The following is a 254,059-nucleotide window of genomic DNA, read 5'->3' on the forward strand; positions in this document are numbered from 1 at the left end:
AAAGTATATTTACTCCAAAGTTGAATTTTAAAAACAGACTTTTTTTTTAAAAGTACTTTGGAATGACATTCGTCAAGTCATCAAATTGGGTGTTGATTGTTTTTCATACAAATGTTTATATGCAAATCTGCTAGTGTATGGCCAGCTTTCCGCCTTAAAGCGGGAGTTCCCCCGAAAAATCTTTTTTAACATTAGATTGATGCTCATTTTGTCAAGGGGAATCGGGTGTTTTTTTTTTTTAAATCGAAGCAGTACTTACCGTTTTAGAGAGTGATCTTCTCCGCCGCTTCCGGGTATGGTCTTAGGGACTGGGCGTTCCTATTTGATTGACAGGCTTCCGACGGTCGCATACATCGCGTCACGAGTAGCCGAAAGAAGCCGAACGTCGGTGCGGCTCTATACGGCGCCTGCGCACCGACGTTCGGCTACTTTCGGAAAATCGTGACGCGATGTATGCGACCGTCGGAAGCCGGTCAATCAAATAGGAACGCCCAGTCCCGCAGCCCATACCCGGAAGGGGCGGAGAAGATCGCTCTCTAAAACGGTAAGTACAGCTTCGATTTAAAAAAAAACACCCGATTCCCCTTGACAAAATGAGCATGAATCTAATGTTAAAAATTAACTTTTTGGGTGAACCTCCACTTTAACTTGGGGGAGGGGTTCATTTAAAAAATCTACCTTGGGGCATCTAGGTGTGAGAGAGTGTCAGCTTCTTGAAACAGCATTGACAAGGACAGGTGACTACTGCCTGAAGAGCGATACTTTGTTGTCACACGACTTGACATTAGAATGACACAGAATGAATCCGTTATGTAAGCGGAGTAAACTGCACAGAGTATAAAATTACTCTTCGCCGAGGAATAGTAGTGATGGTATGTAGAGCAAAGGGCACCATGTAATCTATGTACTACACAGATAAATATAGCACAGGATACGTTCCCCACCTAGCGTATGCATTCATTCATGTATAAAATATATCTAAAGTCATTCACCTGAGAAAACTTAAAATACACTTAGTATCTCATCGGGGAAATCATTTAGGCTTTGATTTTAAAAGTTAGCATTTAGCTTTGGGTGTAGCAACATGGCCGAGGTTACTCTCTGCTGGAGGAGTAATATGGTGATTTGTTTACTATCACCTCCATATATGGCTCCAATCCCCTCCCAGTACTGACTGATGATGTCACCTGCAGTGGCTGAGGATCGTACTAACAAGTCAAAAGAAGGTCGAACAACTAAGGACAAAGGTGAAGAGGACATAGATTAATCTTTCTGAAAAGGAATGAATTTGAAGGGAAGGGCTGTATTTGTCTGCAGTGTGCGCAGGCACAAGGTTGTGTGTGCGTGTGTGTTTATATATCTCTATATATACAGTATATAAATATATATTCATGTGTGTGTGCATATTAGATTGGTTGGGTTACTCTGATTTATTCTGAATAAAACAATATTTTTGAGTAAGGCAAAAAGTTTGGGTAAAATATTGTAGATTAAGGCAAAAAAAAAAAAAAATGGGTAAAATTTTCTAGAATAAGGCAAAAAAAAAAAATGGGTAACATAGAATAAAACAATTTTTGGTAACACATTCTATAATAAGACAACAATTTTGTGTAACATATTCTAGAATAGGACAACTATTTTTTTGTAACATATCGTAGAATAAGGTAAAAATTTGGGTAACATAGGGGGTTATTTGCGAAAGGCAAATCCACTTTGCACTGCAAGTGCAAACTACAAGTGCAAAGTACACTTGAAATGACACTGAAAGTGCACTTGGAAGTGCAGTCGCTGTAAATCTGAGGGGTATCTCTGAAATGAGGGGAAGCTCTGCTGATTTTATTATCCAATAATGTGCAAGCTAAAATGCTGTTTTTTATTTTCCATGCATGTCCCCCTCGGATCTACAGCGACTGCACTTTCAGTGCAATTTCAAGTGCACTTCGCACTTGTAGTTTGCACTTGTAGTGCAAAGTGGATTTGCCTTTAGGAAATAACCCCCATAGTATTCTAGAATAAGACAAAAAAAAATTGGGTAACTGTATTCTAGAATAAAAAAATATATATGGCTACCATTATTGTAGAGCAAGACAAACATTTTGGAAAACCATATTATTTTAGAATAAGAAAAAAAATTGTGAAAACCAGGAATTTCCTCTCCTGTTTTGGCTATGGGTCAGAAAGTGTAGAGAAATCCCACCAGATGATCAATTATGCTCGATTCACACTTATGCATGTTGCTTTTGAGCGTTTTTGCGGTGCTTGATGCGTTTTTTGATGTGCGTTTTTAACGCGATTTGCGTTTTTTTTTTTTTTTAGCCATCAATTTGATTTTTTTTGCATTTCCTTAAAAAAAAACGCAAATCGCTGCAAAATCGCAGTAAAAACGCTGTACTTGCTTTTTGGATGCGGGTCCATTGAATTCTGTTACATGCAAAATGCTGCTTTTTGCGGGGAAAAAAAAGTCCCCGACTCTTTCCAAAAACGCAGAGGCACAAAAAAGCATTGATGTGAACATGTTCCATAGGAACCCATGTTAAAAAATTTCCCTGCTTTTCTGCAAAATGCACCAAAAAACGCATTAGTGTGAATGGAGCCTAAGATCTCTGACAGGGGCTACAGAGAGGGAAAAAAGTATTTGATCCCCCGCTGATTTTATACGTTTAGCCTAGGTTCACACTGCTGCAAATTCAAAATCGCTGTAAAATGCGCAATTTTACCGCGATTTCGCGGCCGCGATTTCGGCCGCAATTTAATGTAAATCGCGGCCCGAAATCGCAAAAAGTAGTACAGGAACTACTTTTTGAAATCGCAAATGCGGCGTCGCACTGATTAGGACAGTGCCATTGCCGACAATTGCCTGCAAATGCAGCCGATTTGAGATGCGATTTGACATGTCAAATCGCATCTCAAATCGTTCCAAATCGTACCCAGTGTGAACCAGGGCTTACCCACTGACAAATAAATGATCAGTCTATATTTTTATTGATAGGTTTATTTTAACAGTGAGAGGCAGAACAACAACAAAACTATTCAGAAAAACGCATAAAAAAAAAGGTATAAATCGATTTGCATTTTAATGAGTGAAATTGACTCCTTTGCAAAACATGACTTAGTACTTGGTGGCAAAACATTGGATAACATGTTCTTTTTTTTTTTTTTTTGGTAATTATCTGCATTTTCGATTTAATGAACACTGAAATAATAAGGTGCATTGCCTATAGCAACTAATCAAATTTCATCCATGTCTATGGAACCTTTAACCACTTCCGGACCGCCTCATGTACATATACGTCGGCAGAATGGCACGGACAGGCACATTGGCGTACCTGTATGTCCCTGCCTAGATGTGGTTTGGGGGTCCGATCGGGACCCCCCGTACATGTGGCGGTTCCCGTGGCTTCAGGAGCAATCCGGGACGAGGGCGCGGCTATTCATTTCTAGCCGCCCCCTCGCGATCGCTCCCCGGAGCTGAAGAACGAGGAGAGCCGTATGTAAACCTGCTTCACTGTGGCGGCTGCATCGATCGAGTGATCCCTTTTATAGGGAGATTGGATCTATGACGTCAGACCTACAGCCACACCCCCCTACAGTTGTAAACACACACTAGGTGAACCCTAACTCCTACAGCGCCCCCTGTGGTTAACTCCCAAACTGCAACTGTAATTTTCACAATAAACAATGCAATTTAAATGCATTTTTTGCTGTGAAAATGACAATGGTCCCAAAAATGTGTCAAAATTGTCCGAAGTGTCCGCCATAATGTCGCAGTCACGAAAAAAATCACTGATCGCCGCCATTAGTAGTAAAAAAATAAATAAAATAAAACTATCACCTATTTTGTAAACGCTATAAATTTTGCGCAAACCAATCGATAAACGCTTATTGCGATTTTTTTTAATCAAAAATAGGTAGAAGAATACGTATCAACCTAAACTGAGGAAAAAAAAATGTATATATGTTTTTGGGGCGTATTTATTATAGCAAAAAGTAAAAAATATTGCATTTTTTTCAAAATTGTCGCTCTATTTTTGTTTATAGCGCAACAAATAAAAACCGCAGAGATGATCAAATACCACCAAAATAAAGCTCTATTTGTGGGGAAAAAAGGATGCCAATTTTGTTTGGGAGCCACGTCGCACGACCGCGCAATTGTCTGTTAAAGCGACGCAGTGCCGAATTGTAAAAACCCCTTGGGTCATTTAGCAGCATATTGGTCCGGTCCTTAAGTGGTTAAGAACTATTTGATATCTGCTTGCGGTGCGCCGCACAGTCACTTTTTTGCTTAATTTTTAATATGTTCTTTACAACCACAGTGCTCTTTAAACCAAAGTGTATATAATATGACGATGAACAGACAATTGATTAAAGCAGTTGCATAATTAATATACAATTTGCATGCAAAAATGTTCGCATTAATCTTTGGGTCTGTTTTGCAACCAAAGTGAGAGATTGAGGGGGACATTTATCAATACTGCCAATGGCTGTAATATTTTATGCACAAAATTGACCGAAAGATTCATGCCAACATTTGTGCACACAAATTGCACATTAAATCAAAACTAAAGATAAAACCGTTCTTTTCAATTTGTATAGAGTAATGGAGGGCTATACAGTGAGGGGGAAAAGTATTTGAACCCCTGATGATTTTGTACATTTGCCCACTGACAAAGAAATGATCAGTCTATAATTTTAAGGGTAATTTTATCTTAACTGTGAGAGACAGAATAACAACAAATATCCAGAAAAACACATTTCAAAGCGGTTATAAATTGATTTGCATTTTAACGAGTGAAATAAGTATTTGATCCCCTATTAATCAGCAAGATTTCTGTCTCCCAGGTGTCTTCTATACAGATAATGAGCTGAGATTAGGAGCACTCTCGTAAAGGGAGGGCTCCCAATCTCAGCTTGTTACCTGTATAAAAGACACCTGTCCACAGAGGCAATCAATGAGATTCCAATCTCTCCACCATGGCCAAGACCAAAGAGCTGTCCAAAGATGTCAGGGACAAGATGTTAGACCTACACAAGGCTGGAATGGGCTACAAGACCATTGCCAAGCAGCTTGGTGAGAGGGTGACAACAGTTGGTTTTGATTATTCGCAAATGGAAGAAACACAAAGGGGGTTATTTACGAAAGACAAATCCACTTTGCACTACAAGTGGACTTGGAATTGCACTGAAACTGCACTTAACTGCTTGCCGACCAGCCGCCGCAGTTTTACGGCGGCAGGTCGGCTCTGCTGGGTGAGAGTACGTAGCTATACGTCACCTCGCCCAGCAGCCAATAGGGGCGCGCTCCCCCCCTTCGTCCCTGACTCCCGTGCGCGTGCCCACACAGCTCCCGGTCCTGTCAGGGAGAGAAATGCCTGACCGTCTGTTCATACAATGTATGAACAGCGATTAGTAATTTCCCCTAGTTAGGCCACCCCCTACAGTTAGAACACACCCAGTAAACATACTTAACCCCTTCCCCGCCCCTAGTGTTAACCCCTTCCCTGCCAGTGGCATTTTTATAGTAATCCCATGCATTTTTATAGCACCGATCGCTATAAAAATGCCAATGGTCCCAAAAATGTGTCAAAAGTGTCCGAAGTGTCCGCCATAATGTCGCAGTACCGAAAAAAAAATCGCTGATCGCCGCAATTACTAGTAAAAAAAATATTAATAAAAATGCCATAAAACTACCCCCTATTTTGTAAACACTATAACTTTTTGTGCAAACCAATCAATAAACGCTTATTGCGATTTTTTTTTTTTTTAACGAAAAATATGTAGAAGAATACGTATCGGCCTAAACTGAGGAAAAAAAACTGCGGAAGGTGCATGCAGCCAGGGACTGTTACCCTGCTCTGCCCTCCACTCCAAGCTCTGACAGCAGCCAGGGGACAGGCAGATCGGGGGGCCCCCAAGGACCGGCGGGAGGTGCACATAGCCAGGGACTGCCACCCTGCTCTCCACTCCAAGCTCCGACAACAGGCCGGAAGATAGGTGGATTGGCCCCCCCCCCCCGAGGACGGCGGGGCTTGCATGCATGCAGCCAAGGACTGCTACCCGGGACAGTCCTCCGCGGTCTAAGAAGGATCTGCTGGAAGGAGCAGAGCACCCCCATCACCCAGAAGGGGAAGGGTCCTGCCTGCTGCTGGCAAGCGTTAACGTCTTATGGAAGGAGGTACCATGCAGCATACACACCAATATACTGACTGTGACAGGGGGTGCACAGAAGGGACTGCAGCCAGGGCCCCTCTCTCTCATCCCCAATCCCTCCACTCTCTCTCTCTCTCGCTCTCTCTCTCATCCCCAATCCCCTCTCTCACCCCCAATGCCCTCCCTCTCTCTCATCCCCAATCCCCTCTCTCTCATCCCCAATCCCCTCTCTCATCCCCAATCCCCTCTCTCTCTCTCATCCCCAATCCCCTCTCTCTCTCTCATCCCCAATCCCCTCTCTCTCTCATCCCCAATCCCCTCTCTCTCTCATCCCCAATCCCCTCTCGCTCATCCCCAATCCTCTCTCTCTCATCCCCAATCCTCTCTCTCTCATCCCCAATCCCCCTCTCTCTCATCCCCAATCCCCCTCTCTCTCATCCCCAATCCCCCTCTCTCTCATCCCCAATCCCCCTCTCTCTCACCCCCAATCACCCTCTCTCTCAACCCCAACCCCCTCTCTCTCTCATCCCCAGTCCCCTCTCTCTCATCCCCAATCCATTCTCTCTCATCCCCAATCCTCTCTCTCTCTCTCTCTCTCTCTCTCTCTCTCTCTCATCCCCAATCCTCTCTCTCTCCCTCTCTCTCATCCCCAATCCTCTCTCTCTCATCCCCAATCCTCTCTCTCTCTCTCTCTCTCATCCCCAATCCCCCTCTCTCTCATCCCCAATCACCTCTCTCTCTCATCCCCAATCCCCCCTCTCTCTCTCATCCCCAATCCCCTCTCCCTCCTCCATTTCATCCAATCTCACCCTCTCTCCCTCACCCTCTCTTCCTCACCCTCTCTCCCTCACCCCCTCTCTCTCTCACCCCCCCTCTCTCACCCCCTCTCTCACCCCCTCTCTCTCTAACCCCCCTATCGCTCTCTCACCCCCCTCTCTCTTTCTCTTGTCTTTCCCGCCTGATCGGCCAAGATGAGATTTTGCACAGAGTAGCACCAACCACTGCACAAAGCAGATTAGTATAACATGTTTTTTTTTTTAATTAAATGTTTTCCTTTACAGTCACTTTAATTCAACTTGAATTAATATGTAATTTGCTTGACTAGTTGTCTCCCATTGTCTTTTAGATTGTTAATTTATACCTGCATCCAATTGATTTTTGTTTAGTTTTGGATAGAGCTGAGAAGAGTTAACATTGCTCACTGTGACCCCGTTGGGTATATCGCTCTCATTTCCTTTCCCTGTGACACCTATTCAAGAAATGGGAGGAGCGGGGTTCACCAGGACAGAAAGTCACTGACAGTAATAAATACATCATCAGACCTTGTGACCTTTCCTCCTCCCCCTAAAAATGGGGTTTTGTCTGTGTCTACATTATAGAAATGTTAAAATATAGATTATCCACTTCCAGACTCCCCGCCGTCGTGATTCTTCGGTCCTTTGACGTTAAATACCATTGTTATGGCAGCAGACAGCTGCCATAACCCCAGTATTTTCTTAAACAGCGCGCTCCCCTCCCTCCACGTCTCAGTCATCTCCGCCACTTAGCGGAGCCGTTGGCAATGGCGGAGACGATCCAATGTTTTCCCTTGTTGTGAGGGAATGATGGCCCCCACTCGACTCCATACCATTAGATGATGGAAGTGATGTCAAACATAACTTCTGCCCAACAGCCTTAAAGTGACAATGTTTTATTGAAAAAAATCAAAAATAAATAAATAAATTAAGAGGACCTGTCATGCTTTTTTTATATTACAAGGGGTGTTTACATTCCTTGTAATAGGAATAAAAGTGATCCAAATTCTTTTTTTTCTTTTTTACAAGGGACAATGTAAAAATAAAAAATAAATAAGGACAAAAAAGAAAATACATTTAAAGCGCCCCGTCCCTCCTGCTCGCCCGCAGAAGCGAACGCATACATAAGTTATGCCCGCACATGTAAACGGTGTCCAAACCACACATGTGAGGTATCGTTACAATCGTTTTAGCGAGAGCAATAATTCTAGCAAAATACCTTCTCTGTAACTCAAAACTGGTAACCTGTAGAAATTTTTAAAAACGTCGCCTATGGAGATTTTTAAGGGTAAAAGTTTGTCGCCATTCCACAAGCAGGTGCAATTTTTAAGCGTGACATGTTGAGTATCAATTTACTCGGTGTAACATTATGTTTCACAATATAAAAAAAATTGGACTAATTTTACTGTTTTTCCTATTTTTTTTATTAAAAAGTGTTTTTTCCCCAAAAATTACGTTTGTAAGACTGCTGTGCAAAAACGGTGTGACATAAAGTATTGAACGAATGCCATTTTAATCCCTAGGGTGTCTGAAATTAATATTTTGGGGGGGTTCTAAGTAAATCTTTAGCATAATAAACAGATTTTAACTTGTAAGCACCAAGTGGAAAAAATAGGCCTTATCCTTAAGTGTTATTGTAAATTATATTTTATTTTTATAATATATGTATTAAGAAAAAAATAAAAAATAAATACAAGTGAGGGTTAATCTCCCCACTAGGGACAAAGACAGCAATAGAAAACCTGACAGAGGCTCTGACCCTTCCCAACTCTATTAAACAAATAATAATAAAGTTTGGATTAATGCATGCCAGGAATCTTAAAAAAAAAAACGAAAAAAGTAATCATTTATTTAGCCTAGATTCAAATGTATTCAGGTGCAGGAATGTGATTAAATCGCACACGTTCCCACACCCATATCCACAATGCGCTGTTTTTTAGCAGAAACATAGGTGATTTGTGAAGGAACCATGAAAAAAACAAGCTTGGGGAACAATAAACATTTATTAAAGATGAACAAAAATTCACTCAAACCCGCCTGTAAACACAGGTAAAGTGAGCCCCGGTTCACAGTGCTGCGACTTGTAATGCAACTTGAGAGTTCAAAGACGCATGACAAATCTTATCCCATTAATGGCAATGGAACTGTTCTCACCAGTACGACTCAAGTCTCAGACTTAGAAAAAGGTTTCTGCACTACTTTGGAGCGACTTCAACACGACTTGCATTGACTTCTGTTAAAGAAGTAGTATGCAAGGCGTGATGAAGTTGAGCAGGGATGTCGGATTCAAAGTCGCGCTACTGTGTGGAAGAGTGAATGGGCTCAATGTGTATTCATATGTCATCCAAACTGACCTGACCATCTAATTATTTTTAGGGACATCACATGGAGGGGCAGATCCTGGAGCTGCTGGAAATAGTAAGTATTATGTAGAGCTTTAATGTGCCTTTAATATAATACAAATCCACACAGCATTTCCAAATATATTGGGGCGCCTTAGTCTGTAGGGTTCAATATTGAGATCAGGGATGGACTGGCCATTGGGACTACAGGGAGTTTCCCGGTGGGCCGATGGCTCAGTGGGCCGGCTTCAGTGACAGCGGCCTGGGAGTTTCTCACTTCTGCCTAATCTTGTCCCATAAGGGGGGGCACCAAACTGATTCTTTGCCCCGGGTGAAATAATGTCTAGCTTTCCCACTGGTACTGCCTATAAGAGTACCAGTACTCTAATAAAGAGTGGCTAGTGGCTAGTGAAGGGGGAGAGGGTGTTTGGGTGGCCGGGGGGGAGTTGTCCGGCCGCTGTGGGAGAGACCTGTCATAGTGGGCCAGTCTGGATGAAGTCCAGGGCCAAATTTTTGTCCCAGTTCAGCCCTGATTGAGATGGCCCACTTTTTCCAGCTATAACAGCTTCAACTCTTCTGGGAAGGCTGTCCACAAGGTTTAGGAGTGTGTCTATGGGAATGTTTGACCATTCTTTGTAGAACCACCTTTTTCTGCAATTACAGCTGCAAGTCTTTTTGGGGATGTCTCTACCAGCTTTGCACATCTAGAGAGTGAAATTTTTGCCTATTATCCTTTGCAAAATAGCTCAAGTTCTGTCAGATTGGATGGAGAGCGTCTGTGAACAGAAATTTTCAAGTCTTGCCAAAGATTCACGATTGAATTTAGGTCTGGACTTTGACTGGGTCATTCTAACACATGAATATGCTTTGATCTAAACCCATTCCATTGTAGCTCTGGCTGTATGTTTAGGGTCATTGTTCTGCTGGAAGGTGAACCTCCGCCCCAGTCTCAAGTCTTTTGCAGAATATAATGGCCCATACACACGATCGGATTTTCCGACAGCAATAGTCAGATGTGAGCTTCTGAATGGAAATTCTGACCGTGTGTATGCTCCATCGGACTTTTGAATTTCCGCCAACAAAAGATTGAGAGCTGGTTCTCAATTTCGAAAAAATTCCGATCGCAAATTCCGATTGTCTGTAGCAATTCCGACATGCAAAATTCCAAAGCATGCTCGGAAGCATTGAACTTCATTTTCTCGGCTTGTCGTAGTGTTGTACATTACTGCATTCTTGACGGTCGAAAGTTCAGAGAACTTTTGTGTGACCATGTGTATGTAAGCCAAGCTTGAGCGGAATTCCGTCAGAAAAACCATCCAAGATTTTTCCAACGGAAAATCCGATTGTGTCTACGGGGCATTACAGGTTTTCTTCTAAGATTACCCTGTATTTGGCTCCATCAATCTTCCCATCCACTCTGACCAGCTTCCCTATCCCCGCTGAACAAAAGCATCCCCACATCATGATACTGCCACCACCATGTTTCACAGTGGGGATGGTGTGTTCAGGGTGATGTGCAGTGTTAGTTTTCTCCCCACATATAGCGTTTTGTTTTTAAGCCAAAAAGTAAAATTTTCGTCTTATCTGACCAGAGCACCATCTTCCACATGTTTGCTGTGTCCCCAACATGGCTTCTTACAAACTGCAAACGGAACTTCTTATGGCTTTCTTTCAACAATGGCTTTCTTCTTGCCACTCTTCCATAATTGCCAGATTTGTGGAAGGCACGACTAATAGTTGTCCTGTGGACAGATTCTCCCACCTGAGCTGTGGATCTCTCCAGCTCCTCCAGATTTACCATGGACCTCTTGGCTGCTTCTGTGATTAATGCTCTCCTTGCCCGACCTGTCCGTTTAGGTAGACGGCCATGTCTTGGTAGGTTTGCAGTTGTGCCATACTCTTTCCATTTTTGAATGATGGATTGAACAGTGCTCCGTGAGATGTTAAAAGCTTGGGAATTTTTTTTTTTTATTAACCTAACCCCGCTTTAGCCTAGGTTCACACTGCTGCGAATTTGCCGCGATTTTGCCGCGATTTGCCGCGATTTCGGCCGCAATTTAATGTAAATCGCGGCCCGAAATCGCAAAAAGTAGTACAGGAACTACTTTTTGAAATCGCAGATGCGGCGTCGCACTGATTAGGACAGTGCCATTGCCGACAATTGCCGCCGATTTGAGATGCGATTTGACATGTCAAATCGCATCTCAAATCGTTCCAAATCGTACCCAGTGTGAACCAGGGCTGAAACTTCTCAACAACGTTATCCCTGACCTGTCTGGTGTGTTTCTTGGCCTTCATGATACTGTTTGTTCACCAAGGTTCTCCAACAAACCTCTGAGATTAAATTACACACAGGTGGACTCTATTTACTAATTAGGTGACTTCTGAAGGCAATTGGTTCTACTAAATTTTAGTTGAGGGATATCAGAGTAAAGTGGGCTGAATACAAATGCACACCACAATTTTCAGATATTTATTTGTAAAAAATGTTGAAAGCCATTTATCATTTTCCTTCCACTTCACAAGTATGTGCCACTTTAACATCCCAATAGAATAAATGTAAGTTTTTGGTTGTAACATGACAAAATTTGGAAAATTTAAGGGGTATGAATAATTTTTCAAGGCACTGTATACAGTAAATGACATTTAATTACAAAGGCTTTCAAAACTTCTTAGTACGGAGTTAATCTAATGCCCCGTACACACGATCGGTTTTCCTGTTGGAAAAAGTCTGATGAGAGCTTTTGGTCGGGAATCCCGACCGTGTGTATGCTCCATCAGACTTTTTTCCAACGGAAAACTGGTACAAAAAGATAGAGAGCAGGATCTCTTTTTTTCCCGTCAGGAAAAAAAACTGATCGGAATTTCCTATCGTGTGTACAAATCCCAACGCGCAAAATTCCTACGCATGCTCGGAAACAATTCAACGCATGCTCAGAAGCATTGAATTTTCTTGGTTTGTTGTAGTCTTTTACGTCACCGCGTTCTTGGCAGTCAATTGCTCAGAAGCATTGAACTTAATTCTCTTGGTTTGTTGTAGTCTTTTACGTCAACCGTGTTCTTGGCAGTCAAAAGTTCACTGAACTTTTGTGTGACCGTGTGTATGCAAGGCGGGCTTGAGAGTTATTCCGTCGGAAAAAACATCCAACTTTTTTCCGACGGGAAAACTGATCGTGTGTACGGGGCATAAGGCTTATGTACTTACTGAATCTTCCTGAGATTACAGTTATTTAGGGATTTTTATGAAAATATAATTTTTTGGTTTTTCCCAGGATTATACAGTAACACATTACACCTTGGGAGCAGGCCTCCTTGCAGGAGGAGTCTTCTTACTATGGCTTCTTCAGTGGTTTGTTCAACAAAACCAACCAGGTGAGTCACTTATCTTTATATTTATTATATTATTTTTACCTTTGCTTGAGCAATATAAATGTTTAACCAAAACTACTCCTGTGCCCACAAAGAAGCCAGTCCTACATTCCTTAGCTCTGCTGTGGGGTCTCATACCATATCCAGTCATAAAATAAATTCAAAGTGTATAGTCCACTCTGCTCACCATTATATGGAAGTTTATTGGAATACACCGATGTACAAAGTAGACGGGTATCAAGATAAGGAGCCTTGACGACTTTCGCACACAAGTGCTTAGTTGTAAGGTCTGAATCTTGCCAGCTACGTAATGCATGTGTGCGGTGGCAAGGAAGGTGGGCCTTAAAGTGATTGTAAAGGCAGAAGTTTTTTTTTTACTTAATGCATTCTATGCATGAAGATTAAAAACCTTCTGTGTGCAGCAGAACCCCTCATTTCTAATACTTGCCTGAGCCCCATCTCGATCCAGCGATGTTGCAGGAGAGACTCAGCTGACTCCCCTCCTCATTGGCTGAGCCAGCCGGTGCCACCATAGCAAGCTGCTCGCTGTAGGGGCAAATAACAGGAGTGAGGGGCCCTGGGTGCCACCAAGGGACCCGAAAAGAGAAGGATCCACTGCACAGAGCAGGCAAGTATAAGATGTTTGTTATTTTTTATTTAAAAACTGACAACATTTTGAATTGTGGTGGAGTGCTTTTCAGAGACGGTTGGCATCTGAAAAGCACTCTGCCACAATTCAAAATCTTCATAAAAAAATAAATATATATATATATATATATATATATATATATGCAAAAAAATCAATACAATCTTCGTGCAAACAAATATCCACTTTCAGTGCCCAAAAAAATATATACATAAAATTCACAATGTCTGGTGCAAAAAATCAGCATTTTTCTGAAAAAAGCAGATCATCGCACAAGTGTGAACAAGCCCTTAATAATACAGCTACACAACTAAAATAGAGATACTTATCCTTGTGTTAACCACTTGCTGACTGCCTTATGGCAGTTTTACTGCTACAGGGCAGCAGCTGTGCACCAGATCATGTAAATAAACATGATTACGGACTTCCGCCTGTAGGGGGTGAACCGTTTACAGTTTGAATATTTACAGCAGGGTCCTGGGCGCTCAGTGTCTGCCGGCACCCTTTGATCATCGGGCAGAGACTCAGGGAGAGTTCGGTTTTGACAGGTGGGAAGGAATGGATTCTGTGTTCCTGCAAAGCGGGGAATAAAATCCATCTCTTCCCCTAGTAAAAGCAGCACACATAGTAAACACAAACACTGGTTAGGCACACAGTTAACCCTTTGATCGCTCTAGATGTTTAAATCCTTCCCAGCCAGAGTCATTAGTACAGTGACAGTGCATATTTTTTTTAGCACTGATCACTGTATTAGTGTCACTGGTTCCCGCAAAGTGTCAGTTAGTGCAAGATTGTCCACCGCAATATCGCTGACCACAGATCAGCGCGGTAAAATAAGGCATTTAGAAGAAGAATTTAAAAAAAGCACATACACTGTATGTAGTACATTTTGTTCCATCAGAGGGGCTGGCAGTAATTATGAGCAGTAACTTTACTGCTGCTAGGAACATCGCTCTTTGCCCCCCGCTGTAGCGCTGAGCTCAGCGATGCTGTGATAGAGGAAATAGTGGACCACACAAGCAAGGGTATGAGAACTCACTCTTGTGATGGTGGGGGTGAGCAGTAATGGCTGGCAGTGTCTTAACAATGTCCTAGCAACAAGGCAGGATGGGATAATGCCAGCTCTAAAAGATTTTCAGTCAGGCTTTAGGAGATAAGTAAATGATCCACACCTATAGCAAGATCATTATCCAACTTTAGCCAAAGCTGCACAGTTTATTTTTTATCTATAGCCTCCCATTACCTGCTTAAAGCGGAGTTCCACCCAAAAATGGAACTTCCGCTTTTCTAAATCCCCCCCCCCGGTGTCACATTTGGCACCTTTCAGGGGGGAGGGTGGAGCAGATACCTGTCTAATACAGGTGTTTGCTCCCACTTCCTTGCATTGATCACCAAAGGCTCCGCGGCAATCTATGTCATGTCTGGCCCCTCCTCCTTTCCCCTTTGCTGTCCTCTGGGAGACACATGGGTCCCAGAAGACAGCAGGGACCAGTGAGGCTGCACAGCGCGACTCGCGCACGCGCAGTAGGGAACCAGGCTGTGAAGCCGCAAGGCTTCACTTCCTGATCCCCTTACCGAAGATGGCGGCGCCTCCACCAGAGAGCCGAGAAACAGATCGGCTTCGGGTGAGGACAGTTTTCCCCCAATAAACTTGTGGAAAAGAATGACATGTTCAAAATACTTGTTATGCCTAATATGATAAATGTTGGGGTGTTTTCTTTCCAAAATGGGCGAATTTTGTGGGCATTTCTATCATCCTGGTGCTCCAGGGCCTTTAAAAGTGTAAGGCCCTGTACACACGAGGAGACATGTCCGATGAAAACGGTCCGTGGACCGTTTTCATCGGACATGTCTCTTGGGAGCTTTTGGTCTGATGTGTGTACACACCATCAGACCAAAATCCCCTCGGACAGAGAACGCAGTGACGTAGAAGACACCAGCATTCTCAAACACGGAAGTGCAATGCTTCCACGCATGCGTCAAATCAATTTGACGCATGCGCGGGATTTCGGGACGCTGGTTACGCGTCATAACCAGCGGACATGTCCGATTGGGTGTACTAACCATCGGACATGTCCGACAGACATGTTTCCAGGGAACAAGTTTCTTAGCTTGCTAAGAAACTTTTGTCCGCTGGAAACCTGTCCGCTAGGCCGTACACACGGTCCGACATGTCCGCAACCAGTTTCAGCGTACATGTTCGACCGTGTGTACGGGGCCTAATAACAACAAATTAGATTTGTAATTTATATCCCTAGAACACCGGATGGTGCTTTCTGCATGTTGGGCCTCTGTATGTGGCCATGCTGTGAAAAAGTCTCACACATGTGGTATCACTATACTCAGGAGGAGTAGCAGAATGTGTTTTGGGGTGTATTTGCAAAGATGCATATGCCACGTGAGAGAAATAATCCGTTTAATATGATAATTTTGTGAAAAAAATAATTCTTAATTTTGCAAAGAATTGTGGGAAACATGTACAACTTCAAAAAACTCATCACGCCTCTTACTAAATACATCGGAATGTCTAATTTCCAAAAAGGGGTCATTTGGGGGGTATTTGTACCTTCCTAGCTTGTTAGTGTGTTAATAAATGAGATAGGCCGTCAGTAAATCAGGTGTGATCAATTTTCAATGATTAGCACCATAGCTTGTAGACTCTATATCCTTCAAAATCACCAAATAATATACACTGATTTGGGTTATTTTTTACCAAAGATATGTAGCAGGATAACCTTTGGCCAAAATTTATGAAAAAAAAATACTAATTTGCAAGTTTTTATAACGAATAAAAATGCATGTTTTATACAAAATTTCAGTCTGTTTTTGTTTATAGCGCAATAAATAAAAAACCCAGTGGTGATTAAATACCACCAAAAGAAAGCTCTATTTGTGTGAAAAAAGGACACATTTCATATGGGTACAGTGTTGCATGACTGAGTAATTGTCATTCAAAGTGTGAAAGCACTAAAAGCTGAAAATTCACCTGGATAGGAAGGGGGTATAAGTGCCAAGTGGTTAAGGTCAGGTATTCCCCCACAGCAGCCTCAGCCTTATCCCAGACTCCCAGGGCATGGATGAAAATGGCACAAAGCAAAGGTACCCCATGTATAGTGAAATTACCCTGTATAAGGTGCCTAGCATAGGCCAGAAGAACCGATTCCAGGGTAGGCCTCCTTTGTGACCCACACTTGGTGCCTAACGGAGAGTGTAACATAGAGGGGGTACCACCCACCTACCTTTACAGATTGGTAGATTGACAAATATGTGTGTCAATGTGTGAATCTATAACCAGCCTGTCTATACATGTAACAAAATTCAACTGGTCCCTGCCGGTCAAATTTTAATCCATGCTTGGTTGGCTTTAGAAACTATATATATATATATTTTGTTATTTAAAGCTTTTATTGGGTTTCAATAAAGTAACAAAACAACAAAAAAATATGCAAAGTACAATACAATGATCACAGTGTTGACGAAGCTTTGATCCATCCAAATTTGAGTGACAGCGAGTAATGTTGTATGGTTGGGTTCCCTCTAATTAGGAGAAGAGGAAGTCCCTGCTGCTCTAAATCTTAGACTATGTATATGCCCTTCCAACCACCTTCTGGCCACACCTCCCGAGGAATTGGCTGGAGCAAAAAACATTTTGAGACTGGGATCTGCCTTGCTCAGTCCCCTATGTTCCAGAAACTTCAAGTTCAAAGTCATTGAGAAAACCTAGGAGACAGAGTTTGGAAGTTTGAGGGCTGGTAAACCTGAGTGAGTTTCCATCACATCCCAAAAGCTGGAATGCTGGGACAAGTCCAGAATACACGATATGCGGTGGCAGGTGAGTCACCACATCTGTACTAGTTAGTAAAGTTAGCTCTCAATGGAATGGTCAAGCCATCGAATAGCTGTTGTCATAACTGATGTGCAGTAACTTGGCAACTCCTTGGCTATAAAGGATAGGAGGGTTTATTCTGCTTTATGGCTTTTTAAATCAAGCCTATTGTCCTTGTTACTTTGCATCAATTCTTCATCATGTATATTGTGTATACATCATGATTTATTAATTGTCTGCAGGACCTCTATTATTGGATATTCCAAAGAAGCCAATCCGGAGGGTTCCACACAAGGTGAGAATTTCTATGTTTATTCAATACAATTCAGAGGTGTCCGGAGAGGTCAAAAGTAACAGAAAAAACATAAACACAAATATTAAATGTTAGCGTGAATGTAAACCTGATTCATGAAATTTGACCTAAGCACATACTGTATATCTGTAGTGTTATCTGTTCTCTCCCCAAAGCCCTGAGTCCCGTGTCTTTTTGCTGTTTCGTTCCTCTGCTATCAGCAAAATAACTTCTGACAAGTTCTCTGACAACTGAGATAAAACCAGTCTGAAATTTGTATCGGGGTGAGTGTTATAAATAGATTAGCATAGAGCTTGTCTATTCACAGCACAGCTCTGCACATTCCTTCCTTCCTTCCTTTGTCTATGTGGAGTGGGTGTGTGTGCCTTTCCTCCAATCAGCTTCCACACAGTGTATGCCAAGAATCCATACAATAGTGGTGAACAGGAAGAAAAAATCTCTAACACGATGTGCATTTTCTAAAGAATATAGTTGAAGTTGAAGACAGCAGATATACATATAAAACTTATGTAGGGAGATTTGTTTAATCCCTGTGTAACATCTGAGTCTGTTTACTTCACTGGGGATATGGGAGGGTTTACATGCACTTTAAGCTTTAATTCTTCATCCACTTACTCTGATTCCTAAGGAACAATGACCTAAGCATCTAGCTCAGTGGTTCTCAACCTGGGGGTCAAATAAGTATTTGCCAGGGGTCACCAAAGCCTGGGCTGTTCCTGAAGCCTGCGGCCGCCCACTCAGCCTCTTCGCAGCCGCCCATTTAGTTCTAGTCCCATCACTGGGGGGGGGGGGGCAGGGACTAGAGGTCAGCTGACTGGTGAGGAATGGGAAGTGGGAGGGGCTGGAGGAGACCCTATCTGCTGATTTCAGCATAGGTGTCACTGCTACGAGACACAGTGAGTAACACTACCTGTGATTAGAGTTGCCTTTAAAAGTCCCCACTACAGTTCTCAGATCAGCAGATGACCTTGATCAAGAGCACCTAAGTTGGCTGATCCCAACTGATCCCAACTCCCCACCAGCACTGCCACTGATCCCAACTCCCCGCCTGCACTGCCACTGATCCCATACTCCCCACCAGGGAGTAAGAGAAGGAATAAAAATAGAGAACACGTGGAAGGGAGCGGAAAAGAGGGGGAGGAACAAAGAAAAAGGGAGAGAAAGAATAAGAGAAAGAACAAGAAAGATGTCTAGAGAGGGATGGGGATAACAAACAAGAAATTAGGATAGAGAGAGATAAAAGGGAAAGAAAGGAGAACAAAGATGCGTTTCACCCTGGTTGGGCTTATTCGTAGAGGATAGCATAAAGCAAAAGGATAGAATAAAGTAGCATAAACTGCAGTACTTGTAGTTAGATGCAGGTTATCTTCCATTGGGTAGGTAGCGCTGTGCCAACATACAGATGGAGTTTTTGGTAATATTATCCCCTCTCGGTCTCTATTGTCTCTGAGGGAGCAGCTGTTTGATTGAACACTGTAACCTCCGGTGATCTTCGACAGCCATCCTCGATGAGGGAACCTTCTAAATAAGGGGCCTCACATCATTTTGGGACACTTCTGGTGAGTGAATGGTTCCCGGCAAGGAGGGATAGCTTAGGGAAGGCTCACTGCTCACTGGAGACGGGAGATACCGCTCTGCTCTAGGTATTGAATCATGTGCTGGGTAAGGTCTGGGGAAGGGTGGTTAGGTATGTCAAGATTAATGTAAAGGTTCATGTAGAAGTCAGCAAAGGAGTGTGCTATCTCTCTCGGATGGGACACCAGGCACCCTGACCTATTCCTAATGTGATGCGATGTTGTGGTTTGGGCGCTGTCCCGCAACTTCCTAGCAAGGAGTGAGTGTGCCTTTTTACCCTTGTCGTAGTACAGTTGTCGAAGTAGGGCTTTCTCCAACCCCCCCAGTGCTAAGTCTCCCAACGTCGCTCGTAAGGCGGAGATTTTTTTAAGGAGTGACAGGATAGGGGAGCTCTGCAGTCGGCTCTCCAGGATCTTAAGTTCCCTTTCCGTTTGCAATTTCACAGCTTGTGCATTTTTTTCATGGCCGATGACAGGGCTAGGCACCAACCTTCCACATGGCGTTGCATATCTCTGAGTAAGGTGCGATGCTCCGTACCCTGGGTCTGGGTCCTGTGGACCGCTAGTTTAGTTTCCTGAATATCCTCCTCCACCATTTCCATTCTGTCTGCTAAGTGCTTGAGGCCTGATTGGAGGGCCTGAATCTTTGAGCGGCAGGTGGACTTCACATCCGCTATCAATTGTTTAAAGTCATCCTTGGTAGGCATCGCTTGCAAGTAGGAGTACCACTGGGGAGGTATGGGTGGAATTGAAGCTGGTTCCAGCAGCTGCGGGGGGGGGGGGGGAGTAGAGGGAGTGAATGTCGTTGGGCCTGTCGGGGGACTCCCAGAGCTGGGCCAGTGGGCGGCCAGTCCCAGGGACCACTCCAGGCAGAGGCCTGTGCCAGCTGAGAGGGCCTCTCTGAAAGTCCCGGGGACATGGAGGGGGCAGCGGGTCCAGCCACCTGTGCATAGGTGACCGCGGGGGGGGGGACGACGACTGGGATCTAGGAAGGCAGGGGTCCACTAGCTCAGACTGATTATGTACCCTGGGGGATGGATGAGCCGCCACCTCACTTCCCCAGGCTGCTTGATGTCCCACAGGCCCAAATGCTGAAAATGAATTGTGGCGTGGGTGGGCTGGGCCCGGCAGGGCCGGAAAGTCCTCTGAGTCCCCGGAGAAGGATGGGGAGCAGGGATCCATCCCATGGATGCAGGGATCCAAGGCCATGCGCAGTAGCTGTGGATAGGCCTCTGTGCATTGGGTGTACTGCTGCTGCGGCGGGTGTCCCAAGATGGCGGCCTGATGGCGAGGCCTCAAAGGGGAGAGGAGACAGCTGCGCGGGACTCACCGCTTCCGAACGTTGGGCATCTTCCCCGGGGTGCTGTGCCTGGTGCTGGGCATCCGCAGGGGTTCGGAGCTGCAGTGGGATTGAGGAGGAGAGCTGGAGCGGGGTCCTCATGGTGGCTGTGGAAGCGTCCGGCGCCATCTTGCTTGTCCCGTCCGGCAGCCCGTCTGAAGGAGAAAAGTAGGACGGGAGGTCCACGGATGAGCCTGGCGGGGGTTGGGAGGATACCCGGGCTCTGGTGGAGCGAGTTGTCCTGGAGCCACCATAATGGTGAGGTGGAAAGCCCCCTAATCTGCCGTGTAGCTATGGGCTGAGAGAGAGCAGGGAGATTAGGCTTCCATTCAGGTCGACCAGCTCTCCTGCCACGCCCCCCCGGCATAAGATTTTAGTGCTCAATCTGGAAACATGTTTTGCCAGGTTCTCTTTAAATTCTCTTTATAAATGCAGAACTATCATTCAGTATTTGTTTCTGATATATATGTGCAATACAAAATAATGTAATTTACGACAAAATATAGAATATTTCATACACTGCTCATTTCCATTAATTATGAATTCTCACGAGAGCTGAAATTCTCATTACCCTGCAAATATGTTATATTTTATTTGAGTGATTTTATCTTTAGTTTACTACAAATATACTGTATGTTTGTTGGTCATTTTGAATAAATACATGTCACTTGCATAATTTAACAGTGTCTCAATGTGTTTTACAGATTAAAAAGAGGAAGAAGGTGCTGAGTTTAAAGCAGAGGTGAGGTGGTCAGCTGCAAAGGGGTTCAGGAGTTGGTAGGATGTTGGTGTATTAAATTTCTATGGAATGTTTTGTTTTTCAGGATTCGGAGAGGAGGATGGGCTCCCGCACATCACTCAGAAGTAGTGCCAGATTCTCTTCTTAGACCCCCATCTGAGCTGGAGACCCCTGATCTGCCACCAGAGGTGTTCTACATGCTGCAGAGTGTCCGGTGAGGCTTACAGCACTCTGAAGTCGTGTTTTATGCCGTGTACACACGGTCAAGCTTTTGCCCGACCAAAAGCTCATCGGAATTCCGACAAAATTAAAATAGAACATGTTCTATATTTAAACTCTGATGGAATTCATCTGAATTTTCAATGGAATTTCTCAGATGGGGAATACACACTGTTGGAATTTCCTATGGAAAAAGTCCGTCTGACTTTATCCATCGGAAATTCCGATCGTGTGTACACGGCATAACAGTGTTGTTTTCTTTTAAGAGACATGTTCTGGCATGGCTTATACAGGAAGAACCGTGGTAGGGCAGTATTGTCCATGGTTTTTCCTAGGATGGTAAAAGCACCTCATGCTAGGAGAGATCCCCAGTTAGTGGATTCAACTCTCCAAAACTATGTATAGGACAATTCATAGAAAAATGATAAATGTCATATTTATTTTATTGTCAATAATCTTTAGAAGAAATATCTTTTTGTGTAACCTTAAAGAGGAGCCAAGTGCAACAATTGAGACCCACAACATTTTAGTTTTTTAGTTTATGGGTGTTGTTTTTCAATTATTTTTATTTTCTTTTTACACTTATGGTGAAGAGCACTCAGACCATATAAAGTGTATGCATTGTTGAATTTTTTTTCAGAGTTATATACTGTAAAGTTTGGGGGCTATAGCTCAGCAGGATTAAGTGCACGACCCAACCCTGGTGTCCTGTACAATACCTAAAAAGAGACATGGCCTTTTAAAAATATAGAGTAATGCCGCGTACACACAATCGAAAATTCCGACGGAATTTTGGCTCAAACTTGTCTTACATACATACACACAGTCACACAAATCTTGTCGGAAATTCCGAACGTCAAGAACGCGTGATGTACAACACTACGGCAAGCCTTGAAAAATGAAGTTCAATGATTCCGAGCATGCGTAGAATTTTTGTGCATGGGAATTGCATACAGACGATCGGAATTTCCATCAAGAACTTTTGTTGTAGGAAAATTTGAGAACCAGCTCTCAAATTTTTGTGGTCGGAAATTCCGACCGCAAATGTCCGATGGAGCCTACACACGGTCGGAATTTTTGACCAAAGCTCACATCGAACATTTGTTGTCAGAAATTCCGACTGTGTGTACGCGGCATAAGATTGTTGTTGCAATAGAATTCTCAGTCTCAGCTAGAGTCACTATTGGAATATACAAAGGGCTGTGTTCCTCAATGCGTTTTGCTGGTGCTGCCTGCTTCTTCAGGAGGCATGGAAAAAGCAACAAATCTGCAATCAAACAAGGGCCACGAGTAATGTGCTTGTAAGCAGCTGTCAGTGGTAAAGTAATCGTATGTATTCACACTGCAGTTGAGTTGTTATGTTTATGTATGTACTTATGTTTAACACTATTGACCTCTGGAATGTCTCCAACACCATTTTGGAGGAGCCCGGTGTCCTGATAGGCCGCACAAGATCTCGAGAGATTTGGGCGGCCGTTTTGGGGTGGTTTCTTTATATAGGAAGCTCTGACACGTTTTTTGGGCAGAACGTGGTTGCAGGCAGATTGAGACAGAGACCCTGCTGTGAAGAATAGTGAAGGGTTCCTACGTAGGCCTGAGTGTTAGTCCTGTTCGGGTGGAAGACGCCAGGTGCTACCGGGCAAACCGGTGTCCCGCTGTGAGTGCGGAAAGTGTGCCATTACGCGGGAAGTGCCTGCGTAGCTTAGAAATCCACTTAGCTGTGAACTACAGACTCTGTACTGCATATTTGTGTCTCCAGGCCTGGAGAGGAACTGTTTGCCGTTCTATTGTGAGGACTGCTACAATTTCCACCTCATGGTAATAAACGTTGCTTTTGTTCAAAGAACTTTACGTGTGTCTCCCTCTGTGTATCGCCGCACCCCATCCCCACTTACATGCTAGTCATTATTGTACAGATAACTTTTTTTAACCGTTCGCTAAAAATTAACTATTGGTACTTAAAAAAATTCAAGTACAGAGTCCTGCATATGAAAGATGCCACACCATAGGTTCTCCAGGGACAAGCACAGGGACATTTTAGAGGTAGACTTGAGAAGGGAATTGGTATGGTATACAGACAGTTAGTATTCAAAGAGTATAGGTCCAGTATATCCACCAATAATGGCCCTAGACCAAAGTAGCCAGCCTTTTACTGTATTCAGCCATCTGTTGTCCATAGCCATGTAAACTTTTTTTTTTCTATCTCCTCTGTCTTCATTAGTGTACTCGGTCACTTTGAGAGGCCTCTGTTCCTGGCACTTTGTCAGTATGTGGTATATGAACACTATGACCCGGGAGGTGTGGTATTCTGCCCTGGAATGCCCGACTCAAGTATTTACATCGTCCTGGAGGGGAAGCTGGAACTCTCCCTGACTGATCCTGTAAGGTTTTGTTTTGTGTTTCATATTGTGAATAATTGTGACGCTCTCAGTGACCAGAAAACAGAACATAAATGGCATCCTAAGTAAAAGTGTTAGAAAGAAGGCTTGTCTGCATTGACAATCGTAACCTTTTTTTTCTACTACATTATAATCCCCAAAAAAATTTACTTTATTTAACCGGTTGTAGACTGCTATTTATACCTTTTTTTTTAAAAGCAGAAATTCTTGATTGGCCTCGTACACACGGGCAAGAATCTCGTCAGGAAAAAAACATTGTTTTTCCCGACGAGATTCTTGACAAGAATCTCTTGCCGCCCAAGTGTACACACAGACCTTTCAAAAGAACCGTGCTTCTCTTGAAAGACAAGAACGCGGTGACGTCATTGCGTACGACGAGCGCTCGTCACATTCGATGCCGTCGCCGCCATCTTGCTTCACCCTACCTATGCCGTGGAAGCTACCACACATGCGTCAAAGTCATTTCTAGCATGCACAGGTTTCCACGGCGACAGGTAAGTATACACACTCTCGGATTTCTTGTCGGGAAACAGGCCGACAAGAATCTCGATGAGAAAATAGAGAGCAGGTTCTATATTTTTCTCGTCGAGATTCTGGCCAGATTTCCAGATGAGAAACCTGAAAGCCTCGTACACACGCAGAAAGGGGTGTTCCAACTTTTGGGAAAATTGTGCGCTCTCTGCCTGGAGATAATCGGTTTATTCCTTAACTGATCTCAATATCTCCCAGGCAGAGAGAGGGCGGGTGTACTATAAAAGCTTGCTGTGGTTTAATGTTGTCTGCTACTGTCATGTAAATGAACCTTAGGATGGCTCTCAGGAACATTTCATTATGTGATGCTAATTGACACTGTATTGTGTGAATTTCTATTGATGATTAGTAATTAGCTCATGTGGATATCTCGGAGACAGATTGTCTGTCTCCTAAAAGATGTGTATTGAGGGGGGCTCGTTGGTAAACCATTGTACGATGTTGTGGTTGGAGTGTGTCATTGTCCATCCGATTACTGCAAGTATTCTTTTTGGTGTATATAAGAGCCTGCCTTCTCAATAAAGTTGTTATATGCCTGGTACACCCTTCAAGAAGTCTTGGCTCATGTTTGGGGGAATATTCTAACCATTGGGAAGAATCATCCTGGAAACTGCATTCATCTCCACTATCCCTCTACCTCCTATGGTAGCGGTAATCACTTAAGCTCGGCGATTGAGGGATGGAAAGAAGGCCGCAGTACCATAACCACTGCAGGTCTTAACAGGGTGGCTCTGTTGGCTACCTCCCATCTGACATTCATTAAATGAAAAAAAAAAAGGAGCTGGGAGGAAAATTGTTGGCTGAGCAGCAGCTGCTGTCGGCAGCGGTTGTCAGAATACGATAGCCTGGCAGGAGTTTACATAGACTTGATGGAGCTCATTCAGATAGCTCTTTAAATCTGTAGTGGTTCAATGCCACACATTGATCAGCTCAAAGACATAGGAAGTGAAGATTAATCTCAGTCCCAGTTCCTCCTGATTGCCACTCCCCGGCCAGGAGTCTTTTGTCCAACCGGGCTGTTAGTTTGGATGGAGGCATATGTTAGACATTTATCATTCAGGCTGCTGGCCTGGGTGGGGTGTCAATTATTATTCTTGAGTTCTGACATAGCACAGGGCAGCCTCTTTTGGGGCCTTACAGTCTAGGCCAGTGTTAGCGAACCTTGGCATCACAGATGTTTTGGCACTACATTTCCCATGATGCTCATGCACTCCGCAGTGTGGTTGAGCATTATAGGAAATATAGTTCCAAAACATCTGGGGTGCCAAGGTTTGCCATCACTGCTCTAGGCTAACATTTCTGCTGGGACAGGAAGAGATAACAAGTGACCAACAGCGCAAACATCTATTCCTGAGAGGAAAAGCTTTACCATAATAACAAATTAAGAGTTTAGAGTCAGATTCTTACACATGCCAAATCTTAACTTGCTATCTCTAAGTAATCCTAAACAAATGTGTCATATGCTGGAAAATGTCACTGTATAAAGCTGGTGATCTACTAATTTAAGTCTCACATAATGATTTTTTCATTAGTCTGATGTGAGTGCAAGCCGTGATGTATTTCATTTCTTCTAATCTCTTCCGAGCAGGATGGTACCCGGTACTACATAAAGTCGGTTTCTCCTGGTGATAATGTGCACAGCCTTCTCAGCATCCTGGATGTTCTAACAGTGAGTTGAGAATATAGTTGTGTTCTTTAGGTGGATTTTATTTGTCTGGTGTAGGCAGGTTTCTTTCACAAGAAAAAAGGCCTTGATGTGCCAGTGTCTTGTCGAGCTGGTTCCTCCATCGATATGGTTCCTGCCTCGGCTGCGCAGGCGCAGTAGGAGGCCACGGAAATCTCAGAGCCTCAACAGCTGATTGTCAGCTTAGACGAGCTCGCTCCCACTGCCTGAAGCCTGCTTATACACGGCGCTCTATAGTACACGCCACTCTACACAGCAAGGGGCGGATGTGATATTGAGCAGTGCTTTTTTGATTGGTTATCCACGCCGCTCTATACAGCAAGGGGCTGTATCACATCCGCCCCTTGCTGTAAAGAGTGGCGTGGATAACCAATCAAAAAAACACTGGTCAATACCATATGCGCCCCATGCTGGCCCTTGCTGTGTAGAGCGGCGTGTATAGAGTGTATAATCAGCCATCGGGAGCGAGCGCGTCTACAGCTGATGAACAGCTGTTCCCGCTCTGAGGTTTCCGTCGGCTCGGAGACCATATCGATGGTAGGAACCAGCTCACCGGAACACCTGCTTTGATCCCACAAGGTCAGAGGGTTCATAATTTCTACCCTGTCTCTAGGTAGGTGCTAGAACAAAAAACCTGTTCTGGAAACATACCCTACCCCCCTTTTTTTTTTCTTCTTTTTTTTCTCTGAAAATACTAGTCACTTGGCCTTGCTCATCAATGCTGCCTAATGCCCCGTACACACGATTGGATTTTTCATTGGAAAAATTTTGGATGTTTTTTCCAATGGAATTACGCTTAAAGGGGTTGTAAAGGTTTGTTTTTTATTTTCTAAATAGGTTCCTTTAATCTAGTGCATTGTTGGTTCACTTACCTTTTCCTTCGATTTCCCTTCTAAATGTTTTTTTTCTTTGTCTGAATTTCTCACTTCCTGTTTCTCCTCAGTAAGCTTTCCACCATCATCCGAGCAGTGGAAAGTCAGTCAGAAGAGCTTACTGAACAGCATACTGAGGAGGAACAGGAAGTGAGAAATTCAGACAAAGAAAACAAAGAAAAAAAACATTTAGAAGGGAAATCAAAGGAAAAGGTAAGTGAACCAACAATGCACTAGCTTAAAGGAACCTATTTAGAAAATAAAAAACAAACCTTTACAACCCCTTTAAACTTGGCTTGCATACACACGGTCACACAAAATGTATCTGAACTTTCGACTGTCAAGAACGCGGTGACGTACAACACTATGACGAGCCAAGAAAATGAGGTTCAATGCTTTCGAGCATGCGTCGGAATTGCTACAGACGATCGGATTTACCGTTAGGAATTTTTTTTGGCTGAAAATTTGAGAACCAGCTCTCAAACTTTTGCTGGCGGAAATTCCGACAGCAAAAGTCCGATGGAGCATACACACGGTCAGAATTTCACATTGGACTTTTGCTGTCGGAATTTCCTATCGTGTGTACAGGGCATAAGGCCAATTACTGCAGTGAGAGTTGGTCAGGTAACTAGCATTATCAAAGGAAGGCCAGCAATGACACCTTATTTCTTCAAGTGCACACTACCAGTAAGCCAAATCTTTTGCCCTTTTAAACCCAACACAAAACCTTTTATTTCATTTTGCTTTGTATGCAATCGGTTAGAACCTTTGTTGGAAGAGCCCTCCACATGGCATGGAATGTGAGCTTTACTGAATGTAGGGCTCTAGCTCTCACTCACAAGCCTTATGTCAGACAAAAATAGTGCACTGTTCTTTTAAATAAAATTTAAATAAAATTGTTGAGGTCTATGTATACATTTTGAAAAAATAAATAAAATAAAGCGCAAGCTATATGGGCCTTGAATATCTCTTCAGCACACGGTAAAGTGCAAACAGACAAATATGTAACTTAAACAATGTGCAAGCAAATCAGCAGTGATTGAATGTAAATGTTCCTTTTAAGACAATTCTAAACAATAATTGATGGGTCAAAAAAAAGCTACAATAATTTCATATGTGAAAAGTGCTTGATGTGTAGTAGAATCTCGAAAAGCTGACGTAATCAAAGGTGCGCCTTTAAAAAAGATGGCCTCTTACCACGCAGTGTGGATCGCGAATTAAAGGGATCAGATAAGCATATTATCCATCCAGCAATATGTGACAAGTACATCAGATTTGTATCCTGGAAGTTTTACTCCATATACAATCAAATCGCATAGTCAGCTTATGATCTTCCTTGGATCGCTTATCACACATATAAAGCAAGCAGGGAGAATCTCATAGCAAATACAGCATAGAAAGTTTATTTAAAAACGGTTATACACTTACATTGAAGTAATGAATGACAGGCTTTAGATTAAAAACACGGTGTATCACACCTCACCAGCACGCATATGCAGGGCCGCCAATTTAAAAAAAAAATCCTCCGGGCCCTTTAATAAAAAGAAAGAAAATTAAAACATTTTTTTAATAAAAAAAAGAGGGGTTGCCATCCAGGGCCTCTGGACCTCTGGGCCCTTTAATAAAAAATAAATAAATAAAAAAAGAAATATATATAAAAAAATATATATATTTTTTTATAAATTAAAGAAAAAAGGAGTTGCCATCCGGGCCCCTGGGGACCTCCGGGTCCCTTACAGGTGTACTGCCTGTACCCCCCTGATGGCGGCCCTGCGCATATGTCAGACTGCAGCAGAGAGGGCCGTGCCTTACACACATGAAACACAGCAGTCTGGCTCTGCTGCATGATGGCAGGGGACAGACGTTTTGATATAGATGCGGGCTGCTACAATAAAATGCTAGTCACTATTTGCAATGGAGCACAAGGAAGCTATTGCCAATTTTATACTGAGGTTTAATTCAGCTTAAAGCAGGTGCTTTGCTATTTTTTTTTTATGTATTGTGTGTCAAACATACAGAAAATATACTAATTACTACTCCCTTTGGGTGTTTTTTTTATAGAATGATCAGTCTGTTTTTATGATGGACTGTTTGTGCCCCTCCACTGTAGTAAGTTATATTTGCATAGACAATATTTTCAGATAAAAATCAGAAAGAAGTCTTTTATTTAGCTTTAACCCCTTTTAGTTTAAAGGGATCCTCTATATACTTACCTCCTCTGTGCAGTTGGTTTTGCACAGAGCAGCCCCAATCCTCCTCTTCTCGGGTCCCTCTTTGCTGCTCCTAGTCCCTCCCTCCCTCCTATATGGTGCCCCCAAAGTCAGCAGCTACTTATGGGGCACTGGAGCTGAGTCACCGCTCCGTGTCTCTATTCATCCCGCCCCCTCTCTCCCCTGATTGGCTCACTGACTTTGACTGCCGTGGGAGCCAATGGCACCACTGCTGTGTCTCAGCCAATCAGGAGGAGAGTCCTGGATGGCTAAGACATTTGTGAACATTGCTGTAAAGGGATGGGGCTCAGGTGCGTAATTAGGTGGGTGCTGCTACACACAGAATTTTTTTTTATCTTGATACATAGAAAGCATTAAGATAAAAAAACCTTCTGACTTTATAACTCCTTTAAGCTTCACTTATTTGTGTGTTCCGCAACTTTTTGCTTGTTTGTCACACAGTCATCACACACAATCATCACGGAAGCCTTTGCCAAAAAGTAATCCTGCAAAATACAGATAACACCCTTCATCCAAAATGAGACAAGGACAATGGTGAGCACAGCACAGCATATGAACTGATCTATTCTGCTCTTGTGTTGCAAATATACTAACTGATCAGCCAGGCACAATAAAATATTACAAACTGAAGAGAGAAGCGTATGTTTTTCTAGTTTGTAGAATGTACTAAAATGCATTATCAAAGCTGCAGTTTGAAGCAGTTGTAAGGTACCAAGAAGTGCAAAGGATTAAATAAAGCAATGATCTAGGTTGCACAAAAAGAAATACTTGTTTAGGTTTAATTTCTGAATCCATAAAATAAAAACAAGGAAAAAATTCAGATCAGAAATGAAAGTATCGTGTGTAGGGGTAGGGTTAAAGATTGACCTTTCCTCCATGTTTTCCCATTACTTCTTTGGGCGCCAAGTGTGGGTCACATGAGAGGCCTTGCAACTTGACTACACACGGGAGGACTGGTAAGTAAGCACAGTTGAGAGGACTGGGGAGGCACGTCTGAGAGAACTGGGAGATTGCAGTTAAGATAGGTGCAGAACCAGCAGAGAGGACTGTGGAAAGGGCAGTAGAAAGAGGTCATTGCAGTCAGGCTAGCTGGCAGGACCCGAAGAAAGCTATCTGGGAGTGGTAGCTGAATAGAGCATAGCTAGCACCAAAACTATTTCTACACCACAAGGGCCCAGGGGCCCTGCTCGCAAAAGGCAGTTCATTCAAGCCTGGCTGAAGCAGTGTCAGACCTACCCATGCAGTGCTAGCTAACCTGGAGGAGAAACAATCTGCGGTAAGGAAAGTGCTGGAGGAGACTGACGTAGTGAAATGAACAGGGAGTGTAAATAGTTTGTCCCAATTGATTGCTCTAAAATTCACCAATTGATTGTTATAAAATTCACCAATTGGTTATTCAAAAATTCCGGGGCATCCCATTATTCCCAAATCCCCATCCAAGCTTAATCCCCTCAAATAAAAACAAGCAAAGCTATGGACTGGTCTGTGTCTTTGAAAGACTGAGATATGGATGTCTGGCTGGGTAGGGTGACAGGTGAACCACAACATTCAGCAACCCCTGTGGGGGCATGGCTACATACGATAAAGGAGATCCATTATTGGCATTTTCCAGTGTTGGCAACTTCGAGGATGAGCTCCAGGTCATGATGCTCTTCTACATCACGGCAGTAACAAGCAACATTCTTTTACTCCTCCCAGGGGCAATTCTCTATTTTTCTCCCTTACGGTGTTCTCTAATGGGTTCTGGGTCTCTCTGCTCAGGGGCTCTCTGTTCTGGACCACTGTCCCTCTTTTAAATCAAAAGACCAGTGGATCGAACCCAAAAACCACCCATCATAACCAAAGAACCCTTACCCTCTCATTCGTGGCAGCACCTAACTGGTGTAATTTCAACCCCCCCTTACATGTGCAATACATCCTTCAGGTACCTTAATAACTCTGCTGGAGTAATCAAATGTTCTAGCAAGTTCAAAGGCACATTGCAAGTGAATAAATAATCATTTAGGGTAGATTTAGACATGCAGAGTGTGCATTGCTTTTCAGAGGCGATTGGCAGGCGATGTGATGATTTCTCAATGCCTGTTTTAACACAATTTTTGCTGACAGAAGTGCAGGGCATTTTCAGCACTTCCCTGTTCAGCTGAAAATGTTGTGTTTGATGTGCTTGTTGCTTGTCAGTTGGTGACAGGGTCTGCAGACAACAGAAATGTTGAAAGTACATCAGCAAGTTATGTAAAGTAGCTTTTTATACTGTGAACTGTATTTATGCATTCTACCTTTCTATGCAGCAGGTGGCACTGCAGTAATATAATGTGTATCTATGGTAATGTAATGCAAGGAAGTATTTGCTTTCCTAACTGTTCTCTTATGCTTCTGCTTCCTGTTTCATATTATGATAAGTTCAGTTCCTGTCTCAATGCTGTAAGACATGATAAAGATATTCTTCATGAAAGTAAAGTATTCTCTACATCCAAGAAACTTCCAGCACAACATTTAATACTCTGACAATAAATACAGTGAATGTAACCTTGGTGTTTTTTTTTATATCCTACATATGTAATATAAGTGTTGTTTGCCATCTGCAGGGCCACCAGAGGCCATACCGCACAGTAACAGCGAAGGCTGTAGAGAAGAGCACGGTGCTACGACTTCCTGTTGAGGCATTTTCTGCTGTATTCCGTTCCTACCCCCAGAGTTTAATCCGGACTGTCCAGGTTGGTAGCTTCAAAATTCTGCTTTGTATTTCGGACCTCAGATAAAAGAAATGTGGTTGTGGAAAGTGGGGAGATAATCTAGGAAAAACATATTGTTTAGTTTTATGTTCATGGAATTAAAATGAAGCCATCATATATTCACTTTTTTCTCCCATTCTTCCTTCATCAGATTATCGCTCTTCGTCTACAGAGAGTCACCTTCCTAGCTCTACACCATTACTTGGGCCTGACTATTGAACTCTTCCAGCATGTAATACCCATCAACTCTCAACAATTAGGGGTTGTAAGGGGATGCGGGTGCATCACTGGAGGGTTCAGGAGGAGGAAGGAGGTCCTGATTGCCCTATATGAGTCTTTAGCTTTCTATAGAGGGATCATCCGGTTAAAGAAGGAGGTCCAGATAACTAAATGATGATCTTTAGTTAGACATCATTTAGAACAGTTCTTGTTCTGGAAACCTTGTTTACAAAAAAAGAGATGGGCTACAAAATCTGTGAAAGGTCTGAGAGATAAACCATATTATGAGAGACTGTAGGAATTTAATTTGTACAGTCTTGAGGAAAGAATTGAAATCTTTTATTACATTAAGCTCATGAATAAGGTTCCAGAGGGCAGTACTTTCAATATGAAGCTAAGATCAAGAACAAAGAGATAAGACCTCAGACTTGTAGGAGGAAATTTCAAAACTTAGAAAGTAGTATTTTACCAAAAAGTAGCTGATGCTTGGAACAGACTTTCCAACTGGGGTAGTGAGTCAGTCAACAGTTAATGGATTTAAACATGTTACATGGTACAAAAATAATTTATAATTAGAACAAAAAAGTAAAAAAACAAAAAAAAAAAATACACTGCTCAACCCCCCCCCCCCCCCAAAAAAAATAACTTTTTAATCAGAGTATAGCATCAAGTCAATTAAACTCCTGGGATATGGATTTGGTCATTTAAGTAGAAGAGGGGGTTGTTAATTAGTTTTAGCTGTTTTGGTGTGAATAAAATTAACAGGTGTACTAGATGGGCATCAATGAGACAACCTCCTAAACAGGAACGGTTTTACAGGTGGAGGCCACTGACGTTTTTTTTCCCTACTCATCTTTTATGACTGTTTTTCACTAGTTTTGCATTTGACTATGGTCAGTGTCACTACTGGTAGCATGAGGCAAAACCTGGACCCTATAGAGGTTGCACAGGCAGTCCAACTCCTTCAGGATGGCACATCAATACACGCCATTGCCAGCAGGTTTGCTGTGTCTCCTAGCACAGTCTCAAGAGCATAGAGGAGATTCCAGAAGACAAGCAGTTACTCTAGGAGAGCTGAAAAGGGCCATAGAAGGTCATCAACCCATCAGCAGAACCGGTATCTGCTCCTTTGTGCAAGGAGGAACAGGATGAGCACTACCAGAGCCCTACAAAATTACCATCAGCAGGCCACTGGTGTGAATGTCTCTGACAAACAATCAGAAACAGACTTCATAAGGATGGCCTGAGGGCACAACATCCTCTAGCGGGCCCTGTGCTCTCTGCCTGGCACCGTGGAGCTTGATTGGCATTTGCCATTGAACATCAGAATTGGCTGGTCCTCCACTTGTGCCCTGTGCTTTTCACAGATGAGAGCAGGTTCACCCTGAGCACATGTGACAGACGTGAAAGGACCTGGGAGATGCTGTGGAGAATGTTATGCTGCCTGAAGCATGACCGGTTTGGTGGTGGGTCAGTGATGGTCTGGGGAGGCATTTTGATTATCAGGGTGTCTTTGAATTTAACCATATGTAGGTTGAAAATTTTTATTTCCATCAAACGATGTGGCATCTTTTAGTTCCTAACACATTACCCAGTCCATATCAGTATAGATATTCAGCATGATATTTTTACCCATTGAGATCTGATGTGTTTTTAAAGTGTTCCCTTAATTTTTTGAGCAGTGTACATATAGGACAGACCTGATAGACAATGTTGTCATTTTCTGCCATCACTCTTATGTTTTTGTGCATCATTAAGATGGCACTAAGGCCGGGTACTCACGAGCAAACATGTACGGTGAAACCGGTCCGTCGGACCGTTTTCACCGTACATGCCTGCCAGAGGGCTTCTGTACGATGGTTGTACTAACCATCGTACAGAAGTCCGCGCGTAAACATTCCGCGGGCGTGTCTGCGTCGTCGCCGCGGCAATGACGCGGCGACGTGGGCGGGCCTGCCATTTAAAGGCTTCCACGCATGCGTCGAAGTCATTCGACGCATGCGAGGGACGGCGGGCGCTCGGACATGTACGGTAGGTCTGTACTGATGACCGTACATGTCCGAGCGGGCAGGATTCCAGCGGACGGTTTTAAAACACGTCCAGGAATATTTGTCTGCTGGGAAAAGGCCCGGCGGGCAAATGTTTGCTGGAATTCGGCCCGCTCGCGCCTACACACGACCAAACATGTATGCTGAAACTGGCCCGCGGACCAGTTTCAGCATACATGTTTGTTTGGTCGTGTGTACGGGGCCTAAGAAGCAAAGCATTGGGTGAAAAGTGACCAAGACAAGTACTCATCACAAGTTTTTCTTCATGCAGGATCTTCAGTCTGAATCAAGTCCTTCTCGTCCTGTCCGACCTCGCCTTTCTAGAAGTAGAACACATACTGAAGGTATAGCATATGGTCAGATTTGATAGTAGCACAGAATGGCTAAAGCTTCATCTATATTTACCAGATTTGTCCTTAATAGTCTCTTGAAGTATAGCAGGAAACACCCACTCCTCGCCATGCAGTGGGTTGTATAGTGGGTGTACATCGACAATTTGGTTTAAATCCAGTATTGTTTTGTGAGTGGCCTTGCAGACTTTTGCCATTAAACAGCACCTCCAGGCCTAGCTCCAAACTTCAGTCTCTTAAACTAAATGTTGATTCCCTATGACAGTTCCATCAACATCCAACATTGAGGAGATCACTGCAGGGGATGATATACTCCAGGTAGGAGTGCCTTGGATTTTCTCACTAAGGGATTCAGTTAAAGCGGATGTGCCACTAAACAAATATATTAAAAGCCAGCAGCTACAAATACTGCAGCTGCTGACTTTTAATATAAGGACACTTACCTGTCCTGGAGTCCAGCGGTGATCGCAGCAGATGACGAGCCGATCGCTCGTCACCCTGCTGCTCCCCCCTCCATCCACGGTGAGGGAACCAGGAAGTGAAGCGCTCCGGCTTCACTGCCCGGTTCCCTACGGCGCATGCGCGAGTCGCGCTGCGCCCGCCGATTGGCTCCCGCTGTGTGCTGGGAGCCGAGTGTTCCCAGCATACAACGGGGGACGGACGGGAAGGGGAAAAAAAACCCGTCCTTTGCCCGTATCGTAGGGCCGGAAGTGGGTGCAGATACCTGTCTGTAGACAGGTATCTGCACCCCCCTCCCCCCTGAAAGGTGTCAAATGTGACACCGGAGGGGGGGAGGATGCCGATCAGCGGGACTCCACTTTAGAGTGGAGATCCGCTTTAATGATTGGGCATAAAGACATTTTTGCCAACAATGTAAATAAATAGATAATTTAATATTTAATTTGTATACATCTAGGTATCGGTTTGATTTAGTGCATGTACAGTGACATATTACATTGCACTTATATTTGAAATATTATCCTTCAGTTCCGTACAAAGTCTAAGGGCCCTTTCACACTGGTGCGTTTTTGCCGCGTTTTTGCGGTAAAAATAGCACTATTAAAACGCTCCCTATGCCCCCTCCATTGAAATGAATTAAAATCCGCTGTAAAAACGCGGTAAAAACAGAGCGTTAAAATCGCGGTAAAACACAATGTTTTTACCGCGATTTTACTGTGTTTTTACTGAGTTTTTAATTCATTTCAATGGAGAGGGGCATGGGGAGCTTTTAATAGCGCTATTTTTACCGCGAAAACACTGCAAAAACGCACCAGTGTGAAAGGGCCCTAAACAAACCCAAAGTTGGTTAGATCTGGCAGGCATTTACTTTTACTAAGGCCCCTTTCACATTGAGGCATTTTTCATGCGGTACAGCGCTAAAAATAGCGCTGCTATACCGCATGAAAAAAACCTGCCCTGTAGTGTTCAATGTGAAAGCCCGAAGGCTTTCACACTGAAGCGGTGCGCTAGCAGGAGCGCTCCAAAAGTCCTGCTAGCCGCATCTTTACTGCGGTATATGAGCGGTGTGTTCACCGCTCCTATACCGCGCCTTCCCATTGAAATCAATAGGAAACCGCGATAATACCGCCCGCAACGCAACCCTTTTTCGGCCGCTAGCGGGGGTTAAAACCTCACCGCTAGCGCCCGAATATCGCGGTAAATACGACGGTATAGCCGCGTTAAAAAATAGTGCGGCTATACCGTCACCGCGGCTCTATCCCCAATGTGAAAGCAGCCTTATACTTAGATTGTTTTGAAACCATAGTGCCACAAACATTAGCTCTTTGTTCTCCTTTCAGAAGATCAACCGGATGTTTTCAAATCTTTTCCCACACAAAGGAGACCCCCACGTCTAGGAGACTGTAAATCCACATCTGCTGGAAAAACAGGTAATTTTTTAATATTCTTTTAATGTTTATATTCTTGCTATGACTATAGACCATTGTTCAAATTCATTTAGGGGCTACTTAGAAAATGTTGTTGAGTGGAAAAATGTATCTTTGATAATATTTTAATAGTAAAGGATTTTCATTTCAAGTATATCTATACTCAAAACCTTCTCTTTAGGTTTGGATAGAATGGGGAATGTTTAAAGACCCTGTCAGGTTTTACTGCTATCCAGGCTCCATTAGAGAGATTTTCGCTCGCTGTTCTGGGGACAACCTTTTACCAGACAAGAAGTAAGGAAAAATCTGCAACAGGGAAATAACAATAAACAATACAAATGCAATGCCAAGCTGCTGCTAACAAAGCAAACAGAATATTGGCATGCATTAAGAAGGGGATTAACTCCAGAGATAAAATGATAATTCTTCTACTCTACAAGACTCTGGTCTGGCCATACCTGGAGTATGCTGTCCAGTTCTGGGCACCAGTCCTAGTAAGGATGTACTGGAAATGGAGAGAGTGCAAAGAAGGGCAACAAAGCTAATAAAGGGCCTGGAGGATATTAGTTATGAGGAAAGGTTGTAAGCACTGAACTTATTCTCTCTGGAGAAGAGACGCTTGAGAGGGGATATGATTTCAATTTACAAATACCGTACTGGTGACCCCACAATAAGGATAAAACTTTTTCACGGAAGGGAGTTTAACAAGTTACATGGCCACTCATTAAAATGAGAAGAAAAGAGGTTTAACCTTAAACTACGTAGAGGGTTCTTTACTGTAAGAGCGTCAAGGATGTGGAATTCCCTTCCACAGGTGGTGATCTCAGCGGGGGGCATTGATGGTTTCAAGAAGCTATTAGATAAGCACCTGAACGACCACAACATACAGGGATATACAATGTAATACTGACATATAATCACACACATAGGTTAGCCTTGATGGACTTGTGTCTTTTTTCAACCTCACCTACTATGTAACTATGAAGCTGTAGAAGTCCTCTATGTAACTTAAAAAAGCGTTCTGTCTGTGCTGCTGCTAGACAGATTTCCCCTCACTTCCTGTCCTGGGGACAACCTTTTTACCTGAATAAGGCCCCTTTCACACTGGGGCGGGAGCCGCGGTGGCGGTATAGCGGCGGTAAAAATAGCGGCACTATACCGCTGGATTTGCCGCGGGATTCGGCCCCCAACAAATACTGTAGCTGCTGACTTTTAGTATAAGGACACTTACCTGTCCAGGGATCCAGTGATGTCCTCAACGAGCTGATTCTTTAATCATCTTTGGGTGCAGGTGCTGGCGTAAGGGAAGTAAAGGAAACAGGAAGTGAAGCCTTGGGGCTTGTAAATGATCCTGCAGTCTTCTGGGACACTGTGATTTGTTCCAGAAGACTGCAGGCGAGGAGGGGAGTCTGAACCTCCAGCTCAGATCACTACAGCAATCAGAGCCAGAAGTGGGAGCAGGTACCTGTCAAAAAACAGGTACCTGCTCCCCCCAAAAAGTGCCAAATGTGGAAGGGGGTAGGGTGGAGCTCCACTTTAACCAATTTTGTACAGGTGCAATTCTTTATTTATTTTTTCTAGAAAGTTACTTTAAACTCCTAAACAATTTAATTATTTTCTGAAACATAGGCCCTGTGGAATAAAATGGTCGCAGTTGCAATTTTTTAAGTTGCATGATATTTGCACTGTTTTTAGTGTACGCAAACACAATACAATGTCTATTTTTTTGTAAAATATAAAATAAAGACGTGTAAAGCCATAAAATGTGCACATCTGCAAATAGGGAAAAACTGTGATATACAAAATTGTCAAGGGCTAGAGTTATTGCTCTTACTGCAACATTTGTGGCAATACCTAACATGTGTGGCACAATTGCTCTTTACATAGCATGCCTTTTTTTTTGCCAATAAACTTTGTCATCACAATGGGAAAAACAAACCCCTCTGTGATGGCATTGGCAGGTGACAGTGTCTCATTATGAAAGCATCAGGGGTCTATTATGCCACGTACACGCGTCCGTTTTTCGCAATGTGAATTTTTTTTTTTTTTATGTCGTTAAAAACGATCGTGAGTGGGCTCCAGAGCATTTTTCGCGACGTAAAAATGGGCATTAAAAATTTAGAACATGCTCAAAATTTTCGCGTAGTTTTTAACATTGTTGTTTTTAACGCCGTAAAAAATGGTTTTGTGTAGGCTTTAACGACGTGAAAATAATGCGCATGCTCAGAAGCAAGTTATGAGACGGAAGCGCTCGTTCTGGTAAAACTAGCGTTTGTAATGGACTAGCGTTTGTAATGGAGATAGCACATTCATCACGCTGTAACAGACTGAAAAGCGCAAATGCCCTTTATAGTGCCGTCATACGTGTTGTACGTCACCACGCTTTGCTAGAGCATTTTTTTTTCACGATCGTGTGTAGGCAAGGCAGGCTTAACAATAATCGGGCTGAAAAAAACGTTGTTTTTTCTAGACCATTAAAAATGGTCGTTTGTACGCGGCATTAGACTTCTAATGTTTCCCCTGCCCTCCAATCCAGCTGATCAACTTATCTGAACCTGGGTACTTGGCAGTGTGATGCCGCGTACACACGATCGTTTTTCGGCATGAAAAAAAACGAAGTTTTTCGGCATGTAGAAAAAACGAAGTTTTTCCAACTTCATCATTAAAACAACGTTGCCCACACACCATCGTTTTTTAAAAATGCTCTAGCAAAGCGCGGTGACGTACAACACGTACGACGGCACTATAAAGGGGAAGTTTAATGCGCATGACGCCACCCTTGGGGCTGCTTTAGCTGATTCTGTGTTCGTAAAAGACGATTAGTGCTTTTCTGTCTGTTACAGCGTGATGAATGTGCTTACTCCATTTCGAACAGTAGTTTTACCAGAACGAGCGCTCCCGTCTCATAACTTGCTTCTGAGCATGCGCGGGTTTTTAACGTAGTTTTAGCCCACACACGATCATTTTTTACAACCCGTAAAACTACATCGTTTAAAACGTCGTTAAAAATTGCAGCATGTTCAGGGAAAAAAAATTGTTGTTTTTCAGAAGCTGAAAAATGATGTGAAGCCCACACACGATAATTTTAAATTACATTTTTTTTAAAACAATGTTTTTTTCATGACGAAAAATGATCGTGTGTACGCGGCATGACAATTTGATAGTTGACATAGGCAATATAAAGCTTTATGCAGGTTTGTTTTATTCCGTACACTGTACATTATATGTTGTGCAGGTTTCTGGAGGTCCCTGGATTGTGAATTAGAGCAGAGCCACGTGGGAAAGTCTCCAGTATCACCCCCAGATGCGGTGAGCCACTTCTGACGCTTGGATATCCAGGCCCTGCCTTTGTGAATGTATGCAATATAATTCTGATTTGCTGTACTTTGTGACTTCTGAGGCCTCGTAGACACCAGCGGATCTGTCCGCTGCGTCCGCTGCCGGATTTCTGTCTGATGGTTGTACACACCATCAGACAGAAATCCGTGCGGACACGATACGCGGTGACGTGGCCGCGCCGTCGCTGCGACGATGACGCAGCGACGTGCGAGGCCCTGGAAGGTCAATGCTTCCACGCATGCGTCGACTCACTTCGATGCATGCGAGGGCTTTCGGCCGATCGGACATGTCCGGTGAGTCTGTACAGACGACCGAACATGTCCGACGGACAGGCTTCCAGCGGACATGTTTCTTAGCATGCTAAGAAACATTTGTCCGCTGGAAACTGTCCGATCCGCCGGACAATTGTCCAGTCGGCCGTACACACGACCGAACATGTCTGCTGAAACTGGTCCGTCGGACCAGTTTCAGCGGACATGTTCGGTCGTGTGTACGGGGCCTGAGAGTACTGTATACTAGCATTTAATAAAAGAGGAGATGGACCACACATCATAAAGTCGCAGCATACAACGATGATCTCCTTTTTTTCACCACCTCCCCAGACACATCCATCCTCAACCTCCTACAGGAGTTACAAATTTATGCAGACCTGACAACTATAAAGTCAACGTTCACAAAGTCCCTAAATATTAACCTAGCTCCCGAGGCATTGGGAAGTTGGCATCAAACCAACTTCCCTTTCATCTAGGCTCAGAAGAAAATCAAATATTTGGGCATTTATCTTACCACCTCCTTGTCGGAGATATTTAAAGAAAACTTTCTTCCCTGGCTGGGGTCAACTAGGACTGACCTGCTTCACCAGCAGACGTTTACCTGGTTTGGGTGTAACCGCATTCTAAAAATTACAGACCTACCAAGACTTCTCTATCTTTTACAAACTCTCCCAGTGATTATTCTGTGTTTCTTTCTCTGCGCGACAAAAGTAGAATTCCTAAATTTTCTATAGGGCTAGCAAACAAAAACACATTTCGTACCGGATTCTTACTACCTAAGAAGAGAGGGGTATCAGTTTTCTGGACCCCTTTAAATATCATAATGCAATTAATATGTACCAGACATTAGCTTTTATTAAACAGGGATTAGAAAATGGCTGGGTGGGTCTAGAACAAAATATGTCACCTTGTCCACTTCAGACCCCCCTGTTGTAGACCATTAGGTAGATTCACAAAGAGTTGGGCTAGATTATCTACAGATAAGCCGACCTAACTCTGAATCTAAGCCGGCCTATGTTTAAGTGTATTCTCTAACAGAGATACACTTAAACATACCTAAGATAGGCTGGCTTGCGCCATTCTATCTTAGGCTGCAATGTTTCTTTTGCCCGCTAGATGGCGCTGCCATTGCGGCCGGCCTAGATTATGTAAATGAGGGACTACGCCGATTCCCAACGATTTACGAGCGTACGCCGGGCCTACACCGTCGAGTTACGTCGTTTCCGTACGCGATAGGCCGCCTAAAGTTATTCCACCTATGAGGTGGAATAACCATGTTAAGTATGGCCGCCGTTCCCGCCTCGAGGTTCGTATTTTTTACGTCGGTTGCGCAAGTCATCCGCGAATCGGGATTTACGTCGTTTACGTACGTATCGAAATCAATAGGCCCGTACGGCCTACTTAGCCGCAATGCGCACTGGGAAATGTAGTCGCCCGGCGCATGCGCAGTGTAAAAAACGTCAAAAACCGTGAGGTCAAGCCTCATTTCAATAATACACGCCCCCCCTCCCAGTCATTTGAATTAGGCGCGCTTACGTCCGCTCGTTTTAGGCTACGCCGCCTAAAATTTAAAGGTAAGTGGTTTGAGAATCACTTTTAACCTAAATAATTTAAGGCGGTGTAGCCTAAAAAAAGTAGGCTAGGCCGTCCTAATTTTAGTCGCCCGTACGTGAATCTACCCCCATATCTCTATCATTGGAGGTGATATTGCACCCTATGGTAGGTACTATGGTGGCAGTTTTGGCCAAAGTGGGATGTCTGGGATCCCAGCCCCCAGACACCCACTCTTATGTCTCCAGTAATAGGGGCCCTGAAAATTTCTCCCTGGCTTAGGGGATGGAAAATTCAAAGCTTTTCTCTTGATCAATCAATTTCAGGTCCAACACTTCCTGTCAGGGGGACGATGCCGGACAATGCCAGAGATCCAAGCCATGGTTTCCCCCACCCATCCCTTGCATTCTTGGAGGGCTATGCAACTTATGCATTTTTAACTACAATCAAGCTAAGTAGGGTAAACCAGGGGCCATTATCCTCATTTGAACAACTCTGCTCGTGTTCTTCCTTGATGAGCCACACATTATCGACTTCTTACGCTATAGTTATTAGACCACCTGGGGAATTCCCCCCCCCCCCCCTGTTCCTGCTGAAATGGCAGCATGACCTTGACAAGAACTTGACCCCTTGCGCAGAGGGAACTGATTCTTTCCTTTGTCCACCAATCCTCCCTCCCCTGCGGGTATCAGGAGGTGGGGTATAAATTGTTGACATGTTGGTGTAAGACTTTGGCACTTCTTCATAAGATCTGTCCCAATGTTTCTCGGATGGGCTGGCATTGTCAACAAAAAGAAAGTACACTGCTACATCTCTTTTGGTCATGCCTCCATACAGTATATGTCCCTTCTCATAAGACGTCAAATGGCTAATCCATAAAATCACCAATATTTCTCTGGAGGTGTGTCCTGAGTTGTTTCTCTTATGCCTCACTCCACTCTTGAGTTGCAGGTACAAAAAGTCTCTCTCCTGATCCACCTGCTTAAAGCAGGTTTTTTTTTTTATCCTTCAAGGCAATGTCATAGTGTGCTAGTATGCATCGAATACTCGAACATTATGTGAAACTTACCTTAGAACGAAGCCCTCCGGCAACACGATGTCACAGCTGAAGGCACTTCTATCTTTACCTGGTCTTCCTATCGGGTTTGCGGACTCCAGCTGTGTGAGTCACCAGTGGCGCAATGATATCACTCTGCGCATGCTGGCGGGAGCTGCCATTTACAGCACAGAACCCGTGCCATTCCTTCAGAGCTCATGCGCCGGTGACGTCAAAGGCTGCATGTACAGTAAATATCTCCTAAATCGTGCACGTTTAAGAGATATATACAGTAACTATAGGTAAGCTTTAATATAGGCTTACCTATAGGTAAATATCATGCATGGGTGTTTACTCCCACTTTAATGCCACCAAGGTGTGCATTCCACAAAAGTGGAGAAGTGTGGACCCACCCTCAATTGGACACTGGATAGTAGTAGTCAATGAGATTAATGATATGGAACATTTAACAACAGCTTTGCAACAATTTCTCAAAACGTGGTATCATGAGCACGATTTTCAATATTCGCAGGACTACACATCCCATTTGTCCACACTGGTAGTGCAGGCTCCACCTCAGTGAAGGTGGGCTATCATGTTCATCTGGTTCACTTTGTGGAAACCTGTCTTCTCAGGTCCCTTTACCTAAGACTTGTCTCTTATCCGTTTTAAAATGATGCTCTCTTGGCTTCAGCCTTCGTTTCCCAGGACACAAACTTGGTGTGTGAAGTTTTACGGGGGCCTCTAGCTTTGCAGTAGACTGGGACATATAGCTTTTTGAGACTGATGTTGGATCTCTATTTTGTGATGTGGACCTGACTTTCTTTGGTCTCATTATACTGTGATATATGCCTGTTATGCATGCGTTATTATATGAAGACTACCATCTGTTTACTGTACAATGTGCTGTGCTGGAGAGTGAAATAAAAAACTATGAATATAATACAACAGGAGATACTTTTCTGGGAGTCTGAAGAGAATATGCGGAGGTTACTGGAGAATGGAAAGAAACAGCTAGCCAAGCAAATGGACCTTGAAGTAAGTGGTCAGTCGACATAATTGTTCTGGCTCCAATAATTGTAATAGTGACTTATCTCTTTCTGACACCTCTATGCCTGGCCTGAAGGTAGCAGAGAAAATCACTGCAGACAATCTTCATTACATAGTTGAACTCACCAAACACTTGGCATCCACAATTATCTTTATTGCATGCAAGAGTGGAGGCAACCAACATGATTCAGTAGGCATTGTTGGCATTTGTAGCATTTGAAGTCAAAAGGAATATCTTTCCAAGTCTCAATGTGTGTCTTGCAGGAAGAGCACAGGAACAGGAGTTACATCATATAAGAGGATACACAGAAAATCGTGTGTAATTAAAACAATGACCACAGGGTGTCAGCATAAACATAAAAAACTGTGGGGTAGATTCAGGTAGATTTGCACAGTTTTTACGGAGGCGCAGCACACCGTTTTGCCGCTGCGCCTCCGCAAATTACCTGCGCTACCCTTGATTCACGGAGCAGTAGCTCCGTAAATTGCGTGGGCGCTCCGGCAAAATGCCCGGCATAAGCGTGCGCAATTTAAATGACCCCGTAGGGGGCGTGGATCATTTAAATTAGGCGCGTTCCCGCGCCGAGCGTAGTGCGCATGCTCCGTCGGGAAACTTTCCCGACGTGCATTGCGGTAAATGACGTTGCAAGGACGTCATTTGCTTCAAAGTAAACGTGAATGGCGTCCAGCGCCATTCACGATTCACTTACGCAAACTACGTAAATTTCAATTTCGCGACGCGGGAACGACGGGTATACGTAGCATTGGCTGCCCCTGCTAATAGCAGGGGCAGCCTTACGCAAAAAACCGACGTACGCAAACGACGTAAACTGCGTACGCAGGGCTCGCGTAGGGTTGTGAATCGGCGTTAGTATGCAATTTGCATACTATACGCTGACCACAACGGGAACGCCACCTAGCGGCCTGCGTAAGAATGCAGCCTAAGATATGACGGCATAGGGAGCCTTATGCCAGTCATTTCTTAGGCTGCAGTCGGCGTATCGAGGTTCCTGAATCAGGAGCATTCGATACGCCGGGGCAAGTAAGCAATTGCGCTGCGTAACTATGGTTACGCAGACGCAATTGCTCTTTGAATCTACCCCAGTATCTCACAAAGGTGTAAAGTAGTGAGTGTACAGCTTGTATAACAGTGTAAATTTGCTGTCCCCTCAAAATAACTCAGCAGACAGTGACTAGTGTCTAAACCGCTGGCAACAAAGGTGAGTACACCCCTAAGTAAAAATGTCCAAATTGGGCCCAAAGTGTCAATATTTTGTGTGGCCACCATTATTTTACAGCACTGCCTTAACCCTCTTGTGCATGGAGTTCACCAGAGCTTCACAGGTTGCCACTGGAGTTCTTTTCCACTCCTCCATGACGACATCACAGGGCTGGTGGATGTTAAGTTTTGGATAGAGTGACTAAAGGATTTCAGTCCTGTTTTAAATGCTGTCTGTTATGATTGGAGAAGAATTCTTTCCACTTCCTGTATTGTCTGGGATTGGTCGCCTAGATCAGAAGCAAGGAGTATGTCGGGGGTTTGTGGCCCCAAAACATCAGATATCTTATCGTGAATAAATAAAAGTGGATTTTAGAAAAATATTTTGATGTGCAAGTTGTCAGAGAGGGTTTACAACCACTTTAATGGCCATAAAATAAAAAGTTAGCATGATCTCTTTCTCACTTTTATATGGTATCTGGAGTTGGACTTTAACTCAAAATGTTTGTGTTGCAGGATCTGTCATTACTTGAGGACAAACTTACTCTTCATCACGTAAAGGCCGAGACAGTAATTGCCCAGAAGGGTGACCATGTAAGCAGAAGATGTGAAGGACCTCGGCATTTACTGTATTGCACTATTTCCTGCTGAAAGTCTCATATTGCATCTCTCCACCACTTGAATGTCCTATTTATGATAGCGTTTTAAAGAAGCTGTTGTAATGCTTATAGCAACCAATCATATCTTTCCTTTCATTCTCCCATGCTGCACTGGAAAAGGAGAAGGAAAAATCTTAGTGGTTTTCATGGGTGACAATAAGTTTTAATTAAAAGATACTTTTATAAAATTCATTATTCCAAACTTTCCCATCTCTCATGACCACTCTTTTTTCCTTTTAGGATGTTGGACTGCACTTTGTGCTCTCAGGCTGTCTTCATGTCTTTCAAGGGATGACAGGGAGAGAGGACTCCTGTATCTTTGTGACTGCTCCCGGAGAAATGATTGGACAACTGACAGTTCTCACTGGGGAGCCTCTGATCTTCACTATCAGAGCCGCGCAGGACAGCTCCTTCCTGTGCCTGAGCCGCACTCACTTCTACCAGTAGGTCTCTCTCTCTGTACTCTCCATTCATTTTTTTGTACACTGTGTAAAGGGCCCCTAAACACACAATACATATAGGGGTAGATTCAGGTAGGGAGCACGTATTTGTGTGCGGGCGTAACATATCCTATTTACGCTACGCCTCCGCAACTTTGACAGGCAAGTGCAGTATTCACAAAGCAAAGTTGCGGCGGTGTAGCATAAATAGGCCGGCGTAAGCCCGCCTAATTTAAATGTGGAAGATGTGGGCGTGTTTTATGTAAATGTATTGTGACCCCACGTAAATGACGCTTTTTACGAACAGCGCATGCGCCGTCCGTGAAAGTACCCAGTGCGCATGCTCCAAATCAAGCCAATGCTTTTGACGTGAACGTAAATTGCGCACAGCCCTATTCGCGAACGACTTACGCAAACGACGTAATCAACGGAAAATTCGACGCTGGCCCGACGTCCATACTTAACATTGGCTGCGCCTCATATAGCAGAGGTAACTTTACGCCGGAAAAAGCCTTACGTAAACGGCGTATCTGTACTGCGACGGCCGGGGATGTACGTTCGTGAATAGGCGTATCTAGTTGATTTACAAATTCTAGGCGTAAATCAGCGTACATGCCCCTAGCGGCCAGCGTAAATATGCAGTTAAGATACAACGGCGTAGGAGACTTACGCCGGTCGTATCTTAGCAACATTTAAGCGTATGTCAGTTTGAGCATATCCTTAAAGTTGCGACGCAGCGGATTCGGACTTTACGACGGCGTATCTACAGATACGCCCGTCGTAAGTCTTTCTGAATCCGGCCCATACTTTATAAATTATAATAATAAATGATATGCATAAAGTATGCAGTGACAATCACAGCTGATCACGGAAGTAAACAGAAGCTGGTTATTGGCTTTTCTCCTCGTGATCAGCGTGAGGAGAAAATAATAAAGCGGGTAACCAGCTGCTGTTACAGGGTCATCGGTCCCTGCCTCAGTGCCTACCAGTGCTGCTAATTTGTGCCACACAGTGCTGCTAATAAGTGCCCACCAGTGCCACCTATCAGTGCTGCCAATCAGCGCCCATCAGTGCCTCATCAGTGTCGCCTATCATTGATGCCTACCAGTACCACCTACTAGTGCCCATCAGTGCTGTCTCACCAGTGCCGCCTCATCAGTGTCCACCAGTGCCTCCTCATCAGTGCCCATATGTGCAGCCTATCAGTGCCCATCAGTGAATGAGAAAAACGAACCGTTTGCAAAATGTTATAACAAATTTTTGGTATTTTTTTGTTCCTGTAGCAAAAAAACAAACAAACAGCAACAAAAAAAAAAAAACACAGTGGTGATTAAATACCACCAAAAGAAAGCTCAATTTGTGTGAAAAAAACTATAACATTTTGTTTGGGTACAGTGTTGCATGACCACGCAATTGTCATGCAACACTGGGTAGGAAAGGGATATAAGTGCCCAGTAGGCAAGTGGTTAAGTTACGGCGTTAAAGAGGAATTAAACCCTGATGGGTTTTACTTCCTGTTTTTTCCGCTGCAAAGTAAAAGCATAATGGGCTAATATGCATTGCATACTAGCCCATTATGTGCCACTTACTTGCAATCGAAGCCCACGTTGTCCCACGTTGTCCCTGCATCCATCTTCATCCCTCTTCCTTCCGGGGGGCGCGGACTCCGTCTCTGTTGAGTTGAGTGGCATCTTGATATAGCGCAGTCATTTACCCCGTAGCTCTGTGACTGTCCCGAGTGGCGTGACGTCACTCCCGCGCATGCGTGTGGGAGCCGTCAGTAACGGCACTTGCTAGTGCTAGTAAAGAAACGGCACAGAGGGTGACATCTTCGGTGCACTACAAGGTAACTATCTCCGCGCACGTTTAGGAGATATTTACAGTACCTATAGGTAAGCCTTATTAAAGGCTTACCTATAGGTACAACTTCCGCATTGGGGGTATATACAACCACTTTAAGGGAAATCTTTCCTGAAAAAAATAGTGAGACTTCCTATTCTGTAAATGCTAATTGCCTGGTTATCATGCTGATTTTCTTGCTTCAAAACTGAGTCCCTAGCCTGGAACAATGCTGCTTAATAGATCAGTGGATCAATGTGGGTCACCAAAACAGCTGGGCAACTGTCATTTTAAAAAAACTGCTAAAACTGATTGCTCTGTTCCTGACAGCCAGCGGGATTTTGGCTGCCATTTTTGTAATGTAGCTTAACAAGTAAAAGAAAGGGATAGATTTGTGGCCAGACAAATAATAAATTTTCAGATCCTCTGCTATGTGAATAAATTTGTTGCCTTCCATAGTCATTTCACAGCATCTTTTGTCATTTAGGATCCTGCGCTCCCATCCCCGGGTGCTGCTTGCTGTGGCTCACTCTGTTGCTCAGCGGGTGTCCCCCTTTGTGAGACAAGTGGATTTTGCCATTGACTGGATTGGAGTTGAGGCTGGTAAAGAGCTGTACAGGTAAGGCTGGAGATGTATATGTATTCACTGATGCAGAGTTTAAAACGGGTAAATGCATGTTGATGGGATGGGGGAACAAAATAATCTGCTGACATTCTTTTTAGTTAAAAACAGAGGTCTTGTATCCTGGATTCTAATAGTTTAGAAGAAATTTAGCCATGTCCTTGCTACAAAAATATTTCCTTAGTGGGTCCCCTTGCACTTTCTTATTAGAAGCTGTGATTTTATAAATTTGTATGTCATCTAGAGCCAGTTGAAGGGTATCTTGTCTCCTGTCATACTGTGTTTCCCCAAAAATAAGCCCGGGTCTTATATTCATTTTGGCAACAAAAGACACAGTAGGGCTTATTTTCGGGGTAGGTGCCAAATACCTTCGTTATAGCGCCGCTCTGCTCTACTGTGACCAGCCGGAGCTCTCTTTCCCAAAGTTATATTACAGAAACACACACATTGTACATTATATACTACTGTAATAGAGAGTGGATTATAGGATTTTCCAAGCATTTTAAACTAGGGCTTATTTTTGGGGTAGGGCTTATATTGCAGCCTTCCTGGAAAATAACGCTAGGTCTTATTTTTGGGGTAGGTCTTATTTTTGGGGAAACATGGTAGGTAGTCATAGTAAAACTGTCTTAGCCATACACAACTGGAAAACAGGCCAAGAGAGCTTTCTAGAAGGACTGTCCTTTGCATTTGGCCAAGGAACACTTAGGAATCTCCCACAAAAAACATCAACCTAGAGGGGGGCAAGGAGAAGGCTAGTCTGTCTTGCTCAGTCTGTTAGCCTTGTAACTCAGCCCATTATAAACAGGCTAAAAGCGATAATGAGATAATTATGACATGTTCATGCAAAGGTTTTCACTTTCCTTGCTATGTCTGATTTTGTTTGTTTGCTTATGTTTTTTTCCTTTCTTTCGTTCTCTTCTTTCCATCCAATCTGTCTTATTCTCTCCTTCTACCACTCTCTCTTTCCAATCTTTTCTCTTTCTTAATCTCTTTTCTTCTCTGACCCCCATCTCAGAATATATTTTCTGTCTTCGTATCGCTCACGTTTGCCTCCTCTGTCTCTATTTCTCTTTTTTTGTTGTCTTCCTACCTCATACAGCTATTTTTTTTTCTTTTAAACTTTTTCTTGTATTTCCCCTTAACATAACTGTTTTTTTTTAGAAAAGGGGACCCCTCTGACTGTACTTACATTGCCCTAAATGGACGTCTCCGTTCAGTGATTCAGAATCCCGATGGGAAGAAATGTGTTGTAGGGGAGCATGGCCGAGGCGAGCTAATTGGAATGGTGAGAAGTGGAAAGTTCCATGTATTGTGGTTATTAGGTATAAATTGCCCACAGGTGAGACTATAATGACTCTCAGAGAAACAATGTCCATATAGTCATATTGTAATACTGTATTTCACCAGCAGGTAACACTGTAGGTGATTATAGCTCACAGTTCTAATAACATAGTAGGTTTGTGGAAGGGGGGCGCCAAGGCAAACTCAAGCAAACGAGGTCATTTTTTTTAAAGAAAACCCTAGGGAAGAGAGGAAGTCTGCATATTCTCTGTCTCTGAGTGCTGTTGGTTCTACTGGTTGGTTAATCCTACTAGGTTACTCCTCTTCTGTTATGCTGAGCTGTTATTTTGTATAATTTGCAGAGGTCAGAATATTCTATTACAATGGCTGCCATAGAGATCTGCTTTGTTTCTATATTCACATTGTAATACCAGATTTCACCAGCAGGAAACACTGTAGGTGAATAAAGCTCCCAGTCCTTAGCTCTCCAGTAAATGAGAGATTTTATTTTAACCTCTTGACCACTGGGCACTTAAACCCCCTTCCTAACCAGACCAATTTTCAGCTTTCGGTGCTCTCACAATTTGAATGACAATAACTCAGTCATACAACATTGTGCCCATCTGAAATTTTTGTCCTTTTTTCCCCACAAATAGAGCTTAAATTCTTTTGATGGTATTTGATCACCTCTGGGTTTTTTATTTTTTGCGCTATAAAAGAAAAAACACTGAAAATTTGGTAAAAATAAAAAAAAATTCTCGTTTCTGTCATATTAGCAGGTATTGCAGAGCATGGGGGGTATTGTATTGCAGAGTATGGGGGGTATTGCAGAGTATGGGGGGTATTGCAGAGTATTGGTGTTATTGCAGAGTATTGCACAGGGAGGGATGGCTGGATCTGTGACTGCATTTGTCACAGATCCAGCCCACAGCAGCTGCTGCTGCTTCCGCTCTCCCCCCTCTCCTCTCACACTGTACTGATTGGTACAGAGAGGAGAGGGAGGAACCGGCGTCATCACATGACGCCGGTTTGTTTGCAAGTGATCGCTCCGTCATTTGACGGAACGATCACGTGGTAAACGGCCGCTATCAGCGGCAATTTACCGTGATCTGTGATGCGCCGGGTCTTCTAGACCCGGTGCTCACAGATGATTCCGGGAGCGCGCCCCAGGGGGTGCACGAGTGAAGGATTCTGGGAGGACGTCCCAGGGACGTCCTCCCAGAATAACTCCACCGCGCTGTAGACGTCTTTTGACTATGGCGCCGTGGGAAAGAGGTTAATTGAACTCAAATATGCTTCGATAAAGTGCTGGGTAATGCAATTTCAATGTTGAGAGATGCAAAGCTTGCATTGTTGATTGTCAATATTCTCTTATAGGTGGAAGCTTTAACGCACAGGCCAAGAGTGACCTCTGTGAACGCAGTGCGAGACTCTGAGGTGGCAAAGGTCCCTGATGGAGCATTGTCCTACATTAAGAGAAGATACCCGCAGGTATATTTGAAGACACAACTAAAAGCAAGTCACAGAATTTATAAACAAATTTACAATTCCATCATCACAGACCAAGAAGTTATGTGGCATTAAGCCAGATGTTTTCCTGCTGCTCGTTCATACTTCAGTTTTTACAGAAAAATACAGTGTAGTTATTAGTGCACACTCTGAGCCCTTGGAACTGTTTGTATGGTAAAAAGGGGAATTTTTGATTTTTATTATGAAACTGGGTATCAGTGGCGGCTGGTGCTCAATATTTTGGTGGCAAGGGGGGCACGGCAAACCCACGCCAACCCCACCGTGGGAGATGGACAGGAAGAAATGCAGAAATTTCCCACCCCTCCGCGGGAGACAGACGGGAATGCAGCGATCCCGCCGCGGGAGACGGATGGGAATGTGATCCCCCCCCCTGTTTGCGTGAGACGGATGGGAATGTGGCTATCCCCCCGCCTGGGGTGGGGGGCGATCAGTGGACTCCTTACCTTAGGAGTCAGATCATGCAGACATGGATCTGGGCTGCAGCTCCTTGCTCCAGGGCCATCGCTTCTCCTCCAGGCCGAACAGGAAGTGGGTCCTGACTAAAACCTGATTGGCCGGGAGTTCAGGAACTGCTTCCTGAGTGGCTGGGAGGAGAATCAGGAAGACAAGCTCTAATCATGTGCTTCAAACAAAAAAATAAAAATAAATCCATGCATCTGGCGCCCCTTATGTAGATTAGGGGGCCAGATGCCTGGATTGGGGGACAGCGCCCCTATGGATGGGCCGCCACTGCTGGGTATCATGTAAAAATTAGGCGCAAAAGATCTACGTACAATCCACAAACAATATTACTGCCTTCTTGTTACTTGATGGGCAGCTATTTTACCTTCCTGTACTAAACAATGTAGGGCACTGAAAGCTCTCACTGCATTACACATTTCTTGTCTTGGCTCTATTCTGCAATATATTGCATGCTGGAGCGGAGGAGAAGTCACCAGCAAGAGTTTTGTTGTAGAGATCTTAAAAGTGCCCTACACAGTGAGAACTTCAATTGGCTGTTTGGCTATTCCCATTCTCTTGGTTTGCCCTACTAGTGACGTATAATGATTGATTTCATAAACTAAGCTTAAACTTACACAGAAAAGTGCAGCTCAGAGGTCAGACATAGTCAAGGAACTAGGTATAGGGTCAGGGCAGGTGGAAGATTTCACGATTTAATTCAGGCTGAACAACCAGGAGCAACAGGGTGTTAGACTTGCATACTTGATAACTAACCAAGCCATAGAGCAGATCAGGATAGTTGCAGAGTAATTTCAAGGAATAGATCACATCTTTCCTCTGGAGATTGTCAGTGTAGTATGTTAGATTTATATCTAGAGTCAGATGACAATGGATTTTCTTCAGTATGCCCAAACATTAGTTCTAGCTATGCTCATGCAGATGGTGCAGACTTGTTTCTAGAAATGACATCCCTGCCTGCAGCAAACAGAGGACAAATATAAGATAGCGAGTTAAAGAGCTGCCAACTGCTTGTTGAAATGATTTTTGCAACCACAAAAGATTTTGGCTTTTGGAAGGTCCTAGCAGTTTGCTCACCACTTTATAATATAAAGTGAGACAGTACAATACAATAAAATACAAAAGGGTTAAAGCGGAGGTCCACCCCAAAAAAAAAAAAATTGACAAAAAAGCTCCAAAAAATCTGGGAAATGGGGCGCGCTGTCTTCTGGGACCTGTGTGTGTCCTAGAAGGCAGTCACCCATTCACAAAGCGCTGCGTGACTCGTGCATGCGCAGTAGGAATTATATAATTTAATAGTATCTTTGATGTCTACCTCTCCTTTTATTGCCTGTCGCTCTTTTCCATTGTCAATATTTCAAATATAACTATAAAAACTAAGCTGCAGAATGGCCTAGTTCTGAAGGTCTTAAATAAGATTCTTCTGGAAGGGACCAAAGAATAAAATGAGAGCCATCGCCCATAGTCAGCTTAATAACAGATTGATCTATAAAATAATGAATTTGCTAATCAGATTTACAACTAAATTGACATCCCACTGTGACACAGCAATTGTTATTCTATATACATAATAAATAGTATTACCCTTCCTTATGTGGATGTTCATTTTAATCAGGTATTTTAGATTTATATTTTCTGTGGAACCTTAACAAATGTAACCTGTCTGCAGGTGGTGACCAGACTAATTCACATTTTAAGCCATAAAATCCTTGGAAACCTTCAAGAGACACAAGGAGATGTGGCAGGTAAGGCTAAACTGATAGTCCTGGCCTCCCCTTTGTTTACAGACACGTATGCATGTCTGAGCCTAATTCATGTTGGTGCAATATTGCTTCTAATGAGAAATTGAGATGTGCCAATCACATACCGGCGCAAAGAGATATTTTTTAAATTGGAGAATATTTATAAAAATGGTAAAAATGTAATAAGTGCATTTATCATCTAAAAAAAAGATTGGATGAATGTTGTACAGTCCTACCAAAATTGGTACAATCAGTTGATTACCAGCAAATGTCTAGGGGTCATTGTCTTACTGGTTGGTCCACTGAGATCTGTTTCAATAGTTAATAAATGTAATTTCTCATACTTGAACATACAAGTACTTCTACTGATTTCCCTTCAAGACTATCTAGTCATGCACCGTTACCTCAGCTTCAGTTTAAAAAAATGAAGTCACGGATCTTAAATAAATGCGCCAGTGATGATGAAGCTCCTAAATAGCAGTCCAGTAATTCCTCCACAGAACAGTGTCTAGATAAAACACCTCCACCAAAATTGCAATGTGCACAAATGAAATCTTCAGTGATGACACCTCTGATGTGCTGGCAGCTCACCTCACGGCTGCTTATCCAAACAGCTAACCAAGATCCTGATCGCAGCTGGATGTGTGGGCTGATAAAACACCTCCTCCTGACTCCTAAGGCCTGGTACACACGATAGGATTTATCCGCGGATACGGTCCGCCGTACCGTATCCGCGGATAAATCCTCTGCGGATTTTAATCCGATGGAGTGTACTCACCATCGGATTGAAATCCGCACCGAATTCCCATCGCGGTGACATGTCGCGCCGTCGCCGCGATGATGACGCGGCGACGTGCGCGACGCTGTCATATAAGGATATCCACGCATGCGTCGAATCATTACGACGCATGCGAGGGATGGGTTCGGACGGATCGATCCGGTGAGTCTGTACAGACCACCGGATCGATCTGCTGGTTCCGATTCCAGCGGATAGATTTGTAGACATGTCTACAAATTTTTATCTGCTGGAATTCGGAAATATCCGCGGATAAATATCCGCTGGAATGTACACACCAGGGGATCTATCCGCTGAAACCGATCCGCTGAGATTTTTCAGCGGATGGATCCTCTCGTGTGTACGGGGCCTAAGACAGCTCTCAGCGGCCAATGTGTGTCATGGAAAAGAGAAGATATATGCAATGCATATAGCGTGACACTGTAAGGGTACTTTGAACAGGTAAAGATTTGAGAAAATGCACTCACATGAATGAAAGGACAGCGGGCATTAATCCACGAGTGCCAATACGTCCAAATGGCAAGGCTCAATGTATCATGGGAGCATTAAGAAGAGCGAAAAACAGACCGTAGCGTGACTCCATATAATGGATACATTTTATAAAAAACAAATAAAAAACTCACATTTAGGTAGTGAAGTAGAAAAAAACATCCACAAGCGCCGAACTCGTATTAAAACTTCAAACTCTGTCTGTACCCGATGCTCCAAACCCTACTTATCGTTGCATCACGTGACTAGTTCTTAGTAGTATTGTTATGACCACAAAGCACAATCCAGTTTCTACCTGAATTTTTTTTTTGATGGACCATGGTTCTTCAGGAGACATTGTTTGATGCTAGGGGGAGCATGTACACCCAGACTTCTGAAGGACTGGATTTAATATAGTGCTATGTTATGGTTATCACTATTTGGATGCCAGAATGTGTTGTTTTACAAGTATAAAATACAGAAGGTGTCTTAGTAGGGTTACATACACACAAAAAGGAAAACGGGGTTATTTTTATTGGTTCATACATTCATAAATTACATATGACAGAAACATGCATTAAAGTGGTATTCTGGGCAAATAGGATTGAAACAAATTTACGTTATTGGTTTTACCTGCCAGAGGGTTAACAATTCTGTATAGTTATTTTTGTGATTTACACATTTCTGCCACACTTTCTTACCAGGCAGTTGACACACGTATTTAATGGTTAAAAAATTATTTTCCACCCTTGGCCTCCTTATTGGATCATAATCAGCATCATTTGTTTATTACAAGATAGGCTGGCCAAAATTGTACATCTTTTGAGAGGAAAACTAAACATACCTTATTGAGCTATGCATTTAGCTGGAATCCCACTTTAAATAGCATCATGTACTCAATTACAGAGCTGAGTCTATACAGTAGTTGAGATTTCAGACTGGCAAAGGGAACAGGAAAACAAAATCTTATTGAAGATGAATGGCATCTAGCCAACCTACACAATAGAAACGTTGAAGGGAAGTATCTATTATCGAACATTCCATGTTTATCTTAATCCTACTCTCTCTGTCTTTCTATTAGATTCTGGAAATGTGGCCAGTAACTTGAGTACAGTATGTGTATTACCTTGCAGTGATAATGTTCCTCTCTCCGCCTTTACCATGGAGCTTAAAAATGCTCTGGACACAATAGGTAAGATGTCTGGTAAGAAAATAGATGGTAGAACACGTTGTGTTGGAAGAGTTAATATACTGACAATCTACCTCTTTCAGGCCCAACTCTGGTTCTAACAAGTGACATCATCAGGGCGCGGCTTGGAGCCTATGCCTTAGAAAGGTTTGTAAGGCTCCTGTGTGCACAGAGGCCTCTGCAGGGTAAAACGTGTGAGAAAAAGCTTGGCTTCATGGTGGCAAAAACAGTATTGGTGTAAACTCTAGAGTTCTGTTGACTAGAAGATTGTAAAAACTGAAAATAAATGTTAAATAATTGTTGCCATTCAGTGAGACTATCATCCCATCGATGTGTGCAACTTGCACTTTATGCTATAGTCGCTGTGTTGATTGGGTAGAGCCAAGTTGAGTCATCTTGGTTGGGGTTATATTGTAAAGATGATTTACCTGAACTTGTGTATTTCCCACGCAAAGCAATATAACACATACTAACCTTCCTTTTAAATGCCTGATATGACCAAGGAAAGACAGCACTGTGTCAATTCTAGTTTGATCTCCAATCAGAGCTATCACAAGGTTGACTATCTCCCCATTGCCGATGCCTGGCCAATCACCAAGTTCCAGCACTGTCACATTGAGTTACATGCTCCTGCATACCCTTAAGTACTGGGTGGCTGAGTATGTACTTCTGGGTAGGGGAGTATTAAAATCAATCTGTTGTTTTGCCCTGCGTCGGCAAAGTACAAGGTGGCTTTATGGACAAATTCATGGACAATCCCAGATACACAGTTAAATTAAAGTTTGGTAAACGAATACTCAAATCATCACAGCTACAACTCCTGCATTCCTATGTAACAGATTAAAAACTGAACTCCGGGTACAAAACTTTGATTAAAAGACATTTTTGTGTGCAACAAATTACTTTGAAAACTGAAATATAACATTGTAAAAGTAACAGTGACTTCTTTGCGTTCAATATTTTTATTGATTTAAATTCAGGGATAACAGAAATAAAAGGAGGGAATAAGGGGAAATCAGGTAATCATATTCAAGGACATACAAATTAAATGAGTACATTTTAAAGAGTAAATATATTAAACCTATGTTAACATAGGAATTCATCACAAAGCATACGATCTTCACTGTACATTACATAGCCTGTACAGAGAGCAGAGATGGGTGAGGGACCCAGTAGGCCCTCCTATTACAGGCTGCCTGCAAAGAACTACAGCATGGGGCAGATACAATACCAGTTACCCTACACAAGGAGAGAGTGCAGGAGTGACTTTTCCTTATTACAGGAAGTTCCTGCACAGAGACAAAGTGCCACACTGGATTGCTGCACAAATCTGGAAAAAATATTCAAAGCACATCAAAATTCAAGTAAATATTCAGACGTTGCTTGTATTTAGACACCGTTTGTTTATCCCTGAGTTCAGGTTTAATATCTGCTCATCTTCAAGCTGGTCATTTGCTTGGTGAAGGCAAGACCCCTTGGTTACCACACCTTACACTTATTTCCATTTTTTGTTAGTACTCACGAGTGTCAGCTGTCAACATGGCTGGCCCAGCAGGAAGATCTTCACCGTATTGTCCTCTACCAAACTGAGTTCTCGCTTACACCATGGACGGTACGCTGCATCCGCCAGGCAGATTGTGTTTTGGTGGTTGGGCTGGGAGAAGAGGCACCAGTAATTGGAGAGGTAAGACAAAGACATGTTATGGAGCTCTAGAAGATCATATTGAACTTTTACATTTAGGCTGGCCTTAAAGTCCTCAATAAAACAAGCAATGCTTCTGTTTTTAAATGTTGCTTTACCAGTATTGGACTGTTTCTGCTGCACAATCTCCCTGCAATCATTTCCCAATTGTTCTCTCTTCTATTGACCTGCCTGTTCATGGGGAAATATTTGCCTATCTTTGGCCAACCTTAAATAACTTTTGGTTTTTCCTGCACCTGTTTCTCACATATCGGCAGATGTCCACAGCTTCAGCCTCAGCTAGAAGGTACATGTGACTTCTGACCAAATCATAAACTAAAATCCAGATCTGAAATTTGTTTGTGGACAGAAATAGCTGACCTTTTGCAATGAGGACTAGAACTAGTTAAATGCAGCAAAATAGTACAAAAGTAACCATATGCTTTACATATAACATTTTCATTGAAATCCACACTCACACCCTCACAATTTCCTTATGGTTGTTCCACTGGGAGTTTCATCTTTGCCCATATTAGCAGACGACTGGAGTTCCTTTTTATAACAATACTAGAACGGATTATGTTACTATAATCCAATAGAAATGTGTTCCACTCCTAATTTCCTCAAAAACCCTTCATGACATCCACAACTAAGATGTGAAGGGTAGGAATAGTGAGATTAATGAAATTAATAAAGACTAAAATTACATATTGAAGTCATTGAATATTGTGAAAACAATTGCAATACATAATAGACTCCAGTGCCGTCACCAAATATGCAAAATAGTGATACAGTGAATAATGATAATCATGTAAAGTCCAAAAAACACAAAGTGAAAAAACTTTGAATGTGTTTAAAAATCAGAAAAAATGTGCACCAAAAAATTGTGCAAAGTGATTAATAAATGAATAAATAATGTTCAGGCATAAATAAATAAATAAATACAGTTCAGGTTAATAGGGTGTTCAAAGTAAATTCCAGCGCTTGATGAAATATTCCAAAAGTGCAAAAAATGTGTATATAAAATAAAGTTAATAAGGTGCTTAATTTCAAAATTTCCCAAAAGGTGCAATAATGTTTAAACAGAAGATACTGCAATCCACCGCACGATCCTCCAGTGTAGCTGTGCAGACCCAAGATAAAGGAAATACTAGCCTCTCACCTCAAAACAGATAAAAACAGCCTATTAGATGTGGATGGAGCCCAGCAGCACACACTATGGATCCAGGAAAGCTCAGGTCGCTCCAATCCTCCGACCACAGGTTTATCCAGACCACTCTCAATGAAAGCAAAGTGCAAGCTCCATAGTGTAGTAAATTAAGTAAGATTTAATAAACAAAATAGTAGCACTCACATTTAAAATGGCTGTAAACAGCATGCAGATGGTTACAGCGAATGTTGTAAATGGGCAGCAGATCTCCGCTCTCGGTCGCGAGCGGAGATGACGTCACCAACGGCACTTCTCCTTCACCTGACGCGTTGCGTAGCAGATCAACGCTACTTAATCATAGGTATACCTATGATTAAGTAGCGTTGATCTGCTACGCAACGCGTCAGGTGAAGGAGAAGTGCCGTTGGTGACATCATCTCCGCTCGCGGCCGAGAGCGGAGATCTGCTGCCCATTTACAACATTCGCTGTAACCATCTGCATGCTGTTTACAGCCATTTTAAATGTGAGTGCTACTATTTTGTTTATTAAATCTTACTTAATTTACTACACTATGGAGCTTGCACTTTGCTTTCATTGAGAGTGGTCTGGATGAACCTGTGGTCGGAGGATTGGAGCGACCTGAGCTTTTCTGGATCCATAGTGTGTGCTGCATCCACATCTAACAGGCTGGTTTTATCTGTTTTGAGGTGAGAGGCTAGTATTTCCTTTATCTTGGGTCTGCACAGCTACATTGGAGGATCGTGCGGTGGATTGCAGTATCTTCTGTTTAAACATTATTGCACCTTTTGGGAAATTTTGAAATTAAGCACCTTATTAACTTTATTTTATATACACATTTTTTGCACTTTTGGAATATTTCATCAAGCGCTGGAATTTACTTTGAACACCCTATTAACCTGAACTGTATTTATTTATTTATTTATGCCTGAACATTATTTATTCATTTATTTCACTTTGCACAATTTTTTGGTGCACAATTTTTTGGTGCACATTTTTTTCCGATTTTTAAACACATTCAAAGTTTTTTCACTTTGTGTTTTTTGGACTTTACATGATTATCATTATTCACTGTATCACTATTTTGCATATTTGGTGATGGCACTGGAGTCTATTATGTATTGCAATTGTTTTCACAATATTCAATGACTTCAATATGTCATTTTAGTCTTTATTAATTTCATTAATCTCACTATTCCTACCCTTCACATCTTAGTTGTGGATGTCATGAAGGGTTTTTGAGGAAATTAGGAGTGGAACACATTTCTATTGGATTCATTGGTCAATATCCATACGTTGCTGTGCGTTATCTGATATTTACTTTATTATAGTTCTCCACTGGCAAGCGCCATTACACTCCCCTCTTTACATATGTCATTTGGTGCGTGAGCACTGTTTTGGTAGTGGCTGCTGCTCATATATTCTAGTATTGTTATTTTGAATTACACTCATTATAGTTGCCCATGGTTAGTTTGGTTTTGCGCATTAGTTCCCCCTTTATACATGTTACTATAATGTAGTCAGAATTTCTCACATAGCGTTCATTTTGGAAGATTTAATTGAAAGCGGTATTAAACTCTGCCACATTAGCACAATATGTCAGGCTTACCTGTCAAATGGTGCCCTTCAGTGCTGTGGGGTCGGTGCTTCTGCTGGTTCCAGGTGCTTCCATCTTGCCCTGCTCTTCCTTCTGAGTTCCGTCTATTTCACTGCTTGAATGAGCGAACTGCGAAGATGTCATTATCAAGTTTAATACCACTTTAATGGAGTCAAGAAGAGGGGATGGTTTTGTTGTCCAAATCAGGGGAGCATCATAGGGTGACAATGCTGATTCTCTATTAATCAGGGGTGAAGAGTGAGGACCACTTAAGTGATTTGGTAACCGATCATGGGCCACCATGAACTAAGAGCTTTTACTGCCCCCCAATCGCAAATGTAAATGAGACCTTACTGTCCTGAGCCACCTATAAGGCTCAGGACTGATGCGCTGCAGTTTACCTGAAAAAATCTGAAAATCCGAAAATAAGAAAGAAAATCCGAAAATTCTAAAGAATGACTAACTAACTAATAATAACTAACTATTAAATTATAGGTATTGGAATTTCCTTTCAAATTTGGCTGTGAACGTAACAAATACAAATTTAGCCGAAGCTACAAATTATCCGAAATAACGAATGACGCAAAATGTAACGGAACAAATTAATAATAAATAATATTGTATTATTAATTCATTACGCTCCATTCGTTTAGATAGGGCATTCGTTATTTCAGATAATTCGCATTCGTTACGTTCACTAACAGCCAAATTTGAAAGGAAATTCCAATACCTATAATTTAAAGCGGAGCTCCACCCTAAAGTGGAACTCCCACTGATCGGATCCCTCCCCCCCTCCGGTGTCACATTTGACACCTTTCAGGGGGGAGGGGGGTGCAGATACCTGTCTTAAGACAGGTATTTGCACCCACTTCCGGCCACAGTCTGCGGGCAGGACGTCACCTCCCATTCCCCTCCCCCGTTGTGTTCTGGGAACACTCGGCTCCCAGAGCACAGCGGGAGCCAATCAGCAGGCGCAGCGCGACTCGCGCATGCGCCGTAGGGAACCCGGCAGTGAAGCCGGAGCGCTTCACTTCCTGAATCCCTCACCGAGGATGGCGGGGGGGCAGCAGAGTGACGAGCGATCGCTCGTCTTCTGCTGCGGGCGGCGCTGGACTCCAGGACAGGTAAGTGTGCCGATATTAAAAGTCAGCAGCTGCAGTACTTGTAGCTGCTGACTTTTAATACTTTTTTTTCAGCGGACATCCGCTTTAATAGTTAGTTATTATTAGTTAGTTAGTCATTCTTTAGAATTTTCTGATTTTCTTCCTTATTTTTGGATTTTCAGATTTTTTTCAGGTAAACTGCAGCGCATCAGTCCTGAGCCTTAATTTAATAATTAGTTATTATTTCAGATTTTTGAATTTTCGGGTTGTTTGATTTTCGAATATTCGAATTTACGAACATTTGGAAAAATTAGTTTAAATGAGTTTTCGTTAATTAGGATGTTGGGGATGTGATGCACTTTCTGAAAGCACACCAAACCCCCAGGATATAATAGAAGTCTATGGCCCAGTGCAGCTAACCCACAGGTGCACTATGCTGTACCTGCGGATTAGTGTGAAAGCAGCCTAATAACCTTTTTTGTTATAACTGCTAATATGCCCATTACAAAAGTGCAGTGCATGTGATGTTTAATACACTGGCCTTTTCCTCTTCCAGCTTCTGCTCGCATCGCTCTCCAGGCTGCTATAATGGTCCCAGACAAAGTGCACTTGGTATCACTCCACCTTAACAGGCGCTACAGAGGAAGTATCGGCTTATTCGGCTCCTGCTCCCTCCGTGGCTGCCTGCTTCCTTTACTGCCGATTCCAGCTCCATGCATTCTGATGCTCTGCAGTGGTGGATCGGCAACCTGTTGTTCGCAATCTGGGCTTGCCAACCCGCTATACCAGAGCATGGCATGTGCTTCCCTGGTTTGAGGTTGAGGGCCACATCAGAGGGCTCTGTGGGCCATGGGTTAAGCAGCCCTGCTTTAGATTATATGCAAAGCAGTGAGTGGTAGGAATACCAGATGATAAGAACAAATAAAACATAAAGGGGCAGCAGCTTTAACTATACACCGGAAAAAGCCGACTAGAGACGACGTAAATTAATGCGTCGGCCGCTCGTACATTCGTGGATCGTCGGAAATAGCTAATTTGCATACTCGACGCGCAAAACGACGTGAACACCACCCAGCGGACGGCGAAAAATTGCATCTTAGATGCGAAGGCGTATGAAGAGGTACGCCTGTCGGATCTAACCCAGATACCGTCGTATCTTGTTTTGAGGATTCAACACAAAGATACGACGTGGGAAATGTGAAAGTACGCCGGCGTATCAGTAGATACGCCGGCGTACTCGCTTTGTGGATCTGCCCCAAAGACTTTTAAGATAGCCACAACATCCAAGGACATGTAGGCCACTCAACATATAACATTTTTTTAGGTTTAGATACACTTTAATTCACTGTGATGCCTTATCTAAATATTTGAAAAAATGCAAGCAGCTAAGGTAAAAAAAATGGAAAAAAATCCTTGTAATGTATAATGCTTAGGAAGGTTTTCTTTTTTCCTACTCAGCTGAAATTGCATTTTAAGTTAATGCTATATAAGAGAAGGTGTGATCAAGTAAATTCCATGTTCATGGTGCTGTTACAGATCTGTCCCCTGTTTTTACTCACCACAGCTTGAAAAGTTTCTTGAGAATTCTCCTATCAGGGCCCTTAAACAACTCGTACTCCTACATCGAATGGATGGTCCTATGCCATCAGACACAGTAGAATGGCTCAAAATCAGGACTTGGATTTCGTCACATTTCCATATCCGTGCCCCAACGCGGGTGTTTGTTAAGAGGCAACCACATAAAATGGTAACTGTAGCATACTTTTAAAGAAAACAAAAGCAGGAAGCCATAGCATTAATACAGTTTTATGATCAATGTGTTAACAATGATATTTTATCACTAATTGCACTGTAAAATTCCATTAAAATGTCTAGCTTTTTGTCCAAATGAAGCAAAAACTCCCAATTTCCATGCAAGGGGAAAATGATACAATGCACTCTTGATTCCTTAATGTTTACTGGTGTGCTTGACTGGACCTAAGAATTTATATATTTCATATTTCTTCATTTCTGTAACGGAACCCCAAATGGGACAGGGGTTAACGCCGTTTACGATATTCCATTCCGAACACAAGACAGCTTATACAGATTTCCCCCAGAAATGAGACACACAGCTCTGTTCTCTGGTTCAACAGGAATAGACACTCTTTATTGAGAAGGCAGGCTCTTATATACACCAAAAAGAATACTTGCAGTAATCAAATGGACAATGACACACTCCACCCACAACATCATACAATGGTTACTAACGAGCCCCCCTCAATACACATCTTTTAGTAGACAGACATTCTGACTCTGACTGAGATAATCTACATGAGCTAATTAGCTACAGCTGACATGTCAGACATCTGACCTTTAGACTGTGCTAACTCACAATCCACATTTATCATCAATAGAACTTTCACACAATACAATGTCAGTTAGTATAACACAATGAAAGGTCTTTGGGAGCCATACTAAGGTTAATTTACATCACAGTAGCAGACAACATTAACCCCTACAGTATGTGTTCCCACATTGAATGAATCACGCTTTCAATTGACCTGTTGGTTTCAGAATCAACAACCTGTAAATAGTTCTTCCAGACATTCTTGAATATAGTGTTCATTACATTACTGCCCCATCTCATGTAGTCCAAGATATCATTTCTCAGTCATCCTATGCCCCTAGTGGACATAGGATGACTTTAGACACAAGAGTCATCGGTGAAGCTGAAACAGGAGTATCTCATACTTTCAAAGCTCTTCTGGATTCCACGGGCCCTCCCGTTACAACTTCTTTCTCCAATCGGCAACACAAGGAGCAACCAGGGGGATACATTTTAAGGGACAGATGCCTATTAGTAAACTTTTTGGGGTATATCCCTTTTGTACATTGGTGTGATTCTGTTCTAATGTGACTTCATTTTCACTAAGTTTTATTTGCTAGCTAATAGAATGTGTTAATCTAGAGCAGTAATGGCGAACCTTGGCCCCCCTGATGTTTGGGAACTACATTTCCCATGATGCTCAACTACACTGCAGAGTGCAAGAGCATCACGGGAAATGTACTTACAAAACATCTGGGGTGCCAAGGTTTACCCTCACTGATCTAGAGTTTCATAGTTTACAACTTCAAACCACAACGTCTGAATGTATGTAATGTTGTGGGTCCTTAGCTTTAAAAATAGTAGGTTGTGCCATATTGTATGATAATTCACAGTAATATCATCTTGCCTCACATGTCACATCTTGCTGTGTTGTCTCTGCATTGGCTTGGTCTTTCTCTCCCCTTCTCTCCCCTTCTGTGTATGTGCATCAGCTTGAGTTCTACTCTAGAATTCGTCAAAAAGAGGTTGACCGACACAGTGATTTTTCCAGGCTTGCCCGTGCTCTAACAGGAAATACTATTGCCTTGGTATTAGGAGGTGGTGGAGCAAGGTAAGTGAGATTATAATTGGGGTGCTTCGTTTTTTTAGACATAAGTGAATTTATGTCCAGATTTATGCAGACTTACAAGTGTTTTAAGATTAAATTTTCTCCAAGTTTAACATTTGTTTTTGTATTTATATATTGTTTCTTTAATATGCAGAGGGTTTGCACATGTAGGAGTGATTAAGGCTTTGGAAGAGGCAGGCATTCCTGTGGATATGATAGGAGGTACCTCCATGGGAGCTCTAGTTGGCGGAGTTTATGCAGAAGAACGTAACAGTAACCAAACTGAAGAACGGACATGTAAATGGTCAAAGGTAAGACCTGGTATCTGGGAGGTGTATTTGGCTTGCATGTGGGGATAAGATGGACGTGCCTGGGTTTGGTTTGTGGGAAACCGAAAAGCTCATAAGTTTGATTGTGAATCTGGACTCCATTGCAGTCAATGGGAGCCAAATCTTTAAAAATAATTCTGCCCGTTGTCAAACAATGGGGGCTGGGAACTGCCAAAAGAGACATGCACCAAATATTATTTATTTATTTTTTACAGGGAGCAGCACTTTTTTAAGCCTTGTACACACGATGGGTCATGTGTGGGCCCCATCGGTTTGTTTCCATCGGTGAAAAAAAAAAAATAGAACATGTTTTAAAATTTTCCTATGGATATAAAACTGATAGAAAAAAACGATTGCCTGTGTGGAACTCCATCGGAGAAAAATCCAGCCGATGCATGCTCAGGAGGATTGAACTTCATTTTTCTCAGCATGTCGTAGTGTTTTACGTCACCGCGTTGGACACGGTCGGAGTTTTGACTGATGGTGTGTAGGCAAGACTGATGAAAGTCAGCTTCATCTGATATCCGACGAAGAAATCCATCGGATTAGATTCCATCAGATATCCGATCGTGTGTACAGGGCATTACAGTGAAACATTCCAAAATTTGCATTAATGCGTTCTTGCAGGATGCCTTAAACCCGATGTAATGGTGCACCTGTACAATGTACTATATACAGTGTGCTACAACAAAACTGACATTTACAAAGAAGAAAAAAAATACAATTTAAATTGCTGGTAAATGACATTTCAGGCCCTGTACACACGATACAACATGTCCGATGAAAACGGTCCGCGGACCGTTTTCATCGGACATGTCCGCTGGGAGATTTTGGTCTGATGGCTGTACACACCATCAAACCGAAATCCCCGTGGACAGACAGCGTGGTGACGTGGCGGTGACGTTGACGCCGCCACGTCACCAAACCAGGAAGTAAAATACTTCCACGCATGCGTCGAATCCATTCGACGCATGCGGGAGATTTCTGTCCGCTGGTTAGGTGTACTAACCAGCGGACATGTCGGACGGACGGGTTTCCAGCCGACAAGTTTTAAAGCATGCTTTAAAACTTTTGTCTGCTGGAAACCTGTCTGCTAGGCTGTACACACGGTCGGATCTGTCCGCTGAAACTGGTCTGCGGACCAGTTTCAGCAGACATGTTCGGTCGTGTGTGCAACGCCTCACTGCCACCAAAATATGTACCAGACCTGTTTTATGGGTAGCCCCATACAGTTTTTTTTTTACAAAAATTTAAAAATTGCCGTAGTAGACTGTACAGCAAAAAAATAAATGTGTAGAGCTCCTCATCAAAATGACTTCCAAGCATGTAGCCTGGAAAAAGTGGGGGGGAGCAGAAGACCACATGACCCCCCTGGAAAAGCACCTTGTCGCCATATTGATGAGGACGTAATAACATCCAGTGTGCATGAGGCCTTAAAATTAAGAAGCCCCAAGGTATCCATCACTTCCCTACGTGAAAAAGTATGGTGTAGATCATGGGTCTTCAAACTACCGCCCTCCAGTTGTTCAGGAACTACAGTTCCCATCATGGCTAGTCATGTCTGTGAATGTCAGTGTGTTACAATGCCTCATGGGATGTGCAGTTCTACAACAGCTGGAGGGCCGAAGTTTGAGGATCCCTGGTGTAGATAGTACCCCTAGGCCTTGTACACACGGTCGGACAAAACCGATGAGAATGGACCGAGGTTCAGTTTCATCGGTCCAAACCGACCGTGTGTATAGCCCATCGGTCTGTTTTCCTTCGGTCCAAAATTTTAAAACATGCTTCAAAACCGAACCGATGGCCCGCTGCCCGATCGGTCCAAACCGATGGTTAGTACAGAAAAGCATCGGTTCAAAACCCGCGCATGCTCAGAATCAAGTCGACGCATGCTTGGAAGCATTGAACTTCGTTTTTTTCAGCACGTCGTGTGTTTTACATCACCGCGTTCTGACCCGATCGGTTTTTGAACTGATGGTGTGTACGCCCATCAGACCATCAGGCCACTTCAGCGGTGAACCGATGAAAACGGTACGTCGGACCATTCTCATCGGTTTTGTCCGACCGTGTGTACAAGGCCCTACTCATTCACAAAAGAATAATAGAGTAAATAAACATACCATATGTTTGAAAAAGTCCTTTTAAAAACAACAAACATGAAATTATCAAAATGTAAATCCATTGTCGATCACCTCATCCAGTGATGTCCTGGTGAATCACAATGAAGGTATAAATAATACTTTTTGCTTAATTTAATAATTTCTATCTCATACTCATCTTGAATATGATGGGACAGTGTCAGCTCCAAAACACATGAAGGAATAGGATTACAAAAATGGGGAGTCTGGGATTATGGGGTGGGATCAGCATGAGGTTTGGGTGTATCTAGGTGCAGTTAAAATATTTCCTGAATTTTACTAGCTAGAGATATGTTGTAGTCATCTTAAATTTCTTTCACCATATGTTTTTTTTTTTTCATTTCTATGAAACTAGATGATGTCCTCCTTGGTACGGACAGTCATGGACCTTACTTACCCCACCACCTCACTGTTATCAGGCTCCCAATTCAACAATACTTTAATTGACCTCTTTGGAGAGCGGCAAATCCAAGTAATGTAACTTTCCCTCCTGTCTCTCTTCTCTTTAAAGTGGGACTTGACTATCTGAGCACCACAAACTGAAAACTCGAATTATTTTTTTAATATTCAAAGAAAACTCACCCATATATCTATGTCTCTGTGCTTTACTTTGCTGAGAAATCACTTGCTAAACACCCCCCTCCCACCCCCCTATAATTTTAAGCCATTGCCATCTTGAGTAAGGGCAGATGATTCATGTAACATTTACTTCCTGGAATCCTTCTGCCCTTAGCGCAGGCATGAGGGTATACTTAGCTGAGAAAGCTCCTCCTCCAGGTGAAAGAAAAATAATGCCCATGAAGACTTCAAGGATGTATGAGGTTTTGGCCTAGGCCAGAAACCAGGAAGCAACTGAAGAAATGTAAAACAAAAGTTTACAACAAAGAAATGTAATATATCTTCCTATCTATTTACTAATGCTAGCAGCATAGGGATTAAAAATCGTTAAAGTGATTTGTAAACAATCACCTTGTAAAACAACCCTTTCAGTTTAAAGTAGAAATTAATGGCAAAACATTTTTGTATGGATATACATTTTTTTTATAAATACCTTTTTTTACTATTTAACCACTTAAGACCCGGACCTTTAGGCAGCTAAAGGACCTGGCCAGTTTTTGCGATTCGGCACTGCGTCGCTTTAATTGACAATTGCGCGGTCGTGCGACGTGGCTCCCAAACAAAATTGGCGTCCTTTTTCCCACAAATAAAGCTTTCTTTTGGTGTTATTTGATCACCTCTGCGGTTTTTATTTTTTGCGCTATAAACAAAAATAGAGCCACAATTTAGAAAAAAATTCAATATTTTTTACTTTTTGCTATAATAAATATCCCCCACAAATATATATATAAAAAAAAAATGTTTCCTCAGTTTAGGCCGATACGTATTCTTCTACCTATTTTTGGTAAAAAAGATTGGTTGGCGCAAAATTTATAGTGTTTACAAAATCGGGGATAATTTTATTGCATTTTTATTAATTATTTATTTATTACTACTAATGGCGGCGATTTTTTTCATGACTGGCGACATTATGGCGGACACTTCGGACAATTTTTACACATTTTTGGGACCTTTGTCATTTTCACAGCAAAAAATGCATTAAAAATGCATTGTTTACTGTGCAAATGACAATTGCAGTTTGGGAGTGTGTTTCCCTATAAAAGGGAACACACGATCAATGACGCCGCCACAGTGAAGAACGGGGAAGCTGTGTTTACACACAGCTCTCCCCGTTCTTCAGCTCCGGGGATCGATCGCGGGACTCCAGCGGCGATCGGGTCCGCGAGTCCCGTGGCCGCGGTCACAGAGCTTTGGGCCGGGTCGCGTGCACGCGCCGGCGGTGCGCACGACCCCACGGCTGGGCTTAAAGGGCAACGTACAGGTACGTTGATGTGCCCAGCCGTGCCATTCTGCCAACGTATATCGGCTTGAAGGGGTCCTTAAGTGGTTAAAAATAATAACATTCCCTCTGTTCTTAGTTGCATAAGAGCTGGGGGAGGAGAAGGAACGACACAGCACACTGAACTTTACAGTAAATGGCTGTGCAGCGGTAGGGGGTGTCAGGACAAGTCTGATTATTGGAAGACAGCACACTGAGTTCTCAAAATAGCTAGAGAACTGACCACGGTGTGTTCTCCTGCCTAGTGCGGTCGGTCCTTTTATAATAGGAAAGCAAGAGGACTAGCAGGAACACCAGGGATTTCACATAAAGGAAGCAATACAAAGAGAACAGGATACTTTCTCATACAAGTACATGGTGCAACAGGCACATATCATTGTTGGGGTAACAAACGCTTTAATGTTGTCTGAGAGAGTTTAGTTCCACTTTATCATGTTTCTTTTATTCATATTGTCTGTCACTGCACTTTTCTGTAGGATTTGTGGCTACCGTTTTTCTGTATCACAACAGATATCAGCTCCTCTTCAATGAGGGTTCATAGAGAAGGTGAGAGATAGTTCTGCATGGGTGGCTAACACAATAGAGCTGATTGCTAAAAAAAAAAAATATGCAAAGGAAAATAAGACTGTTGAGTATAACCACCTATCATGAGTTTTTTTTAGTTCTCTAACATCTACTGAGATAAAAAGACATCGGGGCAGATCCACAAAAGCATTCCGCCGGCGTATCTATTGATACGCCGGCGTAATTTGAAATTTCCCGCGTCGTATCTTTGTTTTGTATCCACAAAACAAGATACGATGGAATCTGGGATCGATCCGACAGGCGTACGTCTTAGTACGCCGTCGGATCTTAGATGCAATAATTCGGCGGCCGCTAGGTGGCGTTTCCGTTGATTTCCACAATCCACAAACGCGATCCACAAACGTACGTCCGGCCGGCGCATCATTGTACGTCGTTTTCGTTCGGCTTTTTCCGGCGTATAGTTAAAGCTGCTGTTATGAGGCGTACTCAATGTTAAGTATGGCCGTCGTTCCCGCGTACAATTTTGAAATTTTTATGTAGTTTGCGTAAGTCGTTCGTGAATAGGGATTTGCGTAGAATGACGTCACCGTCGGAAAGCATTGGCTTTTTCCGGGTTAATTTTCGAGCATGCGCACTGGAATACCCCCACGGACGGCGCATGCGCAGTTAAAAAAAAACGTTGTTTACATCGGGTCACGACGTATTAACATAAAACACGCCCCCATTACATCCATTTGAATTCCGCGCCCTTACGCCGCCAAAGATACACTATGCCGCCGTAACTTACGGCGCAAATTCTTTGTGGATTCAAAATGAAAAAAATAAGTTGCGGCGTAGTGTATCTTAGATACGCTGCGCCCGGCGGAAGATTACACGCAGGTACGTGGATCTGCCCCATGGAGTTTGATTTGCTGAAAGCCACAGATACAATTTCTTTGTTCCGTTTTTTTTTTTCTATTTAAAAAACTGCTACTATTTGCTTCTACGTTTTGATAGTTTTGTTCCCACAGGTAGCCTGTGGCGTTATGTTCGAGCCAGCACTTCGTACACGCCTTATCTGCCACCGCTCTGTGACCCTCAGGATTCTCATCTCCTGTTGGATGGATGCTATGTGAATAACCTCCCAGGTCAGCCAGGGATATTGGCTGCATCATCAAATGTTGTTATAGCTACCTTCTCGGTTATTTTCTCATGTTATCCCCTTCTTTATTTTCTTTCACTCAAGCGGATGTGGCTCATTCTCTGGGGGCCCGCACCGTCCTTGCAGTAGATGTTGGGTGGCAGGAAGAATGGGATACTTATAATTATGGAGACAGCTTGTCAGGCTGGTGGTTGTTGTGGAATCGCCTCAATCCCTGGGCGGCTAAAGTTAAGGTAATTAGCTTCAAAAAGTGTAAAAGCTTTGCATATAAATGCAAGGGGATGCAACATATCTAACTATGGAAGGTATCAACAATCTATTATTGTTCACATGAACGTGGATCAGAAGGGTATCATACTGATACCAGGACTGACCATCAATAAAAATGTGTTTGTCACTAATGCCTCCTACACACGATCGGAATTTCCGATGGAAAAAGTCAGACAGAATTTTTTCATCGGATATTCCGACCGCGTTTATGCCCCATCAGACTTTTTCTGTTGGAAATCTGACAGGGTTAGAAAGAGAACGGAAAAAATTTCTTGCGTCTGTATGGAACTCCGACGGAGAAAAAAACACGCATTCTCGGCATCTAGTCGACGCATGCTCAGAAGCATTGAACTTAATTTTTCTCGGCTCGTCGTACATGTTGTACGTCCACCGTGTTTTTGACGGTCAGAATTTGGTGTGTATGCAAGACAGCTTGAACGGAATTCCATCTGAAAAACCCGTCGGAGTTTATTCCGAAAGAAACTCTGATTGTGTGTACGGGGCATTATGGTTCTAAAGTGTGCTTGTTTATGCGATTTGGGTCTATCTTTACTGCGTCCCCTGGGTTACCAGGTGGACGAGTTTTGAATACTTAATGTGAATATATTTTTTCATTGAATAAGGATTATTAGCGGTAGATCTAGGCAATCAACCCATTTACTTTCTAAAGTGTGCTGGCCAGAGCTTTTTTTCTCAGAAAATGGGTGCAGGAACTCAACCACGACCCGTTCAGATTTCACAAACAGTAGAAGGGTCTTAAATAGGCATTAAATACCAGAATTGCATCACATACAGAGTGCAGAGTTCAGGGGGGTTACAAAGCTGTCACTTGTAAACACAGAAACCAGACTTCTGTGTTTACAAGTGATTGTGGTGAGCAGGCACCAAAGGGTCTAAGCCAGAGGTGGTGGAACTGAGTTCCCCCAAGTTCCCCCTGCTGGCAATGCTGGCAATGTTCTTGTTCCCATGCAGACTTCCTTCACATATTTTGGACTTGCCCAGCTATAGACAGATACTAGCTTCAGATTCAGATTTTTTTTAGCAGCAGAAACCACTGTTCAGGTACCCCAGGAACTGGAAATATGCTTGTTGGGTCTTGTAGAGGCTTTCGCTAATAGGAAGGTCCCTAGCTAGAATACTCTTGACTACATTATTGTATAATGCCAGAAAAGCAATAGTGCTTCTTTGGAAATCCACTGCCCCCTGACCTTAGACAGGTCAAAAGTGATTTTTAATTCTGCTCTTCTGTTGTGTAAGGCCTCCTACAAAAGCCAAGGATGTCCGAGCAAATTACATTTCTGTGGTTAGAGAATTCTGACGCAGCTGTCCTATGCTGATTATTCCATATTTCAGTGGGAGTTGACCTGTCAGTAGTGTCTTCTCTCCCTATCTGACCAATGGGCTCCCACTTTAACTTTTGTTTCATTGCTTATTCTCTACTGTTGTGTTGGTGACACTGTGAATTACGGCTGCATGGTGGCATTCCTGTCTCCTTTAACAACCCAATATATGTACAGTATATATCTTGGAAACCAATCTTTGTAACTCTATTTGCCGCCATGCACTGCAGTACTGTATTGTAGATCTGGAGCTTACTCTGGTTCCGTTTTGTTGGCAGTGTATTGTTTTATATGCTGCCCAATTGTCTTTGTACTGTATCTTGCACTACTACTAAAATTTAATAAAACATAACTTACATTTTTTTATTTGTTGGAAGTAGAAGAAGAAATTAGTACCATTCAGGAACTGACTTCCTCTTTACTAACTGTACCTTGGCATTTGATGAGACCTACTATCCCTCTGACTAGTACAACAAAGAAACCAAAGTTTGCATAACCATAGAGTCGTGGTCTTGCTCTTCTAAAATGTATTGATCATAATCAATATAACAACATAAAAAATAAAAAAAAACAAGATGCCTTTCTTTGTATATATGTTGGATTTCATTATATTGAATATGATTTTAAATAAACACACTTTCTTTTTTTTGCCAAGATAGAAGAAAATAAGTTATGTTAATGGACCATATGATAAAAAGAGGTCAGACAGATGCATAAACATGTGCAATTTGTTTTGGTCCAAATGTAAATTTGGACACATTTTTGGTTATTTGGAGATTCGGATGTAATAGTAATGAATCTTGTTTATTAATTTTCTAACAAATTCCACATGTTTGTAACAATTCTAATTCGGAGCAGTTGAAAAATGATCGACTGATTCAAATTCTGTGTGAATTCTGTGTGAAGAATAGCTGGTTGTTAAGGAGCGGGCCAGGAATCCGGCCGCTCCGTCCTTAACAACCGATGACTCATTGAAATAATAGAATAATGTGAACAACTACAAAATATAAATACAAAACAAATAATGTAAACAAAAGAATGGCGACAATAGAAAATGTAGAACAGGGGGGAAACTCATGCGGTGCGTCGAGCTTCGTGATTAACGATGGATCTACACCGAGAGACATTGTTTTAAATTATTTTCTTAAAGGAATTGTCAAAAACTTGTGTAGTATCTTTTCAGGGATGTGGGGAAGAGGCCCTTGTCCCCTTAAACATTTGGACACGGTGCTTTGGGGTGGGGGGTGCCCCAAAGCACCCCCCTTGTTAAGGGCAGGTGGCCTGGTATGGTTTGGGGGGGAGGGGCGCACTCGCTGCCCCTCCTTTCCTGGCCTGCCGAGCTGCATGCTCTGATAAGGGTGTGTTATGGCTTTTGGGGGTTGGGCTATGCCATTTTTAATTTTTATTGGCATGGGGTTCCCCTTAAAATCCATACCAGACCCGATGGGTATTTCCTTGCCATTTTTTTCCTTGATATTTGCCCACGCTGTGTTTTTTTTGGAATTTTTCAGAAATTTTTATTGCCTGCATTCTTTTGTTTACATTTCAGCTCTAAGTGGGGAAGTCCACTGTCAGCTGATGAGCCGTCGCTTTTTAAAGGGTCACTAAATGAAAAATTTTTTTTTGCTGAAATGACTGTTTATTGGGTATAGAGACATAAAAGTTAACCGATTGCTTTTAAAAATGATTACAAATTGAATTTAATCTATCATATAATGTGCCTCTAGATTCACTTTCGGTTTTAAAGGTACATACATGAAGTTCCGGGTGAGAGGTGAGTCGGGAAGACTCACCAAACAAAAACAAACAAATCCAGGGCAGTGTTTTGTTTTTAAAATGAATCTGATGGAGTTTTAGACACACAGCTTAGACCACAGTGAGAAGCTCCCATGAGATTTATCATAAGGGGCCAGACAAGCAGGAAGTGTGGATATCACAGCATAATTACAGCTACTTCAAATCAAAAACGAACAATGAGGACATGAAACCAGGACTGCAGTAAGGTAAAGGAAGCTATTTAGCTAAAAATTTTTTTTCCTTTAGTGACCCTTTAAGGACACAGCAGCCGGCCAACTTCTCATCCAGCTATTCTTCAAACAGAATTTAAATCAGTCTATCATTTTTCAACCAGTCCAAATCCAAATTTTTCGAAAATTTGTAATTCGCTCGAAAATTTATAAACAAAATTAAATTAAATAAAATTTAATGAAACAAAACAAATTCCAAAACTAATCAACAAAACAAAATTAGTAACATAACAATTCTATCCGAAACAAAACATTACCCCTTTTTTTCCGTTCTGTACATGTCTAGCATCATACACAAAAATCTCACAATGCAGCTGAAATAAAAATATTAATATTATTTTATTAAGTATATCCAGACAAAGGGCAATTGGATGTGGAATGTGTAGCAAGCAATAATCAGGATCAGGTTTACTGATCTTAGAATAGTTAAATAATATTGGTTGTTCTAATTAAAAATATTTTACATATGAATGTTTTTCTTAATAAGACTGTATCGCATCAACATTTATTGTATAACTACTTTGTCTCCTTTAGTTGGATGTCCTTTGTGTTGTGTTATGATTTATCACTGCTGTTCACTTCCAGGTCCCTGACATGGCAGAATTGCAGTCGCGCTTGTCATATGTCTCCTGTGTCCATCAGCTGCAGAGAGTGAAGCTCAGTGGATACTGCGAGTATCTGTGTCCCCCAGTGCAGCGATTCAGAACCACTGAGTTTCGACGCTTTAAGGAAGTACTTGTAAGTTTAAAGTGCTTGAAGGGGAACTGTTATGAGAAAAATATGGAGGATACCACTGCTAGTTGTCATGTACCTGACTCTGGAGCCTGAGATGACGAGGGTGGCCTCTTGCACAATTCCTTTCCAAGCACCCCTGGTAGTGGAGACAGGGGCTGCTAGGGCAGCACAAGAGTGCAGGTGCGAGGACGCTGGAGCAGTATACTTGAGCTTGTAATTGCAGGGATCCACCCAGTGGCAGTATGGAGTCAGGTCACAAGCTGTGCTCAGCAGCAGCCAGGAAGATAGGTACAGGATCATGATCGGGTTTGAGGTTGGGAACAGGCGGGAGTTTGCAATGTACTGGCAGCAAAGTACAAAGTCAGGAGGCAGAGTCAGAAGTCTAATCTGGGGTCAACAGCGCAGATGAGCAGCAGACATACCAGGCAAATGACATCCAAAGAGAAGCATCAGATATAGCGGTCAATAGCAAAATCACATTTTTTTTAGGAACACAGACTACAGGATCAGAGCTGAAAGCTAGACAGACCTCAAGTTTAAATAGGCAGTTGAACGCCAGGCCCGTGTGCACCATTGCTGCATAAAGTTCCTGATATCAGCTTTACCTAAAACAAATGGTTTTCAGGACATCTACTTTAAACCAGAGCATTATCTTCTGGTAGACATAATGATCAGTAAGATGAGGCAGGAAAGGTTTGGACAATATGCTGGTTTATCACTTATAATAGTTTATCTTTTGAGTTATGGTGTGTAAGGGCCAGATTCACGTAGAATTGCGGCCGTGTAACGTAACCCGTTTACGTTACACCGCCGCAAGTTTTCAGTGTAAGTGCCCGATCCACAAAGCACTTACCTGTAAACTTACGGCGGTGTATCGTAAACACGTCCGGCGCAAGCCCGCCCAATTCAAATGGGGCGGGTACCATTTAAATTAGGCGCGCTCCCGTGCCGGACGTACTGCGCATGCTCCGTTCGCAATTTTCCGGACGAGCTTTGCGCGAAATTACGGCGGCGCGACGTGTTTGTGAATCGCGACGTGCGTAACGTACTTACGCCGAAAAAAAAAAATTAAAAATAAGAGTAATTTTTCACCATGTTAATAGCACCCCTAACTTTGCGACGGGAAACTAAGACTTGCGCCGACGTAACAACGGGAAAAACCTTTGTGGATCGTTGTAACTGCTAATTTGCATACCCGAAGCTGGAATACGACGCAAACTCCACCCAGCGGCGGCCGAGGTATTGCATCCTAAGATCCGACGGTGTAAGACAATTACACCTGTCGGATCTAAGGGCTATCTATGCGTAACTGATTCTATGAATCAGTCGCATAGATACTCTGAGAGATACGACGGCGTTTCAGAGAAACACCGTCGTATCTCTTCTGTGAATCTGGCCCTAAATTCCTATTTAATACAAAAACAAAACAAAAGTGGAGCAAATCTAATGCCGCGTACACACGACCATTTTTAATGGTCTAGAAAAAACGAAGTTTTTTTCAACCCGATTCTTGTCAAGCCTGCCTTGCCTACACACGATCGTGAAAAAAATGTTCTCTAGCAAAGCGTGGTGACGTACAACACGTATGATGGCACTATAAAGGGGAAGTTCCATTTGGATGGCGCCACCCTTGGGGCTGCTTTTGCTGATTTCGTGTTCGTAAAAGTTTGGTGAGAGACGATTCACGCTTTTCAGTCTTCGTACTTTTTAGTCTGTTACAGCGTGATGAATGTGCTATCTCCATTACCAACGCTAGTTTTACCAGAATGAGCGCTCCCGTCTCATAACTTTCTTCTGAGCATGCATGTTTTTTTTCACGTCGTTAAAGCCTACACATGACCATGTGAAAAACGACATGAAAAAATAGCGCATGTTCGAAATTTTTAATGCCCATTTTTCACGTCATGGAAAATGCTCTGGAGCCCACACACGGTCGTTTTTAATGACATTTAAAAAAAAATAGAATTTTTTACGTCATGAAAAACGATCGTGTGTACTCGGCATAAGAGTATAAGCAGATGGACAAGTAACTTGCAATCAATGGGCTAGATTCACGTAGCTGCACCCATTCGTACGGCGGCGCAGCGTATCGTATTTACGATACGCCGCCGCAACTTACAGGAGCAAGTGCAGTATTCACAAAGCACTTGCTCCGTAAGTTGCGGCGGCGTAGCGTAAATGGGGCCGGCGTAAGCCCGCATAATTCAAATGTGGAAGGGGGGGCGTGTTTTATGCTAATGTGTGATGACCTGACATGATTGACGTGTTTTACGAACGGCGCATGCGCCGTCCGTGTACATATCCCAGTGTGCATTGCTGCCAAGTACGCCGCAACGACGTATTGGTTTCGACGTGAACGTAAATTACGTCCAGCCCTATTCGCGAATGACTTACGCAAACAACGTAAAAAATTCAAATTTCGAAGCGGGAACGACGTCCATACTTAACATTGGCTGCACCACCTAATAGCAGGAGCAACGTTACGCCGAAAACGCCTTACGCAAATGACGTAAAAAACTACCACCGGGCGCACGTACGTTTGTGAATCGACGTAACTAGGTAATTTGCATACTCTACGCCGTAAACAACGGAATCGCCCCTAGCGGCCAGCGGCAGAATGCACACAATTATACGCCGCCGCATTCAAGTTACGTTGGAGGAGGAAGCCTTTTTTTTGGACGTATCTGCGTTGGAGAATCGGCGTAACGATACGCCGACGCAGATTTGAAATTACGGCGGCGTATCTGGAGATACGCCGCCGTAAATGATTGCTGAATCTAGCTAGCCCAATGTATGCAGCTCACCTTGACAAGTGGCCAAGAAAACACCACCTTGCGTTCTAGCTGACAAGCTTAAAAAGCAGGAATCTATAGTAAATCTCTAAGCGATATTCAAAAACAAATCCCATTGGATGCACCACGCCTAACATCAGCTGTAAATTGGCTTTGATGGTTGGCCAGACTTATGTGTTTACTCCAATGTGGTTTGGAGCAACCAGTATTAATTGTAAGGTGTTCCTTGGTAAATCCATCACGGTGGGGTATATCATTTTAATGATTTTGGATGTATAAGATCATGTTTTGTTTTAGTATGTATCATGTATGTATATGTAGTGTGTATTTTTAAGCTTGTCAGCTGGGACACAAGTTAGCGTTTCTCAGCCAAGCGCCAAAGTGAGCTGCATACCCTGTTCATCTCTTGATATTCTTAGATGCACTCTATTTCTGTTTTGTTTTGTAGTATATATTCCTTTGTGACGATTTGTGTACAGCTGCTTGAAGAGGAAACTACACATACAAGACTTTTATGCTAGATCGTCAAGCTCCCCCTATATTATTGTTGAGTATTTGCCTTTGGACTATATACTATGAAGGCTGCTGGTCTAATCAATGTTTTCTATAGTTTCAATTTAAACTGAAGAATGAGAATTTTTAAGGAACAATTCCAAATCACTGATGTAGTGTTACCCCCATAACTGCTGCTGGTGATTGTCGTCCGTCTCTCACCCTGCACAGCCAGGCGCACAAATTTCCAGACATACAGCAGTCAAAAATAGTCCTTGTACTTGTTTGTGTTGTTTTTATTGAGGGGATTATAACTTGATCAGGATAGGGTACATATGGGATACCCACTTGATGAATAAGAATTCTTCAGGGATACAACTATACACATCCATGATATACACACTTCTCCTCTTCTACCTTCAGCAAAAACTTGCTTGTAGAACTACAACTCCCAGGACCAGCTAGCACTGAATTTAAGGCCTGACACTGGCCCCGCCAGGCTCAAAGCAAAATGCCCTTTGCTGGTGTAGAAAAATATGGTAATCCTATTACTAGCTGTCCCACGTGTGGCTGCTGATCCCAGTACCACCTCTTCAGGCCCTGCCACTGCCCATGCCACCACAGTCCTTCTTACTGGCTCTATACCCATCCGAGACTGCTTGGTCCCAGTCTTCTCAGGCATGCCTCACAGTCCTCCTGACTGTGTGTCACTCACCAGCCCTCTTGGCTGTTTCTGTTGTTCCTCCTGGAGACTTGGAGTGTTCTCCTGCTATCCTCTCCTTGCTCCTGTGCCTCCTGTCCAGGACACCTCTGTGGGTTGTATTAAGGTCCTGTCTGCACCCGAGCCCAGGCCCAAGGTCACCCACCCCAGACTGGGGAGCTCCCTCAAAGGCAATGACAGCCTAACACTCCATCTCCAGCTTGCACCTGAAAAACTCCTCTCCAGCTGGGCTGACCCTGAGTATTAAAGGGGCCTGCCCCCTTCCAATCCAAGTTGGGGATCGGTCAGGGCCCTAAGAATACCCCAGGCAGCTCTACCTTACCTCTCCTCATTTTTTTTTATTTTAAATTGTTTTTATTACATTTTTACAAGTAAAAATCTTACATACTTTGCAAAACAATTTGCAATTCATTCATAAAAATACAAGACCATCTCAAAATACACATAAATACATAAAGCAAATACAAAAATACATATAGGTACATACATGGATCCATCCTCTAACATGCACTTAAAAATTAATCTGTACCGCAGAATATGCTCTTAATTCTCCTGGGCCATCTAGATAGTAAACAAGAGAAAAAGAGAGACATAGAAGCACGTCCATTCCCCCGTCTTCGCCTCTTCAAAAAAAAAGGGGGAGGGAAAGAAAAGAGATCATACCTCCTTATGTGGATAACTTTACCCCAAATCTATACCCCCTCTTACCCGTGCCTATTTATCTTTACTTTCGAAGGGGGGGGGGGGTTTCCATCTCCCGGTCCCCATTACTATCCTCCTTCAAATTGTGCAAAAAAGGAAAAGAAAAAAAGAAAAAAAAAAAAAAAGGGGGAGAGAAGAAAAAAAAGAAAACCACACACAAAAAAAAAATTATTTGTGTGAATTTCATTACCCCTATATAAACAAATCTTTATTTTTGAGAGAAGGAGGTTCCCATCTCTCTATCCCCATTACTATCTCCTTCAGATTGTGCAAAAATATTTTTTTCTAGAAGGCACCAGAACATTCGAGAAGAGGGGGAAAGGCCTCTGTGAGTCATCCAGCTCTCTCTGGATTTATGCCAACCCAGGAAACAAAAACATACATGATTGGCTGTCAGTCAAGCATGCATACATTTACCTGTACTAGAAAAAAAAACTATTTACATTTCTAGCACTAGAGGGTGCTACACTCATAATGTAAAAAAATATAGTGTAACCCTCCTCATTTGGAGCATTGTCTCTACAAAACAATAAACAATTCCATTTGAACTTAGTTAACAAGCACTACATTTTGCCATATAACAAAAACAAAAAAAAAAAAATTGTTTTTTTATATATATATATACACAGCTATTAAGCAAAATACCTGGAATGTATTTTCTATTATTGTTTGTTATGCGTAGCTATAAATGTTTCCTCACTTAGGTTTATCGTTTGAGTAAATAAATATGTGAATTTTTTTAATTAATATTTAATTGTCTGGGGTCATTCGTTACTTCTGTATTGTATGAGTGATGAGTCTGTTTATCACATTGTTTCCTATGACTTTGGTGCAGGATGTTGGTTATGAGTATGGGAAGCTAATATTCACAGAATGGCGTCGTGGTGACCTAATTGAAAAAATGTTGCAGGATAACAGCAGCCCTGAGATCGACCAACCGCATCAGGGAGGAGTAAGTATGAAATCATAAGCAAACATCTAATAGGTCCCATTGGGCTTCTGAAAGATTTTTTCTAACATTTGCTGGATGAATGACATGGATATAAGGGCCTGGGCTGCCAGTGTTATTGTGTCTGAGAAGGTCTGTGGGCTGGCTTTAAATTGCTATAGGCAACTTATTTGCTATACATCCACTTTTCAATATGTAGCACTTACCCCCACAGGAGCGACTTGGTATAATGGGTTCTCTGTTCTGCCATGAATCTGTAAACCGCTCCGTTGCCTCTGACACGCCGGGTTATACAACACAAAGAGAAGTCTCACTTTAACTTTTAGCAATAATTATTCAAAAAGTGCCCCCGAGTGCACTCTATGCATACAACTTTAAGAGTGGGTGGGTTACATGTTCCTGAGAGGGGTACCCCTGGGGATGGCTGTAAAGTACCTGGTGCCAGATTAACAAGTTTAAGCCGGCTAACATTGGGACTCGTCTGTATAGTGATGCACATGTAATCATCTTTTCCGCAGGCAGTGATAAAACTTTATGGAGCCAAATTGGGCAGTTTCCTACTAGAATTAAACTGCTGATAGTGTTGGGGTAAGCACAGTGGGTTCTGCTCACCACTTCTAGTACCCAACAGTTCTGGTTCAGAAGACTTGACTGTCTTTTGTCCCTGGTGGTTTGGTCTTCACGGTCAGTTCCTTACAAAACTCTGCTCTCTCTAGTGTAGTCACTCATATGGCAGTAGATCTCTCCAGCTTTGGTCTCAGCACAGAAAAATACTTTTCTGTGGCTCAGTCCTTGACACTCCGGCCCTTACCAGGCTCTCCCAGTGTAGGCATGCACAGCAACTGGCCTGCACACTCTAGTTTACCTGTATTGTCTGCCAAATCTCCACATACAATTATTTCCCCCTATGTTTGCAGGGCACTCTGGGAGTTGAAGCCCAAACTTCATCCACTGTACAGTGCAGCACTCCTCCACAGAACTACATTTCCCATAGTCCTCCTCTGTTACATCATCCTCAGGCGAGGGAAGGGAAAGAAGAAGGCAGAAGGGGCAAGCGGAAGATTCCTCCCACAGCAGCCTGATCCTCAATGCAGTAGTGAGGAAAAGGAGATAGGCAGGCTGGGGCACACAATCCGCTCTGAGCGCAGCTCTGCCAGTGCTCACAAAATCAGGGAGGGGGGTAAGCCTGTGCACTCCGCTAGCCAGTGGGCACCTGGCTTCAAATATGAACTAGGAAAAATTAGCTTTTTTATAAAACAGGATAGAATTCTAATGACAAAAAAATGAACTTACAGCACAGCATAAAGAGGAGTGAACTAATACATAGTATGTAATATATACAATATAGGGTATTAAATAAAGTTGTCCATAGTATGCAATGTACAGTGCAGCATACGTGCAGAAGTAGTCCTGAGTTTAACATAGAGTGCAACGTACAAAGTGAAGTGGTCCAGAGCATGTGGAGGGTATGCTAAATAGTACAACTTACTTTGCATTTATTGAGTTGTTTGAAGGTCTACCTGTTTGAATAAAATTCAAATGAATCGGTTTAGGAAGGCCCTCACCCTTTTTTTAGCTGCCTGTTGGCAAAGCTAAATGAGATAAGAGAGATTATGCAATCACATGGTAATGTGTGTCTGTTAATCCTAAAACGTAAGATGATTTATAAAAAAAAAAAAAATGCACAAATTAGAGAAGAAAAGGGCATATGTACATTACTGTCCTGAGGTAAGTGAGGCTCACATGCACCCACATAGCAGGACCCAGTGGGGTTGATTTACTAAAACTGGAGAGTGCAAAATCTGCTGCAGCTGTGCATGGTAGCCAATCGGCTTCTAAAGCAAGCCATACACGGTCGAATTTAAAACAATTTTTTTTTTTTCAAAATCAGAAAGTTTGTTTTTTTGTGATCCGATGATGCCACCATTGATTTTCGAAATTCGGCTGACCAAGCCTTCATGTTGCTACAGAAAATAATTTTCGTGGCCGGGAATATTCTTTTCTCTCCAGGAATTTTTCTTTTCTTGCACGTGCGCATTTTTTTTTCTATTACATTTCTTGCACGATTCTCCCATCATTGATTAGAAAATCGTTTGTTTTTCAAAAAATTTCCAACATGTCCGATTCCTCAAATTTGATTGCCGCACGAAAATCGACTGTTGCTGCAGCCCACTAACGGTGCGAAATTCTTACGAAAATTCTTTGATACGATTTTCTAAAGAAAATTCTTTCGAAATTCGAACTGTGTATGGCCAACTTAAAGCGGGGGTTCACCCTATAAAAAAAAATTTCTTTTTTCTTCTAGCATAAAATTAAGCATAGTAGCGCGAGCTACAGTATGCCTGTATTTATTTTTTTTGCCCCGTACTCACTGTGCAATCCTGTATTGAAGATTCCAACTCCCCGCGGGGAATGGGCGTTCCTATCCAGAGGGAAGGTGATTAACAGCCGGCTATGGCACGTCACGCTTCTCCGGAAATAGCCGAAATAGGAATTGGCTCTTCACGGCGCCTGCGCATAGTCTGTGCGCAGGCGCCGTATAGCGCCGTGAAGAGCCGAGACCTACTCCGGCTATCTTCGGGGAGCGTGACGTGCCATAGCCGGCCGTCAATCATCCTCCCTCTGGATAGGAACGCCCATTCCCCGCGGGGAGTCGGAATCTTATTTATACGATTGCACAGTGAGTACGGGGCTAAAAAAATAAATACAGGCATACTGTAGCTCGCGCTACTATGCCTAATTTAATGCTAAAATGTTGGTAATGAGGGTGAACCACCGCTTTAACTTCAGTTTGCTCAATTATGCTTTAACAAAAAAAAACTGGAAGCTGATTGGTTTCTTTGCAGAGCTGCAACAGATTTTTGCACACTTCAGTTTTAGTAAATCAACCCCACTGTGCCCTCCCCCAGCCATGGTTTTCAGTGAGCAGCACTAATGGGGTAAACTTGACTGTTCTGATGAGGGCCAGGCGTGAATGGGGCTGTGCTTTTATTATAAATATCTCCTGCAGGCACTTTAATCCCTGTCCATTTTTCCTAAAGTTTCACCCTTTTGCAGACATGTAGCTAGGGTTGCCACTTCTTCAAGCCAAACCCGAATACTTTAGCAGCGCACAGCAAAATTATTTCTTTAGCCTACACTATAGGATTGTAACAGACCAGGCTTTGGGCACTCCAAAGAGAATCAGGGGCGGATCCAGAGTCTGGTCTCGGGAGGGGCACTGGCAGAAAATTTTGCGGGCATATTGTCGGGGCAATGGCTGGTGTTGGCACTTCAATCATCACGGCGCCATGGTTGTTATGGTGTCAGGATGATTGAAGCGCATTATTTCTATTATTACATTGTAATAATGCAGAATCAGTGGGAGCCCCGAGTGTGTCACTTGCCACATTCCCTGCCACCAGATGTGGATTGTCACTTGCCAGTGGCTGTGTCCCGGAGTGAGGGCGGACAGTGAGTAGGGTTGCCACCTTTTCGTCAAGCCAAACCCGAACACATTAGCAGCGCACGCCAATATATATATATATATATATATATATATATATTTTTTTTTTTGTAGTACATTAAATTCATTACCTCTGTACAAAGCAATGCACAGCTATTGTTTTTTATGCAGTATACACTGTATATATATTTTTGTGATTAAATACAATTTCTAATCATATGGAGTTAATCACAAGAGTCCCCCTTTATATTAGAGTCAGTGGAGAGGAGTGCCTAGGGTATAATGGGGGCAGTATGTATAGAAGAGGAGTGTGGAGTGTATGACAGGGACAGTATGTACAGGAGAGGAGTGCAGAGGGTATGATGGGTGCAGTTAGTACAGAAGAGGAGTGTGGAGGGTATGATGGGTGCAGTTAGTACAGAAGAGGAGTGCGGAGGGTATGATGGGTGCAGTTAGTACAGAAGAGGAGTGTGGAGGGTATGATGGGTGCAGTTAGTACAGAAGAGGAGTGCAGAGGGTATGATGGGTGCAGTTAGTACAGAAGAGGAGTGCGGAGGGTATGATGGGTGCAGTTAGTACAGAAGAGGAGTTTGGAAGGTATGATGGGTGCAGTTAGTACAGAAGAGGAGTGCGGAGGGTATGATGGGTGCAGTTAGTACAGAAGAGGAGTGCGGAGGGTATGATGGGTGCAGTTAGTACAGAAGAGGAGTGCGGAGGGTATGATGGGTGCAGTTAGTACAGAAGAGGAGTTTGGAAGGTATGATGGGTGCAGTTAGTACAGAAGAGGAGTGTGGAGGGTATGATGGGTGCAGTTAGTACAGAAGAGGAGTGCGGAGGGTATGATGGGTGCAGTTAGTACAGAAGAGGAGTGCGGAGGGTATGATGGGTGCAGTTAGTACAGAAGAGGAGTGCCGAGGGTATGATGGGTGCAGTTAGTACAGAAGAGGAGTGTGGAGGGTATGATGGGTGCAGTTAGTACAGAAGAGGAGTGTGGAGGGTATGATGGGTGCAGTTAGTACAGAAGAGGAGTGCGGAGGGTATGATGGGTGCAGTTAGTACAGAAGAGGAGTGCGGAGGGTATGATGGGTGCAGTTAGTACAGAAGAGGAGTTTGGAAGGTATGATGGGTGCAGTTAGTACAGAAGAGGAGTATGGAGGGTATGGCGGACTGGCAGTGGCATAATGGGGAGGGATGTCTTGTGGTGTCTATGGGGTAATCAGGGAGTGATGTTGGGAAGATAAGGGAAGGAAAGTGACCATGGAATGATGTCCCTCAGCTGGAGAGGGGGGGGGGGGGAGGAAGCAGATCGGAGTGGTGTCTGTATGAAGTGGTCTGGGGGGTGATGCAAGATGGGGGCTGAGAAGTGGTCAGATAGCGATGTTTATAATAATAAAAAAAAAAAAAAAACTCATCCATTAAAGACATTTACAACAATAAATCATACAACAGTACTACTAGATGTAAGTACAGATCTATGTAATCCAGCCCCTAGCACTCTGTATGCCCAGATAATGTGAAGGTAAATATATGATCCAGGCTGAGTCTGTACAATCAGAGGTGTGAACTCACCACATATACAGTATACAGGTTACATGAATGGCTATAAATTACTCCACATATCTAGTCTGAACAATTGGATTGGCACAGACTGTTCATGCTTAGAAGTGATCTGTCACATGTGATTCGGGCTGCAGACCTCACCCCCCCCCCTCCCCCTCACTCTCACTCTCTCCTCCAAGATTCTTCTCCTGAAGAAAACATCTCCTTGAAAGTTTGCAACTACTATCCCCCCTAGGAAACTTCAGCTCACCTTCTCCCTTCCTCTGGCCAGCCGACAGGAGCTACAGTGAGCTCCGCCTCCCAGGTCTCTCAACACACCGCACTGGTGATTGGAGGGGGGGGGGCTGAGTCAGAGATAACAAGGACCCCGCACAGCACGAGACTGGAGGGAGGAGGGGGGGGGACAGAAAGGAGCTTTGAATCCCGAACACACACCGCAGGCACAGTGTATTCTTTGCAATGCTGCTGTTTCAGAGTGAAACGTGTGATGATGCCTGGTCTCCCCTGTCTGGATGGTCTGCCCCTGTTCTGGGCTGAATCATGTGCCCGGGTTACGACCCACCTCCTCCTCCGCGCCTGCTATGAATGATAGTGCGACGCCGCCGCGTAACTACACAGATGTGACACACAGTCACAGACGAGTCTCTCTCTCTCTCTCTCTCTCTCGGCAGCGGCGCCGCTGATTAGCTGATGTGAGAGTCTGAGAGAGACTCGGAAGAGCGGCAGATAGCCGCAGAGCAAGCAGTGAAACCCCCCCCCCCCCCCCCCCCCAAAAAAAAAAAAAAAACACAGCAAGCGAGTGTGACTGTGACATGATTGTCTCGGGGGGGCAATTGCCCTGTTGCCCCCCCCTGGATCCGCCGTTGAAGAGAATAGTAATGCAACGTGCATAGTGCCCCCTCACGCTCCTGTCAGGCCCTGTTTCATGCCAGATTCTTGTCTGAATATTGTGTACGGATTTTAGCCGTCATGAAACGGACACATGATTCCCAAAAACCCGAACTGTCCAGGTGAAACCCTACATGTAGCTTTAGATACAGGACAACATTTCAGTAAAGGACAGGAACAGCCATGTTTGCCAGTACATTGCATGAATAATTAGTTGGGTGATTTCACAAGCATTATACTTTCACTCTGCTCCCTGTTTGCAGACTGGAGGGTCACCTGGCTTCACAGACCTGGCAGAAATTGTGTCTCGCATTGAACCTGCTTGCAGTCAACATAATTTTCCAAGTAGCAAAACCGGTGAGTAGAAATGGACAACAGATGACATACTTACTGTATATAGCTTACAAATTAACTCAGTTCTCTCTATACATGTGAACTTCTTAAAGAAAACTTGGAGTCTGCTATTCTGACATATTCTGCAAATGCTAGCTGCCTGGCAGTCATGCTGATCCTTTTGCTTCACAAAACCAGAGCAAGTATGCAGATAAGGACTTTTTTTATTTGCATTTTTGTTTCAGGCCAATATCTAAGAAAGTAATTAAGCTAGAAGATCAGCATAGCTTCCACTTAACTAATATTTCTGGATGTGGCAGTTCCCATATTCTTCTTAAAGCTAAAGTTATAGGTTCAGTAACATTACTTACCTTTACTGAAATGTATCCCACCACCTGTCCTTCGTGTAGAAATGTTCCCTGCATTGATCATAGCTCCTTTTCTGGCTCTGCAGGATTTAACTTCCTTGGCTCCAACATTGCAATACATTGAAGTAGTTCCATTGGCCACCCGTCCCTTTCTGTCCTTTTCTCCACTCAAAAAGCCCTTGCAACACAAGGTAAAACGGGGAAGAGGCAATATCCTCTCCTCCATTCATATGTCCGTAATTGTGTACTGAGGCCCCACAGAAAAACCATTAGGGATCACTCAACTTCTCTGATTTTAAAGGCAGTTTCTCTAGTGGTACATAATCCAAACTGCTGTTTTTACAGTTGTATAAAGGTTACCAAACTATCTACTGTACATTAACCTTACACAAATTTATCTAGCAAATGCTACAGCTACCTGCATGGATCACTACGCCAGACAGACCTAGGCCCCCTCTGTTGGCGTGGTATACTTATAGTTACATCCTTGTTACTTTTTGATTCCAGGGGAGATCTTTGTAAGTGAAGATAAGCCGGATACCACATACAGAAGTCAAGAATGTGAGACAGTAAGTAAATATTCTTCTATCCAACACAAGACTAGTGGGATAATTTTATTAACATAATAAAGAAAAACATATTCAAACCAATCAGATATCTTGCATATGATTAGGTATTATAAGGGAGACCACAGGTTGGAGTTAGAGGCCATAGATTGCCTGAGAACCATAGATAGATAGATGTATGTATAGATACAGAAGCAATACATAGAGGCCATAGAAGGTCTGAGAGCCATGGATGACGACCTGGAGATATCTGCACATCATAAAGTGAGACATCAGAGCTCTAGAACACACTGAGATATATGGAGCACAGAGTTGGGCTGTGCTCCTTCACTCCTTCCTCCGGATCCACTCCCAGGGATTTTTCCAACAATTTGGTAATGAGCACATCTGTCCAATGGAGATGGTCATTGTCTTTCTTCAGCAGGTTAGAAACGGCTCAAACTGAGATACGCTTAAATGTTGCTAAGATACGACCGGCGTAAGTCTCCTACGCCGTCGTATCTTAGCTGCATATTTACGCTGGCCATGTACGCTGATTTACACCTAGAATATGTAAATCAGCAAGATACGCCTATTCATGAACATACGCTCACCCGTCGCAGTAAAGATACGCCGTTTACATAAGGCGTTTTCAGGCGTAAAGATAAACCACCAAAAAGATGGCGCAGCCAATGTTAAAGCGGGGGGTTCACCCGAAATTTTTTTTTTTAACATTAGATTGAGGTTAATTACGGGAAGCACAATCGGGTTTTTTTTTTTAAATCAATGCAGTACTTACCGTTTTAGAGATAGATGTTCTCCGCCGCTTCCGGGTATGGTCTTCGGGACTGGGCGTTTCTATTTGATTGACAGCCTTCCGACGGTCGCATACAGCGCGTCACGAGTTGCCGAACGTCGGTGCGGCTCTATACGGCGCCTGCGCACCGACGTTCGGCTACTTTCGGAAACTTGTGACGCGCTGTATGCGATGGTCGGAAGCCTGTCAATCAAATAGGAACGCCCAGTCCCGCAGCCCATACCCGGAAGCCGCGAAGAACATCTATCTCTAAAACGGTAAGTACTGCATTGATTTAAATAAAAAAAAAAATAAAAAAATTGTGCTTCCCGTAATTAGCCTCAATCTAATGTTTAAAATAGATTTTTTGGGTGAACCTCCACTTTAAGTATGGAAGTCGGAACAGCGTCATATTTTTCACGTTTTACATCGTTTGCATAAGTCGTTTCAGAATAGGGCTGGGCGTAGGTTACGTTCACGTCGAAAGCACTGACTATTTGCGACCTGATTTGGAGCATGCGCACTGGGATACGTCCACGGACGGCGCATGCGCCGTTCACTCGAAGCATCATTTACGTGAGGTCACGATTAATTTCCATAAAACACACCCACCTCTTCCACATTTGAATTAGGCGGGCTTACGCCGGCCAATTTACGCTACGCCGCCGCAACTTACGGAGCAAGTGCTTTGTAAATACTGCACTTGCCTCTCTAAATTGCAGCGGCGTAACGTAAATAACATACGTTACGCCTGCAGTAAGCCGCCGTACGTGAATCTACCTAATACAGTCTAAAATTGGGGGTACTAATGATTACCAGAAACAAGTTTCCATCTGGTAGCATGCCACCTTTGGGAGCATGGAATATCGGGTAGTATAGTTCAATACCAGAGCCTCTGCTGGCCAGATTCTTTTACTGGACTGTTGAGTATCAGCAGTGGGCTTAGCACAGGAATTTGGAGGTCTAGACCTGTACACAGCCAGGACTTGAATCCAGGTGAACTGAAAGTTTTCACATGTACTTACAGTACTAGCAGCAAAGCAAACTTTCGAGCTTGCTCAGTTTATAGGACCTGCCAGATTGACTTTAGGGCTGTGGAGGCTTTTTTATCTTTTTCTGTCCCTATAAATTTTACTTAAATTGTATTCCGCTTTTTTTTTTTTAGGATGAAGAGAAGACATTACGAATAAAGCAATGGTTAACCTCCAGTTATCCTGATTGAATCTTATCTGTAAGCAATTAATGATGATACATGTTTCTATTGTATAGAGCTTAGAGGCTATAGATAGACCCTAGCCAGATGTAAAAACCTCCATTTAGTCTGTATAATTAGTTAGTGATGGCTAAAGACAAGTTTAATTTGTTCCATGTAAAGCTGAAATTTTGATAACTTAAGAAACTCCTTTTGTAACATGAATTTAATTGTATGATTGCAACATGTGCTGACTATTGTTCAGTGTTACAGGACAATATTTTTTAATCTCTAAGCTCCTGAGGAAGGAGGATTATTTCTTGCGAAACGTGTGGAGAGCGAATTATGAACAAGCTATACAGACTCAAGCAAATCCAAATGCTAAGTGTGCATTAATGCATAGTAAGATTTTCAGAGAGGTCTCTGACATCGTGACAACATTGTTTTGGCATATTCAAACTGTCATTTTGTTTTGTATATAAAATATTTACATGTGATTGTGAGTTTTCACAATTTTTTATTATTTATGACAGAATAAAAATGAAGATTTATGTGGTTGTGCAAGTTCAATTTGTTTCGGTTTGGTAGCATTAAAGTCCCAGTTTGGGTTATGCGTTTTTGGTATGCAGTCATGGGACCATGTACCTGGAGCCCAATTTACCTTTTTCACACTACAGACGATCGGAAATTCCGACAACAAAACCATGGATTTTTTTTCCAACGGATGTTGGCTCAAACTTGTCTTGCGTACACACGGTCGCACAAATGTTGTCGGAAATTCCGGAAGCCAAGAACGTGGTGACATACAACATGTTTGACGGCACTATTAAAAGGAAGTTCAATACCAGTCGGGTTAGTAAAAGTTTGGTGAGAGACGATTTGCGCTTTTCAGTCCGTTACAGCGTGACGAATGTGCTATCTCCATTACGAACGCTAGTTTTTACAGCCATGGTTTCCCAGTGTGTCCTAGCCTGTTTCCAGCCGTGTGTTCCCAGTGTGTCCTAGCCTGTTTCCAGCCGTGTGTTCCCAGTGTGTCCTAGCCTGTTTCCAGCCGTGTGTTCACAGTGTGTCCTAGCCTGTTTCCAGCCTTGTGTTCCCAGTGTGTCCTAGCCTGTTTCCAGCCATGTGTTTCCAGTGTGTCCTAGCCTGTTTCCAGCCACGTGTTCCCAGTGTGTCCTAGCCTGTTTCCAGCCTTGTGTTCCCAGTGTGTCCTAGCCTGTTTCCAGCCTTGTGTTCCCAGTGTGTCCTAGCCTGTTTCCAGCCATGTGTTCCCAGTGTGTCCTAGCCTGTTTCCAGCCATGTGTTCCCAGTGTGTCCTAGCCTGTTTCCAGCCATGTGTTCCCAGTGTGTCCTAGCCTATTTACAGCCATGGTTTCCCAGTGTGTCCTAGCCTGTTTCCAGCCGTGTGTTCCCAGTGTGTCCTAGCCTGTTTCCAGCCCTGTGTTCCCAGTGTGTCCTAGCCTGTTTCCAGCCTTGTGTTCCCAGTGTGTCCTAGCCTGTTTCCAGCCTTGTGTTCCCAGTGTGTCCTAGCCTGTTTCCAGCCACGTGTTCCCAGTGTGTCCTAGCCTGTTTCCAGCCCTGTGTTCCCAGTGTGTCCTAGCCTGTTTCCAGCCTTGTGTTCCCAGTGTGTCCTAGCCTGTTTCCAGCCATGTGTTTCCAGTGTGTCCTAGCCTGTTTCCAGCCGTGTGTTCCCAGTGTGTCCTAGCCTGTTTCCAGCCATGTGTTCCCAGTGTGTCCTAGCCTGTTTCCAGCCTTGTGTTCCCAGTGTGTCCTAGCCTGTTTCCAGCCATGTGTTCCCAGTGTGTCCTAGCCTGTTTCCAGCCTTGTGTTCCCAGTGTGTCCTAACATGCTTCCAGCCAGGGCTGGTGCACGGATTGTTGACACCCTAGGCGAAACCTAATTTTGTCGCTCCCCCTTTGGCTCCACCCCTTTGTCCTGCCCATGTATACCTCACTTTTTTAATGAAGCGTTCATCAAATGCAGCCTCACCAGTGCCCATCAATGCAGCCTACTAGTGCCCATCATTCGGGAGTTGGGACACAGACACAGTCCTGCGCCTCTGACACTATATAAGAATGAAGCGGTGGCTGCCTGCAGATACTGAGACTTGGTTGCAGAGAGAAGAGACTAGGAACACCAGTGGCCGGGTGCCCCTAGGCAGCAGTGCGCCCTAGGAGGCTGCCTTGTTTACCTAGTGGTTGCACCAGCCCTGCTTCCAGCCTTTTGTTCCCAGTGTGTGCCAGTTTACCAGTGTGTCCTAGCCTGCCTCCAGCCTTTTGTCACCAGTATGTCCTAGCCTGCTTCCAGTTTTTTGTTCCCAATGTGCTGCAGCCTGCTTACAGTCATGTTATCCAATTTGTATGCTGCTCCTGTCACTCACAATTATGTGCCACTTTGAATTGGACTATCACATACAATATCAAGGAGTATGAATACTTTTTCAAGGCACTGTAAACCAGGAATAATGGTAATTATAATAACAATAATAGGTAATATATTTACTATAGAACGGAGTGCGTCTTTGTGCCTGCCTCTGTTTCCTGAGTGACAATGTTCCTTCCTTTCCCTATCTCTTCCTTTTGGCTTCATAAGTGACATAAATGTGACCAACAACTGCAATATCATAGGCTGCAGGCACTACATAAGTCATGTAAATACATATTTCATCAAATGTTCTGTATGCGGATGTAACGCCATTAAACACAGAGAAGTGCTCCTACTGGCTGTGTAGTGCTGGAAGATGTACGGTAATGTGGATATTGTTTCCCCAACTGGTTTTGATGAGAATGAGCTTAAGAGATGTCCATCAGGTATTTATGAAGACTGCCTAAAGTATTTAAATTTTGGTTGAATATTGCCATTACACACACACAGGGGGACATTTCAAATCAGCTGTTGGGATGAGCATTTTTCATGCTAATATGTTAATGCACTTTTAGGTATGATTTGCGACCATTAGGACAGTTGTTGAGGATTCCTGCGGCTAAATAGTGACTGTCCACCTCTTTTCCGTCTCTCGGCTTGAACAGAAAAAATGGTCCCATGAGTAGCTTGCAAACGTTGGAGATCTTATGAATTAAAAAGGAAATTACATGGTGGTTCTCGGCTCTAAAGCATTGTGACTCCTTGTATAAGTGCCATTTACTTAAACAAAACTTTGTGCAACCCAGACAAGGTTGGTCACAGAGAGCAGTGCTATGTGGATGAGACCAGATTTCCCTAAAGTTGTCCGTGTTTGATTCTCTCTCTAGGCTTATTAATGGTGTGCTTGGAAAAGCCCCCCATAAATCCGGAAACCCAATTGATTCAGTTTACTGGGAATTACAAAAAACTGAAATATTTATTTTCAGAGAACCTTACCTTTTCAGAAACATGTTTATATAAATGGTTGCTTTTCATTAGGGATATGTGGAATGATTTAGGCAAAATAGATTTTTCTGCACAATTTCCAATTTTCGCAGTCAGCAAGATAATTTAAAGCTCTCAGTGTCGCTCACTGAACTACCTAGGGGAAGTGCGTTTGAAACAAGATGACATTTTTCTCTTTATTTAGCGCTTTTTTTTGAGGATGTATTCAGGGTAGGTAAGTTTTTTATGTAAAGTCTATCTCAAGTCAAAAACAAAAAAATGTATGTACTGCAGCTTAGCAGTCGAGATGTAGTTTCTGCTTTTGTTTTTTTTTCAGGACTTTTGGCCTTTATTTTCCCCTGTTAATCCTGTGAACAAACTTCCTTTCTCTATTACATACTGAATTAATGGGACTATAGTAATAGTTTACAACCAAGATAGTGTTTTTGTGTTTAGTCTGCTCACAGGAAGTGTGGCAAGAAGGCATTCTCCTCTCTAATTCATCCCAAAAGTGTTCTATCGGGGTTGAGGTCAGCACTCTGTGCAGGCCAGTCAAGTTCCTCCATCCCAAACTTGTTCATTCAAGTTTTTATGAACCTTGCCTTGTACACTGGTCCAAATAATTTGGTGGAGGGGGGGATTATGGTGTGGGGGTTGTTTTTCAGGGGTTGAGCTTGGCCCCTTAGTTCCAGTGAAAGGAACTTTTAAGGTGTCAGCATACCAAGGCATTTTGAACAATTTCATTGGGGATGGGGATGGCCCCTTCCTGTTCCAACATGACTGCGCACCAGTGCACAAAGCGAGGTTCATAAAGACATGAATGAGCGAGTTTGGGATGAAGTGCTGACCTCAACCCGATAGACTCCTTTGGGATTAATTAGAGTGCAGACTGCAAGCCAGGTCTTCTCGTTCCACATCAGTGCCTGACCTGACAAATGTGCTTCTGGAAGAATGGTCAAACATTCCCATAGACACACTCCTAAACCTTGTAACAGCCTTCCCAGAAGAGTTGAAGCTGTTATAGCTGCAAAGGGTGGGCCAACTCAATATTGAACCTTACCGACTAAGACTGGGATGGCATTAAAGTTCATGTGCGTGTAAAGGCAGGCATCCCAATACTTTTAGTAGTATAGTGCAGCCCTCAAAATTTCCACTCGCCTACTAGCATTTGGCGAGTGGATTTAAGCTGGGGGCGAGTGATGACAGGGCTGCATGACCAATCTCCCTCCAATCTGTGCCTACACTTAGAGTCCCGATGAGATTGGCGGCCGAAGAGGAAAGGTGCATGCTCGGGAAAAGTAGTCTGTTGAGCCGCGCACAGGCAGAGCAGTACACAGGTGCTCTCCTTACAATTCTCATTAAGCCATGGTACCTAACAGTATGACCTCTCTGAGCCTGCCCCCCTCCCCCGGGCCCCCAACCAATGTAGCTGGAGAGCAGAAAGTAATGAGTGAGGTGGAGGATTGCAAAAATTACCACTCCGGTGCAGCGCTCACTGAAAGTTGCCCTGACATGAGAGCGGCAGCCTTCTAGTTTGTGCCGTTTTCTTCTCCTTGTGCTCTATGTAAGTGTCCAACAGTTTAGCCTGAGCACTGTGAACAGACTGGTCTCAATGTGTGCTGTGCGCTGTCAGTGTGCGCTGTGCTATGGTGTCAATGGCTGTGCAGTTGTGTGGATCTCAGCGTTGGATTGTACTCCCTCCCACTGTGCTGCAGCTCCTCTCCTCTCTGCCAGCCTGAATAAAAGGGGGAAGTGGGGACATGCAAGCGTGGAGCCGCACACACAGGCTCCTGATGATGAGATGAATGGGAGAGAGAGAGAGGATGGATGGGAGTTGCAGAGCAGACAGCAAGAGAATGGGGAAGAGACCCAGTTCTAGTGCCCTGTCCCTCTGGTCTGCCCCCAGTGCCCTGTCCCTCTGGTCTGCCCCCAGTGCCCTGTCCCTCTGGTCTGCCCCCAGTGCCCTGTCCCATTTTGTTAAAGTTGTTGTTGGTAATATTTAATTTTGTAACTTGATTCTGCATAAAACATTGTCATTCCATGAGATAATCTATGAGGGTGTGTTTATGGGTGCAATTAGGCACAGGGCAGTGTATGAATTAGGTGGGGCAACTGGTGGCGAGTAACTCTTGAGGCCTGGCTAGTAGCTCAGGACTTGAAATTTTGAGCCCTGGTATAGTGTATGGGCCAGATTCACAGAAGAGATACGACGGCGTATCTCCTGATACGCCGTCGTATCTCTGTGTTCCGGCCGTCCTAACTATGTGACTGATTCATAGAATCAGTTACGCATAGATAGCCATAAGATCCGACAGGTGTAATTGACTTACACTGTCGGATCTTAAGGATGCAATTCTATGCCGGCCGCTAGGTGGCGAGGCCATTGCGGTTGGCGTAGAATATGCAAATGACTAGTTACGGCGATCCACGAAGATCCGCGCGTTTGTCGCAATCCCGTACGTCGTCACTAGTCGTTTTTACCCATCGCAAAGTTACACCTGCTTTAACATGGCTTATCTTTAGATCAGCCATGTTAAAGTATGGCCGTCGTTCCCGCATCGAATTTCGATTTTTTTTTTCTTTGAGTAAGACATCCGGGAACACGTCGCTTTTAAAAAAAAAACTTCGGGGCACCGTAATTTTGCGCAATGCACGTCGGGAAATTTGAACATGGAGCATGCGCAGAACGTTCGGCGCGGGAACGCGCCTAATTTAAATGGTGCCCGCCCCATTTGAATTAGGCAGGCTTGCGCCGAGTGGAATTACGTTACACCGCCGAAGTTTACAGGTAAGAGCTTTGTGAATCAGGCACTTACGCTGTAAACCTGCGGCGGTGTAACGTAAATGGGATACGTTACGCTGCCGCAGCGTAACGTATTTCTCTCTGAATCTGGCCCTATGTTCTTAAGCTGGCCATGAATGGATCTAAATTTGACCAGCTCGGCAGGGACCAGCTGAGATTCGATTTATGTATGGGTTGTCTTATTGTACCCAAGTCGATCCATTGATCGTCTTGGGTACAACCAGCCTGTTCTTTTTTTACATTTGTGTTCTTCTGTCTGGAAATACTCCCCGCTTCCCCCTCCTTTTTTATGTATATCTGATATTTTTTGTAATTTCACTACTTTTTAAATGTAATTTTTTTTTTTTTTTTACTGTCTGCTTTTAATGAGACACATTTGGGGCCATTTTGTGGAGAAGAGCAAGAACAGGTCCAAGATAGTTGAAAAATGTGGTAACAGTGTGCTGTCAAGTGGACAAAAACTAAAAGAGAAAGATTGCTGCAGCTTTAAATGTGAGACACACACAAATTGGATCAATAAAATAAAATTTCAAACATAAAACCAAATAGCATGCATGTTAATATTCATTGTGCTATGGATAAGTTGAAAACACTATAACGAATAGGTTACCCTATCCGCAACATATTCCAATAAGTCCCAGTGAAAAAAATATATGATATCAAAAATAGTAAACAAGTCAATGTCCTATTTTCAAAGGATGGACGCATCGGATGGTGGTTTAGTAGCTGAAAATACACTGCTCTCCTTCACATAAATTGGTGACATCAAACCAAGGGAAACCACAGAACAGTGATAAGATAGAAAGGAAATTCTCCAGCTGCCAAACAAACTGCCTCTAAGCGAAAGGGAAGATCCCAATCAGAGATCTTCTGTTGGCGTGTGGCTTTCTACCCAGCCTAGGGGTCTATGCAGCAGGATATCCTTTAGCCAGTATCCGATAAATCTCCCACAGCTCACAGATGATCAATAGTGATTATAGCCAAGGTGAGGAAGGAAAGAAGGCTAACACAGCGTAATCTAGTAAAACAATTTAATGTAAAAAATATTTAAAATCACACTTGCAATAAGTAGATAAAAAATTTGCATGTGAAAATATGTAGCCGACCGGCTAACACAGCCCGTTCACTCTGGGACACTGTATGTAGTGATGACGTCAGCACGCCGCTACCCTACGTCGTTTTGTCACCATTGACTTCGTTCTGGGGCACTAGCTTAAAGGAACCTATTTAGAAAATAAAAAACAAACCTTTACAACCCCTTTAACATTTCAGGGACATTAAAACTTTCCATTCCCTTCATCCCTAAAAGACAGTTAATATTTATAGCCTTTCTATACAACCTAACTTCAGGAATATTTACAATATAAAGCTAGCTTCAATGGCTATGCAAGTAGGAGGGTTGTGGAGAGGAAAGGAAATGCTTCCCAATCATTAGCTGGATTCACGTAGAGGTGCCTAACGTTAGGCAGGCGCAGCGTATCTCATATACGCTACGCCGCCGTAAGTTAGAGAGGCAAGTGCTGGATTCACAAAGCACTTGCGTCCTAAGTTACGGCGGCGTAGCGTAAATGTGCCGGCGTAAGCGCGCCTAATTCAAATTGTGAAGAGGTGGGTGTGTTTTATGCAAATAAAGCATGACCCCACGTAAATGACGTTTTTAACGAAAGACGCATGCGCCGTCCGTGGACGTAACCCAGTGCGCATGCTCCAACTTACGCCGCAAAGACTCATTGCTTTCGACGTGTACGTAAATTACGGCCAGCCCCATTCACGGACAACTTACGCAAACGACGTAAAAATTAAAAAATTTGACGCGGTTCCGACGTCCATACTTAACATTGGCTGCGCCATCTTTTTGGTGGAATATCTTTAGGCCTGAAAACGCCTTACGTAAACTGTGTATCTTTACTGCGACGGGCAAGCGTACGTTCGTGAATAGGCGTATCTCGCTGATTTACGCATTCTAGGCGTAAATCGGCATACACGCCCCTAGCGGCCGACCTAAATAGACAGCTAAGATACGACGGCGCCGGCGGTCGTATCTTAGCTAGATTTAAGTGTATCTCAATTTGAGAATACACTTAAATATACGACGGCGCAGATTCAGAGTTACGACGGCGTATCTACTGAATCTGGCTATATGTCTTTTAGAGATAAAATAGGAGACGGAGACATGCATTAAATACTTATGTCCTCTGCATTCTCAAGTAGCTGTCTAGTGTAAAGCTGGCCATACATGGATCGAAATTTGGCCATTTTATCACTGGACAAATTTCGAACCATGTGTGGTCACTGAGGTTGAACAGAATTTGGCCTACGACTGACTTCTGTTCATCAACCGCCATGTTGGATAAAAGCTGCACAATTAGCTCTGCAGGCAATAGGCTACAGCTCTGATCTGTTGGGGTACTTCCCTGCTGTCAAAATACAGTAGCGCAGTGCTAAGGATTCCCCCATCCACCTCAAATATGTGGTTGGGGGAATCGGGTCAGATTTTTTTCCTTTAAACCAGTCGGTTGAACGAAAAAAATAATAATAAAATGACCCTTGTATGCCAGCTTTAGTTCCACTTTGTAGACACTGGTGCTGTCTGTTAGAACAATAGTTTCCTTTTTCCCAAAGAAGCAAAGAAAAACTTTAAAACATAAAGGTTGTAGTTGCCATAAATTAGATCGCATTCATCCTGCTTCTCTCTTCAGAGCACAGCAACATCTACCTACAGGATGAAAGCTTATATGAGCCAATACGCAGTACAGAAAAAACTGATCCAGGGCATCTGTGGAGATTATCTTCTACAGGGAGCAGTGTGGAGGAAACTGGACTTCGCTGGGGCCATAGTCCACCAAGACAAGGTAAAAAAAAATTCAACCCTAATTGAATTCCAATTTGGCTTCCTAAAGCATTGCATAATATAAAAAAAGTTAAGTTTATCCCTTTCATGCCTAAACCTATTTCTGACATTTGTTGCTTACGAGTTAAAATTAATTTTGTTTGCTAGAAAATGACTTAGAACCCCCCAAACTTATATATATATATATAAATAATGGTGATTGTTGCAATATTTTATGTCACATGGTATTTGCGCAGCAGGTCTTTCAAACGCAATTTCTGGGGAAAAAAGACACGCTGAAGAAAGCAGGTATACATGTAAATCTTATGTAGGGAGATTTGTTTCATCTCTGTGTAGCATCTTAGGCTGTTCACTTCAATGGGTACATATAAGGGTTTACATCCACTTTAAGGGAGAGCAGATCCCTGCAGGTGTTTCATCAGATTAGGCGCCTCGTAAGATAGTGTAACGGAAGTGACGTTCTGTCTCCGCCATCTTTCTACACCCCCACACTCCTCCATACTTAAAGATACATTGAGAAGGGCAAAGATGACATCTTGTTACACCCACCGGAGTTTTGCATTTTGCACTTATTGGTATGGGTTAGAGTAAATGGTGGTTTGAGCATAAATGAGCATACTATAGGTAGATTCAGACACAGTGTACTAGACAGTATAATCATTATGCCAAAGTAAGTTAGAGTGGAGTTCTTTACCACTAATCAACACATAATCCGTCAGCAATAAACACTGGGGTGGATTCAGCAAGCAATTACGCCTGCGTATCCATAGATATGCAGCGTAATTGCTAAGTAGCGCCGGCGTATCGACTTTCTGTATTCAGAAAGCTCGATACGCCGACTGTAGCCTAAGATATGACTGGCATAAGGCTCTTATGCCGTCGTATCTTAGGCTGCATTCTTACGCTGGCCGCTAGGTGGCGTTCCCGTAGTGGTCAGCGTAGAGTATGCAAATTGCATACTCACGCTGATTCACAAATGTACGCGCGCCCGGCGTTCGAGTTTTACGTCGTTTGCGTTCGTCGCTTTCTGCGTAAGGCTGCTCCTGCTATTAGGAGGCGCAGCCAATGGTAAGTATACACGTCGTTCCCGCATCGCGATTTTCGAAATTTACGTTGTTTGCGGAAGTGAATCGTGAATGGCGCTGGACGCCATTTACGTTCACGTCGAAGCAAATGACGTCCTTGCGATGTAATGCACGTCGGGAAATTTTCCCGACGGAGCATGCGCAGTACGTTCGGCGCGGGAACGCGCCTAATTTAAATCCTACGGGATCATTTAAATTACCCGCGCTTACGCCGGCCACTTTTACGAAACGTCCCCGCAAATTACGGAGCAAATGCTTCGTGAATGAAGCGTAGCTCAAGTAATTTACGGAGGCGTAGCGTAAAAACGGTACGCTGCGCCGCCGTAGTAGTGTGCTCCCCTACTTGAATCTACCCCAGTGCATATAAGCATTAACTGCAATGTGAATAATAATACTATAACAAGTCTAGAATGCACTCTAGGGGAATGGCTAGGATATGGTGCAATGTCCTCTGAGAGGTACCTCTTAGCATAAGCAATAGGTAAAGATCTCTGTATAGCAGCTGTAAAGGGACAGTCTTTAGTCCTAATTCTTCATCCAGCTAATGTTGGGGCCCAGTAGTACCACTGGTGCACATGAGGATAGGGATAGTCAAGCGTTCAGGCAGCAATAAGGCAACTAGTTGGCTGTATGGTCAGGGCGCAGTCTCTTTAGCAGCAGGTAGTAAATCCCCACAGCAGCAGCTCACCGGTCACAGCTACAGTATATTGCAGCTCACCATCTGGTCACATAGTGATAAGTCCACTCTATGCTCTGCACCCAGGGGATTCTGGCTGTTGGCACACTGGACAGTGATTTCCTCCCTAGAGGGACATCGGTCCCCTAAGTGCCCACCAGTGCTGCTAACCAAATGCCCACCAGTGCCAACTATCAGTGCCAATCAGTACTGCTAATTAGTGCCCACCACTGCCACCTATCAGTGCCAATCAGTGTCAATTATCAGTGCCACCTATCAGTGCCCATCAGTGCACCACATCAATGCAGCCTCATCAGTGCCGCCTCATTAATGCCCATCAGTGCAGCCTCATCAGTGCACATTAATGAAGGAGAAAAATTACCTGTTTGAAAAATTTTAGGACATACAATAAACATTTTGTGTTTTTGAAATTATCTGTCTTTTTTTTGTTTGTTTAGCAAAAAATAAAAAACCCAGTGGTGATTAATGTTTTTGAGATATGACTAGTGCAGAGTTCAGGAGTATGTTACATAAAGAATGCAGGGCTAAGGAGCGCTCTACATAAAGAATGCAGGGCCAAGGAGCGTGCTACATAAATAATGCAGGGCTAAGGGGCACGCTACATAAAGAATGCAGTGCTCTGCAGTGTGCTACATAAAGAATGCAGGGCTCAGCAGTGCGCTACATAAAGAATGCAGGGCTCAGCTGTGCAATCTATGCAGCCTCACCAGTGCCCATCAATGCAGCCTGACCAGTGCCCATCTGTGCAGCCTCACCAGTGCCCATCTTTGCAGCCTCACTGTGCCCAGGAATGCAGCCTCACCAGTGCCCAGTAATGCAGCCTCACCTGTGCCCTGCAATACAGCTTCATCAGTTTCCAGGAATGCAGCCTCACCAGTGCCCAACAATGCAGCCTCATCTGTGCCCAGCAATGCAGCCTGTTCAGTGCCCAGCATTGCAGTCTGTTTAGTGCCCAGGAATGCAGCCTGTTCAGTGCCCAGGAACGCAGCCTCAACTTTGCCCAGCAATACATCCTGTTCAGTGCCCAGGAATGCAGCCTTAACTGTGCAGGGGTTCAGAGAGGAGAGACAGCCAGATCATCACACAGATCCTGGGTGGGTGCTGAGGCGGGGGGGGGGGGCAGGACACTGAGGGAAGTGTCAGGCCAGTGTCACCCACTGTATCAGCTTTAATTTGAATCGCCGGGCGCACACAAGTCCCAAATCCTGGACCGACTTCTACCTATGAAATACAGCACATGTCCCGGCATTGGAAAAGGGTGCTGTCTGCCAAAGGAGAAAACCAGGAGGTGGGACTTGTCTGATGGCGGAGTGTGTGGCAGCTGTGGCGGACCACCCCTCCTCTGCCTCGGCACCCACCCAGGATTGGCCTGCACCTAGTGCCACCCCTGCAATCCGGTAACAGACTGGCTCTGGGGACAGTGTCCTCAATCCGGGGGCTGTCTCTGGAAACCGGGGGCTGTCCCTGGAAACCGGGGACGTCTGGTCACCCTACCCTAAGCGCTAGTACCACTCCGTACAGCATCCAGACACAATTTTCAGCCAATCATAGATTTTGACAGGCTTCTGGCAGTGGGGCTGGATTCTGCACCTATGCTTCCTAGGTGCCAAAAAATGCTGGGATTTGCCGCACATGTGCTAAAGGTACATGCAAATAATCAAATTATACACGCGCCACAAAAAAAATCTCAAAGCCCCTATACAAGCACTATAAATGTAAAGGTAAATAAATTTAATGTGTTATCATGCAATACCAAAATTAATACTTCTCATATAAAACCACTTCAATAAACAAAATGTCCAGTGGGAAATGAAGTGATTTGTGCTGTGTCTCTTTACATCCTCATGCACTAATTTCCCACTTAAAGTCAGGGCTGGTGCAAGGATTTTTGACACCCTAGGCGAAACCTCATTTTGCCGCCCCCCCCCCGCTCCACCAATAGGCGCGCGCAGGGGGTGTGCCAGGGCACACCCTAATCACCTCATGCGGTGCAGAGTCCCCCTGCTAATATTCCACCAAAGCCCCCCCAATGGAGCTCCTAAAAGTCTTTTAAAAAAATAACACAAACAAAAACATACTGACACCATCCACTGCCCTGCGGACACCAACCTCTGCCCTACTGACAAGTCCACTGCTCTACTGACACCATCCACTGCCCTATTAACCCCGTTCATGTTTTAATACATTTGGGGTGCACACCCTAATGCAAAAAGCTGCGCACACCTTTAGCTCCACCCCTGACTCCACCCCCATTGCCCTACCCATGTACACCACACCTTTTTAATAAAGGGAGCAGAGGTTTTTGTGTGTCTACAGGAATGCATTGTGTGTTTCAGTGTATGTGTGTGACTGTAAGTGATGCCGCTTCACCAGTGCCAATCAATGCAGCCTCACCTGTGCCCATCAAATTCAGGAAGTTTTACCAGTGCCCATCAAATACAGTCTCACCTGTGCCCATCAAATGCAGCCTCACCTGTGATAATTAAGGATGAGCTCTGGCGTGTTCGCATAGAACACGTGCAGAGCCCGCCAGGAAGTGTGAACGGCGCTGCACTAATAACAGCCAGGGAGACATTTCATGATCCCTGCAGCCGAGCATCGGGACAATGTCTTCCTGGCTGTGATTAGCACAGCGCCATGCACACTTCCTGGCGGGCTCTGCACGTGTTCTATGCGAACACGCCAGAGCTCATCCTTAGTGCCAATGAAATGCAGCCTCACCTGTGCCCATCAAATACAGTCTCACCTGTGCTCATCAAATGCAGCCCCACTAGCGCCCATCAAACACAGCCTCACCAGCGCCCATCAAACACAGCCTCACCAGCGCCCATCAAACGCAGCCTCACCAGCGCCCATCAAACGCAGCCTCACCAGCGCCCATCAAACGCAGCCTCACCAGCGCCCATCAAACGCAGCCTCACCAGCGCCCATCAAACGCAGCCTCACCAGCGCCCATCAAACGCAGCCTCACCAGCGCCCATCAAACGCAGTCTCACCAGCGACCATCAAACGTAGCCTCACCAGCGCCCATCAAACGCAGTCTCACCAGCGCCCATCAAACGCAGTCTCACCAGCGCCCATCAAACGCAGTCTCACCAGCGCCCATCAAACACAGTCTTACCTGCGCCCATCAAACGCAGTCTCACCAGCGCCCATCAAACGCAGTCTTACCAGCGCCCATCAAACGCAGCCTCACCTGTGCTCATCAAATGCAGGCAGCCCCACTAGCGCCAATCAAAAGTAGTCTCACCAGCGCCCATTAATGCTGCGTCACCGGTGCCCATCAAATACAGCCAGCGCCTATCAAATACAGTCCAGCCCCACCTGTGCCCATTAATGCTGCTTCACCTGTGCCCATCAATTACAGTAATACAGTTTCAGCTGTGACCATCAATGCTGCTTCACCACTGTCAATCAATGCAGCCTGGGGGGGGGGGGGGGGGTAAGTACATACTTGGCGCCCGTATGCCCACTTCGTACCTGCCTCTGTCTGTGTCCAGGCTCCGCCTCCATCTATCCCTAAGCCCGGAGAGCCGCCGCGCGACTGTCCCATGATTTACTTTCGGCTCCACTCCAATGTGACACGGCCAGTGCAGGAGAGCATCCTCGGGGGGGGGGGGGGGGGGGGGGGGTTGTGGTGGACGCTGGACACACACGTCAGAGCGGAGAGCGTGGGGGGGCTGGTGCTGCTGCTCAGAACTATCTCTGCTCCGAGTCAGAGTGGAGAGCGGGCTGGGGGGTGTTCTGGACAGTGTGGACGCACACCACATGATGTCACTGATGTGTCAGAGCGGAGGGGGGGGGAGCGCGCTGCTTCACACATGTCAGAGTCTCAGAGGCTGCCTGTGTATAGTGCAAGCTCTGTGGACAGTGCGGGAGTAGTAGAATAACCGGCGGCCGGGCACTCTAGGCGGCAGTGCGCTCTAGGCGGCTGCCTAATCCGCCTAGTGGTAGCGCCGGCCCTGCTTAAAGTTCACCTCTATACCATCATGCTAGAAAACTCACTGGATTTCTATAACGCCTCATAGCCAGTGGGTCATATAGTGCTTTACACTTACTAGGAGAATTAAGCAGGACCAATGCCGCAGCTTTACTCCTAAAGTATCCACACACGTAACACAAAGAAAAGAAAAGCTTATATAGTGTAAAACTGTTATTAAAACTTCAGACAGTTAAAACCATATACAAATGCACCTACATTATAAAGTTCATTCGACCATGCACCTGGGGCATAAGCCTACACTCATCTGGAGGCTGGCTCCACCAACCACAGTGCAGGCTGAGCTCTCTTTCCCCTGGATCTTCCGAGTGTACCATGTAGGTGTACTTGTAGGTGTACCCAGTGGGATGACATCACTTCCTGTAGGTCCGCCCAATGCATTTCTTTGTTATGACATCCTCGGGAGTCACCTGTATGTATGGTCCTTATCTCACATGCATGCATGAAATATACTAAGGCCAGATTAGACAGGAGATAATTATTATGCCTTTGAAGCATGGAAGAAAACCCCCACAGACACAGGAAGAGGATGCAAACCCCATGCAGACAGTGTCATTGTTGGAAAAAAGAGGACCTCAGTGCTGCAAGGCAGACGTGCTAACCACTATTCCACTGTGTTGCCCTAATTTATATAGTAAAAATACCACCAGACAATGTCTTTGTCACAAAAATTTGGATACAGTGTTTCAGTCAAACTATCACAGCACTGCAAATGGAAAAATGGGCTAGAAAAGAAGGGGGTATTACAGGCTGGTACTGAGGTGGTTTAACACTATGTAAGCCACCTAACTAGCGGTCAAACACAACAATACAAGTTAGCCAAGGACACACTATGCTAACCTTGGTTCATAGGTGCATCATGCCTGTAAATTTTAACCTCTTGACAACCATGTAGAGAATATGTGTGGCGGCAAAGATGCTGGGCCTTAACGCTGACATGATGAACATAGGCATCCATGGCTGCCAAGGTTTCTATGCTGAGATGGCAGTTACAACAAGCTCCTAGCACAGTGACCAAGCTGTTTAAGACATCTCTGGTGGGAAGGACTCCCGATCCTGTGGCCACAGTGACAGCCAGTCACAGTGACCACATGATCAGGAAGCCCATCCTGTCTCCCAGTGGTCAGACCCAGTTAAAAGACCACCAGGAAGGGACTAGAAGGGGTAAAAATGGAATTGCCAGCGGTCTCAACATAGCAGCTCTTTGGTCTAGGCAAGCCATTCTCAACCAGGATTCCATGGAACTCTAGGGATTCTCTAGAAGTTGCCAGGAGTTCCTTGAGCCTGACCTCCCATTTTATGGTGCCTGCATAGATTCAGGTCCAATATCACTGGGCACCAATAATCATTTCAGCAGTCTGTAAGGCGGGTGGCATTCCTCCCACTGGTCACCAATGTAAGGAGCAATTTTCCCATTGATCCCTGATGTGTTGGTTTTAGCAAAGGCTCCCAGAGACTTGGTAATTATTTAAATTGTTTCCCTGGAGTAAAAAAATTGAGAAAAGCTAGTCTACACAGTTCTGCCCAGCACATATTGAGTTAAGTCCATGTATATAGTGTCAGCTGGATTCTGAGTATCAGAGCTGTTTCAGGGAATCGTACTGTAATGTAAATTCTGTAACCTTTAACTCTATGGAAGTAAATTATGCAAGCTTTTTTCTATAAAAACATAATGCTCATCTTAAGTGAAGAGTCACGAGTCAAACTCAATTCTTGTGCAGAGAATGCTTAACCACGTGCCTACTGGGCACTTATTTCCCCTACCTACCCAGAACAATTTTCAGCTTTTAATGCTCTCACACTTTCAATGGCAATTACTCAGTCATGCAACAATGTAGCAATATTATTTTTGTCCTTTTTTTTTTTTACACGCAAATAGAGCTATATTTTGGTGGTATTTAATCACCACTGTGTTTCTTATTTTTTTATTTAAATAAAAAAGACTGAAAATTCAAAAATAAATAAATAATTTCTATGTTTCTGTTATAAAATTTTGAAAATAAGTAATTTTTCTTCATACATACTGCTTCAGCGCTTTGGTAAAAATAACCCAAATCAGTGCATACATACTGCTTCAGCGCTTTGGTAAAAATAACCCAAATCAGTGCATATTATTTGGTCTGTGTGAAAGTTATTGAGTCTACAAGCTATTGAAAATTGATCACACCTGATGCACTGACAGCTTATCTCATTTCTTGAGACACTAACAAGCTAGGACAGTACAAATCCCCCCCTCCCCAAATTACACATTTTTGCAAAGTAGACATTCCAATGTATTTATTAAGAGGCATGGTGAATTTTTTGAAGTTGTAATTTTTTCCCACAATTCAATGGAAAATTAAGATTTTACTTTCACAAAATTGTCATGTTAACAGGTACACATACAGAGGCACATACAGAGGCCCAACATGCAAGGAGCACCATCAGGTGTTGTAGGGACATAAATTACCGAAGCAGTTTAAATTACTGAAGCACCATGACAGTGGGATTACCCGCAAAATGACTCAATTTTGAGAAGCAAACACCCCAAAGTATATTCTGTGAGGCATTATGAGTCTTTTGAACATGTTATTTTTTTCCACAAGTTTTCAGAAACTGTGGAAAGAAAATGAAAACATATTTTTTTGCACAAAGTTGTCCAGTTATAAGATATTTCTAACACATAGCATGTACATATAAAAAATTACACCCCAAAATACATTCTGCTACCCCTCCTGAGTATGGCAATACTACATGTGTGAGACTTTTCCACAGCCCGGCCACATAGAGAGGCACAAAATACTAGGAGCAACATCAGGTGTTCTATGGACATAAATGACACATCTAATTTCTTGACTACCCATTACACTTTTGAAGGCCTGGAAGCACCAGGACAATGGAATTATATACAAAATGGCCCAATTTTTATAAACAAACACCAATCGTATATTCTATGAGGCATAATGAGTCTTTTAAAAAATGTACACATCAAAACTAATTCTGCTACTCCTCCTGAGTATGGCGATACCAGATGTGTGAGACTTTTTCACAGCCTGGTCACATAGAGAGGCACAACATGCAAGGTGCACCATAAGGTATTCTAAGGACATGACTTACATTATTTAACTTCCTGACAACCTATCATTTTTGAAGGCCCTTCATATTTCTAAGCATGTAATACCAAGAAATACACCCCAAAATACATTCTGCTAAGCAAAGGGTAATCAAAAGATTACCTGTCGTTTTAGTAGTACAGGAGAGCCTTGGTCCAGGCAGTAGGCAGGGACGTGGTTAATGACACCAAACGGAATTGTCCAGGCAGCAGGCAGGAATATTGTCCACAGTCGGTACAGGAAGCAGGCAGAGATATTTTCAGCACTGCCAAAATGGTGCTGCTAGTAGGCAGAAACATGGTCCATAGTACAGGTAGCAGGTAGAGGTTTGGTCAGTTCATGCGGCAGGCAGAGGCATGATGGCAGTAAGTAGGCAGCAGGCAGAAATATCAGGCTTAGGGCCTCGGTCAGGTAAGACCTGGTAACAGGGGTAGAGGCTTCTCCCACTCAAATATCTTTGAATTCTTCGGTCTCCAGACCCTTACAAAACCCTGAGAAAACCAATAAAAAAATTTCTCCGTCCGGAGAAACTATTCTGAAGCCCCTCACATATGTGAGACCCCTGTGTCATGATGAATCTAAGGCCTTGTACACACGACCGAACATGTCCGATGAAACATGTCCGACGGACCGTTTCCAGCGGACAAGGCTGAATTGTCCGTTGGTCTGATGCGTGTACACACCATCAGACCAAAATCCCTGTGAACAGAGAACACGGTGACGAAGAAGACACCGACGTTCTCAAACACGGAAGTGCAATGCTTCCACGCATGCATTGAATCAATTCGACGCATGCGCGGGATTTCGGGACGCTGGTTACACGTCATAACCAGCGGACATGTCCGATTAGGTGTACTAACCATCGGACATGTCCGACGGACATGTTTCCAGCGGACAAGTTTCTTAGCATGCTAAGAAACTTTTGTCCACTGGAAACCTGTCCGCTAGGCCGGAAACCTGTCCGCTAGGCCGTACACACGGTCGAACATGTCCGCGGAAACTGGTCCGCGGACCAGTTTCAGCGGACATGTTTGGTCGTGTGTACAAGGCCTTACTATCACAGTAGCAGGGTAAAAGGTCAATTTAAGCAGCAGGCAAAAAACAATCAAGGGTCAATTCCAGAGCAAGTAGAGGTATGGTCAGTTTAGACGGCAGGCAGAAGCATGGTCAGATAACAGGCAAAGCTCAGTTTCTGGAGCAGACAGAGGTATGTACAGTTTAGGCGGCAGGCAGAGGTGTGGTCGAATAACAAGCCAGGGTCATTTCCGGAGCAGGCTGAGGTATGGCCAGTTTAGGCAGCAGGCAGTGGCGTGGTCAAATAAAAGGCTCGTTGAAGTCGACTTCCACGCAGTTGTTGTGGATTGAAGACCGCATGTAGATGAGTGAGTGAAAAACTTATATAGCGCAACACATGCAAACTGAATCGCCTCTGGGCACTTGGTATCCATTCCCTGGGCCCTCAGAAGATATCTCTTTTGTCCCTCCACTTCATAGCCAGAATTTCCTTGTTCCACAAACTGGCAGACTCCTTAGTTTTGTATTAACTAGTCTTTGAGGGAAGCCCTTCCTACTAGCTCTCACGGTTCCACATGCTAGAGTTTTCTTCCGGTGAATATTGTAGAAAAGGGGCAAACTGGTATAGTAGTTGTCAACATAGAGATGATAACCTTTTTCGAGGAGTGGGAATATAAGGTCCCAAAACAATTTTCTGCTTGATCCAATGTAGTCTGGGCTTTAGGGGGATGCAGCTGAGTCCTTTCCTTCATAGGTCCAGAAAGCATAGGTGTACACCATGGCTCTGTTGCATAACTTGTAAAGTTTCATCCCATATTGGGTCCTTTTGCTGGGGATGAATTGCTTGAAGCCCAGCCTGCCAGTAAACTGGACAAGGGACTCATCCATGCAGATATTTTTGTCTGTGATAAATAATTGGGAGAATTTCTCTGATAAAAAATGTATAAATGGCTGAATTTTATACAATGTATAATATGCTGGATCATTTCAGGGAGAGCACTGGGTGTTATCGTTGTAATGCAGGAACCGCATAATCATCAAATATCTTGTTCTTGGCATTACTGATGACTAGATTGGCATGTGATGGATGGGGTTGGTGGACCAATATAAGTGTAACACATTTTTCCCATATTAAATGTGAGGCCCAAAAAAATTGTGAACTCCTCCACTGTTATTGCTTTCCTTTCATAGGGACAGGAATATTATGAAGTTGGATTTTGGCTATAAATTGTTGGGCATAGAGGTTGCACTGGGCCCAAATAAACTCATAGATCGCTCTCCTTCCCTCACACTTGGTCTCTGTGTGAGGGAAAGGGAGCGATCAACAGCTGATGATCTCAGTTGTTTACAATTTAGATCACTTGTCATTGGACACAACGATCATGTGGTAAAAGGCCACTGCAATTGACCATGTACCATGATTTGTAATTGGCTGTGTCTAAGGGACGCGGCGATCACAGATTCTTCCCGATGCGTGCCCAATGCATGTTAAAGTGGACCCAATCCATGTTAAAGTGGACCTTCTCCAATAAAGCAACTAGTCAGCATCTGGCTCCTCCCCCTCCCTCATTCACAATTAGATTTAAAAAGGCCAACTCCTAAAAACATACATCCGCCACCTCTGACAATAGCCACTTATCTGCTAATTGCTGTGACTTTCACAAACAGAAAAGTAACTTCTATTTGCACAGATGACAGCAATCCACACAGCCCTCCGTGCCCTGCACCATCCCTATGAAAGCAGTGGAGGGAGGGGACGGGGGGGATGTGCACAATCACTCTTCTGTCCCAACGGCAGCTCTTTCTAAAGCCTGTGCGCACAGGCTACACACACTCTATAACTGTAAGTTGTAGCTGCTCTTCGTAAGCATCCCCTCTGTCCTGCACCCTGTACGTAGCCCAGTCCTGAGTCCTGCAACCTGTACATAGTGCACTGCTGAATACTGCACCCTGTACATAGCACACTCCTGAGTCTAGCACCCTGTAAGTAGCTCACTCCTGAGCCCTGCCCCCTGTAAATAGCATATTCCTGAGTCCTGCATCATCATCATGTAGCACACGCCTGAACCCTGCACTCTGTATGTAGCTTACTTCTGAACCCTGCGCATAATGCACTGATACAATTTATCAATGCTTCTTTTTCGTTTCAGTGTGTATCTCGATATATATATATATATATATATATATATATATATATATATATATATATACACACAGTATATAAAAAAAATCCCCAAAAAAGTATATACCAGTAAGTTTTAACTGTATGTTGTCTGAGTTGTACAAATTGGTCATCATCTGTGCTTGATAAGTTTTCCTATGTTGCAGGTTGTTATGAGAGAAGCAAATTCTTGTTTGTTTTGTGCTTCGGTGGTCTAATGCTCATCTTGACTCTGTGTGTTCTCGGAATCATTCTACCAAAATGTAAGTATAAATCCGCTAATGTGGTAGCGATCACCTGTAGGTCCTAAGATCCAATCCTTATCAGGTAATCTATAATGGATCTGCTGTTTTTCTAATAATGTAACAGAAAAAAATCATAATATAGAAAAAAATGCATCTCCAACTGTCAGCATCTAGCTGGTGATTTGCAAAATGACCCTATTTATTTGTGGGACCCCCATTCATGGGCATCCGCACAATTTTTTTCAGGTGGGGGGCGCTTTGGCAGCGGCGATACACAGTCGCATTTAACTCTTTCTTTGACCGCTAGTGGGGGTTAAAAGCACCCCGCTAGCGACTGCTAAAACGATGGTAAAGCGCCGTTAAAACTAGTGCTGCTTTACCGATTACGCGGCCAGATTGCAGTGTGAAAATAGCTCTTGAGATAATTCAGCTTCACTTTGTATTGGAAGTTATTCAGGCCAGGCGTACCAGTCCATGCCCATATAAATATAGCCCAGAGAATGTACATCTTTCTATATTGCAATAAAGTATAGGTTGTTTTCATCAAGATCAAAATATGGCCACAACAGATGTATTGCAATACAGAAAGATGTACATTCTCTAGGCTATATTTATATGGGCATGGTATGCCCGAGACTGAGTAACTTCCATACAAAGTGAAGCAATTGCCCCCCCTTGCCCTATGCTGCGGATGCCCATGCCCCCTTTGGAACACCTACTTGCTAAAAGCATGTGGGCTGGTGCTAGCACAGCATGTTCACAATCTTCCTTATATACCACCCTGAATACCATTATGAGTTTGTTACAGAGAAGGAGGGGGATACCATTTGCTACTACTGGATGGTGTTAATTTTGAGAAATTTCGGTTTCGTTTTAGTCATAGACTTTTGACTAAAATGCCATGTTAGCTTTTGCCGTATTATAGTCACCTGAATTGTTTTGTTTTAGTCTTATTTTAGCTAACTAAAATCTCCAGTGCGTAAAATGGGGGAATAGAGTCGGGGATGGGGGGGGGGGGGGGGCCCCAACTTGAGGAATAAGAGGAAACACAGGCTTACAAAAAGGAGTGGGAGAGAAAAAAATGGGGGTGATCTTTTTGAGATTTGAATTACTGACTTTTTTTTGCACTTATTAAACAGAACTATCCAAATGCTTCTAGTTTAGCAGGCCAAAAGGAAAAAAATGTAAGAAGTCTATTTAAAAAATAAGAACTAAGTTGGTAAAAGAGAAAGAATGCAGATTCCATACAAAATCGTTTATTGCACTTATAGCAATATTAGCTGAAAAAGTGCATGTTGTCAGTTCAGTTCCTTGGCACCTTTGGACAATGAAAGGGTCATCAGATGCACTTAATTTAGCATACTATCATTTACCATTACCGTTATGGTGATTATGTGAGTGGCATGTTTGTTGGGGGATCCGGATGACAATGTTGTCATTATTTTCACTACGTTTTAATAATTTTACAAAAGTTTTACGCAGCAAAATAAAACAAGAAAATCTCAGATTTTCATCGCACAGTATACAATCAAATATAGGGAATAGCCTGGTACCTTATCATGTGCATCGGTAAGTCTCAACTGTATCGCCAATACCACCCAATAAGATCCCATCAAATGGCCCAAATCCATTAGTAAGACAATAACCACACCTCAGCCCACTATGTTGAAAACTGCATACTTATGTTATGTAACAGCCCTAAGCTGGTCATCTACCCCCCGGGAGAAGACGGATTCCACCCCGTCCGGAGGGGAAGCCCGACTCACCCCCCTGTGCAGGTATCGACCACAGGCTTCCCATTTGTACGATAGTCAATGATGAATTATTTTCACTTTTATCAGGGGTGGTGGTGGGGAGGAGGGATGTTTTTGATTGGGGAGTTGAGTTTATTTTTGTAAGTGCATTAAAACATTTTTTGTATGGAACTGGCATTCTCTTTTATCCATTTGTTTCTTATTTTTGAAGTTGGTGTGCGATTGCCGAGTACACTGTATCATTATATTGAGCGCTAATGATGCAATGCACTTTTTAATATTTTATTTGTTTAACCACTTGACCACTGGGCACGAAAACCCCCTTAATCACCAGACCAATTTTCAGCTTTCGGTGCTCTCACAATTTGAATGACAATTACTCAGTCATACAACATTGTACCCATCTGAAATTTTTGTCCTTTTTTTCACACAAATAGAGCTTTCTTTTGGTGGTATTTGATCACCTCTGCGGTTTTTATTTTTTGCGCTATAAAAGAAAAAAGACTGAAAATTCTGTAAAAATAAAAAAAAAATTCTAGTTTCTGTCATATTAGCAGGTTATTTCTCACACACATCATATGCATACTACAAATTACACCCCAAAACACATTCTGCTATTCCTCCCGAGTATGGCGATACCACATGTGTGAGACTTTTACACAGCGTGGCCACATACAGAGGCCCAACGTGCAGGGAGCACCATCAGGCGTTCTGGAGCACCCAGGCCAATTTTGACATTTCTCTCCTACATGTAAAAATCATAATTTATTTGCTAAAAAATTACATAGAACCCCAAAACATTATATATGTTTTTTTTTCAAATACCCTAGAGAATACAATGGCGGTTGTTGCAACTTTTTATCTTGCACGGTATTTTCGCAGCAATTTTTTGAACGCGTGTTTTTAGAAAAAAAACTGTTTTGTGCTTAAAAAAAAAAAAACAGTAAAGTTAGCCCAATGTTTTTGCATAATATGAAAGATGAAGTTACGCCGAGTAAATAGATACCCAACATGTCACCCTTTAAAATTGCACACGCTCGTGAAATTGCGCCAAACGTTGCTACTTAAAAATCCCCATAGGCGACGTATTGCAAGGTATTGGAGTATTGAGGGTATTGCGGAGTATGGGGGGGTATTGCAGAGTATGGGGGGGTATTGCAGAGTATGGGGTGGTATTGCAGAGTATGGGGTGGTATTGCAGAGTATGGGGGGGGTGGTATTGCAGAGTATGGGGGGGGGTGGTATTGCAGAGTATGGGGGGGGTATTGCAGAGTATGGGGGGGGGTATTGCAGAGTATGGGGGGGGTATTGCAGAGTATGGGGGGGGTATTGCAGAGTATGGGGGGGGTATTGCAGAGTATGGGGGGGTATTGCAGAGTATGGGGGGTATTGCAGAGTATTGCACTTTACTTTAGCGCTTATCATTTTTTTTATATTGCAGAGTCTTGCGCAGGGATGGCTGGATCTGTGACTGCAATTGTCACAGATCCAGCCCACAGTGCGGCGGCTGCTGCTGCCGCCCGATCCCCCCCCCCCTCCCTCTCCTCTCACACTGTACCGAACGGTACAGAGAGGAGAGGGAGGAACCGGCGTCATTACATGACGCCGGTTTGTTTACAAGTGATCGCGCGATCACGTGGTAAGGAGCCGCTTCCATTGGCTCCTTACCGCGATCCGTGTTGCTGCGGGTCCCGTGGACCCGCCGAGCGCCGGTGATCGCGTGTGCGCGCCCGCTCAGGCGCGCAATTCTGACTCTCTGGGAGGACGTATATTGACGCCCTCCTAGAGTTAGGGAACCGCCTTGTAGCCGTATTTCGGCTATAGGGCGGTTACCAAGTGGTTAAGAGAGGTTCATTGTTAGGGTGTACATAAGAAATTAATGGACAATGACACACATCTTGCTTAGTGCTATTTGAAAAATAAAAAAACATTTTCTACATGTAACGAGCCAACAGGACTCTAGCTTGGTGGACAAATTGGTGGCTACTGAGGATCTATCATTATAAACAGCTCATGTTGGCCCAAAAGAGAGTTGTTCAACTACCATATTCTCTTTCTGGGAAACATAGGCCATTCTGGATAACCCCTTGCCCTTTTATTCCCTTTTAGCCCATATGATCAGATCACCAATTATATGAAATAGATGAAAGAATGGGGGTTATTTCGAAATGCTTTTTACTACTGATTCAGAAGAGCTCATTTAAATTATGTTGACTGCATTCCGCAGAGCTGATGGTAAACAAATTTATATGAATATTAGTAAGAGAAATAGTTACTTTTCTCTGCAGAAAAATGTCACTTTCCTGGGTAATAGCATATTTGTTTCATATCTGTAAGGTTATTTCCCCCTAATTTTCTCTTAGAAATAGTAAAAATATATTTTTTCCTAGATTCTTCTATGAAAACAGAATTTGAATTCTTAAAAGAGGAACAGAAAAAATTGGCATCTCTGGGTATACAATTTTATTTTCAGTACTGCTGTGTAGACATATTTTTTTGACTCATATTAAGTTTTATCCTTTTCATGTTAACTCCACAGGTTCTTTCCATGTTTATAGTGAATCTCATGAAAAGTGTGCTGAAGTACGCTCCTCCAGCTCTCCACTTCTGTTTGAACTTACTGCCTCCGAATGTTCCACAGATTCTTTCTCTCAGTTTTTCCGCTGGCTCCCAAGAGGAAGGCTTATGAGCACAAAGAAGGGACTATGTGTAGGTGTAGAGAAACAACGCACAAACCAGCCACTGCGACTCTATGAATGTGACAATGAAAGGGTACTTAACTGGGTTTGTACCAATGAAACTCTGCTGGGTGTTGAAGGACAAAGTCTTTTTTTTAACTTTGGGAATAATCGAGAAGGGATCATCATGCTTTATTGGGGCACTGGTGTATGGAGCCGCTGGAAAGCACGAAGCGCTGAAGGGAAGCTTCAAAATGGAACTTGTGTTCAGTGCTGTGCTTAATCATCAGACCCAACAATTTACTGAGTATTTTTTCAAAAAATGGTTCCTTAAAGTAGAGGTTCAGCCAAAAACTAACTTTTAAATCTACTCGCAGCCACATTCTAAGACTAATCTATCTAACCCTGTAAACCAAAAATCGGTCAAGTCCCACTCTGAGCAGTCAATGACAGTTTCTGTGTAGGAGTGTGCAGTAGAGGCAGCCGACAATGGTAACCCCAAAGTAACTGTATGGGTGCCATCACTTGCCTGGCATTTCCTAGCCATTGTCTGCGGTCTCTTCCACACCGCATCTGTAGCTGGAGAGTGGACCTTTCCAGCTGCAGACACGATATGTATAGTGATGTTTGCTTTACAAGGTTAGATAGTTTAGTCTTAGGCTGCGTACACACGACCATTTTTAATGTCCTAGAAAAAAACTATGTTTTTCTCAACGTGATTCTTGTCAAGCCTGCCTTGCATACACACGATCGTGAAAAAAAAATGCTTGAGCAAAGCGCGGTGATGTACAACGGCACTATAAAGGGAAGTTCCATTCAGATGGCACCACCCTTTGGGCTGCTTTTGCTGATTTCGTGATAGTAAAAGTTTGGTGAAAGACGATTCACGCTTTTCAGTCTTCATGCTTTTCAGTCTGTTACAGCGTGATGAATGTGCTATCTCCATTACAAACACTAGTTTTACCAGAACGAGTGCTCCCGTCTCATAACTTGCTTCTGAGAATGCGTGTTTTTTTCACGTCGTTAAAGCCTACACACGACGTGAAAAAAAACAACGTGAAAATTTAGAGCATGTTCTAAATTTTAAAAGGCCATTTTTCACGTCGAGAAAAATGCTCTGGAGCCTACACACGATCGTTTTTAATGACCATTTAAAAAAATTGCATTTTTCATCGCGGCATAAGTGTGTGACTGCTATTAAATTTAGAGTTCGTTTTTTTTTGGCTGAACTTTAAGTGAACTACCATCTTTATTGACTTTGTGTTTTTTTTTCTACGTGCCTATACTCTATATAGTTAAGGGTATGCAAGCACCACATACATTTTTTACAGGTGCATAAACTCAAACACACATCCATGCAAGGGTATTGGTAGTTCTGCTACATACAAAGACATTTAAAGCTGAAATCCACCCTTTCTTACACCCATGGCCCCACTGGTAGCTGATACCTGTGCTTGTAATCTTTGGCTATTGTTTTTTTTTTTGTTTAGTTACCTTTTTCTACTTAAAATTCCATTAGCGTTGCATTATTTCTGTAATCAACACAGTGTGCAGACGTGAGATCGGGAGGTGCATGCTGGGTAGCCAGCTGCACCAAATCCTAGAAACATGTACGAGCAAGCTTCAGATGCCCGCAGTAGCAATGGCCACTGTCTGCATACCAGGGACACTGTGAGTAAACAAAGATTTATAAGGCACATCAATGATCACACTGATAACAGTTTACACTTTGAAATGTACTAGCAAAGGAAATCATAAGGGTGCTTTTTTTAACCTCTTCCATACCGGGCAGTTATACACACTTCCATACCAGGCCTATTCTGGCACTTCTCTCCTACATGTACAAATCATAATTTTTTTGCTAGAAAATTACGCAGAACCCCCAAACATTATATATGTTTTTTTAGCAGACACCCTAGGGAATAAAACGACGGTCATTGAAACCTTTTATCTTGCACGGTATTTGCGCAATAATTTTTCAAACGCCTTTTTTTGGGAAAAAAATTGTTTCATGAATTAAAAAAATTTAAAAACAGTAAAGTTAGCCCAATTTTTTTGTAAAATATGAAATATGATGTTACACCGAGTAAATAGATACCTAACATGTCACGCTTTAAAATTGCGCACACTCATGGAATGGCGCCAAACTTCGGTACTTAAAAATCTCCATAGGCAACGATTTGAATTTTTTTACAGGTTACCAGTTTAGATTTACAGAGGAGATCTAGTGCTAGAATTGTTGCTGGCACTCTAACGCACGCGGCGATACCTCACATATGTGGTTTAAACGGCGTTTACATATGTCGGCGGGACTTGCGTGTGCGTTCGCTTCTGCGCGCAAGCTACCGGGGACAGGGGCGTTAAAAAAATTAATTTTTATTTCTTTTTTTTTTTTATATATTTATTTCTTTTTTTACACTTTTTTTTTTAATTTTTTTTTTTTTTTTATCACTTTTATTCCTATTACAAGGAATGTAAACATCCCTTGTAATAGGAATGTGTGTGACAGGTACTCTTTATGGAGAGATGCGGGGTCAATAAGACCCCACATCTCTCCTCCAGGCTGGAAAGCATGAAATCGGTGAAAAAAAATTCACCGATCTCATGCTTGTGGTTGCTTAGCAGCCGCAATCGCGGCTTTGTTTACTTACGGGGACCCGGGCGTGACGTCATCACATCGCGCCCGGGTCCTCCGACGGTCATAGAGATGACTGGTGACCATCTGGTCACCAGTCATCTCTATGCTTCCTGCGAGCGCCGGACGATTCGTTCTCCGGGCCCCCGATGGCACGGGAGAGCCCGGAGAAGCACCGGATGGCAGCGGGAGGGGGGGGATGTCCCCTCCCGCCGCCTGTAAGAACGATCTAGCGGCGGAACAGCCGCTATGATCGTTCTTACGTTGTGCAGAATCGCCGGCAGTTTAGAAGGATATCTGAATGATGCCTCTAGCTGCAGGCATCATTCAGATATCCACCCGGAAAGCCCAGGACGTCACATGACGTCCACTCTGAACGGCAGAAGTTCTTTGTGGACGTCATTTTACTATGGGCCGGTAGGGAAGTGGTTAAAGACTGGAACTCGGCTTTAAGACGGTTCTATGCATTCTACCACGTGCAAACAGTTTGTGGAAGGCCCTTTTTCTGTTCCAGCTTTACTGTGCCTCTGTACACAAAGCCTGTTCTAAAAAATAAGACATGGTCTGATGAGTTTACTGTGGAGGAACTCAAGTATTCTGCACAGATCCTTAATCTCAACCCTAATGAGCATCTTTGGGATAGATTGGAATGTGGATTGTCTTGTCGTTGAACAACAGTATCTGACTTCTCGACTGCTTTTTTGGCAAAAGGAGTACAAATTTCCAGACACGCTCCAAATTCTTGCAGAAAGCCTCCGAAGAAGAATGAAACCTGTTATAGCTGCAAAGGGAGGGAATGGGGCAATTCTATATTAATGCTTATGGTTTGGAATGAGATATCCAACAACTTTTGATGTTTTAATCTCCACTGTTAAAACTGTCCATTTAAAATAAAAAATTAAATTGTATCTAATGGCCAAAACTTTTTTTTTTTTAGGTGTAGTAGGAAATGGTTATAACTTTTTTTTCTGATCATCTTCTGCTGCCTGTGGCCCATTGGGGATATTTGGTTTTATATCTTGGCTAAAAGAAAACAGGAAGTAAGAGGTTATCTTTTAGAAGTGGGGGATAAATCCCTTCTTATACAGTTGCCATTGGATTGTTTGTTCGACACCAAGAACAAGGCCATGGAATTTTTCAGGCAGGCTTCAAGAGAGGCAACAATGGCCTACAGAAATAGCAGGCACATTATTAAATATTACTAAAGGTTACTAGTTTAGAGTCAATATTTATTGGTATAAAGTGCAGATGCTTCAACAACCTCACGTTACAGGCTCGCTGATGCGTTTCAGGGGGTGCTCCTACTTCCTCAGATCACAGCTCTGAGGAAGGGGCTGCGTCCCCAAAATGCGTCAATGTGCTTGTAATTTGAGGTTGTTGAAGCATCTGTACTTTATACCTCATGGCTTCCTCCAATTTACATGCTGTTTACCTCTGTACCTTTGTGAGTATACATTTTATTGGTTTAATTGTTTTTTATTCAAACACCTTTTTATTCGGGTAATGCACCATGTGTTTGCGCCTTGCCCTTTTTTGTTTTTGGAGTTCTATTTCATCCCTGTCTGTCGTGGCAGTAAGTGCTACAGACATCTGTTGATTTTTAAAGGTTAGAATTACAGTAATGGACACTGTAAACAGTACTTGTTTCCTTTAAACCATGTGGCCGCACTACTCTTTGTATGTGTAAAAGGGTTAATTACAGAGTTAAATGAAGCAATCACTTTCAGTCTGCTGGCACTTGGATTGTTGCCCTCTGATCTAGAAAATCTCAGTGCAGAGACTGAAAGTACCATCATCATAGGCGGTAACACTCCTGGTGATATACATGGGCCAGTGTCCACTACAGCAGGGGCCTATGCAATGCAGAGCCATCCAGAGGGTATCATTTATGTGTAAAGTTTTTGCCTTGGTTGTGAGTGGTTGTACCGGCGCAAATAAATATTAAATATTTCGTGTTAATATAAATTAAATTATTTGGTCTGCTGCAGTTGTGGTGTACTCCACCAGGTGGTGCAGTTGTGCAAAATATTAAAGTGTATTCGTACAGTTTGTACTCCTGCGCTGACCTTAAATTATAAATGAATATGTATATATCCGTGACATTCATACACCAGCTCTTGTGAATCGTTATCTCTAAATCTGTGATACATTCACATATATAGAAACAAAATGTAAAAATTATATAAAACACAAAATATATGAACCCCTTCTCCCCTGCAAACTCTTAAGCGCGTCTGCGCTATTAATCAAAATACGGAACTATAAATACACTAAATAGTCCAGTGCAGTCGTGCATTAATACAATGTCCTCAAAAAGCGTGCCTCCAGTAAGTGCAGGAATTTGTGCCTTGCTGCAAAAAAAAATTTGTGACTTTGCCACCTTATAGTGTCACCACCACCTCCTATTGCGCTATGCGCTCACCAGATTCAAAAAGGTAAACTGCATATAATCATATGGTGTACGGTTTCCTCTTCTGGTTCCCGAATCTCTGCGCTCCAACTCTCTATGGGTTCTCGTATACTCCCAAGAAGAAAAAAGGCCCATATGGTGTAGTACGTTTTAACAAGTTTTATTCATGAAACATTAAAAACGAATTTTACACTCACATGTTCCTGTGCCCAAGCCTGCACTAGCCTGTCCAGCGTCACTGCTACCTTCCCGGCGTGCGTTCCAAGCCTCAACCGTGGTGCGTTCCAGCGGACGAAAATGCCTGTGCAGTATCGTTCCAGGGGTCAAGAATCGTGTGGCGTGAAAAAGATGTGTGGTACCCCCGCGCCTCAGCGCGTTTCGAATACTTAGATTCGTCCTCAGGAAGCTGCCGGTGTACCTCTTGAATGGCTATTTATGCCCTAAATCTTACTCCAATTGATAGGAGTAATCAAGCAATTGGACACAGTAAGATTTAGGGCATAAATAGCCATTCAAGGGGTACACCGGCAGCTTCCTGAGGACGAATCTAAGTATTCGAAATGCGTCATACTTATGTAAAGCTTTGGACATACGATCCAGATAGTTTTTTCTATTGCTTGTTCTTTTTTTTAGATGATTTGATAAATGAGGCCCAGACTACTAAAATATATCATTGAGTAATCAAATGTTAGGATCACTGCTTTATTTATTAATCTCATTGCTTTATTTGCCTTTCTTGATATGATATTTAAAATAAATACAAATCCCTTTTTGTTATTGGTTAAGTTTCTTAATGCCTTGCCCTTGCTTTTAGTTCCCTAAAATGTAAATACAGTGCCATGCAACTTCTTATTTAGACACAGATTGCTCAGAGTCCTGTTTGTCAGCTTGGTACAATGAGGAGAACTGAAGATCTGAGGGTGAACTCAGGTAATCCATATATATTTAATTTATGCATATTGAAGGAGGTAGACAACCTTAATAAACACCTTAATGTGACAAGTACAGTACCTGCATTACTGGTTCTTTACTAGTGATATGTGGAGTTATTTAGGAGAAAGTGATACCACTGCAAAATTACCAATTTTCCTGGTGGCAGCATTTCCTTGAAAGAGAAACATTCACTCATTAAGCTGCTTTAGCAATAGTTGCCTGAAAATAAAAATCAATCTACCCTTTATTTCCCTAATTTTTGGGGTGGTGTATTTAGGGTAGGTCGTTTGATTTAATTTAGTGTTTTATATTTTTACTTTTTTAGTATACTTGACCATTATTATTTAAAACATAGAAAAATAAGGATTTTACCATGCCAGATCAGTGAGTTGTCGCCACATCCCAGTGTAAATGAGAGAAAAAAGGGGACCCCTAGGTTGGGACTTTATAGGCATAACTCCACACATAAGTACATAGACAAAATATTTATAACAAATGTAAAAATTATGTTTCTAATTCAAGCACCTTCGTCAGGGCAAGAGTATATGCAGTCATAAATTTGACTTACACATAAAATGTGTGCAACCTTAAGAGATAAGGTACTGCCAGTGGTAGTGCCGACGGACGCCCACCAATAATATCAAATTTTCAGCGATATATTTCACATATAGAAAGCTATTTTTTGTTGTGTTGTGTATTTCACTTTTTGTTAGCCCGGTAATCCCCAGGATATCATAAATAGTGAAGGAGTTGTGGCATACAATATCTGCAGACTGATGAGTACGACTACCTGATGCCTCAATATGGCTTCTTATCCATATGTAGTATGCTCAAAGTCTGTTGCCTGGCAAAATGCCAGGCAAAGTCTGTTGAAAAACAAGGGTCCTCTGTGTATTATATTTCCCACTCTGCAGTGCTTGCACAAAAAAAAACATAAAATAAGGACTATTGACTGCATTTTTGGCAAAAGAACAGGTCTAGGATAGTTTAAAGGAGCTTCTATAACTCTCAGCGCCAATTTAGTGCCCATCAAATCCCTAAAGAATTACTCTCAGTTGTATTTAGCACATCATGTTCTGATCGGTGTTCCTGTTTTGGATTAAAAGCACCTCTATTTTGTCATGCTACAACCAAAAATGTAAATGTATTTTATTGGAATTTTATGTGATAGACTAACACAAAGTGGCACATAATTGTGAAGTGGAAGCAAAATGATAATTTTTTTTTTTGAAACGTGTGACGTGCATTTGTATGCAACCCCCTCTAGCCTAGGTTCACACTGATAGAGGGAATGAAATTGTGCAAGATCAGCTGAACTCGCACGATTTCATTCACTCATGTCAGTCCCGACTTCGGGAGGGATTTCAGAGACATCTGTGCAGGTTGCTCACAGATGTCAATGGAAATCACACCCCAAAGTCACCAAAAATAGTACAGCAACTACCATTTCCGGCATTTGCCACCGATTTGGCATGCAAATCGCTCCAGTATGAACGAGGGCATATTGACTCCTAACTAAAATATAGTGAAATCAATTGCCTTCAGAAGTTACCTAATTAGTAAATAGAGAACGAAACTTCCCCTCAGAAAAATTGGGACTTTTTAGGCTCAAGGAATGTGCAAAGGTCAGGCATAATGGTATTAATTATTTTTTATTTTTTGGTATCAAAGTATTTTAAATACTTTTTTGATACCAATAAATACAATATATTTAATACTAATATGCCTGACCTTTGCACATTCCTTGAGCCTAAAAAGTCCCAATTTTTCTGAGGAAAGATTAATTTTTCTATCCATATTAGGGATGTGGTATTTTTAAGCAGAAGCACACAACCATGTTTATTTCATAATTAGTAAATAGAGTCCACCTGTGTGTAATTTAATCTCAGTATAAATACAGCTGTTCTGTGAAGCCCTCTGAGGTTTGTTAGAGAACCTTAGTGAACAAACAGCAACACGAAGGCCAAGGAACACACCAGACAGGTCAGGGATAAAGTTGTTGAGACATTTAAAGAAGGGTTAGGCTGTGGTCTGTTTGGCTCCACTTCTCCACCTCTGATACTCTCACCAATATGTTACCACTCCCAAAACGATCATCCTAACTTGTGACCCTATTACTGGGCTGGTCGAGGCATATACCTCCAGATGTCCCTCCCCACTGTCCTCCTATGACCCTACCCTGCAAATGTTTTCACAGCAGCCCTCGTGCTCTTTCCCCACTGTTTCCTGCCCTTTTCTGCTCTATCTTCTTTCCTTTCCTCTTTTTCCCTTTCCATGACCTTCTTTGGGTCGTTCATCTCTTCTCTTTTTCTTTTTTATTTACTTTGAATTTTCCATATGTTACCTGATCGGAAACAATGACACCCTCCTGACGGGAGTCGTTTTTTGCTCTTAAGGACGGCCGATGATGTTCATTATTTTTTACAAGACATCAGGAGTTATGCTATGGGCGATAGCCATTGGGCTTACTCAGGTTACGTGTCTGATCACGACTGTCACTTTTATGTACCATTGATTATTGTTTCCTTTTATATTTTTCTTTTTCTCTTTATGTATTGTTTATTACGCTACCAATAAATACATTTTCAACTCTAAAGAAGGGTTAGGCCGCGTACACACGGTCGGTCCATCGATCACGGTCGGTCCATCGGTTAACCGATGAAGCTGACTGATGGTCTGATGTGCCTACACACCATCAGTTAAAAAAACAATCGAGTCCAACGCGGTGACGTAAAACACAACGACGTGCTGAGAAAAATGAAGTTCAATGCTTCAAAGCATGCATCAACTTAATTCTGAGCATGCGCGGGTTTTGAACCAATGCTTTTGCGTACTAACCGTCGGTTTTGACCGATTGGTTAGGCGTCCATCGGTTCAATTTTAAAGCAAGTTCTTCATTTTTCGACCAAAGGATAACGGACCGATGGGGCCCACACACGGTCGGTTTGGACCGATGAAACTGAACTTCAGTCCGTTTTCATCGGTTTTGTCCGACCGTGTGTACGCGGCCTGAGGTTATAAAACAAATATCCCAAGCTTTGAACATCTGACGAAGCACTGTTCAATCCATTATCCAAAAATGGAAAGAGTATGGCACAACTGCAAACCTACTAAGATATGGTTGTCCACCTAAACTGACAGGCCAGGCAAGGAGAGCATTAATCAGAGAAGCAGAGAAGCAGCCAAGAGGCCCATGGTAAATCTGGAGGAGCTGCAGAGATCCACAGCTCAGCTGGGAGAATCTGTCCACAGGACAACTATTAGTTGTGCTCTCCACAAATCTGGCCTTTATGGAAGAGTGGCAAGAAGAAAGCCATTGTTCAAAAAAAGCCATAAGTCTTGTTTGCAGGTTGCGAGGAGCCATGTGGGGGACACAGCAAAAATGTGGAAGAAGGTGCTCTGGTCAGATGAGACCAAAATGTAACTTTTTGGCCTAAAAGCAAAACACTATGTGAGGTGGAAAACTAACTGCACATTGCCCTGAACACACCATCCCCACCGTGAAACATGGTGGTGGCAACATCATGTGGGGATGCTTTTCTTCAGCTGGGACAGGGAAGCTGGTCAGAGTTGATGGGAAGATTGATGGAGCCAAATACAGGGCAATCTTAGAAGAAAACCTGTTAGGCCTCGTACACACGACCGGACATGTCCGCTGAAACTGGTTCACGGACCAGTTTCAGAGGACAGATCCGATCGTGTGTACAGGCTAGCGGACAGATTTCCAGCGGACTAAAGTTTCTTAGCATGCTAGGAAACTTGTCCGCTGGAGAGCTGTCCGTCGGACATGTCCGCTGGTTAGTACGTCTAACTAGCGGACCGAAATCCCGCACATGCGTCGAATTGATTCGACGCATGCGTAGAAGCATTGAACTCGCGCGATAGAGAATGTCGGTGTGATCTACGTCACCGCGTTCTCTGTCCGCGGGGATTTCGGTTTGATGGTGTGTACAGCCATCAGACCGAAATCTCCGAGCGGACATGTCCGATGAAAACGGTCCGCGGACTGTTTTCATCAGACATGTCCCCTCGTCTGTACGGGACCTCAGAGTCTGCAAAAGACTTGAGACTGGGGCAAGGGTTCACCTTCCAGCAGGACAACGACTCTAAACATACAGCCAGAGCTACAATGGAATGGTTTAGATCAAAGCATATTCATGTGTTTTTAATTATGTGCCACTTTGTGTCTATCACATAAAATCACAATGAAATAAATTTAAGTTTTTGGTTGTAACATGACAAAATGTGGAAAATGTCAAGGGGTATGAATCATTTTTCAAAGCACTGTATATAAACATACACAGTCCCTGCAGATAGATCACATAGCCCTGGAGTGCTGAATGATCTTTTACTATTATGAATGAATAAGCAGCTAAACATGCCGGGCACCAGCAGCTCAATCACATAGCCCCTACCAGTACGGTCAAAAAGTGGTGGGCAAACTGTCAAACAATGCTGATTAGCAATAGCAGGATGGATCCAAACAGGATCAAATAATACTTTAGAACTTGAGAAAACTTGCCATAAAGTTTGGCAGGTTACAGCTAAAAAGCACTGTAAGTACTTTAAGGCAGTCTTTCTGCTAAAAGCCGTCAGGCCCTAGTTGTAATGTTCCTGATTCACTGTGACCACTGGAAATATTGGATCGCCAAATGAGCAAAACATGCATGTCTATGTTGAATCCTAATGTACCCAATCTGGTTTTCTCATCCTTCTAATATTTAGGTGACTATGCAGCTTTCCAAAAGTATGAAAAAGATTATTAATTACCTGCTGTTGATATCTATGCCTTATTTTCTTTTGAGTTTGGCATCTTCAGCCATCTTGTCTTGTCCAGCCCATAACGATGCAGTTGCTGTACCTGTGTATGGAAGTTATTTTGTCCCGCAATGTGACAGGATTGTACAGTGACCTGACAGACTTATGTATCCTAGCCTTAGGAATATACCAGGTGATTTTATTTTCTATCTACTCATTATAAGATTCTGTGGCGCATAAGGTTAGTTAGCAACATTGTTGGGGAACTAATCTTTGATAAACATTAATTTAATAATTTCTAAAAACAGGCTGAAGGTGGTCAAGAAGATTATTTTCTTATTCCTACAAAAATCTGCCTCCTGTTGTATTGTCAAATCAATAATTGACCTGAAATATGATGGCCAGAAACCCCATTTGACTTCACTGATGTCCCAAAGCCTTACTTTTTAGATATTAATGCTGACAGTGCCCCTTTAGGAAATAAAACACAAATACACAGGGTAAAATAAAGGCGAAAAAGGGAAAGCTTGTCTAAAGAAAAGTTTTTTGATTTGAGTTGAGAGAAGATGACTCTCTGATGTTCTTTGAATATGAATTCCAGAGTTTTGTGATATAGCAGGAAAAGGATCTGTCTCCCATTGAGTGTAGGTGAGTAGGGGGGACACACAGAAGACCAGAATTTTGTGTTTTTTTAATACACATTTTTGATCCATTTTTGAAGTTTATGGAACCAAAACCCTGAAAAAAAGTCCCTGGCCCTTTCCTTAACTACTTGCCGACCAGCCACCGTCATTTTACGGCGGCAGGTCGGCTCCCCTGCGCGAGAGCCCGTAGCTATACGTCGGCTCTCGTGCAGGCCACTAGGGGCGCGTGCCCCCAACACCTATGCGCGTGCCCGGTGGGCGCGATCGCCGCCGGGCACACGCGATCGCTCGTTACATAGCGGGGACCGGGAGCTGGGTGTGTAAGCACACAGCTCCTGGTCCTGTCAGGGGGGGAAATGCTGATCTTCTGTTCATACAATATATAAACAGAAGATCAGTGATTTCCCCTAGTAAGGCCACCCCCTACAGTTAGAACACACCCAGGGAACATACTTAACCCCTTTCCCGCCCCCTAGTGTCAACCCCTTCACTGCCAGTGGCATTTTTATAGTAATCCAATGCATTTTTATAGCACTGATCGCTTTAAAAATGCCAATGGTCCCAAAAATGTGTCAAAAGTGTCCGAAGTGTCCGCCATAATGTCACAGTACCGAAAAAAATCGCTGATCGCCGCCATTACTAGTAAAAAAAAATATTAATAAAAATGCCATAAAAATACCCCCTATTTTGTAAACGCTATAACTTTTGCGCAAACCAATCAATTTTTTTATGAAAAATATGTAGAAGAATACATATCGGCCTAAACTGAGGAAATTATTTTTTTTTTATATATTTTTGGGGGATATTTATTATAGCAAAAAGTAAAAAATATATATATTTTTTAAATTGTCGCTCTATTTTTGTTTATAAAAACAAATAACCGCAGAGGTGATCAAATACCACCAAAAGAAAGCTCTATTTGTGGGGAAAAAATGACGCCAATTTTGTTTGGGAGCCACGTCGCGCGACCGCGCAGTTGTCAGTTAAAGCGACGCAGTGCCGAATCGCAAAAAGTGCTCTGGTCTTTGACCAGCAATATGGTCCGGGGGTTAAAGCGGAGGTTCACCCGTATATATTACTTTTTTCCCTTAGATTCCTGCTCGTTTTGTCTAGGGGAATCGGCTAGATGTTTTAAAATATGAGCCATACTTACCGTTTACGAGATGCATCTTCTCCGTCGCTTCCGGGTATGGGCTGCGGGACTGGGCGTTCCTTCTTGATTGACAGTCTTCCGAGAGGCTTCCGACGGTCGCATCCATCGCGTCACGATTTTCCGAAAGAAGCCGAACGTCGGTGCGCAGGCGCAGTATAGAGCCGCACCGACGTTCGGCTTCTTTCGGCTACGAGTGACGCGATGGATGCGACCGTCGGAAGCCTCTCGGAAGACTGTCAATCAAGAAGGAACGCCCGCTCCCGAAGACCCATACCCGGAAGCGACGGAGAAGATGCATCTCGAAAACGGGTAAGTACGGATCATATTTTAAAACAAATAGCCGATTCCCCTACACAAAACGAGCAGGAATCTAAGGCCGGGTACTCACGAACAAACATGTACGGTGAAAGCGGTCCGTCGGACCGTTTTCACCGTACATGTCTGCCAGAGGGCTTCTGTACGATGGTTGTACACACCATCGTACAGAAGTCCGCGCGTAAACAATACGCGGGGCGTGTCTGCGTCGTCGCCGCGACGATGACGCAACGATGACGCAGAGACGTGGGCGGGCCTGCCATTTAAAGGCTTCCACGCATGCGTCGAGGGACGGCGGGCGCCTGGACATGTACGGTAGGTCTGTACTGACGACCGTACATGTCCGAGCGGGCAGGATTCCAGCGGACGGTTTTAAAACACGTCCACGAATATTTGCCCGCTGGGAAAAGGCCCGGCGGGCAAATGTTTGCTGGAATTTGGCCCGCTCGCGCCTACACATGACCAAACATGTATGCTGAAACTGGCCCGCGGACCAGTTTCAGCATACATGTTTGGTCGTGTGTACGGGGCCTAAGGGGAGAAGAGAAAAAAAAAACAAATTGGGTGAACTCCCGCTTTAAGTGGTTAAAATGCACAGATGTGAGCTATGTCCATAGTAAACCTCTCTGTGCTGCTCCTGGCCCCTCCCTCCTGTCGAGTGCCCCCACAACAAGTAGCTTGCTATGGGGGCACCCAAGCCGAGCTGCATCTCTGTGTGTCCATTCAGACATGGAGCTGTGGCCCGGCTCCGTCCCTTCTCTCTCCTGATTGACCAACTGACTTTAATTGACAGCCGCGGGAGCCAATGGGGCTGCTGCTGTGTCTCAGCCAATCAGGATGGCTAAGACACTCGTGGACATCGCTGGAGAGAGATGGGGCTCAGGTAAGTATTAGCGGGTGCTGGGATGGCTGCTACCCACAGAAGTTTTTTTATCTTAATGCATAGAATGCAGGACCCCCTTATGGGCAGACCCAGCAGTGGCTTCTTCCACTGCTACCAGGAAAATTAGATTATCTTACTTTCATGTGTTCACCTTTGCAAAGCCATGTTAAAATTCATGCTTGTCTCCAGGGAACTCTTCTGATGATATTACATATGTCAATATGCAAGATTTTAACGCACAGAAGATAGAGTATCATCCAAACCATGGAGGTAATTTATTACTATAAGGTGTAATTATTTTCTAACATTGAGTACTAAAGAAATATGCACAAATTTATAGGACATTTATCTTCTGCTAACATGTATAGCGGTGATATATTGACCCTAAAAGTCATATCAAACAACCTGTGGGCCATTTATTTTGGGGAGGAGCAAGGGGCTTGCAAAGAAAACATTTTATTTGGCACAAAACACTAATTTTTATGGCTATAATCATGATGATGTTCCACTGTGTAAAGCATAACCGCTTTTCACTGTGGAACCATTCAGTAAAATACAGTGTTTTGTTTCTAGCGCAGATATAAGTGCAACGCTAAATATATGCAGCGCTAAAAGCATAAAATTAAAAAGTAAGAGTCCATTGTGTTGAAACAAAGTCCTTGTTCAGGGAGAAGACTGGAACCACCCACCCATGGTGTAAACAGGGACACAATAAGGTGAGTATGAGATATATATCCTCCACCGAACACCAACACACTGGGCCTCTTGAAGGAAAATGGACCAGTGAATTACAGGTGGTCAAACGGGCATTATACATCCATGGCACCAATTCACCGTAGATGGTCTTGTAGTCTCAACATATGGTAAATCCAAAGTCCAAATGCCAGAAGCTACAGTCTGTCATAGGTATCAATTGTTTCCAACCACAAAGATGGCTGAAGTTGGCGCGTACAGCGCTGTGACGTCAGAGCTCCACCCTACGCAGCGTTTTGTCCAATAGGAACTTCGTCAGGGGTGAGGTCAAAGCTTGTCATATCCTCTTTATAAAGGGGGGGGGGGCAAGATAAAAAGAACTCTTCCCCCCTGCACTCCAAACTTCTCTCTCATCCAACTGAAGCGGAACCGCATCACAGCCAGATGTTTACACCACAGCTAGGACATACAAGGCTAAACACACCCACGGGGCAATGTTTAAGGAGACCGGATAGAAAATATTATTCAATAAACTAATCTGGTTTCTGAGAGAGGGTAAGAAATAAAGAACCGGGCCAATTGGAAACATATAGATATAGCAAATACAAGCAATTAGAGCATCTGAAAAGATGAAATTAGGTTTAAAAAAATAATAATTCCACAAACGGCCTGATCAAAGACCAATTGTGGAATAAAAGCAATGCTGCCATCTAGTGGTTCAAAACATGTAATGCAAAACATTTTAAAACAAATGCATAACAATTAAGCCGAAGAGGGATAGTCTAGGGATTCAACTATTGTTAAAAAAAGAATTAACATTCCATTCTATATTTAAGCCAAATGGTCTATAAGATTTTAAAGAAAAAATCCACCAGGTCTCCATCTTTGATATCTCTCCAATGAGGGTCAAACCTGTGTATGGCCATAAAGGATGTACCCTTTAAACGTTTACCATGACATAAAGTCCCCAATGGACTCTTACTTTATAATTTCATATTTTTAGCGCTGCATATATTCATCCTTTTGTTATTTATTGTTACCATACAATTTATGTCAGCTGCTTTATTAGTACTAGCGCAGTGATTCATTTTAAATTATAATAAGTGTAACCTTGTTTTTGGAAGGCAGGGCAGCACATAGGATGATCTTCTCCTGGTAGTTTATAGCCAGTTTCTTTGTAGCAACCAGGAGATCCAAGCCTCAATATAAGTGGAAGGATAGGACCTTCCTGAGTTCTCACTGTACAGTGCCCATACTTATGTAGCACTACCGCTGGAGGAGCTGCTGAATATTTCGGGCGGCATGTTACCTCTATTTTCTCGCCATCCAGGGTAGTAGAAGAGAGTTGAAAAAGTTCAATGTCCACACTTTACACTTCTTTTTCTTAGATTTATTTGCAGAATTTGGTTAGAAAAGAAGATATTGGTGGAGGGGTGGAAGGGTAAATAGGTAGATAGGTTCAGGTACATAATGTCAATTAGGAAACACCCCTGCTTCCAGCAAACAATTCTCGTCGCCACTCTAGCCAGAGTAGGTATTGCTCACCCGGATAGGTCCCTCTCACTGGCCTAGCAGACGGAATGGCGCATTGGAATAAAGTACAGTCTCAGCCACAGACCTTCCCTTATAATCGCTTAGACGCGAGTTTCACAACTTGCATTCGGCGCTCTATAAGCATTTATTCCAATCCAATCCAATGAGGAGACACTTTCAAACCAGAATCCCCTAACACAGGATTCAGCACCCGGATCTCTCCAGACTAACTTCGTAGAACTCAAATCTGACAGGCGATCACCATCAAGCCTCTCAGTGTATGGTGCATCCTTCGATGAAGTTTCCAGGCCTTCTCCCAAGATACCAGCTTCTTGCATGGTCCTCTCCAGGATAGGTCGTCCCCTGGCTTCCTTCATCAAGTGGCTTCCTCCCGCAGGACAAACAGCACAGGATCACCTTGAAAGCGCAGGCCCCAGTCTGACTACTGGGCCTACTTAGATAAACCACAACCCTGGACCAACGTGGTCCCGGAGCCAGGATTTCAGGAGCACGCACCCCCGGTCAGACGGGCCATGAGGTGCGTGGGACGACAGACTGACGACCCCGGTCCAGAGGCGTTTGTCCCTTAAGTACCCCTCCCCAGCATGCACAGCGGGATGAGTCGAGGGGGACACCCAATACACCCTGACTCTGCTGCTGCCACCCTTGGCCTGGGATGATAATAACACCCCCGGGCGAACAATGGTGGTTACTCCCAGCACAACCATGGCTGGAACAGAGGCAACATTTTCCCATAATTACACATGTCTGAGTCAAATAACAACTCGGGCCCCCTCTAAATTTACAGCAGCGCCTGTTCAACAGGAGCAGGCCGCTACACACTCCCCCTGCTAAATTAGACACTGTCCCCAGTGTCGTGAACCATGGCGTCTCAAGCCTGAATGCAAACACCTGAACCCAAAAAGAAAGAGGATGGGAAGGGGACGAAGGAAAATAGGAACACAACAGGCATTATCACATCATTGCAATCTACAAATTTACAGTCCGCTACACTTACACGAATCTTGCTAAAATTTATGTCATGTCCTTAGATGCTATAAACAACTTTATTACAGCCTGAGAAGGTCGAACAACCCAAGAATGTAACATCAAAGATCCTACAATTTGACAGGGCAGGCAGTCACTGGTTGGGGTTCAGCTCCAAGTGCACATCACTGGAGTAACTCTCAACAAAACCTGAGGTTCTTGTGTTGCTCAGTTTTAGTTATCTAACTGCAACTTCAGGATACATCCAAAAACACAGCCTAATTCTCTACTCCACTAGGTGCACAGCTTTCAGGTACCCAACCAACAGGAGACCCTCTAGGCTGGGGCTCCAGCCCTGGGGCCCTTGAACAGGCACACAGTCTGCCTACCTAGGATTTTCCCCCTAGTAAAAGACCCTTCTAGAACAGCTGTTTTGTAAAAGAATGGTCCAGTCCTCTGATAATAAAGTCACCAGGGATTGGTGAGCTAACAAGACAGGCATAGCTCTCTGCGCCACACCCCTGTCACAGCACTCTGGAGCCCACTAAACAAAGTCTGGCAAATGATTCAATACAGAGAATCCCTTAGCATAGCGTTTTATGCAAAATATAAAAACTAGGGATGAACCTGGCTTTGGTGCAAAACCATGACCACAAAATCCAAAATTAGCATTCCCTGCCCCACAGCTGCACATGCACAAAGGGGCGGAGATGCTAGTGACACCATTGGCTTAATATAGCCATATGGCCTCGTTATGTCAATGACATTGACCTCATATGGTCATGTGGCTATCTTAAGTCAATGACTTTACAAACATCCCAGTCACTCTGGGTATGTGCAGCTGCAAGGCAGAGAATGCCCCGGCTGTAGCTCATTGGGACAGAACTGAGGGCATCCTTCTGGGTTCAGCTGAACATGGGTTTGGACTGAACACAAGCTCATCCTTGTTCAAAGCAAACAACTAAAGCAGGGCTGTAAAGCTGGCCACAGTTGGTGCGATTTTCTTTCCTCCTGCGGAGCTTTGGTGTTCTTTCAACAGGGGGGGGGGGCGCAAGGAGACACCCCGGCTGGTAAAACACACATGATTACTGCTGGTGGCTATAGCTGCTGGAAAAAATCACATAAAAAAAATCTGAAATGCTGGTAGTACCCAAGTTGTTTGATCGATCAACTTGGGTACAATCTGCCTGCCCATACATGAAGGATGTGTACCCCCTTGAAGCCAATGTGTATGAGTCCTAACTCTCTCAGATACTCCTAGGTTCATCCAGCTAATCTTTTTCAAAGAAAATTTACACTACAGTGTTGTCCTACATCAGGTGCAGATGCACTCACTAACCGTGTGTCTATATTTATTTCAGCTGCCAAGAATACCCACAATAAAATCATACGGATACTGATGGTTCTCTCAATCTTGATGTTTCTTATTTTGGCCGTCTTAACAAGTCTTCTGTTTATTAAATGTGAGTATCACTCATACAGTCATAAACTTTGTTGTGGAAATGACGAGAAAAAAATATGTTGTCCTAATTTTGGGTTGCACCATTTATGGAAAGAATTTACAGAAAGCACTTTATTAAGCATTTGCAAATTGTTGGGACTCTACACAAATTGAATTTTATTGATTTCACAACCTTGAGGATTATAGTAAATACTTTATTGCGCAGACACAGTTTTTTTATTCTTATGTTGTAATATATAGGTGAAGTGTGAATTCTATTTTTTTTTGTGCCAGCAGCAATATAGTTTCACTGGGCAAATACTTGTTAGCGCTGGAGTATTTTATATAATTATTTTCATGTTACGAAGGGAAAATTATCCTTGAAACACGAGAGAGAAACCAAATGAGAAACTGACAACTGTCCCAAGCAAACTATTACCCAGAAAAGATAAATTTAGACACCCACTAAAATACAGCCAAGGCTAGATAGAAAATCAGATGTAAATATGAATTTAAACCACATAAATATAAAGTGAACTAATTGAATTAAATAAATAATGTCCCAAAAATGTGCTGAATAAATCTCCTTGGTATCCGTAATCAAAACAAATGACACCCCAGTGAACTTGACATCCGTGAAGACCACCACGACATAGAAAGCCGCTTACTGCATTGACAGGTAAAATCAGCAGTGAAAATGTAGTATCCGTCCACAGGTTAAACGCTGGGTTAACAGGAGCCTCAACAGTGTATCCTCCGATCGTGAGAACGCTGCACCCTTGTCATACATGTGGTCCGTGCATAGGTGTGCGCAGCCTATTGCATTAGGGTGTGCACCCCAAAGGTCAAACACACATTACTGATCACTCACAATGTGCATTCAGAAAGGGAAGGGGCCGGTAACTTACATATTTACTGGCCCCTTTCCCCACTCCCAAAGCATCCCAGCAGCAACAGCCGATAGGAGAGTCAGCGCTGTGTGGGGAAAGATGGGAGCCAGAGCAAGAGGGGGAATCTGTGCTGCACAGGGTGATTAGGGTGTGCCTGGGCACACCTGGCACACCCTGTGCGCACGCCTATGGGTCCGTGGATCATGAATTGAAAAGAGCGGACCATAGCAGAATAACATTTGGGCAAGTGTATTAAAAAATAGAATATTGTACTTACAAACATAAATTCATAAAAGCGTGTCAAAACAAATGCCGGGCGGCACTATAGGAGCCCTTCCTCCTTCACATTGAGCGCAGTGACGTTACTGGACGTGTTTATACCACCTAATTGCAGCTTTCTGGTTCATCATTTCCTAATTTCTTTTTGTCTGGTTAGCGCAGTTTTTCTTGTACTAAAATACAGGGTTGCTACACATACTGTACATAGGTTCTATCACCACTTATATTTGTTCTGTATTTCCTTCCCAGATATAACCATTACAGAGGAATTGTCACAAATGAAAAACAACGGTAAGGTGTTAAGAAGCATTCTTATCAAACTACTTCTGAAATTTGATTGACATTTTGTGACAGGGTATTAGAGCAACTGTTTATCTAACCCAAATTTTCAGGACAGAGTACACACAAATTTATTTTAGTGCACACAAACACAACATAATACCAGATTGTTTGGTAAAATAGGGACGATTGTGTTAAATAAATAGATAATCAATTTGTGAGTCTCAAAATTGTGTGCTCCTGTGAAACACTTAAAACATTACAATTGTCCATAGGCAACTCTATAAAAGACTTTACAGCTTTTTTTTTATCAGTAGAGAACAGAGTTAATGGTGAATGATGGCTCTCACGATGGTAAGCCCCCTATGAAATAGTGCAGGTGACAGGTTTCCTTTAAGAAGAAGACATCATGGGTCCATTAGATGCCCAATGCATTCTATTGAAGCTGATAAGGCTCCTCATTACCCTTTTTTGGACTTTGTATTAGATGTGAAAGAAGGGGTGACTCACACATTGGGGTCTACAGGAAACCCACACAGAACAGTACAGTGAAACCTCGGATTGCGAGGTAACGCAGTTAACAAGCTTTTCGCAATACGAGCACTGTTTTAAAAAAAAATCCAGACTCGGTTTGTGAGTGTTGTCTCGCAAAATGAGCAGGATTCAAGCCACAGCAGTGTGCAGTACCGCGTTTGGCCTGAGGTGCGTGGACGCCGGAGCCGAGCGGAGCTCGTAAATACTCCATTCCCGAGCCTTTCTGAGGTTTTCTGCGTTCAGCCGAGCTGTCCCCGGGCCTTTCTGAGTGTTTCCGGGGCTCTCCGCCCCCCCCTACTTCTGGCCACATGCGGTATTGCATGCCATTGAAGTCAATGCGGAACAAATTATTTTCGTTTCCATTCACTTCTATGGGGAAACTCGCTTTGATATGCGAGTGCTTTGGATTACGAGCATTATCCTGGAACGGATTATGCTCGTAATCCAAGGTTCCACTGTATCTGCTTTTTGACTTCCACCAGCCATTGGATCACTATTTAAGCTAGAAGCTATTATAACTCTGCTAAACATACATCTCAGGACGGTTTTGTGGCTTTGCCAGCACACTGCCAAAGAAGCTTGTACTTTCAAAAGATCCAACAAGCAAACACAAGTAGAGTATCCTGGTATATGCAGTCCCGTATAGTGAGGAATGTGAAGACCCGAATGTTAGGTGACAAAACAGACTTCTAACAAGCCAGCAAAAAAGGCAAATTCTGCAGGTTCAAAAGGCAGCAGTCTACGTCTTCAAGAAAACAAGCACTCTTTCAAGGTCAGAAAAGTGTACATCTGAGGCCTAGTACACACGGGAGGATTTATCCGCGGATACGGTCCACCGGACCGTTTCCGCGGATAAATCCTCTGGAGGATTTCCGAGGATTTTGATTCGATGGAGTGTACTCACCATCGGATCGAAATCCGCGGCGAAATCCCATCGCGATGACGTGTCGCGACGTCGCCGCGATGATGACGCGGCGACGTGCGCGACGCTGTCATATAAGGAATTCCATGCATGCGTCGAATCATTACGACGCATGCGGGGGATTGATTCGGACGGATTGATCCGGTGAGTCTGTACAGACCAGCGGATCAATCCGTTGGGATGGATTCAAGCGGATAGATTTTAAAGCATGTCTTAAAATTTTTATCCGCTGGAAATCCATCCCAGGGGATAAAAATCCGCGGAAACAGATCCGCTGGATTGTACACACCAGGGGATCTATCCGCTGGAGCCGGTCCGCGGATCAATTCCAGCGGATGGATCCTCTCGTGTGTACGGGGCCTAAGGCCTCATACAGACGAGAGGATATACGCTGGAAACGGTCCGACGGACCGTTTCCAGCAGATAAATCCTCTGGCGAATTTTGATCTGATGGCTGTACACACCATCAGATCAAAATCCCCGCGGAATACATCCGCAGTGATGTGGCCGCGGCGTTGCCAGGACGATGACGCGGCGACGTGCGCGACCCTGGAAGGTAAATACTTCCACGCATGCGTCGAATCAATACGACGCATGCGAGGGATGGGATCGGATGGACTTATCCGGTGAGTCTGTACAGACAACCGGATAAGTACGGCGGACTGGATTCCAGCGGATAGATTTCTTAGCATGCTAAGACATTTTTATCCGCTGGGAATCCGTCGGCTGGATTTTTATCCGCTGGGAAATGTCCGCTCGGACGTAGACACGACCGGATCTATCTGCTGGAACTGATCCGCGGATCAATCCCAGCGGATAGATCCGGTCGTGTGTACGGGGCCTTAGATAGAGAAGATAATTGGTTCGCAAAATGTTAGGAATTGGTTATAAATATGCAAGCTGATTCAGCTAGCTCTACACTGTTCTTTCTTTCCATTGTGTATTTTACTGTCTCTGAATTCCTCTCATGTACTCTTATTACCTCTCTTTGAAGACACTAAAATAATGCAGAATCAACTTAATAACCTGGAGAACATAGGTCATGAGCAAACATCGCTGTGATATTTTCATGTATGCTGTTCATATTAAAAAACATATATTGCAAACTCTCAAATCTTTGCCACCACATCAAGTACTCTGCAATGTGGTGCATGTTCACTTGCTCAACAGGTCTGGACAGTGGCTGTTGGTGCTAAATATTTGGGGGTGGGCATTAGTTTGGGGGGGAGACGAACGGCAAGGTGGCAATCGCCGCAAGCACAGCCGGAGACGGACGGCAGATGGGAAAGCAGCGATCGTTGCAAGCACCCCCGGCGTTAGCCGGGAGAGAAGGTGGTGCGAATGCAATACTCTGCGCCCTGACCCCATCCTTTTTTGAAGCCATATTGGAATTCATGCGTCTGGTGCCCTGCATGCCGGACCATAGATTAAGGGGTGACCTGCACCCCTTATGGACGGGCTACCACTGGGTCTGGGACTTAAAGTGGAGTTTCCATCCCAATTTTTTTTTCATTATTGTGCTCATTAGACCTAAAAAATAAAAAAATATATATATTTTTTACTCATCTGGAAATGCCTGTTGTTATGCGGTCCCACAAAATCTGCCTTTGGAATCACCTAGGATTCTGACATCATCTCCCTCTAATGTTCCTGGGAAATGTGTGTCATCATTTCCCAGGATGCAGTGCGCTACCCAATGTTCAAATTACTTCTGTGTAACGCCCCCCCCCCCCCCCACACACACACACACACCGAAGCCGCTGGATATAATGTCTCTGTGTAACCAGGGATGACATACCTTGCTTACCCAGCACTTACCGACACATCTTGGGATACCTCAAAAAATGTATTTGAACAGAAACAGCCTTAGGAAAACCAATTATTAAGACAAAGGACCAACAGGCAATAAAACCATATACTGACCCAAAGAGAAAATTAGCTAAATACTCATAATTTTCTATCCAGCAATATACCAAAGGTTATTTGGTAGGTGGAGTAAGTGTGTTGGCTGGCAATGGTGCAGCCCTTGAAATACTATCCACAGTCCTCACAGGAAGGGAAGTCAGCTTGTGAGGGATAAATTATTTTCTTACCAGACCCAGGCTCACTCCCTGGGTCTCTGTATGCTCATGCATTCCCCAGGAAAGGAAGAAAGATTTTTAGGCTCAGACATCTTTATTTAATGTGGTCTTTCTTTCTCTTAAATATAAGTAGTGGAAGGGGAGGTTCTCTAATGCAGTTCAGACTCCCAGGGTGTTCACAGCATACGTCATACCCTCCCAGGGAGTCATTGGTGTGCGCAGCCTATTGCATCAGGGTGTGTACCCCAGAGCACAAACACACATGCGCTTATATCAGCAGAGGAGTGGACGGTGTCAGCAGAGCAGAGATTAATGTCAGAAGTTTTTTTGTTTTTACAATTTTTTACAATTTAATTTGTTTACATTTTTTTAGGAGCCCCATTGGGGAGCTTTGGTGAAATGTCAAGGGTCCAAACAAACCCCTGATGTCTCACGTTTGAGAAAGGGAATGAGGACAGAGATTCCCTAGTCCCTTTCTCTGCAGCCTCAATTGCACTGGACAGGGAATTAATGGAAATGAGAGGCTTCCTGTTCATGCACAAACGGAAGCATAGTACACATAGTTTACTATGCTTCCATTAAGAATGAATGCAGGAGCGATTAGTAGAGATCACTCACTGTGTCCTTTCGGAAAAGAAAGGGCCAGTTAATTACATTTTTACTGGCTCCTTCTCCTGCTTGCCATCCTGAAACATTCCCTGCACCAGTCGGCAGGAGAGTAGATGGGTGAAGCTGGTAGCACTGTAGCAGGGAGACAGGGGCGCCAGGAAGCAAGGGGAATTGTCAACACACGGAGTGTGCGCACACCTATGCAGGAAGTAGATTTTTGATCTCCAGGTCAAAATTCTGAGCAACAGTCTGTTTCTGGTCTTCTTGGAAGTGCCGCTCAGCAGCAATCAGCAACAGGGTTTGGAACTTACTTGGTAGCAGGACCAGCAGCAGGATTTCAGTCTCACTATCAATGGGGTTGCTTTACTTTCTCTCTTGCGTTTATCTCTTGTCTCCCCTTCTTTTCAGCTTCTTCCCTTCCTTTTTCCTCTGCCCTTGCCGCTGCTCTTTCAGATTCATTCAGACCCAGGCAAGATGGCTGCCCCCTGCACTGTAAATACTCCATAGATAAGCATTGTAAAGTGGTCTCCATAAAAATGGCTGCTGCACTTCTGCATTATTGTATATGCAGTTTAACCCTGTCTACCCTGCAGAAGAATAATACAGCAGCAACAAGAACAAGTTCCACAGCAATTATCAGCTACAGTCTACACTACATGTTCATGAGACATGTTGAAAATGTTTCCATCAATCAACATATTCTCACAGCAGCAACACAATGTCCTGACGGGGGATGCTGGCAGGATATAGAATCCCTCATCTATGAAATATTCCAGCTGACCCTTGTGAAACACAACCATAAGCAACATTTTTCATAAGGGGTGCATAATGGCTTTGGCTTTACAAATTGTCAGCCACTGTAGCCTGTTCTGACTCTTTTAGTACTCTTTTAGTACTGGAGAGCCAGGCTGGGGAGTGGGCAGGTCTTGGAGACAGTTGTCAATCAGACATACAGGTGAATCCTGACAATATCATTAAAATCCTTCCCGAACTTGGTGCTGCTCCGTCCTGTTGGCTGATAGCAGGCAAGGAGACCATTGGTAAAAGTATTCATGTGACCTAAAAGAGACAGACAAAAAAGGTTTAGACATACTTCTCTTTTGAAAGCCTTTACAGGTCATCAATTTAGACTTATGAATGATGGCCCTAGAATTATTTGCCTCTCTGGCATGCATGGCCATACCTTTCTATATCTTGAGCAAACGTTTTGTTTGGGCGCATGCAGTGCCGATCCTGACCTCCCTGGGGCCCTAAGCAAAATGACATGGCACATTAAAAATGAGAATCGGGGGGCGCTGACGACAGTGACATGTCACATTAAAGCGGAGTTCCACCTAAAATTGGAACTTCCGCTTAACCCACTCCTCGCCATTTGGCATGTAATTTTTTTTGGGGCGGAGTGGGGGCTTCAGGAGAAGGGGACTTCCTGTCCCACTTCCTCCTTCCGCCGAGGGGCTGAAAAGGCGATTAGCTTAATCGCTTTTTCACAGCCCCTCCCTGTAGGCGAGCGCCTGTCCAATCGGGGGGGCGAGGAGCGGAGCCCCGGCCGGCGCATCGCTGGAGCCGTGGAGCAGGTAAGTGTCTGTTTATTAAAAGTCAGCAGCTACACTTTTTGTTTTTTTTTAAATTCAATACTTTTTTTTTATTGTTTCCATACATATATAGCAGAAAAAAATGCAAATCCATATTTTATACTCAGTGCATTATATGTGCATACAAAAAATAATTGCATAGGTTAAAAATTTCCTTCAATCCCATTCCCAACCCTCCCTCCCTCCCTCCTATCTTACTTTTAAAGTGCATACACGTTTTTTGGTTCTGTTCTTTTCCTTAAATTATTCTTTACCTATCTTTCCCTAATTAAAGTGAGCGGCCTATTTTACATAACCAGTGCTCCCATATTGCATTAAATTTTTTGATGTTACCACGTCTAATCCATGTTCCCCTTTCCTTCCCAATTGTGCTGTTCATTACGTTAAACCATTCCTCTACTGTGGGTGGATTTTGTGCTTGCCATTTTAGTGCGATCAATTTCCTCGCCTGAAACAGGCATCTTATAGCTGCTACTAATATATCCCTCTGCCCCATTCTCTCCTCAATGCATCCTAATAGACAAACCCTGGCTTCAAGTTCCAGAGTGGTTCCAAAGGTTGCGTTTATAATGTCCAGAATCTTAGCCCAGTATCTATGCAATTTTGGGCATTTCCACATCATGTGGATGAGGTCCCCTGTATTTTGACATCTGGGACATTTGTCATCTGACTTCCATCCAAATCCATATAATTTCTTGGGGGTATAGTAGACCCTGTGGAGGAGAAACAAATGAGAAACCCGTTGTGAGGGGGCTAGTGAAACCACTGTCCCTAGTTCCAGTATCCTGTCCCATTGGTCATTTGTTATGAGTCCAATATCCTCCTCCCACCTCTGTTTATTCTTGCTCAGCTTCTCTTTTCCTATTAACTGATCGCTGATCCTTTCAAGACCCCCGTCTTGATTAGTCTTTGGAGATGCGTGAGCTTTTGCCATCTTACCGGCTGTAATTTAAATTGGGCTTGTAGTGCGTGTCTAACCTGCAAATAGGCAAAAAACATAGAATTTGGGATGCCATATTCCCGACTTAGCTCTGAGAAGGGTTTTAATGTGCAGTCTGTATAGAGTTGTGCCACTCTGGTTATCCCACGTTTATCCCATTCTTTTAATTTTCCCATGGCCAAAATGTATTTTAAGTTATTATTTTCCCATAGTGGGGAGTATTCTGTTAATCCAATTTTCCCACTTGCATTTCCTCCCCCCTCTATGCTACACCCCCCCAAATGCTGCAACTGTGCCGCCAAAAAATAGCTATACGGGTGCGGGACCGATAGCCCTCCTCTATCTGTTGGCAGTTGCAGCATTCGGAGACTAATCCTTGCCTTTCCCTTTTTCCAGATTAGGGTCCTAAAGAGGGTCTCTATCTTTTTAAACCATCGGTTATCAATCCACACTGGGGAGTTGTGAAGTATATACAGCAATTGTGGCATCCAGATCATTTTAATAAGATTGCTGCGTCCGGCCACTGACAGTGGCAAATGTCCCCATACATCCGCTTTGCGTTTAAGTTTGCCCAAAAGTGGCACTAAATTATTATTTATAAATTGTTCTGGGTTACGTGTTACCACGATGCCCAAATACTCCATCTTCTCCCCAATTTTTAATTGAGGGATTCCTATCCCATCCATATTGCTTACCGGATCCACTGGTAAGAGTGTTGATTTTTCCCAGTTTATCACTAGGCCCGAGAATCGTCCAAACGCTTCTACTGATTGAACTGCAGTTTTAAGGGAAGTTGTAGAGTTGCCCAAGAAAAGGAGGATATCGTCCGCATACAGCGCGACTTTTTCCTCCTCTGCTCCTCTCTGGAACCCCTGTATTTCCTGTCTAGCTCTAATAGCAGTCGCCAAGGGCTCAATTGCCAAGGCGAAAAGGAGAGGGGACAATGGACACCCCTGTCTCGTTCCCCTCTCCAATTCAAACGACTGTGAAACTTCATTATTTATTTTTATTTTAGCCCTTGGGGAATTATACAGTAGCTTTATCCATTTAATAAAGGATGGACCAAACCCAAACTTCTCCAGAGCGTACTAGAGATAGTCCCACTCCAGACTATCAAAGGCCTTGGTGGCATCTAATGATAGGATAGATCTATCTCCCGCATTCTCCGTCGGGGTCTGTAAGTTTAGGTACAGTCTTCTTATGTTTATACTTGTGGACCGATTTGGAATAAATCCAGACTGGTCTGGATGTATTAATTTCTGAATGAATTTGTTTATTCTCGTTGCCAGTACCTTAGCCAAGATTTTTACATCTGAGCAAAGCAGAGATATCGGTCTATAAGATGATGTATCTAGTTGATCCTTTCCTTCCTTCTGGAGCACTATAATAATTGCTTCTAACATTGAGGGGGGTAGCCTTCCTCCTTCTATCGCCCAGTTCAGCGTTTTTAGCAAATCCGGGAGCAGCACCTCACCGTATTGCTTATAAATCTCTGCTGGTAGGCCATCTGGCCCTGGGGACTTTTGATTGGAAAGTCCTTTAACTGCCTGTTGTAATTCCAATAATGTAATTGGGGATTCCATAACATTTCTATCCTCCTCTGATAGAACTGGGGTTCCTATTTCTCTAAAGAATTCTTCCATTTGCACTTTAGCTTCCCCCTTTTTTGATCTATATAGATCTTTATAATATACTGCAAACGTGTCCACTATTACCAATGTTTCAGATGATATCCCACCTCCTACCGTCCTAACTGCGGGAACGTTAGAGGGCGCCGTATTAGTTTTCGCTAGAAGGGCCAGAGTATGGCCCACACTTTCCCCTTCAGAAAAAGCGCTCTGCTCCTGAAATAGGCGCTTATTTTCAACTTTCTTGTTAATCACCAACTTATATTCCTGTTGCTTCTCCAACCATAGCCGTTGTTTAGTCGGTGTTGGATTTTCCACATATTGCTTTTCTGCTTCTAGAACCTCCCCCCTGATTTTATCCTCCCATTCCCTAGAGTTCCTCTTGGTCTTAGCTACCTGCTGGATCAATATACCCCTAAGGAACGCCTTTAGGGCATCCCACACCACTCCCTCTGGTGCCGTCCCTGTGTTGAAATCCAGGAATTCCCTTAATTTGATACTAATTTCTTCTGGCTTCCCTATCACTTCTAGCCAGAAGGGACTTATTTTCCAATTGCTTGGAGGACATTTTTTCCCTGTACTCAGTGATAGCACCAGAGGAGAGTGATCAGAAACCCCTCTTGGGTAGTAGGATATCTTACTAACTGCCTGTAGACTTGCACAGTTTCCCAGGGCCATGTCTATTCTTGATAATGTAGAATATGTACTTGAAAAGCAGGAGTACTGCCGCACATCTGGATATTTCACCCTCCAAATGGCCCACCACCCAACCTCTTTCAAAAATTGACTTAGATGCCCTTCTCCTTCCCCTGGGCTCCGTGTCCCCGGTGGAAATCTATCCATTGTTCTATTTAACACGTTATTTAAATCTCCAACCACTAATACCGGAATATTTACCTTGTTTACCACAAATTCTGTTAATTTATACAAAACCTCCATCTTAAAGGGAGGAGGTATATAAATATTAGCCAATACATATGGTACCTTTTCTATCAAACAGTGCAAAAAAATATAGCGACCCAGTTCATCTATTCTAGACTCTATACATGCAAATGATACGCCTGTTTTTACCATTATGCTCACTCCTCTAGAGTAAGAAGAGTGGACAGAATGGTACTGGCTTTGATATTTTTTTTTATTGACCAATTTTAACTTTGTTTCTTTAGTCAAATGGGTCTCTTGAATACATATTACTTCCACCCCATACCCCTCCAGAGTAGTGAAAATTGCGGCTTTTTTCACTGGGTCCCCCATCCCCCGCACATTCCAGGAGCCTATATTTATCATTTTAGGTCTCATACCCATCCAGACATATCAAACAGAAAAAAACCCTTAACATCATATATAAGAAAAAAAAGGAAGAAAGAAAAAAGAAAATTTGTATACAATTTTTGAATATACCTAGGGAAAAAAAGCATTTAAATGTACATTCAAGTACATTTCCTTCTCGTGTGCTTAATAAGTGATACGTGATACTTGTGCTTTGATATAATTTTGCCCCCCCCTCCCCCCTTCCACCCCTCCCCCCTTGCCTATCTAGGCCAACCCTTAGGGCTATACATGTGACCTCTTCCTTCCATCCTTCCCTTACATTACCCTTATCATCCATATCTATCGTGATCCCGCGCGAACACCTCCCCAGCACTCGCTCCAAAAAAAAAAAAAAAAAAATGTGTATATATATATATATATATATATATATATATATATATATATATATATATATATAAAAAGAAAAAAAATGTGTATATAAAAAAATATATATATATATTTTTCTACTGTCATTATTCTTAGACGTGCTGGATACAATAGCGCATATTTAATTTTGTTCTTTAACAGGTTACGTTTGATAGGCGTAAACTCCGCCCTACGTTTACTAAGTTCTGGAGAAAAATCTGGAAATAATGAGATCCTTGAGCCATTGTGAAAAATGTCCCCTTTTTCTCTTGCTCTTTGCAATGCTGCTGTTTTATCAGTAAAATTAAGAAACTTCAAGCGTAGGGGCCGAGGGTGTCCATCCCTGAGGTGCGCTCTGAACGGGACTCTATGGGCCCTTTCTATTGCAAAAAGTGGTGAAAAGGCATCTTCCCCAAAAATTTCTCCGAACCACTTCTCAAAGAACCTTATGGGGTCAGTACCCTCACTGTGTTCCGGAAGGCCCACCACCCGAATATTGTTTCTGCGTAGCCTGTTTTTTCGATTTCATCAAGTTTAGATGCCTGCCATCCATTTTGTTCCTTTAAGGCCCCGTACTCACGACCAAACATGTCTGCTGAAACTGGTCTGCGGACCAGTTTCAGCAGACATGTTTGGCCGTGTGTTGGCCCGAGCGGACCATTTTGGGACGGATCGGACAGGTTTCCAGCGGACAACTGTTTCCCGGACTTGTTTTAAAACAGTCCGCTGGAAACCTGTCCGCCCGGACATGTACGGTCGTCTGTACAGACCTACCGTACATGTCCTGCCGCCCGCATCCCTCGCATGCGTCGAATGACTTCGACGCATGCGTGGAAGCATATTTAAGGCGGCCCGCCCACGTCGCCGCGTCATTGTCGCGGCGACACCGCGTCATCGACGCGGCGACACCGCGGACACGCCCCGCGTAATGTTTACGCGCGGGCTTCTGTTCGATGGTGTGTATAGCCATCGAACAGAAGTCCCCGGGCAGTCACCGGCCAGACATGTCCGATGGAAACGGTCTGCAGACCGTTTTCATCGGACATGTCCTGCCGTGAGTACAAGGCCTAATTCTTGCATCTGTTGTTTTAATGTATACACCTCATCCTCTACTTGGCTCACTCTCTCTTCCGCTGATGTTATCCTTTGTACAGTCTTTTGCAGTTCCTGGCCCATTATCACTAATTCTCCCTTTATTTATTTTATCTGATCAGTCAAGTTATTCAGTGACCCCCTACATGCGTTTATGGCGCTTAATATCTCCTTCAGTGTTGGCTCTTCCTCCCGCCTGGGGTCATCTACTATATTTGCTGAGGAGACTTCTACAAAAGTTTTTGCTGATGCCATTGCACCCCCCCCCCCCCTTGGGGCTCCACCACCAGTTTTTTTTTTTTTTTGGGAACTGATGAACCTTGCCCACCACTTTTCCTATCTGTTGCTGTCCCTATTTGATTTTTAACCTGTGTTTGTGGGTGCTGAGCCGCTTTTCCAGGTGACTTTACCAAAGTATGTGAAAACTGTTCCAATTTAGCTGCCGCCACCGCTGCAGCCACCTGCGCTGCTTTCTCCTTATCTTTAGCAGCACGTGTTATTTGAGGGCACCCACTCTCCTGGTTAGACTGTCCCTTTTTTGTGGCTGCTGCCATTCTTCAGAGAGATGGGGTCAAAAAAGAAAAGAACGTTTTTTTTTTTTTTTAATAGTGTACCTGGTATACCAATCTGCTCAAGAATAATCACCAACGGTCACCAGTCAATGCTCAGTATACCTTCAAACAAAATACTTTAGTAGCTCTTATTTTAGGCTGTTTCTACTACTGCTACTGTGCTTACACAAATTCCCTCCAGTCCTGTGTCACTATTGCCTGCTACTTCATGTAGCTTTTTTGAGAGCCATCAACAGGAGAAAAAATGAGAGAGGCACAAGTATCAGCTCAGCAATAGCGCTAGCACTCCATTAACATTCCAATTCCAGTTAGCATTTATTTTACAGTCCGTTACTCACGTGACCTGTCCAAAGAGGAGTGAAAATCCTGGAGTCCTGGAGTATTTATATTGGATCTGATAGGGACAGAGCAGAGCGGGGGAAAAATCTGGATTTTAATACCTTTGTGCTTTCAATAAAGAGTGCTTTTACAGACTGAAGCCAAAAAAATAAGAGAGATCAGGCAAATATTTCAGTAGCTGTTTTTTTTTTTTTTTTCGCCCCCCCTCCACTCAGAGCACAGAGCACACGATCAGCGCTCAGCTGGTTCAACAAGGTACAGTGAGGAGAGGGGACATGCACAGCTGCTCCCTAGCTATACACTCACTCCTCCGTCCAGACACGCTATGCTGTGCTGTGCAGTGTAGGATCACTGCTACTATCAGTGAGGAGAAGAGTCTCTGTGCAGAGGGGGGGAGACTAGAGCGGAGCGGCTAGAGTCACCTGATCTCCCAGCAGAGGATGCAGAGGATACAAACAGGGTTCCCCTCAGACGCTGCACGAAGGGTCCCGACGGCTCCACGGCTCCTCGGCTCCACGATGTCAGCAGCTACTGCGGTAGGAAGGCATTGAAGTAGGTGAGATTTAGCCGTCCACTGTGCTATCCTGTGCGGTGTAGGATGCACGCTGCTCGAGCATTGAGAGGAGGACTCCCACGCAGGGGGGGAGGGGGGGCTGGAGCGAGGCAGCTCGAGCTCACACGGACATCTCACTCCTCACACACTCACACCTTGCACATCCGGTCACGCCCCAGCTGCTCCACCATGAGAAGTTCCAGCCAAGCAGCTACACTTTTTGTAGCTGCTGACTTTTAATAAACTTAAAAAATGGGTGGAAAACCCCTTTACAGAAAGTTGAGAAACGCGGGGGGAGGGGGTGTTCTGCTGTCGGAAATGACATCTTACATTAAATTGAGAAGCAGGGGGTGCTGACTTCTTACCTCTTCTCCCATGCAGCCAGCGAGTTGAGAAGTGGGGTGAGGGGGCGAAAATGACTTCTCACCAGGCGGGGCCTCTAGTAATTTGGGGGGCCCTTCGCAGCTTTGCGGGGCCCTAAGCGGCTTGCATAGTGAGCCTATAGGGCGGATCGGCACTGGACGCATGTAGGCACACCCATTGTATGCATTTACCTGTGTATATGCAAGTAAGCGGAGGAGGCTAAAATGTATTTGTTTGTTTTTTTCCTATTTTTTGTGTTACTTTTATTATTTAAAAACTTTTTAAAATTATCTCTATTGCTGATAGCACCCTATATAATAGCATATTCCAATGCTGCTAACAGATCCTCTTTAGGGAGAAAGCAAGGGTCTATTATACCCCTGATGTCACCTCTGGACCCCACTGAAGCTGATTAAGCACAGGTTTAGAAGCTAGGTCAGCTTCTTCCCCCACCAGCTCTGCCGGGAAATGACAGCTCTGAACTAGTAAGTGACAAAATGCTCAGCGCTTCTGGGTTTATTTACCAGAGGTGGGGTCAGCAAATTATTATTATTTTTGTGATCACAAATGCAGTAACAGCTAAAGTATATTTTTTTAATAAGGTCTTAAAAATATAATTTTGTCTTTGTTTTTACCCACTGCAGTTGACAGACGTACTTCGGAACTTCAGAGGGATGTAGAGAGCCTAAAAACAAAAAGTAAGTAAATGGTTCTATGGTTTTATGTGTGCTAGGTTTTTCACCTTACCTCCTCTTCCAGAAATTACTTTTATAAATAATGGCTATTTTTTTCCAAAGGAAGCCTATTGTGGGTGAAACATGAAAGCTGCCTTAGTTGGGACTGCATTCTGAAAATGCTAACTGCCTCGTTGCTGTGTTCAGCTCACACCCTAATATTTTGGGTGGATTTACTAAAGGCAAAATGACTGTGCACTTTGCAATTGCAGCTGCACACTGCAAGTGTGGTTACACTCATTTTCCCCATAGCTTAATAGATATGGTAAAGCTTTACAAATTCCATCGTCCAATCATTTGCACATTTGCAAGCAAAAATGCCGTTTTTTATTTTACTTGCACCTATTTGGGTAATCTATACAAAGTCTAGATTTACCACATTAAAATTTACTAAGGAAAATGAGGGGGACTGCAAAGTCCAGCAGTTGAAAGGTCTGCAGTTGGACAAGATTGGAAGCTCCTCCTGCTGCAAAGATGACATATGTCTTTCAAACCATGTGATATAGCACGATAATAGACTATTTTCTTGCTCTGAGAAACGAACAGCCTAGGGCTTAACTATTATGCCTCTTATCGTCTTAATCTCAAGCCATTAAGAAGTTGATGGTCTGGGTGTAGGTGAAGAACCACCATTGTTAGGGACACCTGCAGGGAGATCAGAGAACTGTAGTAGATGGGAGAACCATTGTCTGCGGGTGTGGAAGAATGGTGAGGACCTTAACATTGTTGGATAGGAGACACATTAATCTAATTATCTGAGGCACTGGAAGCAATGCAAAGCCAGGTGGAATGATCACAGTGTCCATTACCACAGATGCTTGGCTTAGGTACCTGACTCTCCTCCATTGGAGAGGGTCCTCTTGCAGGTTTTGTCATGACTGTCTGATACTGTACTGATTCTGTACCTTAGGCTAGAGCCTGATGAGCAGAGGAAGGCCTCTCGTACAGCCCTGGTTAAATAATCACTGAGTTTGTAACAGTGCCCACGAGAGGGCGGTGAGGTAGGAGTGCCTGTGGTGTTTTCCGTAGAAGGGGGACACTTGTAGCAGCCAGCAGCGGTAGTGGAGCTGCGATTGGTGGCTGTGGATGCAGGCACTCGTGGGTTAAGGGGTGATGCCGATGCAGGTAGGTTGCTGGTGCCGGGTACTGTGAATGCAGGTGCAGAATGAAACAAGCCAGGTCAGATACAGAGGAATCAGGGTACATCAGAGATATCACTAAGAATAGTCAAGTTCAGGCCAAGGTTTGGCAACAGAGAATCCATAGGTAAGACTGAAGAAAGGTCAAGCAAGCCGAGGTCAGAATTGAAGAGAATCAGGAGTCAAGAAGCCAGGTAATGATCAGATCATGTGCAGGCACTGGAATCAGGATACAGGGGGAAACTGCAGATCAGACAGCAAAGGCCCTAGTGCAGTGGTTCTCAACCTGGGGGTCGGGACCCCCTCGGGGGTCAAATGATGATTTGCCAGGGGTCACCAAATCCTGGGCTGTTCCGGAAGCCTGCACCTCTTTTGCAGCCACCCAGAATGGCTGTCCCTGGAGCCCATAGCCGCCCACTCAGCCTCTTTGCAGCCGCCCATTCAGTTCACAACATGGCTGGGGGGGGGGCAAAGACTCTAGGTCAGCTGACTGGTGAGGAATGTGTAGTGTGAGACATAGTGAGTAACACTACCTGTGATTATAGTTCCCATTAAAAGTCCCCACTACAGTTCTCAGATCAGCAAATGACCTTGATCAAGAGCACCTATGTTGGCTGATCAGAACTCTCCCACCAGCACTGCCACTCATCCCAACTCTCTCACCAGCACTGCCACTCATCCCAACTCTCCCACCAGCACTGCTACTCATCCCAACTCTCCCACCAGCACTGCCACTCATCCCAACTCTCTCACCAGCACTGCCACTCATCCCAACTCTCCCACCAGCACTGCCACTGATCCCAACTCTCCCACCCCCACTGCCACTCATCCCAACTCTCCCACCCCCACTCTCATTCATCCCAACTCCCCAACCCCACTGCCACTCATCCCAACTCCCCACCCCCACTGCCACTCATCCCAACTCTCCCACCAGCACTGCCACTCATCCCAACTCCCCACCTCCACTGCCACTCATCCCAACTCCCCACCCCCAAGGAGTAGGGGAAGGAATAAAAATAGAGAATACGTGGAAAGCAAATGAAAGGAAAAGAGGGAGAACAACAAATAAAAAGGGAGAAAAAGATTAAGAGAAAGAGCAAGAAAGACGTCTAGATTGAGGGATGGGGAAAAAAAGAAAGAAGATATTAGGATAGAGAGATAAAAGGGAAATAAAGGAGAACAAAGAGTGGTACATACTAAAATGTACCATAAGGGGTTTTAATACTTCACAAATGTAAGGGTTAGGGGCGCAAATTACTTGTTTTGCTGACAACCCACGCTACGAAATTTTTTACTGTTAGGGGTCCCCACAACTTGGGAAATTTTATCAAGGGGTCACGGCACTAGAACGGTTGAGAACCACTGCCCTAGTGCATCTTCCATCCTTATATACTACAATTGGTGCCAATGCTAATGGGGTGTGCACACACATGCGCATAGGCATTCATCTGAACCCACAGACATGCCTTTCAGGAGGGACATCATTGGAATTGTGCCCACACATGTGCAATGGCCTCTGCACATCTGTTATGCTATGGCCAATGAGTTCCCGACAACCTGTCACAGCCCGAGATCCCTGCTATGTTATCCAGTGATTTGTGATAACGATCCTCTGCACGGAGATGGCGGGCGGGCGGGCAGCGGGGGGCAGAGTGGAGGTGGAGTGGGGGCGGTGCTGGCAAGGAACAGAGGAGGAGGAGGAGCAGAGAGGAGAAGGAGGAACACAGAACTGGGCTTTGAGACCTTCTCTGCCCACTACAAAAAATAGAACTCCCTACTTGAACTACAAGGGGGAGTGTCAGACCACTGGCTGGTATAGGAGAACTAGCAGCTAGCGGTCTTACAAAACAGGATGTCACTGGGCAATAATGTTTTTTCAGCAAGATCAGTAGGCTTTTGCAGAGGAACTACAGCGCTCAGAAGAACATGGATGGCATAGTTGGTGAAGGTAGGAGATCAGCAACAAGGACATAGAAAACCGTTTTTGCCCGGAGTTCTGCTCTAAATTGTCTGTACTCAGAGTCCCTGGAATTTCTTTAAACCTGGCCCCTATCACAAATCCACAATAAATGTTAATATCAATATTTACATTACAATACATTTCATTGATACATGTTTGCATAAACACATGTTGCATAAAAACGTTTCATAAACGCATGCTTGCTTATTGTGTAAATGCATGTTTCCATGGGCATGTGTTGCATGAGCATAGACATGCGCTTTCGTGTTTTGCCTAAACGCATATTTGCATAAGCACATACGTACATGCTTCCATAAACGCATGCTTCCATAAATGCATATTGCTTAAACGCATGCTGGTATGTTTTCATTTGTACTGCATACGTACTGTATATGCTTAGCTTGAACAGCATACATATGTGCTTATTTACATTAAACTGCATACATATGTGCTTCTTTGCCCTGGGATACATACATATGTTGTTCCCCCCCCCAGAGTTAGTTAGTGTCAGACTGCCTGCCGCACTATCACAACCCCATTATAGGTTACTGATCACTGCCATTAGTAGTTTAAAAATAAAAATAAAATAAATAAATAAATTCCAGTATATACAGTGTACCATAGTTTGTAGACGCTCTAACTTTCATGCAAACCAATCAATATGCACTTATTGGAAAGACATATAGCAAAATACACTTTGGCCACAATTTATGAAGAAATTTGATTTTGTTTTTTACATTTTTTTTTTTATTGGATATGTTTTGTAGCAGAAAGTAAACATTTCTTTTAAACATTTTTAAATTTATATTGCAAAAAATAAAAAACCCAATGGTTACATAGGGCCAGATTCACAAAGCAGATACGACGGCGTATCTCCTGATACGCCGTTGTATCTGTTGTTCTATCTATGCGACTGATTCATAGAATCAGTTACGCATAGATAGCCATAGGATTCGACAGGTGTAATAGTTTTACACTGTCGGATCTTAGGATGCAGTACCGCGGCCGCCGCTGGGGGGAGTTTGCGTCGTAAACCAGCGTCGGGTATGCAAATTAGGAGTTACGGCGATCCACGAAGCTTTTTCCCGTCGTTACGTCGCTGCGAGTGTTAGTTTACCGTCGCAAAGATAGGGCACCTTTAACAAAGTGGAAAATTACGCCACCATGTTAAAGTATGCCCGTTTTTCCCGCGTCGCTTTTGAATTATTTTTACATTTTTTAATTTCCCCGGCGTAACTCTTTTTTGACGTCGCGATTCACAAAACGTTGGCGCGTCGTAATTTCGCGCAAAGCACGTCGGGAAATTTGCGACGGGAGCATGCGCAGTACGTCTGGCGCGGGAGCGCGCCTAATTTAAATTGTACCCGCCCCATTTGAATTGGCCCGCCTTGCGCCGGACGGATTTACGATACACCGCCGCAAATTTCCAGGTAAGTGCTTTGTGGATCGGGCACTTAGACAGAAAATTTGCGGCGGTGTAACGTAAATCGGTTACGTTACGCTGCGCCCGCTGTACGTGAATCTGGCCCATAGTTAGTTAGTTACATAGTTAGTCAGGTTGAAAAAAGACACAAGTCCATCCAGTTCAACCACAAAAAAATAAACAAACAAAATAAAAAACACAGTAAAATCCCATACACCCAACTCCATACCCACAGTTGATCCAGAGGAAGGCAAAAAAAAAACAGCAGAGCATGAGATCCAATTTGCTACAGCAGGGGAAAAAATTCCTTCCTGATCCCCCGAGAGGCAATCGGATTTACCCTGGATCAACTTTACCTACATATCTTAAATACCAGCAAAAGAAAGCTCTATTTGTGTGAACACAATTAAATAGATTTCGTTTGGGTACAGCGTTGCATGAGCGTGCAATTACTGCGCAGTTAAAGTAGCGAAGTGCTACATAGCAAAACATGGCGTGGTCATTAAAGGGGTAAAACTTTCCGGAGCTGAAGTGGTTAACACTTGTTAACAGTAGAAGAAGGAAGCTGTAATATATAGTAGCGATAGAAAAAAATGCTTTTATATGTGATGTTTGGTTCCAGCCGGGCTTTCAGACAAATGCCTGAAGAAGCAAAGTTCGGTCTGGACCTATAGCTTATTCTTAGTGGTTACATGCCTAACTCAGATTTTTATTTTGTAAGGGCCCTCCTGTGAGAATGGTTGGCTGGAATTTGAAGACCATTGTTATTTTTTCTCTAATTTTGAACTAAATTGGACAAACGCTGAGAAGATGTGTCTGAACAGAGAAAGTCATCTGGTTATAGTAAACAGTGAATCAGAGCAGGTAAACAACTCAAAGCAACATAATAAATATTCTGCATCACAACTCATGCTTGTTACAGTGGATCTTTACCCTCAAAAAGTATAGGATGAAGCCTATTTCTTATTTCATAATTACTCAAAGCAATTGCGTAATAATTTCATGGTTGGTCTTATGACAGCTGCACAAATTCCTGCAATTCAAGTGTTCCTAGGTTCCCAAGTATAGACAGCATAACAACATTCAAGGTGAGGTGAGGTGAAACAACTGTCAATATGAAAAAGAGACAAATAATTCCACAGTAACGCATTAACCACTTAAGGACCTTGGGTGTTTTTCAGATTTGGCGTTTACAAGACTAAAACAGTTTTTTTTGCTAGAAAATTACTTAAAACCCCCAAACATTATATATATTTTTTTCTGACACCCTAGAGAATAAAATGGCAGTCATTGCAATACTTTTTGTCACACCGTATTTGCTTAGCGGTCTTACAAGCGCACTTTTTTTGGAAATAATTCACTTTTTTTAATTAAAAAATAAGACAACAATAAATTTGGCCCAATTTTTGTATATATTGTGAAAGATAATGTTACGCCGAGTAAAATGAAACCCAACATGTCACGCTTAAAAATGGCGTCAAACTTTTACCCTTAAAAATCTCGATAGGCGACGTTTAAAAAATTCGATAGGTTGCATCTTTTGAGCTACAGAGGAAGTCTAGCGCTAGAATTATTGCTCTCGCTCTAATAATCGCGGTGATACCTGACTTGTGTTGTTTGAACACCGTTTTCATATGCGGGCGCTACTCACGTATGCCTTTCGCTTCTGCGCGCTAGCTCGTCGGGACGGGGCGCTTTTTTTTTTGGTTTTCTTATTTATTTTTATTTATTTTATTATTTTTTACACTGAAATTTTTTTTTTTTTTATCACTTTTATTCCTATTACAAGGAATTTAAACATCCCTTGTAATAGAAAAAAGCATGACAGGTCCTCTTAAATATGAGATCTGGGGTCAAAAAGACCTCAGATCTCATATTTAGACTTAAAGGGTCACTAAAGGGATTTTTTTTTTTTGAAAATAGCTTCCTTTACCTTGCTGCAGTCCTGGTTTCATGTCCTCATTGTTTGTTTTTGCTTTCATGTTGCTGTAAATCCTCTCTGTTCTGGACACTTCCTGGTTGCCTGTTTCCTGATGACCACAGTACTGGGAGATTTCTCACGGTGGTCACTAATCAAGGAGGTGTGAGTAAAACGAAACTGGATTGGTGCTGAGGAGTTTTAGACAAAGTATCACTGCTCTCTATTGGCTGACTGCCCTCTAGTGGCTCTCTGTACATCAGAGAACCAGCAAACAACAGCAAAAACAAAACTACACTGCAGGCACATTATGTGATTGTTTTTTATCTATTTTTAATCATTTTTAAAAGGAATCAGTTAACTATTATGTCTCTATGCCCTGTAAACAGTCATTTCAGCAAAAAAATTTTTTTCCTTTAGTGACCCTTTAAAGCGGGGGTTCACCCTAAAAAAAAATTCTTGGTCTACCTTGCCATCCAGCATACTAGCGTCAGCTACAGTATGCCTTTATTTATTTTTTTTGCCATGTACTTACAGTTTAATTCTTTAGTTTAGTTTCAGACTCCCGCGGGGAGTAGGCGTTCCTATGAAGAGGGGAACATGATTGACAGCCGGCTATGGCGCGTCACGCGTTTCCGAAAATAGTCGAAATAGGATGGCGCCTATACGGCGCCTGCGCAGTCAGCTCCTAGTCTGTGCACAGGCGCCGTATAGCGCCGTGAAGAGCCGAGTCCTACTCCGACTATTTTCGGAACGCGTGACACGCCATAGCTGGCTGTCTATCATGTTCCCCTCTTCATAGGAATGCCTTTCCCCGTGGGAGTCTAAAACTAAACTAAAGGATTAAACTGTAAGTACAGCGCGAAAAAAATAAAATAAAGGCATACTGTAGCTGACGCTAGTATGCTGGATGGCATGGTACAAAGTTGTTTTTTAGGGTGAACCTCCGCTTTAAATGCAAAAAAAAAAAAAATGACATTTAAAAAATGTTGCTTTAAGAAGCATGGGCGGAACTGACGTTTTGACGTCACTTCCGCCCTGCTATGCTATGGGGACGGGTGGGGACCATCTTGCCCTCACTCGCATCCCCACACAGCAGGAGAGAGGACCCGATCGCCTCCGCCGCTACCGACGTCTCCAGTAAGCGGCAGAGGGTGCAGGAGAGCGGTGGGAGGGGGGGCCCCTCTCCCGCCGCCAAAAACGGTGAATTCGCCACAGAGACCACCGTTATCGTTTACAGGACCGCTCACACTAAAGATGGATATCTTGGTTGTGGCAGCAGCTGCTGCCGTTACCGAGATATCCATCTTTAAAATACTGACGTAAATGCACATGAGCGGGTCCTTAAGTGGTTAATCTACAAATCTTAACATTGTGATAATTCAACATAAAAGGCCCATACATAATAAAAAGTGTCCATATAGCATATCCAAAAAATATATGCAAATCAAAATGATAATACAGTCCAACTGACATGTTCTACATTTTTGCGTAGGCAACAACATCCTTTCGATCCCGCCAGAAAGATAAAGGGGCTTGTTTCCTTGGGGGGTAATGTAGAGCAGGTCAGTTTGCAAAAATAAAAAAAATGTAAGTAGCTGGTCAATTAAGTAGCAGAGGGGGTTGTTAATCAGTTTCATCTGGTTTGGGGTTATTGAAATTAACAACAGGTGCACTAGATGTGCAACAATGAGACAACCTCCAAAACAGGAATGGTTTTACAGATGAAGGCCACTAATCTTTTCTGAATGATTTTCACTAGTTTTGCATTTGACCAGGGTCAGTGTCACTACTAGTAGCATGAGGTGATACCTGGACCCTATAGAACAGTGGTCATCAACCCTGTCCTCAAGGCCCACTAACAGGCCAAGTTTTATGTATTACCTTGGGGAGATGCAGACTAGAATACTGCAATCACTGATCAGCAAATGATATCACCTGTAATGTATTTCAGTTATCTTGCAAACCTGGGCCCTGAGGACAGGGTTGATGACCACTGCTATAGAGGTTTCACAGGCAGTCTAACTCCTCCAGGATAGCACATCACTACGTGCCATTGCCAGAAGATTTGCTGTGTATCCCAGCACAGTCTCAAGAGCATGGAGGAGATTCCAGGAGAAAGGATAGCTGGACAGGGCCGTAGAAGGTCCTTAACCCATCAGCAGGACCGGTATCTGCTCCTCTATGCAAGGAGGAACAGGATTAGCACTACCAGAGCCCTACAAAATGATCTCCAGCAGGCCACTGATGTAAACGTCTCTGACCATACAATAAGAAACAGACTTCTTGAGGGTGGCCTGAGAGCCCGAGGTTCTCTAGGGGGCCCTGCGCTCACTGCCTGGCACCGTGGAGCCACTGGTGCCCCTGCTTTTCACAGATGAGAGAAGGTTCACCCTGAGCACATGTGACAGATGTGAAAGGACCTGGGAGAAGCCGCGGAGAACTTTATGCTGCCTGCAACATCGTTTAGCATGACCGGTTTGGTGGTGGGTCAGTGATGGTCTGGGAGGGAATATCCATGCAGGGATTCACAGACCTCTATAGGCTAGACAATGATGCCCTGACTGCCACTGGGTGTCAGGATGAAATCCTTGGACCCATTGTCAGACCCTAGGCTGGTGCATTGCGTCCGGGTTCCTCCAGGTGCACCGCAATTCCTGGCCTCCAGCGTATGCAGCCAGTTCCTGGAGGATAAAGAAATTGATACCATTGAATGGCCCCCACACTCGCCTGACCTAAATCCAACAGAACACCTCTGGGACATTATGTTTGTTTTGGTCCTGGTCCAGATCTGGGAGGGAATACCCCAGGACACCATCCGTTGTCTCATTAGGAGCATGCCCCAACATTGTCAGGCATGCATACAAGCACGTGGGGGCCATACAAGCTACTTATTACCATTTTTTTGAGCTGCTGCAATGAAATTTCAGCAAAATGGAATAGCCTGCTGCATTATTTTTGCAATTTGGTTTTCAGGGTGTCTTTGAATTCAGCCCTCTGTAGGTTGATAATTTTCATTTACATCAAACGATGCCGCATCCTTTCGTTCTTAACACATTACCCAGTCCATATCAGTATAGATATCCAGCATGATATTTTTGCCTATTGAGATTTGATGTCTTTTCAAAGTGTTCCTTGAATTTTTTTGAGCAGTGTATAATAGGACCCATTAGCAGTTTTCTGGTTATCAGTGGTTTGCTAAGTAAACTCATTGTAGCATTCTTAATGGCAATACCTGAGTTTGCATAGAGGTCTATTGAAATGATTTTTTGATTTTTTTTATAAAGTCTGTTGTAATAGAATGGAGATGTCTGTAGGCCTGGGGTGTGTGCCTGTGGTGGTATATGGAATGCTTTTACAGACAAAAAGTCTTTAATCAAATATGTATCACACGCTGGCAAATTTAACAGAATAAGGTAAAATTGGGGTTCCTGAGGTGGCAAGACCTCATTACTGTAACACGCAGGGTGCAAGCTTTGAGGTCCAACAAGATTGCTCTGTAACATTGAACAAGAGTCAATACATATGTTGCAATCATACATCACTCTCCATTCTTAATAGGCCCTTTGGTTTTACATTGAGTTTATTACACATACTCATAATTGTTTCTTTCTACTTTTATAGACATTCTTACATAAAAACTATAACAAAAAAAATTATTGGATTGGTCTGACAGATGTGGACAACGAAGGTACATTTCAGTGGATTGATGGCACGGAGGTATCATACACGTAAGTCATGTGCATATTCTGTAATTATAATTTAATGCAATAAATTCAGATCTGCCAGGTACAATCTAGTATTTTATATGAAGATATAAATCTGTGCAGTAGCCACTAAAAGGGGCTCTGTATTTGACTCAGCCTCATTCAACCTTCCTAATTATTATTATTGGTTGATATATAGTGCATTGTTTATCAGGGAGTCAACCAACTTTTCGATTTCCATTGTGAGAAGCAGCAGTAAGCACAACTCTTGTGTATCATTTCCAAGCACGAAGCAGAGCCTGAACATGTAATGAGCAAATATGTCTGCTCTCATGAATATACAGTATGTAACTGCACAATAAACACAGAAACAAGGTTTTGGCATATTACACCACATGTGAAAAGAGCATACTTTTCCTAAACTAAAGCCGGGTACACACGGACCAAATGTTGGGAGACATTTGCCGGTTAAAAAAAAGGCTGTCATTCGACCCGTGTGTATGTCAGTTTGTCTGACTTACATACTGGAAAACCAGCAGTCGACTGACTCCTGATCAGTGCTCTCAGCCAATGGCAGAGAGCACTGATTGGAGTGTTTTTGCGGGGGAGGGCTCCCCCCTGTCAAAGCACAACAGCTCAGCGGGGGAGATCGCTGAACAAATAGTGTGTACCAGACTTAAAAAGGAAGTAAACTCTGGTGGGTTTTACTTCCACTTTTTTCCCCTGCAAAGTAAAAGCATAATGGGCTAGTATGCATTGCAACTATTGTAGTGTAGTGTCCTCTTATCACACTGTGACAGTGTTAGGAAAGGAATGCCGATAACCAGCAAGTGTGTTTACATCATGATCAGCTGTGATTGTACACAGCCGATCACGTGGTAAAGAGCTCTCTCCCCCGGGACGCAGCGCACCACCGATCACCGCCCCAAGCTCGTGCACAGCAAGAGTGGGAAGACGTCACACGACGTCCTCCCAGAACTAGAATGGTCCCGCCCAGACGTCATTTGGCTATACAGCGGGCAGGAACTGGTTAAGGTAGGCTCAGACAAAGAAAACAAAGCTAATTTTATAGGTACAAGGAAGGCCAGGTTTTGTTTAACCACACCCTCAAGCCCCTCCCACTGTTGAGCATTTGGCCACGCCCACATTTTGCAGTGGTGCTCTTTGCGCACCGCGGTTCACTTTCTCCCTCAAGTGCCCTCATTTTGAAGTTCAAGTTAGGAGGAAAAGAAAACTCCCCCGTAGCCAACCTTACTGAGCAGGTGCAAAGGGTGCCAACTCTGACAATTTCAGAGAGATAAACCCCCCCTAGTGGAAAAAAAATTATGACCCTGGAGAGCTCAGTCTATATTTAAATCTGGAGGAAAATATAAATAAGTATATGAATAATAAGGGAACATATACTGAATACTATCGTTAAATGAAATCATGAACTGGGCACATAGGGCCAGATCCACAAAGAGTTACGTTGGCGTATCTATTGATGCGCCTCGTAAGTTCCATCGATGCGCCGTCGTATCTTTGTTTTGTATCCACAAAACAAGATACGACTGAATGGGGCTAGATCCGACTGACGTACGTCTTAGTACGCCGTCGGATCTTAGGTGCATATTTACGCTGGCCGCTAGGTGGCGATTCTGTTAATTTCCGTGTCGAGTATGCAAATTAGCTAGATACGCCGATCCTCAAATGTACGTCCGTCCGGCGCATTTTTTTACGTTGTTTACGTAAGGCTTTTTTCCGGCGTAAAGTTACCTCTGGCTCTATGAGGCGTACGCAATGTTAAGTATGGACGTCGGGACAGCTTCGAATTTTCCGTCGTTTACGTTGTTTGCGTAAAACATTCACGAATAGGGCTTTGCGTAAAATACGCTCACGTCGAAAGCATTGACTATTTGCGACATGATTTCGAGCATGCACACTGGGATACCCCCACGGGCGGCGCATGCGCCGTTAAAAAAAAACGTAATTTACGTGGGGTCAAGATGAATTAACATAAAACACGCCCACATCTTAGTCATTTGAATTACACGCCCTTACGCCGACACATTTACACATTTACCATAACTTACGGCGCAAATTCTTTCTGGATAAGGAACCCTCCGCTCTAAGTTACGGCGGCGTCGTGTATCTGAGATACGCTACGCCTGCCTAAAGATAGGCAGTTCTTTGTGGATCTGGCCCATAGAGTATATAGAATAATACATTTTTCAGTAATTTCAGTTTAGTTGTCCTTCTATACAGTTTCAGTTTAGTTGTACTTTTATACAGTGGTTCATAACTAGTGGCTTGAGAATTACATGTGACTCTTATTATACTGGAATACTTTTTCTGATAAACTTTCCTTCTGTATAAAGCCAATCAAAGGCTGTTTGATTGGCTGTATGTTATTCATTAAAATCGTTTACACAATTCATTTTTAAATACTGTACATTTTATATTTGAAATACAGCTGCTTGTCATTAAAAAAGAATGCAGATTAGAAAAGTTGGGGACCCGTGCTGAAATGTAATTCTTTCTTCCCTGGCAGATCTTGGAGAGACAGAGAACCAAATGGTGGAACCAAGGAGAACTGTGCTAATCTGTATAAAGATAGAAAATGGAATGATTATGACTGTAATATAAATAATCATGCCATCTGTGAGAAAAGACTGCTATGATATTTATTTCCTCTCTTTGGAATACTTGCGCCTCTGGGACTCTGGAAATATATCCTGGACAATTTGTTGGTCCTTTACAATGTTATCCATGGCTGCAAGTACAGTTGAAGAATTTCGACATAATCATGTATGGTAGTTCAATGTTCCAACCATGGAGTTATGAAATGCCTTTATATATAATTAATGTTTTACCACTTTTATGTAAAGTCTACTATTATTATTTTATTCCTTTGCCGCTTTCCTCTTTTATGAAATAGATGTGACTGGATAAAGGTTTTTACGAATACTATGGCTTGACATTAGTAATGCTACTTGGAACCAGGTTGGTTAAAAGATTAATTTCAGGTATGGCTTTTTATACATAGATTGATTTATGCATATACCATACCAATGGAATCCTTCTTAAAGCTGGAAATCGCTGTAGACACTACTATTCCAGTGATCTCCACTAGCCTCTGTTGCCTACAGTACACACGTGCAGGATTTCTGACGGGAAAAGTACACTTGGAAATCCCAAGGGGAAAGCCGAGAACCTGCTCGGTAACTTTTCCCCGTACACATGGCCGGGTTTTCCCGTCGGGAAACTCTGATGAGAGCTTTGGTCGGGAATCCCGACCGTGTGTATGCTCCAAAGAAGATTTTCACCGCTCTAGGTGAGCCCTATAGACAATCAGGGACGGTCGGATTACGGTCGTGTGTATGCTCCATCGCAGTTTTTCCCATAGGGAAACTGCCAAAAACTGCCGGGAAAAAGTCAGCCGGGAATCCCGGGGGAAAAAAAGAGAGCAGGTTCTCTTTTTTTCTCCGGCGTTTTTTTGGCAGTTTTCCAGTCGGAAAAAAAATGCAAGGGAGCATACACACGGTCAGGATTCCCGACCAAAGCTCTCATATCAAGCTCTCAAATATAATTTTTAATCATATGAAGTTAAAGGGGTTGTAAAGGTACAATTTTTTTCCCTAAATAGCTTCCTTTACCTTAGTGCAGTCCTCCTTCACTGACCTCATCCTTCGAATTTGCTTTTAAATGTCCTTATTTCTTCTGAGAAATCCTCACTTCCTGTTCTTCTGTCTGTAAGGCTGGTTTCACACTGAGGCGTGCAGCCGCGGTGACGGTATAGCCGCGCTATTTGTAGCGCGGCTATACCGTCGTATTTACCGCGATATTCGGGCGCTAGCGGTGAGGTTTTAACCCCCGCTAGCGGCCGAAAAAGGGTTAATACCGCCCGCGTTGCGGGCGGTATTACCGCGCTTTCCCATTGATTTCAATGGGAAGGCCCGGTATAGGAGCGGTGAACACACCGCTCCTATACCGTGGTAAAGATGCGGCTAGCAGGACTTTTGGTGCGCTCCTGCTAGTGCACCGCTTCAATGTGAAAGCCTTCGGGCTTTCACATTGAACACTACAGGGCATTATTTTTCATGCGGTATAGCAGCGCTATTTTTAGCGCTGTACCGCATGAAAAACGCCCCAGTGTGCAAGGGGCCTAACTCCACACAGTAATGCAAGGCTTCCTCCCTGGTGTGGAGTGTAGTGCTTGCCCCCTCCCTTGGACTACAGGAGAGTCAGGACGCCCATTAACACGCAGCTCCTTTCTCTATCTGCAATGCAGAGAGCGTCCTGACTCTCCTGTAGGAAGGAAGGGGTCAAGCATGACACTCCACACCAGGGAGAAAGCCTTGCATTACTCTTGCAGATACATAGATAGGTGCTAGCATTGAGATTTTTGTCAGTGCAGGTAAATTAAGGCAGGCCTAGCTGAAAGCAAGGCCTGTTTGTTTTGATCTGTGCCTGAGAGTGGTTTAGAGTAAGCTGGAGAAACTAGCTGTGAGTCACCAGCTGAGGCCCCGTACACACGGTCGGACAAAACCGATGAGAATGGACCGAGGTTCAGTTTCATCGGTCCAAATCGACCGTGTGTATAGCCCATCGGTCTGTTTTCCTTCGGTCCAAAATTTTAAAACATGCTTCAAAACCGAACCGATGGACCGCTTGGTTCAAAACCCGCGCATGCTCAGAATCAAGTTGACGCATGCTTGGAAGCATTGAACTTCGTTTTATTCAGCACGTTGTGTGTTTGACGTCACCGCGTTCTGACCCGATCGGTTTTTGGAACGATGGTGTGTACGCACATCAGACCATCAGGCCACTTCAGCGGTGAACCGATGAAAACGGTCCGTCGGACCATTCTCATCGGTTTTGTCCGACCGTGTGTACAAGGCCTGATTCTAAACCACTCCCAGCCACAGATCAAAACAAACAGGCCTTGCTTTCAGCTAGGCCTGCCTAAATTTACCTGCACTGACAAGAAAATCAACGCTAGCACCTATCTATGTATCTGCTACATCTCTGTGTGGGGCATTGTGGAGTAGTCTCTCTCTCTCTCTCTGTGGGGCAGTCTTTCTTCTTCACTCTCTGTGCACCACAATGTGGAGCTGTCTCTCTCCTCTATGTGTGCTGGACAATGTGCAGCAGTCTTTCTCTCTGTGTGGGGCAATGTGGAGTAGTCTCTCTCTCTTTGGGGCAGTCTTTCTCTTTCTCTGTGCAGCGCAATGTGGGGCAGTCTTTCTCTCTCTTTCTGTGTGGGGTGTAAGGGGTTAAGGTTCTGAAGCTAGGGTCCTTCCTTAACTGTTACATATGGTTGTAAGGGATTAAGGGTTTCAGAGTGAATATTATTTCACTCATTTTAGTAGAAGTCTAAAAGGCCTTGCACACATAGGGCCGGATTCACAGACATTTGCACTTGCGCCGCGTATCAGTGATACGCTACGCCGCCGTATCTTACCTGGCGGAATTTTGAATCCTCAGCGATTTTGCGCCGTAAGTTACGGCGGCGTAGTGTTTTTCTGGCGGCGTATTTGAAATTGGGCGGGTTGGGGGCGTGATTCATTTAAATGTAGCGCGTTTCGCGCCGAATGAACTGCGCATGCTCCGTTTTGAAATTTCCCGCCGTGCTTTGCGCAAAATGACGTTGCACCGACGTCATTTTTTTAACTTAGACGTGAGTTACGTCCTTTCCTTTTCACGGACGACTTACGCAAAAAAAAAAATTCTAATTTCGACGCTGGAACGACGTCCATACTTAACATGGCAAGTCTATCTATACGCCGCAAAATAGCAGCTTTAACTATACGCCGGGAAAAGCCGACTAGCGACGACGTAATCTCTTGTAAGTTTTTATCTCTGAACAAAAGATTATACATGCGGAACATTCCTTACTAATTATTAGAGATGTATCTTTCATTGTTCTCACAGGTGTTGTTTTCATATAGTCTATTACATGTGAGACATTCCTTATTAATTGCTAGAACTGTATTATATTTTTTATGTATCTCGTACTAGGAATGCTCCCTCCCTTTTTCAGTTATATTAGGCAGCTGTTGTTTTACTTACTAAGCTTTTATAATGAATAAGAAGTCTGTTTATAACTAGTTATCTTTACAAGAACACGTAGTATTTGTATTAACCAATCACATATTGCTAACATAATATTTCTTTGTTCACTACCCAAAATTAATGTATTACGGCCCCTCCCTTTTTGTAATGCATATATTTGTCTTGGTATTATCAGTAAAAGTTAGAGAATGATTTCAGATACACCGTGTCTGTGTCTTACTATTCCTGTACTGAAATCTCTCTCAATGGGGGGCCACCTGAACAAACACACTGGGACTGCCTAAAGTCAATCAGCGCCAGTCTGCAACCCCTACATTTGGCAATGTGGAGAAGTCTCTCTCTCTCTCTCTCTCTGTGACAGGCAATGTTGAGCAGTCTTTCTCTCTATGTGGGGCAGTCTTTCTCTCTCTCTCTCTCTCTCTGTGCGGGGCAATGTGGAGCAGTCTCTCTCTCTCTCTGTGTGGGCCGATCTGGAGCAGTCTCTCTCTGTGAGGACAGAAATTAAGGTAAAATCTCTCTAGTTTGACATAGGTGACAAAATACAACACAAATACAATAATCCACTGTTACTATACTAAAAATAATAAATATGTTTTTAGCCTTCAGATCTACTTTAACCACTTCCGGACCGCCGCATGTATATGTACGTCGGCAGAATGGCACGTACAGGCACATTGGCATACCTGAACGTCCCTGCCGAGACGTGGGTCGGGGGTCCGATCGGGACCCCCTCCGCTACATGCGGCGGTCGGATTCCCGCGGGGAGCGATCCGGGACGAGGGCCCCCTCGCGATCGCTCCCCGGAGCTGAAGAACGGGGAGAGCCGTATGTAAACACGGCTTCCCCATGCTTCACTGTGGCGGCTGCATCGATCGAGTGATCCCTTTTATAGGGAGACTCCATCGATGACGTCAGACCTACAGCCACACCCCCCTACAGTTGTAAACACACACTAGGTGAACCCTAACTCCTACAGCGCCCCCTGTGGTTAACTCCCAAACTGCAACTGTCATTTTCACAATAAACAATGCAATTTAAATGCATTTTTTGCTGTGAAAATGACAATGGTCCCAAAAATGTGTCAAAATTGTCCAAAGTGTCCGCCATAATGTCGCAGTCACGAAAAAAATCACTGATCGCCGCCATTAGTAGTAAAAAAAAATAAAAAAAAATAAAACTATCCCCTATTTTGTAAACGCTATAAATTTTGCACAAACCAATCGATAAACGCTTATTGCGATTTTTTTACCAAATATAGGTAGAAGAATACGTTTGGGCCTAAACTAAGGAAAAAAAAATATTTTATATATGATTTTGGGGGATATTTATTATAGCAAAAAGTAAAAAATATTGCATTTTTTTCAAAATTGTCGCTCTATTTTTGTTTATATCGCAAAAAATAAAAACCGCAGAGGTGATCAAATACCACCAAAAGAAAGCTCTATTTGTGGGGAAAAAAGGACGCCAATTTTGTTTGGGAGCTACATCGCACGACCGCGCAATTGTCTGTTAAAGTGACGCAGTGCCGAATTGTAAAAACCCCTTGGGTCATTTAGCAGCATATTGGTCCGGTCCTTAAGTGGTTAAATCACATTGATAATTGCATATGGTAGCTTAACCACTTCCATACAGGGCATTTTCACCCCCTTCCTGCCCAGACCAATTTTTAGTTTTAACAATTGCGCAGTCGTGTGATGTGGCTCCCAAACAAAATTGACGTCCCTTTTTCCCACAAATAGAGCTTTCTTTTGGTGGTATTTGATCACCTCTGCGGTTTTTATTTTTTGCGCTATAAACAAAAGAAGAGCTACAATTTTGAAAAAAAAAAAACACAATATATTTTACTTTTTGATTTAATAAATATCATAATTAAAAAAAAAAAAAAAAAAAATGTCGTCAGTTTAGACCGATACGTATTCTTCTACATATTTTTTTGTAAAAAAAAAAAATCGCAATAAGCGTATTTGATGGGTTTGCACAAAAGTTCTAGAGTCTACAAAATAGGGAATAGAATTATGGCATTTTTTTTTTTACTAGTAATGGCGGTGATCTGCGATTTTTATTGTGACCGTGACATTGCGGCGGACTTATTGGACACTTTTGACACATTTTTGGGACCATTCACATTTACACAGCGATTGGTGCTATAAAACTGCACTGATTACTGTGTAAATGTGACTGGCAGTGAAGGGGTTAACACTAGGGGGCGCTGAAGGGGTTAAATATGTTCCCTAAAGTGTGTTCTAACTGTAGGGGGGAGGGGGACTCACAAGGGAAGGAGATCTATGTGTGTTCCTCTGTACTGGGAACACACATCAGTCTCCTCACCACTGACAGGACATGGATCTGTGTGTTTTCACACACAGATTCATGGTCCTGCCGTGATTGCGGGCAATCGCGGGTGCCCGGCGCACATCGCGGCCGCCGGGCACGCGCACCGGGTCCTGAGGAATGTTACGGGGCGCGCGCGCCCCCTAGCGGCCGTGAATGCAAGGACGTCATATGAAAGACGAGAGTGAAAGACGAGAGGTTCCCGCCGACGTCATTTTAATATGAATATGAATAGGGAAGTGGTTAAATACTGAGCTTTGCACTTAAAACTGTAATTTTGTGACTTCCTGAAATGCCAGTAAAAACGTGTCTGTGCCAGTAAATTTTGGGTGTTGTGTCAGTAAATTTGACTTTGGTAGGTTGGTAATGATAAGTGACTAAGGTACAGATCATGTTTAATGATCCCACTTTTTTTTGTTATATCCCAGGGTGCCACAGGTCTTTCATAATCCTAGTCATGCTGAGTTTTTATTTGTAAAATCAGGCAGATTACTTGTTATGAGAGGCAGCAGCGGATAAAGGAGGGATGCTACTACTTCTCTTCTGCCAGTAAAGAGAAGGAGGATTCACAATTAGTTCTGGCAGCACTTTGACGTTGTGAACCATTTTGTGCAGATGATTCAACCCCAGTAAAATATTTTTCAATTCCAGTTTGTAGAGCTTCAAAATGTAAAAAATGTGAGAGTCATACTTATGTAAAGCTTTGGACATACAATCGAGATAGATTTTTCATCTGCATGTTCTTTTTTTTTTTTTAGATGATTTGATAAATGAGGCCCACACTATTAAAACATATTATTGAGTAGTCATTGTTAGAATCATTGCTTTAATTAATAATCTCATTGCTTCATTTGCCTTTCTTGATATATTTAAAATAAAATATTCAACTAAGGAACTGAATAAACATCCCTTTTTTTTCTTGGTTAGGTTTCCTAATGCCTTGTCCTTGCTTAAGTTCCCTAAAATTTAGTTACAGTGCTGTGCAACTTCTTATTTAGACAGACACGGACACAGATTGCTCAGAGTACGGAGTCCTGTTTGTCAGCTTGGTACAATGAGGAAAACTGAAGATCGGAGGGTGAACTCAGGTAATCCATATATAATAAATGTATGCATATTGAAGGAGGTAGACAACCTGTCAGTCGACCTCTGCGAAATTTCCAATTTTCCTGGTGGCAGCATTTCCTTGAAAGAGAATGGTTCACTCATTGAGCTGCTTATGCAGTAGTTGTCTGGAAATAAAAATTAATCTACCCTTTTTAAACAATTTTCTTATTTATTTTTTGTTTTTAGGGTAGGTCATTTGATTTCATTTAGTGTTCTTTGTATTGGTGTTTTTTTCCTTTTTTAGTATACTTGACCATTATTTGTTGTTGTAGTATACTTTATTTGCTGCTTGTTTTTTTCTACCCACAAAAAAAACATAAAATAAGGAGACTATTGACTGTATGTTTGGCAAAAGAACAGATCTATACCTTTCAGCGCCAATTTACCCATCAAATCCCTAAAGAATTACTCTCAGTTGTATTTAGCACATTACATAGCACTTTGTCATGATCTGATCGGTGTGCCTGTTTTGGATTAAAAGCACCTCTTTATTTCTGTTAATGCTGGCTGTAGCTCCACTCCATTGTGATTCAAATTTATGGAAAATCTTGTTGGGGCAGGTACATCCAGCACTGAGCCCCCATCCCCTCTCTAAGCTATCTTTTTGTATGCTTTATTTTAATTCATAATAGTAAAGGATTGGTCTGCACTGATGGAGCTCTCTACAGTTACTTGTAAACATACACAGTCCAAGCAGATAAATCACATAGCCCTGCAGTGCTGAATGATCATTTACTATTATGAATGAACAAGCAACGCTGCAGGGCTGTGTACAGTTGGGGGAGTTACTAGTAAACATACCGGGCACAAACCTGCGGGGAGGGGGGGATGGGACGGTGGGCCGTTGTCGACCACATATGGATGGTTAGAGTTTTTAAGTTTTATTTCTTATGTTTTTGTTTGTTTCTTTTGTTGAAAAGTGTTCTATTATGAAATGCAGTACTTTTCTGTGATATATTGCATGTTTGGAGGTCTTGGTCAATGATGGGAGAGGTGTGTCCTCTGGTGGGGGTGCCCCTGTGCCTGGTGCCTCTGGGGGGGTTGGAGTGATGTCCCGCCTCCTGAACTGCAATTTTCTATCATTGTCACCATGCACTGTATAATCTCTTGGAACGTTCGGGGTCTTAATTCCTCCACAAAACGCTCCTTAGTGTTTAACTACATTAAAAAGTACTCACCCCACCTGGTTGTGCTTCAGGAGACTCACTTGGTGGGGTCTCGGATCTTGGGTTTAAAGAGGGCATGGGTTGGAGCGCATTACCATGCTACGCAATCCAGCTATTCCAGGGGGATCAGTGTTCTGGTGCATAGGAGACTCCCTTTCCAACTTCTTGATTTAAAGAGGGTCATTATGTAATACTCCATGCTCTCATTTCCAATAATCCCTTGATGCTAGTGGGTCTGTACCTGCCCCCCCCCCCAGCTGATGTTTCGGTATTGGTGATATTTTGTTTGTGGGAGATTTCAATATGACCATGTCCCTGGATCTGGATAGACTCCCCTCCACATCTATGGATGACGCGTTCGACCTGGTGGATGTCTGGCGCCACTTTCATTCTAATTGACCTGATTTACCTGTAATTCGGCATCCTTCCAGGCGTTCTCGCGCATTAACTTGACCTTGGCTTCCTGATCCATGATGTGCCTGATCTCCGAGACCCGTATGCTCCCAAGGGGGGTCTCGGATCATGCTTCACTGCGGATCGGGCTGGCAGTCGGGCCGCCGGGGGAGCGGATATGGCATTTGTCCAGATACTGGATTGAGAACCCTGACATTCAGGAAAGTGTGCAGGAGGGCGTCTGTCACTATTGGCTTACCAATTAGAGCTCTGCTGCCCCTGAGATTACATGGGATGCCTTTAAGGCCTGGACTCGTGGAGCCTATATATCCCGCATAGCTGCTGCACGGAAGGCCTTGGCGCAATCACTGACTGAGCTAGAGAGGGAGGTTGCTCAAAAGGAGTCTGCTTATGTGGCCAATCCTAATTCCACCGCATATGGGGCCTGGCAGGTTGCGTTACAGGAGTTGTCCTTGTTGCGGAAAGATATGACACACATATCCCGCTTGCACCAGGCGCAAAAAATCTTTGAGTTTGGGAATAAAAACAGCAAGTTATTGGCTTGGTTGGCTAAGGGGCTGTTTGCAGTGACTACCATTAGTGGTGTTAGGGACCATTCTGGTGTGATACTGCGTACACCCTCTGAAAATAATGACTGCTTTTTTGTTTATTATAAACCGTTAAGGCTGCGTACACACGATCAGTCCATCCGATGAGAACGATCCAAAGGACCGATTTCATCGGTTAACCGATGAAGCTGACTGATGGTCTGATATGCCTACACACCATTGGTTAAAAAAAACGATCGTGTCAGAACGTGGTGACGTAAAACACATGACGTGCTGAAAAAAATGAAGTTCAATGCTTCCAAGAATGCGTCGACTTGATTCTGAGCATGCGTGGCCTTTTGACCAATGCTTTTGCATACTTACGATCGGTTTTGACCCATCGGTTAGGCGTCCATCGGTCAAATTTTAAAGCAAGTTCTCTTTTTTTTGACCGAAGGATAACTGACCGATGGGGCCCACACACGATCGGTTTGGACCGATGAAACGTTCCTTCAGTCCATTTTCATCGGTTTTGACCGATCGTGTGTACGCGGCCTTATACTTCAAAAGCCCATGGCCCAACTTAAACCGGGCAAAACACCTGGAGTGGACGGGTTGCCCATAGAGTTTTATACACAACACTTGGAGCTCCTTGCCCCTAGATTCACTTCTCTCTTCAAGGACTTACTTTGGCTGGGGGTGCTGCCGGACTCTATGTCCGTGGCGGTGGTGGTGTTGGTGCCTAAGCCTGGCCGGAATCCTAAGGATTGTACCTCGTACAGGGCAATCTCCTTGCTCAATGTCAATGCCAAGATCCTGGCAAAGCTTCTGGAAAATCGACTCTCGGTGGTGTTGGAAGACATCATTCATGTCGACCAGACTGGATTCATCCCGGGCAAGGGCACTGACATTAACCTTCGCCGCCTCTTTCTGAATATCTCAGTCGCTCACTCTAACAGCGGCAAGGATAGGCTGATTCAAGTCAAATACCTGCACAGAGTCTATTTTACACCACAGAGGCTACATGTCATTTACCCAGAGAGATCTCCGAACTGCACTCGGTGCAGTGGGACGGTGGGCACGTACATGCACATGTTCTGGAGCTGCCCCAGAGTGGCCCAGTTCTGGACAAGAGTGGTTGAACTCATAAAGTTCCGCCTCCATCTAGATTTATCGGTCTCCCCTACTTGCTCCTCAGTATCCATGACGATGACCAAAGGCCCAGGTGTATACTAAAATACTTTTATGTTTTCAATTATATTATGCTAGGAGGGAAATCATTCTAAAATGGAACTCCCAGTCCCCCCAAAATCTATTAGCTCGGCTCTACCTATGTATAAAATGACCTTTATAAATCGGAATTGTCCCAAGAAATATGAAAGAGACTGGCTCTGGCAACCCTGCACTGCTTGAGAAACTTGGTTCTGTTTTGTCTTCTGCAATTCTGTGATAATATGTTTGGCCTTGGTATCATTGTCAGACTTCCTGCATGTGCTTGTCATGACTTACATGTTTTGATTAATATCTTGTACTGCCTTTTTTTTTTTTTATATCTTATATTTTTATTTTATCAAAAAGAGAAACATACAAAACAGAATACATATTGCATAAAATTCAACGTCCAACTATTACAAATATACAGATATAACACATCCATTTGCACATCTGTACCTATTCTTCCTTATTCTATCCATCTAAGCAGCATAATCGGACACTTAGGGGCAGATCCACATACATCTGCGCATATTTGCGTCGGGCGTAGCGTATCTAAGATACACTACGCCGCCGTAACTTACTTTTTTTTTTAATCCTCAAAGAATGCGCTCCGTAAGTTACGGCGGCGTAGTGTATCTTTGGCGACGTAAGGGCAATTCAAATCGATGTGATGGGGGCGTGTTTTATGTAAATAAGTCGTGACCCGACGTAAACAACGTTTTTTTTTTAACGGTGCATGCGCCATCCGTGGGGGTATCCCAGTGCGCATGCTCAAAATTAAACCGGAACAAGCAAATGTTAACGACGGTGACGTCATTCTACGCAAATCGCTATTCGCGAACGACTTACGCAAATGACGTAAAAAATGCAAAATTTGACGCGGGAACGACGGCCATACTTAACATTGAGTGCGCCTCATATAGTAGGGGTAACTATACGCCGGAAAAAGCCAAACGCAAACGACGTAAAAAAATTCGCCGGACGTACGTTCCTGGATCGCCGTAACTAGCTAATTTGCATACTCGACGTGGAATTCGATGGAAACGCCACCTAGCGGCCGGCGGAAAAATGCACCTACGATCCAACGGCGTACTAAGACGTACGCCAGTCGGATCGAGCCCAGATGCAGTTGTATCTTGTTTTGTAGATACAAAACAAAGATACGACGCAGGAAATTTTAAATTACGCGGCGTATCAATAGATACGCCGGCGTAATTCTTCTGTGGATCTGGCCCTCTATCTATGCTTTCTATATCCCTCTCTCCTTCTTTCTTTAACCTCTTCTCCCTAAAACAAACCCCCCCCTCCAAAAAAAAAAAACACCCCCCCCCCCAACTCCCACTACCCCTCTACCCCTCGAGATGTAGGGCTTACGATCCTATATAGTCCCTTATACACGTATGCCGATATCCACTTTCAAAAGAATTTACATTTCTCCTCTTATCTCTCTTCCAGCATTCTCTTCCCTTCCTCTGAATTGATAAATCCTGTCCAAGTTTCATTATATTGTTTCCTCCTGTTTTGGGTCGAGAGGACCAAGTCCTCCATTGCTTCTATCTCCTGAGTCCTATTAAGCCATCCTGCGATGGAGGGGAGGCCCAGAGTCCCTCCATCGCCGGGTGACTCCTGCCTTTGCCGCATTAATCAAATGACACACCACTGATTTCCTGTAATTCCGAACCGGAATCTGAGAGCAATGAACCAAAAAAAAAGCGGGGTCATTTGGTATCAGGTATTCTGTAAATTTTTGGGATATTCTCCTCACCTCCTCCCAATAGTGTCTAATTTTTTCACAGGACCAAAATATGTGCAAGAGTGTTCCCAGCTCTCTCCCGCATCTCCAGCACCGTTCCAAATTTTCTTTAGCAAATTTATGGAGCCTTACTGGAGTATAATACCATTGTGTAAGAATTTTATAACTGGCTTCTTGAGTTTTTGAACAGATCGTGGAGTTAAATGTCAACAGGATAATCTGTTTGCGTTGGATTGAAGTAAAATTCCTCCACAAAGCCTCTTCCCATTTGCTAATTCCTGACATCACATAATGTTCATACATCTTGGATACCACCCGCGAGAGTGGTTCCTCCTCACTACAATATAATTCAAACACTGTCAAGTCCCTTTGAAATTCCATAGCCGACCCCAACGATCTCACAGAATGGCTTACTTGAATTGCCTGCCAAACTGTGAGCTCGAAGGCCTTTGTCAGATCACCCATGGAAGGCCAGGATCCCGACTGCATAAAATGTGACACCTGATAGAAGCCCTTCTCTATAAGTTTGTCGAATTTACCCTTTTCCAGACCTGGTATAAAATTAGGGTTTCCTAATATGGGTAACAATGGTGAGTGGCTTGAGGAGAATTTCTGATTCCCACATATCCTTGCTGAGATTTGTAACGTAGGTCCTATTGTAGGGTGTTTCTTAAGATGGATAGGTAATGCTGCATAACACCACGGTGCTCTAGATAGTGGTATTGGGCTAACCTGTTGCTCCATATCTACCCAACGTTTCATTTCCCTGTGTCTACACCAGTCCACCAACTTTGTCAGATGTGTTGCTCGGTAGTATTTTACTATATCTGGCACTGCCATCCCACCTGCTCTCTTCGGCATTCTCAACAGATCTCTCTTTATTCTAGGCCGTTTCCCCGCCCATATAAATTTCATGAACAAACTACCTACTTGACGGAGAAAGGCTGCTGGGATAGTAATTGGCAATGCCTGGAAGAGGTACAACATTTTTGGTAGAATACTCATCTTCACTATGCTACTCCGGCCAAACCATGAATGCAATCCATGTTGCCATTTGTCTAGGAGTATTCGTATTGAGTCATACAGTGATGGAAAATTTAGCCCAAAAATGTTCTTTATATTTGATGGTATATGTGTGCCCAAATATTTTAGGGCCTTCCCCCATTTAAATCCAAAGTTCCGTCGTATGGTATCCCCCATGGTAGCGGGTACTGCCACCTCCATTGCTTCAGATTTAATACTGTTAGGGCCAGATTCACAGATAACTGCGGCGGCGTAACGTATCGTCTTTAAGTTACACCACCGCAAGTTTTCAGTGCAAGTGCCTGATTCACCAAGCACTTGCATGTAAACTTACGGCGGTGTAACATAAAGCCGTCCGGCGCAAGCCCGCCTAATTCAAATGGGGCTGTACCATTTAAATTAGGCGCGCTCCCGCGCCGAACGTTCTGCGCATGCTCCGTTAGCAAATTTCCCGCCGTGCTTTGCGCGAAATTACGGCGCCCCGACGTGTTTTTTGAACAGCAACGTGCGTAACGTAATTTCGTATTCCCGGACGTCTTACGCAAAAAAATAAAAAATAATTTGACACGGGAACGACGGCCATACTTTAACATGGAGGAGTAATTTTATCCCATGTAAATAGCACTCTTAACTTTACGACGCGAAAAACCGACGTCAGAGAATGCGACGAACGCGCGTACCTTCGTGGATCGCCGTAATCAGCTAATTTGCATACCCGACGCTGGAAAACGACGCAAACTCCACCCAGCGGCCGCCGGAGAATTACACCTAAGATCCGAAGGCGTACGAAGCCGTATGCCTGTCGGATCTTAGCCAAAAGCCGTCGTATCTTTGTTTGTGAATGACAAATAAAGATACGACGCGGCAAATTTGAAAGTACGCCGGAGTATCAGCAGATACTCCGGCGTACTTTTTCTGTGAATCTGGCCCTTAGTTTTTAAGTTAGACATCCTTCTGTATGACTCAATTTCGCCTACCAGGTTAGGGAGTGAGACATGTGGGTTGGTCAAGGAAAAGAGCAGGTCGTCCGCATATGCTGCCACCTTGTGTATCTGCTCTCCCATCCATAATCCCTGAATGTCCAGGTTTTGACGGATTCTATTTAATAGGGGCTCCAATGAGAGAGCAAACAAGGGCGAGAGAGGGCATCCCTGTCTCGTACCGTTTTAAATCTTAAACGGGCATGATAGTACTCCATTTACTTTTACTGAGGCACGTGGGGTCGTGTAAACACTCATAATCCACCTAATCATGTGTTCCCCCAGCCCCACATGTCTCAGCACCTCCTCCAGGAACCGCCAACTCACTCTATCGAACACCTTTTCCGCGTCGGTAATCAAAAATACACAGGGGATTTCTTTTGTCTCAGCATAATGGATCAAGTTAATGATTTTAATTGTGTTATCCCTGGCTTCTCTCCCCGGGAATAAACCCTACCTGATCCAGGTCCACTAACTGCGCTAACCAAGGTTGAAGCCGAGTCGTCATTATTTTCGAGTTACATTTAATAATGAGATTGGCCTATAACTGCCACAATCTGCCGAGTCCTTCCCCTCTTTTGGTATCACTGTTATATGTGCAAGAAGTGCATCCGGGGGTAGCACCGCAGTACTCCCAAGTGCATCAAAGAGTTTTGCCATTTGACCATTTAGCAGTGTAGCAAATTCCCTATAATACCTTAAAGTGAATCCATCTGGACCTGGGGCCTTCCCCGACTTAATCTTTTTTAAGGTTGCATCTACCTCCTCAATGGAGATAGGTATCTCTAGGCTATTTCAGGCTGGAGATGGCAGTCTAGATAGCCCTGAAGAGGACAGATATTCCTTCACCCCTAGCTGAGTTTCCCCAACTATCGCAAGATTGTATAGAGAGGAATAATATTCCCCAAATGCCTGGGCTATCTCTCTTGGTTTTTGTACTAAATATCCTTCTTTCCCTTTAATTTGCGGTATGGATGTTGACCCGCTCCTTTCCCTGAGTGTCCCTGCAAGCAACTTGCTACACTTATCACCCAGTTCATAATTGGCTTTCTTACCTCTTTGTATTGTTGCTTTTGCTTTAAAACACATGATCTCTGTGAGCTATCTCCTTAACTGTCCTAACTCCCTACCAATACAGGGTAGTTGTATTTTTTTATGCTGTAGTTCCAACTTCTGGATATCTTCCAGTAGTTTCCTGATCTGTTTATCACGTTTCTTTTTCAAGATAGATCCATGCTTAATCAGGACCCCCCTGATCACAGTCTTGTGTGCCTCCTACACCATCCCCAGGTCACTCCCAGGCGTATCATTAACTTGGAAGTATGCTGCAATTTCTTTAGCGAGATCTTCCCAAATTTCAGGATTTTGCAGGAGACTCTCATTTAAGCGCCAGCATCTATCCTGGGAGAAAACCGCACTAGAGAGGGAGAGACACACACTGACTGGGGCATGATCTGACCATGTTATATTCCCAACTTCTACTTCCAAGACTGAAGTGATCAAATAATGAGGGATCAGGAAAAAATCTATGCGGGAGTATACCTGATGTGGGTTGGAAAAGAAGGTGTAATCTCTTTCCTCTGCATGTAATATCCTCCAGACATCCACTAACTGCACCTCATGCAATTTCCGCAGTATACCTTTCCTGATGTTCCCTGGCGTCGATGATGTCCCTGAGGACACATCCATTCCGGGGTCCAAGGCGATATTAAAGTCTCCCCCCAAAATTAGCTTGCCCTCTGTAAAGTCAGCCAATTCTGTAAGGACTTTTTTAATAAATACGTCTTGGTGAGTGTTTGGTGCATACAGCGTGGCCAGGGTTACTTTGACCCCTCCGATGCTACCCTTCAGAAAAAGAAACCTACCCTTAGGGTCCAGGCGTTTGTCTAACAGTGTCCAAGCTACTCGGTTAGAAATCAAAATCGATACTCCTTTAGATTTTGCTTCCTGATTCATTGCGTGATAGACACATGGGAAGAATCTATTCTGGAGAAATAGCAATTGTCCTGCCCTAAAATGAGTCTCCTGAACATACGCCACATCAGTCCCCCATCTTCTTAGATCGTTCAACATCATTCTACGTTTTTCTGGGACATTGAGTCCTTTTACATTCAGAGATGTTACTTTTAGAGCCTCCATTTCAAAAAAGAAAAAAAAACCCCTCAAAAATACCTCCCCCTCCCTCTTCTATAGCAATCCCTCCCCCCTCTATGCCCCTAAGGGAAAGAACACCCCTGACTGGATCCTTCTCCAGTTACCCCTGTGGGTGTATACCTAACTAGGGGGGAATGACCAAGACTGGCTAAGTAGCTCCCACCCAGCAACCCCCCTCCCCCTGACTATATATTTTTTCCACCTTTCCAATCTTTTCCAGTCTTTCAGCTTATTCTCTTTCTGTTATTTTTTCCCCAAAAGCACCGTCCTTGTTATGCCTGCTCCTTTATACCCTATCTCTGTCCTATATTTTATCTTATACTTTTAACTTGCTTCATATAGAATAAAAAAAATAAAAAAATAAAAATCGGGAAAAAGGAGCTGGCCGAAGCAAAAAAAACTATGTTGTACATATAATTATACCTATACATATACTTATATATATTCCGTAGCCCAAGTTCCCACTTATTCTTTCTGAGAGAGAAAGAGAGAGCTAACCAACCCCTATCTTTACTTCATTATATACCCAGCTCTCCTCCCCCTCCTCCCTTCACCCTCAATGGGTCCCTGTCCCCCTTCTCCCCCTCCAACTCACCCCCCTGTCCACTCCCCCTCCCCAAGCCCCTGGTTTCACCACTCCACCTCTGTACACCTCTCTAGTGACAATTATAGTGCCTGTGAAAAAACCCCAGTGATATTTTATATCTCTCTCTTACTATCTGTTTTTCCCTTTTATTCGCCTCTATCTTAATTCAGATTCCTATCCCATGTAACAGTATCATTAAATCATTAAATCACTATATCATCACTATATCATTATTTACATATCAAATAGGCCTCTTTGTGCCTGTGAAAAAAAAAAGAGTAGAGAGATTTAACCGCTGTCCTCTATATTCCAGAGACCTCTCTAAAACCAAGTGACATACTACTCCTTAAATACACCTAATTTTCATATTGTGTTTGTTTAATGTGATATACACTCTATACCCCCAAACAAAAAATTAAAAAGAAGGAAGAGGGGAAAAGAAAAAACTTTTCCCCAATAAACTATGCCTCTCAAAATCTTTTTGTGAATTATGCGATGTGCTAACCGTAACCCCTACATGTACCGGGGTTAGTAAAGATAAAACCCAGGTTTGAAAAAAAAGGGGGGGGTGCAGTCTCTCCTGAGAAAAAAAAAACAACACAAAACAAATAAAAAAAACAAAAAGAAGGGGGGGGGGCGGCCCAAACTTTGAACCACCTAATTCATCTTCTGTTCTCCCATGGGCTTCAACTCTCCCCAAAACTGTCCCCTTCTTTCTTCTATGTCTCTATACATCTTTCTTTCATTCCTATTGCATCTTTACTCTTCTTGACCCTGATAGCTGGTGCAACCAGTCCGGTACTTCAAATGGGTCAGTTCCTAGAAATTTGAACAACTCAGGAAGGTCCATAGGCTGCTGTAAATTAAATGTCCGTGCCTCCTTCCTAATCGTTAAAGAGATCGCGTACCCCCATCGATAGGTCCCCCCCAGGCCCCTTATTTTGTCCAATAGTGGGCGCGAGACAAATCTGGGAGGATTTTTATCTGAGCCCCTTCAAAAACAATTTCTCCCGCTTCCCATGCCTCTCGGCTGATCAACTCCTTATGTGTATAATGATGTAAACAGCAGATTACTTCTCTAGGTCTATTCAGGTTTGTTGACCGGGGGCCCAATGATCTATGTAGCCTTTCAAATTCAAAGACCTGGTTGGGAGGTGGGGTAGCCAACTGGCAACATATTGCAGTTATAGTTGACTGTAATGCCTCCCTCTCAACAGTTTCGGGGACCCCTCTAAACCTCAGGTTTTTGTGCCTACTCCGGTCCTCCATTTCCAAGAGCCTAAGCTGTATGGGGTCAACTTGGGATGATTTTAACATATATATCTGTATACCCGCAATATGTTCATCAAGTCGTGCCAGCATTTGCTCATCATTTTCCAACTTATCTGTCAGCTGTTGGACCTCCTCCCGCACGATATCCAGATCTTTACGATGTGATTCCTCCAGACGTTTTACCAGCAACTCCATGTCTGCACGTGTGGGGAGGGCTTGCAACATAGCCTTCAGAGTGCTCAATTCTGATTCCCGCTCTCCCAAGCCGGGCTCTGCAAGCAGCGACTCCTCTCCCCCATGCCCAGACTGCTGCCCCCCCTCGCTCTTTCCTCCTCTCCCTCCGGAGATCAGCATAGCAGGCAGCGTGGTAGAAGCGGGGGGAGAGCTGACTCGTCTGGCTCCCTGGATGACACTGTGTCACGTGACTCCGTCTCGCGGTATCTGGTTGTAGCTGACCACAACAGGGAGAAGAACCGCTGGATCTCCAGCTGGGACGGCTCCTTTGGCGGGTTCACACCAGGTATTTTTTCCGCTGACTTCCCCTTCATTCCAGGACTCCCCTTCGGATGATTCTATGTAATTAGGCTGGATATAACTATGCTGTCCCTGAAATTCGCATCACACAAGATTAGTCGGGCGGGGGGACAGAGCTGTGGAGCGTGTGTGTCTCTACTCCATCATCTTCAGCCACACCCCCCACTCTCCAGCCACACTGTACTGCCTTTTTTTATATATCTTTCTCAATAAAAGAACATTCTGTTCATGCTAAAAAAAACATACCGGGCACCAGCAGCTCAATTACACAGCCCCTACCAGTGCGGTAAAAGTGATGGACAAACTGTCCAACAATACTGATTAGCAATAGCATGATAGATCCAAACAGGACCAAATACTACTTGAGAACTTGAGAAAAACATGCAATAAAGTTTGGATAAAACAAGGAAATACCCCCAGAAATGGGACTTTAAAGGCCAAACTCACAAAGTACAAAAAAGTTTATTATGTGGACCAAAAACAAGATACCGGTTGATGCTTGTTGACAATAGATCTGGGTGGTCAAAAGTACATCTACATAAAAATGGTATGCAGGCAAAAAAACAACAGGGAGGAAGAGTGCACCAAGTGTCCAATAAAAATGAGAGGAATGGGGTTTGTTTACAACACAAACAGTGTATGATACAACATATTAAAAACACACTCTCCAAGGGACGTTGGAGGATGCCCGACGCGTTTCTGGTCTTTTGGGGGAGCAGAAGACCATCATCAGGGGCCAGAGAGTTGTATACTGTGTACGTTCTCAGTCGTTGGTCTACGGATAGAGAGGTCCCTAAATGGGGTAACAATGGTAGGTGGACTTAGGATGTGTCTCCACGAGTGCAGCCCCTCCCGAAACAAAAACAGAGATCCCAATGCGGGGGGGGGGGGGGTTTATCCTTGTGTCTCAAGGGCCCCTAGAAACCTATGAGGTTGGTTCAGGTGGATCCTAATAGATCAGGAGAGGGGAGCAGTTGCTGCGGATGGACAAGGCCCAGTGGCGTTAGTCCCAGGTGAAGAGGGTGCCTGCAATAAAGTTTGGCAGAACACAGCTAAAAAGCGCTATAAGTACGGAGTCTATCTGCTATAAAAGCTGGCAGACCCTAGTTGTAATTATCCTGATACACCGTGATCACTGGAAAATATTGGATCACCAGATTACAAATGAGAAAAACATGCATGTCTATGTTGAATCCTAATGTACCCAATCTGGTTTTCTCATCCTTCTAATATTTAGGTGACTATATAGCTTTCCAAAAGTATGAAAAAGATGACCCTTATTAATTACCTGCTGTTGACATGTCTTATCTTAATTTTAGTTTGGCATCTTCAGCCATCTTAATTGGTCCAGTCCGTAAGGATGCAGTTGCTGTACCTGCGTATGTGAGTTATTTTGTCCCGCAATGTACAGTGTTCTGACAGACTTATGAACTGGTATTGTCAGGGACTTACCTTACAATCCCGCCAGTCCACCATCAGATTGAGAGAACGCATTTGCGCGCCATCGTGCGCCTATTGTGTGCGTGCACGTTAATCCACCTTGGCGCCAAAACGCCTTTAAAAGGTCATTCATCCTTCCAGCACATTGCTGTCTGATCTGCAGCTTCTGAGTTCCGTTTTCATCTGAAAACCTGATTACCTGTTTGCACCTTCTGACCCGGCTTGTTTTGACCATCCGTACCTCTCCGATCCCTGACCTCGGCTACCATTGACTTACCTCTCTGATTGATCCACCGCTGCCAGACCCTCCTGCCTGTACCACGATTACCCTCCTGCCTTCAGTACCTGATTATCTGAATTACCTGTTGTGACCCGGCTTGTCTGACTCTGCTTCCGTCTGCTGTCCATTAACCAGCTTACCTCTCCAGCTTGCTGCCGTGAACCTCCACCTTCCGTTAGGGTAGCTGACCCACGTTCCCAGCTTCAGTAGTTCCAGTCCACTGTTCCAGACGGGATCGGTACCCCGCAACGACTACACAGCACGCCGGCACTCCTACCCCGCCGAGCTCCTGAGTCTGCTGTTCCCAATCCGGCAGCTCACGAACCGGAGTCGTAAGAGAGGCCTCTTCCTGCAACCAGGCTCTGGCTACCAGGTACGTGGTACATAACAGGTATCCTAGCCTTAGGTATATACCAGGTGATTTTCTATCTACTCGTTATAAGATTCTGTGGCACATAAGGTTAGGTAGCAACATTGTCGGGGAACTAATCTTTGATAAATATGAATTTATTCATTTCTAAAAACAAGGTGAAGGGGGTCACTCCAGTATAGGGGTAATATTATCACTTGTACCAGACCTAGTCAGGATTCTGGCTGCAGAAGTAGCTGTGTTTTATGTATAATATGAACTAGTGTAGGTTACTGCTTAAAGTGATTTATATATATATAAAAAAAATAAAATAACAAACATGTTATACTTACCTGCTCTGTGCAGTGGTTTTGCACAGGGCAGCCTGGATCCTCCTTTTCTCGGGTCCCTCTTCACTGCTCCTGGTCCCTTCCTCCTGTCGAATGCCCCCACACAAAGCAGCTTGCTATAGGGACCCCCGAGCCAAGCTGCAGCTCTACTGTATGTGTCCATTCAGACACAAAGCTGTGGCCCGGCCCCCCTCTCTCCTGATTGGCTAACTGACTTTAAATGTCAGCCGCGGGAGCCAATGGCGCTGCTGCTGTGTTTCAGCCAATCAGGAGGAGAGTCCCAGATGGCTAAGACACTTGTGAATATCCCTGGAGAGAAATGGGGCTCAGGTAAGTATTTAGGGGGTGCTGCATAGAGTGCATTAACTCCTTTAGGAGTAAGAGGAGAAAAGGCAGAGCGAATGTGGCATTTGCGTTAGTCCATCCAGGACCCCCTCATGGGCAGACCCAGCAGTGTCTTCTTCCACTGCTACCAGGAAAATTATATTATCTTACTTTCATGTATTCACCTTTGCATAATCAAAATTAAAATTCATGCTTGTCTCCAGGGGACTCTTCTGATGATAATACGTATGTCAATCTGCAAGATTTTAAAGCACAGAAGATAGAGAACCATCCAAACCATGAAGGTAATTTATTACTACAAGGTGTAACTAGTTTCCATCACTGAGTACTAAAGACACATGTACCAATTTATAGGACATTTATCTTCTGCTAACATGTATAGTGGTGCAATATTGGCCCTAAAAGTCATATCAAACAACCTGCGGCCATTTATTTTGGGGAAAAGCAGGGGGCTTGCAAAAAAGACATTTTGTTCAGCATGAAGCACCCATTTTAATGGCTATAATCATGATGATGTTCCATGGTGTCAAGCATAACCTCTTTTCATTGCGGAACCATTCAGCAAAATACAGTGTCTTGTTTCTAGTGCAGATATAAGTGTAACATTGTTTTTGGGAGGCAAAGCAGCACATAGGTTGACCTTCTACTGGCAGTTTATAGCCAGTTTCTCTGTAGCAACCAGGAGATCCAAGCCTCCATATAAGTTGAAGGATAGGACCTTCCTGAGTTCTCACTATACCCGAGAGAAGGAATCACGTACAGGTACGTGATTCTGCACTTATGGGCTGCACTGCCGCAGTAAATGTACGTGGGGCGGTCCTTAAAGGATCACTAAAGGAATTTTTTTTTTAGCTAAATAGCTTCCTTTACCTTACTGCAGTACTGGTTTCATGTCCTCATTGTTCGTTTTTGCTTTGAAGTAGCTGTAATTCTGCTGTGATATCCACACTTCCTGGTTGCCTGTTTCCTTATAACCACAGTACTGGGAGATTTTCACGGTGGTCTAAGCTGTCATTACTGTGTGTCTAAAACTCCTCAGAACCAATCAGATTCATTTTAAAAACAAAACACTGCCCTGGATTTGTTTGTTTTTGCTCTGTGAGTCTTCCCGACTCACCTCTCACCCGGAACTTCATGTATGTACCTTTAAAACCGAAAGTTAAACTAGAGGCACATTATATGATAGATTAAATTCAATTTTTAATCATTTTAAAAGGAATCAGTTAACTTTTATGTCTCTATACCCAATAAACGTTTACCTTTAGTGACCCTTTATGCGGTCAATATAACCATATGGCTATGCTATGTCAATGACATTGACCCCATATGGTCACGTGGCTATCTCAAGTCAATGACTTTACAAGCTACCCAGTCACTCTGAATATGTGCAGCTGCAAGGCAGAGAATGCCCCGGCTGCAGCTGATTGGGACAGTACTGAGAGCATCCTTCTGGGTTCAGATGGGTTTAAACTGAACACAAGCTCTTCCTTATTCAAAGAAAATAACTAAAGCAGGGCTGTAAAGCTGGTCATAGTTGGTGCGATTTTCTTTCCTCCTACAAAGCTTTTGTGTTCTTCCAGCGGGGGAGGGGGGGGGGCGCAGGGAGCCATCCCGGCCGGTAGAACATACAGTGATTATATCTGCTGGCAATAATCGCATGAATAATTCGGTAGTCGATCGATCAACTTGGGTACAATCAGCCTGCCTATACATGATTTGAATCTTGGCCGGTCCCTGCTGAAATTGCTGAGATTCAATCCATCTATGGCCAGCTTTAGATAACACATGCCTACATAAGGAATATGTGCCCCCACTTGAAGCCAATGTGTATGAGTCCTAACTCTCTCAGTTCATCCAGCTAATCGTTTTCAAAGAAAATTGACACTACAGTGTTGTCCTACATCAGGTGCAGATGCACTCACTAACCGTGTGTCTATATTTATTTCAGGGGCTCCAGCTGCCAAGAATACCCACAATAAAATGATACTGATACTGATGGTTTTCCTAATCTTGATGTTCCTTATTTTGGCTGTCTTAACAAGTCTTCTGTTTATTAAATGTGAGTATCAGGCCGCGTACACACGACCGGTTTTCTCGATGGGAGACGTATTCTGCCGAGAAAACCGGTCGTGTGTACACTTTTCGCCGAGAAACCCGTTGAGGAACTCGTCGAGCCAAATAGAGAGCATGTTCTCTATTTCCTCGTTGGGCAATGGGAAAATTTGGCTCGCCGAGATCCTCGGCGGCTTCACAAGGAACTCGACGAGCAAAACGATGTGTTTTGCCCGTCGAGTTTCTCGGACGTGTACGGGGCCAGAGTCATACAGTCATAATCTTTGTTGTGGAAATTACGAAAATAAAAAATATATATTTTCCTAATTTTGGGTTGCACCATTTGTGGAAATAATTTACAGAAAGCACTTTATTAAGCATTTTTAAATTGTTGGGATTCTACACGAATTGCACTTTATTGATTTCCCATCTTGAGGATTATAGTAAATACTTTATTGCGCAGGCACAGTTTTTTTATTCTTATGTTGTAATATATAGGTGAGGTGTGAATCTTATTTTTTTGTGCCAGCAGCAATATAGTTTCACTGGGAAAATACTTGTTAGCGCTGGAGTATTTTATATAATTATTTTCATGTTACGAAAGGTGAACTTATCCTTGAAATACGAGAGAGAAGCCAAATGAGAAACTGACAATTGTCCCAAGCAAACTATTACCCAGAAAAGATAAATTTAGACACCCACTAAAATACAGGGTTGCTACACATACTCATACCTCCCAACATTTTGAGATGGGAATGAGGGACACCTACTAGCAAATGTTTGTAGGCATAGGACACACCTCCTGCCACACCCAATTAAAGGAGAATTAGCAAAAAAAAATGGTTAATTAAATCCATAAGGGCTTTTTTTACCACTACTATTCCTTTATATTAGCTTTTAAAATGTACAAATGCAGCAATTTTGAATTTGGATGAAAGGTTTAGCACTGGGAAACACTTTTTGAAAGATAAAAAATGCATTTTTTATACAACTATATTGATCAGACCAAAATGAGGGACAAATGAGGAGGACAGAGGGACATTGCTCCAAATCAGGGACAGTCCCTCGAAATCAGGGACAGTTGGGGGCTATGCATACTGTAAATAGGTTCTATCACCACTTATATTTGTTCTGTATTTCCTTCCCAGATATAACCATTACAGAGGAATTGTCACAAATGAAAAACAACGGTAAGGTGTTAAGAAGCATTCTTATCAAACTACTTCTGAAATTTGATTGACATTTTGTCACAGGGTATTAGAGCAACTGTTTATGAAACCAAAATTTTCAGGACAGAGTTCACACAAATTTATTTTAGTGCACACAAACACAACATAATACCAGATTGTTTGGTAAAATAGGGGCGATTGTGTTGAGTAAAAAGATACTAAATTTGTGAGTCTCAAAATTGTGTGCTCCTGTGAAACACTGAAAAATTGCAATGCCCGAAATTGTCCATTGTCCATAGGCAACTCATAAAAGACTTTACAGCTTTTTTTTTATCAGTAGAGAACAGAGTTAATGGTGAATGATGGCTCTCACGATGGTAAGCCCCCTATGAAATAGTGCAGGTGACAGGTTTCCTTTAAGAAGAAGACATCATGGGTCCATTAGATGCTCCTCATTACCCTTTTTTGGACTTTGTATTAGATGTGAAAGAAGGGGTGACTCACACATTGAAACCCACACAGAACAGTACAGTGAAACCTCGGATTGCGAGTATCGCAGTTAACAAGCTTTTCACAATACGAGAACTGTTTTAAAGAAAATCCAGAGCAGGACTCAAGCCACAGCAGTGTGCAGTACCACGTTTGGCCTGAGGTGCGTGGACGCCAGAGCTGAGCGGAGCTTGGAAATACTCAGAAATACTCCATTCCCGAGCTTTCTGAGGTTTTCCGGGTTCAGCAAAGCTATCCCTGGGCCTTTCTGAGTGTTTCCGGGTCTCTCAGGCCCCCCCCCCACTTCTGGCCACTTGCGGTATTGCATGCTATTGAAGTCAATGTGGAACAAATTATTTTTGTTTCCATTCACTTCTATGGGGAAACTCGCTTTGATATGCGAGTGCTTTGGATTACGAGCATTATCCTGGAACGGATTATGCTCGTAATCCAAGGTTCCACTGTATCTGCTTTTTGACTCCCACCACCCATTGGATCACTATTCAAGCTAGAAGCTATTATAACTCTGCTAAGCAGACATCTCAGGACGGTTTTGTGGCTTTGCCAGCACACTGCCAAAGAAGCTTGTACTTTCAAAAGATCCAACAAGCAAACACAAGTAGAGTATCCTGGAATGTTAGGTGACAAAACAGACTTCTAACAAGCCAGCAAAAAAGACAAATTCTGCGGATCAAAAGTCTCATGTACTCTTATTATCTCTCTTTGAAGACACTAAAATAATGCAGAATCAACTTAAAGCGGAGGTTCACCCAAAAAAAAATTTTTTAACATTACATTCAGCCGAGTTGTCCTAATGACAATCGGCTGTTTTTTTTTTAAATTTTCCCCGTACATACCGTATTTTCACCGCCGCTTCCGGTTATGTCTTCTGCGGGACTGGGCGTTCCTAATTGATTGACAGGCTTCCGACCGTCACATACTGCGCGTCACGAGTGTTGCATTTTTTAACATTAGCTCTTTTGTTAGTTTATAATAACATGGGCTTGACATAGGTTTTCCACAAAAGGTAACTGTAGTATGCCATACTGCTGTATTGTGCTAACATCCCTCTACTCTGATTAGTCAGTATTAGAACAATATGCACATTAAAGTTTTTTATTTGCCGAATAGATTTTTGTCAAGTCCTGGATAGAGTAGAGATGGGTCAGATCTTCTGCCATGTTTGTACTGCTGTCTGTATCTCTACTGGGAGATTTACGCTCTCTTAGCTAGATTCACGTAGACCTGCCTAACGTTAGGCAGGCGTAGCGTATCTCATATGCGCTACGCCGCCGTAAGTTAGAGAGGCAAGTGCTGTATTCACAAAGCACTTGCATCCTAAGTTACGGCGGCGTAGCGTAAATGTGCCGGCGTAAGCGTGCCTAATTCAAATTGTGAAGAGGTGGGTGTGTTTTATGCTAATGAATCGTGACCCGACGTGATTGACGTTTTGAACGAACGGCGCATGCGCCGTCCGTGGACGTATCCCAGTGCGCAAGCTCCAAATTACGCCGCAAAGACTCATTGGTTTCGCCGTGAGCGTAAATTACGCCCAGCCCCATTCACGGACGACTTACGCAAACGACGGTAAAATTAAAAAATTTTACGCGGTTCCGACGTCCATACTTAACATTGGCTGCGCCATCTTTTTGGTGGTTTATCTTTACGCCTGAAAACGCCTTACGTAAACGGCGTATCTTTACTGCGATGGGCAAGCGTACGTTCGTGAATAGGCGTATCTCGCTGATTTATGCATTGTAGGCACGCCCCTAGCGGCCAGCGTACACAGACAGCTAAGATACGACGGTGCTGGCGGTCGTATCTTAGCTACATTTAAGCGTATCTCTATTTGAGAATACGCTTAAATATACGACAGCGCAGATTTGGAGTTACGACGACGTATCTACTGATAGGCCGTCGTAACTCTACGTGAATCTGGCTATTATTTTTCAAGATACTACCTGGCATTTCAAAATGTCACGCAATGCTGAGTTAGGGCCCTTTCACACAGACGTGTCTGTGAACGGCTCCGCTTTGCTCAGTGGGAATCGCTCTGTCGATCCCCGCTGAGCAGGCAGATGACAGGTCTGTCTCTGCACACTGTGCAGGGACCGACCTGTCAGAGCACTGCTCACCCCTATGGGTGCTGCTATAAGACTAAAGACAGTACAAAACAGATTATAGCGCACACATGCAAAAATTACATTTATCCTGCAAGGCTAGTTAAAAACACCTGAACATATTCAAAAATACTGAGCTCTGAACCGCTCTTGGCATCTCGGCCTCGGTAAGTACTAGTCTAAGCGTGATAATATGTTCTCCAGGAACTAAAGCTCAGTGTCAGCCGGTCTGTTGAGCGGCTCACTTCCTCCGCTTCAGGCTCTTCCACAGTTGTGGGGGGGTCCCTCGTAGTCCAAAGGTTTACAGCGCTCCTTTTGGGGGATCTCTCTCTCTCCCTCGCACCCTCCGCCATTTCCCTACACACGCGCGAAGGGGATGTGGTTGCGCGTGCGTGCTGGCTCATGGTACAGGCGCAGGGCAGACCCTTCAAAAAAAGCCCCAGATGTCAAGAGCTCTGTAAAGCCAGAGGGACACAGCAGCTTGAGGCACGTAAGCACTTCCTGTGTGTTGGATACAGACATACCTAAGACGCCTACGCAGCGTCAAGCTGTGCAGATTAGCAGACATTGGCCCGGATTCACAAAGCACTTGCGCCAACATATCTCCAGATACGCCGCGTAAGTGCAAATATGCGCTGTCGTATCTATGCGCCGGACTCAGAAACCAAGATACGCCAGAAAATAGGCTTCTTCCGACCGACGTAACTTTCCTACGCCGGCGTATCGTGGGAGCATATTTATGCCGGACGCATCTGGCGCTCCCATTGATTTCCTATTCAAATATGCAAATGAGGGAGATACGGCGATTCACGAACGTACATGCGCCCGACACAGGCTACACGATGTGCGCGTAAGTTGTACGTCCGGCCTAAATTTATTCCTCATAAAGCAGGTGTAACTCAGCAACAGACGTGCACAGGTCAGCTGGAGAGCAGCTGCAGCAGCGCCGTTACGGACGAGCTAAGCAACCACACTTGCAGGACAACACATCTGTATGCCAACATGCCAGGGGCAACCATGGTCATAGCACTACTGTGTCCACAGGCACGTAGGAGGGCACGGGAGAGGATATACCGAACGCACATGAACGTCTTTGGCATGGGGGAATCGGAGGTGTATAGCATCTTCAGATTCAGCCCTGATACCATCCTAGAATTAGCCACAGCCCTGCATGATGACATCACCAGCCAGACACAACACTCACATGCAGTGCAGCCACTAGTCAAGGTACTGGCAACACTGCATTTCTTCGCCAGTGGATCTTTCCAATATAAAAGTGGAGTCGTGTCTGGGATGTCACAATCCACCATGAGCAGATGCGTGCACCAGGTTGTCCCCGCAATCCTCACACGCATGTCCCACCACATCATCAAACCCACCCATGAGCATCTGCTGCAGAAGGCAATGCAGGATTGCTACAGAATTGCCGGATTCCCACGCACCGTGGGGGCCATTGATTGCACACATGTGGCACTACAGCCCCCCCCCCCGTGCCACAGAACACATATACCGCAATCGTAAGCAGTGGCATTCCATCAACGTACAGGTGATAGCCGATGCCCAATGCCTCATATGGCACGTCCGTGCCAAACACCCAGGGGCCAGCCACGACAGCTACATATACCGTCAAAGCAACATCCCAACAGAATTCGAACAGAACGTGTACAGGGACAGCTGGCTGGTTGGTGAGTGACATGGGAGTCAGGCATGACTGTCCGACCCCATGATGCAGACATCACGAGGGGCACATGCACGTCTAACATCCTCCTGTCTTTTCCCTTCCAGGTGACTCTGCATATGCACTTGGGCCCCATCTTCTGACTCCATACCGGAATCCCCAAACCAGAGAAGAGAGAAGATACAATGCTGCACACATACGCACCCGTGCAGTGGTGGAGCGCACATTTGGCATCCTAAAGTCCCGTTTCCGATGCCTGGATAAGTCCGGGGGGACCCTGTTGTATTCCCCAAACTTTGTGTGCCAGATGATCGGTGCATGTTGCGTGTTGCACAACTACGCCATGAGAAAGGGCCTGGAGATTGACATATGTGATGACCTGACCCCCGAACCAGACAGTCCCCCCCTAACCAAGGCTACCCCGTCTGCTGAGGGAACAGCAGTCAGGAGTTGCCTCGTGGAACGCATCTTTGCACAATAAACACACACATTCATCATGGCACAAGGAGAATGCACGCATGCACACCACTGTGGTCCCTAGCTCACACACACACCACATCCACTTCACATTGCTTTAGCCCAAGTCCACCATGCAGGACTTGGGAGCAGCAACGCCACGCCAAGGCCCCAATGGTGTTGCTGTCCATTCATACCACATTCACACGGTCGTGGGGATAACCTCTCCCCGACGACCCAAGGTGACACGCCTTGCTGGCAGGAATGTCACCCACACATTCACACACCAGTCACACTGTAGCCTACACTACTGACCGTGTGCAGTGACTACAAAAATAAATAAAAGGGATCATGCCATTGGCCGACATGGCATGCCCTAATAGGAGGACGGCACATCCTTCTGTGCACGTCTATCAGGGGCGTAACTAGAAATCACAGGGCCCCATAGCAAAATGTTGTATGGGGCCCCCCAGAGCCGCCCTAGTGTCAATGCAGCGTGACCGGTTCCCCATACAGCGTGACCTGTGCCCCATGCAGCGTGACCTGTGCCCCATACAGCGTTGCCCAATACAGCCTGGCCTGCCTGTGCCCAATACAGACTGCCCCCCCCCATCAGACCCCACTCCACCACAGATCCATCCCCATTACAGACCCCACTCCACCACAGATCCATCCCCATTACAGACCCCACTCCATCACAGATCCATCCCCATTACAGACCCCACTCCACCACAGATCCATCCCCATTACAGACCCCACTCCACCACAGATCCATCCCCATTACAGACCCCACTCCACCACAGATCCATCCCCATTACAGACCCCACTCCACCACAGATCCATCCCCATTACAGACCCCACTCCACCACAGATCCATCCCCATTACAGACCCCACTCCATCACAGATTTCCCCCCCCCTCATCACAGATCCGCCCCCATTACAGACCCCACTTCACCACAGATCCCCCCTATCAGACCCCACTCCATCACAGATCCATCCCCATTACAGACCCCCACTCCACCACAGATCCATCCCCATTACAGACCCCACTCCACCACAGATCCATCCCCATTACAGACCCCACTCCACCACAGATCCATCCCCATTACAGACCCCACTCCACCACAGATCCATCCCCATTACAGACCCCACTCCACCACAGATCCATCCCCATTACAGACCCCACTCCACCACAGATCCATCCCCATTACAGACCCCACTCCACCACAGATCCATCCCCATTACAGACCCCACTCCATCACAGATTTCCCCCCCCCCTCATCACAGATCCGCCCCCATTACAGACCCCACTTCACCACAGATCCCCCCTATCAGACCCCACTCCATCACAGATCCATCCCCATTACAGACCCCCACTCCACCACAGATCCATCCCCATTACAGACCCCACTCCACCACAGATCCATCCCCATTACAGACCCCACTCCATCACAGATCCATCCCCATTACAGACCCCACTCCACCACAGATCCATCCCCATTACAGACCCCACTCCATCACAGATCCCCCCCCCCCCTCATCACAGATCCGCCCCCATTACAGACCCCACTTCACCACAGATCCCCCCTATCAGACCCCACTCCATCACAGATCCATCCCCATTACAGACCCCCACTCCACCACAGATCCATCCCCATTACAGACCCCACTCCATCACAGATCCATCCCCATTACAGACCCCCACTCCACCACAGATCCATCCCCATTACAGACCCCACTCCACCACAGATCCATCCCCATTACAGACCCCACTCCACCACAGATCCATCCCCATTACAGACCCCACTCCACCACAGATTCCCCCCCCCATCACAGATCCGCCCCCATTACAGACCCCACTTCACCACAGATCCCCCCTATCAGACCCCTCTCCATCACATATCCATCCCCATTACAGACCCCACTCCACCACAGATTCCCCCCATCAGACCCCACTCCATCACAGACCCCCACTCCACCACAGATCCCCCCCCCCATCAGACACTACTCCATCACAGATCCACCCCCATTACGGACCCCACTCGACCACAGATCCCCCCCATAAGACCCCACTCCATCAAATATCCACCCCATTACAGACCCCGCTTTACCACAGCTCCCTCCCATCAGACCCCCCTTCACCACAGATCTTCCCCATCAGACCCCCCTTCACCACAGATCTTCCCCATTAGACCCCACTCCATTACAGATCCCCCTATCAGACCCCACTCCACCACAGATCCCACTCCATCTCAGACATCCCCCCCCCCCCATTACAGACTCCATCCATCACAGTCCTTTGCGGAGTCAGCCTGTCCCTTTCATTAACGCAGCATTCCCCCCTTCCTCCCCCTCTCCACACTGTCCTACCTTATTCACAGCCAGGAAGCACCGCATGGCAGGTCCAGACAAAGGGCGTGACTTTTCAAGTTAAAGGTTGCTGGGACTGCCCCATTGTCTCTAGCAACCAATCACCTGCTTTGTAACTTGACAAGTCACAAACTTTGCCCGGACCTGCAGCGCTGACAGGCAGGCTTGTGTGAAGCTATGAATAAGGTGTGGGGAGGGGGAGGAAGGGGGGAGTGATGCGATTATGTAAACAGGAGACCGGCCGCCGGCGTGACGTCACACGCAGGGGAATGAACCAACTCTCCTCCATGATGGGGGGGGGGGCGCGAGGAAAAGCACAGGACACTGAGGACAGAGGAAAGGGAGCCAGGAGCGCACTCGGCAGCCAGTGAGTCGGCGCCGGCGGCCTGCATGCCGGCGATGCTCTTATCCTTACCGGGCCCCCCTGATCCTCACTCAGCTGCGGGCCCCATAGCGCCCGCGTGGGTCGCTATGGCGGTAGTTCCGCCACTGACGTCTATCCAAAAACAAAAAAAGCTCATACTCTGAGCAAACAAAATAAAAAGCTCATACTCTGAGCAAACAAAATAAAAAGAGCACTCAATTGCCCTGTCATGGGCCAGGCCTGGTGCCACGGCTACGGCTCCTCAGTTGTCTGGGGAGAGCCTCAGATGGGGAGGGGTGGGGCATCAGGAGGAGGATCATCCCCTGGTCTGCCACTCCTGGCAGATGCTGGCTGCCTGCCCTCCAACGCAAGGGAAATGCGGGTGAGGACCGAGTTGGTCTGAGCCTGCATCCGCAGCTGGCGGGTGGTGGTCTGCCGCAGGTTGCGCCTGGTCTGCCGTCCCTCCGCCTCGATGGCAGCAGTGTTGGCCTGTATAGCCACTCCCAGGCTCTTCACCTCTGCCACAAAGCCTGCTGCTGTGGCCTGCAGCTCGCCAATGACCAGGGTATGTCGCTCCAGGCTGGCCTGCATATTAGAGCCCTGGTCACCAGATGGTGAGGGACCCCCTGCCACCATGTGCTGCCGCATGGCCTCCAGGGTCTGGGCTTGATCACCCATGCAGGTCACCATAGCAGCGCAGTTAGAGCTCACATCCTGAAGGCTGTCAGAGATGGAGCTGCTCTGCTCAGCCTGCTGCGTGAGGCACTGCTGCACAGCCAATGTGCATGCAGCCTGGGTCTGGGCCGAGGAGGCCAGGCTGTCTGCCACACGGTGCAGGTCACCGACTAGAGCACCCATGTGGTGGGTCTGCCGGGCCTGCTCCCTCTGCAGCCCCTCTTAGAGCCTTCCTGGGGGATGGAGAGGCTTGTGCCCGTCCGGACGGGGTAGACCTTGAGGGGGTAGACCTGGAGGGGGTAGCCCGGGAGGGGGTAGACCTGATGGGCGGGGAGGTGTCTGAGGGTCCGAGGAAGGTGGAAGCCTCCTCATAATAGAGGCATTCCTCTTGGTGGAGATCCACCGGCTCCTCCACAACAACCTCTAGAGGAGAGGTGTGGGCACTCCCCTCCACCGATATTAGCTGGCTTCCCAGGGGGTCAGGCTGAGGCACAGGATGTTCCAGGGATGGCATGGGTTGGACACCGGCAGACGACGGCCCAGCTCCCTCCAGCACATCTGTGGATGACACAAAACATTCACATGTTGGTGGACCCACACACTTGTCACATGTTCCCTTCCACCCCCTCACATGCTACACACCGAATGGAGGATAAAACACACTTACCTGTCCTCAAGTCCTGCTCACCGGAGTCAAATCCCTCCATGCCCTCCACCTGCTCCCGCTCCAGGCAGCTGGCGATGACCTCCTCCTCATCGGTCAACAGCATAGCAGAAGCTGGTCCTCCTCCCGTGCCCCTGGCTTGCCTCCTCATACTTGCCAGCTTATCCCGGACCCGACGTCTCATATCATTGATCTTCTTACTGATATCGTCGGGGGTCCTGGTCTCATGCCCAATGGCATTGACATCCAGGGTGATCTGCTCCAGGATCTCCCTCTTACGTGCCCTGCTGGTCCTGGCACTGTGGGCACCATGGAGGTAAACATCAAATTTCACTATTGCCGATATCAGGATAGCCCTCTCCTCCCTAGAGAAATTTATCTTCCTCCTATCCTTGCCTCCTATCCTTGCTCGGGCCTACACACGACCGGATCTGTCCGCTGGAACTGGTCCGTCGGATTAGTGATTACTAATCATTTTTAGGAGTGGACGGAGGTAAATATTGAATAGCACGGGCGATAGGAGAGATCCCTGAGGGACTCTGCAAGACACGCTGCGAGATTCAGATGTGAAAGGTCCTATTTTCACTATCTGGGATTGATTTTCCAGGAATGATGAAAACCATGGTAGATCCGAGTCTGCCACTCCAGCTATCTCTGTGAGTGAGGTTAGCAACAGTTTGTGATCTACTGTATCAAACCCAGCACTGAGGTCCAGCAGTATCAGGAGAGAAGATTCTCCATCATCTGCTGCTTCGAGAGCGTCGTCCCATATTTTGAAAAGCGCTGTTTCTGTCCCATGACCTGGTCGAAAACCCGATTGTAGTGGGTCCAGGAGTTTATGGGTGTCTAAATGGTGTTGTAGATGTTGTACAACTACCTTTTCCATAACCTTGGAAAAGATGTTAAGGGAGGTTATTATAGTTTTTTTTATAAGGGGTTTAATTATTCCTTGCTTTAGGGGGGTTGGAACTTTGCCTTTTTTAAATGATTGGTTTATGAGGTGAGTGATTGCGGGTGCCAAAATATCGGTCTGATGAGACCAAGATAAACGTATTTGTTTCAGATGGTGTCAAGCGTGTGTGGTGGCAGCCAGGTGAGGAGTACAAAGACAAGTGTGTCTTGCCTACAGTCAAGCATGATGGTGGGAGTGTCAGGTTCTGGGGCTGCATGAGTGCTGCCGACACTGAGGAGCTAGAGTTCATTAAGGGAACCATGATTGCCAACATGTACTGTGACATACTGAAGCAGAGCATGATACCCTCCCTTCAGAGACTGGGCCGCAGGGCAGTATTCCAACATTATAATGACCCCAAACACACCACCAAGACGACCACTGCCTTGCTAAAGAGGCTGAGAGTAAAGGTGATGGACTGGCCAAGCATGTCTCCAGACCTAAACCCTATTTAGCATCTGTGGGGCATCCTCAAATGGAAGGTGGAGGAGCGCAAGGTCTCTAACATCCACCAGCTCCATGATGTCATCATGGAGGAGTGGAAGAGGACTCCAGTGGCAACTTGTGAAACTCCGGTAAAGTTCATGCCCAAGAGGGTAAAGACAGCGCTGTGAAATAATGGTGGCCACACAAAATATTGACACTTTGGGCCCAATTTGGATATTTTTACTTGGGATGCACTAACTTTTGTTGCCAGCGGTTTAGACATTAATGGCTGTGTGTTGAGTTATTTTGAGGGGACAGCAAATTTACACAAGCTTTACACTCACTATTTTACATTGTAGCAAAGTGTCATTTCTTCAGTGTTGTCACATGAAAAGATATAATAAAATATTTACAAAAATGTGTAACTTTTGTGAGATATTGTATGCCTCTGGAAGGCTGCAGAGGAGCAGGGTAGTGTTGCTCACGAATATTCGCATTGCGAATATTCGACTCGAATATAGCATATTCGAGAAATCGCGCTATATTTCGAATTTCGCGGTGAATATTCGCAATTCCGAATATTCGCATTTTTTCAATTTGATTTTTAAAACAGATCACATCCTATCGACGTCTAAAAGCATTGCTGGTATGATTAGAGACCCTGGGCCGAGTAGCTAAGCTGAGGCGATCCTTTTATGTTGCCAAATTGAAAAAAAAAAAATTGCGATTTTTCGCTATTGCGAATGCGAAAATGATTGCGAATTTTCGATAACTGTGGTAGGAGAACTCTGATTGTCTCTGATGCAAAAGGGGGGGGCTTTGTGTATGTGTATGTTATGAATATTTGTATGTTTGATATTATTATTTTTTGTAAGAAGGAAAAAATTGCGCATACCTTAAAAAAGGGGAGAATACAGCAGCAACTCAAAAATGTTATACAACATAAATTAATACAAGACAGAAAATGGAGTCGCTCTACAAGAATAAAAAATATGTCTAGTGACAAGACATGTGGGCAAATTATAAAATAAGCAAGCGCAAATAACTTGTGAAATACACAGTGAAACAAATATATAAAGAAATATAGTCCCAATAATAGAAAAATAATCTTTCATAAAAATGTCTTTGATATGTGAAGTGAAAAAAAGTCCAAAGCATGCAGCATGAACGTGTTCAATCTTTAAGGTGTTTGATTGACAAACGGCTGTGACAGATGGATAGAGTAAAGAATCACCACCAATGCAAAACACTTTTTATTTTCTATTGTAAAATATCAAGAATATTCTGAGCCAATCAGAGTGCTCCTTCCGCATTTGCCGAATATTCGCAATTATTTTGTATTGTAAAATATCAAGAATATTCTGAGCCAATCAGAGTGCTCCTTCTGCATTTGCCGAATATTCGCAATTATTTTGTATTGTAAAATATCAAGAATATTCTGAGCCAATCAGAGTGCTCCTTCCGCATTTGCCGAATATTCGCAATTATTTTGTATTGTAAAATATCACGAATATTCTGAGCCAATCAGAGTGCTCCTTCCGCATTTGCCGAATATTCGCAATTATTTTGTATTGTAAAATATCACGAATATTCTGAGCCAATCAGAGTGCTCCTACAGCATTTCTCGAAATTGCGCAATAAATATCGCATTCGCATGTTGCGATATTTCGATAAAATATCACGAATATTCTGAGCCAATCAGAGCGCTCCTCCAGCATTTCTCGAAATTGCGCAATAAATATCGCATTCGCATGTTGCGATATTTCGATAAAATATCACGAATATTCTGAGCCAATCAGAGTGCTCCTACCGCAGTTATCAAAAAATCGCAATTATTTTCGCATTCGCAATAGCGAAAAATCGCAATCATTTACTTTCGATAAAATATCACGAATATTCGAATTTAGCGAATATATCTCGAATATTCGAATATATATTCGAGATATATCGCGAAATCGAATATGGCATATTCTGCTCAACACTAGAGCAGGGCAACAATTTGATTATCTCTGATGTCTTCTCCGATTGCACTATGATCTCTAGCATAGCTTTCACGTGTTCACACATTTGCTGGCCTTCTTGTAGTCTCATCTTATAAAGCTTTCTTAGTAGAAACAGCTTGCTGTTTAGACTTGAATGCTCATGCAGTTTTGTTTAATGAAGTCCATATACCTTTGGCCATTTTCTCTGTTCTTATGTGGATAAGCTGGTCATCTTCCACTAGTAAGCTTATGATTGCTTTTGCCTGTCTGTTCTTCCTATCCCATTCCTCCGTCTCTCCATCTGTGGGTCTGTCTGTACTTGCCACAAGTCATCTTCCTTGGTGAGAAACTTTGTAATTTCTAAACTTCACGGCTTAACCACTTGCCATGTTTCATCAGCTATTATACAGTATTCACTGACTTACTGTACTCACTGATTATTCTTTCCAGTGCCTCTGGGTGCGCTGGGTTTCTGTAAAAAATAGATATTCGCTACATCGCTACTAATAAATAATTCAGGAAAAATATTATAAATAAATAATATAGCTGCAAAACACATAAAAGGTGTACGAAACCAAAAAGTAAATATGAAAAATGGGTGCTGCGCTGATATTAAATTATAATAATATACAATAGTGCATAGGAGATCCCCTAATAAAGGGCATCAAAGTGCAAATAAACATAAATGACAATCAAGTGCACTAAACTTAGATAGACAATACATCCTGTTATATCATAGAATACATATATTATTGTACACTATAATACTACAGCCCCACCTGCTGGTATAAACAGGTACAATGCATATATATACCGTGTTTCCCCGAAAATAAGCCCCGTCTTATATAAATTTTGGCAACAAAAGACACAGTAGGGCTTATTTTCGGGGTAGGTCTTAACATGTAATGTGCCGTCTTCTCTCCCCCTCTTTCCCCTGCCTGACAGGAATCCCCAGTGTGAAATGCTTGTAAAATCCTATTATACACTCTATTACAGTAGTATATAATGTATAATGTGTGTGTTTCTGTAATATAATTGTGCCAAATACCTTCGTTATATCACCGTTTTGCGCTTCTGTGACCCTCCGGAGTTCTCTTCCCCGCAATTATATTACAGAACCACACACATTGTACTTACTATACTACTGTAATAGAATAGATTATACAAATATTTTAAACTAGGGCTTATTTTGGGGGTAGGGCTTATATTGCAGCTCTCCTGGAAAATAACGCTAGGTCTTATTTTCAAGGTAGATCTTATTTTTGGGGAAACACGGTAGTTCACAGTATATAAACAAAATCTGGAACGTTTCAAGGGGTATGAATACTTTTTCAAGTCACTGTACAATCTGTCAGGATGCGTCTCGGCCACATTTTTTAAAAATTGTGACAGCTAGTGGAGGGGAACTGTCAGATCGGGAATCTAGGAGGTGTGGGGTCCAGTCTGTTTATTACATGTTATATGTTACACCCTGAATATGAATGTAACAAGTAACATATTACGAAAGGCAAGCATAAAGAAACTGTGCCTGCGCAATGAAGCATTTAATATAATCCTCAAGATGTGAAATCAATAAAGTGCAATTAGTGTAGAATGCCAACAATTTTCAAATGTTCAATAAAGTGCTTTCTGTGCCATAAATGGAGTATGTGCAATTCATTCCATTTATGGAAAGAATTTACAGAAGGCACTTTATTAACCGGTTAAGACCCGGAACCAATATGCAGGTTAAGGACCTGGCACCGTTTTGCGATTCGACACTGCATCGCTTTAACTGATAATTGCGTGGTTGTGCGACGTGGCTCCCAAACAAAATTGGTGTCCTTTTTTTTCCCTCAGTTTAGGCCGATACGTATTCTTCTACATATTTTTGGTAAAAAAAAAATCACAATAAGCGTTTATTGATTGGTTTGCGCAAAATGTATAGCGTTTACAAAATAGGGGATAGTTTTATGCCATTTTCAATAAAAAATGTTTTACTAGTAATGGCGGCGATCAGCGTTTTTTTTCGTGACTGCGACATTATGGCAGACACATCGGACACTTTTGACACATTTTTGGGACTATTGTCATTTTCACAGCGAAAAGTGCTATAAAAATGCACTGATTACTGTGAAAATGACATTGGCAGTGAAGGGGTTAACCACTAGGGGGCGCTAAAGGGTTAAGTGTGTACTAATGTGTTTTTTCTAACTGTAGGGGGGGGTGCCTGGACGTGTGACGTCCCTGATCGTCACTGATCGTCGTTCCCTATGACAGGGAACAGACGATCAGTGACAAGCCACAGAGAAGAACGGGGAAGGTTTGTTTACACTCACCTCTCCCGTGGCGATCGGATCCCGCAGGCACGATCACGGAGCTTCGGACCGGGTCCCGAGTTCGCCGCCAGTGGCGCACTCGCGACCCACGGGTGGGCTCTTAAAAGGGACGTACCTTTACGTCCATGTGCCGTGCCATTCTGTCGATCCTTAAGTGGTTAAGCATTTGAAAATTGTTGGGATTCTACACTTTCTTGATTTCACATCTTGAGACTTATAGTAAATAGTAAATAGTTGAGACTAAGAGCTGGTTCCCACTGGGGTGGCACGACATCGGGGGCGACTCGGCAAGGCGTCCTGAAGAAGACTTCAGAGGCGACTTGCAAAATGACTTCTGTATAGAAGTGAATGCAAGTCGCCCCCGAAGTCGTACAAGAACCTTTTTCTAAGTCGGAGCGACTTGCGTCGCTCCTATTAGAACGGTTCTATTGAATAGAATGGGAGGCGACTTGTCAGGCGGCTGAGTCGCCTGACGAGTCGCCCCAGTGTGAACCAGCTATTATATTAAATACTTTATTGCACAGGCAAAGTTTTTTATTCTTATGTTGGAATATATAGGTGAGGTGTGAATACTATTTTTTGTGCCAGCAAATCTGAACCGATGAACGAAAATTCTCATACAATAAAGGCTTTTTTTTTGTTGTTTATTGTTTCTGATCATGCAAAGTCTTTCTTTTCAGATTTTTCTTGTACGAAAATTGTACTAAAACTACACATTAAACAAAAATCTTTGGGCCAGATTCACGAATAGTTACGGCGGCAAAACGTATCCCCTTTACGTTACGCCGCCGCAAGTTTTCGGCGTAAGTGCTTGATTCACAAAGCACTTGCCTGTAAACTTGCGGCAGCGTAACGTAAAGCCGTCCGGCGCAAGCCCGCCTAATTCAAATGGGGCGTGTACCATTTAAATTAGGCGCGTTCCCGCGCCGAACGTTATGCGCATGCTCCGTTAGAAAATTTCCCGCCGTGCTTTGCGCGAAATTACGGTGCCCCGACGTGTTTTTTGAACGGCGACGTGCGTAACGTACTTTCGTATTCCCGGACATCTTACGCAAAAGAAATTGAAATTCGACGCGGAAACGACGGCCATACTTTAACATGGCTGTTCTAAATGTAAGCCGTGAAAAAGCAGGCTTATGTTTGCGACGGGAAAAACGGACTAGCGACGACGTAAGAGAATGCGAAGAACGCGCGTACCTTTGTGGATCGCCATAATCAGCTAATTTGCATACCCGACGCGGAAAACGACGCAAACTCCACCCAGCGGTCGCCGAAGTATTGCATCCTAAGATCCGAAGGCGTACGAAGCCGTACGCCTGTCGGATATTAGCCAAAAGCCGTCGTATCTTTGTTTGTGAATTACAAATAAAGATACGACGCGGCAAATTTGAAAGTACGCCGGAGTATCAGCAGATACTCCGGCGTACTTTTTCTGTGAATCTGGCCCTTTGTTATGTTCCCGTACGAGATAAATTTGGGAGTTTGTCCCTTTGGGAATTTTTGTACGAAAAGTCAGAATCGGCTGTCAGAAGTTGTGCACACACTAAACAAAAATCATACAGTCCCTCGGACGAAAATGATTTTCTTATATACGAGCCTTAATAAAGCATTCTTATCAAACTACTGAAGTTTTATTGACATTTTGTCACAGGATTTTAGCGCAACTGTTTATCAAATCCATATTTTCAGTACAGAGTACACAAACACAACATAATACCAGATTGTTTGGTAAAATAGGTGATTGTGTTGAGATAATAAATATGTGAGTTTCAAAATTGTGTGTTCCTGTAAAAACGCTGAAAAATTACAGTACCCAAAATATTCCATAGGCGACTCTTTAATCACTTGACCTCCGAAAGATTTACCTGCTTCATGACCAGGCCATTTTTTGCAATAGGGCACTGCGTTACTTTAACTGTCAACAATTGCGCAATGTACCCGATTACAATTTTTGTCCTTTTTTCCTACAAATAGAGCTTTTGGTGTTATTTGATCGCCTCTGCTGTTTTAATGTTTTTCGCTGTAAAATATAAAAAGATAAAAATTTTGAATTTAATTGAATTTTATACTTTCTGCTATAAAGCAGATGTTCTGCCCAAAACTCCAACTCGCAAAAATCTCCAACCATGTCACTTCCGGTGACCCTAAAGCATCAGTACTTGGAGATTTGGATGAATTGACTGTTTTTTACAGAATACTGGCAGCGTATACACTACGGTACACAATATAATGAGTGGACATTGTTAGTCTGCCCGCTAGTTATCAACAACCTGTCTGCCTCCAATGTGGCGACAACAGCTTTTTTCCCTCCTTACCCGGCGTTCTGTGAAAACAGCCAACTTGTCATGTGCCGTAGTAACTAGTCAATGTCTAACTACTGCTGGTGGAGAGTCACCGGAAGTGACGTGGTTGGAGATTTTGTCGAGTTGGAGTTTTCAACAGAACACCCGCAGACATCCGCCGGACCCACTAACTGGCTCTCGGTGTGTCCAATCACAGCAAAAGCGGGTCACCAGCGGTGTTCTCGTGCACCCCAGACCCAGAGGTGTCAGAGCACGTACCAGTACGTTATATATAATTTTTTATTATTATTATTATTGATTACAAATGCAGCTAAAGAATATTTTTTGGATAAGGTCTTAAAAATATAATTTTGTCTTTGTTTTTAGCCACTTCAGTTGACAGATGTACTTTAGAACTTCAGAGAGATGTAGAGAGCTTAAAAACACAAAGTAAGTAAATGGCTCTGTATGTGTACATTACTAGATGTTTCACCTCCCCTTCCAGAAATTACTTTTGCCAGTTTTATATAAATGTTTGTTTTTTCCCCCAAAGGAAGCCTATTTTGGGTGAAAGAAGACCCAGAACCCATGACGTCTGCCCCATAAATACCCCTCCCCAGCATGCACAGCAAGGACAAACCCTTGTGATTGGCTGCTGGGAAAGAGCACCCAAACCTTGACTCCACTGCTGCCATCTACAGCACTGGGGCTGGAAGAACACCCTAGTACAGCAGAATGGGCTCACAGCACAGTCAAGCTGAGACAGAGACCGCAATTTGCTACTAACAATCTGGATCAGAGTTTAACTACACTCTGATCTACCCTTAAATTTGGCTAGCACCAGTACTGTAAAGTACATAGGGCCAGATTCACAAAAGGGATACGTAGGCGTTTCTCCTGATATGCCGTTGTATCCCTGTTTCTATCTATGCGACTGATTCATAGAATCAGTTACGCATAGATATCCCTAAGATCCGACAGGTGTAATAGTTTTACACTGTCGGATCTTAGGATGCAGTTCCGCGGCCGCCGCTGGGGGGAGTTTGCGTCGTAAACCAGCGTCGGGTATGCAAATTAGGAGTTACGGCGATCCACAAAGCTTTTTCCCGTCGTTACGTCGCCGCGAGTGTTAGTTTGCCGTCGCAAAGATAGGGCACCTTTTACAAAGTGGAAAATTACTCCACCATGTAAAAGTATACCCGTCTTTCCCGCGTCGTTTTTGAATTTTTTTGAAATGTTTCCTTTTTCCCGGCGCAAGTCTTTTTTTCACGTCGCGATTCACAAAACGTCGGCGCGTCGTGATTTTGCGCAAAGCACGTCGGGAAATTTGCGTCGGGAGCATGCGCAGTACGTCCGGCGCGAGAGCGCGCCTAATTTAAATGGTACCCGCCCCATTTGAATTGGCCCGCCTTGCGCCGGACGGATTTCCGATACACTGCCGCAAATTTCCAGGTAAGTGCTTTGTGGATCGGGCACTTAGACAGAAAATTTGCGGCGGTGTAACCTAAATCGGTTACGCTGCGCCCGGGCTACGTGAATCTGGCCCATAGGCACTAGACTTGGTAGCAGGATTCTGGTCTCACTTAACAGTGGTCACCATCAGTGGGGGCTTTACTTTCTCTCTCATTCAGACCCAGCCAAGATGGCTGTCCCATGCACTGGAGATACTCCATAGATGAGCATTGCAACCAGAAGCAAAATCTTTCATCATGGGGGGGCACAATGGCTATGGGTTTAAAAACTGTCAGTCACTGCAGCCTGTTCTGTTTCTCCAGTACTCACTGGAGTGCCAGGCTGGGGAGTGGGCAGGCCTTGGAAACAGCTGTCAATCAGACAGATAGGTGGATCCTGACAAAATTATTGGAATCCTTCTCAAACTTGGTGCTTCTCTGCACCGTTGGCTGATAGCAAGAAAGGAGACCATTGGTAAATGTATTCATGTGACCTAAATAAGAAAGAAAGACAAAAAAGGTTTAGACATACTTCTCAATTGAAAGCCTTTAAAGGTCATTCATTTTCGAGTTAAACATAAATCATGGCCTTAGAATTATTGTCCTCTTTGGCGTGCATGGCCATACCTTGCATGTCTTAAGCAAACATATTTTTTTTAATGCATGTAGGCACACCCATTGTATGTGTTTACCTGTATATGTGCAAGTAAGTAGAGGAGGCTAAATTTTACTTGGGTGTTTTATTTCCCCCAAAAATTTTGTGTGTTAATTTTAAAAAGTTTAAATAATAAAAGTATCTCTATTGCTGATAGCACCCTATGTAATAGCATATGGCTGCTAACAGCTCCTCTTTAGGGAGAAAGCAAGGGTCTATTATACCCCCTGATGTCACCTCTGGACCCCACTAAAGCTGATAAAGCACAGGTTTAGAAGCTAGATCAGCTTCTGCTAGGAAATGACAGCTCTGAACTAGTAAGTGACAAACTGCTCAGCGCTTCAGGCCTTATTTACCAGGCAGGGTCAGCAATTTATTATTTCTTGTTATTGATTACAAATGCAGTAACAGCTAAAGAATATTTTTTGGATAAGGTCTTAAAAATATAATTGTGTCTTTGTTTTTAGCCACTTCAGTTGACAGACGTACTTTAGAACTTCAGAGAGATGTAGAGAGCGTAAAAACACAAAGTAAGTAAATGGTTCTGTATGTGTACATTACTAGATGTTTCACCTCACCTTCCAGAAATTACTTTTGCCAGTTTTATATAAATGTTTGTTTTTTCCCCCAAAGGAAGCCTATTGTGGGTGAAACATGAAAGCTGCCTTTGTTGGGACTGCCTTCTGAAAGCGCTAACTGCCTAGTTGTTGTGTTTATCTCACACCCTAATACTTTGGGGTCGATTTACTAAAGGCAAAGAAACTGTGCACTTTGCAATTGCAGTTGCACTTTGCAAGTGTGGTGGTACTCATTTTCCCCATAGCTTAGTAAATATGGTAAAGCTTTTCAAAGTTCATCATCCAATCATTTGCAAGCAAAAAATCAGTTTTCATTTTCCTTGCACCTAATTGGGTAATCTCAATAAAGTCTAGCTTTACCACATTTAAATTTACTGAGGAAACTAAATTTGCAAAGTGCACAGTCTGCACAGTCTATTTACCTTCAATGGGCCGTACACACGACCGAACATGTCTGCTGAAACTGGTCCGCGGACCAGTTTCAGCAGACATGTTCGGTCGTGTGTAGGCCCGAGCGGACAGGATTCCAGCATACATTTGCCCGCCGGGCCTATTTCCAGCGGGCAAATATTTCTGGACTTGTTTTAAAACAGCCCGCTGAAATCCTGCCCGCTCGGACATTTTGGTCGTCTGTACAGACCTACCGTACATGTCCGAGCGCCCGCCATCCCTCGCATGCGTCGAATGACTTTGAAACATGCGTGGAAGCATTGAACTGGCAGGGCCGCCCACGTCGCCGCGTCATCGTCGCGGCGACGGGGCGGACACGCCCCGCGTATTGTTTACGCGCGGATTTCTGTATGATTGTGAGTACAGCCACAATACAGAAATCCCCGGGCAGACATGTACGGTGAAAACGGTCCGGCGGACCGGTTTCATCGTACATGTATGCTCACTGTAAGCGGCCCTAGGAGAAGTCCAGCCTGAGCTTTTTAGGATGGGCTTCTCCTAAGGATCACAAGAGTGAAATTAGTTTTGCACTCCTGTGACCCGTTTTCAGCGGAGGACTGTCTGAAGTCCGCTCTCCGCTGATGTCACTTCCATCAGTCAAGGGCAGCGCGTCATCAGGACTTCCAAGTCGGGATCCGCCAGCTGCCCTGATTGATGGCAGTCTCAGCGTATAAGCGAGCCTCTCAGACGCTGAGACAGCCTCTCTCCGCCCCTCCACTGCTCAGCGCTCCAATGAGCGTGGAGAAGCAGAGAGGAAAGGGGCTGACTGACAGTGAGCCTCTTTCCTCTCGGGGATCTGTGAGAACCGAGCCAATGGCGATGTTCGGTGCCTCGATTCTCGGTGCACAGACGGCAGGGGACAGCTGGAGCATTGGTCTGATGCTCCATCCACAGAGGTAAGTATGAATAAAAAAAAAAAAAAGAAAAGCCATACTTCTCCTTTATGTAGATCCACCCCTTTGTGTCACTGACCTGCAACATGCATATTGATAAGGACCTCTGTCCATCCCACTCTGGATGCTCATTCTAGATGTAGCGGTCTCCTCGACTTCCAGAGGCCTAATTTGACAGAGTCAGGGAGAGCTGACATGCCTCCTCAGGGTGCAGGTTACTAGACATGGTGGGTGTTGTGCAAGGTGGAAAGATGGGTGCCAGTCACTTTTAAAAATGAACAAAGAGAGTTTTAGTTCTCTTACAGGAACAGGGGGAAAGAGAAGTAGGGCACAGGACACCCTTAGACAAATGCAATAGCAAATTGGCAGGCTCCTCGGACAAAAATAGAACTAGGCAGACAGCAATACAGAAAAAGGGCCTTTAAGCTGAATGCAGCATTCTGTATCTTGTAGCAACTGCTGTCTCCTATAACAATAGCTTCACTCACAGTATCTCACTGTAGATCCTCAAGCTTAACTCCCAGCTACTAGACTTCTCAAACTTCACTCACAGCTACCCGCTGTATTCTTCAAGCTTAACCCACAGCTACCCGCTGGGTTCCTCGGACTCACAGCTACCCACTGGATCCCTTAGGTTTTACTCACAGCTATTCACTGTACTTTTCTTCAAGCTTTACTTACAGCCAGTGGTGTAGCTAGTAGGTCTGGCACCCAGGGCTGGTCTTTTTTTTGCACCCCCCAAGAAAAATTATATGTGACAATATAGCGGCACCACGCCAAAACTGTGGGTGTGTTCAGATTGCATTAAGAGTGGCTTTAAGGGCAATATACTTTAATGACTGTGCCACAAGGGAGTATGTAGCCGACAGTACAAACCTCAGTATACAAATTTTAATAAAATAAAACTGTTCTATTGCATATGCTTAACTACACACAGCTATTCTTAAAGTGATATTAAAGTTGTATTTTTGTTTTTCGAAATAATAAACATGTTATACTTACCTGCTCTGTGCAGTGGTTTTGCACAGAGCATCTTGGATCCTCCTCTTCTTGGGTCCCTCGCTGGCACCCCTGACCCCTCCCCTTTTCTGGGTGCCCCCACAGCAAGCTTAGTTCGGCTTGCAATATCCTCCTCATCTCTGAGGCCCCGTACACACGACAGAGGAACTCGACGTGCTTGGCACGTCGAGTTCCTCGTCGAGTTTTGGGATGAAGCCGCCGAGGAGCTCGGCGGGCCGGCTTCTCCCATAGAAGAGCGAGGACAACCAGAAAATAGAGAACATGTTCTCTATTTTCTCGTCGAGTTCCTCGGCGGCTCCATCGAGCCAAAACTGTACAGACGACAGAGATTCTCGGCAGAATCCGGGTTTTGACCGAGTTTCTCGGCGAATTCTGCCGAGAATCTCTGTCGTGTGTACGAGGCCTTAGCCTCACAATGCCTAAAAATCATCGCCACCATGGTAGCAACAACACCCATGGTAAAGTGGGCTCAGTGGAAAATGCTTTTCCAACATTTACCAGAGATTCCAGTGTTCATCCCCTAGATGTTAGGAAAGTTCTGATTGTTCCTTTACATGGAAAGAATGAGGCCCCGTACACACGACCGAACATGTCTGCTGAAACTGGTCCGCGGACCAGTTTCAGCGGACATGTTCGGTTGTGTGTACGGCCGACCGGACAATTTTCCGGCGGATCGGACAGGTTTCCAGCGGACAAATGTTTCTTAGGCCCCATGCACACGAGACGCTGCTAAACTCGAGTTCAGAGGCATTTGGGAATTTTTTTCAACTGCCCCTGAACACATTTAATGTTATCCTATGTGTCCATGCACACAATCACGTTTTTTGGCGTTTCAAAGCAGTTGGGTTTAGGGCCGTTTTTCCAAACCCAAAATTTTGGGTTCAGAAGCATTCAGCTTTTGCGTTTTAGACGCAAATCGCGGCAAATCGCGGCAAATCGCGGCAAAACGCGGTACCGGCGTTTTGCCGCGATTTCGTCTATAGGCGTTTTTAAAGGTGACCTATTTTTTTACATTAGAAATCTCAAAAATGATGGCAAATGATGAAAAAACATAAAAAAACAAAAAATTTAATTGCTTGTATTGCATTGTGGACAATCCACAACTTGTGGCAGGTGACATGGCCAGTGGACAATCCACAACTTGTGGCAGGTGACATGGCCAGGTGACGTGGCAAGTGGACAACCCACAACTTGTGGTAGGTGACGTGGCCAGGTGATGTGGCAGGTGACGTGGCCAGGTCACGTGGCCAGTGGACAATCCACAACTTGTGGCAGGTAACATGGCCAGGTGACGTGGCAAGTGTACAATCCACAACTTGTGGTAGGTGACGTGGCCAGGTGACGTGGCAGGTGATGTGGCCAGGTGACGTGGTAGGTGACGTAGCCAAGTGACATGGCAAGTGGACAATCCACAACTTGTGGCAGGTAACGTGGCCAGGTGACATGGCAGGTGACGTGGCTTGGTGACGTGGCCACTGGACAATCCACAACTTGTGGCAGGTGACGTGGCCAGTTGACGTGGCAGGTGACGTGGCCAGTGGACAATCCACAACTTGTGGCAGGTGACGTGGCCAGGTGATGTGGCAGGTGACGTGGCCAGGTGACATGGCAAGTGGACAATCCACAACTTGCGGCAGGTGACGTGGCCAGGTGACGTGGCCAGTGGACAATCCACAACTTGTGGCAGGTGGGGTGGCCAGGTGACATGGCAGATGACGTGGCAAGTGGACAATACACAACTTGAGGCAGGTGACGTGGCCAGGTGACGTGGCAGATGACGTGGCAAGTGGACAATTCACAACTTGGCAGGTGACGTGGCCAGTTGATGTGGCAGGTGACGTGGCCAGTGGACAATCCACAACTTGTGGCAGGTGACGTGGCCAGGTGATGTGGCAGGTGATGTGGCCAGGTGACATGGCCAGGTGACGTGGCCAGTGGACAATCCGCAACTTGTGGCAGGTGACGTGGCCAGGTGACGTGGCAGGCTACGTGGCCAGGTGACATGGCAGGTGACGTGGCCAGTGGACAATCCACAACTTGTGGCAGGTGACGTGGCCAGTTGAAGTGGCAGGTGACGTGGCCAGTGGACAATCCACAACTTGTGGCAGGTGACGTGGCCAGGTGATGTGGCAGGTGACGTGGCCAGGTGACATGGCAAGTGGACAATCCACAACTTGCGGCAGGTGACGTGGCCAGGTGAAGTGGCCAGTGGACAATCCACAACTTGTGGCAGGTGGGGTGGCCAGGTGACATGGCAGATGACGTGGCAATTGGACAATACACAACTTGAGGCAGGTGACGTGGCAAGTGGACAATCCACAACTTGTGGTAGGTGACGTGGCCAGGTGATGTGGCAGGTGACGTGGCCAGGCGACATGGCCAGTGGACAATCCACAACTTGTGGCAGGTGACGTGGCCAGGTGACGTGGCAGGTGACGTGGCCAGTGGACAATCCACAACTTGTGGCAGGTGACGTGGCCAGGTGATGTGGCAGGTGACATGGCAAGTGGACAATCCACAACTTGCGGCAGGTGACGTGGCCAGGTGACGTGGCCAGTGGACAATCCACAACTTGTGGCAGGTGGGGTGGCCAGGTGACATGGCAGATGACGTGGCAAGTGGACAATACACAACTTGAGGCAGGTGACGTGGCCAGGTGATGTGGCAGGTGACGTGGCCAGGTGACGTGGCCAGTGGACAATCCACAACTTGTGGCAGGTGACGTGGCCAGTTGACGTGGCCAGTGGACAATCCACAACTTGTGGCAGGTGACGTGGCCAGGTGACGTGGCAGGTGACATAGCCAGGTGACGTGGCCAGTGGACAATCCACAGCTTGTGGCAGGTGGCGTGGCCAGGTGACGTGGCAAGTGGACAATTCACAACTTGGCAGGTGACGTGGCCAGTTGATGTGGCAGGTGACGTGGCCAGTGGACAATCCACAACTTGTGGCAGGTGACGTGGCCAGGTGATGTGGCCAGGTGACGTGGCCAGGTGACATGGCAAGTGGACAATCCACAACTTGTGGCAGGTGACGTGGCCAGGTGACATGGCAGGTGACGTGGCCAGTGGACAATCCACAACTTGTGGCAGGTGACGTGGCCAGGTGACGTGGCAGGTGACATAGCCAGGTGACGTGGCCAGTGGACAATCCACAACTTGTGGCAGGCGGCGTGGCCAGGTGACGTGGCAAGTGGACAATTCACAACTTGGCAGGTGACGTGGCCAGTTGATGTGGTAGGTGACGTGGCCAGTGGACAATCCACAAACTTGTGGCAGGTGACGTGGCCAGTTGACGTGGCAGGTGGCGTGGCCAGTGGACAATCCACAACTTGTGGCAGGTGACGTGGCCAGGTGACGTGGCCAGGTGACATAGCCAGGTGACGTGGCCAGTGGACAATCCACAACTTGTGGCAGGTGGCGTGGCCAGGTGATGTGGCAAGTGGACAATTCACAACTTGGCAGGTGACGTGGCCAGTTGATGTGGCAGGTGACGTGGCCTGTGGACAATCCACAACTTGTGGCAGGTGACGTGGCCAGGTGACGTGGCAGGTGATGTGGCCAGGTGACGTGGCAGGTGACGTGGCCAGGTGACGTGGCAAGTGACACGCTAAATACACGTACACTGCTGCTCTCTCAGCTGCTCTGGTCTCACAAAATAGCTGAAATGGTTAAATAATATTGTTTTTTGAGCTTAGGGAGGGTCTTATGATGTTTCTTAACCAAATGCTTATAAACGCAAACGCGGTAAAACGCGGTAAAACGCCGCGAAATTCGCGGCAAAAACGGGCGTTTTAAACGCCGGTTTTTGCGTTTGAAAACTTGTGTTTAGATGAGTTTGCATTTGCTTCTCGTGTGCATGGGGCCTTAGCATGCGTGGCCACGTCACCACGTATCGTGTCCACGCGGATTTCTGTTTGATGGTGTGTACAACCATCAGACAGAAATCTCCGAGCGGACATGTCCGATGAAAACGGTCCGTGGACCGTTTTCATCGGACATGTCCCCTCATGTGTACGGGGCCTAAGAGAATGCGTGATCTTCCAGATCTATCTCTGCATGTATTGTTTAGGCCATTCAGTGGGCCTACAAAGCTTAGGGTTTGGCGCCTCCAGAAGCAGTGACCGCTCACTCAACCAGAAGCGTTTCTACATTATGGGTGGCTTCACGTCATGTGGCTCCAGAAGTTGTTTGAAAAGCGGCCTTGTGGTCTTCAATTAACATGTTTATGGTGCACTACTGCGTAGAGCCAGCCTCGTTATCTTCTGTTAAAGGGGTTGTAAAGGTTCGTCTTTTATTCTCTAAATTGGTTCCTTTAAGCTGGTGCATTGTTGGTTCACTTACCTTTTCCTTCAATTTCCCTTCCTCAGTAAGCTTTCCACCATAATCCGAGCGGTGGAAAGTCATTTAGAACAGCTTACTGAACACCTTACTGAGGAGGAACAGGAAGTGAGAAATTCAGACAAAGAAAACAAAGAAAAAAAACATTTAGAAGGGAAATGGAAGGAAAAGGTAAGTGAACCAACAATGCACTAGCTTCAAGTAACCTATTTAGAAAATAAAAATTAACCTTTACAACCCTTTTAAATTTGGTTTAGTTATCTTGTCTGTTGATGGTGCCAATTAAACCTTTTTCTTTATCGTACATCACGGGACACAGAGCAGCATAGCCATTACATATGGGTTATATAGTGTACCTTCAGGTGATGGACACCGGCACTCTCCGACAGGAAGTTCCCTCCCTATATAACCCCCACCCATAGTGGGAGTACCTCAGTTTTTTCGCCAGTGTCTTAGGTGTTGGTGCACGTTGAAGGTTGTGCCTGCAGTTTGTCCTTGGGACCAGGGCCAGCCGACCGGATTCGTCCAAGGTGCTTCATAGCCAAAGTGGACGGTACCCGGGCCCCAATTCGTGGATGGGGTTTTGCCTATAATGCCTCTCCTTGGAGGGCTGGACTCTGGGTTCCAGGACTGGGTTTTTAACCTATGGATACCTGCTGCCAGTAGTGCTGTATAGGTCCAGGTGTGTGGTGTTCCTGACTTGGACCCCGGTCCCTGAAGGTCTATGACCATACCCACGGTGAAGGGGGAAGATTGGGCCTCTTGCATGAGCAATACCCTGCGGCGTGGAAAGGTAAGCGGGGGGGCCTACGGAACTTGGTTTGTCAGTAGGCCCCCCACAGGGGACTCTGGGGTAAAGCCTTTTTTATGCCTCTGTGCATGGGCTAAAAGAGAAACCACAAAGTCTGCATGACTGGATGGCTCAGACACCCAGGTATATTGTTCCTCTGGCTGGGCTAGTAGACTGCTGCTGCTGCTACAAGGTGTTTTTGCTCCATGAGATGTAAAGGGGCATGTCAGGTTTAAAAGACTTACTTCCTGGTTGTCTGTGTGTGTCTTCCAGCAGCTCCTGGGCTCCTCTCCCCACATGGCTTCCTGCTTCCTTCAGAGCGGCGTCGGGAGCGCGCGCGCGTGCGCGCGCACTGTTATAGACGGCGGGGCGCGCCGACGCTGCGTGGAGGGGGCGGGGGACGCCCGGGGAGTCCCCTCCCCTCTGTACATCAGAGGGGAAAACTCTATTTAGCCTGTCAGTCTGCTGAAGGCTGTGAAGGGACACGGAGCAGCGATGCTGAGCTGAGCAGGATAGGTTTGCCTATGTTATGCTGACACAGTGACACCTAGTGGCCGTTTTTTTGTACACACCTTACTAAAGAGCTGTTTAAAGAGGAGTTCCACCCAAATTTGGAACTTCCTCTTAACCCACTCCTCTCCCCCTTACATGCCACATTTGGCATGTAATTTTTTTGGGGGGGGAGTGGGGGCTTCAGCACGAGTGGGACTTCCTGTCCCACTTCCTCCTTCCTGTAGGCGACTAAGCTTAGTCGCCTTCAGGAAGTGGCTGCTGTTGGCGATCGCCTAGGACACGTCACAGGTCCTAGGCGATCTCCTGGCCAATTACACGGCGCGGCGCCGGGCCGCGCCGCTCGCGCATGCGCAGTGCCGCGCCGCTCCCGCTCGCGCATGCGCAGTGGGTGCCCGGCCGTGAAGCCGAAAGCTGTCACGGCCGGGTGCCCACACTGAAGATGAAGACGCCGGCCGGGGAGGGGGGGAGAGGAGCGGAGCCCCGGCCGGCGCGTCGCTGGAGCGCTGGAGCAGGTAAGTGCCTGTTTATTAAAAGCCAGCAGCTACACTTTTTGTTGCTGCTGACTTTTAATAAACACACAAATGGCTGGAACTCCCCTTTAAGCTCATATTTTCTCTTGAAAGCCGGTGTACTAAGTAGCAGTCAGAGTACTTTTATTATTAGGTGCTCTCCTAGCCCAGCATTAAGGGAAGCAATATTAGGATGTGATTAAGCCCTTGGGGCACAATATTGTTATCTCTTGTTAGGTTTTGGGAAGTTTAGTTTCTGTCTAACATTACCCTAGCCTAATTTTTTCCTCATTTATTTAAATGTGTGTTTTTTCTCCAGCTATTACAGTTGGTTGTATATTAGCGGAGTATCTCAGATTTGTTTATTATGGCTCCTAAGGGTGCAGGGAACGCTAAAAATGCTAAAGGTGTTAAAAAGCCAAAGGGTTCCCCATCGGGCTCGGAGGATATTCCCCAAAATCCAGCTGCCCCTACCTCCCCGGAGGATCCGGAGGTTGCTGCCCTGGGTGAGCCATCGGGGTTGCTAGGTGCTACGGCTGGCCCTATTCAACCAACTCCTTCCTATGTCACGGAAGAGATGTTAGCCTCCACCTTGGGTGGATTTGAAAAAAGGATGGCCGCTTTTATTACGGCCTCTTTATCCGGGAAGAAGCGGGCTAGGTCCCCGTCTCCCAGGTTTGAATCTCCTGAGGAAGATGTCCTTTCCACTGAGGAATTGGAAGATACAGGAGACCAGGCCGAGGATCACCTGGACCATTTAGGTTCTGAGGATTCTACTATAGAAGAACCTTTTTCAGCTTCTCACGCAGAAAAACTGTGGGTTCAGTCCTTAACGGATATGGTACGGTCAGCTTTTAAGATGCCTTTGCCTCAGCCTCTGGCTTCCGCTGTGTCCTCATTGGGCTCCCTAAAGGCGCCCCAAGCCAACCTGGTGTTCCCGGTTCATCCTTTGTTAAAGGACCTGATATTTCAGGACTGGGTTAAGCCAGACAGGATTTTTTTGCCTCCTAAAAGGTTCGCAGTTATGTACCCCTTAGAGGAGGAGTTTTCGAAAAAATGGGCTGTCCCCACTGTTGACGCAGCCATATCATGTGTCAATAAAGCTTTAACGTGTCCAGTGGACAATATTCACATGTTCAAAGATCCTGTGGATAAAAGACTTGAGACCTTACTGAAGGCATCCTTTGCCACAGCGGGGGCAGTGGTCCAGCCAGCCGTAGCTGCCATTGGCGTCTGCCAGGCTTTAAAGGACCAGGCAAAGCAGGCCCTAAAGGACCTCCCGGCTCAACAGGCTCAGGACTTGGCTGACCTACCCAGAGCTTTATGTTTCGCGGTAGACGCTATCAAGGATTCAATCCAACAGGCATCCCGCCTATCCCTGTTTCTGGTTCACATGAGAAGATTACTTTGGTTAAAAAACTGGTCTGCAGAAACCCCCTGCAAGAAGCTCCTTACAGGATTCTCCTTTCAGGGAGAGAGATTGTTTGGAGAAGATCTTGACAAATATATTCAAAAGATCTCTAGTGGTAAGAGCACCCTCTTGCCGGTTAAGAAAAGGTTCCGGGGTCCCTCTTTTAAGCGTCCAACCTCTCCAGTCCCAGGGCCCTCATTCTCTAGGCAGTATCGACGGCCTCCTGGACGCGCAGCTGCAAACAGGCCACAGAGGCAAGCTGCAGGGAACAAGAGACCGTGGAACCGTAAGCCGGTTAAGGCTGCCCCTAAGGCAGCCTTGTGAAGGGGCGCCCCCACTCTCTCGGGTGGGGGGAAGACTCCGGTTCTTCTCGGAGTTGTGGGGGGCCAAAGTTACCGACCAATGGGTTCTGTCCTCAGTGACTCAGGGGTACAAGCTGGAGTTTCGGGAGTTCCCCCCTCCTCACTTTCAAGCGTCAAGACTTCCAGGCGACCCTCAAAAGCAGGCATCACTTATGTCCGCCCTAGAGCGACTCCTATCTCAAGGAGTGATTATGGAAGTACCAGCAGGGGAGCAAGGACAAGGGTTTTACTCAAACCTCTTCATTGTCCCGAAGCCAAACGGCGACGTCAGGCCTATACTGGACCTAAAGTCATTAAACCGCTTTTTAAGAGTCCGGTCCTTTCGAATGGAGTCCATTCGCTCGGTGGTGGCCGCCCTTCAAGGAAGGGAGTTCTTGGCCTCCATCGATATAAAGGACGCGTACCTGCACGTTCCGATTTTCCCAGGCCATTACAGGTTTCTGCGTTTTGCCCTAAACTATCGGCATTATCAGTTCGTGGCTCTTCCGTTCGGACTAGCCACGGCCCCTCGGGTTTTTACGAAAATCCTGGCCCCCGTGTTAGCCATCCTAAGGGAACAGGGCATTCTGGTCATGGCCTACTTAGACGATCTTCTGGTAGTCGACCACTCAGCGGCTGGCTTAAATCGGGCAGTGTTGCTAGTAGTAAACTGCCTAGAGTCCCTGGGTTGGGTTCTAAACCGGGACAAATCGGCCTTACAGCCCACAAGAAGGTTGGAGTATCTAGGTCTGATTTTAGATACAAGACGACAACGGATCTTCCTGCCCCAGTCCAGAGTGAACTCGATAAGGGAGTTAATCCAGATAGTCCTAAGCAGCACAAGGCCATCTATACGCCTCTGCATGCGCCTGTTGGGAAAGCTAGTGGCCACCTTCGAGGCAGTGCCCTATGCCCAGATCCATTCTCGGAGGCTACAGAGAGCAATTCTCACGGCCTGGGACAAAAGACTCCAGGCCTTGGATCTTCCCTTCTCTCTTCCCTATGCGGTAAGGCAGAGTCTGTGTTGGTGGCTAGTCACAAAAAATCTTCTGAAAGGAAGATCGTTCAGTCCCCCCTCATGGAGGATAGTAACCACGGATGCCAGCCTATCGGGCTGGGGTGCAGTCCTAGACGATTTAACCCTACAGGGGAAATGGTCAAGGGCAGAATCAGCCCTACCCATAAATGTCTTAGAGATCCGAGCAGCTCGGTTGGCTCTTTTGGGCTGGACGGAGATTCTGCAGGGCTCCCCAGTAAGGGTACAATCCGACAATGACACTGCCGTGGCTTATATAAACCACCAGGGCGGCACCAGGAGTCAGGCAGCCCAGAGGGAGGTAGATCGGATCTTTTCATGGGCAGAAGCCCATGTCCCCTGCATCTCAGCTATCTTTATCCCCGGGGTGGACAATTGGCAAGCAGACTTCCTCAGCCGCCAACAGATGTCCCCAGGGGAGTGGTCCCTCCACCCCGAAGTGTTCCAGGACATCTGCCGGAAGTGGGGTACTCCGGAGGTGGACGTTATGGCGTCCAGATTCAATGCCAAAGTAGCAAAGTTTGTCTCTCGAACGAGGGATCCGTTGGCCTGCGGGACGGATGCCTTGGTGTGCCCTTGGCATCAGTTTGCGCTAATCTATGCCTTCCCTCCAATACGGATGCTACCCTGTCTTCTTCACAGAATTCAAAGGGAACGCAAGCCAGCGATTCTAGTGGCCCCAGCGTGGCCCCGAAGACCTTGGTACTCCTTGATAAAAAGGATGACGGTAGAGGAGCCTTGGGTCCTCCCTCTACGTCCGGACCTCCTCTCACAAGGGCCATTCTACCTTACAGGCCCTAAATTTAACGGCCTGGCGGCTGAGTCCCTGATTCTCAGAAACAGAGGCCTTTCAGGGCAGGTCGTTTCCACCCTTATAAGCGCAAGAAAACCAGTTTCCAGGTTAATATACTATAGGGTGTGGAAGGCCTATATTACCTGGTGTGAAACCAGGAAATGGGATCCCCGCAAGTATACCATTGGGAGAATCCTGGAGTTTTTACAGTTGGGAGTGGAAAAAGGTTTTGGCGGTCAGCACAATCAAGGGGCAGGTGTCTGCCTTGTCGGTCTTCTTCCAGAGACCTTTGGCTGCCCATTCTTTAATGAAATCCTTTTTACAAGGTGTTATTCGGGTGAATCCCCCGATTAAAGCTCCCCTGTATCCTTGGGATCTAAATTTGGTTCTATCGGCCTTGCAAAGGCAGCCCTTTGAGCCCTTGTCCGCGATCCCTTTGGTCCTTTTGACTAGGAAACTAGTGTTTCTGGTGGCCATGGCATCCGCCAGAAGAGTGTCGGAGTTGGCAGCCTTGTCATGTAAGGCACCTTATTTATTACTGCATAAGGACAGGGTCGTTTTGCGGCCGCTTCCGTCCTTCCTGCCTAAGGTGGTGTCGAATTTTCACCTTAATCAAGATGTGATTCTTCCATCATTTTTTCCAAAACCTTCTTCTAAGGAAGAGAGGTTACTACATTCCTTGGATGTAGTTAGAGCTGTAAAGATTTACTTGGAAGCTACAGCCCAGATTCGTAAGACGGACGTCTTATTCATTCTGCCAGAAGGGCCCAAGAAGGGCCAGGCAGCGTCTAAAGCCACCATTTCTAAGTGGATTAGGCAGACGATTATACAGGCCTATGGCCTGAAGGGGAAGAGTCCACCCTTGTCGGTTAAGGCTCATTCCACTAGAGCTATAAGTGCCTCTTGGGCAGCGTATCATCAGGTCTCTATGGCTCAGGTCTGCAGGGCAGCAACCTGGTCATCTGTCCACACATTTGCAAAATTTTATCAAATGGACGTTAGGAGGAACGCTGATTCAGCTTTTGGGCAGGCGGTACTCCGGGCCGCAGTTTAATCTCCTCTTGTCCGGTGGCACCTCCTGTTTGGTTTTTTTCTGGTTGTCTCCCTCCCCTCATGGAGCATTGCTTGAGGACATCCCATATGTAATGGCTATGCTGCTCTGTGTCCCGTGATGTACGATAAAGAAAAAGGGATTTTTATTAACAGCTTACCTGTAAAATCCTTTTCTTGTAGTACATCACGGGACACAGAGCTCCCACCCCTCTTATGGGGAATTTTGGGATGCATATTGCTTGCTACAAAACTGAGGTACTCCCACTATGGGTGGGGGTTATATAGGGAGGGAACTTCCTGTCGGAGAGTGCCAGTGTCCATCACCTGAAGGTACACTATATAACCCATATGTAATGGCTATGCTGCTCTGTGTCCCGTGATGTACTACAAGAAAAGGATTTTACAGGTAAGCTGTTAATAAAAATCCCTTTTTTCTTTTGTCCAGCACTTTGCCCACCCGGGTGTGTATGGCTAGTTATTTCCCACAAGTAGTCATGGAGTCTGTCAGGAAAACAGAGAATTTCTATCAAAAACTTACTGTAATTGTCCTTTCCTGATGGACTCCATGCAGTAGGAGTTCCCTCCCAGTGGCTGGAGTATGCTAAATTATGGAACACGGCCTCTGGCCGGAACAAAGATTTATGGGAGAGAGGTCCTATGAGGTATGAGAGGGCGGGATTAACCCACACGTAGGCTGCCATGGAGTCCATCAGGAAAGGAAAATTACGGAAAGTTTTTGATAGAAATTTTCCGGATTTTTTTTTCAACATTTTCTTTCTTTTTTCATTTATATTACGAAAAAAAACTCGAATTCCAGCAAAAGAAAGTTCAATTTGTGTGAACACAATGATATACATTTTGTTTGGGTACAGCGTTGCATGAGCACGCAGTTAAAGCAGCGCAGTGCTAAATAGCAAAACATGGCCTGGTAATGAAGGGGGTAAAACCTTCTGGAGCTGAAGGGGTTAATGCTTATTAACAGCGGAAGAAGGAAGCTGTAATATATAGTAGCGAATAGCGATAGAAAAAAATGCTTTTATATGTGATGTTCGGTTCCAGCCGGGCTTTCAGACACATGCCTAAAGAAGCAATATTTGGTCTGGACCTATAGCTTATTCTTAGTAGTTACATGCCTAACTCAGATTTTTTTTATTATTTTGTAAGGGCCCTCATGTGAGAATGGTTGGCTGGAATTTGAAGACCATTGTTATTTCTTCTCTAATTTTGAACTAAATTGGACAAACGCTGAGAAGATGTGTCTGAACAGAGAAAGTCATCTGGTTATAGTAAACAATGAAGCAGAGCAGGTAAACAACTCAAAGCAACATAATCAATGTTCTGTATCACATTTCATTTTTCCTTGTTACAGTGGATCTTTACCCTCAAAAAGTACATGACCAGTGTATTCAAGATATCCCCAACTTTCCAATACCGCCCCTTTACTCCTTCCGAACACTCTATTACACATCCCCTTTTCCTTACCCCCTTTTATCAAATAATAGAACACACAGGAGTTGGAATATAACTGGCCATAGCAGCCTTTTTATTAACAAAATATTAAATCCAATAATAAATTAACATATCTACAACATTTGTAATGCCAATTTTAACTCCCAGTCTGTTGGTCTTTGACAGCACCCCAAACTTTAACACTTTACCATCTCACTGCGGGACCATATTTAACTATACCAGGCCTCCAGCGTTATCACCAGCTTGGAGACAACCCCCTTCCTGCAGTGCAACCATTACCGTATTCCAGCATACCATTCCGCTGGAATACACCAGAGGGGCACAAACCACCAATGAGCCCCCCACCACTTCCATCACATCTGTTTTCGCCACCATCAAAGACCAAAGACACCGCCGTTACCAGTGCTGTAAGTAACGGCGTTAAAATAAACGCCGTTACCTAACGATGCCCCTTTTGAGGGTAACGAGTAATCTACCAGATTACTCTTCCCCTCACGGCAACGCCGTTCCCATTACTTGGGCGGCGTTACCGTAATTACACCTACCTGTGACTCAGCGTCGCCTGTCGGCCATCCATTATTAAAAAGCGCGCCTCCCCCTCTGACTGTTCCGTCCGTGATAGGCAGAACACTAATTTTCCCAGCAGAGCCTCTGTTTAGTGTTCAGCCTATCACGGATGCCTTCTCATCCTCAGCCTCGGCCTCGGACGAGAGGACATCCGTGATAGGCGGAACTGTTCCGCCTATCACGCTCCTGATACAGCCTGAGGAGGAGGCGCGGCTTTTGAATGGCCGCCGACGTCTGACATATGGAGAACAGCTCCATTCAATGCACTCAGCTCCGCTTCAGGCTATCCATTTCAGTCACCGGGGCTCCTCACCTTTCTGCCTGCTGGAGCTCCGGGATCCCGCCCGTCCGCTCTGGCCCTTCCTATGGAGGTTGAGGAGGCGGCTGAGGCACGCAGTCCCTCACTGCAGCTCCAACTCGTGCCAAGGCTGATCTACTCCTCTCCATCCCTGAGACCTACATGCCTGCTCCTCTCCTCACCACATTCTAGCTCTTCCCTGCTGCTCCATCACAGTATTATCAACTCTGGCAAATTGCAATCACACAGGGAGCAAACTACATGCTGCTGTGTGCAAGATTGCTGCTTTCCCTGTATTATTATTGGATTGTCTTGTCATTGCTTTACTCTGTATTATGTTATTTCTTAGCAAAAGTTTAGCAGGGGCTGTTGTATAGTTGTATGTTTTGCTTTTCGTTCTCCCCATTGATGAGGACCTGCATGGAGTAAGCAGTTAATATCCCAAAACCAAAATTTTAGCTGGAAAATTAGGGGGTCGTCATACGCCGGCAACAAAAAAGTCAGTTACTTTGTTGAGTAACTAATTACTTTGCCAATTTACTTTAACTGAGTCACTAACTCAATTACTTTTTCGGACAAGTAATTTGTAACTGTAACTAATTACTTTTTTAAAGGAAGATGAGCAACACTGGCCGTTACACAGCTGACATGATGACCTGAATCCATGTATCCTGCAAGAAAAGAAAACACACAACAACAAAGACACACAACAGGGAGGGTGGGTGGAAAAAACGTCTCCTCTGTGTCCGACTGCTCCCCGAAGTTCCTGCCTACCCCCTTTATACTGCTCCTCCCCTCCAGTTCATTTCTCCATCCTGCCTCCCAGTGGCGGCTGGTACTTCAAATTATTTGGGGGGGGGGGGGGGGGGCGCAAACATATGAAAAAAACAAACAATTGCAGCCTCACTGTGCCCATCAAACGCAGCTACTGTGCCCATCAATTGCCGCCACTGTGCCCATCAAATGCAGCCACTGTCCCCATCAAATGCAGCCACTGTGCCCATCAATTGTCACCACTGTGCCCATCAATTGCTGCCAGTTTGCCCCCTCAAAAAACACCAGTTTCCCCTGTAAAATGCTGCCAGATTGCCCCCTCAAATACCACCAGATTGCCCCCCACCCGGCACTTACCTTTCTCGGGTCAGCCATCCTCCCTCCACTGTCCCTCGATGTCTTCTCCCGCCCTCGATGTCAATTCAGCCAATCAGGTTACCGGTAACCAGACGCTGTGAACCTGATTGGCTGAGATGCGTGCCGCTGGCTCTGATAGACACTTCCAAAGCCAACCAATTGCTGTTATTCAGATGACCGGCGCTCACCAGGGGGCCGGCAATCTGATTTAGTGGGCGGCAGCGGTGCCGGCGACAATATATAGATTCATGCAATGCATGAATCCGCGGCCGCGGTCAATGAGCTTCGGACCGGGTTGCGACCCACGGCTGGGCACTTAAAGAGGACATACAGGTACGTGCTTGTGCCCAGCCATGCCATTCTGCCGACGTATATCTGCAGGAGGCGGTATACTAAAATTTAAAGGAATATTTCACTTTTATTGTTTCACTTCAAGCATTATTAAAATCACGGTCTCTGAAAAAAGTGACGTTTTTAAAACTTTTTTTGCATTGCTACATGTCCCCTGGGGCAGGACCCCGGTCCCCAAACACTTTGTAGGACAATAGCTTGCATATTAGCCTTTAAAATTAGCACTTTAGATTTCAAACGTTCGAGTCCCATAGACTTTAACGGGGTTCTAAAGTTCACACAAACTTTTGGTCTGTCTGCAAGTTCTGGTGCGAACTGAACAGTGGGTGTTCGGCTCATCCCTATCTCTCATACTGGTCACTGGAAGTTAAAAATGGCATCTCATGGCAATAAACTCTCTGAGGATCTGAACAAAAAGAATGGTTGCACTACAAAAAGATGGCCTAGGCTATAAGAAGATTGCTAAGACCCTGAAACTGAGCTGCAGCACGGTGGCCAAGACCATACAGCAGTTTAACAGAACAGGTTCCACTCAGAACAGGCTTCACCATGGTCAATCAAAGAAGTTATGTGCACATGCTCAGCGTCATATCCAGAGGCTGTTTTTGGGAAATAGACGTATGAGTGCTGCCAGCATTGCTGCAGAGGTTGAAGGGGTGGGGGGGTCAGCCTTTCGGTGCTCAGACCATGTGCCACACACTGCATCAAATTGGTCTGTGTGGTTGTCGTCCCAGAAGGAAGCCTTTTCTAAAGATGATGCACAAGAAAGCCTGAAAACAGTTTGCGGAAGACAAGCAGACTAAGGATATGTATTACTGGAACCATGTCCTGTGGTCTGATGAGACCAAGATAAACTGATTTGGTTCAGATGGTGTTAAGCGTGTGTGGCGGTAACCAGGTGAGGAGTACAAAGACAAGTGTGTCTTGCCTACAGTCAAGCATGGTGATGTGAGTTTCATGGTCTGGGGCTGCATGAGTGCTGCCGGCACTGGGTATCTACATTGAGGGAACCAAGAATGCCAACATGTACTGTGACATACTAAAGCAGAGCATGATCCCCTCCTTTCGGAAACTGAGCTGCAGGGCAGTATTCCAACATGATAACCCCAAACACACCTCAAAGACGACCACTGCCTTGCTAAAAAAGCTGAGGGTAAAGGTGATGGACTGGTCAAGCATGTCTCCAGACCTAAACCCTATTGAGCATCTGTGGGGCATTCTCAAACAGAAGGTGGAGGAGTGCAAGGTCTCTAACATCCACCAGCTCTGTGATGTCATCATGGAGTGGAAGAGGACTCCAGTGGCAACCTGTGAAACTCTGGTGGACTCCATCCCCAAGAGGGTTAAGTCAGTGCTGGAAAATAACGTCGGTCACACAAAATATTGACACTTTGGGCCCAATTTGGACATTTTCACTTAGGGGTGTACACACTTTTGTTGCCAGCGGTTTAGACATTAATGGCTGTGTGTTTGGTTATTTTGAGGGGACAGCAAATTTACATTGTTATACAAGCTGTACACTCACTACTTTACAATGTAGCAACATATAATTTCTTCAGTGTTCTCACATGAAAAGATATTGTGAAATATTTACAAAAAATGAGAGGGGTGTACTCAGTTTTGTGAGATACTGTACCTGTATATGTGATCCTGCACTTCCAGGTAGCGGGTGTGAGCGCATGCCGCCATGCGGCTCGCTCCCGATGTGAGTGAGGGTGGGGGATTGTCCCCAGCAGTGACCAGTACAGATCGCAGGGTCGGCAACTCATCAATTGCAGGCGATCAATTTCCATGGGTAGGTGACAGGAGGACCGCAAAAAGGTCTGCGCTGCAAACCCCCACCTCCTACTGCTAGCTGCCAGTCCTCTCCGGTCTCCTCTCTGCCCTCAGCCTCCTCCGCCAAGCTTTTGGTTCTCTCTCCCTCCCCTCCAGCCACCCCCACCGCTGTCATCAGTAAACAGTAGAGAGTGAGAGGCAGCACAACTCAGGAAGAAGGGCAGGGGAAGGAGCTGGCCAAATTAACTTTTCTAAGCAACCAGTCACCAGCTTGTTAATAAGAAAAGTCACTTGGCCAGCTCCTGCTCCTGCTCGCTGTCCAAAACTGTACTGCCTCTCAGTCTCATGTGTTCAAAGGTAGGATGCTATGGGAGGGGAGGGGGAGGGAAGAGGACACTATTTTGTGTGTTGTGTGTGTGTGTGTGGGGGGGGGGGGTTATGTAAAGGGAGCTGTAGACAACGTTATGGGCAGGGCCACCCCCATAGCAGTGTCCTCTACCACCCTTCACATCACCAAAACTGTGCTGCCTCTCAGTCTCATGTGTTCAAAGGTAGAATGCTATGGGAGGGGAGGCGGGGAGGGAAGAGGACACTACTTTGTGTGTGTGTTGTGTGTGTGTGTGTGGGGGGGGTATGTAAAGGGAGCTGTAGACAACGTTATGGGCAGGGCCACCCCCATAGCAGTGTCCTCTACCACCCTTCACATCACCCCCCCAATCCCTGCATTCTGAGCACAACGCACTCCTGATCCCTGAAGTCTGAGTGCAATGCACTCATGATCCCTGCATTCTGAGCATAACGCACTCCTAAACTGCATTCTGAGCACAAAACACTACTAAACCCTACATTCTGAGAACAACACACTCCTAAACCCTGCATTCTAAACATGACACACTCCTGAACCCTGCATTCTGAGCATAACGCATGCTTGAACCCTGCATTCTGAGCATAATGCACTCCCAAACCCTGTGCTCTCTTGTAATACTTTTTTCATGTCTCCTCCGTTTGTGATCTACATTTCGGGTTAATAATGTATTATCACCCGCAGTAGATCACAAAGGCAGTGCATTTGAACACGGAGCAGGAAGCACACATGGAACATGCCTTTCTGCCACTGCATTCTGGTGTGAATGGCCCTAACAATGGGACACTCTGCCTGGTGATCTTTGACCTCATCAGTGTTGTTCAAGTAGATCTCCATCTCTCTAAGGTTGCATACCCCTACCCTAGATCCCCCTACCATCTGCCCCCCTCTCCTAAACTCTGTGCGGGCTTATGCATATAATTAAACCTGGATCTTCCCCTAAGGAGGTGCATTCCTGCCTGCTGCAGTATGGTGCAGGCCAATAGGGAATAAGCAGACACGCAATCAGTGGCGGGGGAAGGATTTTTGAGTGTGTATGTTGTTAAACACAAATTAAGGTTTAGCTGAATGTACAGGGCACATGGACTAAGTTGGAAGCCATGATGATCACTGCGTGCTCCTGGGGACTCCCAACATATTCAGGAAACATAATCAGGAAATCTTTTTACCCAGGGACAGCCTCCTAAAATTGGGGGCTGTCCCCAGAAATGGGGGACATTTGGTGCTTGGGCAATTTTTCACACTGTGCTGAAGTAATACTGCATGCACTTTATGGGGCAACAATGCATGCAGTGCCCAGGGCAACTCTGAACTAGTGCGTAAGCAATACTGCATGTGTTGCCTAGGTACAACACTGCACAAAGTGCCCCAGGAGAACATTGCATGCAGTCCTCAGGATAAAACCTTTATGCAGTGCTGGGGCAACACTGCTTACTGTGCTGGGGTAACACTGTAAGCGTTATTCGGGGGAACACTGCATGTAGTGCAGCAAGGGGCTTCATTAGCAGCTCTCTGGTAATCATTGGTATTGCTTAATAAAGTTATTGCATCATTGTTAATACACCAAAAAGGAAAACTCTGCGCTCCTGAAAGTTCACCAATTATAAATCCACTTAATGTTTGTGAAGAAAAAAACATACATTAACACTTTAATTTTCGGAAGATCCAGTCCTTTATATGGTTAAAAAAGGGAAAGTTTCCACAATGTGCACAATATGATAAAAAAAGTATAAAAAAAACTTTCCAAATGTCTGCATCAGACCAGCACCCTCTTCAGACTTCAAATGGTTAAAGCTTGCGGTTTTAGTTTGTGGGCTGTCTAGCAAGACATCATTAGTGCAAATGGTGAGCACAGTACATTACCCAGCCAGATGTAAACATCGATCGAATGTCCTTCTCCTGGCTGATGTAACAATGTCCGGGATCCTAAGCTCTCTCCTATGCGGGTAACAACCAAAGAACAACGGGTTAGTGAATATACCACTAGATTTGTTACTACATACAATGATTGTTACAAATCAGTTGCCAATATTATAAAGAAACATTTTAAAATACTTCACTTAGACCAAAGATTGGCTCCTATACTTCCAGCCATCCCGCAGGTTACTTTTCGGAGGGCCCGTACACTCAAAAATATCTTAGCCCCTAGTAAAATTCAGAAGAAACCATCAGGTTCTCCACTAGATATTAGAAGCTATTTTAATGACCGTAAGGGGATCTTTCAGTGCAAAAAACGGGCATGCTTGACATGCCAATTCATTTCCCATGGCACAGAGAAGATTCATCTATCTCCTGGAAAATCATTTGGTATCAAACATTTTGTGACATGTTCTACAGAATTTGTTATTTATGTCCTACGGTGTGCCTGTGGTCTTTTCTATGTTGGCAGAACTATCAGAGCTCTACGCGCCCGAATCGGCGATCATCGTCGCCTGATTAAAAAGGGCTGTACTGAACACAGCGTTCCTCGGCACTTTGATCGTTGTCACAACAGGGATTTTAAATATCTTGAAGTTTTTGTAATTGAGCACATTCCGAAAGGAACTCTGACTACCAATGAAAGATTCTCCCTTCTTTGCAGAAGGGAGGTCTTCTGGATACATAAGTTCGACAGCTTGGCACCTAAGGGGTTAAATGAGGAAATTGAAGTTAACGTTCTTATCTAACTCTTCCTATTTTATATATAGCTTTTTATTCTATATTCTATAACATTTTTTAGAATATAGTTTTTATGAATTGCCACTAGAGGGCACCATCTGGATAGAGTGCCCATACAACCTATTGTGGATATTATGTTGCAACAATATAGATTTGTTATAATGAGATCTAGTGACCAGTTAAGACACAAAAAAACTGCTGTTTATCTTTTAGTAATTTATGATATGCTAATATGTTTTTTTTAAAAAACGAATTCTCTTGCTATATATTTTTTAAAAATAATTCTCTTGCAATATATATGTGATTTATTTGTCTGTTTGTCTTTTTGGATGTCCAAAGGGTTAAATCTCTCGGTTTGGTACACCTCCCCTTTCTCCTCCCCTTCCTCAAATTCCCCCCCTTATCTTAGTCTATTTAATTAAACTTTATACCTAGGTCCTATTGACTGTGACAAAGCTCTTGTAAGGGCGAAACGCGTCGTCTAGGACCCCTCTTAATATCCCCCTTTTATGATGGAAGATCCTATTCATGCATAAGAACTTTTATATCCGATTATTTTAATCGCCATGCAACGCTGTTGATTTTTCAACAAGCGCATACTGCAATTTGCCCACTGGAGGGCGCCTAAACTTCTCCCTGCAGTACAGCTGGTTTACTGAAACAGTGTCTCAGACGTGGGACGCTTGCATGTTCACCCAGGGAGAGCGTCCTTTCTGATAGGCTGATCCACCCTGTGTCTCCAGCAGTCACATTATCGGGTCTGTGAAGCTTCCAGACCCGCATAGGAGAGAGCTTAGGATCCCGCATAGGAGAGAGCTTAGGATCCCGGACATTGTTACATCAGCCAGGAGAAGGACATTCGATCGATGTTTACATCTGGCTGGGTAATGTACTGTGCTCACCATTTGCACTAATGATGTCTTGCTAGACAGCCCACAAACTAAAACCGCAAGCTTTAACCATTTGAAGTCTGAAGAGGGTGCTGGTCTGATGCAGACATTTGGAAAGTTTTTTTTATACTTTTTTTATCATATTGTGCACATTGTGGAAACTTTCCCTTTTTTAACCATATAAAGGACTGGATCTTCCGAAAATTAAAGTGTTAATGTATGTTTTTTTCTTCACAAACATTAAGTGGATTTATAATTGGTGAACTTTCAGGAGCGCAGAGTTTTCCTTTTTGGTGTATTTGTGTATTTGTGGTACTTCAGGGTATCCGGATCTCTGCAGCACGGACTGTTCTCAGCCCATACAAGGGTTTCAAGTATTTCATGGGATATTAGTTATTTCCCATTGAGCGCCAGTGATTTTTTTGTATCAATATTGCATCATTGTTAATGGCAATTCCTGAGTTTGCATAGAAGTCTTTTGAAATCAAATGATTTTTTTTATTTACCGTATATACTCGAGTATAAGCCGACCCGAATATAAGCCGAGGCACCTAATTTTACCACAAAAAACTGGGAAAACATATTGACTCGAGTATAAGCCTAGGGTGTCTATCTGCATGCCTCACTGTGCCTCACTGTGTCCATGTGAATACCTCACTGTGCCCATGCCTCACTGTGCCCATGCCTCACTGTGTCCATGCCTCACTGTGCCTCACTGAGTTCATGCCTCACTGTGTCCATGACTAGACTTAAGTTTAACATGGGAGTATATAGAAGGGGTGCCTGACTTTGAAAAATCTGTGCTCCCCGACCATAGGTCCCCCGGACAACAAACTTTGCACACTTGTAGAGGAAGAGTGAGGCTACATGTATATGGGTACCGGGTACCCAAAGTCCGGGAGATTAGGTGCAAAAAGGTGACTCAAGTAAAAGCCGAGGGGGCATTTTCAGCACACAAAAAATGTGCTGATAACTCAGCTTATACTCGAGTATATACGGTAAATGTCTGCTGCAATGAAACCGAGATGTCTGTAGGCTATGGGTGTGTGCATGTGGTAGTGTATGAAATGCTTCTTCTACAGATGAAAAGACTTGAATCTAACGTGTATCACACGTTAGAAAATTTAACAGAATAAGGTGACCCTGGGGTTCCTGAGGTGGCAAGACCTAATTTCTGTGACGCCCCGGGTGCAAGCTTAGAGGTCCAACAAGATTGCTCTGTAACATTGAACAAGAGTCAATATACTGTATATGTTGGTTTTACAACTTTGGTTTTACATTGAGTTTATTACACTTACTCAGTTACTTAATTTGTTCTTTCTACTTTCATAGAAATTCTTACTGAAGGGAAATAAAAAAAGAAATACTTGGATTGGTCTGACAGATGAGGGCAATGAAAAAAAATTTCAGTGGATTGATGGCACCAAGTTATTATTCACGTAAGTCATATGCAAATTCTGTAATTATATATATATATGTTTTTATCAATTCAAAAGGTTGCTCACAAAACAAACAGTATATTCAAACATGAATCACAGTACACTTTATCCAGACATTGGATTTTCCAATAAACAATCTTCGGTTACAGCTGTCAGTATATATATTCAATTTTTGCTTGTAGTTCCCTCGTGCATACTTTATTAGGTTTTTCCAATTTCGTGCCTCAATGCTACCCTCTGCTGCCTACTCCCCACTCCACATGCCCCTGTCTTTGTCCCTTCATGTAATCAGGTGTCCATTCGTATGTCTCTCTCAGTATTGTCTACATCTATACGCCTCTCAACAGTCTCATCTGTATTAGCTCCATGGGGCTTATGCCTGGTGTATCAAGCCATGCGTCCCATAGTCTATCAAATTTCCCAGGGTTTCCCCTGTGCTGATATATGTATCTTTCCATTATGAGTGTTTTTCCCATATGTTGTTTCCATGTTTTAACCTTTGGCGGCACAGCCGATTTCCAGCTCATAAGGATTATTTTCCTGGCTTGGAACAGTGCTCTAGCGAAGGCTGCTCTTGTCCCCTCCTCCGCTATTGGCCCCTCTAGAACCCCCAGCAGGCAACTTAGTGGGTAAAGAGAGACGTTGGTCTGGAACACCCAATTTAGTGTAGCCAGAACCACACGTCCAATATCTGTGGAGTTTGGGGCAACGCCAGAGGAGGTGAATCAGATCCCCAGGCACTGTTCTGCACCTGCCACATAGTGGGTCAGGTGATTTGCCTATTTTGTAAAGCTTTACAGGAGTATAGTGCACTCTCAGTAGTATATATAATTGTGACACCTTTTGTGACACATTTAATGAACATGTATTGACTGCAGGGGCGGATCCAGGGGGGGCAACAGGGCAATTGCCCCCCCCGAAAGTTGCGGGCGGGTTCCGCGAAGGTGTGAATGTGCGGGCGGGTGAGCCGGCATGCAAGTGACGGTGCGGGAGGCGTGGTGGATGAGCCGCCGAGCTGCCCGTCCGCTCTGCGCTCACACTGACTGTGCGAGCGGACGCAGCTGTGCGGCTCGGCAGGCGGGTGTGAGAGGGGACGAGAAGCTGACAGCTGGGAGGCTCGGTGGGTGGCCTGGCTAATCAGCGCATGGCGGAGCAGAGAGATGCCATCATCTCTCACCGCCTGGCGCCCGCCCTGGATCCCGGCAGTTCCGCCCTCACTCACAGTACTACTATGACTGCAGTAGTGAGTATAAAACTGTAAAGACATTTCTGCCTTCCTGATTGGTCCGCCCGCCTGTCCATCTAGCCAAGCCTCGCCCCCGCCCCGAAATTACATTATCTCTCTGCTGCCTAACTCCGGGACGCAAGGTGAGGCAGGTGACGTGGCAAGTGACAATCTGCAACTTGTGGCAAGTGGACAATCTGCAATGTGTGGCAGGTGACGTGGCAAGTGGACAATCCGCAATGTGTGGCAGGTGACGCTGCAAGTGGACAATCCGCAATGTGTGGCAGGTGACGTGACAAGTGACAATCTGCAACTTGTGGCAAGTGGACAATCCGCAATGTGTGGCAGGTGACGTGGCAAGTGGACAATCCGCAATGTGTGGCAAGTGGACAATCCGCAATGTGTGGCAGGTGATGTGGCAAGTGGACAATCCGCAATGTGTGGCAAGTGGACAATCCGCAATGTGTGGCAAGTGGACAATCCGCAATGTGTGGCAGGTGACGTGGCAAGTGACAATCCGCAACGTGTGGCAGGTGACGTGGCAAGTGACAATCTACATCTGGCGACAGTGGCAAGTGACACACTCGGGGCTCCCACTGATTCTGCATTATGGTGAGTTGAACTATTAAATTTTATATAACAATGTAATAATAGAAATAATGCGCTTCAATCATCCTGACGCCATAACAACCATGGTGCCCTGATGATTGAAGCGTTAACACCAGCCATTTCCCAAATAAATTGCCAGCAAAAAATCGTATTTTCTTCAGTGCCCCTCCCGAGACTAGACTCTGGATCCGCCCCTGATTGACTGGCTGTAGGGCCTCTTCCCACAGTTCCCCTGCAATGCGTTCCAAATTTGCCTCCCATTGAGTCACTGCTTTTATGGGGTGCCCCTCTAGGAATGATGATAACATGTTATAGCATTGTAAAATTATGCCTTTTGTGTCGGACGCGTCTTGCAGCATATGAAAGACCGGAGTGGGGGACTGTACCCATTCCACTGCGTCCCCCTGTGCTCTAACAGCATGTTGTAGTTGTAAATAATAAAATAGCATGTTGGGTGGTAGCACGTATTTTAACTGTAGGTCGTTGAAAGAGAGCAGGGTCCCATCATGAAAAACATGTCTCAAATGTGTTATACCCATGGGGCACCACCTGGGTCCCTGTTGGATCTTAGCTAATTTTGTATACATTTTGTTTCCCTAGAGTGGGCTGTAGACTGTGTACTCTGTTACATTATGAAGCTGTTTAGCCTTGTTCCACACCTTCTGAAGGAGTGTGTATGTGGGCATTTGTTGGGTTTTTGAAATTGCTGGGCCTCCAGTCCCTTGAGCACTGATTCCGTTCCCGAATCAATCAGCTTAGGTTTGGCCGAGGATCTCGCAGGCAAGGGGGCCGTAGCACCTATCAGGTGCTGTAGTTGTGAAGCCAGATAGTATATCCAAGGGTTGGGTAGGGCAAGACCCCCCCCCCCTCCTTTGGGTATTGTAGTTGCTCTAGTTTAATTCTGGGGGGTTTAGTGTGCCATAGTAATAGCCTGAATAGGGAGTTGACCACTCTAAATATTTTCAACGTAATGACTGTTGTAATGTTGTGTTGCATGTATAAGAGCTGTGGCATTAGATTCAATCATCTTGATGAGGTTTATCTTAGACCTGCCAGGGACATTTTAAGTTTGTTCCATATATTTATTTTATCTCTAAACTGAGTTAGCACGGGATATATATTCAGCTTACAAAATTCAGTTTGTTTAGGGGAGATATTTGAAGGAGGTCACTGTGGGTACCGGGCAAGAGGGCCCCTCACCTAGCTCAGGGGTCTCAGCCAGAAAAATTAAAGCCGATTTGGACCAGTTGATGGTAAGGTCTGAAAAATGGCTAAATTCCGTGATAAGGGACCTTACCTGAACCAATGAGTCATCCACCCCTGAACTCTGCCTCACTTACGACTGACCCCTGAACTCTGCCTATTACTACTGACCCTGGAACTTTGCCTCACTTACTACTGAACCTTTGTATCACTTACTACTGAACCCCTGCACTCTGTGTCCCTTTAAGCCATGGCCAATAATCAGTGCAAGGAAAACCACACCCAATATCTGTGCATGCCACATTTTCTTTTTCATAGACAGTAGAGCCCAACTTATGATCTTGCACACAGGCCCATCGTTTTCAGAAAATGCCCCTTTAGCCAACCTTCCCGAGCAGGTGCAAAGGGCGCCAACTCTTGCAATTTGGGAGAGCTAAACCCCCCCATGGAAAAAAATATTTACGGCCCTGGAGAGCTCAGTCTATATTTAAATCTGGAGGAAAATCTAAATAAGTATATGAATATTAAGGGAAAATATACTGAATACTATCATTAACTGAAATCATGAACTAGGCACATAGGCCCGGATTCACAGACATCGGAGCATATTTATGCCGGAGTAGCGTATCTCTTTTACGCTACGCCGGCGCAGCGCACAGAGGCAAGCACTGGATTCACAAAGCACTCGCCCCCACTCGCTCTTAAAGATACGCTGGGTTTCCTCGGCGTAAGCCAGCGTAGGTGGAAGTGGGCGTGAGCCATGTTAATGAGGCGTGACCCTATGCAAATGATGGGACAAGCGTCATAGAAGTACTTAAAATGAACGGCGCATGCGCCGTCCCGTGGACGTATCTCTGTGCGCATGCTCAGAATAATGCCGGAATTACTCCCTAAGATACAACGTATCACTGCCTACGACGTGAATGTAACCTACGCCCAGCCCTATTCACGTACTACCTAAACAACGTAAAATACGACGGCTGTGTTCCCTGGTCCATACCTTAGCATGACTTGCGCCTCCTATATGGGGAATAACTCTACGCCGGACATATGACTTACACAAACCGCGTATATTATGCGCCGGGCGCAACTACGTTCGTGAATCGGCGTATCTCCTTCATTTGCATATGTGCATAGAAAATCAATGGGAGTGGCAAATGCGCCCAGCGTAAATATGCGCCCAAGATACGACGGCGTAGGATAGTTACGTCGGTGGTAGGAAGCCTATTTTCAGGCGTATCTAGTTTTGTGGGCACGGCGCACAGATACGACGGCGCACATTTACACTTACGCGGCGTATCTGAATACGGGCCATAGAGTATTTAGATTAATACATTTTTTAGTTTTCAGTTTAGTTGTCCTTTTTTACAGTGGTTCATAACTAGTGACTCGAGAATTACACGTGACTCTTGTTCTACTTGAATACTTTTTTTAATTATAAACTTTCCTTCTGTATGAAGCCAATCAAAAGTGTCTTCTTTATGTTATTCATTAAAATCGTTTACACAATAAAACATGTTTTAAATACTGTATGTTTCATATTAGAATGACAGGTGCTTGTCATTAACTAAGAATGCAGCTTAGGAAAGTTGGGGACCCTTGCTGAAATATAATCCTTTCTTTCCTGGCAGATATTGGAAAAATGGAGAACCAAATGGTGGAACCAAAGAGAACTGTGTTAATCTATATATTGAAGAAAGATGGAATGATTATGCCTGTAACCTCAATAGTTATGCCATCTGTGAGAAGAGACTGATATGATATTTACTTCCTCTCTGTGGAATACTCTCACCTCCGGGACTCTGGAGATATATCCTACACAATTTGTTGGTCCTTTCCAATGTTATCCATGGCTGCATGTACAATTTGAAGAATTTCGACATAGTCATAACCATGTATGATAGTTCAATGTTCCAAACCATGGACTTATGAAATGTCTTTATATATAATTTATGTTTTACCACTTTTATGTACAAAGTCTACTATTATTATTTTATTCCTATTATTAATTGATCTGTTAAACCTGTATCGCTTTCCTCTTTCATGAAATAGATGTGACTGGATAAAGGTTGGTTAAAAGATGAATTCCAGGTATGGTGTTTTGTACAGTTAGATTGGTTTAGCTTGGACCAATGTAACTATGCATATACCATACCATACACGTGAAGTCCTTCTTAAAACTGGAAATCACTGTAGACACTACTATTCCAGTGCTCTCCACTAGCCTCTGAGGCTCATGCCAAGCAGCTGCCCTACTAAAAACTAAACACAAGAGGTTGGCTGCTGGGCATGGGTGCCATTGAGAGAATGCTTTGCATTTTCTTAATGAATGCAAAGCATGCAAATTTTCAAAGAATGCAAAGCTAAGATGGGGGGGGGGGGGTGATGTCATACTCTAGAGTCTAGACCATCAGAGAATGCTTTACATTCATTGAGAAAATGCAAAGCATTCTCTGAATGGCACCCATACTGAGCATAATTCCCATTCAATATTCTATGAATTATGTGACTCAATATCTATGTGTGAGCTCAAAAAATGTGAATATATGACACACATGAATACCAAAAATTATGCAAATAATATAAATAGCACACAATCAACATTTTAAATCACCATTAGTGATTATATCACAAACAAAAAGTCTGACATCCATTTCCTCTCGTTACCTTACATAGTTACCAATGTAACTATGTAAAATATGTCATAGATGTAAAAAAATGGACCATCTGGTGTGCAAAGTCTGGTGAAACTGTGCATGGTAGACAATCAGCTACTAATTTCAGCTTGTTTAATTAAGCTTTCACAAAAAATCTGGAAGCTGATTGGTTTCAATGCAGAGTTGCAACAGATTTTGCATTATCCAATCTTAGTAAATCAGCTCCAGTGTTTAGAAACACTGGGCCGGATTGAGATAGCTGAGCGTATCTGTCCGGCCGGCGTAACATATCTCCGATACGTTACGCCGCTCTAACTTTGGGCGCAAGTTCTTTATTCAGAAAGAACTTGCACCCTTAGTTACGGCGGCGTAACGTATGTGTTGTGGCGTAAGGCCGCGTAATTCGAATGGGGATGTTGGGGGCGTATATTATTTAAATCTAACTTGACCCCGCGTTTTTGACGTATTATTTGAACGGCGCATGCGCCGTCCATAAAATATCCCAGTGTGCATTGCTCTAAATGACGTCGCAAGGACGTCATTGCTTTCGACGTGAACGTAAATTACATCCAGCCATATTCGCGAACGACTTACGCAAACGACATAAAAATGTCAAAACTCGGCGCGGGAACGATGGCCATACTTAACATAGGATACGCCGCACATACCCCTCATATAGCAGGGGTAACTTTACGCCAGAAAAAGCCGAACGCAAACGACGTGAAAAAAAACTCCCGGGCGGTCGTTTGTTTCTGAATCGACGTAAATAGTAATTTGCATAATCCTCGCGTAAACAAACGGAAGCGCCACCTAGCGGCCAGCGTGAAATTGCAGCCTAAAATACGACGGTGTAAGACACTTACACCTGTCGGATCTTAGGCCCCATACACACGATAGAATCCATCCGCTGAAAAATCCCAGCAAATGGGTTTCAGCGGATAGATCCTATGGTGTGTACACTCCAGCGGATCTGTTTCCGCGGATATTTCTCCCCATGGATGGATTCCAGCAGATCGAATATTTGCTGACATGCTAAACAAATCTATCTGCTGGAATCCATCCCAACGGATGGATCCGCTGGTCTGTATAGACTCACCGGATCCATCCGTCCGAAGGGATCCCCCGCATGCGTCGTAATGATTCGACGCATGCGTGGAATTCCTTATATGACAGCGTCGCGCACGTCGCCGCGTCATAATCGCGGCGACGGCGCGACACGTCATCGCCAGAGGATTTCGGCGCGGATTTCAATGCGATGGTGAGTACACTTCATCGCATAGAAATCCGCTGAAATCCTCAAGAGGATTTATCCGCGGAAACGGTCCGCTGGACCGTATTCGCGGATAAATCCTCTCGTGTGTATGGGGCCTTAGGGATATCTATGCGTAACTGATTCTATGAATCAGGCGCATAGATACGACCGAGCGCACTCAGAGATACGCCGGTGTATCAGGAGATACGCCGTCATATCTCTTTCTGAATCTGGCCCACTGTTCAGAGGTAATATTTAGGCTAGATTTACACTGATGTGATCCTATTTTAATCCAACTTAGATGCTACTTTGATACAACTTTGAAGTGGTTTGCATATTCTATAGGGCGAAAATGTGCTGGAATAATACCAAAGTAGTTTAAGAACCTTTTCTAAAACCATTCCTTGTTGAGTTGCATTGAAAACAATGTGATTTCCATTGTCATGCAATTCTGTGCTACTTAAATCACATCTGAAATCTTACTAGTGGGAATGGAGCCTAACGCCTCTTTCAAACTTATACGACTTGTCCTACGATTTGGGACTGCAAAGTTAATGACAAGTCGTTCCCCATGGTTTCCAATGACTACCATTCATATTAGTGCGACTTCAAAGTAGTCCCTGCACTACTTTGGTCTGACTTTGATCCTACTTCAGGCCATTGAATATCACTGAAGTCGGATCAAAGTCGGATCGTCATCTTAACTGAGCCAACTTTGGCATGCGACTTGTGCTCTGATGATCTTGAAGGGGAACTCCACGCCAAATAAAAAAAAAACGGCATGGGTTCCTCCTCCAAGAGCATACCAGACCCCTATCATAGCACACAGCCAGGCAGGTCAGGAAAGGGGGACGAGCAAACGCCCCACCTCCTCCTGATCTGTACCAGGCTGCATGCCCTCAACATGGGGGGGTGGGTGCTTTGAGGCAGGGGGGCCCTGCGCCCCCACCCCCAAAGCACCTTGTCCCCATGTTGATGAGGACAAGGGCCTCTTCCTGACAACCCTGGCCATTAGTTGTCGGGGTCTGAGGGCAGAAAGCTTATCGGAATCTGGAAGTCCCCTTTAACAAGGACCCCCCCACCCTATGTGAATGCGTATTGGGTACATTGTACCCCTACCCATTCACCAAAAAATAAAAAATAAAACACAGTATACAGTTTTTTAAAGTAATTTATTACTTCTGTCTCTGTCTCCTCCGCTGATGTCTTCTGCTTCTGCCTGTTCTTCACCCCTCTCTGGGTCTTCTCCGCTCTCCACTGATGTCTTCTAGCCCTCTCCGGTTCTTCTCCCTTTGTCCACTGTCTTCTGCCTTTGCCGGGTTTTCTCTGCTGTCTTCTCGCTCTTTTGCCAAGTCTTCTCTGCTGTCTTCTCCCTCTGTTCTTCTTCTGATGTTGACTCAACTCTCTCTCCCGCTCTAATGCTGGGTGCGCGGTGTGCCACTGCTTATATTGGCATTGGGGAAGGGTCACCAGAGGCCCACCCCTTATGACATCACCACCCATCATGTCCCGGGCGGTGACGTCATAAGGGAGGGGCCTCCAGATGACGTCACCCAGTGACCCCGCCCCATGCCAGTATAACACTTTTTTTAGGTGATTGGGTAGGGGTACAATGTACCCGATACTCATTCACAGAGGGTGGGGGGGATCGGGATCTGGGGGCTTCCAGATTCTGATTAGCTCCCTGCCCGCAGACCCCTACAACCAACAGCCAAGGTAGTCGAAAAGAGGCCCTTGTCCTTATCAACATGGGGACAAGGGGCCAGATCCACAAAAGGGTTACGACGGCGTATCTGCTGATACGCCGTCGTATCCCTGTTTCTATCTATGCGGCTGATTATAGAATCATTTACGCATAGATATCCCTAAGATCCGACATGTGTAATTGTTTTACACTGTCGGATCTTAGGATGCAGTACCGCGGCCGCCGCTGGGGGCATTTCTCGTTGTAAACCAGCGTCGGGTATGCAAATTAGCACTTACGGAGATCCACAAAGGTTTTTCCCTTCGTGAAGTCGCCGTAAGTGTTAGTTTGCCGTCGCAAAGATAGGGCTGCTTTTACAAAGTGTAAAGTTAGTACACCATGTAAAAGTATACCCGTCTTTCCCACGTCGCTGTAAATTTTTTTAAAAAATTTTTTTTTTCCCGCCGCATCTCTTTTTTACCCGTCGCGATTCACAAAACTTGGCGCAACGTAACGCAAAGCACGTCGGGAAAATAGCGTCGGGAGCATGCGCAGTACGTCCGGCGCGGGAGCGTGCCTAATTTAAATGGGACTCGCCCCATTTGAATTGGCCCGCCTTGCGCCGGACTGATTTAGGATACACCGCCGCAAATTTCCATGTAAGTGCTTTGTGGATCGGGCACTAACTTGGACAATTTGCGGCGGTGTAACCTAAATCACAAAAGTTACGTTGCGCCCGCTGGTTGTGGATCTGGCCCAAGGTGCTTTGGGGTGTGTGGCGAGGGGCCCCCTGCCTCAAAGCATCACCCCCCATGTTGAGGGCATGCGTTCTGGTACGGTTCAGGGGGGGTGCTCGCGCCGTCCCCACCCCCTTTCCTGACCTGCCGGGCTGTGTGCTCGGATAAGGGTCTGGTATGGATTTCGGGGGGACCCCGTCACCGTTTCTTCGGCGTGGGGGTTCCCCTTAAAATCCATACCAGACCGAATGGCCTGGTATTCTCTTGGAGGGGGAACCCATGCCATTTATTTTTTTTGGCATGGAGTTCCCCCGATTCATACCAGACAGTGCTTGGTATCGTCGCTGGTGAAAATTGGGTCCACCGTCTCCGTGTTCTGAATTGTGGGCGGAATCGCAGAGATTCTGCCCACGATTTGCAATTGCAGGACGCCCGTGCGTTCCCAGTGAGTTGCCCGTTGATTTAACTAGCACCCCAAACGCGGTGCAATTTTCAGACATGTGCATTCGTTTTCGTTAGAATGCATTTTCGTCCGAAAATCAGTTTTTTTCGTTATCGTTTTAACAAACGATAACGAAAGTGCAAGAAACGAAAACCGAAAGATCCGACATAAAAAATGCTTTATTTTCGTTTTCGTTGCGGTAAAAATTCGATATAGAGAGATTCGACATTATAGGGAAAAAATTCGACATCATAGAGAAAAGATTCGACATTATAGAGAAAAGATTCGACACTATAGAAATAATAGATTCGACATTACAGAGAATAGATTTCGATTTATGAGAAAAAAGATTCGACATTATAGAGAAAAGATTCGACACTATAGAAATAATAGATTCGACATTACAGAGAATAGATTTCGATTTATGAGAAAATAGATTCGACATTATAAAGAATAGATTCGACATTATTACTAGTCATACAACATTAGAATTCTTGTAGGCGGAATATTCGAATGGAAATGTACGATTCAACGTAAAGATTCGACGTCCCGTCGAATATTTTTTTGACCATTAGACAGAAACCAAGTATTATTGGATTTTCGGACGAAAGCTATTCCCCAACGAAAAACAAAATAAATCAAAACGATTTTCGGGAGTAACTAAATAAATTTATTTTCCAAACGAAAACGAAAAAACGAAACAAAATATTCCAGTCTGCACATGTCTAGCAATTTTCCCATGATTCGCTGGACAACATTCGCTGTAAAAACAAGTGAACAGAATTGCGGGATGCCCATCTCCCAAAAGAAATACAGGAGCTTCTTTTGGGCGATAGGCGTCCCGTGATTCTATTTGCGCGGTTTTACCACAATTTACGCCCCCATACGCGGAGATGTGAATGGAGCCTAAGAGATACAAAGCAACATTGTTACTTCTCTATCTTCTCTGTTTCATGTATCAGAAATCATTTGCTTTGAACTGTATATGATATTGGTTAATGTGGTATTAAACCCCAAAACAAAAATGTAATATGGTGTTTACTTACCAATCCTTAAATGTGGTGGCTGCATTTGTTTCCTTTTGTGGGTTTTTCCCCTTTATTTTCAACTGGTTATCCGGAAGCCAGTAACACACCTGTCTTAGGGTGTCTCTACTCTGGATGATGAGGTAGTAGGCCCCGTACACACGACCAAACATGTATGCTGAAACTGGTCCGCGGACCAGTTTCAGCATACATGTTCGGTCGTGTGTAGGCGCGAGCGGGCCGAATTCCAGCAAACATTTGCCCGCCGGGCCTTTTCCCAGCAGACAAATATTCCTGGACGTGTTTTAAAACCGTCCGCTGGAATCCTGCCCGCTCGGACATGTACGGTCGTCAGTACAGACCTACCGTACATGTCCGAGCGCCCGCCGTCCCTCGCATGCGTCGAATGACTTTGACGCATGCGTGGAAGCCTTTAAATGGCAGGCCCGCCCACGTCGCCGCATCATCGCCGCGTCATCGGCGACGACGCGGACACGCCCCGCGTATTGTTTACGCGCGGACTTCTGTACGATGGTTAGTACAGCCATCGTACAGAAGCCCTCTGGCAGACATGTACGGTGAAAACGGTCCGACGGACCGGTTTCATCGTACATGTTTGCTCGTTAGTACCCGGCCGTAGAGACACCTTTGGATGCAGCATTGTCAGTCTAGGGGGAGAGTAGTGTTGGATTCACCAGCAGATTTAGATGGACATCACTAACAAATTAAAGTGATTGTAAAGCTAGTTTTTTTTATTTTATTAAAATAACAAACATGTTATACTTACCTCCTCTCTGCAGTTGGTTTTGCACAGAGAAGCCCGGATGCTCCTCTTCTCAGGTCCCTCTTAGCTGCTCCTGGCTCCTCCCTCATATCGGGTTAGCTGTGTTAGAATTTATAAGCTCCCAAACCCCAAAAAGTTCTGATCCTATAAAGGTAAATTATAAAAGTTAAGTAAAATATGGTTGCAATTAAATTTTTGAATGTAGGCATAGTGATCGTGATTAATGTTGGGGTGTCCTGGAGTAGGTGTGAAACAAAGGATATTTGGACTCTAAGAAAAAAGTTCTGCAACCTTAGAAACATTCGGGTTTACGTCGGACAGGTAAGCATACAGACGATCGGTTTTCTCGGCAGGAAACACTCTGCCGGGAATCCCAACAGGAAAATGGAGAGCAGGTTCTCTATTTTTCCCGGGCAGTTCTCCTGTCGGGAAAACTGCTAGGGAGCATACACGCGGCCGGGATTCCCTGCCAAATGCTCTTCTGGCAGTTTTCCTGCCGGGAAAACCGGTTGTGTGTACGAGGCTTGAGGGTTGTGGTAGAGGAATGGGGCATTTCAATGGTAATCTAATGGGCAGTTGTGGAAGCCTGGAATTTAAGCTGACATCCCTTTATATGTGGGGATTCCATGAGTTAAGGTTAAGGGGCAAATGTGAAGAGGCAGGGTGAGGATGGAAAGACAGAACAAATCAAGATCAAATCTATGAGGAATGCCTAGACTGCCCAAAATGAATGGGGCCACGTCCCAGGACAAGGTAGAAAAACAAACTTATGGGAGGGACTTTGGAGGCACCAATATGATCAAATAATGTTCTAAAACATAGAAAAGTTTATTGCACATTCAATTAAAACCAATATTTAAATATATATTCATACAAACAACAAACACACATTCACTGTCATGGACATGAATAGAATAATCTGCTGGCACCCTGGGACTGTCCAGTATGTTTAGGACATCCAGTATGTGTGACTGCATTGCTGTATTGCGGTAGCAAATGCTCCTCCAGCTTTCGAACATAGAGAGTTGCTCCTGTTCGCAACCTCTCCATCTCTACTTATAAAGCCATCATTTTGGATAAAGCGGCTGCAAAGTCTCTAGCTTCCTCTACTGGCCATTAGGGATGAGGCGATCACCCCCCAGTTCGGTTTGCGGCAGAACATGCGAACAGGCAAAAAATGTGTGCGTACACTGTTAAAGTCTATGGGATATGAACCTGAAAAATTAAAAGTGCTAATTTTCAAGGCGTATATGCAATTTATTGCCATAAAAAGTGTTTGGGGATCCTGCCTGGGGGGTCTCCTTAGTCTGCCTGTAAAGTAGCGCATCTTTCCCATGTTTATAACAGTACCACAGCAAAATTACATTTCTAAAGGAAAAAAATTTGCTCATGGCTGTAATGTATTGTCGGATCCTGGCAATATAGATAAAAATCATTGAAAAAAAACAGCGTGGGTTCTCCCCAGTCTATTATCTTCCGTTTGACTCGGGCTCATCCCTACTGACCATCCCTTATTCCTTAACTTTCCACGAATATAGATGTATATGATTTAACATCCTGTCACGGAAGCATGAATCAGACGTACAACAATAGATAAATGAAATAGGAAGGCTTTATTGAAAACCAAACAGCAAGGTAAAAGTCCAAACGGATGATCAAACAGTGCAGAGTCTTCCACCGGAGCCAGGGATCAGGAGCCAGAAGGATAGTCCGAACGAAGCCAGGGATCAGGAGCCAGAAGGGTAGTCCGAACGAAGCCAGGAATCAGGAGCCAGAAGGGTAGTCCGTGGAAGCCGGGTCGGTAACCAAAAGCAGCAGCACAATCTCAGGAGCATGTGAATACAAGAGGACCAAGCAGGGAACTGAAGCAACAGACCTCCTATATATATGCAAGGCATCCAGCTCCTCCCAGTGGGAAGGAGGAGCCGCAGGGTGTGGTAAGTTATAAGAAGCCCAGAAACCAACATGGCCGCCAGCACATGTCAGATGAAAGAAGCCAGCAAGAGGTAAAACCATGACAGTACCTCCCCCTCAAGGGCCCCTCCTCCGCAGCGCAAAAAACGGTTTCTGGGGGAAGCGCGCGTGGAAGTCTCGGAGCAAGGCAGGAGCATGGACATCTGCGGAGGGAACCCAGGAACGCTCCTCTGGACCATAACCACGCCAGTGGACCAAAAACTGCACCCGACCACGGACCAAGCGTGAGTCCAGGATATCGCTCACCTCATACTCCTCATGATCGCCCACCTGGACCGGACGAGGCCGAGGAACCGAGGAGGTGAAGTGATTGCACACCAGTGGTTTCAACAGGGAAACGTGAAACACGTTGGAGATCCGCATGCCAGGTGGGAGCGCAAGGGCATAGGCAACCGGGTTTACCCTGCGAAGCACTCGGAAGGGACCAACAAAGCGAGGAGCCAGCTTGGGAGTGGGCACTCGAAGGTTGAGGTTGCGAGTGGACAACCATACACGGTCTCCGACCTGGTAGGAAGGAGCAGGCGCCCGTCTGCGATCAGCCTGGAGTTTCTGGCGCTGCGCAGAGACCTCAAGGGACCTCTGGATCTGTATCCAAGAAGCACGTAGAGCGGAAAGGTGATCCTCCACAGCCGGAATATCTTGGGGAGAGAACGACTCCAGTAACACGGCAGGTTGGAACCCATAATTGGCCATGAAGGGAGACGTCCCAGAGGAAGAGTTCACCGCAGTGTTCCTGGCAAACTCAGCCCAAGGCAGAAGGTCAACCCAATTGTCTTGATGATCGGAGACATAGCAACGAAGGAATTGCTCCAGGGCCTGATTGGATCGTTTTGCGGCCCCATTGGACTGAGGGTGGTAGGCCGAGGAGAAGGAGAGATGAATCCCCAACTGGGAGCAAAAGGCGCGCCAGAACCTGGACACAAACTGACTCCCCCTATCCGACACTATCTCCTTGGGCAAACCGTGCAACCGGAAGACCTCCCTGGCGAAAACCGTGGCCAACTCTTGTGCAGAGGGTAATTTCTTGAGAGGAACACAGTGGCACATTTTGGAAAACCGATCCACAATCATGAGAATGACCGTATGGCCTCGGGATGCAGGAAGGTCCACAATGAAGTCCATCCCAAGGTGTGACCATGGGCGCTCCCCGGTAGCGATGGGTTGCAGAAGGCCCAACGGAAGGTGCCGAGGGGATTTACTCTGGGCACAAACAGAGCATGCCGCTACATATGCGGCGATGTCAGAACGTAGAGAAGGCCACCAGAACAAACGTGAAACAGCCCAGGACAGCTGATTCTTTCCAGGATGCCCCGCGGTCTTGGAGTTATGGTAGGTTCGCAACAACCGAGTGCGCAACTCCTCAGGCACAAAACATCTGCCGTTGGGTCTCCCAGGGGGAGCACCAGATTGGGCCGCCAAAATCTGCTCTCCAAGGGGAGAGGTCAGGCTGGTGTGAATGGCGGCCAGAATCTGATTAGGAGGTATGACCGAAGTCGGTATCGATTCCTCCCTGGACAGCTCGGAGTATTGACGTGATAAGTCATCCGCCCTGACGTTCTTGGAACCGGGTAGGTAAGAGACCACGTAATTAAAACGTGACAGGAACAGAGCCCATCTGGCCTGACGTGGTGTCAATCTCTTGGCCTCAGAAAGGTAAGTCAGATTCTTGTGGTCCGTCAGGATGAGAACCGGAACCACCGAACCCTCGAGCAAATGCCTCCACTCCTTGAGAGCCTGCACGATGGCCAACAACTCTCTGTCACCAATCTGGTAGTTGCACTCCACGGGAGACAGTTTCCGGGAGTAAAACCCACAGGGAAGCAGAGGACCCTCTGGTGTTCGACGCTGAGACAGAAGGGCGCCTACTCCCGTCTCAGACGCGTCCACCTCGAGAACAAAGGGCAACCCAGGGTTGGGATGAGACAGTATTGGAGCCGACACAAAGGCAGATTTTAGAGCCTCAAAAGCCCGGATGGCCTCGGGCGGCCAGACCTGAGAATTACTGCCCTTCCTGGTCAGATCTGTGAGAGGCTTGGCCAGCATGGAGAAGTCCCTGATGAACTTCCGATAATAATTGGCGAAGCCCAAAAAGCGCTGCAGGGAACGAAGACCACTGGGCTGGGGCCACTGTAAGACAGCCGAAACCTTCTCAGGGTCCATGGAGAACCCCTCAGCCAAAAAGATGTAACCTAAGAAGGTTACCTGGGACCGGTGAAATTCGCATTTCTCAAGCTTACCGAACAGCTTGTTCTCTCGTAACCGTTGCAACACTCGCTTGACATCCAGAATGTGGGCCTCCATGGATTCAGAATATACCAAGATGTCATCCAAATAGACCACCACACACTGCTGCTACAGGTCACGGAAAACATCGTTGATGAATTCCTGAAAGACTGCGGGCGCATTGCACAACCCAAAGGGCATAACCAAGGATTCCTAATGACCGGTCCTGGTGTTGAACGCGGTCTTCCACTCGTCACCAGCCTTGATCCTTACCAGGTTATATGCCGCCCTCAGGTCGAGTTTAGTAAAGACCGTGGTCCCTTTCAGGCGATCAAACAACTCGGAAATCAAGGGTATCGGGTATGCATTCTTGATCGTGATGCGATTAAGGCCTCTATAGTCGATGCAAGGCCTCAACTCTCCGCCCTTCTTTTTCACAAAGAAAAATCCAGCCCCTGCCGGGGACGAGGATTTGCGAATGTGACCATGGGAAAGCGCCTCCTTCACGTACTCCTCCATGGCCTCATTCTCCGCAACCGACAGTGGATAGACCCTGCCACGAGGAGGAACGGCACCAGGTTGTAACTCTATGGCACAATCGTATGGGCGGTGCGGAGGCAGGGCAACAGCGCGCACCTTATCGAATACATTCCGGTACCCCTCGTATTCAGGAGGCAACACAGAGTCCGAGGAAGTACACAACAACTTGACAGGCCCATGGATGCAACTAGCCCCACACTGTGGTGACCACGAGAGGATCTCGGCCGATCTCCAATCGAAAGTCGGATTATGCTTCTGGAGCCAGGGGTACCCCAAGACCACCGAGTAGTGTGGAGACGAAATGACCTGAAGGCAGGCCGACTCCCTGTGAACGGCCCCAATGGCTATCCCCACTGGAAGGGTCTCATGAGTCACGTGTGACGGCTGGAGGGGTCTGCCGTCTATCGCCTCGAGAACCAGCGGGGAAACTCGAGCCTGCAGAGGAATGGAGTTGGCGGCAGCGAACTTACTATCAATGAAAAATCCACCAGCACCAGAGTCCACCAACGCCTGGATCGTCACCGAGCCCCCGACCCAGGAGAGAACAACGGTGATCAGTGGTTTATCAGCACGGGAAACCGGGGACGAAGAGACTCCACCCAAGATCTGCCCCCGACAGGGTCTCAGGTGCGAGCGTTTCCCGGACGGTTCGGACATGCCAACCGAAAATGCCCACCGAGACCACAGTACATGCATCGGCCCTCGCGTCTCCGGAGTGCCCTCTCCCCCTCGGACAGGCGAGCAAACCCCAGCTGCATGGGTTCACCCCCAGACATGTCAACTCCAGGAGGCGTGGGAGGAGAGGGAGGCACGGGTGGGACAGCAAACGTAGGCGCCAATCTGTTAGGAGACCTCCGCAGGCTCTCCTTAAAGGAAGGTCTCTCCCTGAGTCTGGTGTCAATCAATATCAGGAAAGAAATAAGAGCCTCGAGCTCCACTGGTAGGTCCTTAGCTGCAACCTCATACTTCAAGGCATCCGAGAGACCATGGGAGAAAGCAGCGACCAGAGCCTCATTATTCCAGCCCACCTCTGCTGCCAGGGTACGAAACTCAATGGCGTATTCGGCTACCAATCGTGAACCCTGTCTGACGGACATAAGGAGCTTCGCAGCAGAGGCAGAGCGAGCCGGTACATCGAATACCTTCCGAAGAGAAGCAACAAAACCGAAAAACTCGGCAACCACCGGATTGTTGTTCTCCCATAAAGGGCTGGCCCAGGCCAAGGCCTTGTCCGAGAGCAGCGAGATCAAGAAGCCCACCTTAGATCTCTCAGTAGGAAAGGCATGTGGCAGCAACTCGAAATAAATGCCCACTTGGTTAAGGAAACCTCGGCACTGAGTTGGCTCTCCCCCAAAGCGCTGCGGAAGGGGGGCAGAACCGGTCATACCCCGAGACACCGCAGGCGCAACAGGTGTCGGGGTAGACTCTGGCGCAACAACCGGAGCGGCAGTAGGAGCGGACCCAGGAGCGACAACCGGCCTATCGGCAATGGGAGCGAGATGAGCCGTGCGTGCAAGCAGGTTTTGCAACGCCTGAGCGAACTGACCCAGCAGGTGATCCTGCTGATCAAGTCTGGCAACCAGCATGGGTAGCGAAGGTGGCCCTGTACCGTCAGCGCTGCGGAAGGGGGGCAGAACCGGTCATACCCCGAGACACCGCAGGCGCAACAGGTGTCGGGGTAGACTCTGGCGCAACAACCGGAGCGGCAGTAGGAGCGGACCCAGGAGCGACAACCGGCCTATCGGCAATGGGAGCGAGATGAGCCGTGCGTGCAAGCAGGTTTTGCAACGCCTGAGCGAACTGACCCAGCAGGTGATCCTGCTGATCAAGTCTGGCAACCAGCATGGGTAGCGAAGGTGGCCCTGTACCGTCAGAATTCATGGCTTGGTCCTAATGTCACGGAAGCATGAATCAGACGTACAACAATAGATAAATGAAATAGGAAGGCTTTATTGAAAACCAAACAGCAAGGTAAAAGTCCAAACGGATGATCAAACAGTGCAGAGTCTTCCACCGGAGCCAGGGATCAGGAGTCGGAAGGATAGTCCGAACGAAGCCAGGGATCAGGAGCCAGAAGGGTAGTCCGAACGAAGCCAGGAATCAGGAGCCAGAAGGGTAGTCCGTGGAAGCCGGGTCGGTAACCAAAAGCAGCAGCACAATCTCAGGAGCATGTGAATACAAGAGGACCAAGCAGGGAACTGAAGCAACAGACCTCCTATATATATGCAAGGCATCCAGCTCCTCCCAGGGGGAAGGAGGAGCCGCAGGGTGTGGTAAGTTATAAGAAGCCCAGAAACCAACATGGCCGCCAGCACATGTCAGATGAAAGAAGCCAGCAAGAGGTAAGACCATGACACATCCTGCATATCTGGACATATGTGGTCCATTTGACTTACCAAGCCATTGTCACTTGAACTATTCTCGCTTGCGGCCATTTTCCTGTAGACCCCACACTCATCTAGGCTGGCGGCCATGCTTTTGTGGCCCACGTTGGCCTCTAGTGTCAGATGGGTGGCCATTTTACCATGGATCAGACCATTTAAAAATGGCAGACAAACAGATACACGCTGCTGACTGATCAGTCTGAAAGATTGACAAAAATAGCAGCCCCACAAGCAGCCTTCGATCCCAGCTTTGGAGAGCACAGATCGACAGACGCACTTTGCTAGAGGAAGCAGCTCTGCTAGCTAAACCCTCTTCCTGGGTGGTGAGTCCTCTGGGGGGGAACCCCTCATCTCTGCGGCAGCCAGGAGTGGTGGGTTACTTGTTTGGGAGTCCCTGTGTCAGGTGTGCGGACAGCACGGCGCCAGAAGCAGACGTTTTTCTCCCCTAAGACACCTGAGCCAAAAGCCTTGCAATTGATGCCCCTGCACGCAATGTATCAGCGGACACTATGTCGGCAATCCTAGATGCCTTTGTTGCCAAGATGGAAGCAGCGCGTGGGAGAACGGGGGCTAGAAAGTGCCCCCTCCCCCCGCCATCTTCTGGGGACAACTCAGATGCAGAGCCGGGTCCAGCTAGCGCGCAGGACCCTGGCTCTGAGGTATCTGAGGATGCAGACCAAGATCGCCCAGACAGTGAGAACGACTTCGGACCCAGGTCAGCACGCGATAGAGCTCTAGTAAGTGACCTTATCACCGCAGTGCGAGATACTCAAAAGATAGAGGGGTCTGCAGAAGAAGCAGACGCGCTGGTCCCCTTTGGGTTCCGTAAGGCAACCCGCACTGCAAAGGTGTTCCCTTGTGTGTCTTATTTGGACAAACTTTTATACAAGGAGTGGGATAAACCACAGAAGGTTTTTTCATTCCCTAAAAATCTGGCGGTGCGCTACCCTCTTGAAGAGAGTTTCTTGAAAAAATGGACCTCGCCCTCGATAGTGGACCCTCCTGTGTCCAGACTAAACAAGCCAACCACCATCCTGCCTTCAAAGACCCTGCTAGCAAGAAGGCTGAGGCGATCACCCTCAACCTGTACACGGTAGTAGGTTCGGCGGTACGCCCAACCATAGTTGGGGCCCCGGTGTCTCAGACACTCACGGAATGGGCAAAGATGCTGCTCAATGGGTTACAAGCACGTCAGGCTTCCCCGAACAAGGTAGCTATAGCTGACCAACTGGTAAAAGGCCTAAAATTTGTTTGCAAATCAGCCTTGGACACTATTCTTCTGCTGGCCAGGGCCTCAAGTCAGGCGGTGGTGTTATGCCGTATACTTTGGTTAAAGACTTGGTCCACCGACCAATCTTCCAAGAAAGCCCTGATGGACTTGCCCTTTAAGGGCAACAGACTTTTTTGGAGCTTCCCTGGATGATGTAATTAAAGATGCCACAGGAGGTAAGAGCACACAGTCCAAAAAGGGGAAGGAGCCTCGCCGTAGGCAAGGGCCCTTCTTTACCGCACACAAGCATTTTTTTCGTCCACCCAGTGCGGCAGGTAAAAGACCTCAGGCCGAAAAAAGCGCCTGCTCAGGGACAGAGACGTCCCTGGTTTCGCAAACACAACAAACCTGCAGACAAAGCTACGTCCGCATGAAGGTTTGCCCTCACTCATCTCTCGGATGGGGGGATGAATTTGCGACCCGGTGGACATCTCAGGTCCCCTATCGGTGGGTTTGCGAAGTAGTGTATTCAAGGTACAAGATAGAATTTCTATCTTGCCCACCAAACGGATCTTTTTCCTCCAACCTCCAGCTACAACCGACTCGTCGGGAAGCCCTATTTGGGGCAGTTCAAGACCTGCTGAAACGCGGGGTGGTTGTTCCTGTCCCAGTACAGGAACGGTTTCAGGGGTTTTATTCCAATCTGTTCATAGTACCAAAGGAGGAGGGCGAGTTTCCGGGAGAGTTTCTGGCGTCCTTGGACATCAGGGATGCCTATTTACATGTCCCCATATGCACAAAGCATCAGAGACATCTGCGCCTTGCGGTCGGGGAAGACCACTATCAATTTGTGACTCTCTCCTTTGTCCTGGCATGGGCACCAAGGGTGTTCACCAAGGTGCTTGCCCCAATTTTCTCCCTACTAAGACAACGTGGCATCGCTATCGTGGGCTACTTGGACGACCTGCTTCTGAGGGCCGCTTCAGCCTCAGAATTAGAGGTGAGTGTGTCTATAACCTGTCAAACCCTCCAACACTGAACATTCTGAGGTCAGTAATGGTACCGACTCAACGCCTAGTATATCTGGGGTTGATTTTTGACTCCTCAGAGGCAAGGTTTTTTTTCCCCTGTTGAAAAGTTGCAGACCCTTTGGGCTGCAGTGCGGCAGTTGACATCCCAGAAATGGTCGTCACTCCGCTTTTGCATACGAGTCCTGGGCCTCATTTGAGGCAGTACCATATGCGCAATCTCACACGCGAGTGCTACAGAAGGAAATTCTGTCCAGATGGGACAGGCGCCCATCATCCCTGGATTAAAAAAACCGGGTGAGCCACCTGGTCAGGACCTCCCTTGATGGTGGCTGACCTCAACGGCACTTCTGTCCGGGAAGTCGTTCCTTTCCTTTTCTTTCACTGGATAGTCATCATGACGGACGCCAGCCTTACCGGTTGGGGGGGAGCAGTGGCGGCCCGTCCATAGGGGGCGCCCGGGCGCCGCCCCCCCCCCCCTCCTGTAGTCACGAAAAAAAAAAAAAAAAACGGGCCCTTTAAGAATTTTTATTTTACTTCTGTCATTTTACTTTAACTTTTACTGCAGTTGTGGCAGCCGTCTATAGAGGGCGCTGCAGCGCCACCCTCTCTCGCAAATAACATACATTCATGTATTCATGAATGTATGTTATTATTGTTGCCAGCTGCCTCTGGACTCTATTCATATAACCGGAACTTAGGGCGCCGATTACATGAATAACGGCAGCTGGTTGGCTAAGAGGAAGTGCCTATCAGAGCCACTGGCTCTGATTGGCTTTCCAAGTACAGTCTCCGACTCTCGGAAGTCTATCTAAGGAACGCAGCCCACTTTGTCCCTTAAATAAGACTGATGGCCGTTTCAGCCAATCAGGTTCCCGAATTCTTGTTATTGGTAACCTGATTGGCTGAAGCTACACCAAGGCAGGAGAAGATTGAAGACATCACTTCCTGTTTTCTCTCTGAAGTATGAGGACGGAGCAGACCAGTGGAAGAAGACACAAGGAGCCTGGAGGACAACACACACAGCTGAGCTAAGTGATCTATTTGTCTCTCGTTCGGCAGCACTGGCCCCAACCACCCCCCCCCCACCGCTTATTAACTGTAATGTAAGGCTGCATTTGATATGGGACAGGCTGCATTTGATATGGGACAGGCTGCATTTGATATGGGACAGGCTGCATTTGATATGGGACAGGCTGCATTTGATATGGGACAGGCTGCATTTGATATGGGACAGGCTGCATTTGATGGGGGACAGGCTGCATTTGATATGGGACAGGCTGCATTTGATATGGGACAGGCTGCATTTGATGGGGGACAGGCTGCATTTGATGGGGGACAGGCTGCATTTGATATGGGACAGGCTGCATTTGATATGGGACAGGCTGCATTTGATATGGGACAGGCTGCATTTGATGGGGGACAGGCTGCATTTGATATGGGGCGGACAGGCTGCATTTGATATGGGACAGGCTGCATTTGATGGGGGGGAGAAAAGCTGCATTTGATGTGATACAGGGCTGTATGTAAGAAGGGACTCCGCTGTGGGCACCTGATGGCAGGCGACACGCTCGGGGCTCCCACTGATTCTGCATTATGGTGAGTTGAATGATTTCATTTTTTATTACAATGTAATAATAGAAATAATGTGCTTCAATCATCCTGACACCATAACAACCATGGTGCCGGGATGATTGAAGTATCTTTATCTGCTGAATGTTAAACTCTCTCTCTCTCTCTCTCTCTCCCCACTATTTTGCTGAACCACGCCCATTTCCACCAGTGGGAGGGGTCAAAAGGGAAGAGCTGGGTCTGGCGCCCCCCCATCCTAAAACTTCACCAGCCGCCACTGGGTCACTGGTTTCCGGAGGATTCCCACTTGCCGATCAATGTCCTGGAACTTCGGGCGATCAGGCTGTGCCTCTCCACATGGTCTCAGAGGCTACAGGGGCGTCCAGTCAGGATCCAGTCGGACAACACCACGGCAGTGGCATATGTCAACCATCAAGGAGGAACAAGAAGCTTGGCTGCAGCGTTGGAGGTCACTCACATCCTAAGGTGGGCAGAAAGGAGCATACCGGCCGTATACATTCCGGGCATGGAAAATTGGCAGGCAGACTACCTGAGTCGCCAGATGCTGGACCAAGGAGAATGGTCTTTGCACCCGGATGTGTTCCAGCTCCTCTGCCAGAGATGGGGTACGCAGGACGTAGACCATCTGGTGTCCCAACTCAATCAGAAGGTATTGAGGTTTGTGGCCAGGTCAAGAGACCCATGGGCAGACGCATTAGATGCGTTAGGGACAGTACCGGCTAATCTATGCCTTCCTTCCTCTAAGCCTCCTCCCTCGTATGCTTCGCAGAGTGGAGGCAGAGGGGATTCCTCTGATCCTAATTGCTCCAGATTGGCCTTGGCGTCCTTGGTACGCCGATCTAGTGCGTCTGGTAGCAGACGTCCCTTGGTGGCTACCGCTTAGAGAGGACCTGCTGTCACAAGGTCCCATACTGCATCCTGCTTTACAGCTGCTGGCTTTAACGGCATGGCTATTGAAAGCCAGGTACTAAGAGACCGGGGCCTATCGGATTCTGTGAGTCCTACCATGAGAAAGGCTAGAAAGTTATCCTCTAGGAGGATTTACCATCGCACTTGGAAAGCTTACTTAGCCCTTTGCGAGGAAATGAGGTGGAATCCACAGACTTATTTGGTGTCCAGAGTCCTGCTGTTCTTACAGCGTGGGGTGGACCAAAGGCTTGCGCTAAGCACGATTAAGGGGCAGATATCTGCCCTGGCTGTTTTTTTTCAGCGACCCCTGGCGGCTCACTCTCTAGTGAGAACATTTGTACAGGGGGTTCGGCATGTGGCCCCTCCGGTACGTTTTCCGCTACCTCCGTGGGATTTGAATTTGGTCCTCTCGGTGCTTCAGAAACCACAGTTTGAATAGATTCCCTTGTTGAAGGTGTTCTTTTTGGTGGCGGTCACGTCAGTTAGACGAGTTTTGGAGCTGGCAGCCTTGTCAAGCAAGGCTCCTTATCTGATCTTCCACAAGGATAAGGTGGTGCTGCGTCCGCAGCTTTCCTTTCTACCTAAGGTCGTCTCGGCCTTCCATCTCAATGAAGACATTGTACTTCCATCCTTGTGTCCTCATCCGTCGCACCCTAGAGAGGCGGCGTTACATTCC

The 254,059-nt window shown here is 44.8% G+C and overlaps 4 protein-coding genes across 7 annotated transcripts; all 4 read left to right on the forward strand.

Moving 5' to 3' along the window:
• Positions 1-1,135: 1,135 nt before the first annotated feature.
• Positions 1,136-90,403, forward strand: LOC120933208 (patatin-like phospholipase domain-containing protein 6). 2 transcript variants are annotated; one of them, XM_040346286.1, is made up of 36 exons: positions 1,136-1,247; positions 9,318-9,359; positions 12,556-12,655; positions 17,367-17,419; positions 21,055-21,092; positions 21,175-21,303; positions 23,530-23,689; positions 25,827-25,907; positions 31,611-31,739; positions 31,909-31,989; positions 34,296-34,368; positions 36,174-36,263; positions 39,496-39,569; positions 43,410-43,496; positions 45,244-45,321; positions 45,627-45,829; positions 48,153-48,284; positions 49,452-49,575; positions 50,949-51,062; positions 53,230-53,305; positions 55,648-55,758; positions 55,839-55,902; positions 57,271-57,439; positions 62,870-63,052; positions 64,606-64,724; positions 64,876-65,032; positions 67,544-67,660; positions 69,562-69,631; positions 70,621-70,737; positions 70,836-70,984; positions 74,974-75,126; positions 80,666-80,782; positions 86,936-87,029; positions 87,881-87,942; positions 89,880-89,945; positions 90,172-90,403. In XM_040346286.1, the coding sequence occupies exons 2-35, from the start codon at positions 9,327-9,329 to the stop codon at positions 89,934-89,936; spliced, it is 3,594 nt and encodes a 1,197-aa protein (XP_040202220.1). In that variant the 5' UTR covers positions 1,136-1,247; positions 9,318-9,326; the 3' UTR covers positions 89,937-89,945; positions 90,172-90,403. The 2 variants fall into 2 exon arrangements, with proteins under 2 accessions (XP_040202220.1, XP_040202221.1); XM_040346287.1 differs by having other exon boundaries at positions 90,203-90,403.
• A 2,067-nt stretch (positions 90,404-92,470) lies between these two features.
• Positions 92,471-116,364, forward strand: LOC120933209. Its single transcript, XM_040346288.1, has 5 exons — positions 92,471-92,716; positions 98,757-98,909; positions 111,125-111,220; positions 115,347-115,409; positions 115,496-116,364. The coding sequence occupies exons 1-5, from the start codon at positions 92,647-92,649 to the stop codon at positions 115,915-115,917; spliced, it is 804 nt and encodes a 267-aa protein (XP_040202222.1). The 5' UTR covers positions 92,471-92,646; the 3' UTR covers positions 115,918-116,364.
• A 5,154-nt stretch (positions 116,365-121,518) lies between these two features.
• Positions 121,519-162,194, forward strand: LOC120933210 (hepatic lectin-like). Of its 2 annotated transcripts, XM_040346290.1 has the most exons (8): positions 121,519-121,609; positions 129,555-129,635; positions 133,940-134,041; positions 135,438-135,479; positions 149,014-149,067; positions 154,347-154,489; positions 159,168-159,274; positions 161,781-162,194. In XM_040346290.1, exons 1-8 carry the CDS (start codon positions 121,576-121,578, stop codon positions 161,908-161,910), a joined length of 693 nt encoding a protein of 230 aa, XP_040202224.1. In that variant the 5' UTR covers positions 121,519-121,575; the 3' UTR covers positions 161,911-162,194. The 2 variants fall into 2 exon arrangements, with proteins under 2 accessions (XP_040202224.1, XP_040202225.1); XM_040346291.1 differs by lacking the exon at positions 129,555-129,635 and having other exon boundaries at positions 121,521-121,609.
• A 6,395-nt stretch (positions 162,195-168,589) lies between these two features.
• On the forward strand, positions 168,590-234,905 carry LOC120933211 (CD209 antigen-like protein C). 2 transcript variants are annotated; one of them, XM_040346292.1, is made up of 9 exons: positions 168,590-168,723; positions 183,334-183,414; positions 185,079-185,189; positions 186,331-186,372; positions 203,516-203,578; positions 205,702-205,764; positions 220,125-220,267; positions 229,798-229,904; positions 234,573-234,905. In XM_040346292.1, exons 1-9 carry the CDS (start codon positions 168,690-168,692, stop codon positions 234,700-234,702), a joined length of 774 nt encoding a protein of 257 aa, XP_040202226.1. In that variant the 5' UTR covers positions 168,590-168,689; the 3' UTR covers positions 234,703-234,905. The 2 variants fall into 2 exon arrangements, with proteins under 2 accessions (XP_040202226.1, XP_040202227.1); XM_040346293.1 differs by lacking the exons at positions 229,798-229,904; positions 234,573-234,905 and adding an exon at positions 221,910-222,030.
• The last annotated feature ends 19,154 nt before the right edge of the window (positions 234,906-254,059 follow it).

This window comes from Rana temporaria, chromosome 3 (assembly GCF_905171775.1).
Source record: "Rana temporaria chromosome 3, aRanTem1.1, whole genome shotgun sequence".
Taxonomy (NCBI): Eukaryota; Metazoa; Chordata; class Amphibia; order Anura; family Ranidae; genus Rana; species Rana temporaria.

Excerpts from the sequence above, each read along its gene's own strand:
- LOC120933208 (XM_040346286.1), top strand. The coding sequence starts at position 9,327 with ATGGAGGGGCAGATCCTGGAGCTGCTGGAAATA. Across the intron at positions 17,420-21,054 it reads TCCGGAGGGTTCCACACAAG|ATTAAAAAGAGGAAGAAGGT; the intron begins GTGAGAATTTCT and ends TGTGTTTTACAG. Across the intron at positions 39,570-43,409 it reads CAGTATCACCCCCAGATGCG|GAGATACTTTTCTGGGAGTC; the intron begins GTGAGCCACTTC and ends ATAATACAACAG.
- LOC120933209 (XM_040346288.1), top strand. The coding sequence starts at position 92,647 with ATGTACGGTAATGTGGATATTGTTTCCCCAACTGGTTTTGATGAGAAT. Across the intron at positions 92,717-98,756 it reads GCTTAAGAGATGTCCATCAG|AGCACAGCAACATCTACCTA; the intron begins GTATTTATGAAG and ends TTCTCTCTTCAG. Across the intron at positions 111,221-115,346 it reads CGGAATCATTCTACCAAAAT|ATTCTTCTATGAAAACAGAA; the intron begins GTAAGTATAAAT and ends ATTTTTTCCTAG.
- LOC120933210 (XM_040346290.1), top strand. The coding sequence starts at position 121,576 with ATGAGGAGAACTGAAGATCTGAGGGTGAACTCAG. Across the intron at positions 121,610-129,554 it reads AGATCTGAGGGTGAACTCAG|GGAACTCTTCTGATGATATT; the intron begins GTAATCCATATA and ends GCTTGTCTCCAG. Across the intron at positions 134,042-135,437 it reads AAGTCTTCTGTTTATTAAAT|ATATAACCATTACAGAGGAA; the intron begins GTGAGTATCACT and ends TTTCCTTCCCAG.
- LOC120933211 (XM_040346292.1), top strand. The coding sequence starts at position 168,690 with ATGAGGAAAACTGAAGATCGGAGGGTGAACTCAG. Across the intron at positions 168,724-183,333 it reads AGATCGGAGGGTGAACTCAG|GGGACTCTTCTGATGATAAT; the intron begins GTAATCCATATA and ends GCTTGTCTCCAG. Across the intron at positions 220,268-229,797 it reads TAAACAATGAAGCAGAGCAG|AAATTCTTACTGAAGGGAAA; the intron begins GTAAACAACTCA and ends CTACTTTCATAG.